The 288,358-nt window shown below is 39.0% G+C and overlaps 1 protein-coding gene across 2 annotated transcripts; it reads right to left on the bottom strand.

Moving 5' to 3' along the window:
• Nucleotides 1–56,392: 56,392 nt before the first annotated feature.
• LOC126268105 (TGF-beta receptor type-1) lies at nucleotides 56,393–254,253 on the bottom strand. Of its 2 annotated transcripts, none has more exons than XM_049973616.1 (9): nucleotides 253,685–254,253; nucleotides 224,627–224,744; nucleotides 173,034–173,182; nucleotides 140,133–140,378; nucleotides 139,195–139,425; nucleotides 126,506–126,673; nucleotides 100,088–100,260; nucleotides 73,222–73,461; nucleotides 56,393–72,877 (listed from the first exon to the last, which is right to left on the bottom strand). In XM_049973616.1, exons 1-9 carry the CDS (start codon nucleotides 253,755–253,757, stop codon nucleotides 72,752–72,754), a joined length of 1,524 nt encoding a protein of 507 aa, XP_049829573.1. In that variant the 5' UTR covers nucleotides 253,758–254,253; the 3' UTR covers nucleotides 56,393–72,751. The 2 variants fall into 2 exon arrangements, with proteins under 2 accessions (XP_049829573.1, XP_049829574.1); XM_049973617.1 differs by having other exon boundaries at nucleotides 140,133–140,375; nucleotides 253,685–254,231.
• Nucleotides 254,254–288,358: the final 34,105 nt, after the last annotated feature.

Below are 288,358 nucleotides of genomic sequence, written 5' to 3'. Positions count from 1 at the left end.
TTACTCAGATGTCTAGAGTGAAGCACTAAACGAATACCTCCACCTCGTTTCGAAAACTACCACTAATGGGTTATTGTAAGGACTGCAACTTCTTTCTATTATTTTCTACCTTTCCATTTTTCGAAGTTGTCTTTCTACCTCCTTTCTTTTACATATAGGGATAGCATATGGCTTTATGAAAAATGGGTCATGAGCTTTCCATTTTAGCCTCCATTGATACCCTTTTACTCTTCCAGGTTTTACATAAAATGTATCATTATAATCCGACAAAAAATCTTCAAGCCCTTCCTGTTCTCTGCATTAAGGCTTTCAATTTCAGACACTTTTTTCGCTACCAGTTCACTGTAATAATCAACATTATTCTCATTAATACCAAATTATCTCCCTTCCTCACAATAAGCATCACTGTTAGTCTCTTGCATCCCTTTAATCAGACTACTTAGACCATGATCTTCCATTACAATACTTGTTTACCCATGAATTCCACTTTTTGGTTCAACAAATGTTATTTTCATGTCACCCCAGATAAAATTTACTTTAGCCTCAATAATCCAGTTCATACCTAGCATCCTTGTATAAATTGTACATCATTAATCTTAAATTCAAGTAAGACTTTGGTAATTAACTTACTGCTTTTTCCTGTTGCCACTTTTATCCTTACCCCTATTACTGGAAATTCTGTGAATTTTTTTATTATTTTTGATCCTGCCTACTTAGCTTTCTTGATATTCCTGTAATTGGGTTGCCTGTATCCAGAAGACAGTTTCTATCCAGTCATTAATCTATACTACAATATAGGGCGTCGACGAGATCGCAACATTATATATATGTAGGTACTCGGTACAGTTCGTGACGGAGAGGTCTTCGAAACTATTCGGTCCCTTCCTCTCCTTTTCCGACGACGGAGGAACAAGGAAAATTATATCCATGTGGTCTGGTCTCCCTTCTCTTGCAATTGAAACATTTATGCAACAATGTTACTCCAAAAAACGTCGTTGGATATCCTGGGATCGAGACTGAAACTTGTTAATTCATATCATGCATTTGGGCAATACTGAGTTGACCATCCTTGTCGTAGTACAGGTGGAAGCTGTACGGAAGTGATGAAGCACGCTACAAGTCATGGTTCACACTGATCCATCACGAGCAAGGCGTATTCTGCGTTTTGTGCCACTAGAGGAAACCGAACTATATGCGGAAAGCACGTCCACCAACAGTTGTTGTAGAGAATGTGAAGACATATTTTATTTATTTATTGCCAAATTATAGACCTGTTTTAAAACAGGTCGTACATCTTACAATTTTCGTTTTTCACCTTTTTGGTTTTCTTTTCTTTTGTTTTATCTACAACATTTACAAAGAATAATACTTTTCAAATTTAACAATAATTTAATGTTGAAATGTAAATAAAATTTTGTTGTTTTTTAAGACACATTGCAGAACGTTACCGACGTCGAACATTTTTGGAAGATAACCACTAACAGCCGTCAAATAATGCATAAAATGCGTGTTTGTCCATCAGCTGCTTTTTTATTTAAAATCCAAATATTGGTTTTAAATTAAAAAAGCCAAATATGCATTTTATACGTTACTGATCTCGTTTGCTTTCACACTACATAATTGCGAGGCGCGCAGCACTTACTTACGAGGTGCATTCAAGTTCTAAGGCCTCTGATTTTTTTTTCTCCGGACTGGAAAGAGATAGAAACATGCGCATTGTTTTAAAATGAGGCCGCGTTCATTGTCAATACGTCCCAGAAATGGCAGCACCGTACGGCAGATGGAATTTTACCACTAGCGGCGAGAATGAGAACTGTTTTAAATACTTAAAATGGCGATGTTTTCCTTACTTGAACAGCGTGCAATCATTCGTTTTCTGAATTGGCGTGCTGTGAAACCAATTGAAGTTCATCGACAGTTGAAAGAGACATGTGGTGATGGAGTTTTGGATGTGTCGAAAGTGCGTTCGTGGGTGCGACAGTTTAATGAAGGCAGAATATCGTGTGACAACAAATCAAAACAACCTCGGGCTCGCACAAGCCGGTCTGTGGGCTCTGTGCACACAATCCTGCATGACGACTTGAAAATGCGAGAAATGTCATCCACGCTGATGCCACGAATGCTGACGGATGACCACATGGTTGCCCGTGTGGCATGTTGCCAAGCAATGTTGACGTGTAATGACAGCATGAATGGGCCTTTCTTTTCGTCGGTTGTGACAATGGATGAGATGTGGATGCCATTTTTCAATCCAGAAACAAAGCGCCAGTCAGCTCAATGGAAGCACACAGATTCACAGCCACCAAAAAAATTTTGGGTAACCGCCAGTGCTGAAAAAATGATGGTGTCCATGTTCTGGGACAACGAGGGCGTAATCCTTACCCATTGCGTTCCAAAGGGCACTACGGTAACAGGTGCATCCTACGAAAATGTTTTGAAGAACAAATTCCTTCCTGCACTGCAACAGAAACGTCCGGGAAGGACGTTGAAACCATCATTAATAGGTCTAATATACACTAGTGGCCATTAAAATTGACACAACACGAAGATGACGTCTACAGACGCGAAATTTAACCCTCAGGAAGAAGATGCTGTGATATGCAAATGATTAGCTTTTCAGAGCATTCACAGAAGGTTGGCGCCGGTGAAGACACCCACAACGTGCTGACATGAGGGAAGTTTCCAACCGATTTCTCATACACAATCAGCAGTTGACCAGTGTTGCCTGGTGAAACGTTGTTGTGATGCCTCGTGTAAGGAGGAGAAATGCGTACCATCACGTTTCCGACTTTGATAAAGGTCGGATTGTAGCCTATCGCGATTGCGATTTATCGTATCCCGACATTGCTGCACACGTTGGTCGAGATCCAGTGACTGTTAGCAGAATATGGAATCGGTGGGTTCATGGAGGTAATACGGAACGCCGTGCTGAATTCCAACGGCCTCGTATCACTAGCAGTCGAGATGATAGGCATTGTATCCGCGTGGCTGTAACGGATCGTGCAGCCACGTCTCGATCCCCGAGACAACAGATGGGGACCTGTGCAAGACAACGACTATCTGTGCGAACAGTTCGACGACGTTTGCAGCAGCATGGACTATCAGCTCGGAGACCATGGCTGCGGTTACCCTTGACACTGCATCACAGACAGGAGCGCATGCGATGGTGTACTCAACGACGAACCAGGGTGCATGAATGGCAAAACGTCATTTTTTCGGATGAATCCAGGTTCTGTTTACAGCATCATGATGGTCGCATCCGTTTTTGGCGACATCGCGGTGAACGCACATTGGAAGCGTGTATTCGTCATCGCCATACTGGCGTATCACCCGGCGTGATGGTATGGGGTGACACTGGTTACACGTCTCGGTCACCTCTTGTTCGCATTGACGGCACTTCGACAGTGGACGCTACATTTCAGATGTGTTACGACCTGTGGCTCTGCTCTTCATCGATCGTGGCGAAACCCTACAAATCAGCCGGATAATGCAATACCACATGTTGCTGGTCCTGTAAGGGCCTTTCTGGATACAGAAAATGTTCGACTGCTGCCCTGGCTAGCACATTCTCCAAATCTCTCACCAATTGAAAACGTTTGGTCAATGGTGGCCGAGCAGCTGGCTCGTCACAATACGCCATTCACTACTCTTGTTGTGTTGAAGCTGCATGAGCAGCTGTACCTGTACACGCCATCCAAGCTCTGTTTGACTCAATGCCCAGGCGTATCAAGGCCATTATTACGGCCAGAGGTGGTTGTTCTGGGTACTGATTTCTCAGGATCTATGCACCCACATTGCGTGAAAATGTAATCACATGACAGTTCTAGTATAATACATTTGTCCAATGAATACCCGTTTATCATCTGCATTTCTACTTGGTGTAGCAATTTTAATGGCCAGTAGTGTAGATCAGGTGGCATATGCCGCCATCAGATCAAAATCAACGTAATCTTTCCAGGTGTACTTTTTTTACGGCAGTGTACATCTTGTCACTATATCCACGTACAACGCTCTATATCTACATCTACATTTATACTCCGCAAGCCACCCAACGGTGTGTGGCGGAGGGCACTTTACGTGCCACTGTCATTACCTCCCTTTCCTGTTCCAGTCACGTATGGTTCGCGGGAAGAACGACTGTCTGAAAGCCTCCGTGCGCGCTCTAATCTCTCTAATTTTACATTCGTGATGTCCTCGGGAGGTATAAGTAGGGGGAAGCAATATATTCGATACCTCATCCAGAAACGCACCCTCTTGAACCCCGGCGAGCAAGCTACACCGCGATGCGGAGCGCCTCTCCTGCAGAGTCTGCCACTTGAGTTTGTTAAACATCTCTGTAACGGTATCACGGTTACCAAATAACCCTGTGACGAAACGCGTCGCTCTTGTTTGGATCTTCTCTATCTCCTCCGTCAACCCGATCTGGTACGGATCCCACACTGATGAGCAATACTCAAGTATAGATCGAACGAGTCTCCCAATGAATCTCAACCTGGTACCCGCCTTACCAACAATTAATTTTATATGATCATTCCACTTCAAATTGTTCCGCGTGCATACTCCCAGATATTTTACAGAAGTAACTGCTACCAGTGTTTGTTCCACTATCATATAATCATACAATAAAGGATCCTTCTTTCTATGTACTCGCAATACATTACATTTGTCTATGTTAAGGGTCAGTAGCAGACCTGCCTACGTTTTTAATAATGATATAAATAAAATACATAAAATGTTTTACAGTAATAAAAACAATAACACCAATTTGTTTAATTATAATAATATATATATAGAATGTTTTAATATAATAATAACAATTTATTTACATCAATATTTAGTACATCACATTAGGATAACGTCCAAGAAATTTTAATGCATATGAACACAGAGTATGAAAGGCATTCGTCGAAAACTTTGAGAAATGAATATGTCATGCAGTTCAAATGGTTCAAATGGCTCTGAGCACTATGGGATTTAACATCTGAGGTCATCAGTCCCCTAGAACTTAGAACTACTTAAACCTAACTAACCTAAGGACATGACACACATCGGTGTCCGAGGCAGGATTCGAACCTGCGACCGTAGCGGTCGCGCGGTTCCAGACTGAAGCGCCTAGAACCGCTCGGCCACATCAGCCGGCCTGTCATTCAGTTAATTTAAGAATTATAATAGCAACAAATCTGCATAACTTTGACGCCATAACATACACAATATAAAATCGAAGTGTGCACTCACTATTATCATTATGCCACTGAGCATCAAGATCGTGGAACAGATCCGCAGGCTAAGCTACGTGATGGTGTAAACGGGAGGACTGCTTTGTCTTTCAGTCATTTCCGCTTTTTCCTTTTTTTCTTCGTAGAGGGTATTTCTCTTTCTAGCCTCTCTTACTGAATTTCTGTTATTTTTATTTCTACCTGTGGACTCTTGAACCGTGTCAGATTTGTTGTTGACAGCAGGTACGGCCAGTTGGTGAACATGCACGTGACAGGAAACGTCACCAGTCAGGCTGCAAACACATCCACGTGGGCAGGCTATTACGCAACCAATGGAAACAATATCCTGTGCCGAACATAGCTCGTAATTGTTAGAAAATGACGACGTGTTTGGGCCAGTACGGGAACGTGTAGGAGTCACCTGCTATGGAGCTCCTTGTCCAATAATTATGCAACGAACAGTGCACTCTGAGAGACTTGCACCAGCACGACCCTATTACTCTGTCATTTGATCTGTTACAAATCGACACCTGTCCTGGTTTACACAGCGGGAAGCCCCGACCTCCATGGCCTTGTTGCCTACTCTTGGATCCTCCGTCATTCAGCTACTTTCCATAGGTGTTGGACGAAAGTAGCAGACTAACAGCCTACCAGTTTCGCCGTTTCCGAGATGCTCGTTCCCAAACGTCGGACGATAACTGTCTGTCTTTTATAGCATGTGCCCAAATAAAGAAGAAGCTACAGTTATATGTAAAGAAATTTTAGTTACAGTATTATAACTGCAGTACAAGTGAAACAGTAAAACTACACATAACTGCCTTTGACATGAATACTAAAATCCCGGCACCTAGGAAAGGAATGGATGGCTTCAGTGTAGAAACTCCTAGGATGCTGATGGATCCAGTTTTCCATGGTGCCCTGCATTTCCTTGTCACACGTGAACCTCTGACTTTCCAGAAGTTGTCTTACGGGCCAAATATACATGAGTCACATAGCGAGATATGGGGGAGTCGCAGCACGGCCCGGGTGCTAAATAATGTTGACCATGACCTAGGAGTCATTCTGGGAATCCTCCCATATTCAGACAACTGTGCTTGTTGCATTTCAATGACGTCAGTGTAAGCACTTCCTTATGTCCTAGGCCATATCAGGAATCGTGACATCCTGCCACATTCCAAGGTCAAGGAGCGGAGGGGATATTACAGCTGAGACAATTGCGGATGGCAGAGTCAACACTTTCTTATCTCCAAGGTCATTCCAGGAATCATAACATCCTACCATATGCCATGTGTCGTAGCGGCCCCTTATCTATCAGAGGGCCCACACAACAGACAACCAAGGTGGGCTGCCGACCTCCCTTCAAGAGCACATTTTATCACAAACATCGTCAGTGAATGCAAACATCAACGGACTTTCCGCAAACACATGGCACTACTTCGTGAAAAGCCACGTGACAGAGATCCACCAATTGGAACTAATGTAACTTAAGTGTAGCATTCCGCAGAATCGGTGCTTTAAGCACGCCAGCAGAGTCAGACCGTAGTGTGCACCTACATCTAGGACAGCTCCGGCCAATACCTATGCTTACTCTTGCCCAGTAAACACTCGGCATAGCCTTTTGCAGAAATTTGTATCTTGTTCAGAGTAACGCCATTTTGGAATTGTGGAGTGTAGTATTTTGGTGGTTATTATTTCTTTTCATTGTCTTGCAACTTTTATCTGGCTTCTTGTTTCTTGTTGTTCTTGAGATTAAAAATTAGTCCACACCAGGAACACGTCTTAGTTAATAAAGTGTGTTCAAAATTGATCGTCAGTTTTTTCCTGCAGGTGCTTGACACGACACAAAGTTCGGGGAGAGGATGGGAGGGGAGCATGAGCGTAAGGCCCCACCCATCCCCCCCTTACCGCCCCCAATTCACAGCCAAATGCTCTAAATTATCTGAACTACAGAAGAATTTGTCACCTATGTAGGGTGAACCACCCGTATCTTCTACCTTCATAACTATGACTGCTACCTTACCATTTATGACTGTCCTATCCACTAAAATATCTTGGACTAACTCTTGACCACAGCTCCCTCTAGTACCATGGAAGTTGTTCTGTGATACCTTAACAGATGTCCTATCATCCTGTCCATTCTTCTTGTCAGTATTCTCCATATATTCCTTTCCCCTCCAATCCTGCACAGAACCTCCTCGTTCCTCACCTCATCAGTCCAACTAATATTCAACTTTCATCTGCAGTACCACACCGCAAATGCTTTGATTCTTTTCTATTCCAATTTTCCCACAGTCCATGTTTCACTGTCATACAATGCTGTGCTCCAAACATTCATTCTCAGAAATTTGATCTCTTAGCCGGGAATGCTCTTTTTGGCAGTGCTAGTCTGCATTTGATGTCCTTCTTGCTCCATGCCTCATTGTCTATTTTGGTACCCATAGCAGAATTTCTTACCTTCATCTACTTTGTGACCATCAAACCTAATGTTAAGTTTCTTGCTGTTCTCATTTCTGCTATTTCTTGTTACTTTTGTCTTTCTCTGATGTACTCTCAATCTGCATTCTGTTCTAATTAGACTGTTCATGCCATTTGACATATCATGTAAATCTTCGTCACTGTGACTGAGGGTAGCAATGTCATCAGCAAATCTTTTCATTGATACCCTTTCACCTCAAATTGTAATTCCACTCTTGAATCTTTCTTTTATTTCCATGATTGCTTCTTCACTGTACAGACTGAACAGTAGAGGTGAAAGACTAAATCCCCGTCTTACACCATTTTAATCTGAACACTTTGTTCTCAGTCTTCCACCCTTATTATTCACTCTTGGTTCTTGAATATGTTGTATATTACCAGTCTTTCCCTACAGCTTACCCCTGTTTTCCTCAGTATTTCAAACACCCTGCACCATTTGACATTGTTGAATGCTTTTTCCACTGCAATAAATTCTACAAATATGTCTTGATTTTTCTTTAATCTTGCCTCCGTTATCAATCACAATGTCAGAACTGCCTCTCTGGTGCCTTTATCTTTCCCAAAACCAAACTAATCATCAACCAACACATCCTCAATGTTTTTTTCCATTCTACTGTGTATTATTCTTGTCAGCAATTTGGCTACACAAGCTATTAGGCTGATTGCTGTTTCCAGCTTCTGCATTCTTTGGAATTGTGGGGCTGATATATTTCCAAAAGTCAGATCATATATAAGCAGACTCATAAATTCTGCACACCAAGGTGAACAGTCATTTTGTTGCCACCTCCCACAATGATGTTAGAAGTTCTGACAGAATGTTATCTATCCCCTCTGCCTCACTCGATCTTAAGCCTTCCAAAGCTCTTTTAAATTCGGATTTTAACACTGAATTCCTTATCTCTTCTCCATCAACTCCTGTTTCTTCTTCTATCACAGCAGACAAATCTTCCCCCTTGTAGAGGCCTTCAATGTATCATTTCCACCCATCTGCTCTCTCCTCTAAATTTAACAGTGGGATTACCATTGTACTTTTAATGTTAACAGCCTTGCTTTTAATTTTATCAAAGGTTGTTTTGACATTTCTATATGCTGATTCAGTCCTTCTGACAGTCATTTCTTTTCTGATTTCATCACATTTTTCGTGCAGCTATTTTGTCTTAGCTTCCGCGCACTTCCTATTGATTTCCTTCCTCAGCAACTTGTATTCCTGTGTTCCTGAATTTGCCTGAACATTAATGTACTTTCATCTTCCATTGATGTACTGATGTATTTCTTCTGTTACCCATCATTTCTTCATAATTACCTTTTTTGTACCTACGTTTTTCTTTCCTACTTCCCTGACTGCCTTTCTTAGACATGTCCATTTCTCTTCAACAGAACTGCCTACAGAGCTATTCCTTAATACAGTGTCTATAACCTTAGAGAACTCAGTACTTCCATATCCCACTTCTTTGCACACTGATTCTTCCTGACTAATCTCTTAGACTTCAGCCTGCCCTTTATCACTACTAAATTGTGATCTCAGTCTCTATCAGCTCCTTGGTATGCCTTACAATCCAGTATCTAATTTCTGAATCTCTGCCTAATCATGATGTAATCCAACTGAAATCTTCCCGTATCTCTCAGTGCTTTCTAAGTATACCTCCTCATCTTGTGGTTCTTGAACAGAGTATTTGCTATTACTAGCTGAAATTTATTGCAGAACTGAATTAATCTTTCTCCCCTCTCATTCCAAGAACCAAGCTCATATTCTCCTGTAACCCTTTCTTCTGCTCCTTCCCCTACAACTTCATTCCAGTTCCCCATGATTATTAGATTTGCATCTCCCTTTGCACACTGAATTACCCATTCAATATCCTCATATACTTTATCCATCTTTTCATCTTCTGCTTGAACATCAGCATGTATACCTGAACTATTATTGTAAGTATTGCTTTGTTGACAATTACAATGAGAACAACCCTATCACTGAACTGTTCACAGTAATTCACTCTCTGCCCTAGCTTCCTACTCATAATGAATCCTACTCCTGTTATACAATTTTCTGCTGTTGTTGATGTTACCCTATACTCATCTGACCAGAAATCCATGTCTTCTTTCCATTTCACTTCACTGGTCCCCATTATATCTAGATTGAGTCATTGCATTTCCCGTTTCAGATTTTCTAGCTACCCTACCATGATCATACTTCTGTCATGCCATGCCATGACTCATAGAAGATTATCCTATTTTGGTTATTCACTCTTTTTTTGTGGTCACCTTCCCCTTAGCAGTCCCCTCCTTGAGATCCGAAAGGAGGACTGTTCTGGAATCTTTTGTCAGTGAAGAAATCATCACGATACTTTTTTTAAATTACAGGCCAGATGTCCTTGTGATTCATATTATGCTTCTTTAATGCAGTGGTTTCCAATGCCTTCTGCATTGTCAAGCCATTGATCATTGCTGATTCTTCTGCCTTTAGGGGTAGTTTCCCACCCCAAGGCCAAGAGAGTGCCCTGAACATCTGTCTGCTCCTCTGCCCTCTTTGACAAGGCTGTCAGCAGAATGAGGGTGGCTTATGCCAGAAGTCTTCAGTCACCAATGCGAAGATTTTTATTCAAAATTTAAGTAGTGGCGGGGTTCAATCCTGCGACAAGGATGTTTTGGTTACTGGTTGAAGATGCAACCCCCAGTCCATGGGTCATGGCATTCTGTCACCAATGTTTACCCATCTTCTGCTATACAAATGCTGCATGGATCTCCATCCCACCAAAGTTCTGTAAGTCCTGACATATTCTTGAACACCATGATCTCCATATTGCTTTCTGCACCTGTTTACTTTCCCCCACACTGATTCTCTACCATTTCATCAAATTTCCACCGCTCATCACCCACATCGGACACCTCCACATTTCCAATACTATCTTTGAACTACATTCCAATAACCCCCATTATCTCACCTCTCCTCACCAAACATGATATGCTGCCATGGCTTCACACACACATCCCTCCATCCCTGCACCTACACACACTTTGCATCCCATCCCAACACAACTTCAACCAACTCTCTCTCCCAGACAATAAGATCTGTCCCAAATTTATCCCTCCTACCAACTTTAATTCTTCCCCACCAACCCCACTCTACACCAGGGCTCCTTTCTCCCTGTCCCTCTGCATCCATCCCCATCCTTTCCCTCTTGTCACTACTACTTTACCCTCACACCAAACCCCTCCCCAACCCTCTATCTTTCCCAACTTCTGTCTTCCCACTATCCAACTCAACACCTATCCACTTCTCCAATGTTTTCCCAAACTTCAGCACCATGGGACATATTCTCTCCTCCTGAAATACTTTTCTCACAGTGCAGGTCCTTAAGGTTTTTGAGTGGAAGTGCAGTGCTTCAGTGTTTTATTTTTTTTCCCCAGAAGAATTTCACCATGCTGTAATGTATTTTTAAAATGTATATATTTTAATTTCTTAGATGTCTGTCTGATTTTTTAACTTAAAATAATAAATTTCTCCTAATGTTTTTATCTCATCCTTGTTATATTTTAAAAAATGCTCTTGGCTGAAGAGTGGAACATTATACTGCTGACAGCCAACCCACCCACCCATAAGGAGTGATGGGGATGAAACTAGCAACAAAGGTAAATAAACTAATGTGACAAATTTTTCAGCAGTTCAGATACTTTACTTTATTTCAATGCAGAATAGGAGCACTTAAGGTGGGGCAAGGTGCTTCATGCTCCCTTCCTCATCCCTTCCCTGCTTGCTCTCAACACATGAGAGAATGCCATGAGTCCAGGAATGACCTTTGAGATAAAAAAGTACTGATGCTTCTGTCAGTGAAAAATTACATGCACAACTGTCTCAGCTGTAATATGACTCCCCCCTCCTCTCCCTTCACCTTCCCTCTGATCCTTGATTTGGCATGTGGCAGTATGTCATGATGTATGGCTTGGCGATAAGGAAGTGCTGATGCTGATGTCAGCAAAATACAAGAAGCACACTTGGGTGAGCATGGTAGGTTTCCCAGAATGACTTCTAGGTTGGTGTCAAGGTTACCTAGCAAGGTTATCCAGCACTCATAGTGCCCCATTTGAGGGCTGAAAGGAGGATGTTCCAGAACCTCTCATCAAAATGTTTGAAGGAGCTCAAGGGTCTTTTTTGCCACACATCCTGCCTCATAATGCTTACACCACTGGTCTGTTGTGCACTGTGTGAAACACTGCTCTCTGTACTTGTTTTTAATTTCTGAAGCATGCTCCCTTTCTGCATGAAGAAATTGAATAATCACTGTTTTTGCTGATCACAAGGAACACACCATGTAATTAACTGCAAAAACATATCTCCAGAAATGTGGGAACTCCAGCTGTTAACTCTGCTTGTGCAACTGGGAATAACACCAACACTATCTCTTGGCAAACACATTAACTCACTGGGATTACATGCAACACTGCTACAGTGAAGGTCTCCTTTTCAATTGGGCATACCTTGTATATATAAAGCTGCTTACATCATTATATTTCCCCTTTGCAGCCCATATAATCACAAAAATGATTCCACATTCATCTCAGCACCATTACTTACTTCTCTACAGTATTGCTGGCCCGCAATGCTAATAGGCAATACACCGACCCCAGTAGAAGTAAGGGGGGGGGGGGGGGGTTACAGTCATAGAGGAACTGAATACCCTCCCAAAAAAGCAAGATCATTGTATTAAACATTCATGTGCACAAATTATGATGATTCCATTAAAGAATTTTAAATAATTTGTTGTATTATAATAATAATTATTATTATTATTATTGTTATTGTTACTAAGCACCAGCACCAGGCATCATTCAGTCTCACTGTGGGCAGTGATAATTATGTTTTGTTCCATTGGTTATGAGTGTATGCACTGTCAGATCAGAGTATCCAGACACATATTAGTGGAAATTAATATTAGGTGTGTCCACCCTTCAGCTTTATAACGGCTTGAACTCTACAGGGGACCCTTTCAGTAAGGTGTCTGAATGTCCGTGGAGGAATAGTAGTCCATCCTTCTTCAAGAGCTGAAGCGAGAGAAGATAGTGATGTTGGATGTTGGGGCATGGAGTGAGGACAACATTCTATCACCTTCCCATGGTGTTCCATTACTTTCAGGTCAGAACTCTGGGTAGGTCAGTGTATATCAGTAATGTTAGTGTTCACAAACCATTGCACCACAACTGTTCCTCATACTGTAAAATGTGCAATTAATGTTATCTTAAATGCAGTAAGGTGAGACTGCACCCTGACCACAAAAAATGCCCTGATATTGTAACATGACCTCCTCCACACTTGACTGTTGCCACTACACATGACATGTAATGTCCTTTAGTCATTCACCACACCCAAACCCTTCCATTGGATTGTCACAGGGTATAAGGTGGTTAATTATTCCAGATCACTCATTTCCCATCACCCAAAATCCACTGGCATCACTCTTTACACCACCTCAAGTGTCACTTAGCTTTGACTACAGAACTGTGTGGCTTATGAGGAGCTATTTGACCATTGTACCCCATTCTTTTTAACTCCCTAAGCACAGTCATTGTGCTAGCTGGACTTTGGTACTCATAAGTCTTTCCTTCCACTGATTTCATGTGATTTTCTTACTAACATCCTCCACAACACTTGACAGTTCTTGACCATCAGTGTATGAGGACTGCCTGGTCTTGTTTTAGCTGTGGTTGTTTCTTCATATTTCTACTTCACAGTCACATCATCAACAGTTAACTTGGCAGCTTTAAAATGGTTGAAATCTCCCTGATGGATTTATTACTCAGGTGACATCAAATAACTAGTCCACATTCCAAGTCACTGAGCTCTCCCGACTGACCCTTTCACTGTTACTGCTCCTCCACTGAGAACACAACCCTACCCATCTCCTTTTATACTGTCAGGTCTGCCTCTCATGACATCTAGCGGTTAATTCACACACAAATGGGTGTGTCTGGATACTTTTGATCAGAAGTTTATATTTAAAATACATTACACAATTCGTGCTTATACACTGACCCTCTGACATATTTCAGTATACCAGTTTCATAGAGATTATCTGTTACAAACTGGATATAATCTCTCAACTACAACATTTAAGTGATGTAAAATGTAAATGTCATGAGACTAGAGCTGCCCGTCAGTTAGACGGTTCACCAGGTGCAAGTCTTTCGGTTTGACTCCACTTCAGCGACTTGTGCATCGATGGGGATAAAATGAAGATGATTAGGACAACACAATACCCAGTCCCTGAGCGGAGAAAATCTCTGACCCAGCCAGGAACTGAACATGGGCCCTTAGGACTGACATTCTTTCGCACAGACCACTCAGCTACCAGGGTTGGATTCAAGTGATTAAAAAACTCTATTAAAACTTACTGCTATAACAAATGTTACAAGTTAATTTTGATGAGAACACCACAAGCTTTTAAACAATGTCCTTGTTATTAGTTTTTAGCTGTGTGTTTGGGAGCTTAGTTTGAGATTAGTTTTATGTCATTCTGTTAATCAAAATTACTGTTACTCCTAACAGCTCACAACTAATAAAAATTACGCATCTGCAGTTTTCCATGCTGATTTCTTGTTACATACATCCATTATATTTCTAATCAAATGATGATTTCATAAATTATTTATTAGTCTTTGGAAACAATATTGCAACTCATCATTTAAATTGTATTTTGTTAATTTAAAAAAAAATGATACTACCTTTCAGTAGTGCTTTCATTGGACACACTACTTGTTTTGATCATCTAATGTATTTGGAAGTCATTAATATTTGAAGAACAAAGACAGAGATGCATCTTCAATCATGTTAAAACACTATTTTACTTACAGAGTAGATCCTTAAACATACTTATTCTCCTCATTTTCTCTTTCATGTGGTGCTCCTGCCTATTCCATAATTTTATCAATCCTGCTTTTATTCTTGTAGTACTGGTAGCCATGAAATTAATCACACCCATTGCCAGTTTCTGCCTTTATTGCATCTGCCATGGACATCTTCAAATTATCAGTAGCCCAGGAATTCTGACACACAGTAACCCTTCAGACTGCCTGTTACTCATCTTGACTACCTTGACAACTTTGTAGATGGCACATCCACCAATAGCAGTGGTTCATTTGTCCTCTGTTCAAATTGGATGTACCATTTCCTCAGGAACTTTGCATGCCTGTCTCCTGAATTGTACCACCTGTCAAATTTACAGGTGTATCAGTCAGACGTATCATCTCACATGATTCATTGGTTCTGGTTGAGCCCACATATCAATCAGTAATGCATATCATCACTTACTATTAAGTATTCTGTGTCTGATGCTCCTAAGTGTTTTACTTGTGCAAAACTCTATCCTTCATGAAATTTTATGCAAAACGTATCAGTGCTGATGTAGGAGAAGATGGCCTTAGCGTGCTGCATGACCTTTTCATGTGGTACCAGTACGAAACACATACTGGCATTATGACACATTTTGTTACTATGTCTGATTACCATAGCCATTGATTTTGTAGTATTGTTTTAACCCACATTCAGAAGGAAGGACCCTGGTCCAATGCCTTCTCTTGCTGCCCAACTTCAGGAGCAAACAGATGAATGCTTTATTCCTCTAGTTAAGCTTCATTGCAACCTCAACAGCCAACAGGCTTGGAGCTACTGTTTTGTTCGTAAAGACTGTCAAGAGGACTCTTTAGCATAGACCTGTAAAAGGGCCTGATGCTAAATTTTCATTGTCAAACTTTCCCTTTCTTCATGCAAACCACTTCCCTTCATATTTGAGATGACTGTGACACCTATTTAGTTTGACTGCTTTCAACGCTTGCGCAACTTTTTTATATAATTTACATTAATCTTTTTACTACTATCTATTCTGTAATCACACTGAGATTTTATTCTTTTGGAACAATTCATATATAATACTGTGGTTATCATCAACAAAAAATGCTATTTGCAGAGGAGAGCTCACACAATATACATGATCCAACTCCATTATGCATCATCAATTGCCGTTGTAGTTCATGTTGTAGGAGCCTCACTGCTTGTTGTGGGTTCCTGAAACCCAGTTAACATATAGCCACAAATAGCATAAATAACCCAAGCTGCTAAGATTTCATTGTAGCCATCATTATGCTATGTGGAACTTTTACATTGTGTTAGATAAACACAGTGGTTTATGTTATGTGCTGTGTTTCATACCTTGTGCTGAACTTCCATTGATTAAGAATAGTTTACTTTAGTTTCATGGAAACATCTTACCTTACAACTAGAGAAAGAATTTTAAGGTACATATTATGACCAGAAAAGGGGGAGTGGGCATGGAGGGGAAATACATACAAACAGGTACAAAATTTTGCTGATGAAATTACTTTTCTTGGGGTTAAACCAGCTACAGTAATTTATTTTGGACCTTTAGAGGGTTCTGTTATACTGTATTACACACACACCATTTCAATGTTTTTTATAGTGAGTCGCAAGCATATTGAGGTCAATAGCTCCTTATATACAGAAAAACTCTGCTCAACATCTACAGAAACCAGTGGAGAATATCTTGTCAGCAACTGTAAAGAAAGGTTGGGTAGAGTCACAAAGGTCGCATCTGGATTTTCTTTTTTTTTTTCAAATGTAATTTGAATTTGTCATTAGTAAGTCCATCAAGTGTGTCCCAAACGTTCCTAGTTCTCTACATCTTCTTCTCACATCAGGCAAATAGTTGCAGCTATATGCAACAAAAAGTTTCAGCTCTGGGTCTTTGTTGTTGACTAATTGTTGGGCCTGCTTGATGGCTGTTGTATCCATTGACTCTAGGGCACATATGAAATATTTGATGTTATCAGAGTTGTTACATAGGACACCTGTGGATCTTATGCAAGTACCCTCTCTCGTGAAGACAGGAAACTGTGGAAGGTGGAGCCCTGTCATTTCTTGAAACAGAACTTGATGACTGGGAGCCTTTACCAGAATATTCTTCAGAGCAGCAGTGAAGTCATTTACCCTGCAGTAATTCTCCCTGACACTTTCACAAACTCAATGTAGATCATATGCAATATACAGTGTGATTACAATTAAAGTTAAACTTTCAAAATGCTGTAGAAATAACACAACTGGTCAGAATGATGTGAAATTGCAACAGAATATTATTGGAGAAGGGGGAAAATGTATGGCAGAAGAAAAAATTGATCAATAGATGGTGCTGTGTGAGTCACAACACGTAAATGAAAACACCTGTCATGAGCACGACCCATTGAAGTTGGTATAAACATGCTGGGTACATGCCCTTTTATTGTTGGAAAGCTGAATGCTTGTAGTGTACTTGATCAGTCACTACAAGTCTAGCTTTCTCATATTGTATGTTCCCTGGACCCAGGTTCATACAGAGGCATTGAATGACTGCATTATCATGCAGACATTTGTCTTCTTGAGTTGGTACATTTTAAAAAGCATAGTTTTTACCCATTCATCATACAGTGGATAAACCAACATGCTCAAAATATGTCTCTGCAGCTCATCCGTGGTTTAATGTAAAATAAATACTACTTCATGTTTGCTGACCACCTCTTACTTTCTCCACAACAGTCTCATAAATTCATAACGTAACTTTTTCTCAGAGTGCTCTCATCTGGTGTTGACCTTTTTGTGTATTTCTCAAGAAATGATTTGAATGCATTATTGCTTACCTTGTGGACTGGAATTCCTGGTTGGATTAATGCCATGGCAAGGTCTGTACAAAACTCATTCAGTGACCACTGCTTTTGAGATCCTGAAGTGAAGGCAGTTTGTATTAGAGTAGTTTGCTTAGGTTTCAGCTTGTGAAGTTTAGTGTCCTTTAAGTGTTTGCTGTGCTGGTTTATTCTGTTTCCTCTTATTCTAAATAAATTCTTTCCATCAAGTCTGAATCACAGTACTTTAGTTGAGTACATACATTCGGGCTAGTATCCTCAACATGTCTCTAGCAATCAGTTTTCATACTATTTTATAATTTTTTTTTTCACTCTTACTAAGTATGCTATTTACCTTTTACCCTTAAGGGACCTAAGAACCACTCAGTAATAATTCCTTTACATTTGCTAATTGTATATTGCAACCTTGCTTTAGAGAACAACAACACTAAATCAAATTATCTGTTAAGAAAATTTGCTACCTACATTTGTTTTTACTTGTAGGAAACCACCATAACTGCTTGAAGAAGTCAAACAGTTGCATCACAGAAATTTTGTGGGATTTGCATTGTTATCTGATGGTATACCTCAGAAGTTCATTGCAAAATATCCACCAGGAGAGCATGAAGTCACAGAGTAGCTACTAGGTAATTCTCAAACTGAATTATTATGTAAAAGGAAATAGTATTGAAGGAGTTTATAATAATTGTATTTGTGCTCTCTTGACCCCTTGCTTGCATGTCATATGAGTGTTCCAGTTGACTGTCTGCCCCTGTTGCTCATGGTTCTCACTAGCTGTGGGTAATAAGGATCACTTCCACACTTAAAACAGCACCATTCAGTTGCTGTCAATGTCAGTGAAAAACTTACACACACACACACACACACACACACACACACACACACACACACACACACACACACACACACACATGGGCCTTTTGGAAGGTGGTAGGATGTTCAAGTCACTCTGCCAGTCTAATTAGCATTTCATACCTTTGTTTAAGGGGAAAATGTTGTTCAGTTATAATTCATAGTAGTTTACATGCTACATAAGATTGTCATTTCAGCTGAGGCTTTTTGTTCTCCTTAGCTGATGGGCCATTCTAAATACATTACTCAAAATTTTTGGAATCATTCTCATCTTTAGCCTTAAATGGGACAAATAAGGTTCCCCTGCCCGCAGCTCAGTGTCCAGGTGTAACACTGGGCAAAAATCTAAATTGGTCTAAATACACAGCTACAAATTGCAAGAAACATCACTCCATGTACCAAAAAAACCAAAAAAACCTCTTTCCTTTGGAATGGAAAGAAAGCTCATACAAATGATTGTCCTTCTAGTTACTGATTACAGCAGTCTTACCCTGCCAGAACTTTCTGAGTTAAGTTGCTAGTACCTGGAGCTGCTGATGAATGCTTGAGTACAACATATCCTTGATGACATTTCAGTCATATTTCATAATCTTATGCACAGCTACACTGGCTGCACGGAGACAAAACAAGGGAGTACCATACATACACTTAGCTTTACTATCTGATCAATATATACACTCTCATCTATCTCTCCTTGACTGTAAGATTAGCATGAACAATAGCAGACACATTCATTTTAATAAGAGCAAAATCATTTATGTCCTACTAAATTCTTTTTTTGTACTGTGAACACAGCATTGAAATGTTCTCCTTCACAACATAAAAGAAATTATCGACATCTCTAACTAAATAAGTCCACTAATGACATATCTCCTAAAACACCAGTAATGACTTCCCTAGTTTTTGAATGTATCCTTTATCAGTTACAACCAATTATCTTTGTTTCCCATCAAATATTTCCGCTTTGCGAAGTTACCTGGCTTGGTCCGGACATCTGAATTTCTCCCTCTTAGAACTCAGTTTGCTGCAGTATTGAATGAAACAAAAAGGAATTTACAACTTTGAAAACTTATTCTCATTTAACTTACAAACATGGTTTTGGTGTTATTTTACAGTAAAATACATCAAGTTTTTTTTTACTTCTATTGGTTATGCAGTATACAGTCCATCTGAAGCCGATTACTTGCTGCTCATGCATAGCATGTCAGTTGTGAACTAGATTCTAGCTCTGAGCTCTGGTAGACAAGACTTTGGCTAGAACAAACATGGTATCTTTGAGGAATTCCCAAAAGAAAATGCCAGGAGGTGTCAGATCCAGTGAACAGGGGGGTCATGCAGTTTGCATACTTTGGCCCATCCACTTCCTGGAAAGGGACATTTAGACAATCTCCAGCATCAGAGAGGGGGTGTGGTGGTGTGCCATCTTGCATAAACTGTACACTGCATTATTGGTCATCAGCATCAGTCTGCGGGATTGAAGAGTTTTATAACATATTTAAGTACACCATTTCAATGATAGGTTTCTCTTGGAGAGAGAGAAAGGTCTGTAAACTTTGCTCTTGCTTAGTGCAAAAAAACTCATTATATTTTGGGCAATCATACTCATTTTCCAAGGATTTTATTGGACTTTCACTGTCTTAAACCCTACAATTCTGTTTATTAACTTTACCACTTAAGTAAAATGTCAGTTTATCACTAAAGCTAATCTTTCCAATGATATCCTTACCTGTAACATTTACATACAGAAGTCCTTACAAACAATCCTACCATTGTACACTCCTGGAAATGGAAAAAAGAACACATTGACACCGGTGTGTCAGACCCACCACACTTGCTCCGGACACTGCGAGAGGGCTGTACAAGCAATGATCACACACACGGCACAGCGGACACACCAGGAACCACGGTGTTGGCCGTCGAATGGCGCTAGCTGCGCAGCATTTGTGCACCACCGCCGTCAGTGTCAGCCAGTTTGCCGTGGCATACGGAGCTCCATCGCAGTCTTTAACACTGGTAGCATGCCGCGACAGCGTGGACGTGAACCGTATATGCAGTTGACGGACTTTGAGCGAGGGCGTATAGTGGGCATGCGGGAGGCCGGGTGGACGTACCGCCGAATTGCTCAACACGTGGGGCTTGAGGTCTCCACAGTACATCGATGTTGTCGCCAGTGGTCGGCGGAAGGTGCACGTGCCCGTCGACCTGGGTCCGGACCGCAGCGACGCACGGATGCACGCCAAGACCGTAGGATCCTACGCAGTGCCGTAGGGGACCGCACCACCACTTCCCAGCAAATTAGGGACACTGTTGCTCCTGGGGTATCGGCGAGGACCATTCACAACCATCTCCATGAAGCTGGGCTACGGTCCCGCACACCGTTAGGCCGTCTTCCGCTCACGCCCCAACATCGTGCAGCCCGCCTCCAGTGGTGTCGCGACAGGCGTGAATGGAGGGACGAATGGAGACGTGTCGTCTTCAGCGATGAGAGTCACTTCTGCCTTGGTGACAATGATGGTCGTATTCGTGTTTGGCGCCGTGCAGGTGAGCGCCACAATCAGGACTGCATACGACCGAGGCACACAGGGCCAACACCCAGCATCATGGTGTGGGGAGCAATCTCGTACACTGGCCGTACACCTCTGGTGATCGTCGAGGGGACACAGAATAGTGCACGGTACATCCAAACCGTCATCGAACCCATCGTTCTACCATTCCTAGACCGGCAAGGGAACTTGCTGTTCCAACAGGACAATGCACGTCCACATGTATCCCGTGCCAACCAACGTGCTCTAGAAGGTGTAAGTCAACTACCCTGGCCAGCAAGATCTCCGGATCTGTCCCCCATTGAGCATGTTTGGGACTGGATGAAGCGTCGTCTCACGCGGTCTGCACGTCCAGCATGAATGCTGGTCCAACTGAGGCGCCAGGTGGAAATGGCATGGCAAGCCGTTCCACAGGACTACATCCAGCATCTCTACGATCCTCTCCATGGGAGAATAGCAGCCTGCATTGCTGCGAAAGGTGGATATACACTGTACTAGTGCCGACATTGTGCATGCTCTGTTGCCTGTGTTTATGTGCCTGTGGTTCTGTCAGTGTGATCATGTGATGTATCTGACCCCAGGAATGTGTCAATAAAGTTTCCCCTTCCTGGTACAATGAATTCACGGTGTTCTTATTTCAATTTCCAGGAGTGTATTTTAGTTCTAGCAAACATTGCACACTTATATGGTTTGAGATGCAACCATTTTCTCAACACACACCATTCAGTCATATGAGGTGTGTGAGGAAAGTAATGAGACTGATTTTATCTATTAAAATTTATATTTTTTTCAAAGAACAATATCGTCCCCTTCTAATTAGTTCCATTTGGCAGCTGTACACCAGCAGGGTCATTGTTATCAGTCTTGATAGAAGCCCTGAAAGGCTTCAATTGGTATAACCTTTATGCCAGTCACATCATATTCTCCAGAGATCCAAAATGATGTCCTTTTAAGACATTTTTCAATTTCAGGAAAAGAAAAATTCACAAGGACAGAGATCAGGTGAATAGGTAGGCTGTGAAATGACAGGAATGCCTTTTGAGGTAAAAAATTCCGTCAAAGAAGTGTCTGTGTGACATGGGCCATTGTCATAATGCAGCATCCATTTGTCGGCAATGCCCAGTCTCACCAAGTCTGACCCTTTCCTGAGCCTTTCAAGGACATCTTTGTAAAATACTTGGTTGATGATTTCTCCTGGAGGAACAAATTCTTTATGCATGACACACCTACTATCAAAAAAGCAAATCTTTGATTTGCTCATTCTAGCTGTTCTTGGTTAGTAAGATGTCTCAATGTGTCACTCCTCACTTTGCCACTTTATCTCAGGATCATATTCAAAAATCCAGGATTACCTATGATAGCATGACTGAACTATTTGTGATCACTGGCAGTCCTTTCAAGAACAGAGCACATATCTTCAATTGTCCTTCTGCTCAGTTCAAAAAATGGTTCAAATGGCTCTGAGCACTATGGGACTCAACATTAGAGATCATCAGTCCCCTAGAACTTAGAACTACGTAAACCTAACTAACCTAAGGACATCACACACATCCACGCCCGAGGCAGGATTCGAACCTGCGACCTTAGCGGTCGTGCGGTTCCAGACTGTAACGCCTAGAACACTTAAACTGTATCAGTTTAGGGGATAAGAGAATGAATTAATTTCTTAGCTGCGTTGAAAAGTCATTAACAAACATTTTTCTAAGTCTGGCCATTACGTGTGTGTGCAACGTGAACGTTAAATAGACCGTTTTTGCATATATTATTGACAGCATGTTACTGAGAACACATATGTACTTCCTTATTATGTATCGTTTCTTGTAGGTTTTCACACAAAGAGAACTTCCTTGGATATAAGATCTGTCAGAAAAATATGTTATCAATTTTACAGAACTGCAATGCCACTCTGTTCACTTGGCACAAACTTTGCGCATGTGCAAATCTTCAGTCAAAGTTCAGAGTGTGGTGGAAGTGTTTAGGATTAATAGGTTACCCATCATCCTAATTGGTAAAAATAGGTCTGATCTCACCAGAGCATGCATTTTGTTGTGGCCTTCAGCCTGGAGACTGGTTTGATGCAGCTCTCCATGCTACCCTATCCTGTGCAAGCTTCTTCATCTCCCAGTACCTACTGCATCCTACATCCTTCTGGATCTGCTTGGTGTATTCATCTCTTGGTCTCCCTCTACCATTTTTACACTCCACGCTACCCTCCAATACTAAATTGGTGATCCCTTGATGCCTCAAAACATGTCCTACCAAGCGATCCCTTCTTCTAGTTAAGTTGTGCCACAAACTTCTCTTCTCCCCAATCCTTTTCAACACCTCCTCATTAGTTATGTGATCTACCCATCTAATCTTCAGCATTCTTCTGTAACACCACATTTTGAAAGCTTCTAGTCTCTTCTTGTCTAAGCTATTTATCGTCTACGTTTCACTTCCATACATGGCTACACTCCATACAAATACTTTCAGAAACGACTTCCTAACACTTAAATCAATACTCGATGTTAACAAATTTCTCTTCTTCAGAAACGCTTTCCTTCCCATTGCCAGTCTACATTTTATATCTTCTCTACTTTGACCATCATCAGTTATTGTGCTCTCCAAATAACAAAACTCCTTTACTACTTTAAGTGTCTCATTTCCTAATCTAGTTCCCTCAACATCACCCGACTTAATTCAACTACATTCCATTATCCTCGTTTTGCTTTTGTTGATGTTCATCTTATATCCTCCTTCCAAGACACAGTCCATTCTGTTCAACTGCTCTTCCAAGTCCTTTGCTGTCTCTGACAGAATTACAATGTCATCGGCAAACCTCAAAGTTTTTATTTCTTCCCCATGGATTTTAATACCTACTCCGAATTTTTCTTTTGTTTCCTTCACTGCTTGCTCAATATACAGATTGAATAACATTGGGGAGAGGCTACAACCCTGTCTCACTCCCTTCCCAACCACTGCTTCCCTTATGTGCCCCTCGACTCTTATAACTGCCATTTGGTTTCTATACAAATTGTAAATAGCCTTTCGCTCCCTATATTTTATCCCTGCCACTTTCAGAACTTGAAAGAGAGTATTCCAGTCAACATTGTCAAAAGCTTTCTCTAAGTCTACAAATGCTAGAAACGTAGGTTTGCCTTTCCTTAGTCTAGCTTCTATGATAAGCCGTAAGGTCAGTATTGCCTCACGTGTTCCAATATTTCAACGGAATCCAAACTGATCTTCCCCAAGGTCAGCTTCTACTAGTTTTTCCATTCGCCTGTAAAGAATTCGTGTTAGTATGTTGCAGCTGTGACTTTCTGTCAACACCTGCTTTCTTTGGGATTGGGATTATTATATTCTTCTTGAAGTCTGAGCATGCATATATTCAACGTTTCTGTCGGTTTTTGAAGTTGGAGGTTTCCCTGAGGAAGGTTCATCTTCAACATGTTCTCAACCTTCCAAAAATGATTTGTGCCAGCAAAAAACTTGTACTTTTGATAAGGAATGTTCCCTATAGGCATGTTTTTACTCTGCAAAGCACACGCTCATGGATTCCCCAAGTTTAACACAGAGCTTGATGGCATAACATTGCTCTAAATTCCATTGTTCCTGGTCTTTCAAGTGTCCCCACAGAAGACAAATGCACTGATGGCACTCTCAAAAATCACATGATGTATGTATGGAGATGAAACTTGGAAACTCTGGAAGGGATGAACACACTAGTGGTGGTGGTGGTGGTTAGTGTTTAACGTCCCGTTTACAACGAGGTCATTAGAGACGGAGCGCAAGCTCGGGTTAGGGAAGGATTGGGAAGGAAATCGGCCGTGCCCTTTCAAAGGAACCATCCTGGCATTTGCCTGAAACGATGTAGGGAAATCTCGGAAAATCTAAATCAGGATGGCCGGAGACGTGATTGAACCATTGTCCTCCCGAATGCGAGTCGGAGACGGGATTGAACCGTCGTCCTCCCGAATGCAAGTCCAGTGTGCTAACCACTGCGCCACCTCACTCGGTGAACACACTAGCCTACACAAGCAGAACAATACAGTGTTGACAGATTGCTTGCGGTGTTGTCAGTCCCATTACTTTTCTCACACATGTTGTATTTTACATGCCCAGCTCTTGAGAAGCACACTGGGCTCATCATGTAGGACTGTTCACTAAGCTTTATCTCACTGCAATGTCAGATATGTGAGGATGACCTGTGGATTTGTTGTGTCTTACTGAACATCCACTTTCAATAAAACACATATGCCACTCATAAATACAGGGTGTTTCAAAAATGGCCAGTATATTTGAAACGGCAATACAAACTAAACGAGCAGCGATAGAAATACACCGTTTGTTGCAATATGCTTGGGACAACAGTACATTTTCAGGCAGACAAACTTTCGAAATTACAGTAGTTACAATTGTCAACAACAGATGGCGCTGCGCTCTGGGAAACTCTATAGTACGATATTTTCCACATATCCACCATGCGTAGCAATAATATGGCATAGTCTCTGAATGAAATTACCCGAAACCTTTGACAACGTGTCTGGCGGAATGGCTTCACATGCAGATGAGATGTACTGCTTCAGCTGTTCAATTGTTTCTGGATTCTGGCGGTACACCTGGTCTTTCAAGTGTCCCCACAGAATGAAGTCACAGGGGTTCATGTCTGGCGAATAGGGAGGCCAATCCACACCACCTCCTGTAAGTTTCGGATAGCCCAAAGCAATCACACGATCATCGAAATATTCATTTAGGAAATTAAAGATGTCGGCCGTGCGATGTGGCCGGGCACCATCTTGCACAAACCACGAGGTGTTCGCAGTGTTGTCTAAGGCAGTTTGTACCGCCACAAATTCATGAAGAATGTCCAGATAGCGTGATGCAGTAATCGTTTCAGATCTGAAAAATGGGCCAATGATTCCTTTGGAAAAAATGGCGGCCCAGACCAGTACTTTTTGAGGATGCAGGGACGATGGGACTGCAACATGGGGCTTTTCGATTCCCCATATGTGCCAGTTCTGTTTATTTACAAAGCCGTCCAGGTAAAAATAAGCTTCGTCAGTAAACCAAATGCTGCCCACATGCATATCGCCGTCATCAATCCTGTGCACTATATTGTTAGCGAATGTCTCTCATGCAGCAATGGTAGCGGCGCTGAGGGGTTGCCACGTTTGAATTTTGTATGGATGGAGGTGTAAACTCTGTCGCATGAGACGATACCTGGACGTTGGCGTCATTTGGACCGCAGCTGCAACACGGCAAACGGAAACCCGAGGCCGCTGTTGGATCACCTGCTGCACTAGCTGCGCGTTGCCCTCTGTGGTTGCCGTACGTGGTCGCCCTACCTTTCCAGCACATTCATCCGTCACATTCCCAGTCCGTTGAAATTTTTCAAATAGATGCTTTATTGTATCGCTTTTCGGTCCTTTGGTTGCATTAAACCTCCGTTGAAAACTTCGTCTTGTAGCAACAACACTGTGTTCTAGGTGGTGGAATTCCAACACCAGAAAAATCCTCTGTTTTAAGGAATAAACCAAGTTGTCCACAGCACACTTGCACGTTGTGAACAGCACACGCTTACAGCAGAAAGATGACGTACAGAATGGTGCATCCACAGACTGCGTTGTCTTCTATATCTTTCACATCACTTGCAGCGCCATCTGTTGTTGAAAATTATAACTACTGTAATTTCGAAAGTTTGGCCGCCTGAAAATGTACTGTTGTCCCAAGCATATTGCAACAAACGGTGTATTTCTATCGCTGCTCATTTAGTTTTTATTGCCGTTTCAAATATACCAGTCATTTTTGAAACACCCTGTAGGTCTACTGGGAGGATTGTAAACATATTCTGTACAAAAGTTACATTGCACAGTTGTTACAGAATCCACTCTTCAAACCAAAACGTGCAGTGAGCACACTAGAGGCCGGTAAAGTCAGCCCTTTTCAACCCAGTTTGATTCAACAACTCCCCATTGTTATTCAACCTACTCATTTAATCTTCAGCATTCTACTCTCACCTGGTTGTTATTGTCAACTATCAATGTTTTCTTTCCATACCTCTCTCTGCTCCAAGCAAATAATTTAAAAATTGTCCCTGAATCTTAAATTTATATGTGATGTGAACATATTTCTCTTTCACACTTCTTAAATCAAATGTTTTCATAATGGTTAAATCATGGCCTGTCTGAAATTCTACCAGGCATATTTCAATTTCATTCATTTCCCCAACCAATGTTGTTTTATTTCTACCTTCCTCTCTTCCTTTTCTCACTACTGAATTCCAGTCCATCATCAAAAAATTTTAAATTTCTTGAAAAAACAGTCGTCTTTGCCACATATTTCACTTTGTTTTTGCAACATAGTCCTTTGTCTAACCTTACCGTATCTATGCCAGACAATGGGCACATAAACCAATGCTTAAGTAGTTTGCAAAAATAAATATTTAGTGAAACAGGTCACAAAAGTGGTTTTTTTCATATTGTAATTTTTCACCACATACAACAGATTGACGTGAATTCAGTGGGAATAAGATAACCAGAGCTTACCCAGCATAAAGTGAAAACATAGCGAAACATTGAAAACATTTGGGTTTAAAATCATTCCTCACATTTGTTGACAAATGCAATATTATACAATATTTTTGGGATTAATTGCGCAGATTTTTTATGATTGTCAGCAAAATTTGGTATTTCACACTCACTTTGTGTTACAATTCAGGCAAGGACTAATTTTCTCTGAATAGGCAGTACAAGTGGCAGCTGGAGCTCTGGAAAGTGTGCCTGCCTGTTACCACCAGCCACCAGGGCCTACAGTGAGACGACTACAGGCCTTGGTGTGAGATTAGATGAACTTCTTCTTCTTACTGAAATGTTTCTGCTTATGCAGCTCATTTACAGAGCCTGTTCCAAGCTTCTCTTTTCCCCCACAGTCTATCATTTAGCACCTCCTCCCATTGCAGCCATCTTAAGTTCACATCATCCTTCACCTGGTCTCTGCATCTTATTTGTGGTCATCCAACTGGTCTTTCTCCAGATTCTGTCCATTCTAGAGCTCTTCTGGGAAGTCTTTCTGGCCCAGTCATTTTAATGTGGTCAAGCCTCATTACTCTCCATTGTTTCTTTTAGGGGGTTGATCTGTAGGGTGTTTCATTCCTTATCTTGTCCCTTCTCATCTTACCCAGTCTCCCTCACAGAAGGCACATCGCTGTTGCTCGTATTCTGCTCAGATCTTTCTTTGTCCAAGTCCAACATTCATAGGTCAAACTTGATAGATAATAAGACTTGTACATCATAATCTTTGCTTTGGCTGATATTTTCCAATTTCTAATTATGTCCCATACACAATAATAAAATTTTGAACAATTTTTCTTTTCTTTCAGAAATTTCATCCTTGATGTTTCCTTTCTTGGTTAATTTATTTCCTAGCTACTTGAAAGCATCTACATTTTTCATAATTTTTCCATCGCAAGTTACATCCTTCATTTTTCATTTCTCCTGCTATTTTATTGCTTCATTTTTCATTAATCTTATTTCTATTCCTGCTTCTTCAATTACTCTCTGCCAGGTATTTAGTTGGTCTTTCAATTTCTGCTCATTTTCTTCCAAAATTATCACATCATCTGCATATGCTGTGATTTTCATATCATCTGCTGTTCACTCTTGATGAAATTCCTTATGATTTTGTCCATAACCATATTAAAAAGCACTGGTGAGAGCACACTTCCCTGCTGAACACCTCTATCAGTTAAAAACCATCCTGATATTTTTTCTGTCTATTATAACACAATTCAGGCATTTTTTGTACATGTTATGATTCTCAGTTACATTCCTTTTGATTATTTCAGTCTGTTCAGAGATTGTCATGTCTCTTCCCTTGTACTAGTGTCATAAGTCTTATTTATATCTATGAATGCAAGTATGATGTCTTTCCTAAATTCCCATTCCTTTTTTACAACCTTTCTGGCTGCAAACTTGGCATCTATAGTTGATCTTCCAGAACAAAACCCTTGGTTGTTCTCCTCTTAACTATGTAACTGATTTAATGTAACATTCTCTTTTCGTAAGTCATCAAACAGTGGCACAGTAGAGCTATTCATCTGTGTTTCTCACTGTGTATCTAGTTACTCTGCATAAAGATAGGTATTGTAATTGTCTTTGTCTAATGATCAGGAATCTTTCCATATGTCTACACTGTCCTCATTATTTTATACAGCCACTGAATTCCAATAGTTCACGTGGCTTTGATCATTTCTGCTGTCATGTCATCAACACCAGGAGCTTTGCCATTTTTTCATTTTTAACACAGATTTACCAACATTCCATTAGAACTACTGACAGCCTTGGGAGAGCCAGTCCTGACAAAACTCTACCATCTGGTGAGCAAAACGTATGAGACAGGCAAAATACCCTCAGACTTCAAGAAGAATATAATAATCCCAATCCCAAAGAAAGCGGCATTGACAGATGTGAAAATTACCGAACTATTAGTTTAATAAGTCACGGCTGCAAAATACTAACGCAAATTCTTTACAGACAAATGGAAAAACTGGTAGAAGCTGACCTCGGGGAAGATCAATTTGGATTCCATTGAAATATGGGAACACGTGAGGCAATACTGATCCTACAACTTATTTCAGAAGCTAGATTAAGAAAAGGCAAACGTACATTTCTAGTAATTGCAGACTTATAGAAAGCTTTTGGCAATGTTGACTGGAATACTCTCTTTTAAGTTCTAAAGGTGGCAGGGGTAAAAAACAGGGAGTGTAAGGCTATTTACAATTTGTATAGAAACCAGATGATAGTTATAAGAGTCAAGGGACATGAAAGGGAAGCAGTGGTTGGGAAGGGAGTGAGACAGGATTGTAGCCTCTCCCTGGTGTTATTCAATCTGTACATTGAGCAAGCAGTAAAGGAAACAAAAGAAAAATTCAGGGTAGGTATTAAAATCCATGGAGAAGAAATAAAAACTTTGAGGTTCGCCAATGACGTTGTAATTCTGTCAGAGACAGCAAATGACTTAGAAGAGCAGTTAAACAGAATGGACTGTTTCTTGAAAGGAGGGTATAAGATGAACATCAACAAAAGCAAAACGAGGATAATGGAATGTAGTCGAATTCAATCGGGTGATGCTGAGGGAATTAGATCAGGAAATGAGACACTTAAAGTAGTAAAGGGGTTTTTCTATTTGGGGAGCAAAAGAACTGATGATGGTCGAAGTAGAGAGGATATAAAATTTAGACTGGCAATGGCAAGGAAAGCGTTTCTGAAGTAGAGAAATTTGTTAACATAGAGTATAGATTTAAGTGTCAGGAAGTCGTTTCTGAAAGTATTTGTATGGAGTGTAGCCATGTATGGAAGGGAAACATGGACGATAAATAGTTTAGACAAGAAGAGAATAGAAGCTTTCAAAATGTGGTGCTGCAGAATAATGCTGAAGATTAGGTGGGTAGATCACATAACTAATGAGGAGGTACTGAATAGGGTTGGGGAGAAGAGGAGTTTGTGCCACATCCTGACTAGAAGAAGGGATCGGTTGATAGGACATGTTCTGAGGCATCAAGAGATCACCAATTTAGTATTGGAGGGCAGCTAGGAAGGTAAAAATCGTAGAGGGAGACCAAAAGATGAATACACTAAGCAGATCCAGAAGGATGTAGGCTGCAGTAGGTATTGGGAGATGAAGAAGCTTGCAGAGGATAGAGTAGCATGGAGAGCTGCATCAAACCAGTCTCAGGACTGAAGACCACAACAACAACAACCTACATCCAACATCTGCAGATCTTCTTTTTCTGTTTCCTCTGTAGTAGTCATATTCCTTTCATCTCCCTCCATCATTGTTTCATCCTGTCCTTCACACAGCTTTTGGAAGCATTCTTTCCACACTTTCAAAACTTCTATGTTTTCCTTCTATGTTGATTTCTTTTGAAGTGTTTTCTTTTTGCTTCCTATGAAGAATTAAATGTTGTAATTTCTATATACTTCTATGGAAAACATTTTCATGGCTGAGGCAAATTACTAATTACATATGTGGTACATAGTTTTATGTTAACACCATAAACAATCTTAACAGGTATGCTGCTACATGTGGGAGGCTAAGCAACCTAGCTCATGTGTATCATACTGTGGGGTAATGGAATCTCGGAAACCTCAGCAGGTCTGCACCTGTGTGAATGTGGGACTCTGCTGCCTGCAGTTCCCAACAGGAGAAAAACATAATACAACTGGGTAGACCTAAAATTTAAATCATTGATAACTTGAGGTGAAATCTTGCATACAACTTTACAATATAGAACATTACAACAGTAATGAGTGGTTGTTAGGACACCTTAATACAAAAAACCTAAACACAATTATGCTGAATTCATACATATTTTCAGTGGATATGATGAAAAGCTGAAATTTCATTTACAATATTCTTCTATGTTTACAGGAGTGTCAAGTCTAATATGGATTAGCGTGACTGCTTCTATTTTCAATATGCTCATGAATAAAATAAGGAAGGAAATAACTGAACTTAATTTTTCTCATTTATTATAGATGAATCCACAGGAAAACATAGTTTCTCACATGTCTTCATGGGACTTTACTATCACAGCTGTTGGTCAAATCCATGAAAGGTTATAACTCTTTTGTGATGAAGTCCTTGGCAAAATGTTCTTGGTTAACTTGCTATGTCAAATTTAAATAAAATCCCAAGCTTCCAACGCGTGCTTCCATTAATGAAAGCTTGTGATTTCATTTTACTATGACACAACAAGACGACCAAGAAGTTTATATCCAAATCCATGAGAAGTTTTTAAAATTCATGAACATCCTCTAAATCATGAAGAAGCTTGAGTTATCGCTGGTCATTTCAAAAGATTCCAAACTTTCTCACACAATGTTTGCTCACCATGTTACTCATCAACTGAATCCAGTGCTATTGCAGATCATGTATAAAAATAAATAAATAAATAAAGAGTGCAGCATTATTTCTCTCGGTTTGTATGGACTTATAACATTCCCCAATCAACCAAAAGAATCTGGGCAGTAGATGAGGAAGTAAAGAAATGACTGCCTAAAGTGTCTGCCATGCTGTGGGGTTCTGCATCTCATTTGGAGGAAACCTCATGGCACAGTCAACTACTTTCACTTTTCAAAAAAATAATAGATCCAGACTGGGGGGACAAAGAAGCCTATATTGCTACTCATGGTTTGGTGTCACAATGTCGCAATGTCAAATATCAGTTTCAGCTTAATTCTACATGCTTTTGCAGATATTTTCTCTCTCACTGATTCCTTATTTGATATGTTGCATGCTTGATTTTATGACAGTGGCTAACTTGTAACAAAAATGAATGAATGCCAAGGAATATTGAAAAATAAAAGTGATGGATTTCAAATAAAATGTGTGGAAGAGTCATTGATGGCCAGCATCAGGATGACCCAGTGGCTAAACATTTGAGGCATGATGCAGCAGTAAATTTGGAAACATATATTAGCAGAATCTGCTGTAAAATTTTTGGGTGTAGAGGTGGTAAGAATAAAGTATTGTATTGTATTGTATATTTATTGGTCCTGTGAATCATACAGGGGAACATAATGATACAGGACACGTCAAACAATTGCAATAAAGTTTAACAGAAAACTGTTGTATGGTTTCCAGTATATAGCAATATAAGTCCAACATATGGCAATAACATTTCACAAAATACACAAATAAATTTTACACATACACATTTCCTACTTTTGGCCTTGATTATCAGATACACACATATATGTAATAGACCACATATAATAAACAGATAAATCTACATGTACACATTTCTTATTTTGGCTTTAATTATACAAACTAATTAAATTTTTCACATATTTGCATTGTAGATAACAAATTCATCAACACTATAGGAGCAATTCTGTTTCAAGTAGGCCTAGTCACTCACTGCAGTTTTGAATTTATGCGTGCCAGTTATTGCCTTAATTTTTTTAGGTACTTTGTGATACAGTTTTTTCTACTTGCAATGGTCCTTTTTGTTTTAGTGTTGTATCTGAAAACTGCAATGTAAATCTTGATTATTCCTTGTGTTGTATAAATGGATATTTTGGTTTTTTGGAGCAATCTTGCTATTTTCACCTATGATTTTCCTTACAAACATTATTGTTTCTAGGATATATAGGCATGGTAAAGGAAGAATATGAAGCTTTTTAAATGAGGGTTTGCATGAAGATCAAGGTGCTGTGCCTTCCATGGCTCTTATAATTCTTTTTGTGCAATAAAACAGCTTTTGCATTGTGGTGAATTTCCCCAGCAAATTAAACCACATGTTAGTGGGCACAGTGCACATTTTTTATGACTTGCATTGATATGCATCCAGCAATAATTTTTATACTACAACAAATGGTATTTACTTTACTACATAGGTGTCATGTGTGTTTCTGCCATCTTATGTCATCTTGGAACCAAACTCCCAGAAATGTGGTGCTATTTACAATTTCAAGTCATTTACCTAACAATTATATGGTCACATTTAAGGGCTGTTTATTCTGCTCTGTGTGTAGATGCATACTGTTTGTTTTGTGTGTGTTTATTATTAAGTTGTTCATTGCAAGCCATTCTGATACATGTGAAGTGCTCTTTTTTATTGCATTTTGGGGCTCTTCTGGGGTCTTTCCTTTGATAAGTATGTTTGTATCATCACCATATTTAATGTACTAATAGTTGCAGCTGTATGGTTCCAAGTCACTTACAGACAGCAAGAACAAGATTGGTCCTAGTACAGAACTCTGCGGCACATCGTATTTAACACACTGTTTTTCTGATTCATAAGAAATTAAATTCTTTACTTCTTTGTACAAGACTTTAACTATTTGGTGTCTGTTTTGTGGATATGACTTTACCCACTCATAAGCTGGGCCTCTGACACCAACATTTTCTATCTTTCTAAGCAATAAGCCATGGTTAATGATGTCAAAGGCTTTTGAAAGAGCTAGGAATATTGCTGCTATGTGTTCTTTTTTATCTAATGCATTTAAAGCATCATTTAAGAAATTGATAATAGCTGTCTCAGTGGATTTACAATTTTGGAAAACATGCTGAGAAAAGTTTTTTCTTTTTCCTTTCTTTCCCCAATGAAATCTACTAGTCTTTTATAAAAGATTTTTCAATTATTTTAGAAAAAAATGGTAGTAGAGAGACTGGCCTATAATTTGTTACATCTGTTTTTTCACCCTTTTTGTACAATGGCTTCACTTTAGCTGTTTTTAACCTTTTTGGGAAGATTACCTGAGAAAGTGAACTATTGCATATGTCTATCATGGGCCTAACTACTAAGGGTGCACATTTTTTAATGATAAGCTCTGGTATGTTATCAGTACCAGAGTAAAATTTTGATTTTAGCTCCTGTATTGTTTTTAGCATTTCCTGATCATCTGTTGGGTATAGGAAGAGAGACTTGTTGCTAGGGATATTACGGTACTGGTATTCTCTCCATTTTACTCCTGTTTCATCCTTACAATGTCCAAGTGGCTTTCATTTTATTTGGTGCTTTTGCTAAGAAGGAACTATTTGCCATTCTTTTTGCTTCTTTTATGACTTTAGTAAAGATCTCTATAATTCTTAAAATAGGAATCAAATTCTGGGGATGTGGTGTGCTGTCTAGATATTTCAATGAAGTAATCTCTTTTTCTTCGGAGATATTTGTAACCCTGTTGTGATCCATTTTATTTTCAGATCCTTTTTTGTGACTGCCTTTTTATGAAGTGGAAATCCAAGTTCAAAATAACAGCTAAAATATTTAGGAGTTTGTTGAACTTATCATTTGTACTTTTACATTCATAGATGTCTTCCCAAGTTTGTTTACTCAGGTAGTTAAGGAAATGTTGTGTATTTTGGTCATTATACTTCCTAGAAGCAGTTGTTAGACAAAACTGTTTTCCCAATCTTATACTAATTTCTTGGACTGTCTGGTGTCCAAAGCCTGTATTGTGGGTTTGTGTAGAATATTGCAAGGGTACATTTGTAAATATTTGATCAAGGATTGTGACTGAGGTTTTTGTGATGTGTGTTGGTGCTTCTGTAGTAGCCTTTAAAATGAAAGTTGCTAAGAGATTCAGTAAAGCAGTTGTTTGTTTGGACCTACTTGCAAATGCACAGTTCCATTTGCCTCAATATCTTTCTCCATGGATAATTTTTTTACGTAATGCATACATTTAAAATTTCTGCTCTTTTTATAAAGATAAATGTTTACACAATTTCCAACAAAAATAACTACTCAATACAAAATTTGGAATGCATACCATCTGAAGTTTCTCTTTGTTAAGCCAATGTTCAGTAAAACATAATACAGAATTATTTTTAATGTCATTTTCTAACAAAATATGAAATTCGTTTACTTTGTTGGATAGCGATTGTACACTTTGATGAAATACTGTAAAGTTTGGAGTTAAACACGAGTTCTGAAACTTATTGTCCGTAGTACTTATATTTATATTGTAAGTTCAGCCTGGAAGATATTTTTTATTTTCAGTTTTCACTTTTGAATTTTAACCCCCTTCACAAGGTATCAGTTTCCCTTGTTCTTAATGATTTTACAGATGTCTGTAATCATTTTACTGAAATTCATTGAGCCTAGTCTGTTTAAATGCACACCATCCTTTCCCAAGCATTTGTCACTTAAAAATTTGTTAGGGTCTACGAATATTGTGCCAAGTTCATCACACTGTTCCCTGATAGCACTTTTTATGATATTTATATAAGAACTGCTTACTGGCCTTCTGTGCAGAATTCCACTTATATCCAGTCTCGAGTTTGTGTACAGTGCTTTGGCTGAACGAATGATGTTTCTCGTCTCACTTACAGTTTCTACCTGACTGCTGCTCTGAACTGAATTCGTCCCAGAATGAATAAAAACACCTTTGTAATTGGTGTTTGGATCGTTTCCATTTTTAATTGTAGACTGTTTTGCACTTAAGAGATTTTTAAAATGTTTTTTGAGTTGATGAACAGTGCGAACACTGATTTCACAGTTTAGTGAAAATACATTTTTTAGTATAGAATTGCAAATAACAAACATGTTTCACCCTTATATTATATATCACTGTTTACCAGCTGTATTTATTTAGTGATTTTCTACAGTTTAAAAACTCTGTGTCTTTTTCGATCGTATTTTGCCCATGAGAATTTTGAGCTTTTTCCATGTTTGGTACTGGATTCCCACAAGCACAGGGTGCCAAATCACTTAGTAACTTTGTGTTTGCTTCCTTGAGTAACACAATGTCACTTCTAAGCGTCCACCCCAATAACTGATTGGTCAGCCAGATGGAAGTAGCGGAAAAGGAAAGAAATAAGAAAGACTGGGTGTGGTGGTGGAATGACGGCTGTATAGAGCTGGAATGGGAACAGGGGAACAGGCAAGTGACTTCATTAGTCACTGTCCTCATGCATCCAGCCCCTTGCCTGTACCCATTCCAGCACTACACAGTAATCATTCCACCACCACACCCAGTCTTTTTGTTTCTCTCCTTTTCCACTACTTCTCTCCACCCCCTCCCCATCTCTTCCTGCCCTCCGTCTGCCCTGCCGCACTTAACTGTCTGCCACCCCCACCATACCACCCCTGCCCCCCCCCCCCTCCCCTGTCCCACTCCTCCTTACAGGCCTGTGTCTGTATATGTGCGGATGGATATGTGTGTATGTGCAAGTGTATACATGTCCTTTTTTCCCCCCTAAGGTAAGTCTCTCCACTCCCGGGATTGGAATGAATCCTTACCCTCTCCCTTAAAACCCACATCCTTTCATCTTTCCCTCTCCTTCCCTCTTTCCCAAAGAAGCAACCGTTGGTTGCGAAAGCTTGAATTTTGTGGGAAAAATATATCTAAAAACAAAGATTCTGTAACTTACCAAACGAAAGCATTGGTATGTTGATAGAAACAATAGAAACAAGACACTCTTGGTGGAGTGGGGAGGATTTCGTGAAGGATGGATCTCCCACTCCACCAAGAGTGTCTTTCCACCGTCCACCTAACCTTCGTAACCTCTTGGTTCATCCCTATGAAATCCCCAAACCACCTTCTCTACCCTCTGTCTCCTACCCTTGTAACTGCCCCCGGTGTAAAACCTGTCCCATGCACCCTCCCACCACTACCTACTCCAGTCCTCTAACCCGGAAGGTGTACACGATCAAAGGCAGAGCCACGTGTGACAGCACCCACATTATTTACCAGCTGACCTGCCTACACTGTGAAGCTTTTTATGTGGGGATGACCAGCAATAAACTGTCCAATCACATGAACGGAAACAGGTAGACAGTGTTTGTTGGCAATGAGTATCACCCTGTGGCTAAACATGCCTTGGTGTACGGCCAGCACATCTTGGCACAGTGTTACACCATCCAGGTTATCTGGATACTTCCCACTGACACCAACCTATCAGAACTCCGGAGATGGGAACTTGCCCTTAAATATATCCTCTCTTCCCATTACCCACCAGGCCTCAACATCCGCTAATTTCAAGTTGCCGCCGCTCATACCTCACCTGTCATTCAATAACATCTTTGCCTCTGTACTTCAGCCTTAACTGACATCTCTACAGAAACACTTTCCCTTCAAATATATCTGCTTGTGTTTGTATATGTGTGGGTGGATATATGTGTGTGTGTGTGTGTGTGTGTGTGTGCGAGTGTATACCTATCCTTTTTTTCCCCCCTAAGGTAAGTCTTTCTGCTCCCGGGATTGGAATGACTCCTTACCCTCTCCCTTAAAACTCACATCCTTTCATCTTTCCCTCTCCTTCCCTCTTTCCTGACGAAGCAACCATTGGTTGCGAAAGCTCAAATTTTGTGTGTATGTTTGTGTGTCTATCGACCTGCCAGCGCTTTTGTTTGGTAAGTCACATCATATATAAAACAGAAAGAAACTTCCACATGGGAAAAATATATTAAAAACAAAGATTCCAAGACTTACCAAGCGGGAAAGCGCCGGCAGACAGGCACATGAACAAAACACACAAACACACACACAGAATTACGAGCTTTCGCAACTGGCAGTAGTTTCGTCTGCTTGTGTCTGTGTATGTGCGGATTGATATGTGTGTGTGTGCGCGAGTGTACACCTGTCCTTTTTTTCCCCTAAGGGAAGTCTTTCCGCTCCCGGGATTGGAATGACTCCTTACCCTCTCCCTTAAAACCCACATCCTTTCATTTTTCCCTCTCCTTCCCTCTTCCTGACGAAGCAACTGCCAGTTGCGAAAGCTCGTAATTCTGTGTGTGTGTTTGTGTGTTTTGTTCATGTGCCTGTCTGCCGGCGCTTTCCCGCTTGGTAAGTCTTGGAATCTTTGTTTTTAATATATATATATATATATATATATATATATATATATATATATATATATATATAAAACAGAAAGAAACTTCCACATGGGAAAAATATATTAAAAACAAAGATTCCAAGACTTACCAAGCGGGAAAGCGCCGGCAGACAGGCACATGAACAAAACACACAAACACACACACAGAATTACGAGCTTTCGCAACTGGCAGTTGCTTCGTCAGGAAGGAAGGAAGGAGAGGGAAAAATGAAAGGATGTGGGTTTTAAGGGAGAGGGTAAGGAGTCATTCCAATCCCGGGAGCGGAAAGACTTCCCTTAGGGGAAAAAATGGACAGGTGTACACTCGCGCACACACACACACACACATACATATCCATCTGCACATACACAGACACAAGCAGACATATTTAAAGGCAAAGAGTAAGGTCAGAGATGTCAGTCGAGGCGGAAGTACAGAGGCAAAGAAGTTGTTGAAAGACAGGTGAGGTATGAGCGGCAGCAACTTGAAATTAGCGGAGGTTGAGGCCTGGCGGATATCGAGAAGAGAGGATATACTGAAGGGCGAGTTCCCATCTCCGGAGTTCGGATAGGTTGGTGTTGGTGGGAAGTATCCAGATAACTCGGACAGTGTAACACTGTGCCAAGATGTGCTGGCCGTGCATCAAGGCATGTTTAGCCACAAGGTGATCCTCATTACCGACAAACACTGTCTGCCTGTGTCCATTCATGCGAATGGACAGTTTGTTGCTGGTCATTCCCACATAGAAAGCGTCACAGTGCAGGCAGGTCAGTTGGTAAATCACGTGGGTGCTTTCACACGTGGCTCTCCCTTTGATCGTGTACACCTTCCGGGTTACAGGACTGGAGTAGGTGGTGGTGGGAGGGTGCATAGGACAGGTTTTTCACCGGGGGCGGTTGCAACATCCACACCGGCTGTACATAGCATCCTCCTACAGGCCAACTGCAAATTAGAACAACATGCCACCCTCCACCTCAAAAAACTATCCAATCTCCTGGTTTCCCACCTCCGGAAAGGCAACTCACTCACCCTCCACAACCTTTCCTTAGGTAACACATCCTGACAATGGCCATCACGACAGCATTTATATGTTTTCTGTGCTGTTCCAGTGTTCTTGACAGGGGGTGGGGGGTGTATTTAAACATAGTTCTTCAGGTACCACCAAATGAAAAAAAAAAACCACATTTATTTATTTATTCCATGTGATCTAATGGTACACAGTGTGTTGCAGATGTCGGAAAATATAATTAACATTGTTAACATATATTAATAGGCCTATAGTATCCTAATGTAATATATTACTTAATGTTTTCAATTTAACACAGACAGCAAGATTACTGTTCTAAGTATTCATTTACAGAGCGAAAACAGTGACACAACAAATATGACTTCATGTTGTCTTCGATGGACTTAATACTAGTGGGAAGATTGTTGAACAGTTGTAGGCCCATGTGGAAAATTCCGTTTTTACACAGTTGAGTGTTTGTATGTATAACATGTAGGTTTGCGTTTTTCCTAGTGTTGCGTTCATGTATTTCATTATTTTTTATGACTCTGGGGTCAGTTGGCACTATTGTGTTTTCTGAAAAATTTTAGAGTCTCAAGAATGTAGAGGCAAGGCAGTGTAAGGATTTCCAACTTTCTGAAGATGGGTTTGCAGGAGTCTCTGGGTTTGCTCCCAGTAATAATCCTCATTGCTATCTTCTGGATTATGAATGTGCTCAGAGCAGCTGTAGAATTTCCTCAGAATATTACATCATATTTTAGGTGGGCTTGTATGTAAGCATAGTATGCACTGGTTAATGTTTTCAGGCTAGCACATGTTTTCAGTACACTCAATGCATAACAGACAGTACAAATCCTGGCATTTACCTTTCCTGTATGTGTATTCCATTTCAGGTTTTCTTGAACCCACAGACCTAGGGTCGGTATCTATTGACTGGTTATGTATAGTGACAAATGGCTGAGAGGAATTTGCATTTTGTGTTGTGTGGAAGTTCATGGAAGCTGTCTTTTTGGTGTTGATAGTTAATCTGTTGATTTTTGCCCAGTTGCTGAGTTGATCAGTAGCCAAGTTCACAGCGTTTTGCACAGCCTCTGTATTATCCCCTTTGAGGAGTACAGTTGTGTCATCAGCAAATATTATTATTTTGTGTGCATCAACATTCAGGCTCAAGACATTAATATACAGGAGGAAAAGTAGGGGTCTCAGGACTGAGCCCTATGGAACACCTTGCTTTACAGTTTTATTACTTGATAGTATTTCGGTTATTGAGTTGCTTTGTCTATTAGTATATTTCATGCTGACTCTCTGCATCTGATTGGTTAGGAATGTAGCAATCCAGTTGTTTGCAATTCCTCTGATACCATAGTGTTCAAATTTTTCCAGTAATGTTTTGTGGTCAACAATGTCAAAAGCCTTTGACAGATCCAGAAATATGCCTGTTATGGGTTGTTTTCTATCTAACAGTTCTAAAAGCGTATTTATGCAATCATATACTGCAGTTTCAATAGATTTGTTGCTTCTGAACCCATGTTGAGCTAAATCTTTTTCTTTTTTTTTTTTTTCAATGAAGTCCATCATTTTTTTGGACATTACTTTTTCAAAAACTTTAGAAAAGCAGGATGACATTTAGATAGGCCTGTAGTTATTCCTATCTTTATTATCACCTTTTTTGGAGACAGGAATTACTTTACAAAGTTTCAGAGCTTCAGGGAAAATACCTGCCTGGAAAGAACAGTCATAGAGGTGAGTTAATGGTTCAGCAATTGTGTGTTCACAATTTTTTATTACAGCTGCTGAGTTACCATCAATTCCAGCTGAATATGAATTTTTTAACTCTCTGAAGGCTTTTACAACATACATTTCAGTGACTTTGGTAATGAAAATTGACTCTGCACATGTGTGATATTTTTGGTTTGTTAGTTGGTAATTTGTGTTAGGATTATTTTGGACCAGTTTTTCAGCTATGTTGTAAAGAAATTGTTGAAAGAGTTCACCACAACTTTGGTATTAGATATAGATTCATTATTGAGTTTGATTTCTATGTTTGTGTGTGAAGCTTTCATTTCCCCTCTTTCCCTTTTTATGATATTCCACATTGCTTTTACTTTATTGCTGGATTTGTCAATGTACTCATCATTCTGCACCCTTTTTGCTTGTCTTATCATTCTTCTTAGGATACATGTGTAGTTTTTATAGTATTCTGTTAGTTGGGGGGAGTCACTACTTTGTTTACATAACATGTGGAGTATTCTTTTATGTTTGCAAGAGATTTTTATAGCTGGTGTAATCCAACTCTTGTTTCTATTATTATTATTATTATTTATTCTTACTGGTTTTTGTGGAAAGGCCTCTTCAAAGTGGTGGATCATTTTGTCAAGAAATATGTTGAATTTCATGTTGACATCATTGGCTGTGTACATCTCTGTCCACTTTTCTTTAGTAAGGAGGGCATTTAGCTTGTTCAAGTTCTCTTGGGTGAAAAACCTTCGTAAAGTTTTAGGTGGGACTGGGTTTGAGGTATCTTTGCTAACATCGACCTTTAGAATGACAGCTTGGTGGTCGCTGAATCCTGCATTGTATACTTCTAGAGTTGGGTGAAGTTTATTTCTATTTGCAAAAATTTGATTTAGAGCGGTCTTGGATGTGGGTGTTATTCTAGTGGGCTCGCTTACAAGGCCATGCAGATTATAAGTTTTTGCAATGTTAATCAATGTTTCCCTGTTTCTGTTGTGGGTGAGAAAGTCTATATTAAAGTGACCACATATAATCACATCCTGTTTCCTCTGTCTTATTTTGGATATAAACAAGTCCATTTGTTACAGAAAATCATTAATACTACTGGACGTGGGATGGTAAATTGTAGCTACAATTAGATTTAGATCGGTAAGCTTTATGGCTGCATATTCAAAGATCTTATCTGTTCCTATTTCCTTTAGGGTAGGAAGTGGGCTATATTCAATGTATTGTTTGATGAAGATGGCAACCCCACCATGTCCATCATTTGATCTGGAGTAGTGTTCACACAATTTGAAGTTGGGTAGTGAGATTAGCTTAACCACATCAGTGCAGAGCCAATGATCTGCTAGGCATACTGCTGATATATTACTGAGTTCACTGGTCAGCAAAATGCTTAAGTTATCAGTTTTGTTGCTCAAGGACTGGACATTGTGATAATAGATTTTCAGGTCTGTGTGGGGTTTACTCAGGGGGCTCGAAGTCATATTTACTGTGTCACTGACCTTTAGTTTAAATTGTGCTGTATTACAGGTATGTTGACTTCTGAGCAGTTGTGCTGGTTCTGTTGGTCATCCTTGGCAGCCATCTCATCTTCCAGGTGGGCCTGAAAAGTATTCACATACACTTCACACTGTTGAGGCATCACATTGACATTTTGGAGGGATGTCTCGATAATGTTCACCATCACATTATTGATCCTTTCAGGTTCCTGACCTTTTTGAGGGGTCAGGGGGTTTGTGTTTCGTCTCTGTGACTTCGTGACCCATTGTCTAGTGTAGTTTGCACAGTATGGCCACTATTACTCTTTTTATTTCCCATCTTGTTTGTCTTTATCCAATTGCTTATTAGTCTGTTTATGGTTTTTGACTTTTGGTTTCTTATTGTCCCCCATAGTTGTCAGGTAAGCCAGTCTATTGCAGATAATCTCCTTGCCACATTTGTTTAGGTGTATGCCATGTGTTGTGAAGTGGTTTCTGGCTAGTCTCTCTATTTCAAAGTTCACAGCAATTCTTTTTTTGTAGGTGTTAGGTCAGTTGACCTGGGGAAAGGGAACAGAGCCATACCATCTTCAGCACTACGCTCAATCCAGCAATGCAGAAGTTCGTTGTTCAGGTAGTAACAAACATCAATGCAACAATGAGGAGGTGCCTCATCCTGCTGGAAGATGAAAGTCTTGGAATCGGCAGTCTGCTGAGGAAATAACCACAACTGCAACGTATTGAGGTAAAACGTACCCATCACAGTGTTCTCACAGAAGAAAAATGGCTCAAATAGCTTCGCCTGTGGCATTATACATAATATCACAGGATTCAAATTAGCTTCTTACTTCTGTAGAGAAAATATGGAGACAGGAGGAGTTGCCACTATTGTCAGATACTGTTTTGATTGCAAGAATATTGATATTAATAAATTTTGCTCAGAACAGCACTTAGAAGCTTGTGCAACAGAAGTAGTATTTCATAATAAGAATTTTATAATAGTAAGTATATACATATCATCTTCAGGAAATTTTAGCCTCTTCATACAAAATCTGGAATCTATGTTGTCCCATCTCACAGTAAAAAAAACAAGGAAATAGTGATTCAATTTAGTTCCTACTGTGAACTTTGGACTAGGATGTATAAATGCACTGAGACTGCGATTGATAATATCTTCATAGACAAATCTAGGGCAAAAAGTCATATCACAAAACCAGCAGTAAATGAGCTATCTGATCTTGATATTAAATGTTGAAATTTCTCAGGATAAAAATTCTGTTAAATCTGAGTGCAGCAGGGTAATAAACCACTCAAAATTTGAGACATTCAGGAAATTCCTCAAAGGCATGAACTGAATAGATGTTTACAATACTTCTGACTCAAATGGAAAATACAAAGAATTCATTAATAAAGTTACTTCCACTTTTGAAAATTGTTTTCTTCTAATGGTAACACAAATCACACAGAAGTCAAAAAATAAACTATGGATTACACAAGGAATAAAGATATCATGTGGGACCAAAAGGAGACTATCTAATATCTAGGATAGCTCTGATGTTAGCATTGTAAAGCATTACAAAGGATAGTGCAAATTATTGAAGTACATAATTCAGAAATCGAAGCAGCTTTATTATGAGAAAAAGATAATTGCATCAGGCAACAAAATAAAATATACATGGGATATAGTTAAGACAGAGACAGGTGGGACCAAAAAGGAAGAGGAACAAACAGTTCTAAAAATAAATGAGACTCTGGGAACAAGTGCATGTAGTGTTGCAAGCCTCTTAAGCAAGTACTTCATTTCTGTTACAGACAGCTTGGGGTTATCAGGTTCAGTGAAGACTGCAATGGAGTATCTGAGACACGTCTTTATAAATAACGGCAGTAAAATGGGACTGACACTCATGCCCCTCAAAGAAGTAGCATGCATCATAAAATCCTTAAAATCTAAGTATTCTAGTGGGTATGATAACATATCAACAAAGTTAATCAAAGAGTGTTCATGCGAGTTGAGTTTTATCTAAAGCTATTTGTGTAATCAATTTCTTACCAGTGGAACATTTCCAGACTGACTAAAACATGCTGAAGTTAAACCTCTTTACAAGAAGAGTTATATGTGGTGTGAACTCGAGAACATCCTGCAGAAGCCTGTTTAGGGAACTAGAGATACTAATTACTGCTTCCCAATATATTTATTCCTAAATGAAATTTGTCATTAAAAATATATCACTTTTTCAAACCAACAGCTCAATTCATGGCATCAATACCAGAAATAAGAATAATCTTTACAAAGATTTAAAGTCACTTAGTCTTGTACAAAAAGGTGTGCATTATTCAGGAACACACATTTTCAATAACTTGCCAGCAGCCATAAAAAGCTTAACAACCAATGAAACTCAGTTTAAGAGAAGCCTAAAGGATTTATTGGTGGGCAACTAATTCTACTCCGTTGATGAATCTCTCAGTAAAACCAACTGATATATATTAAAAACAAAGATTCCAAGACTTACCAAGTGGGAAAGCGCTGGTAGATAGGCACAATAAATAAAACACACACACAGAATTTCTAGCTTTCGCAACCGATGGTTGCTTCTTCAGGAAAGAGGGAAGGAGAGGGAAAGACGAAAGGATGTGGGTTTTAAGGGAGAGGGTAAGGAGTCATTCCAATCCTGGGAGTGGAAAGACTTACCTTAGGGGGAAAAAAGGATAGGTATGTCTGCTTGTGTCTGTATATGGATGGATGGATATGTGTGTGTGTATGTGTGTGTGTGTGTGTGCGCGCGCGAGTATATACCTATCCTTTTTTCCCCCTAAGGTAAGTCTTTCCACTCCCGGGATTGGAATGACTCCTTACCCTCTCCCTTAAAACCCACATCCTTTCGTCTTTCCCTCTTTCCTGAAGAAGCAACCGTTGGTTGTGAAAGCTAGAATTTTGTGTGTGGGTGTGTTTGTGTGTTATTTTATTGTGCCTGTCTACCGGTGCTTTCCCGCTTGGTAAGTCTTGGAATCTTTGTTTTTAATACATTTTTCCCATGTGGAAGTTTCTTTCTATTTCCCTCTCCTTCCCTTTTTCCTGAAGAAGCAACCATCAGTTGCGAAAGCTAGTAATTCTGTGTGTGTGTTTTGTTCATTGTGCCTGTCTGCCGTCGCTTTCCCGCTTGGTAAGTCTTGAAATATATATATCAAGCGTGAAAGTGCCAGTAGACAGGCACAATAAAAAAAACACACAAACACACACACAAAATTTTGAGCTTTCGCAACCGGCGGTTGCTTCGTCAGGAAAGAGGGAAGGAGAAGGAAAGATGAAAGGATGTGGGTTTCATCTTTTCTTCTCCTTCCCTCTTTCCTGACGAAGCAACCGCCGGTTGCGAAAGCTCGAAATTTTGTGTGTGTGTTTTTTTATTGTGCCTATCTACCGGCACTTTCCCGCTTGGTAAGTCTTGGAATCTTTGTTTTTAATATATTTTTCCCATGTGGAAGTTTCTTTCTATTTTATTTACATCATATAACTTCTGCACAATTTCAGTGCAGTAATGTGTTCATTGTAAATGTGTGTGTGTGTGTGTGTAAGTATTATAGTAGTTGTATTACATGTTTATTACCTTATAAATAAATAAAAAAAAATTATTTTAAATTCAGTGCATTAGTATTTGTAAAATGACTTTCATATAGTGTTCATTAAAAAATGACGATCATTCCACTTGGGAATTTGTTTTAGTTGTAAATATTTGTCATATATTGTTGTTTTTCTGGCATGATCCACATCCTGGAGGACCTCCTCACTACGGATCAGTTGGAATGAAAGTAAATCTAATCTAATCTAATTACATACAATCAAGCTATCGACCAGTTTAACTTTTGCCAGCTTTCTCAAAAATATTTGAAAATATTGTGTTCAAGCTTCTCCTTAAGCATCTGACTACAGATAATATATTGTCCAGATCACAGTTTGGGTTTCTTAAGGGTTCTGATATATAGAAGGCTATTTACAGCAAGAATGTACTTAATTCATCAGACAATAAATCAGAAGCTACTGGAATTTTCTGTGACCTGTCTAAAGCCTTTGACAGTGTGGACCACAAAATTCTCTTGAGTAAAATGGTTTGAGTCTTATCTAACTAACAAGAAACAAAGGATGTCATTGTGAATTACCGATGCAGTAAACAGTTATTCTTCATCTGACTGGGAATTAATTACGTGTGGTGTTCCTCAAGGTTTCATCTTGCATCTGTTGCTTTTTCCTGTGGACATTGATGACCTCTCACCTGTTACACTTTCAGATGCTAAGTTTGTTTTGTTTGCAGATGATACAAACATTGCAATAAGTAACAAGCCTAGTACAGGTATAGAAATAGCTGCAATGCAATTTTCACTGACATTAATAAATTATATAAAGCTTATTCAGTCATTAAACTTTGAAATGGCCCATAGTGCTGTTCAGAACCTGTAAGAGATTTCCTTCCAGCATGTGTATAACATGTGAAGACATGCAGATCAAAGAAGTTGACAGTATTAAATTTCTGGGATTACAACTCGATAATAAGTTAAGTTGGAAAGGGCATACCACAGAATTTCTCAAGTGCCTAAACAAGTCTGTATTTGCAGTGAGGATGGTGTCAGATGTGGGAGACATGAATATAAAAAAAAGGCATATTTTGCTTACTTTCATTCTATTATGTCATATGGGATCATTTTCTCATCAAACCGAGGAAAAGTTTTTAGCATGCAAAAGCACGTAATGAGAATTATCTGTGGTGTAAATTCAAGAACATCATGTAGAAACCTGTTCAAGGAACTTTGTATTCTAATTACTGCTTCTCAGTATATTTATTCCTTAATGAAATTTGTTGCAAGCAATATATCCCTATTTCAACCAGTAGCTTAATACGCTCCTGGAAATGGAAAAAATAACACATTGACACCAGTGTGTCAGACCCACCATACTTGCTCCGGACACTGCGAGAGGGCTGTACAAGCAATGATCACACGCACGGCACAGCGGACACACCAGGAACCGCGGTGTCGGCCGTCGAATGGCGCTAGCTGCGCAGCATTTGTGCACCGCCGCCGTCAGTGTCAGCCAGTTTGCCATGGCATAAGGAGCTCCATCGCAGTCTTTAACACTGGTAGCATGCCGCGACAGCGTGGATGTGAACCGTATGTGCAGTTGACGGACTTTGAGCGAGGGCATATAGTGGGCATGCGGGAGGCCGGGTGGACGTACCGCCGAATTGCTCAACACGTGGGGCGTGAGGTCTCCACAGTACATCGATGTTGTCGCCAGTGGTCGGCGGAAGGTGCACGTGCCCGTCAACCTGAGACCGGACCTCAGCGACGCATGGATGCACGCCAAGACCGTAGGATCCTACGCAGTGCTGTAGGGGACCGCACCGCCACTTCCCAGCAAATTAGGGACACTGTTGCTCCTGGGGTATCGGCGAGGACCATTCGCAACCGTCTCCATGAAGCTGGGCTACGGTCAGGCACACCGTTAGGCCGTCTTCCGCTCATGCCCCAACATCGTGCAGCCCGCCTCCAGTGGTGTCGCGACAGGTGTGAATGGAGGGACGAATGGAGACGTGTCGTCTTCAGCGATGAGAGTCGCTATGGTGCCAATGATGGTCATATGCATGTTTGGCGCCTTGCAGGTGAGCGCCACAATCAGGACTGCATACGACCGAGGCACACAGGGCCAACACCCGGCATCATGGTGTGGGGAGCGATCTCCTACGCTGGCCGTACACCTCTGGTGATCGTCGAGGGGACACTGAATAGTGCACGGTACATCCAAACCGTCATCGAACCCATCGTTCTACCATTCCTAGACCGGCAAGGGAACTTGCTGTTCCAACAGGACAATGCACGTCCACATGTATCCCGTGCTACCCAACGTGCTCTAGAAGGTGTACGTCAACTACCCTGGCCAGCAAGATCTCCGGATCTGTCCCCCATTGAGCATGTTTGGGACTGGATGAAGCGTCGTCTCACGCGGTCTGTACGTCCAGCACGAACGCTGGTCCAACTGAGGCGCCAGGTGGAAATGGCATGGCAAGCCATTCCACAGGACTACATCCAGCATCTCTACGATCGTCTCCATGGGAGAATAGCAGCCTGCATTGCTGCGAAAGGTGGACATACACTGTACTAGTGCCGACATTGTGCATGCTCTGTTGCCTGTGTCTATGTGCCTGTGGTTCTGTCAGTGTGATCATGTGATGTATCTGACCCCAGGAATGTGTCAATAAAGTTTCCCCTTCCTGGGACAATGAATTCACGGTGTTCTTATTTCAATTTCCAGGAGTGTACATAGTATCAATACTAGGAATAACAACACTCTACTTAAACACCAATAATCACTTACCTTGGTCCAAAAAGGACGCCAGTATTCAAGAACACACATTTTCAATAAACTGCCAACAACCATCAAAAATTTGGTTTCAGATAAAGCACAGTTTCAACAATGTTTGAAAGACTTCTTGATAGGCAAATCCTTCTACTCTATAGATGAATATCTTAACAGATATTGTTAGATCAGCTTCAATAAAAATAAATTTTCTTTACTTTACATCTATGGTCACAAATTTTTTGTCATCAGACTAATGGTTTTGGTCTATAATGACCATCTTCAGATATGATATATAAAAACATATTCTAATTTACTGCAGCATATGCTGTTTTTTATATATATTTGATGATGCTGGTGCTAATTTTGTGTTTAACATTTGACAATGCCACTATGGCTGCAGTACATTAGGGCATGCTTTTATAAAACAGGTCTGAAGATGATCATTATAAACCAAAACCGATAGTCTAATGACAAATTTGTTACCTTAGACATAAAGTAAAGGAAATTAATTCTATATTTGGGTCGCCATTTTATTTGTGACCATGTCACAGCTTGTTAAATTAAAATGACTGTTAGATTTCAGTTTTGACAGCACTTTGTCACAATGGTCAAGATTAGATGTTTATTAAAAGTGCATTACAGTGTTTCATTCTGATACCATATTAACTGTATAAATATTAGCAGTGCCAGTTTATTGTAATGTATTCACCTATTTTGACAGTCTCCTGACAAATGACCAGGGAAGTAAGTATTATTATTAAATGTTTCATGTTTTTTATGTTATACTTTCTGACGGGTTCCACACTCATGAGAATCATCTAATTTTTTTGCATCTATGAAACGAAAACTGAATCTAATCTAATCTACATTAACCTTTGGAGAATCTCGTTCATATCGCTGAATATTAACTTGAAATGAAATGTGCTCACTGCATTGTGATGCAAAATTGAAGGCACCAGCCATAATCTTCCCGCTTTAATTGTTGCAGGAGCTCTGGACAGTAGGGTATGAAATGTAACAGTATCACAAAATCTGCCTACGAAACTTTTCCTCACCGTTTTAATGGCACACTCGGTTGACCTTCACTTTTCAGTTAACTGAAACAAGCCAACCAAGTCCGCAAATTATCACTGTTAATGCACAATGCTCTGTTCAAATGGCAGTCTTTTCCACAATTCTTTCTGAACACAGCACTGCAGTGTTGTAACAGATAAACATCTTGTATATTCCAACACATAAAACCTCTCCTCTGACCTGATAACACCAAATGATGGGCACACTGCAAACTTGGCAAGTTTATGGTTCTATTCATGCATCAGTCACATTTCTATATGTAATATTTTGCAAAATATAGTCCTGTATAAATTAGTCCCCATGGGCACCATTCTGACATGGTTGCATCTAGTCAGTTATCTGTACTGATGAAGCACACATGCTACCCCATCATGTCAAGGACCATTCTTTTATCACTGTTGAATCGAACAACAAGGCAGATACTGCACAGATACAGCACGTATCTCTGCCCATGTAGATCAACACCTTCAACCCATAACATGCAGTCTCCCACCTTCATCAAAGACACCAACCACTTTTTCGAATGCCTGGAATCCTTACCCAATCTGTTACTCCCAGAAACCATCCTTGTAACCATTGATGCCACTTCCTTATACACAAATATTCTGCACATCCAGGGCCTCGCTGCGATGGAGCACTTCCTTTCACGCCGATCACCGGGATGGATATGTGTGTGTGTGTGTGTGTGTGTGTGTGTGTGTGTGTGTGTGGGAGTGTACACCGGTCCTTTTTTCCCCCTAAGGAGAGTCTTTCCGCTCTCAAGATTGGAATGACTCCTTAACCTCTCCCTTAAAACCCACATCCTTTCGTCTTTCCCTCTCCTTCCCTCTTTCCTGAAGAAGCAACCATCGGTTGCGAAAGCTAGTAATTCTGTGTGTGTGTTTGTGTGTTTTGTTCATAGAATCCAAGACTTACCAAGCAGGAAAGCGCCGGTAGACAGGCACAATAAAATAACACACAAACACACAAAATTTCTAGCTTTCGCAACCAACGGTTGCTTCTTCAGGAAAGAGGGAAGGAGAGGGAAAGACGGAAGGATGTGGGTTTTAAGGGAGAGGGTAAGGAGTCATTCCAATCCCGGGAGCGGAAAGACTTACCTTAGGGGGAAAGAAGGATAGGTATATACTCGCACGCACACATACACACATATCCATCCATACATATACAGACAGAAGCAGACATAGTTAAAGGCAAAGAGTTTGGGCAGAGATGTCAGTCGAGGCGGAAGTGCAGAGGCAAAGATGATGTTGAATGACAGGTGAGGTATGAGTGGCGGCAACTTGAAATTAGCGGAGATTGAGGCCTGGTGGATAAGAGAGGATGGAGCACTTCCTTTCACACCGATCACCTGCCACCCTACCTAAAACATATTTCTGTTTGTCTGCTTGTGTCTGTATATGTATGGATGGATATGTGTGTGTGTGTGTGTGTGTGTGTGTGTGTGTGTGTGTGCGCGCGCGCGCGCGTGTATATACCTATCCTTTTTTCCTCCTAAGGTAAGTCTTTCCGCTCCCGGGATTGGAATGACTCCTTACCCTCTCCCTTGAAACCCACATCCTTTCGTCTTTCCCTCTCCTTCCCTCTTTCCTGAAGAAGCAACTGTTGGTTGCGAAAGCTAGAAAGTTTGTGTGTTATTTTATTGTGCCTGTATACCGTCGCTTTCCCGCTTGGTAAGTCTTGGATTCTTTGTTTTTAATATATTTTTCCCATGTGGAAGTTTCTTTCTATTTTATTTACATAATTAATTTGAACCCAACAATTATATACATATATTCACTTATGAAATTTGTCATTAATAAGTCATCCCAATTCAAAAATAACAGCAAAGTGCATAGCTACAACAGTAGAAGAAAGTATGATTTTCACTATCCTGTATTAAATCTCACTTTGGCACAGAAAGGGGTGAATTATGCTGCCACAAAAATCTTTGGTCATTTGCCAAATAGTGTTAAAAGTCTGACAGATAGCCAACCAACATTTCAAAGAATTTCTGAATGACAACTCATTCAACTTAGTAGGTGAATTCTTAGATATTAAGTAGTAACTGTAAAAAAAATAATTATTTATTTTATGTAAAGAAAACTTATGTTAAAGTGGTGTGTTCCACATCATTACGAAATTTCTTATTCATGATCTATGGAACAAGGATTAATGTATGTATGTATATGTGTACACCCTTCAGTCTCTCTGCCCATTCATCCTGAAGCTTTGAAGTGTCTAGTTGCATAATATCCATAATTTTACTCGTCAATACTACAAATGTACTGTAACTGATGGTGTTGTGCAGGTTTACTACAATGGGATATTCCCCAAGTTGATTTGACTTCAGTACTTGGGTAGCTTACTAAGATACCAATCGCCACTACCAATGATCTATTAAACAAACTATTTCAAAAGTGTTTTCTGTGTGCTCAATGAGTATAAATACATTTTGACATACACTGCGGTAACAGAAGTAATGAGATACCTCATAATGTCATGTTTTACCTACTTTTGTGTATCATAGAGCAGCAACTTGATGTGGTATGGACTCGGGAATTCATTGGGTATCCCCTGCAGACACATTGAACCATGCTGCCTCTATACCCGTCCATTATTGCAACAGTGTAGCTAGTCCAAAGTTCACAGTAGGAACTAAATTGAATGATAGTGTTACTGACTTCAATAATTGTTCACTGACACAGCTTTTCAATAAATTCACTTTAAAATTACCAGCAACCACTATTTCCTTGTTTTTTACTGTGAGGTGGGACAACAGAGATTCCAGATTTTGTATGAAGAGGGTATGTATATACTTACTATTATAAAAGTCTTTTGAGCACGAACTGCCCTCTCGATTACTTTCCATAAATCTTCAATGGGACACATTTCGGGTGATGTGGGTGACCAGATCATTCACATGAAATGTCCAGAATGTTCTTCAAACCAATCACAAACACTTGTGTCCCAGTGACACAGCACACTGTTGTTGGGAACATGAAGTCCATGAATAGCTGCAGACAGTTTCCAAGTAGCCAAACATAGGCATTTTCCTTCAGAATCAGTTCGGTTAGACCAGAGGACCCACACTGTTCAATGTAAATACAGCCAACAACATTATGGTGCCACCAACGCCTTGCACAGTGCCTTGTTGACAACTTGTTTCCATTGCTTCATGGGGTCTACCCAACACTCAAAACTTACCATTAGCTCTTGCCATTCGAAATCAGGACTCATCTGACCAGGCCACAATTTTCCAGTCATATAGGGCCAAAGTGATATGGTCATGAGCCCAGGAGATGATGTACTGTTAGCAAAAGCATTTGTGTCCATTGTCTGCTGCCATTGTCTGCTAATGGCAAATTCCAGTGCACTGTCCTGACAGATATGTTCAAGATACATCCTACATTGATTTCTGTGGTAACTGCTGCAAGAAGTGTTGCTTGTCTGTTAGCAGTTACACAAATGACACTGCTCTGAGTCATTAAGTGAAGGCCACTGGCCACTGCATTGTCCATGGCGCAAGGTGATACTGTGGATCTCTGAATATTGAATTCCCAAACAACTTCCAAAACAGAACGTCCCATGTGTCTAGCTCTGACTACCATTCCTTGTTCACAGTCTGGTAATTCCTGTCATGCAGCCAAATCACGTCAGAAACGTTCTCACATGAATAACCTGAATACAAATGGCAGCTCTGCCGATGCACTGCCTTGTGCATGCAACACTACCTCCACCTGTATATGTGCATATTGCTATCCTATGACTTTCGTCACTGCAATGTAATGAGTATGTTTTATTATAGAAAGTGTCTTTTAATGTTAAGGAGGGTTAATTAACACTTTTTGTTTTGGGATTTTACTAACCGACACTTAATATGAACCACTGAAAGTGTTTTAATGATAATTATTTGATGCTATCTTGCTCCCAAAAGCAGCCAAGGAAATAAAAATCAATCTACATGGGTAAATCAAATATAAGCACAATTTTTGTTTTGAGTGTCTATGGTTGGAAGGAATGGGGCCATGCTTTTCATATTTTTGGTGGAGGAATTAATCGTGAGGAGACCTGGCCATTCCACACTCCCAGTCAAAGGGAGAAGCTTGTGACATGCTCAGCTTATTGGGCAAATCAGGAGTAGTGCTCTTTATATCAGAGCAGCAGGTGCACCCCTCCATGGCACAAAGCATAATTTTGCAGTTTCTTGCTCATGATGGAGTTCAAACAACAGAAATGTTTTGGAGACTGACTGCACATTTCAGGGACCAAATGTTATTAAGGACTTGTGTGCTTATTTGGCCTAAAGAGTTCAAGGAAGGAAAAAGCAAGCGAAAAATCAGGAATGTGACTGCCAGCCTTGGGCCAGCATTATGGATAAAAACACTGGCATGGTTAGAGACATTCCTGAAGATAATCAACAGAAGCATGTATCCGAAACTGCAGAACAGATTGAAATAAAGTTGTGTGACCATCACAAACGAATTAAAGTTATGTGAAGAATGTGCCAGGTGGGTCCCTCACCTTTTGACTGCTGATAACAAGATGAGATGTTTGGAGGTCTGTCAAGATGTTTACAGCAATGTTTGTAAAATGAGATGCATTTTTGAGCCAGGTTTTCATCTGCAATGAATCGTGGGTGCACCACTACACTCCAAGTCAAAACAAGCAAGTATGGAGTGGTGGAGTAACATTGTTCTCCAAGACAATTCCAGACCCAATACTGCAGCTCCATCAGTATAAAAACTTGAAGAGACACACTGGGCTCAATGTGATTATTTTCCCTACAGGCTGCACCTATCACCCGATCATTTTGTACTGCTTACAGAAGCTCTATGAGGGCAACAATTTGCACAATTAGCTCCTGGTGCAACCAGCTTTGCTCTACAATGCTGAGATAAGAAAACTTTCTTTCTTGCTGGAAAAAATGTATTTCTGTAGCAGAAAACTATGAAGAAAAGTAAATTATATGTGGTGTTGCTATAAAATAAAGGGACCACTGCTGTAAAGCATTTTATTTCAAAAATACAGATATACAGTTACTGCCACCCTCAAGACACTCCCCTCCTCTATCTGCACAATATGCCAGACGAATTGTCCATTGATGGAAATAAGCTCGAAGTCTTCCTCTATGAACAGACAATGCAGTATGAGCAAGCATGTTGTTTTGATGCAGAACCCACAATTTGTTCTTCCATAATTCAGGTCTTTTTATCTTATTTTCTCACAGAGTTGAGCAAGAACCTCATGTGGTAATGTTGATAGCTAGTTGAACCTTCAGGAATCCAGTGGTGACACACAATTCCACGAATATTGGAAAAAATGTCATCATCACTTTAAATCTTAGTTTGTTCATCTGAGCTTCTTTACTCCGGGCATCCTGGTAAAGTTGGGCCCTTCCAGTGCATGGATTGGCACTTAGTTTCTGGATCATAAGTGAAAAACCACAACTCAAGATATTTCATCATTTTCAATTGTATTCAAAGTGTCAGTACAAACATTTACACGAGTTTCTTTTGGTTTGATTGTGATAATTTTTGATGCCAGTTTAACACACCTTTTCTTATGTTACGTTGGTTATGTAAAATGTTCCTTACACTTTCTTTGTCAATTCCTACAGTTACAGCAATTGATTGAATACTCAAATGTTGGTCAGATCAAATCGGATTACCTTCTTTTTTGATATTTTCATCTGTTTTTTTATATCTAGTCATCTTCAACATCTTCCAGGTCATCTTGGAATGCTTGAATCACTCAGAGACCCAGGTATGTGATAAAAGTCTTCACCATACACTTCTGATAGGTTTCAGTAGCAGTTTTTCCACACTTCTAGCGAAATTTCACAACAATTTGATGCTGTATTATTACACTTATCATTTTTCCAGTAAAACAAAATAATAGCTGTTATACAAAGACCACAGCCACATTGCTTTGTCAACAGGCACGAGAGATGCCATACTCAACTGCAAAGGCTTCATGCCTCACAGCTATTGGTCATTCATCTTAGACGCATGCATACTTGCTTTGTGACAGCAACATTCCCATTATTTTATAGCCACACCTCTTATTTGCCTCTTATTTTTCAATAATTAATTTTTTAGATAAAATCCCATTTATATTAGGTCTACCCTCAGACACAGAGCAGTGTTTTATCTGAATTAGCCTAACACAAAACTGGGAAGTCTCACATGCATCAGAGATTCAACACTTAACAGCTGTTTCTTCTCAAAAATCATACCCTCCATCAACATGCAGAAACTTTCAGGGTGCTTTTATTTTGTTTATATACAAGTTTGCACTACTCTTACAACTGAGTCACTTAAGGAAATATCAGATTTCTCTGTGATAGTGTTCTGCTATCACACAGCTTATAGGTGTGGAAGTACTGACCAGCAGCCAACTTTATAATCCCAAATTCTCAAACTCAACTCATATCTGACTAGCAAAGTTCCCTTGGGGGTCTGAAATTTGGCATAATTCTGTGGGCATGTGTAGCTCACTGGATGTCACAGATGTGTTAAGATTACATCACTTATGACATACAGAGTTCATACAGAGCACACTAAAATCAGGTTATTCAAAACTTCTGCTTATAATGCTCTACAAATAGTGCACTTCTTTACCAAATTGATACTAACCAGAAAAAAATATTTCATTGAAAGATAATATAGATGAAGCCTCAAATAATGCCCCAATTATATCCAAACTCTAAAGGCAAAATAACCTTTATTATTTGAAAATGAAGTACAATATTTACATCAAAATGTTCCAATCAAATAATACCACAATACAAAAAAATACCTTGACATTACACATGATCACAAACATTGAGCACCATTTATTTTTTTCTTCCTTTTTTAGTATCTAGTAGTACAACATTGTGTGAAGCAGGCTTCATTATAAAAGTACACATTTAAACAGAAACTACAGTAACATTTGCACATTAGATTCAAGAAAACTAAAATTACATTATTCTACATCTTTTACAAACTATACATTACACTTATATCTGATGAAAATTTCCAAACAGAAGCCTTTTTTATTATTTTTTGCATACAAATATGGATAATTTATACAAATATAAAGTCCTTCCCCATATAGAATGGATATCTTCAGTAACTGATACAGATAACAAAATTTGTTCCAACAGTCATGAAGGTAACAATGAACACAAATAGTGGAACAGTATGGAGTATTGTACTGTACACAAATTATGGACAACAATGGACAGAATAAAGCAGTTTATGCCTGCAGTTCATTGACCTGATTTGAAGAGGAACCGGCTGTTATCCTGAGGAAGAAAAGGTGTCGTGATATACAACATAGTACCTAACAAACTACAAACAACATTCAATATAGGCAGCATCTCTAAAATTCTCTAATGTGGATATATAAATTCTTATGGCAAGTTGTTATACAGTCTAAATCACTTATGTTCTTATAGAAAATTATACTAACTTAAGTGGTGATATTTATGAGTGACCATAATGATAAAATTGACATTCATAAAAACTGTTATGAAGTTGTTATGTAAAATATATTTTCAGTTGATTTCTGCCAGAGGAGGAGACATCTTAAGGCTAAGATAAAAAGGCTTGTAAATTTGGAACAAAGATGCTCTCTTTGGCTGTTTGCAAGTAAGATATCTTACTGAACACAGCTGTCAAGCTATCCTTTACTTTTTTTAATCAGTGAACGATGATATTACCTAAGAAAAGGATCCAGAACTAGGAATGTACCAATAACTCAGTTTATTTTAGTTGTGTGAGGTTCAGACTATTTACAAATGCATGTGTCTAAACATAAAATTACATGATTAAATTATGACATCTCACTAGCATTGGTTTTAATGACTTTGTGCAGCATAGCACAGGGGGCAAAAAAGAAACAGTTGACATGAAACACATGTTAACATTACAGTATGCTATGTATTACAAACAGGTTAAAAACTTTTACAATGTTTATATATTATAATCATCTGCAAAGTGATGGATGTCAGTTGAAAAACAGCAATCCTTACCATTCTACTATAATGAGGTCATTTGTACATAAAAGTCTGTCTGTTTAGAAATTCATGAGCAACATGCAATTTGAACTTTTGCTATATGCCTATCATACAAAAAGAACATAGAAGTATTTAGAATCATACATCTATAACAGAGTCTTCCAGTTTCAATTTTTTCTTACAATGATTGCTGGTTACTGAATAGCACCAGTTCCACATGTAATAAAATATCTTATTTGAGAAATAGGAGACTACAGAGTATTTGTAAAGAATTATACAAAGAGGAGAGGATCAATCTTTTCTCAACAGATAAAAATTGCAGTGCATGGGTGACTTGATGTTTGTTTCTCTTGGCTTCTATGGAGGGTAGCCTTTGTTCACGGAACATGCAATGCAGTCTATAGTAAATGTAACCAGGTTCTTATACTTTACATGCAACAACAGCTGCACTTTTATTTTGCTACACTACTGAACCTTGTAAACATTTCTTACATTGTAGTGTCTTACTGTTGTGGCATCAAATAGATATGTTTAAGCAGCAGTAATATTGAACAAAAAAACAGCATGCAGGGGCCATTAGCTTGTCACTGAAATAAGGCTGCAGTAAACCACAGAGTAAACTGACAACAGAACTTGTGAGGCATTATTTATTCCTGAAATTTAACAAAGCACTGCTGATCTGAGAGAAAGAATAAACCTTTCCATTAAGTTTGAGGAAGTAAACAACACTATCAAACAATTATCTTATTCAGCTAATTGCAACTGACACACTTTAATAGAAGTGCAAGATTCTAGGACGCAAAATCAATAGTGCAAGTTATGTATTTGTTAGAGTACTTATAAGCATGTAATACACAAAATATTTTGGTATAGTATTCTCTGTTAATTATTTCTCCACTAATGATCTCTCATATGTTGTTCTGGTTCTTTTGGTCAAATGATCCATATCACAAACAATTATGCTTAAGGATTGTGTACATCAATAACATAGATATTGGAACTAGCATATAGAAATTGTACTCACAAAGGCAATAATTAATTTAAGATAGTTTCTCAAATGTGACAGAGACAGAATAGGATAACAATGAAGAGCAGGGATCACTGATATTAATCCTGTATTCAGAAGTACAAATTAACAGAGGCCACAGAAGCAGCTTTCCCATATGTAATGTCTGTTCTAACCAGTCAACCAAAAATGCAGTGACATTCAGCATATATGTAAGTTCAATATTCATATATCTTTTTTAGTAATTTACCTTTTCTCATTTTTACAATTAGTGAAAACATCTTACGAGATGACCCAATCATTTTTGACAGGATTATACTACACAAAAGCTTAACAGTGCATTTAACTACATTTGATGTATACATAGCATGATTTTACTGGAAAATGTATATGAAACAGATCAAGATTTTTGCTAAGTTGTCTGAAGCTACACTTCACACTCAAGTCACTTGTGAAATCAGCAATTACCAAACTTCTGTTTCATTTTCTGTCATGATTGTAAATAATTTTAAGCATTATTATTTACTGTTTCAGATGTTCACATCAGATAAGATAAGCCATGACTGGCTCATCATTGTGAGAACTATGCTTTAGATATATGTAAAACCAGTCACCAAAAGCAGTAATTAAAACTTTCTGTGATCATGGCATAAAAATAAAATAAAAATATAATTACAGTGCTGCTGCAGTCTCTATTGATCACATCATCATTTGCAATTAGTCAATGATTAACAACCATTATGGACCATTAGTTGTTGGTCTGAAGTGAAAACAGAAAGAGGAAAAAATGCGGTAAATGGATATCCTAAAAGTGCTCTTGGAGTAACATAATGAGGTAGACAAGATGCCTGACTGTCACTTTCTGTCAGTTTGCTATACTCTCTAGACAACTCTAAAATGCAAGTCAGATAAGTATGCTTCTTTCTTTACACCCTCCACTAACTTGCTGTAGCCTTTTTATCTTTTCAACACGAAATTCTGTACCACTTTAAGTCTGAGTTAGACAGGTTACAGTCCTTATAAAATATAGCTCTTTTACATGGCTTCAGTATTTTTTTCTATATTTTGACTTACATAAAATCACATACACATTGTATGAAATAAAAATCAGCATTTAGCATAAAACAGAATGGACACACTGTCAGTCATTTCGTAGGTTACAAATCCTGACAAAAAACTAAACATATGAGAATATTTACCCACAAACTGCATCAAAAGGAAAATTATGAGGCAAAATTGCTGCACAGTACTTACATTTGGGAGGCAAAATTTCAATACTGCTGACAGACACATACAAGTGCATACACTATCCCAGCTTTCAGAACCAAAAATTCCTTCCTTGAGAAGAGGGGAGGAGTAGGTTGGGGATGAAAGGAGCCAATCTGTGGTCTGAGTGAGCTCCTCACCCTTTCTATCATCTCCCCTACTATGCTCCTCTCTCCTCGTCAAAGAAGGAATTGTGTCTGTTGGTCATGCTGAAATTTTGCCTCCTGGAGTTCAGTACTGACTACCAATTCTGTCTCACAATTTTATATTTACTCACAAATGCTGCTGGCATATAGTCCTCTTCTCAGAAACAAATATTTTCATTAAATGAAATATTCCCCCAGGAGAAAGTGCTGGTAATAACAGTCTCAGATATTAGAGGGGTGAGGGGAGGGGGGGGGGGGGGGGGAGGAGATGGAGAGACTTATTAAGTGGACCAAAAGATTAAAGCATCACAGTATGGAATAGATGTCAATATCTGTAAAAGTTATCTTATGCATCACACCCACCAGATTTGATTTTATACATACAAAATAAGGTATGTAGGTATTTCATCATAACGCGCAGATTAAACTATTAAATATACGATAAGCAGCAGAAAAATGAAGTAATTGCAAAACTGACTGTAACACTCTTATCAGCTTATAGTATTTTTCGCATGTAAAATGTGACATGAAATGAATCCATAGTGTTAAAGGTACATGTATTTTACACAAATTTAATGCACAACACTGGGACTATGGGCTCTTAAGAAGGAAGGATGAGAAGTTGTGTGAAACAGAGATGTGTACAACACCCCTAAAAATCTGACTGAAACAAAAACTGTCTCCAGAAGAAGAGTGGCATAAAGTATCTGCAAGCTCTCTTGACATGCAGAAGTGGGACAGGGATGAAGTAATGCACAATATGTAGTATACAGCAAGAATGAATTTCTTTGTGTCACGGTGCAAAAAACATATAGTATGTAACTAAACACAGGTCAAAATTTTTTTGTAAATCTTGCAAAGTATTATTTCAATACTTTGATTTGATACTGGAATATCCTGGTTGGAAAATAAAGACAGTGAAATGACAAAGATAACCAATCACAATATAATGGAGGTGTTCACCAATGAAGATTGGATGATGTGCTATGAGATTTAGGATGTAAGTATGTGTAAAATGTGCCTATGCAGATAAAAATGAAAAAATAAAATAAAATAGAGAACTTGATTACACAAGCAGTAAGCCATATATATCAGTAACCAATAACGTAAAAAGTTTACTCATGTTTGCATGCACGGCCTCAATGTATTTTCTGAAAGTCATAACCATTTTGTTAACAGTAGGCTATTTGATTTAATTGAACAAGTTGACCTTTTACTTCAATATTTATTTTTCATTATTAGCTAGTTTCAGCCAGTGACCATTTCCAGTACACTGGTGACATGTGTTTCCTCATACTTTAGACCAATTGTGTTATATGGGATCAGGAAATTGTTCATGTACACAAATAATATTTCCTTTTATGTAATATGATTTTATTGTGTTGCTTTATGTGTAGCCAAGTCATAACAAATTACAGTCATAAGGCATGCAGTGGAATGTGTGCTCTTAGGAGGACAGGATGTTATTGTATTTATTTACAAGGAAATATGACTTATGTGTGAGAATAAACACTTGTTCCCGTGGAACATACATTGATTTTAAATCTGATGACACACAGGTCACTGATCTGCATGTGAAAATGACCATAGTATGAAACCAACTAGTAGTGCAAAAAACATGTTTCAACTTTCTCAAATAAATTAAACAGCCTATGAATTTGACTAACAGAATAAAACATATCAAACAATGGAAACTCCACTTTGGAATAAAAACAATGTAGGAAAGGCAGATTGCTATTTACTGTAAAGATGACATGTTAAGTTGCGGACAGGCACAATTGAAAGACATTTATGTAGCTCAGACCAGAAAACACTCTGGTCTGAGCTGCCACTGTTGGTGATCACGTGTGCATGAGGTGTGCTTGCTTGTGTGAATGAATGGTGTGTATTTCTCCTTCTTTTTCTGATGAAGAATGTGGCCAAAAGCTTGTGTGTAAGCATTTTTAATTGTGCCTCTATGTAACTTTATATGTCATCTTTATGGTAAGTAGCAATCTGTCTTTTCCTGCATTGTTGGAATAAAATATGCATAAGATATAATTACCCTTAACCATGCAGCAGAAGATTGAGCGAAATGTACAAAAGCTTGCAGATAGCTCTCCACTGTGTAGTTGTTGGCTTCTCTATTTGGTCTGTTCTCAATGTGTCTCCCTTGACTTAGGTCTTCAGACAACTTGCCTGTAAAACCTTTTCCAGTCTTTTTTGACAGTTGCAGAAACTTCATATTATGAAAGTTAGTGAATCTGTTATATTGTTTCTCTCTATAATTCTGCTGCAATCTGGCAAGTAACAATTTTTTTAAATCTCAATTAGTTTTGGTTACAATCTGGATCAATTAGTTTTAGCTTCAATGTGGATAATTGTTTTATTTATGAGGATGTTGAGTATGTGAAGAGGTACATTGTGATTCATAAGAAGGTAGTAAGAACTTGATACTATGGCTAGAATAAACTGAGGCACAGTGTCGCAGTGGCTCAATGAAAAAGCATGTTGTTCACTTACAATCTGTAAAAGGGTGCTGACCAAGCAATTATAATGTACAAACACTAAATCTCACTCACAAATAAATTAAAAAGAATCAACAGACTGAGTAAATTTTGGACAGTCAGATGTCTGAGCATTGATGAGAAATGTAAAGAAGTAAAAATTTCTCAAACACATGATATTGTATATAAAATGAAATGTCGTGTGACGAGGGCCTCCCGTCGGGTAGACCGTTCGCCTGGTGCAAGTCTTTCGATTTGACGCCACTTCGGCGACTTGCGCATCGATGGGGATGAAATGATGATGATTAGGACAACACAATACCCAGTCCCTGAGTGGAGAAAATCTCCAACCCAGCCGGGAATTGAACCCGGGCCCTTTGGATTGACAGTCTGTCGCACTGACCACTCAGCTACCGGGTCGGACATATTGCATATGGGAAGTAATAGTAACCCATCAGGGATGATAAGCCTTAAGGGACAACACTAGAGCACTGTTCTGAAACAGCTACCATTACCAGTGGAATGCAGCCACAAATAGGATTGAGAACTGACTGAAAAGCAACCGTATTTAAACAGCGTTATTGTACAGCAGTTAAGTTTATTGCAGCTGAGACACTAAAAAGTCGAAAATAATTTTCCAGCAGCATAACATATAATTACTCCCTAATTCCTATATGCAACATAAAAAAATGTTGAAATAAAAAATTCCAATATGCTCTATGGAACTAAGTTACTTTATCTGACAAGATCCTCGTGTGACGAGGGCCTCCCATCGGGTAGACCGTTCGCCTGGTGCAAGTCTTTCGATTTGACGCCACTTCGGCGACTTGCGCATCGATGGGGATGAAATGATGATGATTAGGACAACACAATACCCAGTCCCTGAGTGGAGAAAATCTCCAACCCAGCCGGGAATTGAACCCGGGCCCTTTGGATTGACAGTCTGTCGCACTGACCACTCAGCTACCGGGTCGGACATATTGCATATGGGAAGTAATAGTAACCCATCAGGGATGATAAGCCTTAAGGGACAACACTAGAGCACTGTTCTGAAACAGCTACCATTACCAGTGGAATGCAGCCACAAATAGGATTGAGAACTGACTGAAAAGCAACCGTATTTAAACAGCGTTATTGTACAGCAGTTAAGTTTATTGCAGCTGAGACACTAAAAAGTCGAAAATAATTTTCCAGCAGCATAACATATAATTACTCCCTAATTCCTATATGCAACATAAAAAAATGTTGAAATAAAAAATTCCAATATGCTCTATGGAACTAAGTTACTTTATCTGACAAGGGACAGTTCTGAGTTGCATGAATTAAGAGTGTTTGGAATGAAGTAGGTAGTCGTTTCCTTGGCAGCTCTACTATGCTCATTTTGGTACATGAGGGAATAAATAGTCTATAGCAGTCTCTGAAAACTCTTAGTTCAGTCTAGTGAAGATTTACTTCCTTATAACAGCCATATCGATTTTTATTGTTAAGCTTGACTCATTCTAAAATTCCAAATGTTTTCTTTCATGATAAATGAATTGTGAAACAAAGTCATCCATGATTTTGGGTCATGGGAAAAACTGTATAACAAAATATGATGGAAATCATAAAGTAAATACTAACAACAGAGTAACTTGTCCGATTCTTTTCTCGTTTTGCAGTTTGTCTGTGTCTGCTGCCAGTTGGTTTTTTATTTGTTTCACTGTAGCTTCATATTGTAGACAATTTTCCATAAAGAAGCTCTTCTTTAATATATAATTCACAGTTACACCATAGGAATAAGAGTTCTATATTCACTCTGTATTTTTTCCATTCATTTTCTACTCTAAATCTTTTCTTATTTAGGATACAGCTTGTTTGTCCTTTCTTCATTGATGATCTATTGACTACTGATTAAAAATAAACTCACCAAACACAGCCTATTACTACATAGTTTCATAACATTTTCTTGTTATTTCTGAGCATGATGAAATGTTTACCTATTTTTGTGATCAAGTGACACAGTTTTAAAGTGAATGATTCTACAAGTGCCTAATATAAGATTTGTACTGAATGCCTCTTATAAAAAAAGCGAAATGCTCATAATGTGACAACAACAAATTATGCTTCAATACACGACATTGTTACTAGCACACACTTTTTCCTCCTGCTGTGCTTTTATTGTTCTTATGTAGTTCACACAAAACGTTAGCCACAAACAGCAGCAGACCTCCATTTTTCATACTGTAATTCCATTGTGATCTAAAATAATTATTTTCACACAAAAAATGTGGCTAAAATGGCTGCTGGTCAAATGGGTATATAAATGAAGAACCAACTTTTTTTAAAAAAAGACACAATGCGCAAACATAAAAAAGTATTCTCTTATGCAATTTACTGATTTTACCAGGCCTTGGAGCCACACAAAATTATAACTGTTATTATGATTACCGGTTTCACAAAACATGTAGAGGCCTTATATTCAAAGACTATATTCAGGCAGCTAGAAAATTTAAGCCTTTATCTTTTGTTCTATCATACAAATATCTGTTGCACAAAATGTAAAGGAATTATATTTTGCAACAAAACTTGCAAATTTTTCTAATTTTTCTGCCTGCAGTCACATACTTCTTATGTGCATTCATATATTTTGGCACAATGCAAGAACACAGAAGCAGAGCAAACATTCTAGTATGTAAATGAAGGACAAACAAAAAAACTTTATTTTTATTTTGTGGTTTTCTCTTGTCGAATAGATGTCCAGAAATGCACCAGTCAGAAGGAATAGCGAACATCACTTTTACTATTACTCAACTAAAATAAAACATTAAGGTGAAAGAGTGTGCTAAACTGCACTTGGAAACAAATCCCTCATCCAAATAGGCAGTGTGAAAATTTGGAAATTTCTTTAATTGATAGATTACATTTGTCCAGTCAAGTATGTCACACATTGACATTAAACTATAGAAAACTATTTACCATAGTGTCTATAGTCTTAGAGCAAATCAAGGCTAGAGACCAGATTTAAAGTAGGCCTATAATGTCATCATAATTTGAATTGCTGTGAACAGCACATGCCCACTCTCATCCATGTTTTTTTTTTTTTTTTTGGTCTGACAATCAGCTATACTGGACAGGATTAAAAGGTACTGCATTAATTTGCTATGTCAAATACTAAAAGACTTAACTGATTATCTTTCACAGCATTAATGTGTGATTGTTGTGATATCCAAAATATGTAATAATCATTTTCTGGCAATGGGAAAAGTTTAGTTGATAGTAAAATACTACAGGAGAGGTAAAACAAGGCCACTGTGCAGGAAACAATAAATGAAAGGGATGGCTCTAAGACTGCGGGAAAAAGAGTTGGGTGGATGAAAGAAGTGTGTAAGAGAAACAACTTAAGGACCAAAAATGGAGGATAGCTAACATGGTGGTTTCCTTAAATTTGCTTTCCTAATATCCATTATGCAGCTCAGTTTTGCCTTTCATCTGACCCCTAAATTGGTCTTCTTTGTTTTTCTTTTTGTCAGTGGAGTTCCCTGGCATTTGTACTTCTCCTTTTTATTTTCCTCTTCTCTTCTTCACTCTCAATCTCCAGCACTCTCACCAGTATCATTACCAACACAGAACACACGATGCTCCACAAAATTCACCCAACATTCTTGAAACAGCAAGCTTTTATGACTGTCAATACATCTGTATGCTGCATATTCAAATTAAGGCATCCATAAGTTTTTTTTCCATGCACCCCATTATCAGATACAATGGCAACTTTGATGTAAATGCTGCTGTGTAAGTCTTTCAGTCATCTACACCCAGTAATCTATGTCTTCAGGCATATCATAAAATGTGAAAGTAGAACTAAAATACGAAGATGAACATGAAATCTCAACTCTGGGAATATTTTCCCCATAAGTTTGCACAGTGCAGCTTTATGAAAATTGGTCTCTTTCCTTCACACTGTAAACAATGTTTACTTCAACCTATGCAACTTGTCTTGTCCTGTCATCTATGTTCCCAGGACATTTTATGATATGAATACAATGTCAAAAGATTAATGGTATAAAATACATATACTATAGTACCAGTATAAAGAATGTTTGTGTTTCTTGGGAGAGGAGGAGGAGGAGGAGGAGGAGGAGGAGGAGAGAGAGAGAGAGAGAGAGAGAGGAGGAGGAGGAGGAGGAGGAGGAGGAGAGAGAGAGATTTTGCCTCAAATCTGCAGAGCTCCAGAGGAGTACTTGTTATACTTCCCCACAAGCTTAGTGAAACACTTGAAGTAATACTAGCAATGTCTTGAATTGGCCTAAAAAATTAACAAAGCAATCACTATTATTTGCAAATGTTGTGACAAAACTTCATTAAACATCAACACTAAGCGTGACAAAATTTAAAACACATCTATAAATAATATCAATATGAAACTCTTTCATTATAAATCAAAAATCTTAAAATTACCCTTTATTTTCCATTGTCTCAGTTGCACAACTGTAATGATTATTACTTTCAGTCATTTTAGTTTCAGGTTCAACATAGTAAAACTGCCTCTCACTGCTTGGTTTTGCACCAGCTACACTATTGCTGATAGCGACAGGTGCTGTATGGTATTAAAATTTGCCATTACTCTACACTGCTACAGTTCTAATCATTATTAAAAAATGAAAATGAAATGGAGGAAATGAAAAAGCTAATTTTAATACCACACAGCAGTTGTGAGCCTCTTCTCAATAAATGTGTTAGCAATAAGAAACAAATCATTCTGATTTCTGTATATAATTCAACATTAGAAAGTTTAAAAAAAGTCACAATATTATAACAATACACAGCTCCATTTGTCTCTGCAGCATATAAAAGACCTCTGTAAATACCTTGCAACAAAGAAAAGAAATGATACATTATACTCCATGCACTGTGGACAAACTTAGCCCTTAGTTACTAAAATATTTCTCAGCTGCACAGCTGATCAGAAGGAATACACGAGTTACTGTAACATACTTAAATCATATACTAAATAATGAAACTATAATTCTCTGTAGGGTCATACAAACAGTACGGGAATCATTTACATAAAAAGAAGTAACTCACACACAGCACGAAGTTATAACATGTGCAATGAAGCTAAGAACTTCCTAATTAAAAACAGTTTATTACATTTAAGTGAGCTGAAACTAACATATAAATGCATTTACACTTTAAATATGTACACAATAAATAAAATAATAAAAAGGATATGAGGTATACTGCATTACATGTCAGTAAGAAATAAATAACTGAGAAAATGCGAGGAATAAACCTGGTGCACACTCCATAATGAGGACAGTACACATTGTAACAGCCATCTGTGACAGCTTTCTGACAAAATCATAGGAAAAAATGTTTTTTCTAAGGTTCAGTGAAGTGCATCTCAGAGTAGTCAAGATCAATTATATTTAAAAGTTATGTTGAATATAAATTATGACTGTAATTTTTTCCTATCAAAACTGTTGATTAAGCTCACTGAAGGCCACGAATTAGTTTTTCCAACATATGATTACCACTATCTGAACTTCAGTTCATTACATTAAAAAAATTGCAAAATTCACAACTTTTTTTACAGTATATAGTTAAAAGATTGCATGTAATGTATGTGGATCTAGCAAGGAACAAAAGTAAATACTGTAAGCTCACACCCCACAACTCTTACTGAAAACATCAATTGTTTTCATGAGTTAAACACAAACAAGAAACAGGAGAATGGGTAAATGGTTTGTCCGAAGTGTTGATCTGACATGTATTCCAGAAGAGAAAACTGTTATTTAATTGGATAGAGAAAACTGGTTATTTCTTTCATTTAGAAGAAGATAACATAATGGTGAAATGAAGCTTTGCTGACATAACTAATATCAACCCAAGTTACTGGATTAACAAATATTAACCCAAGTTACTACATCAAAAGAAGTTAACTTTTTGCAGATATAGCTAATAGAAAACATAGTACAGATGATACATCCATTAGCTCCGAATATATGTGACAGGAAAAACTTCATATTTGCATAAAAATTACAAAAATAAATAACCATTTTTATAAAGAAAGAGACAGCAAAAACAGCATCACTATGTGAAACTCATAAAGTAGTTCCCCTCCTCACAGGGGAAAACGAACAACAGTGTAACACAGCACACATTTATGTAGAGAAGCAATGGAAAAAGCTTGAAATTTAAGTAACACAAGATTATTTTCTGTACATAAAAATGATTGGTTTGGAGTACATAAAAATGTATACCAAATAAGCACGTCTTAACATTACTTAATAATTATTTTAATGGGGTATGTTCCAGTTTCTAGTCTCTCTCATTTCACTTATTTTTTAAACTAAAGAGACATAATTCAAAACATGCTCTTTGTTTTGTTTTTGCAAAATATTTCATGGTCAGTTACGTAAGACGTGTTACGAATCACTGTTCTACATATTTTAAGATTGCAAAATATCTGCCTGTTTCAACAGGCATATGAGCTAAAAGCAGCATACACAGCATTACAAAAAAGCACTTTTGCTTGTAAACACCTCATGTATATTATTCTTTCCATGAAAATGCATTGTCAAAGATCTAACATTGTGATGCATTGTAAATATACTTACTGGTAGATATGGCTCAGAAAAGTGGTTGTGGACATTTCAGTTTCAGCAGTTTTAATTAAACTGAAAGCTGATGTGTTTTATCTCTTACTCAATTTCCTGGGTTTCTAATACTGTCATCTGGTGAAGAAAGCTCACTTCTGTTTTTCACAAAATATAATATTATCCAGTATGCTATACATCTTACATTTGTGCCTTCAGTTCCACATTGGTTGGTATATACCAAATGACACTAAATAGTCATACTAACCTTGCTATACTGAGGCTGGTGGCTCTCACTGTATTTTGATATTCCAATACACTTTGCAGAATTTCCTTTTTTTCTTTTTAATTGGGTGGCTTAAACAGCTCTCATTCAGAGTATTTAGCCTACCTTCAATGCTTTATGGTGGCAACAGTAACTAATTTCTATTATAGTCAACATAGTTATTCAATCAGTTCTCATGTTGTTTACCAGAACTGTATGTTCACATCAGAACCTTTATTAGAAATGGAACTGCATTTACCCCATTTTTTCCCAATGCCTGGATAGTAAACTGTGTTAAAGCACCTTCTTCTGGGATATTGGGAGGGGTACTGGCCCTGGATCAAATCACCTTGCAGATTAATGATGGAGGCTGATGTGCCAGCCAGTCTGGATGTGATTTTGCAGTGATTTTCCACATCTACCAAGGAAATTGCTGGGCTGGTTCCCATGTCCCGCCTCAGATACATAATACATAAAAACCTTGGAAAATGATCTCTCATTTAACCATTAAGTGAACAACAGATGCAGGCAGAAGGGGTACACAGATTCCTCCTGGCGGAGGAGGGGGGGGGGGGGGGGGGGGAGGGAGGGTGCCTTTGGGAGAGGTGACCCTCTTATAATTAAGTAATAATAGCCTATATAAAGGTATCGTTGGTTCTTTGTGAGATTGGAGACATAAAATACCAGTCCATACCAGGCACTAGCAGGATATGAAGCACTGGACAGAAAGGAAGGAATTACATTTTCCTGAACAGAAGACACTAAAAAGGCTTTTGGGTCCAAGGTCTGTGATGAATAGGAAGAACAAAATCAAAGTCGCACTGTGACTGACAACCTGCCCCACTTGGTCCTGGTACTTTAAAAGTTTTACTCCTTTGGTCAAAATATCTGTGGAGCAGACTATTTCCCAGTGACAATGTATGGAAATTCACTCACCTCTGCATCTATAAACAGCGGTTTAGAGTTTATTTTTTTCCCTATAAAACATATGCCACACACTAGCAATATAAATTTCAGAACAGAAACAACAAAATGAAAACTCTTCAGTTGCACAACTACTGCTTCAGCATACAAATCTACAATGTGCTCTTTAGCCCCCAAAAGAATTCAGTCTGAAATGTCATCCAAATTTTTTTGGATTGTTTAGTGAACCTTTATGTCATATACTATATACAAGAGGTGATCAATAGACAGAAAAACATATTTTCAGCATTTTTGTCTTACAGCTCATTGTAAGGATGTAGCTTGTATTTCTACAAAGGCTATTGGACTGAACAATGTTTCTCCAGCATTTAGCGGTGCACAATTCACATCATTTATTTAATTTCTATGAATTTAGGATTTGTTATTGCTCCATAAGAAGCTCTCATGTTATCTTGCTAACATGTTTTACTAAGATTTAACACAATGCCATTCTGTCTGTGAATCAGATAACTGTTGTGTCTTTTCATGTTTTAACGGTTGTGCAATCTTTCTGAGTGGAGATGGTGAACTGCCTCAGTATTTGCCTAGACTGGTGTGGGATATCACATAAGATCACATCCAGGCTGCCCACTATATGAGACAAATAGTTATTAATTAAATTGATCTCGTTTGTCTCCTTCTCCCACAAGCCACAATTACTCATGACAAACTGAAGTTCCAACAGTAGACAAAAATGTCACAAACTCTTTCTGATAAATAATAAAAGGAATTATCTCAAATATAAAAATTTGTATTTTTACAAAAATCACCAAAATTATTATAATTAATAGTGTCAATGATCTCTTTGGAACTGAGTCTCTATGGTCTCTCTGTATGCTACCGTAACTACTGAGAGTGATATAGTGGAAGTGAATTGCAAACATTTATCATGATGCATTACACACTAAATATCCCAGCCGACCAAATGTTAACTTTATACATGGGGTTTTAAGTTTTTTGTGCCCAATTGCAAGATTTGATTTGACTACTCTGAGTTGCAGTGAGATTCTTACTTAGGAGGATGAGGAATAAAATATGTATTACAATGATACTGTTACCACTGTAGTATAGCCAAATGTTCTAGTACTGTTTCTAGCTGCCTTATATACTTAATTTATATCCAAACTGTACGTTGACATTTTGTTTTACACTGAAAAAAATATTTCTTACTTCATTTCTATAATTTTGGAAATGAATGTTTCTTTCATAGCCCTTCAACATCATTTCATCAACTATATAGGTGTGCACAATTGGTAAATAAATTTGTGGCTAATATTTTCTGACCAAATTGGCCAGATTTCTATTAACAATTCCAATGCAAAACATCTCTGGTTATATTTACATACACGTGGCACAGAAAACTCATGTCTAAGGACTGTACAAAATTGTTATTACATCTGCTTCAGTTTCATAAATAGAAAAACTCTGACAAAATTTATACAAAATGTAAAACCTGATAAAACAGCTAGTCTGGAAACATGATTTTAAAAAATATCAGTATTTCCCTACAGACATATTGTCTTTATTAATATTCCTTTCTCCTGAAATACTAGTTTTTTCCTAATTTTGGTTTGGTATTGCATGATAACAGACTGAGTTTCTCAATACAATTTCATCATAATTTAACATATTATTAATCGCACTTTGTTGAAAGAAGGCAACATTATACTTGTGACTGGCTCCATTTTATGTGTTTGTCCGTTTTGTAACAGTACTAATCACTTGCTCTGATTTCTACCGTATGTCTTGACAGGCACGAAAACGCCACTTTTTCATAACATAAATTGATGCAACTAGAGGAAATATTACCAGTCGGCTGATAATGTGTAATAGAGAAATAGCACCATTTAAACAATAAGACAGTATGTGACACAGCAAACAAAACATCAAGACACTTAGGTTTCCTAATTAATCTCACATGATAAGCTACTAAAATTATCATAAACAATTATTACTCTAGAGTTGGTTGCGATGTCCTTGAGATGAACTTTCAAACTCCATAGTGCTGGAATTATGATACAGTGGAAAATATCACTGCGCAAAAGTAAAACTACATTTTTATAATTCTATGCACTCACAGGTAAAACACTATATGAAAAAAACATGTCTTAAATAAATTGTAACAAAACTTGTTGAAGGGCTAAAAAGAATCATTCACTACATCATCTTCTGATGACACAAAGTTCATCAAGTTTACATGTATATAAAAAAATGACTAGCGGAAATATGGTCATTTGTAAAATTGTTGAAGCTGCTTTTAGAAGGGCGCTCCTCTGAGCAAGAGCAATGTGACACACTCCACACATTAAACATATAAAAGTTTGCCTTGAGACATACTGATTTGTAACAAGACCTAAATTTTGAGATCTTCAGACACACCAAGATTGGCAAGAGTTTTTTTGATCCGCAAGGCAGTCAGGCGAGCAGCTGCGTTGTGATACCAACATTCTTTCATAAGTTTTGACATGACATGCAATGCCTGTAGACAGAAACCAATTATGTAAATACAGGTCATTGAAATAATCTACCATCTTGTTTTTCAAAAAGGAAAAATGTCATTATGGTAGCCTGTACTCATTCTCTCTCTCTCTCTCTCTCTCTCTCTCTCTCTCTCTCTCTCTCTCTCTCACACACACACACACACACACACACACACACACACACACACACACACATGCATGCACATGTACACATGCATGCACACGCACGCACGCACATGTACACACATATGCACGCAAATGCACATGCGCACATGTGCGTGCATGCACACACACACCTCTTCATTTGCTACAGGATGGAAACATTTTATTTGCATTATCTTACCTCATTTGACTGCCATCTGTTTGGTATGGACGGCCTTTGTCGATCAATGCATACAACCTTCCTCATTTCTTCGATAGTTGGGTCTGAAGGTACCATGTCATAAAATGGCAACTGATATTCATCATAGATGCCCCCAACATTACACCTCCTTGCTATTTCCCAGAATATCAGCCCCAAAGCATAGACATCAGCTCGTTTGAAGGAATCAAAATGGTTTGTATTTATTAGTTCATCAAGTACCTGCACAGGGAAATAGTAAAGCATAAAATTGTAGACAGTTATAAGGCCAGAAAAGCAGAATTTTACATATGCATACACGACAATTAATTATGTAATATACAAATAGGAAAAAATGCATACATATGCTAAGATAGCACCACCAAAGTTGATCCGATGTTGTTTGATTTTCAGAAGGCAATCAATGTGGTTCCACACTGTCATCTGGTGGACAAAATATGATCTTATGAAATACTGCATTAGCTTTTAAAGGTGGACTGAAGACTTTCTGGCAAAAAGAACACAGTACGTAGTTCTCAATGGGGAGAAATCACCACATGCAAAAACAGATTCGGTCATGCCCAGAGGAAATGTTTCTGTTCAAGATAGATGTACAACAACAGCAAAAAATGTTGTTTGTAAATAGTGGGAAAGACTACTTTCTGGAACAATCACGGATTCAAAATATCTGGAGGTATGCCATAAGAATATTTTAATGTGTGGCAGTCGTATAATAATGGTTAGGGGTAAGGCAGTTATTAGATATGTTGTGCATTGTGGTACGGTTGATTGCTAAAATTTCAGGAGTACAGGTTCAAAGAATATGGAGCAACATATTATTCCCTTGGCATGTATCTTACAAAATGACAATGATGGTAAATTCTGAGAAACGCAAGCTCATATGGAGACTTATCAACAGCTGCCATTCCTCTGCATGATTCATGAAGGTGGGGGAAAGTGTGTGTGATATAACAAAGTCACTATAAAGAAGCACAAAGTAGAAATGCAAATGCAGATACAAAGGAGTGGATTCTGCAGTTTTTTCCATGTTCCATTGAGTGCTTGCAAGATGGCATATTAATGAAGTGATATATGTTGATTTTATTGATTCATAACAATGCATTTTTACACATAATTATGTGCTTCCCAATTGTAAATTAATAAGAGCAGAAAGTACTTTACTTTTGATATCCATACTAAAAGTTTCTAAAAATCAAGAAATGCTTAAGGCCTGGTTTTATTTTGCATATTGTTTACCTTGTATGCTATATGTATCTCTTGACTGGATACTTTATTACCTCTGAAGACTTCAATACCTTCTTCAATGGACTCTTCTCAATTTACTAACTATTTATGGCTCCTTGCAATATTCTGCTACAAATCAACACTTTCTCTCTTTTCCTTTTACAAATAAAATGATATTCAGATATTTCTGTATTGCCCATAACCACATTTAAAACAAAAACACTAATCCAACTTTTTGGAACTTGCTGTTAGTTCCTTCCTCAGGGAGAAATGAGGTACATCATTGGGAAGTGTTAGAAATAAGCAGTAGGGCACTCAGACCCCAGGATGAGAGGAAAAGCCTTTTGTGAGGACAAAGGGAGACAGAATTAAGCACAAGGCATCATAGAGAGGAGAATGTCAAATATTGGTAGGCAACTCACCAGTTTTCAGTAAAGAGATTATATACAGACCGAGTCAGAAACAGAAGGTAGATAGAGGACGAAAAATAAGAAGGCAAATGAATAGTGTAACTAGAAACTATAAACAAAATGGAGGTACTGAGAAAATAAAAAAAAGAGTGATTGTACATTAATGTAGGTCAAATCCTAGAGCTGACAAAATGCGAGGCTATGTTGGAGAGCAAATTCTCATCTCTGGAGTTTTGAAAAACTAGTTATGCTGCACAGCATGGTCAGCAAATGGCTACTGGGTGTCCTCGAGATGGGACAATTCTTCTACATCCATTCATACATTCAGCAATGGAAGTTGGTACACAACATGTGTGGTTTCACTTGTTGCTCTGTCTGTTACGGTATACAATTTACCACTTGCAGGACTGGAGTGAATGATAGTGGCTGGTTGCGGAGGGGGGGGGGGGGGGGGGGGGGGGCAGATTTTACAGTGTGAACAAATACAGGGGCAAGAACCTTGAAGTAAGGATAAAACTCAGGGAATGTAATATGGTTTGATAAGGATGTTACAGTGGTTAAAAGGGTAAAAGGAAGCTACAATGGGAAAGGCCAATGTAGCCACGAAAGTTATACATTAACATACTGGAATGACATTTCAGAATAAACAAAGCAGGAAGGAAAATGACCTACTTCTTATACAGTTACTATGTCACCACAATGGGAAAGAGAACAGAAAATTGCGATCTTTCATTTATCATCATCACTAGCTGACAAACTGTTGACAAACCCAGAATTGCCTGAGTATTCATTCTGCCAATTTTCTATTAGATTCAAAAACAAACAAATGGACTGTGTTTGTAGTGCAATATCAAAAAACATTCATTTCCATCTACTTGTGATGGTCACTTTCAAAATTATGAAACAGCTATACAAAGAAATATGCATCCACATTTTTTGTAAACATCTCTATGGCAATGGCTATTCACATAGCTCTATAAATAACTATTGTTTTTGCACACAGCCTTTTGTGCTTAGCAATTGAAAGCTGTCAAAAGCATTGCCAGGTGTTAAGGATTTCCTGAAGTTGACTCAACTGTAGGTGTGTCTTAGAAGTAGAGAACAAATGTATTTAAACACGCATGAGACAGAATTTTTTCACGCAGCTCAGTGTTTATGATGTCATATTTCCTCATCTATGTATCATACGACGATTAAATTTTATAGGTACATTCAGTGCCATATGTGGACACATCTGTAAACTGTGCTGTGAATACAGTTAACAGGAAAGAAGTAATAAATTTAAACATCATGCACAATGCAGCAGTTTTACATGCATCCCAGTGTTTATGATGTCATATCTCCCAAACTAAATGTGGTACCACGATATAATTTTGTTGGCACATTTAACAGCATACATGGATACTGCTAGCAAGGATACTGTCAGCAAAATTTATTGTGAATAGAGTCAGTATCACAGAATTAATAGTTTTAAATGTTGGCACGATGTGGCAGTTTTCACACATCTCGTTGTTTATGATGTTACCTCGTGAACTATAATAGGCAGGGGTTTCTCAACTGACAGCAATTGTTGCCCTATAGTAAGGGTTATTTGTACCAAGTTCAGTTGAAATTGGCCCAGTGTTTCAGGAGGGGATGTGGAACTTATATACATACATACATACATACATACAAGAGTTGGAAGTTAAATAGTGGCAACTTTTTATTCACAACCAATACAAAAGAGTTACATGTTTGTACCTGTTACCATTCTTCAAAGTAGTCACCAGCTTTGTGTAGAACCCATTGCCAGCGATGTGGAAGGCGTAGTATACTGTTTGCAGATCCTGTTCTGTTGATGGTACAAATGGAGCAGTCTACTACCCCTCGGATCTCTGGAACCGTTCTGAAGCAAGTGCCACGAAGTGGTTCCTTCATCTTCGGAATCAAATCAAAGTCACAAGGACTTAAGTCATATTACTGTTTGTTTTTGGAGCATCGCCTGTGACCAGTTTTGCAAAAGAAGCAGCAACACTTTCTGTGCAACCCACTCATCATTTTGCATGACAATACGCTGATGCATACAGCAACAGCTGTGGCGGCTCTATTCGGTCGATGGGACTGGGAAGTACTGAAGCATTCACCATACTCCCCGGACTTAAGTCCTTGTAACTTTGATATGATTCCAAGAAGGAACCATTTTGTGGCATTCGCTTCAGAATTGTTCCAGAGATTCGACAGGCAGTAGACCGCTCCATTTGCACCATCAACAGAATAGACTCTGCTAATGGTACACTACACTTTCCACATCGCTGGCAATGGGTTCTACACAACACTGGTGACTAATTTGAAGGACAGTAACAGGCACAAACATGTAACTCTTTTGTATCAGTTGTGAATAAATAGTTGCCACTATTTAAGTTCCAACCTTCGTACACACGTATATACATCTATTTTTGTAATGTGTTTGGTTGTCATCATCATGTTTTTTCCAGGACTGTACTTACTGTGTAGGTTGTCTCAGTATTATGAAAATGTCTTAGGAACATTTTGTTGGGAAGCTGTGATCATTTAGGATGCCATTTGTGGATGTGCACAAGTAAGAATTAATTATGTTGAGCTTAAATGATTCTGTTCAACAAAATGCACAACCTTGACTTTAGAAATAATTTCCAATACAAATGAAAACATAAGTTGGCAATAATGTGAATGTGGCAATGCATGAGTGAAGCAAACAGCATGAGTACTATGCATATAAAGTTACAGAATGTTAGTCGATGCATTTAACAATTAATTATCATAAATATACAACTCAGAAAACATGGAGTCTAAAGGAATTACTATTTTTCACAGAGTGGCTGCTGTGTTCAAAATACACTCAACAAAAGCTTGGTACTGATGAAGGTATAAATGTAATATACTTACTGAAGGTGAGTGAAAAATTCAAAAATCTCTCAGCATAAATAAAGCTGTATAAAAAGGTGGCTGGTTGTTGCATTTGTTAAAGTAATTATTCATCTATTGTTCATATCTGTTGGGTCTCTTATTATTTGATACCCTGGCAAGAAAAACTTCTCAATCTCATGCCCAAATCCCAAAAGCAGCAGTCATGACAATTATCCAACTTGGATGATGACTAGTTATTTGGTCAGGTTTGCATTACTTTGGAACACATCATCATAGGCCTGTATCCTTGCAGTTATCATCTTCTGAGCAAATATTAAGTGTATTGTTTCATTTCTCTTTTGTTTTTAATTAGGGAGCAAGAGTCTTCACTCTCAGCTTTAATTTTGGTCCTATGTGTGTCCGTCTTGCACCCTACTGGTTCAGAATTTTGTATCTTCTCTCACTTCATTCCATCTTTCTTCAAAGTGCTTCTTCCAATAATTTTGCAGTATGAAGATCAGAATATGTGAGAATCTTAACTTCCATCAAACGTTCAAATGATACTTTCTCAATTTGTCATACCTTGTTGAAGTGGTGGTGCTGTTTTGTACCATTCAATAGAGTTGTCAACATTAAGTTTGGCAATGATCATAGCCACACAAGTGTTGGTTCTTTCAATCTGCCCACTGGCTCTAAAGAGTCCTGTCATTATTAAAATGTGTTCAATTTTGTTCTATTCTGCAGAACACCTTGAATTTCTGAGATACAAAATAAGTCCCTCTAATTAATCATTTACTTGGAGTTCCAAAATTAGTTTTTGTAATCCAATCTTACAAACTCTGTTTTTGCTCATTTTGTAGTTTTCACAAGTTAACTTGGTAAATGCATGAATGATACTTGGGATGTGGTTGTATACTCTGTGAGTAGATAAAAGTGGTCCAGTGATAAATACATAGTGGCTCATTCTCTTAGAATAATGGGTGAAGGAAACTTTCCTTCTTTCCTGATTTCTTATTCATGATTAAACATTATACACAGCTGGATATCACTAATTTCACCTTCTCAGTCTTGTACATAACAGTCTTACTTTACTTCCCTTTCAGTTCGCTTGGCTGTATAATGTCATTTTAACTGCAGAAGCTTGATGATATCATGTTGTGTAGTCTGTAGAACCCCTAAAGTTTCTCTTCTGTCACTGAACTAGAAACGGAGCCGGTCCACTGAAAAGTTGTCACGAGGTCATTCTTTGGGAATATTTTTGATAAATGGTAAATCATTGTCCTTCTCTTGAGACTTCCTCATTTTGGATGGATGGGGCTGATTTTGATGCAAAGCCATCAGTGCTCATTCCCGATATAGTTGTACACAAGTAGTTAAAATTGTTAAAATAAAAAATAAAGACTATATATCTAGAAGCCCAAACAATAAAATGTTGCACAAGCATTCAACCAGTATGTCTGATTGTACTGTTGTCATACACATAAACGCAGCTAGATTGATCAAACAATTAATACGATGAAATAACTACCCGGAAATCATTAAAATTCCCATTCAATCAAGTTGGAAAGGAGTTGTCACACCACATAAAATAATTTTATTGCAATTGTCTGATTGTTTCCTTCACTGCTTGCTCAATATAGATTGAATAACGTCGGGGAGAGGCTACAACCCTGTCTTACTCCCTTCCCAACCACAGCTTCCATTTCATGTCCCTCGACTCTTACAACTGCCATTTGGATTCTGTACAAATTGTAAATAGCCTTACGCTCCCTGTATTTTACCCCTGCCACCTTCAGAATTTGAAAGAGAGTATTCCAGTTAACATTGTCAAAAGCTTTCTCTAAGTCTACAAATGCTAGAAACGTAGGTTTGCCTTTTCTTAATCTTTCTTCTAAGATAAGTCATAATGTCAGTATTGCCTCACGTGTTCCAACATTTCTACGGAGTCCAAACTGATCTTCCCTGAGGTCCGCTTCTACCAGTTTTTCCATTCATCTGTAAAGAATTCGTGTTAGTATTTTGCAGCTATGACTTATTAAACTGATAGTTCGGTAATTTTCACACCTGTCAACACCTGCTTTCTTTGGGATTGGAATTATTATATTCTTCCTAAAGTCTAAGGGTATTTCGCCTGTCTCATACATCTTACTCACCAGATGGCTCTCCCAAGGCCGTCAGTAGTTCTAATGGAATGTCGTCTACTCCCGGGGCCTTGTTTCGACTCAGGTCTTTCAGTGCCTGGTCAAACTCTTCACGCAGTATCTTATCTCCCATTTCGTCTTCATCTACATCCTCTTCCATTTCCATAACATTGTCCTCAGTACATCGTCCATGTATAAACCCTCTATATACTCTTTCCACCTTTCCGCCTTCCCTTCTCTGCTTAGAACTGGGTTTCCATCTGAGCTCTTGATATTCATACAAGTTCTCTTCACTCCAAAGGTCTCTTTAATTTTCCTGTAGGCAGTATCTATGTTACCCCTAGTGAGATAAGCTTCTACATCCTTACATTTGTCCTCTAGCCATCCCTGCTTAGCCATTTTGCACTTCCTGTCGATCTCATTTTTGAGACGTCTGTATTCCTGTTTGCCTGCTTTATTTACCACATTTTTATCTTTTCTCCTTTCATCAATTAAATTCAATATTTCTTCTGTTACCCAAGGATTTCTACTAGCCCTCGTCTTTTTACCTACTTGATCCTCTGCTGCCTTCACTACTTCATCCCTCACAGCTACCCGTTCTTCTTCCACCATATTTCTTTCCCTCATTCCTGTCAATTGCTCCCTTATGCTCTCCCTGAAACTCTGTACATCATCTGGTTCTTTTAGTTTATCCAGGTCCCATCTCCTTAAATTCCCACCTTTTTGCAGTTTCTTTAGTTTTAATCTACAGTTAATAACCAATAGATTGTGGTCAGAGTCCACATCTGCCCCTGGAAATGTCTTATAATTTAAAACCTGGTTCCTAAATCTCTGTCTTACAATTATATAATCTGATACCTTTTAGTATCTCCAGGGTTCTTCCATGTATACAACCTCCTTTTATTATTCTTGAACCAAGTGTTTGCTATGATTAAGTTATGCTCTGCGCAAAATTATGCCAGGCGGCTTCCTCTTTTATATCTTTGCCCCAGTCCATATTCACCTACTATGTTTCCTTCTCTCCCTTTTCCTACTACCGAATTCCAGTTACCCATGACTATTAAATTTTCGTCACCCTTCACTATCTGAATAATTTCTTTTATCTCATCATACATTTCATCAATTTCTTCATCATCTGCAGAGCTAGTTGGCATATAAACTTGTACTACTGTAGTAGGTGTGGGCTTCGTACCTATCTTGGCCACAATAATGCGTTCACTATGCTGTTTGTAGAAGCTTACCCGCATTCCAATTTTCCTATTCATTATTAAACCTACTCCTGCATTACCTCTATTTGATTTTGTGTTTATAATCCTGTAGTCACCTGACCAGAAGTCTTGTTCCTCCTGCCACCAAACTTCACTAATTCCCACTATTCCTAACGTTAACCTATCCATTTCCCTTTTTAAAATTTCTAACCTACCTGCCCGATTAAGGGATCTGACATTCCACACTCCGATCCATAGAATTCCAGTTTTCTTTCTCCTGATAACAACGTCCTCTTGAGTAGTCCCCGCCCGGAGATCCAAATGGGGGAATATTTTACCCAAGAGGACGCCATCATCATTTAATCATATAGTAAAGCTGCATGCCCTCGGGAAAAACTACGGCTGTAGTTTCCCCTTGCTTTCAGCCGTTCGCAGTACCAGCACAGCAAGGCCGTTTTGGTTAATGTTACAAGGCCAGATCAGTCAATCATCCAGACTGTTGCCCTGCATCTACTGAAAAGGCTGCTGCCCCTCTTCAGGAACCACACGTTTGTCTGGCCTCTCAACAGATACCCCTCCGTTGTGGTTGCACCTACGGTCTGATTACATCTACATCTACATCCATACTTCGCAAGCCACCTGACGGTGTGTGGCGGAGGGTACCATGAGTACCTCTATCGGTTCTCCCTTCTATTCCAGTCTCGTATTGTACGAGGAAAGAAGGATTGTCGGTATGCTTCTGTGTGGGCTCTAATCTCTCTCATTTTATCCTCATGGTCTCTTCGTGAGATATACATAGAAGGGAGCAATATACTGCTTGACTCTTCGGTGAAGGTATGTTCTCGAAACTTTAACAAAAGCCCGTACCGAGCTGCTGAGCGTCTCTCCTGCAGAGTCTTCCACTGGAGTTTATGTATCATCTCCGTAATGCTTTCGCGATTACTAAATGATCCTGTAACGAAGCGCGCTGCTCTCCATTGGATCTTCTCTATCTCTTCTATCAACCCTATCTGGTGCGGATCCCACACTGCTGAGTGGTATTCAAGCAGTGGGCGAACAAGCGTACTGTAACCTACTTCCTTTGTTGTCGGATTGCATTTCCTTAGGATTCTTCCAATGTATCTCAGTTTGGCATCTGCTTTACCGACGATCAACTTTATATGATCATTCCATTTTAAATCACTCCTAATGCGTACTCCCAGATAATTTATGGAATTAACTGCTTCCAGTTGCTGACCTGCTATTTTGTAGCTAAATGCTAAGGGACCTATCTTTCTATGTATTCGCATCACATTACACTTGTCTACATTGAGATTCAATTGCCATTCCGTGCACCATGCGTCAATTCGCTGCAGATCCTCCTGCATTTCAGTACAATTTTCCATTGTTGCAACCTCTCGATACACCACAGCATCATCTGCAAAAAGCCTCAGTGAACTTCCGATGTCATCCACCAGGTCATTTATGTATATTGTGAATAGCAACAGTCCTATGACACTCCCCTGCAGCACACCTGAAATCACTCTTACTTCGGAAGACTTCTGATTATCAGTTAAAATTGAGGGTAAATCGCTTAGTAGGCCAAAGAATTTCCCTTCACCCTTCCTTTGAGACTGGACTAATGTGCACCATGATCAAACTGACCAGAGCTCGTTGTTAGTCACTTCCTACCATCATTTCTCACATTCATCAGCCATCACCCTCTTTGTTACCCAAAGAGCCAAAGAAACTGATACACCTGCCTAGTATCATGTAGGCTCCGAAAGCCCATATTGATGATGTTTTGTTGAATGGTTCACAAACTGACACTTGCTGATGGCCCAGCACTAAAATTTGCAGCAGCTTGCAGAAGGACTGCAGTTCTGTCACACTGAAAAATTCTCTTCACTCATCATTAGTCCCATTCTTGCAGGATCTTTTTCATTATAGTGAACCATGTTGTTTTCCTGACAAGCTGCTTTCACTGTTGTGTCAGTTATCTCATTTCCCTCAATCCCAATGTGTCCAAATAACCTGCAGAATAGCACTTTATCATTTCTTTCCCTGTCTTTGTAGGTGAAAGATAGTTTCCAGCATCATCTCAATTATCTTAACTGCTCGGTACACTTAATTGAATTGCCAGCATAGGACAAATGGAGTCAGCATAAACAAGAAAATTCCCTCTACCTTCACATCTCACCTTTTCCAGCACCTGCCAGATCACCTACAACTATGTACAGTACACTGAAAAGTGGCTTGCTAAATGAGATTCAATGACACAGTCAGTAAAAGCCACTGACCATTTGCAATACACACATAAAATGCTGTTAAAATACCTTTTCAAAAATAGCAGGTGGACGGATTTTCTTATTGTGCTTCATCATATCAGAGTTTAATCTGAACCTGACAATCATTCACATATGGTATTTGCTCCATCCCTGATTAAGAACAGGAATGTCTGCTACACCAAGTTCCTCTATGTATGTCTTTGCTCATACAGAAAGCACCAAACATTCACTGCATGAATTGTTAGACTCAGTGCTAAAACTTGAGCACAGACCTCATGTTGAATGCATGTTGCACTACAATGAGATCTTGTCAGATGGTAACTGGCAGCTCACCAGCCTCTCTGCAAGGACTAGGTATGGGAGTACTTTGGTAGGGGTCTATGCTAATTTAGTACTTGAATGGTGGACTGCATCCAAGATCTTCAGATAGGAAGATCGAGCTGATCTGTACATTATGCAACTATACATTCACACAAATGTTTTTATGATCATCAAAACTCAGGCCCAAGAATCTCACAGAGGTTTTAAAAATAGACTTCCTCAGTCAAGCTCCAGTTGGACACAGGTTGACAACAATTTGTCTCTCTCCTGGAGACAATCTTCTGGGTCAACTAAATTTCAGTTGTTCATGTTTCATAACAATCTTCATTCTAATAATTGTGGACTTTATCGTTTATTTCATCATCTTTCAGGTTTGCATCTGGGATACCATTATTTTTTTTCTGATATTTTGGGTGATAATCTTACAGCCATTATCAAGGTGAATTGCTGACAGAATTTAAACTACATAACACAATACTACGAGTACACACATGTGTCAGATAGAACACTGTTGACAACAGGAGCATGTTGTTGTTGTGGTGGTCTTCAGTCCTGAGACTGGTTTGATGCAGCTCTCCATGCTACTCTACCCTGTACAAGCTTCTTCATCTCCCAGTACCTACTGCCGCCAACATTTTTCTGAATCTGCTTAGTGTATTCATCTCTTGGTCTCCCTCCACGATTTTTACCCTCCACGCTGCCCTCCAGTAATAAATTGGTGATCCCTCAATGTCTCAAAACAAGTCCTACCAACTGATACCTTCTTCTAGTCAAGTTGTGCCACAAGCTCCTCTTCTACCCAATTCTATTCAATACCTCCTCATTAGTTATATGATCTACCCATCTAATCTTCAGTATTCTTCTGTAGCACCACATTTCGAAAGCTTCTATTCTCTTCTTGTCTAGACTGTTTACCTTCCACGTTTCACTTCCACCAATGGCTACACTCCATACAAATACTTTCAGAAACGACTTCCTGACACTTAAATCTATACTCGATGTTAACAAAATTTTCATCTTCAGAAACATTTTCCTTGCCACTGCCAGTCTACATTTTATATCCTCTCTACTTCGGCAATCATCAGTTATTTTGCTCCCCAAATATCAAAACTCCTTTACCACTTTAAGTCTCTTATTTCCTAATCTAATTCCCTCAGCATCACTTGACTTAATTTGACTACATTCCATTATCCTCGTTTTGCTCTTGTTGATGTTCATCTTATATCCTCCTTTCAAGACACTGTCCATTCTGTCCAACTGCTCTTCTAACTCCTTTGCTGCCTCTGACAGAATTATAATGTCATCTGCGAACCTCAAAGTTTTTATTTCTTCCCCATGGATTTTAATACCTACTCAGAATTTTTCTTTCGTTTCCTTTACTGTTTGCTCAATATACAGATTATATAACATCGGGGAGAGGCTACAACCCTGTCTTACTCCCTACCCAACCACTACTTCCCTTTCATGTCCCTCGACTCTTATAACTGCCATCTGGTTTCTGTACAAATTGTAAATAGCCTTTCGATCTCTGTATTTTATCCCTGCCACCTTCAGAATTTGAAAGAGAGTATTCCAATCAACATTGTCAAAAGCTTTCTCTAAGTCTACAAATGCTAGAAACATAGGCTTGCCTTTCCTTAATCTTTCTTCTAAGATAAGTCGTACGGTCAGTATTGCCTCACGTGTTCCAACATTTCTACAGAATCCAAACTGATCTTTCCCGAGGTCGGCTTCTATCAGTTTTTCCATTCGCGTTAGTATTTTGCAGCTGTGACTTATTAAACTGATAGTTCGGTAATTTTCACATCTGTCAACACCTGCTTTCTTTGGGATTGGAATTATTATATTCTTCTTGAAGTTGGAGGGAATTTCGCCTGTCTCATACATCTTGCTCACCAGATGGTAGAGTTTTGTCAGGACTGGCTCTCCCAAGGCCATCAGTAGTTCCAATGGAATGTTGTCTACTCCGAGGGCCATGTTTTGACTCAGGTCTTTCAGTGCTCTGTCAAACTCTTCACACAGTATCATATCTTCCATTTCGTCTTCATCTACATCCTCTTCCATTTCCATAATATTGTTCTCAGGTACATCGCCCTTTTATAGACCCTCTATGTACTCCTTCCACCTTTCTGCTTTCTCTTCTTTGCTTAGAACTGGGTTTCCATCTGAGCTCTTGATGTTCATACAAGTGGTTCTCTTATCTCCAAAGGTCTCTTTAATTTTCCTATAGGCAGTATCTAACTTACCCCTAGTGAGATAAGCCTCTACATCCTGACATCTGTCCTCTAGCCATCCCTGCTTAGCCATTTTGCACTTCCTGTCGATCTCATTTTTGAGACGTCTGTATTCCTTTTTGCCTGCTTCATTTACTGCATTTTTATATTTTCTCCTTTCATCAATTAAATTCAGTATTTCTTCTGTTACTCATGGGTTTCTACTAGCCCTCGTCTTTTTACCTATTTGATTCTCTACTGCCTTCACTATTTAATCCTTCAAAGCTACCCATTCTTCTTCTACTGTATTTCTTTCCCCCATTACTGTCAATTGTTCCCTTTATGCTCTCCCTGAAACAGTGTACAACCTCTGGTTCCTTCAGTTTATCCAAGTCCCATCTCCTTAGATTCCCACCTTTTTGCAGTTTCTTCAGTTTTAATCTACAGTTCATAACCAATAGATTGTGTTCAGAGTCCACATCTGTCCCTGGAAATGTCTTACAATTTAAAACCTGGTTCCTAAATCTCTGTCTTACCATTATATAATCTATCTGATACCTTTTAGTATCTCCAGGGTTCTTCCATGTATACAACCTTCTTTCATGATTCGTAAACCAAGTGTTTGCTATGATTAAGTTATGCTCTGCGCGAAATTCTACCAAGTGGCTTCCTCTTTCATTTCTTAGCGCCAATCCATATTCACCTACTATGTTTCCTTCTCTCCCTTTTCCTACTCTTGAATTCCAGTCACCCATGACTATTAAATTTTCATCTCCCTTCACTATCTGAATAATTTCTTTTATCTCATCATACACTTCATCAATTTCTTCATCATCTGCAGAGCTAGTTGGCATATAAACTTATACTACTGTAGTAGGCATGGACTTCGTGTATATCTTGGCCACAATAATGCATTCACTATGCTGTTTGTAGTAGCTTACTCACATTCCAATTTTCCTATTCATTATTAAACCTACTCCTGCATTACTCCTATTTGATTTTGTATTTATAACCCTGTATTCACCTGACCAAAAGTCCTGTTCCTCCTGCCACCCAACTCCACTACTTCCCACTATATCTAACTTTAACCTATCCATTTCCCTTTTTAAATTTTGTACCCTACCTGCCCGATTAAGGGATATGACATTCCACGCTCCGATCCATAGAACACCAGTTTTCTTTTTCCTGATAACAATGTCCTCTTGAGTAGTCCCCGCCCGGAGATCCAAATGGGGGAATATTTTACCCAAGAGGACGCCATCATCATTTAACCATACAGTAAAGCTGCATGCCCTCGGAAAAAATTATGGCTGTAGTTTCCCCTTGCTTTCAGCCGTTTGCAGTACCAGAACAGCAAGGCCCTTTTGGTTAGTGTTACAAGGCCAGATCAGTCAATCATCCACACTGTTGCCACTGCAACTACTGAAAAGGCTGCATCCCCTCTTCAGGAACCACACGTTTGTCTGGCCTCTCAACAGATACCCCTCCATTGTGGTTGCACCTACGGTACGGCTATCTGTATCGTTGAGGCACACAAGCCTCCCCACCAATGGCAAGATCCATGGTTCATGACCGAGCGAGGTGGCGCAGTGGCTAGCACACTGGACTCACATTGGGGAGGATGACAGTTCAATTCCGCATCTGGTAATCCTGATTTAGGTTTTCCGTGATTTCCCTAAGTCACTCCAGGCAAATGACGGGATGGTTCCTTTGAAAGGGCATGGCCGACTTCCTTCCCCGTCCTTCCCTAATCCGATGAGACCAATGACCTCGCCGTCTGGTCTCCTCCCCCAAACAAACCAACCCAACCAAACCATGGTTCATGGTTTATGTGGGTAAGAATAAAAGCAAGTGTAGCATCAGTAAATCCATAGTGCTTACAAATTATATGGTTTATTATTAAAATGGATGGCACTTGCTGAAATGCCACATAGTGAATAACCAGAATAAATTTCTCGCCTTCACACATTCTTTTTGAATTTTTGTGATTAAAGCCTTTCTGGCTTGTTATTTATGTTATACTTGACATGTGAGTACTGTCTCTCTCTGGTATGTTAGTCAGTATTTACACTTTTTTATATATAAAAAAAATTTCTCCTATAAATTTGTAATTATGTTATAAACCACTTTGTATGTCTAAATTCTGATGAAAGCACTCTTAGAAGTGTTGAAACCTGGTCAATAAGATTAAAAACTGTGACCAAGGGCTCATTTGTTTCATTTTTGCAGACAAATTTGTTAGCATCGAGTATAGATTCAAGTATCAGGAAGACTATTCTGAAAGTATTTGTACAGAGTGTAGCCACGTATGGAAGTGAAACATGAATGATTAATAATTCAAACAAGAAGAGAATAGAAGTTTTCAAAATGTGGTGCTACAGAAGAATGCTGAAGATTAGATGGGTAGATCAAGTAACTAATGAGGAGGTACTGAATAGACTTGGAGAGAAGAGGAACTTGTGGCACAACTTCATTAGAAGAAGGGATCAGTTGGTAGGACATGTTCTGAGGCATCAAGAGATCATCAATTTAGTACTGGAGGGAAGTGTGGAGGGTAAAAATCATAGAGGGAGACCAAGGCATGAATACACTAAACAGATACAGAAGGATGTAGGTTGCAGTAGTTACTCGGATATGAAGAGGCTTGCACAGGATAGAATTGTAAGGCGAGCTGCATCAAACCAGTCTCTGGACTGAAGACCACAACAACAACTTGCGTCTGGTGAGAACTGTGCATTGCTTTTAATGTGTTTCTGAACTAAGACCTTTTTTCTATTTTTTTCTTCAGTAAATTCAAGGTTTTGCATACCTCTTCTGGATAGCATCCTATCATCACCACCACCACCACCACCACCACCACCACCACCACCACCACCACCACCACCATCACCCCCGCCACTACCAACCTATTCACATTCTATGTTGCCATTAATTTTCAATGCAAGTTTTTCTATAATGTTTACATAATAACAAATTTCAGTCGTTATTTTGTTTATTGACCCACAATTTAACATAATGTAATGCAGATCGCTCCCCATTCCGCTTCTGAAAATGACTCTTTCATAAATGACTTTTTAGCTTCACACGCACCAACTTTTGATCAAACAGTAAAGCCACGAAATTTTTCCTGTTATCTAGATCTGTTTCAAAAATTAATGAATGCCATATTGTAATGACTTTAACTACTCAGAGTAGATACAGTATAATGACACAGTTCTTAATGACTTTTGGCTGTATCAGCAGAATCTAATGGTCCCATCTAAATCCTATGTAAATGCTATATACAATTTGTCCCAGCTCCATTAGAACTGTGGTTATGCAAACTAAACATCATGTATTATGTTCACAAAATCACTGCATTTATTCAAAATAATCCCCCTATGAATCAAAACACAACTGAAATAAATTTAAAAGTGTTTTGAAGCAGTCACTGTAGTCTTTTGGAGTTGTATTTAGTACTGTAGTACAACTTTCTTGGGTGTCCATAATTTTGGCTTAGTGTGTTGTTTCATTGCCAACTTCAATTTCAGGAACAACCATAAGTTGGCTGGGACCAAATCCAGCACTTACAGTGGGTGATACAGGAAGGTGATCCATTTGCGCTGGCCAAGATCTCGGGCACAGTCTTTGCTTTGTGACCTGGGGAAGCAACCAGGAACCCTGTCTCTGTATTTGAATCAAATTTGGTGAAACCTCAGCCATAAATGCTGCAGGATTCTAAAAACTTGATGTAGCCCCACTCCTCCACTGCCACTTTCTGACAAGTGTCAGAAATGTACTGTTTACATTCACAGCCAGGATGCCTGCTGCAGGCATTTTCTACACAGAAGTATTTGAAACTTTAAGGATCGTAATGCCACAACATGCCATGAGATAGCATTGCTTTGGAATTTCATACAAGCAGTCCTTACGGAACTTCAGTCCTTACGGAACTTGGACACACTGTGTATTTAAAAAATCACTTAGTACAACATTGCTTATTGTGACTTATTGTATAAAACGACACATTTGTTATGACATTTTTGGAGAAATATATCACATCCAATATTAATTTTTGTTTGTTACACTTTTGGGAATTACTAACAGTAATGTAATGCTTATTTTCAATCTCTTGTTCTTTGTAGTTTCTTTGTTTCAAATCAGTATGTGTACTAAACAGTCAATGCAAGCATCATTTTAAAGATGTCACAAAAAAGAGAGCAAAGTACTTAACATTGAAGAACAGCCACTTTTAATATGGCAGTTAGAAAATGGGGGGACAAATGTCAGTGCCATGAAGGAATTGGGTGTCTAACACTACGCGATTTCTACTACTTGGGAGGACGGAGAGAAAATAGTGTCTCTTTCCAAACACAATTCTTTAAATATCAAGCAGGCAAGATCATCTGAGCACAAAGGTATAGAAACTTTACTTACATGGTGTAAGCAGTAAAAATCAAACAATGTGCCAATCAATGGATCCATTCTTCAAGCAAAAGCCAATCACTTTGCACATCTATTAGAACCAAACTTTAAGTGTTCTTCAACTTGGATTCAATGTTTCTTAGCTCAGAATGATATTATTGCCAGGAAAAGTTATGGTGAAGCTGCTGGTGTATGTGATGGCATGACAGACAGAAGTGGCATGTTTTGTGTGAAGATTAAAAGCCAGATGATATATTCAGTGCAGATGAAACTTGATTGTTATACAACATGATACAAGATAAGATACTGATGTTTAAAGGCAAACAGTGTTTGGGTGGGAAAGTGTCTAAGACAAGATCACAATTATGGTTGCTGAAAATACAACAGGATCATGTAAAGAAAAGTTTTTGGTGATCAGGAAATCGAGAAAATCTAGATGTTTTAAAAATATTCACTCCCTATTTGTACTTAATGAAAGCAATGCAAAATCTTGGATGACCTTTTTGAAAAGTAGTTGCATAACTGGGATTCTCCAGTGTAGCCAAAGAAATGAAAAATTATTCTTCTAGTCAATCACTGCCCTGCTCATCCAGTACTCAACAATATGCAGAGCACAAAGCTTGTATTTTTACCTCCACACATCACTTCAGTTCAACAACTTATGGATCAGGGAGTTATAAAATCTCTGAAAATGTGGTACAAGAAACTTCAAGTGATGAACATGTCACAAAAATCAAAGGAGGTAAAGAAACAGTTTTCAACACTCCTGAGGCAATTTCAATGATATCAGAAGCATGAGAAAATGTCACTCAAAAGACAACTGCCAGTTGCTTTAAACAAACAAGTTTCAGAGACCTTTCTGCACCATCCCATGGTGAGGATGACATGTTTTCAGCAACAGCTGACAGTGCTGATAATGAAGATGAGGTTGAAATTCCTCTGATGGAAACCGTATCTGTCAACTTGTAAAATAGAGGACTTCACCCAGATAGACAACAGTCTTATCATCTAGGCCTCGCTGAGTGAAAAAGACACTGTAGCTGACATCCAGAGCCAACATGTGTTTGATGAACATGAAAATGGACAAGAAGAACAGTTTGTTGTGACATCACTTAATGAAGTTCTCATTGCAGTGAAAACTTTATAAAAATTTCCTGTTTTCAAAGAAGAGTTTAATACAAATGACAATAACAAGGCATTAAAATAAATCCATTATCAAATGCAAAATGTGTACACACAACTTAAATAGAAAAAGTTGACAACAATAGCTGATTACCTTAAGTAGGGCAGTGTACTGTAGTATGTGTTACTGTGGTGAATTTTAAAGTTAAAGCAACGGATTTAAAAAAAGATGCTGTCTTTGCCATGATTGTAGAAAACTAGAAAATTAAATTTCAACAGTGTTATTTTTTGCAAAATACTAATGTGAATTCTTTACAGATAAATGGAAAAACTGGTAGAAGCCGACTTCGGGGTAGATCAGTGTGGATTCCGTAGAAATATTGGAACATGTGAGACAATACTGACCTTCCTGACTTATCTTAGAAGAAAGATTAACGAAAGGCAAACCTACGTTTCTAGCATTTGCAGACTTAGAGAAAGCTTTTGACAATGTTGACTAGAATACTCTCTTTCAAATTCTAAAGGTGGCAGGGATAAAATATAGGGAGCGAAAGGCTATTTACAATTTGTACAGAAACCAGATGGCAGTTATAAGAGTCGAGGAGCATGCAAGGGAAGCAGTGGTTGGGAAGGGAGTGAGACAGGGTTGTAGCCTCTCCCAGATTTTATTCAATCTGTATTTTGAGCAAACAGTAAAGGAAACAAAAGAAAAATTTGGTGTAGGTATTAAAATCCATAGAGAAGAAATAAAAACTTTGACGTTTGCCGATGACATTGTAATTCTGTCAGAGACAGCAAAGGACCTGGAAGAGCTGTTGAACGGAATGGACACTGTCTTGAAACGAGGATATAAGATGAACATCAACAAAAGCAAAATGAGGATAATGGAATGTAGTCGAATTAAGTCGGGTGATGCTGAGGGAATTAGATTAGGAAATGAGACACTTAAAGTAGTAAAGGAGTTTTACTATTTAGGGAGCAAAATAACTGATGATAGTCGAAGAAGAGAAGATATAAAATGTAGATTGGCAATGGCAAGGAAAGCATATGTAAAGAAGAGAAATATGTTAACATCGAGTATAGATTTAAGTGTCAAGAAGTTGTTTCTGAAAGCATTTGTATTGAGTGTATCCATGTATGGAAGTGAAACATGGACGATAAATGGTTTCGACAAGAAGAGAATAGAAGCTTTTGAAATGTAGTGCTACAGAAGAATGCTGAAGATTAGATGGGTACATCACATAACTAATGAGGAGGTATTGAACAAATTGGAGAGAAGAGAAGTTTGTAGCATAACTAGACAAGAAGAAGGGACCGGTTGGTAGGACATGTTCTGAGGCATCAAGGGATCACAAATTTAGCATTGAAGGGCAGCGTGGAGGGTAAAAATCGTAGAGGGAGACCAAGAGATGAATACACTAAGCAGATTCAGAAGGATGTATGTTGCAGTAAGTACTGGGAAAAAAGGAAGCTTGCACAGGATAGAGTAGCATGGAGAGCTGCCTCAAACCATTCTCAGGACTGAAGACCACAACAAAAACAATTTTTTCAAAGCACAGATGTGGGCATTACTAATTTTTTTGTGATTGTGTGTGTTGCATATTTTCAGTAGTAGAAACTGTAGGCATTTTTGTACTTTACGTGTAGACTACTGTCTCTTCATTTTGGTACTGCTAATTAACTTTTGTAATACTGTAACTGTAACTAAGCTGTGTCATTTATGAGTATTATACCACACAGCAACAACAGTAAGTTTAAACATGCTCAACATATTATCTCATTCATTATCTAAGACTGTGTTCGACATTAATGAACAATTTACACTGTTGCTACTACTTTCTTCACTTATTAAAGGTTTTTACATTTTGATGGCATTTTATTGCTGTACATACTGCATACGCATAAGAAAACTTCCTCTTCAGTCCCTCTCTACAAATGTTGTATTGTGAATACTACTGTTTGAAGTTTTAATGCTATGGCAGCCTAAAGTTAACAGACACCAAATTTTTATCAGAGAACAAAGCAAAAATCTGGTCTGTGTGACTATTAGCTATAGCAACCACAAACCATCAGCCCCTTTGATGTTGTTGTAACCAGTTTTGTCTGTATTTACTTTCCTGGTTTTGCCTAACAATGGCAGTTCAAGACATTTTATCATCCTCCTTAAGTCAACAATACAGGACGCTTTTGACATTGTTCTAAAATTGCGCAGCTGAATGTAACACTTCGAAATTAATGTGTAGCTAAACTTGTGATTCCAACTCAATGTGCCACATTCAGACTAGTTTTTATCTCATAGGTTTCTATTTTGCTACTTATTTGATCTTTTGTCACAACATATAAAATTCTGTCTCCCTGTATTGTTCCTTCACTGCTATAATTGGCAGTGACTAGCATAGTGAAACCTGGAGCGGGAACAAACCATGTCGTAGACACTGATCTTCAGATGAACACAATACAGGATAATGACTTTATAGTATGTATAGCGGGTTCAAATGACATAGGTAAAAATGAAGCCGATGCCTGCATCAAAACGCTACAGAATTTTCTAGAAGTGAATAAATCAAGGAAGACAATAGTAGCCACTGTGCCTCATAGACACGACCTAATTTACTGATCATGTGTTAATAAAGAAATTAGGAAAACTAACATCAAAATTAAGAAATTGTGTGCAGAGTACACAAAGTGCGATGTACTGGACGTAAGTAAACTACATCAAAACCTGCACACCAAACACGGAATACACCTTAATTACGACGGAAAAAGGATTATGTGCGATTAAATCAGTGAAATAATTAAAGAAAGACTATTACGAAATAGATCTGTCTATCAGCTTCCTGAAAGACTTACAGGCAAAAATGAGAAAAGCAAATTTGACAAGAATGAAGAAAGCAGGAAAGAGGAGACATCAGAAGATCCACAAAGGACTGCAGCAGCTGCACCTGTAAGTGTTAATTTAAGATCAAGGTGGAATATACCCAAGAAGGAGGATTTTTTCTATCCCCCTCTGAGAAAAGAAAAAACTTAGCATCACCAAACAAGTTAAAGATAGCATCATCAAACAAGTTAAAGATACACCATAAAACTTGCAAAGGACTCCATCAGCAAATTGTATTAAATAAGGTAAAGTCTGAATCTCCTCACCAATGTATAAAAAAATTAAACAAAAAAATTCTTGATCTAAAAGTATACATCCATAATGTACAAGGGCTCAAAACCAAACTTGATGAATTAGAAATTTTGTTATCAAGTGCAAGTGAACTGACAGATACACAGATATTATGTATTAATGAACATTTCATGAGGTCTTTTGAAATAGAAAGTGTTGTGATACCAAGTTTTAAACTCGTAGGTCACTTCTCAAGAACATCTTACAAAGGTGGAGGTAGTTGCATATTTGTAAAAGACAACATTACTGCTATACCTCTTGATATTTGTAACTCGTATAGTATTGAAAAAGATATAGAACTGTCAGTTGTAGAGCTTACAGATCTAAATGTTTATATAATAGCATTTTACAGGTCACCCTCTGGTAACATAGGGACTTCCTACAAAAATCTAGCACCAGTAATGGAAAATCTAAGTAAAAGAAAATCATATAGTGTTCTAATATGTGGTGAGTATAATATAGATTTTCTCTCAGAAAACTCTAGCCATCTAAGCATTAAAAATTTTATGAACAGCTACGACCTAGACCTAATGGTCAACACTCCAACCAGGATAACAAATCACAGTACCACTTGTCTGGATCAAGTAGCAAGCAATATAAATTGTACTGTATCCTCCATCAAACTAGGATTTTCAGACCACAATGCATTAATTATGCAGGTCTGGTTGCAAAATAACAGTCACGGATACAATAAAATCACTGTACAGAGGAGAAACTTCAATAAAACCCACATGCATACTTTCCTCTTTGATATACAAAATGAAAACTGGCAAAATGTATATGAGGCTCAAACAGTAGACAGAAAATATGAAGCATTCTTGGATATTTTCTGTTATTATTTTAATTTCCACTTTCCCTTACAAACAAAATGTATCAACTAAGATAGAAAACTCTCCAGCTGGATCATCCCAGGAATTGTTAGATCATCACAAAGAAAAAGAGAACTTTTTTACATTAGCAAATCCAAACTAGGCAGTAGTGAAGCATTTAAGTCATACTTTACTCTATATAAAAAGATATTAAGGAACGTAGTAAACGCAGCCAAAAAGCTACAGAATGATAACTACCTCAAATTGTCATCAAATAAAAGCAAAAGCATGTGGCAAATTATTAATATGAATACTAATAGAGGAAAACAACTACAAAGTGATATTACCTTAAAAATAAATGGAAAATTAGTCTCCAGTGGGAAAGAAACAGCAGAGGAATTCAATAACTATTTACAGAAACAGTAGAAAACCTGGCTAACCATCTTAAAAATAGCTGTCCCTTACAACCAGAACCAAACTTATGCTCTGAGACTCTATTTTTAAGGCCTACATCTGAAATTGAAATAGAAAAGACACTTCATAGCAACATTAAAAAAAATCATCTGCTGGACAAGATCAAATTCCATGCTTCCTCCTTCATAATTGCAGTAACTTTATCAGTAAATCCCTAGCCCATATAATAAACTTCTCATTCCTGAATGGTGCATTTCCTGGTATGCTCAAAATTGCAAAAAATATATCTGTCCACAAAAAAGGAAGCAAAGAGGATCCCAGTCATCGACCCATTGCACTGCTTTCAACTTTTAGTAAAGTATTTGACTATATAATAGCCACCAGAATCATGTCCTTTCTAGACAAAGAAAATATCCTGACACCTGCTCAGTTCAGCTTCCAAAGTAAGAAAGCTACAACTTATGCAATATAAGAATTTCTAGATCATGCACTGGAGCTTGTGGACAAAATACTCCCAGCCAAAGGTATCTTCCTAGATCTAACAAAGGCCTTCGACATGTTTAATCATAGTATACTTTTGCAAAAGATGCATTCCTATGGAATAAGAGGAAATGCTTATGACTGGTTTAAAAGCTATCTGGAAGACCGACAGCAGTATGTCGAATTAAACAAAACTAAGCTTTCAGGTACAGCTAGCACTGTACATTCCTCCATACATACCATAAAGCAAGGCGTTCCAAAAGTCTCTGTCCTGGGCCCCTTGCTGTTCTTACTTTACATAAATGACCTTCCTCACAGCCTACCAGACACAAAAACCCTTTTGTTTGCTGACGACACCTCTGTACTCATATCTGCACCCGAACAAATTCTCCAATCTAATATAGATAGGACCACAGATCAAATAAGTCGATGGCTTCAAAGTAACAGGCTGCTTCTTAATGCAAAAAAGACAATTGGAATAACCTTCCACACTGCCCAAAACAGAAATCCATTACTACCAACTATATCACTGGAAAAAAAATGTAAAACTTGAAAATGAAACAAAATTTTTGGGGGTCACTATTAGTGATACGCTCACATGGAAAAGGCACATTGACGTTGCCAGCACAAAACTTAGTAAAGTGTGCTTCATGATTAGATCAATAAGGAACATCACTAACACAAGTACCCTAACCACAATGTACCATGCACTCTTTCACTCTGTACTTAACTACGGAATCATTTTCTGAGGCCAAAATTCTGAATCAATTAATATATTCAAACTGCAAAAGAAGATAGTCAGAACAATTATGTTCAAAAAACAAAGAGACACTTGTAAACCATTATTTAAGAAACTAAATATTTTGCCCTTCCCATGCCAATACATACTAGAATTATTATTCTTTACCAAAAAAAATCCACTGTACTGATTTGATCTATGGGACAAATAAATACTAAATAAATAAAAGTCATGAACGATGGCGGTTGAGTTTAGGCTCATTCTGCACACCTGCGTCAGGTATTCCCTGACGGCCAATGAGTACTCAATATTGCTCTGAGCATTCTGCAGTGGATCCTGTAGCTAATGTGTGCATTAAATGTGATAATAGCGAGTTGTTTAGTGAATTTTGATTCCAGTTGTTCGAGTTGTCATCATTGATTATGGTGGTAAGTGATAAACTCTGCATACGTAAATGAGAGACATAATTTGCACGATGTACACTTTCCTCAAGCAGAAAGTGTGCGCAGGCACGTACCGCAGTTGTCACTTGCAATCATCAACAATGCAATCTCCGTCCATGCCTCGACATGCACGAACTGCCATTGTTCGTGGATTGACCTATAATTGTTAATAAAATGTGAACTTTTGACTTTAAATGAATTCTCATCTTAGTTCCAAAATCCACACAATCATATATAACTATACCGTTGCACACAAAACAGCTGTGAAGGAAGTTTTATGATAACATCACAAATATATGGCCAAAAACTACATTGCCACTATTTCAGTTAATTGTAATTCAGCCCTCAAGATGTGTAGGTAAAATAATACTGAATTTAATACAAACTATTTATCATTAACAGGTTACTCAATTTGTTCATCAGATGAAATAAAAGAAAAAGAAAAGCAGAACAATTCAACTTTCATCTTTTCCATGAACATACAAAAACATTATTTTGAATCAGAAATAATGCTGGGACACAAACAAAACAAGTAGAGATACACACTTCAATTGATTAATTTCTGTATCTTCACCTGTTTGTCTCTATAAGTGGTAGTGGGAGGATGTATGACAAGTTCTGCCATTTTAGCATTGTTCAAAGATGTATATTCTAACCATACATTACACAAGTGTTATAAAAGTTATTATGGAGATTAAGTTTATATCTGTATAAATAACCCCATCTGTTCATCATTTCGCCCGTGCGGAGAATCCTGTACCATGAAGATTGAAGCAGACAAGTGGAATTTGCGTGAGCAGAGGTGGGGGCATCCAGTAACAGCATCGTCATAACCAACTCTATGCACAATGGCGATAACGAGAAGTACGTAAATTTAAATGATGAATGTTGATCTTAAATGTATTGAGTATTAGTGCCAGTTCACTAAGTATATGTGCACCTTCCTATTTCTTTCAATTATTCTTTCCAATTTTTTTTTTATTATTCAAGCAGCAATTATTAATCACTTTCCATTATATATTATATTTTTGCCTCCCCCCCCCCCCCCCCCCCCCAAAATCGGACACTATTCACAGGAAATAGTTTAAATTCTCCATATGAATCCCACATTATTAGTAATAGTTAGATTTTGTAGTTCTCTGTACAAGAATTATGGAGGGGACAGTTCACATCTGTTCCATATCTACAACAATATGTCTGCTTGTGTCTGTGAATGTGTGGGTGGATATGTGTGTGTGTGCGCGAGTGTACACCTGTCCTTTTTCCCCCCTAAGGGAAGTCTTTCCGCTCCCGGGATTGGAATGACTCCTTACCCTCTCCCTTAAAACCCACATCCTTTCGTCTTTCCCTCTCCTTCCCTCTTTCCTGAAGAAGCAACCATCAGCTGCAAAAGCTAGTAATTCTGTGTGTGTGTTTGTGTGTTTTGTTCATTGTGCCTGTCTGCCGGTGCTTTCCCGCTTGGTAAGTCTTGGAATCTTTGTTTTTAATATACAATGTAACTTTAGCAAGATTTAAGTAGACGATTCTTCAGTGTCATCAACAATTCAGTGGGGCACCATTTATATTATCCATATATTTCTTTTTTGTAATGTTTAAGATCTCTTTATGGCCAGTGGATAAACAACAGCTCATTAAAATATTTAAAACTGTCAAATTCACAACACTTTTTTAACAGTGAGGATTAAACCAGTTATTTCTAATTATAAAATGTAAGCTTCCCTGGCAAGTCTTTACAGTACTGATAATTTTACTTGTATGGGCAATAGGCTGTGGTCTAAGGCATGTTTCTGTGGTAATGTTGCACTTTGTAATGCTGGAGAGATCCTCAAAGACTCTAAAGACTTCATTAGTGCTTTTCAAAAGCAAACAACCTCAGCAAGCTGAACTATTTCTATGTAACAGTGCAATGGTCTGGTAGCAATGTCATTAGATCTCAGATAAATTGCGGACCTTAGTGCTAAAAAAAAGTGAACAGCACCAACTTTTCTGCGGTACAAGCTCCATAACATACAACAGATGACATCACTCTCCAGCTGTTGTGCAGTTACTTACAAGTGGTTTAGTTTGTTGAGTTTGACTGATTTTGAAAGCCAACTAAAAAAGTTTTTAAAATCTCTGAGGATATATCCAGCATTAACAGAAGAAATAATTGGCACAAAAAGGCCTAATGCAGATACAACAAACATCAGCAAAAACTGCCTAAGACTGCAAAAAAATAAACTAGAAGTAAACAGTTTTCCTAACAGCTATACATAATTGGAGAGGATCTGAAGCCTAATTTTATTTACAATGGATGAAGTTTAAACCCACAGATATGCATATACAGATATTTTCTGATTCACGATGTGATCTTGTCATTTCAAAAGTTTCCGCGTGAAAGTTGTGAATATAATCCACCATTACAACATAAAGATTATAAGGACATCTCTATAATTAGGGTGTATTCACACACACACACACACACACACACACACACACACACACACACACACACACACACACACACAAACAAACAATGTGAACAATCACTTTCACTTGTTTTCCATCAGCTTGCTCTATAGATGTTGAAGTGAAGTAAAAATACTAATAAATAAAGGAACATATAGCAGAATGACTCACCTCAGGTGCCATGTAGCGTTTCGTGCCAACACGGTTGTTAAGGGGTATATCCACAGTATCTGTGGCAACATCATGTCTAACAGCGAGACCTAAGTCTCCTATAGCACAAGTTCCATTGGATTTTACTAGGATATTTTTAGTTTTGAGATCTCGATGTGCTATAGCAGGTTTCCCTAAAATGACAAAAATCCTTCTAATTTACATTTGTTCATGTATGTGCTTAACAATGCAATAAGCCTCTAAAAATATTATTAATTTGTTTATTTAATTACAAAACATACACCCCAATGAATGATGGGAAAGTCAGTAATATTTAATAACTGTAATGGAAGTTACTTACAACACAGACAGAACTGCGTTACAACATTTAAATGAAATCGTATCATTACTGACAGTGAAAAACTAAATAGGAGACATTAAGAAAGATGGAAGTGAATTTGAAAAGTTTCATAAACAAAACTGTCACAAATATCATGATATTGCTGTCCTAATTCAATACAATTCATGGTTCAAAATCACAGATAATTTTGTTTCTTTGATTATTAATATTTACACCGTATTTATTGCTGTATGCTGTTCAACAGCACCACAGTCTCACTAACATAATTGTTTTCCGAACTCTGTGTTCTACAAAGTTTAAAGACAAAATGTTGCCAACTGGAATTCTCCGGGAGAAACCAAATTCTCCTACAGAAATCAAAATATTCTGGAATCAGATATCTTTTACTATTCATCGTACACAATTAAGTGAATGCAGAATGAAAACAATGAAACAGTATCTTTAATGTGGGGAGTAATCATTACAGATATATCACATGGATTGATATTCTTATTGTTACACAAATGATCTACCATCATATATCCCAGAGGCAGAAATAGTTCTCTCTACTGACACTGCAAGTATTATTGTCTATAATACCAAGCAAATATCCTGGGACACAGAATGTGGACCCACTTGCAGGCTGCCTATCTAATGGCTTCCAAGGGAAACAAAAATTTGAGAGAGAAAGAAATTTCCACATGGGATAAATAAATTAAAAACAAAGATTCCAAGACTTACCAAGCGGGAAAGTGCCGGTAGACAGGCACAATAAAATAACACACAAACACACACACAAAATTACAAGCTTTCACAACCGGCGGTTGCGAAAGCTCGTAATTTTGTGTGTGTGTTTGTGTGTTATTTTATTGTGCCTGTCTACCGGCGCTTTCCCACTTGGTAAGTCTTGGAATCTTTGTATAAATTTTAAAATTTAAAACGATGACATAATTTACTCATTAAGAGGTACAATTTTATGCGGAAGATTCACCACTGTAAGATGAGTATTACAATTATAAACTGTGTATATGTCTTGAGGTAATGTAACTCTCCATGTGCAAATACCCTTACTAAATTCATGCAGTATTTGAGAATGAGAGTACTTAGTGAGTTGCAATAAACTTTTCACATAATTTCAAACCTTTATGAAACTTTTACACAAAATGATGAAAGGAAGAGAGATTATTGGTTTCTATATTTTCAAATGATCCTACAGTAAAACTGCTGCATCACACATGATATTTTAATTTTTTCTTTCTTTATTAATAACTATATTTGCAATACATTTTGCAGATAGCATCCACATATAGCACTGAATGTACCTGCAAAATTATATCATCATACAACACACAGTTTGAATATACTCATACAGTGTTCAGTAATGAACGCATTTTGTCACTTCCAGTTAACTTTGAACATAATTTCAAACCTTTTCTAAACTCTCTCTTGCTTACATGCTTAACATCAAAAATGTTAACCCATTTGTAAAGCTGTTTTATACATCAAATCTGGTTCTTTAACAATTGGGGGTTTACTGGTCTAATGGGAAACTTCAACACTTATATACATATTCTTTTTCTTTCTTCATTTTTTCTTTTTTTAAATTAAGAATTATTGCTCTACAAATAAACTGTCAGTTAATTTAGATAACACAGTATATGCATTCTGTACTGCACAAGACCTGACTACACTATTAGAAATAATGCAAGACAAATCAACAAATAAAACAGAATATTCTAAATTCTCAGGTGTTTATACTGATAAGAACCTGAAGTGGAAGCCACCTGTTATACATCTTCTAAAGTTTATATGTTTGATAATTTTTAAATTACTTGTGGTGCCCATTGTAGAATGCCTTGCACATAGTTCTTGAAACAATTAAGCATGTTGACAACAATCTCACAGTTCATTTACTCCCTTATGAAATTTGTCAGCAATAGTTAATTGAAATTAAAAACACACCAATAGCATCCGTAAATCTGAGCCTAGAAGAAGTTTATAGAATACATCACTCAGCTTTAGGGTGGCAGAGAGGAATTAATTATTCAGGCACAAAAATCTTTAATTGGTTACCCAATGACGGGGAAGATCTGGAAGATAATCATGTCAGCAATTTTTTCATTGCAAAAGTGTGTGATAACTGCAAACTAACTCATACTTTCCACATCATAGCATTACATTGCAATAATGATCCATGGAACAAGCAAATAACTCATTCTAAAACTTCATTCACTTGCACACCCACTTCAGTATGTGTCAGTATTTTCTGAAATGTTGCTATGAGATTTTAGGGCACTTGATGACATTGTCATAACTGTCTTTCTGATGACATTTAAAAGCTTCTAATAAAAGAAAACAAATGAATTAAAACATCCACTGCAAAGTAAAATGTAAAACATTATAGACCTTAGAATAGGCATTATAAACAATACACTAATATGGAATATGAAACAAATAAAAATATTTATATTATCCTACCTCTAATGACAAATTAGTTCTGAAAGCTACTAAACTCACTCACAGGTATTATGTTCCCTAACAAAAATAGTGAAGAGCAAGTGTAATATAATTGAATGTTTTTAAATTTGTCTATGGCTCTGGACTCTGTGGGATAATGCTGTAGAGCACCCTCAGTGTCCATGATTGCACACCACCAAACTGTACCAATCAGCAGCTGCAGCTGTAGACAATTGCATCTGCAATATGCAGCTGTGCTGATGCCACCAACGAAAGCTCACCATATTACAACTGGGACAGGCATGTGGTCCATAAATAGGGCAGTCTTTTCTGACCAAGGACGCAGTCACTAAAGTATGCTCATTGTGGTGGCTCAGAATTGCACTCTGAGGATGACTGTAGCTGCACTACTGGTTTGCCATTTGCATAGAGCTACCTACAAGCACCAGTTGCATGGAACTCATGTTTTTGATGCTTGTATGTCTTAAAGTAAGTGTACTGGGGTGCGATACGTAGACAGCATCAAAGATGCCGCAACCCAGTCATCGTTCTTAAGGAATAGGACAACAAAAAGTCTACACAACAACGACCATGCTGGATCAGTGATCTCACATGGTCTTTACCACCACCACCACCACCACCACCACCACCACCACCACCACCACCACCACCACCAGCAACAGCAGCAGCAAAAACAAAATAAAAATCACAAAGATGGCACTTTTAAATTTCAGTTAACAAGTAATTGTCCCCCTAAATCAAATGTCTTGCAAATCAATGTAGAAACACTTTGCAAAGGTGAATGTGAGTATCTAAGAAGATTGTTAACTGATAATAGCACTAATATTTTAGCACTTCAAGGAACACAATGGCGTCCAGAAACTGTTATGCAACTATTAATATTACAGTATAAAAACTGATAACACCCATACCATCTGCCAACTACAAATCAAGAATCAAGAATTTTATTAACCATGGATCATTTTGCAATGATATTGGCTTCGTCATACAGGATGTACCAGTACTTACAGAACAATAAAATAAACAAGTGTCAGTACATTACAGAATACATTTCAAGTATGGCAGTGTACCAAATTACACTAGGATAGCTTCTAAAAGTTAATGCAGTAAGCTATACTATAATCAAATATAATACACTATTGTATTGTTTATTGTATACACTATTTAATTACACACCATTAACCACAGCACACAATAATGTGTTTAACTACAGACAACTTTTAAATGCCAATATCCTTGCAGGCATCTCAAAGAATTCTTTAATGTCATAGAATGGATGATCTGACAGCCAACTGCACCAATTAATTTTTTTAAAAAAATATTATATCCATAGACTGAACATGAATTGTCAGCTTATTGTACATTTTGAGTAGGTTAACTTTGTGGGAGTTTCCTGTTCTTGCTAGTCTGTGGTGTGGTATGTCTAAATTACCCTTAGCCCTGGTGTTGTGTTCATGTATTTCCCCTCTGGTAATAAATTCTGGAATATTATTTTTAATATAGAGTACAGACACACAGATGTATAAGTTTATAATCGTGAATATTCCGAGTCTGGAAAATAGAGGATGACAGTGCTGTTAAGGATTGGTCAATGATTTCCAAGATGGCCCCTGTTGTGTTTTCCCTTTTGTGAAAACCAAACTGATTGCTACATAGGATATTGTGTTCTTTCGAAGAAGCTGCTTATTTGTGTGTGTATCAGTGCCTCAAATACCTTTGAGAATATTGGACCAATGGAGACTGGTCTGTAGCTTTGGGGAAGATGTTTGCCCTTTTTTTAAAAACTGGGACAGCTTTTGATACCTTAATTGCATCTAGAAAAACTCCAAATTCTACGCATTATTAGAAATAAAAGCTAATGGTTTGGCAATTAAGTGTATTGTCTTTTTAATTATGTTATTTGATAACCAATAACAGTTCATACTTTTAGAACCTGATAATTTGGATACAGCAAAACATCAGCAGGTGTGACAGCCCTCCATTGAAATACGAGGTTAACGGGCAGTGGTGGTCCAACAAGGTTCATTGCAGATGAATTTGTTACTTTGATACTGTTACTTATTTCTTTAACTGAGTTTAAAAAGTATTGATTTAATTCCTTGGGTGCAATCAGAGTTGTTTCTGTACATTTTGGTGTATTCTCTTGTTTTATTATCTGCCATGCTGCCTTGAATTTATTGGGAGCCCTTTCTATATAGTTCTCCACTACTTGCTTTTTTGTCAGAAGTAGTTAAGCTTTATAGTATTTTTTGCATTTCAGATATGACCTATGAATGTTCACACTCTGTACTGCTCCTTGATTAGCGGCTTGCTTATGCATCTGGTACAGCATATGCACGTTTCCTTATTTCTGCTAGCTCTTTTGTAAACCAGTTCAGACTTTTCTTTTTCATTTCAATTGGTTTATCATTTTTTTTTTACTGGTGAATAAGAAAACAACAAATCTGTGATCTTTTTAAAGAAGTTATCAAAGGTAATTTTAGCTTCCCTTTTTCCAGATTGTCTACGCAGGCATTCTTACGTGTGGCATGGTTATTTGTACAATATCTAATGATCTTAGCATATTCAAAAATGTCCTAGCAACTGGCCTCTGTATGTTTACTATTTCTATGTCGAAATCACCACATATAGCAATTCTTATTTTACTCTTCAATATCTTTTCAACTATTAATTCACATTTTTCATTAAACAAATTTACATCACCATCTGACGACCCACATAAGACTGACTACCACTATATTTTCATTCGTTAGTTTTACACTACTAAACTCCCCATCTAGTTGTGAGGAGTACATAGATACATCAATTCTGGAAAACTTTATTCTTTCTTTGACAAAAATTCCAGCACCACCATTCTTTCTCTGTTTTCTACATATCATGTCTATCGCAACTACCCTTGGGGAACAAACCTATTAACTTGTTCTTGGGTTAACCAGCGCTCAGGTACACAAATAACATCTACATGCTCAGTGTTACATAAATGTTCTATTTCTAATATCTTATTTCTAATGAAACGGGTGGTAACTTGTAGAAAAGCAAGTAGTTTGTCTCTGTCTGTATTCCTCTGAGTGCAATTGGACTCTATACTTGAAGTTGTAGGTTCAGTTACTGTCTTTAATATTGTTGCACTGTGATCATCTGTGTTATGATAGTCACATACCTGTTCATCCACTTGATGACTCACTTTGTTAACTGCTTTCTTCTGTGAAACCACTGCTGATCCAACCAAAAATACTGGTCCCTTGGTTGTGGTTTCTTTCTTCGGGCTGACTTCCGTATTCCACCTGTTGGTATTCTCATTCCTTGAGCTTGAGTTGCGGTTCTTCTTTTTGCAAGTAGTTCTTTCTTCTTATGTGGTGTCTTAATTCCTGCCACATCATTTGCTGCTTCTTCTAACTTTTGCACTGATCTCTTGGGTATATTTATTTCTTGAGTAATTGTCCTCTCCCCACATACAGAATTCACTTTTCAGGATTCTGATGTTATTTGTGCTGGAGTTGTGTCAGTAACAATTCTCACTGATTCCTTATCTGAGACTGCAGTATCCTTCCATTTTAGTTCTATTGCTGTTTTGTACACTTACCTGTTTGTTTCCACTGATTCATAAATCCTTGTGGCAGTTAGATCTTTACCAGTTGCATTTAGGTGTTGTTCACATGCTGTATATAGCTCCTTGTTACTAGGAGTATTAACAAAACAAGTGTTATGGAAGCCTTTCATTATTTATTTTTTTTAGTTTTCTGTTTGCGGATTGAATTTCTTGATTTACACAAGACCATTCAGGTAGGTACACTCCACGACCTGCCATCCCTCCCTCTCTCCATCACACACCTCTTCAGTACCTACACTACTCACCACAGCTGAGACAGCTACTCACTGCAGTGTGGCCACAGTGTCTGGACATGACAGTGGCCATGTGTGTGTTAGTAGTGTGCTTATGAAACACTGTGTGTGTGTGTGTGTGTGTGTGTGTGTGTGTGTGTGTGTGTGTGTGTGTGTGTGTGTTGGGCACTCTCACGGGGATAGCTCCAGCATGAAGAACTAAGCACTTAGGATGATGGTAGCCTTGCCACCACCTTGTCATTTGTCTAGGGCTGCCTTTGAGAGCCAGCTATGTGAAACTCTTGTCTCCTGATGGTTCTACCTCAATCAATAACATTATTGGTGGTGCCTGTCACACAATAGTGTGCACTATATCACTGTTCCATGGTTCCATTCAATAGGCAGCTGTCGTCCACTTTGAGGTTGCCTGTGCTGGAACTTATCCCAGCCCATCTGGCCAAGGTCAGCTGGCTATTCTAATTGATTCTACAGTTACCTGTGCCATTGATCTGAGTTCTCTGGTTCAAGTACAGATTTTCAAGTAACTTAAGATCCTACTTATTGATATGTACTCCCTTAATAACTTAACTAACATACTACATTGCATCCTGTTAATGGATTTCTCATGAAAGAGAGACATGCATATATCCTATAGCCACAATAACTTTGCACCAACATCTGCATAATTAGCTCTGTTTTATGCCTGATACTTTTATAAAGTAAAATTGTAATTGCTCTGTACATGTGCACATGATGTGTTGAAACAATCCACATAGAATTTTGTCTGAATTTTTGCTCGTGTGTAATGAGATTTTTTTGGTGATTAAACCTGTTTATGTAAATACAGGCTCAAATTCCACACATTTATATTGTACAGAACTTCACTCATTCCATTCATTTGCATGATCAGCAGACTTCAGACAACAGCACTTACATTGTCGCACTATTCCTTGTCTTCTGGAAGAAAGGAAGACATATTTGGATTTAACATCTCATTGCTTGCAAGGCCATTAGATATGCTGTTAAAGTTCAAAATTGAAAAGGACAAAGAAGAGTAGTGAAGAAGAGGGTCCACAAGTTGCTCCAAGTATGCCATATCCATCTGCAGCAAATCATTAATGATTAAATCCCATGGACCTACCATACTGTAGGGATGTTGACTGCTACATTTCATCTGTTGTTCCACATAGTCTCAAGCACTTTCTATGGGAGTAAGATCGAGTGATTTAGTGAGACAAATGAAGGAAGAACGATTAGAGATTAACATCCCACCGAGAGCAATGTCATTAGATACAGAGAAAGAATTGGGTAAGGAAATTGGCCCTTTTCAAAGAAACCATCCCAGCATTCCCCTGGAGCAACGTAGGATATCATGGAAAACCTAAATCTGGATGGCGACATGGTGATTTGAATCATCATCCTGCTGAATGTGAGTCCAGTGTGCTGACCAGTGTGCCACTCTTATTATAAAGATGTGGTTCATGTTCACAGAATCCTGAATGAATGATTCAAGTCATGGTACAAAAAACAGTCCTCCAAAAAAATAACAAAACCACCTTCGGCCTGAACTGCAGTCTCCAGAAACTACAAATTAAGTGTATTATGGGCCGTTAGTACACTCAATGTCTTGCATAATTTGAAATGGGGCAAAATTGGGACCTGTTAAGTCACATCACTTACTGTCTTTCTGTGCTGTTTGGTACACTGAAGTTGTGCTGTTTTACTTGTTCCTGTGGGACGAATGGTCTTTTGAGATTCCAAATGTTGACTGTGTAAAGTGTCTTTCACAATGTTCACTCGGAAAATGGTTGAGATGGACTTCCACTAACAGCAGCAAATCCTGTCTTGTTTCAAAGCGATCACTGACAGGCATAACACTCATCTATAGTCCCTTTATGATGACTGTAATTATGGAATGTCACATGGATGTGCATGGTACACTTTTTTTTTCTTCAACTCCCTACACAATGTTGTCATGGGCATGTCATGCAATGTCATGTCCTGTATCCACATCAACCTACCTTGCAGCATGATTCCAAACAGTCATCAGGCATACACACACCACTTCAGTGTCATGATTTAGGTCAACAGGGGAGAGCCATATGGCTACCCGGTACCAGTTCTACACAATCTACAGCACTCCAAAGTGATCATTGTCCTCTTTAATGAGAGTGACTAACATTTTCTCTGCTGAGCTTATATCAGTGGGCAGGAATTGAACTCCAACCACTGGATCACCTATAGTTTGGTTAAAATTACTTGGTAACTGACACTTCACATGTTGCAGCTGGTTTCCTCCAATAAGAGCACTCTATGTGATGCCCGAACCATTTGAAAATGCCAAACTGCGACAACAATATGTTAGTTCACTTCCAATCCTTGTTACACTTTCTTTCTTGATGAGCCTGTATCTGAATCATGGGTCTGGCACTTTTATTTCATACATGATACCCATGCTAAAAACAAAACACACAATGATGCTAATGAAATACACACACTTCATATACAGCACTAACCAAACACTGCAGGAGAGGCTTACTCCCGCACAAGAAGCAATTCAGTGTCACATATCCACGGATTGGCTGACAATAGATAAGCTTTGCACAACACTACATGAAGCAGAATTTTTGAAGGCTGAGATTTATCACTGTGACTGGGGTACTATAGTTATAAACATGATCACATAACCCAGAATTGCGGCATAGCACAATAATTAGCATATAAATTTCATATATAGAAAGTCACAGGTACAAATCTCGTCAAATGTAGCAATTTTTTTATATTTTTAAATCTAATCAAAAGAGTCTGACTGTTGTTTTTATTCAATTAATTGGTTTAAATGTAATTTTTTTTTATTTCTAATGCTTTGCTGCGTAATTTTTATCATCATGTCAACTTTTTTATCTGCTGTTATTTTTCCTCGTATCATTTTGTTTTCATATGGAATCTGAGAGAGCATAAGGGAACAATTGACACGAATAGGGCAAAGAAATACAGTAGAAGAAGAATGGGTAGCTCTGAGGGATGTAGTAGTGAAGGCAGCAGAGGATAAAGTAGGTACAAAGACGAGGGCTGCTAGAAATCCTTGGGTAACAGAAGAAATATTGAATTTAATTGATGAAAGGAGAAAATATAAAAATGCAGTAAATGAAGCAGGCAAAAAGGAATACAAACGTCTCAAAAATGAGATTGACAGGAAGTGCAAAATGGCTAAACAGGGATGGCTAGAGGACAAATGTAAGGATGTAGAAGCTTATCTCACTAGGGGTAAGATAGATACTGCCTACAGGAAAATTAAAGAGACCTTTGGAGAGAAGAGAACCACGTGTATGAATATCAAGAGCTCAGATGGAAACCCAGTTCTAAGCAAAGAAGGGAAGGCAGAAAGGTGGAAGGAGTATCTAGAAGGTTTATACAAGGCCGATGTACTTGAGGACAATATTATGGAAATAGAAGAGGATGTAGATGAAGACGAAATGGGAGATACGATACTGCGTGAAGAGTTTGACAGAGCACTGAAAGACCTGAGTCGAAACAAGGCCCCCGGAGTAGACAACATTCCATTAGAACTACTGACGGCCTTGGGAGAGCCAGTCATGACAAAACTCTACCAGCTGGTGAGCAAGATGTATGAGACAGGCGAAATACCCTCAGACTTCAAGAAGAATATAATAATTCCAATCCCAAAGAAAGCAGGTGCTGACAGATGTGAAAATTACCGAACTATCAGTTTAATAAGCCACGGCTGCAAAATACTAACGCGAATTCTTTACAGACGAATGGAAAAACTGGTAGATGCAGACCTCAGGGAGGATCACTTTGGATTCCGTCGAAATGTTGGAACACGTGAGGCAATACTGACCTTACGACTTATCTTAGAAGAAAGATTAAGAAAAGGCAAACCTACGTTTCTAGCATTTGTAGACTTAGAGAAAGCTTTTGACAATGTTGACTGGAATACTCTTTTTCAAATTCTAAAGATGGCAGGGGTAAAATACAGGGAGCGAAAGGCTATTTATAATTTGTACAGAAACCAGATGGCAGTAATAAGAGTCGAGGGGCATGAAAGGGAAGCAGTGGTTGGGAAAGGAGTGAGACAGGGTTGTAGCCTCTCCCCGATGTTATTCAATCTGTATATTGAGCAAGCAGTAAAGGAAACAAAAGAAAAATTTGGAGTAGGTATTAAAATTCATGGAGACGAAGTAAAAACTTTGAGGTTCGCCGATGACATTGTAATTCTGTCAGAGACGGCAAAGGACTTGGAAGAGCACTTGAACGGAATGGACAGTGTCTTGAAAGGAGGATATAAGATGAACATTAACAAAAGCAAAATGAGGATAATGGAATGTAGTCAAATTAAATCGGGTGATGCTGAGGGAATTAGATTAGGAAATGAGACACTTAAAGTAGTAAAGGAGTTTTGCCATTTAGGAAGTAAAATAACTGATGATGGTCGAAGTAGAGAGGATATAAAATGTAGACTGGCAATGGCAAGGAAAGCGTTTCTGAAGAAGAGAAATTTGTTAACATCGAATATAGATTTATGTATCAGGAAGTCGTTTCTGAAAGTATTTGTTTGGAGTGTAGCCATGTATGGAAGTGAAACATGGACAATAACTAGTTTGGACAAGAAGAGGATAGAAGCTTTCGAAATGTGGTGCTACAGAAGAATACTGAAGATAAGGTGGATAGATCACGTAACTAATGAGGAGGTATTGAATAGGATTGGGGAGAAGAGAAGTTTGTGGCACAACTTGACTAGAAGAAGGGATCGGTTGGTAGGACATGTTTTGAGGCATCAAGGGATCACAAATTTAGCATTGGAGGGCAGCGTGGAGGGTAAAAATCGTAGAGGGAGACCGAGAGATGAGTACACTAAGCAGATTCAGAAGGATGTAGGTTGCAGTAGGTACTGGGAGATGAAGCAGCTTGCACAGGATAGAGTAGCATGGAGAGCTGCATCAAACCAGTCTCAGGACTGAAGACAACAACAACATGGAATCTGGCTGTGTGGCCTAAGATTTGCAACCAAGAGGCCAAAAAGGACAGCTCATCAGTTGGTAACAAAGCAGCTCATGTAGCCAATTTGATGACAGTTTCAGGTAACAAATGACAGCAAGAAATTACAGTTTGCTTTTACTACTGAAACTGAATTGTTTCTATCTTGTGTTTGCTCATAGACATTAGTTTCCATCACCATGATCAAAGCATTTCTTTTTTTCTTTGTCTTTCCATACGCCTGTGTCAGGCAACCACTCATAAACAGCAATCTAAACAATAAAAAGGGAAATAGCTGGCTCAATAGATAGTGCCAAAGTTTGAGATGTAACATGTGTGAATACACCACCCATAAATAAGCAGTAGATACATGATTGCCTTTTCTCATTTTGAAAAGTAGTGATTTATATAAGCACAGACATCATGCGTGGTGAGGCCATAGCAACAGTCCAGACCAGTCCTTGCCACAAATGAAGGAAGAGAAATAAAATTAATACCTTAATTTTGATTACAAATAATTTTATACTAAACTCAGACCAGTCACTTGATTAATTTCATGCCAACAAACTTAATTACCCTTTTGTTCTTTGGGGCCCACAGTGCAAAACATGTCTTCCAATGATATGATTATTATGCATATTGCAATGTTGGCAATTTTTGCCTCACAAACATTAGTATACACCTCAATAGTTAACACCTGATGGCCTGAAGTTGTCAAACAATTGCAATGTAAAAGAAATGAACCGTCGCATAGCAGCGACAGAATCTATTATTCTCTATCTTTGCTGCTCCTGTGCAGCAGCTGCAAATCTGTATGTACACATATTGATTAATGATATAAAAAGAATTCTGTTGTTTCAAGACAAATGAGGCCTTGAGTGCTTCATTTTTTTTTACTGTATCTTTTCCATGAAAGGCAGACACAGACTTGCTGTGTTCCGGAGTCTGAATTTTATAATTTGTGGAAAATATTCCGTAAATGTGCTAATTGTCTTCTCAATCAGAGAACATATACGTTTATGTACTTAATTATGAGCAGGCACCATCAAGAGGACATTAATCTCAAGTATTGCCTGTTAAGTGCCAAGCTTTTGTTAATATGCATCAGCTATTGTAACTAATGTAAAAAGGTACGTAGTATTAAAAAACTTGTGTTTTATATCAAGTGTGCTTATTTAGACAAATTATCCTTAAGGTCTGCAGCTTGTGGTCTTGCGGTAGCGTTCTCGCTTCCCGCGCACGGGGTCCCGGTTCGATTCCTGGCGGGGTCAGGAATTTTTCCGGCCTTGAGATGATTGGGTGTTGTGTCGTCTTCATCATCAACATTCATCCCCATTATGGTCGGAGGAAGGCAATGGCAAACCACCTCCACTATGACCTTGCCTAGTACAGCGGTGTGGGTCTCCCGCATCGTCCCCTACGCTCCTCAGGGTATGGGACATCATCATCATCATCATCATCATCATCATCATCATCATCCTTAAGTAACTCCATCTCCTCCTTACTTGAATGTTAATCATTTTGCATCAGTTTATCTCCAGAACTCACAATCACGCTGATGGACCGAATGCAACATTGAGGTAGGAGGGACATCATCATTTACCTATCATTTCTGAATCAATCTTTTTTTTAATTGTGTAGTGTTGTATTTATTTTAAAGTCAGTAAATCTTTTGGTCCCTTAGTGTCAATCTGGGTATGACTGCATCGTGGCCATGAAAACATGCAGAAATGATAATGTTGCTTCCTACCAATCTCAAATAAATTTATCTGCTGCTCTATGCCCAAAGAATGTCAGGTGAAATAATCATTACAGTGATTTGTTATGATAAGACAATACAATCACACACTGATTCTGTTGCCAAGTTACACAAATCATTGTTTTCATGAATGTGTTTAAAAAAATTTGAGTGCTTGTTCTAATAGCTGTTTCATTTTTTCATGTGAATACAATTCATGCGAGTATCCAGCCTTACAGCTATCAAGACAGCAAAAAGTAAGTGAAATTTCCATAGGCAATAGCCAAGCTTTCATAGTGACGTAGCATCTTTCAAGTTGATCAAAACTTAACCCTGTCTTTTCCCGCCTTGAAACTGCTTTATTTCATTTTTTCCATTGTCAAATCTTCAGCAGTTAAATTCAGTGAAAGTGAACTATTGTTGCCAGTGCAGTGCAAAAATTTGACAATATGGCAGATAGTTACGGTCATAAGTGGTAAAATGTGTGTCATTTCATTTGCTTGTAATAAATAGGAACCATCTTGCCTTCTTGACGCATGTGAACATCAATTGTTACACGCAGTTAAAATTATCTCAGGTCCCAGCAAGCCATAGCACTACGTCACACATAAATGACTGATGGCAGTGACAAATAATATCTGTAGCATCTTGACATTTGACAAATAATTTGCACACACGGCTGATGGTAAACAGCAGACACAGACAAAAGCAGATAATGACGACCATCACCCTGGGTACACATGTGGAGGCAGAAGCAGATGCAACTGAAGTTTTAGAAGCCGGTCCTAGTGTGAAAACTATTCCCGTTCTTGGAAAAAAAAAAAAAAGAAAGAAAGAAAAAAGAAAAGAAGAAAAGAACCTGGTGGCTGCAATGATCAAATCAATAATGGAAAGCAAGTTAAAAAATCAAAGACAGGGGGAAACGCAAAGAAGGGAAAGTGTAAAGCAGTAAAAAATGGATAAAAAGGCCTGTGGAGAAAATGAGAAGGCCAAAAGATGGCGTAATAAAGACCAGGTCCTCGCAAATCTTAATGAAAAGAGAGAATCAGTAAAAACAGGCTTATGAACTGACCTTGATAACAATGTAGAATCTATCAAAACCAACATAATTTCAGTCAAGACAGGTATAAATTCTGTAAAAAGACATAATTTCAGTCAAGACAGGTATAAATTCTGTAAAAAGACATAAATTCACTAAAAGCAGACCTGCAAACAGCAATAAATGACCTAAATTCAAGGTTAAACTTGGTAAAAACTGAACTAAAAGCAGACATAACAGCTGATTTAAATACCCAGTTGGGTAATTCACAAAACCAAATCAGTAGTCAGATCAAGGCCATGAGGTTAGAAATTGACACACACAAGTAGAGTTGAAAATAGACAACATATCCAAATGGTTAGATGCCAAAATCGAAGCAGCCAAGGGAGAGATAAATTGAAAAGTGATGGAATACCATCAACAAGCTGTGACATTAAAAGAAGATTATAATGTAATCTCTGATGAGGTGAAGGGAGTTAAAACCGCAGTAGACACAATCAAGAATTTTGTTGATGATCTCTCACAACAGATTGAGATTCTCAATAAAGAGGATCAAGTAAAGAATACTGTCAAGGCACGTGCCGAAGCATTGTCCGACAGCTACCAGGAGTGGATTAAAAACAAAGATGGACTCATAGAAAAGAAGGTCAAGAAAGAACTCACGGAAGTTGTCAAAATTGTAACCTCTGAAATGCTGGCAGCCGCTGGAAAAACAGGAGACATAGTCATGTCAGAATTAGGTCAGATAATTTGAATGTTAGCTCAGAATTTACCTGAATGGCATCAACAGATAGTTGATGAAGTTCGTACGCTCCAATGTCAAGTTGAAAATTCTCCACATCACGTGTCAGGAAAGTGGAATAATTTACCCCCACATGATGAACAATAGCAGACACATTACCGTTCTCCACTTGATAATGCTCAAACCCACAGTTCTATAGAGACACAATTCAGAGTACCAGCCCACCAACTTTTGTCAGTTTGATAAAGAAGGAAAGTGTTATCAAGCATCATGTTTTTCTGACTTTTCACCAACAGAAAAGAGAAATTCATCCTACAGTATTCCACTGAAATTTTTCAGGAATTTTTCTGAATAGCTGGAGTGACCGCCAGCAAATTCAGTTTGTTACTGGATTTATCATAGGAGACGCTGCTTTATGGGGAACCGAAATAGTCGACTCTTTTAAAAGTTACAAGGAGTTCGAACAGATGTTTCTAGCTAAATTCTGGAGTTCTGGTGTGCAGCAGCATATGAGAAAGAGGTTTACAATGCCAAAGTGTTTAACAGCCAGCAAGGTAACCTGAGGAGATATTTTGAGAAATATTTAGCGAAAATTAAGTTCTGGGATTCGCCGACCACCGCCAAAGACATTATTATGATCCTAAAAACAAGACTACTGATTCCAGTCAGAGAAAAGACAGTAAACATCTCTGAGGAAGATAATGACACCTTCCTATCAGTGTTAGACTCCTTAGATCTGATTAACGAGGACACTATAGTTAATGATGGCAACACCCACATCAGTGAAGCCAGCCAGCACAATATAGAACATGCAGCAACAACGGTAGCTGATTGAAAGCACGCCACAGCAACAGCCAGTACCAACCCCAAAATGGTTTCAAAAATAAACACAGCACATACTCCAAAAATACAAAAGTATGTACAACAACAGGAGAAGACACAATCCAATATATAATTCATCACCACAGCAGTACAGAAACGCACATTATAACACACAGTCCCAACAATATGGAAACACGCAACCGACCAACGGCAATTATCAAAACAGTCAGTCTTACAATTCAAATCGCTTGTGGAAAGGAAATAAATGGCATAATCAAGGTGGAGGCCAACATACATCTTTCAATGACAGTTACACTCCACACAAGCCACAGCAAAACAATTTTCAGTCACAGAATGTACACTTCATGCAACAAGCGAAGGGACCTTCAGGAAGTCTGAAGCCTAAACGCCAGCATAATACACAAATTTATTATGCGCAAGCAAATACACCAGAAGAGCAAGACTCATTTCCACCCGAGTTCGTGGCACAAAACCAACAGCAGTTTGAGACGGAAGAAACTTTGAGAAACATGAACCAGTAGGAAAGTAAACGCCGAGTGGAAAATTAAATGCAGCACCTTTGATCCTCCTAGGGGATGCTGCAGGTTTGAATGGGGGCACCGTGTCCATTAGTCCACACAAAATTAATGCAATCAGGTATGACAAAGAGAGAATCTTACGGGATGATCTAGTAGCAGACACTGAGACGAAAGACAATGATGATGCTTGGGATGAACAAGTTCAAGCTTCCATAAGAATATCAATTGCCAACATACCGGTAACAGCCATCATAGATACAGGAGCTAAATAAATATCTTTTCTTTATTTAAGCAAATATCTTCTGTATGCAAAGTTTTATCACTTACAATTCAAGGTTGTGCCGTTTCAGGAGCAATTGGTCCACTAATACAATGCATAAATCTTCAAACTCAGCTTCAAATCGAGATAGTCTATTTCAGTAACATGCATTTTTTTCATTGTTAAAAACCTATCAATGCCATGTCTCCTGGGCATGAAATACTTGAGACAGATGAAAGCTAAAATTGACATTGAGTGTGGAACCTGTACTCTAGTAGTAAGTCAGCAACAGGTGACAGTAAATTTATTAAGAAGTAAAGAGAAGGCAAAGTTTAGTGTGCATCAAATACAGTATGACAATGGACTAAAAGACAATGGTACAGTCAGAAAAGAGACATGACAGAGTTTGAAAGTGTTAATGATGATGACTAAAGATCTAATTCCCAATCAGAATGAATTAAACGTCAAAGCTAGTGAATCCACTGAACTGTCCAAACAACAGAAGAATGAACTTTACAATTTATTAACAGAATATCAGCTGGCTGCACTGCTCTTTAAATGGTCAACACACTCAATCCAACAAGCAGCCTTCCTAGATGTTGACATCCACCTCAAAGATGGCTACACCAGTACCTCCGTCCATATCAAACCTACTACTGACCAGCAATACCTCCACTTTGACAGCTGCCACCTGTTCCGTACCAAGAAGTCCCTTCAGTACAGCCTAGCCACCCATGGACATCGCATCTGCAGTGATGAGCAGTCTCTCTCGAAATATACCGAGGGCTTCACTGAAGCCTTCACTGACCATAATTATCCTCCCAACCTCGTACAAAAACAAATCTCCCGTGCCTTATCTTTCCAGTCTCCCACCACTTCCCAAAGTCCTACTGTCCGGCCACAGAGAAGCATTTCCCTCATAACTAAGTACTTCCCGTTACTGGAGCAACTGAATTACTTTCTCTGCCAGGGTTTCGATTACCTTTCATTGTGCCATGAAATGAGAAATGTCCTGCCCACTAACCTTCCCACCTCTCCCACAATAGTATTCCACTGTCCACCAAACCAACACAATATACTCATCCACCCTTACACAACCCTTGCTCCTTGGCTCATACCCCTGTAATAGATCTAGATGCAAGACCTGTTCCATACATCCTCCCATTACCACCTATTCCAGTCTGTTCACTAACATCACTTGTCCCAGCAAAGGCAGGGCTACCTGTGAAACCAGTCATGTGCTCTACAGGCTAGGCTGCAACACCTGTGCTGCATTCTATGTAGGCACGACAACGAACAAGCTGTCTGTCCACATGAATGGCCACTGACAACCACTGACAAACTGTGGCCAAGAAACAAGTGGACCACCCTGTTGCTGAACACGTTGCCAAACATAATATCCTTCATTTCAATGACTGCTTCACAGCCTGTGCTTATGGATCCTTCCCACCAACACCGACTTCTTTGAAGTGTGCAGGAGGGAACTTTCCCTGCAGTACATCCTACTTTCCTGTAACACTCCTGGCCTCAACCTTCATTAGCCACTGTCCTCTCCCATCCATTGCCTTCCATGTTCCCATTCTGGCACTAAACTGCCATCATTCCACCTACACACACAGTCGTGTGTGTGTGTGTGTGTGTGTGTGTGTGTGTGTGTGTGTGTGTGTGTCTTGTTGACAAAGGCCAATGGCCAAAAACTTTAATTGTGAGAGTCTTTTTGTTGTGCCTATCTGCAAGACAGCAGGAGCTATTTTCCTACACCAAGCACATTCCACTTGGAAACTGATTGTGTACTCGTCTTCCAGGCATGCTTATAACTGGCTGTCCAACATAAAGTCAGCAGAGATCCCGCCAAACACCCATCCTGGATACCAGCTGTTTGCATGGGCAGCCAAGCTGACTTAGCCTCAAAGGACTCTACTTGCAGCATGCTCTTTAAGTTGTCCTGAGCAGTAACTACCTGCCACCAACCACAGCCTCATGGTTCCAGTTCCACACGCACCAAGAGCCATCATGTTGCCACTGTGCAACCGCTACTCAACCGCCATGCCGCCGCCCCTTCTGGCACCAGCTTCATGAAGCACTGGTCCTACCCTATCCATCAACATCGTCATACTATCAACCTCTCCTATGGCCTCCCTTTTTCCTCCTGCCTTCTGTGGCTGTCTTTGCACTTTTACCACATTCCATTGTGGGTTTATCTTTGTTCATTTTTTACTTCCACTCACTCCAGTGTACACCAGCATACGTCATCACACACAAAGTGCACCACATTTTATACTTGCTTCCCTTAACACTCTCCAACACATGCTGGTCCACACCACTGTTTTCCTCTGGGCTCCAACATGCACCCAAGCTCCAGGGTGCACCATTGTGCACCACTGCACTCCAACACACTCGACTATGTACCACTGTCCCTCAACACTCACAACTGCACTCCAATATTCACCAACACATCCCAATATCCACCAAAAAGCTCCAACACCACCAACGACATCACTCCAATGCATAGTGATGGGCATATCCATGCTCACCCCTGCACACTTTTTTCTTCCCCAGACCACTGGCACCCAATCAGTTACTAATCGCCCTATCTATCTCCTGTGTTCCCTTACACTTCTCAGTTTTTCTACACCTTCTCCTCAATCACTGCCATTCAAACTGTGCACCGAATCACAGCAATATCTCTTTCCATTCTGTTTAGGCACATAGAGGCCAATCCCACAGCAGTCCTCACAGAGCTCTCACTGGCAGCTGGCTCCAAGCTGAACGCCTTGTGTCTCCCCACCAGCATCCGCCTTGGATCACGCCGTGCTGCCCAGTTGCTGACACCCAACACCTTGGAGGCACCACTGTCCTCAAGTTCACACTACCACCAGCATTGTGGTCCCTCTGCCATCTGAAAGTCACCCTCTTCCCACCACAACTGACACTCCCGTCCATATGACACAGCTGTGGCTGGACTCTCCCCAAGGGTGGCATTGCTCTGGACCTCCTCCAGTTCAAATTTTTGGTACATCTGTACTCTTCTGCCTCCCAACTGTCTGCCCTCCGAATGCCACATCTCCCACTTCAAGGTACTGGCATAGCTGGCCTGCTTTGGGAGGGCATCACAACCCACTCAGCTGGACACCGAGGACTATCACCACCCGGTGTTTCTGCATGTGACATTTAACATCTCATGTGCCTGTGCTGTGTGGCGCCAACCGCAATCCACTGGTCTACATTTGGAAATGCACCTATGTAGTCCACCTCTCCACTAGCTGCCAGACATGTCTCCTCTGGCTGCACCCAACACTACACCTTCCATTCAAGGGGTAGCTACATCTGGCCTCCCTAAAGAGGGTGTTGCTCCGCACCCCCACTGTGCCTTCACCACAGTTTCCCAATGGTCGCCTCCCCCAACACCTCTGCTGCAGGCCCAGCCACCAACACCACTCGCCTGACCACCTCCATTGCCAGCCCAGCCACATCTGGTGCCAGCCTTCACAATGCAGATATCTGCCGACACCTCTCTGGCCTCGCCATTCTGCGGCACTCTGACGGTCCCAGATTCCGGTGCCACTCCACATACCTCATCTTTGGAACACACTCTCACCTTGCTTCCTGGAGATGACTTTGCGATCTATCCCCTATGGCAATAGAGGTACCTCTTGGAAATTCAAGAGTACCATAGCATATTCAGCCTACCGTCAATTTCTCGCCAAAGACTAGAGACTCCACATCCAGACTTGCAGAAAACTCCACACAATATAGTTGTGTCAGCATCACCCCAGACAACACTGTGGTCAAAGAAAATGTTTCTGTACCAGGCAAGTGTCTCCTGGAAACTTCCGCCAGGCATGCATATAACCAGCCCACCACTGTACAACCAGGAGAGTTCCCGCTGAGCTCCTGTCCTGGATACGAGCCATCTACATAAGCAGCCAAGCAGTCAGTATGGTGCCGAGCGCCACGGGTTTCGAATCTGCGCCAAACGGCATGGAGCTCGATGACCACTAAAGGTCTCTACAGCAGCACACCATTAGCCATGGCTGTGCACGCTCCTGGCCCCGAGTCTAACATGAGGGCGCCACTGTGGAGCACATGGTCCAACGGCCATAAGCGGCTGCCTCTCACACAGTGAGGCACTCTGTTATTTGTGATGAGTCTGCTGATATTTCACTTAGAGACATCGTGTTTCATTGCATATGTTCACTTCCCGTTTGGAAGTGGACATTGTTTGGGTTTCATGAGGTTATCTCCTGTGACCCCGTAGCTTAATACTTTGTTGTTGATCTTGTAGTCTTGCTCAGTTCTCTGTCGTCATGCTTGTCCTTCCATTCCCATTTGTACATCTTGTTTGTTCGCAGGTCGTTCCCATTCGGTCCTGCCACGTTACACTATCATTATGCAGCCAATGTTCAACCACAATCTCGCTGGACACCACCTGTCCAGCATCCTTTGAACTGCTCAGCTGTCAGCAGGTGCAGATACTGCTTACCACTGACCACTGCCTCAAGGGGCTCAGCATCTGTTGATGTTGTGAGACATTTCCTATTTTGGTGATGAAATTTGGACTGTGAGTGAACTTCCCATTGGTGGATACAGTGTTGACTCTCTTTCTTGTAGTCACGTAATTATACATATTTTCTTGTCATCAAGCACTGTCTCCTACTTTCTTGTTATTCATGTTCTACGTTGAATGGCATAATAAAAACAATGCGTATTGCAGGTGGTGTGTCAGTAAGTGTTGTTCTGTTTGTGGCTACGAACATAAAACCATAGTTTATTTCCAGCCCATTTTCTGTTGGTCTTTCATGACTCCATCTTTCTATATGGTTCTTGGTTGACTTCAACCTAGTTGACCATCTGGATTGCCACTTAATTTTCTTTTGGCTAATCCTTTATCACTCATCTGTACCATTTGTCCCAGCCATCTCAATTTGGCTAATTTCATTTTCTTTTGGCTCATTTCCTTTATACACGGTGTACAGCTCAAGATTATACCTCTTACTCCATCTTTCTCTTTTTCACGTTGAGCCAATGATTTTGCAAAACATATTTTTCTCAAAGGTATGTAGCATTTCAGTATATTTTATGTTAATGGACAAGTTTCCAGGGCATAAGTAAGCACTGGTCTTATAAGTGTAACACGTAAAATAAGAGAAATGCAACCACTCACTTATAGCAGATCAATGCATGGACCACAAACAGAAAACAGCTTTCACGCTACTTTCTGAGCACTCTCATTTTCTAGCAGAAGCACACACAATGAAACAGGCACACATACACTCCCACGGGCACAGCAAGATTGGTTATTGACACTCAGTTACTAAAAGCAGTAGCTTGACCTGATGGAAGTGGAGAAGGGGTAGAGAAGAGCACAAGAAGTAGGAACAGGTCAGCAGAAGTTTAGGCCCGGGGGAGTGTGAGGGTGGAGGATGTGGTGAAAAGACAATCCCTATTTGGATAGTTCAGAGAGACATGTGCTGGAAGAGAGTATCCAAATGGCTCGCATAGTGAAGCAACTGTTGAGGACATTTGTGCTGTGATGTACAGCATGTCCAACAACTGGATGTTCAAGTTTGCCACAGTTTGGCCATGTGAGTAGACAACTGGTTACTTGTCATGCCTATGTGTAATGCTGAACAATAATTGCAGTGTAACTGATGTATAACATGGTTGCTTCCACATGTGGCCCTGCCTTTATGAGTAGGAAATGCTTGTGACTGGAGACTGTGGTAGGAAATGGTGGGTAGGTGTATGGGACAGGTCTCACACCTGGGCCGACTACAGCCAAACTACGACAAAAAGCAAACGCTGACCATCCAGCTGCACATGCTGCGCACCACAACACAAATGACCTCAATAGCTGCTTCACTACATGGGCCGTTTTATATTCACTCCAAGCACAAGTTTCTCTGAACTATTCAGACAGGAACTGTCCCTCCACCACTCTCACAATCCCACTGCACTGAACCTCCAATAACCTGTTCCTACTGCCGCACCTTACTGTTTTCCTTCTCTCTTCTCTCCGCATCACTCTTTCTCCATCCATACTGTGCACTGCCTTCTCTCACAAATTATCCCCAACCCCCTCATATATAGGTGCTCTCTCTCTCTCTCTCTCTCTCTCTCTCTCTGTCCCTCCCCACCCCTTGACCCCTACTCCCCCTCCACTTTGTAATGCTTCTCCCTTCTCTCCCCCCCCTCCCTTACTCCCTCTTGATCTTCACCTTTCTCTTCTTCCCCCTCCATTTGCCCTCCTCTTCCTCTTCCTATATCTCTTTATGCTCTGTGCTCTGTACTTTTTTTGTCTTCATGTGCAGGTGCAGAGATATCTGTCCAATGACCTGCTTCTTTTCTGTTACCCCTTTCTGGCATCCTTCCCTACCACTTTCCCAACTCCATGAGCTCAGACAACTGCTTTCAGTAACCAGGCATGAATAATAAGTCTTGTCATCACCGTGTGTACATTTGGGTGTCTTTGTGGTTGTATGTGTGTGAATGTGTCTGTTGACAGCTATGGATCACTGTTTAACTTCATAGGATGTGTCATTTGAGTATGTGGCTGTCAATCATTGATATTTAACTGACTCAACTTTCTCAAAAGTATAATTACCCAATGTTATTGAGGGTGGCATGCTCTCCTTACATGTTTTCCCAGCAGCCCTATATGTTGTTTTCTGTTGGTTAACATTCAATCCCTTATTCCTATTTACCTGCTCAAGCACCATGAATATCTCCTCAATTGCTTTCCAAGGTCTTGTAACTACATCTACACCATGGACACAAGCGAGTGCCTGCACTAATTTACAAAAGTTCATTCCCTATGCTCATCAGGTTTGCATCCCTCATACCCTTCTCCAATGCAACATCGAATAGGAGACACACCAGTGCACCTGCTTGCCTCACATCATCTCCTATATCTAGTATGTCAGTCATTATTCCTCCCATTCTTATATTATTTTACACATTGTTCATTGTCATTCTACTAAGCTTTAATGATTTTTTCAGTTCCCAATTCAGTCAAAACATGATACAGTTACTCTCCGTCTATGCTTTCATATATTGCTTTTTAGACAGTGAAGAGGTGATGCAAGCCGATCCCAAATTCAATTTTCCTTTATAAAATTTGTCATAAGGTGAAGATAATCTATAGTTGACTTCTCTGGGAGAAATCCACAACAATATGAGCCAGTCTCCCTCTGAACATTTGGAAGGAGATGGTTGAAGAGTGTGTCAGAGAATACGTAATAGTTTAATAGAGTAATTCCTTGAGGGTTGTCATACTACAATATCCCTCCTTTCTTGTATATAGGGCACATAATTCTGCTGGAGCAATTTCTCCTCATCTCATACTGAAGCAATTAGCTTTAGCAGAATATGTTCTGACTGGCTGCCAACTTGTTTCAGCATTTCACTGCAATGGTATCTGTTGTTAGCAACTTATTGTTCTTAAATTTCTTCCAAGCAATTGTCACCTTTTCCAGAGTTGAAGGGAAAGGATTTTTGTCTAGGTAATTTATTCCTTGTGAGTCAGTGAAGTCTCTTGGTATCATTATGGCATTGAGGGGTTTACCAAAATGTCATTTCCCCTCACTGACGATTTTCTCTGTTTTGGCCATTATAAAGCTAGTTTTTTCTACTAGGGGTTTCTGGGCAGCATATACCCTCCCATAAATGTTCCTGTTCTCATTCTTGGTTCACAGAAGTTCCAGTTCTTTTATTTATGATTTCAACCACTCTTTCTTTTATGTTGACTGAACCTCTTTTCAGCATTCCTTTTTTCTTTTTAATAAACTTCCATCACTTCTCTTGCACAATTTCATTGTACAGATTTTCCCTATGCATTGTTCTTTTCCTCTGATGCTATCTAATACTTAATATCAACCATAAAATCTTAAGCATCATGCCTCAGTTTGCAGTGTTTCAATTGTTGACATCTTCACTGCATTCTTTATGATTCCCCCATTGATATTCAATATTACTGCACTCTTCTGCCTTTTCAAGAATCTGTGGTATCTTTTACTGGTGTTGCTCTCTGTTTGGTGGTTTTAGAGCTATTGTTTTTATGTTTGTTGCTTCAAGTTCCTTAGTGCCCATATCGAAAAGTGGTCTGAATCTAGATTTGAGTGTCTGAAGCTCCTTGCATCCATGAGATCTGGCTCGTGGGTTGCATCAATCAACACATGATCAATTAGGTTACAAATATTCCTGTTTGATAATTTATATGGTCCCTTGTGAGTAATCTTTGGGTGGGAACAATGAGGAGACCACAGCCATGTTTCATGGCATTGCAAATAAGATGAGCCTTGTTCAGTTATTACTGTTTGTGGTATGTTTGCTGTGGGGTATAGTTATTGGTTTAAATACCTGTTCTCTTCCTATCTGATAATTTAGGTTACCGGAAACTATTTTTACATCGTGGCCTGGGCAGCCATCATTTTTTTTTTACAGGAGCTCTTACTTCTTTCTCAGCTTCTCTGGTTGGTGCATACGCAGTGATTGTAGAATAATTGAAATATTTCCCCTTAATCCTGTGAGAGTCTTGAACTAATAAGTATGAGCCCCATCACAAGATACTTAAACTGGTGGTGTACCACAAATACAAATACTGTTCAGAGCTTATGCTCCTCCCATGCAGCTGTATAATATGCTAGCTGCTCACTTTTCTAGAGTCCACTATTGGTCCACCTTACTTTTAGCAGAGCCCTAATATTTCATTTCCAGTTACCTATTTTGATCTAGTAGCATCCCCAGGCATTCTGGGCAATGCAGAAACCTCATATTCCAGGTTCCAATATATAAATCTGAATCATGAATTATATTTCTACTCTTCCTTGTATGATTTTATTGTTCATTATCATTGTCCTTTTCCTTCCCATTTTTGTGTCCGTTGACCAGTCCAGCTTTCTTTATTGATGTTTCATGTGTTGAATTAGTTTTCCATAGTGGGTTGTCAGCCCTATCTCTTTCAGCAGAGGGGTGATTTTTAATCAGAGTTTTCTTTCCTTAGCCTTTGGGGAACCAACCCCACATACCACAAGACAGCAATATCTTCACTGAAGGCCCATTTATGACCACTTTTTAGGTTTCCTCTTGGGCCTCCACAGTTATTGAAATGGCCTCAAGGAGCACATAGGCCCCACTGCACATCACAGCTAATACCGTGAAAAGATTGTTAAGTATGCAATTTTAACAATATCATTGTATACGAATAACATAAACGAAAACCTACAGAAGTAAATTTTATCATATTACTGTTGCTGGAATGGTAAGGCTGCAATGGTCAAGTAAAGTTCATAAAGAAGAAGAGAGGATTACAATTAGACATTTGTAGGAACAACATATACCACAGCACATGGACTAACACAATGTACTTTAGTATGGCATCAGATTCTTATTTTTGTGAATGTATCAAAGAATTTTACAGGTTCTTAATGCATTCATGCAATACTGCACCTAAAGCAGCTAGAAATTTCATGTGCAATTGGAATGGGGAAAAGGAGGGAGGTAGAGGGAGAGGGAGACAAGATCGAAGGGGGAGGGGCACTAACAGTGAAGGCCCAACCTTCTCGACAAGCTTCAAGAGTACATACTATTTTCAATAATCAATATTTCCATTTCAGTTGTGTACATAATAGCAATTCAATACATCCAGAACAATATACTGATACCTTGTGTTCCGACAATGTCCATATGCAAGTGAGCTAGACCTGTTGCTATGGAAAGGGACATTCGGATCATGCCAGCTGTGTCCACAGTGCACCTATTCAAGTAGTCAAAAAGGGAGCCATTTTCATGATAATCTGTTATGAGCCACAGCTGTGTCCATGTTCCATTGTCTGAAATAAAGAAGTCACAATCAGCAATGAACTAAGCAATTTTAGGTACTTGCCAACAAACCTAGTAATATTTATGCACTGCGCCACCTTGAAGTACAAGATAGCATATTTACATTCACCTACATTCGCATTTACAACTCACTATCTGCCTTATGGAGGTTAATGTAAACTAGCTTCTTCCACATTTATATATCATCTTCCACCCCCCCCCCCCCCCCAACCCCCCAACCCCCTCCCTCCCTCTCACATCACTGCAACTTTATTATGAACAAATAATGACTATTATTATTATTATTATTATTCAATGGGGTATGTCAAAAAGGACATTACAACTATGAAATGGTATAAAAATTCATCGAAATAACTTACAGAATCAGGAAATAGGTCATTTTGTAGCCAATAATCTCAATTTTGATACACATAGAGCATCAGTACTGCATTCCACCACCATGAGTGCCAGCATAGTGCACAGTTAAAATGGCTACTTTCGTTGGTGCAGAGTGTGCTCACTATGTGTATTGGTTTTGAAAACTATTTAATTTCACACATTGACAAATATAACCCAGATGGGATGGTTTACTGCCAACAAGACAGTGGACCTCATTTCCTCATGGAAGTTTGAGGTTTCTTCAATAATTGCTTCCCAGGTCTGTGGATTGCCCATGAAGGACCAATCACATCACAGCCTAGTTCCCCTGACATGAAACCACTGGATTTCTTCCTTTCTCTGGGGTCCTGGGGTCCTATTAAAGATCATATATATGTTTCTCCTGTACCAAACAATTTAGCTGACCTGAAAAATCTAATCTATGTGACCATTCCAAAAGTTATACTCAATTTGCTGCAACGAGTGTGGGAAGAAATTGATAATCAGTGGGATGTTTGCTGCATCACAAATGGTAGTCATATGAAACCAAGATGACACTTGGCACTATTATGTGAAACTTGAGATTGTTTGCTACAAAATAGCATACTTAACGATTCTGTAAGTTATCTCCATAAATTTCTATACCATTCCAAAGTTGTACAGTTCTTTTGTCTCACCTTGCGTTTGTGGATAGCAGTGACAAAGTGATTTCCTGTAATCTTCTTTACGTTTCAAGTTCCCTAGTTTTATCATTGTGATCTTTGTAAGTGGGTGTAGTTTACATCCTGTAATTCATTCTCAATAGTATAGTCTCTGAATTTTAACAGTAGGTAGCTGCAGGATGTGAAATGAGTTCATTTCATCAGATTCCATTTAAACGTACTAATCATCTGTTTATTTTTTTTTTAAATAGTAAAATCCACTTAAAACAGCAGGCCCTCTTTCAAGTTTCCTTTCTTATACAACACTTGGTAAATATCGCAGGCATGTGAGTGATAACAGTTAACAAACTAAGAGTTTCAATACAAACTACAGGGTGATCAAAAAGCCAGTATTAATTTGAAAACTTAATAAACCATGGAATAACGTAGATAGAGAGGTAAAAATTGACACACATGCTTGGAATGACATGGGGTTTTATTAGAACAAAAAAAAAAAAAAAAAAAAAACGCAAAGTTCACAAAAGTCTGACAGATGGTGGTGGACAGCAAAACTGTACCGTGACGGGTGAGAGGTACGCCGATATGTTACAGAATCGCATCATCCCCAGCCTGACTGATAAACACCTGCTGGAACGTACAATGTTTATGCAGGATGGTGCTCCACCCCATATTGCTAGACGTGTGAAAGATCTCTTGCGCGCGTCGTTCGGTGATGATCGTGTGGTCAGCTGCCACTTTTGTCATGTTTGGCCTCCCAGGTCCCCAGACCTCAGTCCATGCGATTATTGGCTTTGGGGTTACCTGAAGTCGCAAGTGTATCCTGATCGACCGACATCTCTAGGGATGCTGCAAGACAACATCAGACACCAATGCCTCACCATAACTCCGGACATGCTTTACAGTGCTGTTCACAACATTATACCTGGATTACAGTTATTGTTGACGAATAATGGTGGACATATTGAGCAGTTCCTGTAAAGAAAATCACCTTTGCTTTGTTATGCTAATCATTGCTATTCTGATCAGATGAAGTGCCATCTCTCAGACATTTTTTGAACTTTTTTTTTTTTTTTTTGTTCTAATAAAACCCCATGTCATTCCAAGCATGTGAGTCAATTTGTACCTCTCTATCTACAGTACTCCGTGATTTATTCAGTTTTCAAATTTATACTGACTTTTTGTTCACACGGTACATGAATCTTGTCATGAGGAAGGCAGATGCCAGACAGAGATTTGTCAGAAGAATCCCAAGAACATGTTATTCATGCATGTAGGGGGCCACTTACAAAACACTGGATCAACCAAGGCTTGAGCATTCTTCATCAGACTGGTATGTTTAGCAAATTGGGTTAATGGAAGAAATGCATAAGATTCATAAATGTGCTACACTATTTGCCACTGGTTTGTTTAGTGAACGTGAAGCATCACTGAAATGCTCAACAAATTTCACTGGTAGGTGCTACAAGAAAGGCACCATGCATCTCAAAGATTCTTACTCCAGTGTGTATCAAGAAACATTACTTCCTTCATCTTACATCTCACCATGGAAATATTTGGCTGTATATATAGGAACACTCCTCCACCCATGAACCATGGACCTTGCCATTGGTGGGGAGGCTTGCGTGCCTCAGTGATACAGATAGCCGTACTGTAGGTGCAACCACAACGGAGGTGTATCTGTTGAGGCGCCAGACAAACGCGTGGTTCCTGAAGAGGGGCAGCAGCCTTTTCAGTAGTTGCATGGGCAACAGTCTGGATGATTGACTGATCTGGCCTTGTAACAATAACCAACACGGCCTTGCTGTGCTGGTACTGCGAACGGCTGAAAGCAAGGGGAAACTACAGCCGTAATGTTTCCCGAGGGCATACAGCTATACTGTATGATTAAATGATGATGGCGTCCTCTTGGGTAAAATATTCCGGAGGTAAAATAGTCCCCCATTCGGGTCTCCGGGCGGGAACTACTCAAGAGGATGTCGTTATCAGGAGAAAGAAAACTGGCGTTCTACGAATCGGAGCGTGGAATGTCAGATCCCTTAATCGGGCAGGTAGGTTAGAAAATTTAAAAAGGGAAATGGATAGGTTAAAGTTAGATATAGTGGGAAGTAGTGGAGTTCGGTGGCAGGAGGAACAAGACTTTTGGTCAGGCGAATACAGGGCTATAAATACAAAATCGAATATGGGTAACGCAGAAGTAGGTTTAATAATGAATAAAAAAATAGGAGTGTAGGTAAGCTACTACAAACAGCATAGTGAGCGCATTATTGTGGCCAAGATAGATACGAAGCCCACACCTACTACAGTAGTACAAGTTTATATGCCAACTAGCTCTGCAGATGATGAAGAAATTCATGAAATGTATGATGAGATAAAAGAAATTATTCAGATAGTGAAGGGTGACGAAAATTTAATAGTCATGGGTGACTGGAATTCGGTAGTAGGAAAAGGGAGAGAAGGAAACATAGTAGGTGAATATGGACTGGGGCAAAGATATAAAAGAGGAAGCCGCCTGGCATAATTTTGCGCAGAGCATAACTTAATCATAGCAAACACTTGGTTCAAGAATAATGAAAGGAGGTTGTATACATGGAAGAACCCTGGAGATACTAAAAGGTATCAGATTATATAATTGTAAGACAGAGATTTAGGAACCAGGTTTTAAATTATAAGACATTTCCAGGGGCAGATGTGGACTCTGACCACAATCTATTGGTTATTAACTGTAGATTAAAACTAAAGAAACTGCAAAAAGGTGGGAATTTAAGGAGATGGGATCTGGATAAACTAAAAGAACCAGAGGATGTACAGAGTTTCAGGGAGAGCATAAGGGAGCAATTGACAGGAATGAGGGAAAGAAATATGGTGGAAGAAGAACGGGTAGCTGTGAGGAATGAAGTAGTGAAGGCAGCAGAGGATCAAGTAGGTAAAAAGACGAGGGCTAGTAGAAATCCTTGGGTAACAGAAGAAATATTGAATTTAATTGATGAAAGGAGAAAAGATAAAAATGTGGTAAATAAAGCAGGCAAACAGGAATACAGACGTCTCAAAAATGAGATCGACAGGAAGTGCAAAATGGCTAAGCAGGGATGGCCAGAGGACAAATGTAAGGATGTAGAAGCTTATCTCACTCGGGGCAAGTTAGATACTGCCTACAGGAAAATTAAAGAGACCTTTGGAGATAAGAGAACCACTTGTATGAACATCAAGAGCTCAGATGCAAACCCAGTTCTAAGCAAAGAACGGAAAGCAGAAAGGTGGGAGGAGTATATAGAGGGTCTATACAAGGGCGATGTACTTGAGGACAATATTATGGAAATGGAAGAGAATGTAGATGAAAATGAAATGGGAGATACGATACTGTGTGAAGAGTTTGACAGAGCACTGAAAGACCTGAGTGGATACAAGGCCCCCGGAGTAGACAACATTCCATTGGAACTACTGACGGCCTTGGGAGAGCCAGTCCTGACGAAACTCTACCATCTGGTGTGCAAGATGTATGAGACAGGTGAAATATCCTCAGACTTCAAGAAGAATATAATAATTCCAATCCCAAAGAAGGCAGGTGTTGACAAATGTGAAAATTACTGAACTATCAGTTTAGTAAGTCACAGCAGCAAAATACTAACGCGAATTCTTTACAAACGAATGGAAAAACTAGTAGAAGCCAACCTCGGGGAAGATCAGTTTGGATTCCGTAGAAATGTTGGAACACGTGAGGCAATACTGTCCCTACGACTTACCTTAGAAGCTAGATAAAGGAAGGGCAAACCTACATTTCTAGCATTTGTAGACTTAGAGAAAGCTTTTGACAATGTTGATTGGAATAACATGGACGATAAATAGTTTGGACAAGAAGAGAATAGAAGCTTGTGGTGTAACAGAAGAATGCTGAAGATTAGATGGGTAGATCACATAACTAATGAGGAAGTATTGAATAAGATTGGGGAGAAGAGAAGTTTGTGGCACAACTTGACTAGAAGAAGGGATTGATTGATAGGACATTTTCTGAGGCATCAAGGGATCACAAATTTAGCATTGGAGGGCAGCGTGGAGGGTAAAAATCGTAGAGGGAGACCAAGAGATGAATACACTAAGCAGATTCAGAAGGATGTAGGTTGCAGTAGGTACTGGGAGATGAAGAAGCTTGCATTAGATAGAGTAGCATGAAGAGCTGCATCAAACCAGTCTCAGGACTGAAGACCACAACAACACATCATAGGAACACTGACACTCTTCCTTCATATGTATCATCTTCTGATGGAACAGGAAGATAAGGTCCAAATGATTTTGGTATACCATGAAACCTCCACCATGCTCGTTGTTGAGGCTTGCAAATTACAAATTCAAATGTAGATTTCTTCTGCAGAATAAATTAACAAATCTAAAACTTTTCACTGGATTTAAAAGCAAAACTGATATTTCCTATTTCCACAATTTGGAAAACATCTGTCAACAAAATCTTGTTAAAAATTTTCAAAAAATGTTGCACTATGCACCTTACATAACACCTACTGGGGTTGGTCAAGGTGTGCAAAACTTCACATAAGCAAAACATGCATGCAGTCTGGGGTTCAACTTGTCTCAACACTACTCCGTATGTCCCTGCCACTATGTCTACCACACCTTTACCCAATCCTTCTTGGAGCTACTCAGTGCACTGTGACATTTAGCAGTGTAATGTGCCGGAGTTGCTTCCAGTATCTGATGCAGCACTATTTGGTTGCCAGTTCATCAGCATTACAGTGGCAGCTCTGTTTGTCCCTCACTATATTCTGTTGTTACAAAACAAAGTTCAAACGTACAGTGGCTGTTACAATGGGGCATACATTCACAGAGAAGTCTTCTAGAAAACTATCATTACAAGCCTTTAAAATCACAGTTCATTTTTGAAGGAAAGCACAATAAAGCCTAAACATATATTATGCTGTCACATAATTGTAAGAACCACTTATTCATTACAGAATGGCATTAGAACACCATGCACTACGAATTTTAAAAGATTTAGTTGGTGATGAAACTGCAAAAAATTTCAGGAATCAAAAGAAGATTTGTATAGGATTCATTGTTTTGTATATAAAGAAGCACTCTTTGATAAATTTTCAGGCATGGAGCATGTGATGAAATTGGTGATGGAACTAATAAATTGTCTGAAGTCGCATGTGTTATTACACTGTCAGTTTCAACCATTTTTGATGGAACTGATTAAAAATTATGAAGATATTATACAGGGTGATTCAGAAGGTTGGGCACAAATTGAAACAGCTGATATAGGAGTCAAAATTCGAAATCTTGGAAGTAAACCTGAGCAAGTGAAAGCTTTGAAATATCAGGAATAACAAGGACAGTAAATGAACAATGCTGGATATCCCAGGTGCTGGATCAGAAGGTCTGAATGCAAGGCTACCCTTGCTCTCCTGATCTGAATCACTCTTTTTTAGGGGGGGAATATATCAAAACCCTCTCTCGTACATGAAAGAAGTTGCCGACAAAAAAATACCTCTTGCCAGGATACTTGAAGCATTTGATGAGGTTTGTGCACTGCCTGATGAATGTGGTGGTTGTCAATTTGGACACCATCTGTTGAGTAAACAGTACACCACCTTTGCTGAACTTAAGCATATGTGCACTTTTTGTCCTTGTTGTTCTGACATTCCAAAGCTTTCACTGACTCAAGATAACTTTGAAGACTGTAAGTTTCTATTCCAAAATTTTATTTCGAGTTCTCTATCAGCTGCTTCAATTAGTGCACAACCTTGAGAATCACTTTGAATTATTGTGTAATACATTGGTTATTTGAGGAACATGCCTGGAAAGATTTTTTGATTTAAGACACACCAATATTAATTTATGAAGGAAACAGGCAGCAGGAACAAATTTAGAAGCTACAAAATTGAGAACAGACATCACATTTTTAGTGGACAGTCTTGAATGCCCTCAGTAAGATGTTAAAGGCGGAAGCAACTTATCTCTCATTTGACAGGGAAACAATGGATTTACAAAGGAAATTGCACTGAGGAAGAGCCAACTTCTGAAAAAGAACACAGTCTATTTCCCTAGTCCCTTTGTCGTTTAAGAAAATGCAAATTTAGAAGAATTCACAGTGGCATTGAAAGACAAACAGGGACAGTTTTCTAAATGTCTTCAGAACACTGCCAATTTCAGATCTGTTTTGGAATGGTTTTCCAATTAAAAGCATCACTTTGCATGAACAGATTGGATTGCTTGATATGTTATGTAATTCCCATTTAAAAGACAAATTCTTTTACATTAAAACTATCTGGGTGTTCTACAATACTTCCTCAGGAACAAGAGAGTATCCATATCTCCATAATGGGGCTAAAAAAGTGACAACAAAGTTTCAATCAACATATATGAGTGAAAGGTTTCAGTCAATTATGAAACTAAATAAGTCGCGATTATGAGGCAATTTGAGTAACAAAAATGTGCGAAACTGTCTGCATCTGCCCATGTGCCAACAGTTTGTGCCAAATTTTATTTAATGGTGTCGAGAACTGTAAGCTCTGTAATGCTAATACAGTAGTTCTAGATAATAAAATTTGATTCTAATGACATGTGAAAGAAACAGTTATAGGAAACATGATGTGTGGTTGAGACTATTGTTTCTGGCCTCTCTTTGAATACTTAACCTTAAATGTTGTGTCAGGGTTTTGCAGGGAACAATAGCATGCATGACATTGTTAGTTTAATGTAGTTGTGAACTCTTCTTCTTCTTCTTCTTCTTCTCCTTTTTTTAGGTGTATTTCCTTTTGCCAACAGTCAGTCACAATAATAAAGAAAAGTTGGGTTCAAGTTTGCTGTCATAACAGTAAAAAATATACAGCCATTATCTGATGTATGTTCTAAAGTATTGTTTTAAGATTACCCTGCTCCAGCACTGAAATAATGGACATCCTAGTATACAAAGAATAAAATGGTTGATAGCAATGTGAGTGCTCCAATGCACAGCTGATAAAGATGGTGTTCCTTGGGGATTGATGATAGGATCATATCTCTTCATTACATATGTGAATAATATGCCTACTGCAGTAGATGTCATTTTCATAATGTACACATATGAAACTTCACTCATAGCTAGTACACACTTAACAGAAGAACGAGTATTAAAGAGTTTTTCAAAGTATGAAAGGAGCTATAGGTATTTCCGTGAGAACAAGTTGTATGTAAATGGAAACAAGACAATATATACACTGACACATGTGAAGAGATCACTACAGTCCGATGATATTCATCTTCAGTTGCAGACTCAGTTATAAAAGAAGTAGAAAACCATAAATTCCTGCATGGAAACGGAAAAATATAAAGTTTCATGTGTTGTAACTGATAGTCACACGACACAGCAGCAACTTATCATTCTAATTTGTTTCATTATCAGCTCCAGCATATTCCTAATGACAAAAGTTGTCTGGGGAAGAAAATGCACTAAATTTAGAATGCCCTAAACTATTCACACTTTTCTTATTGAATCTAAACATGAGGACAGACAGCATATACACAAAGAGAGGTTGTGAAACTACAGAAAGCTATCAGGTAAATTAAAAAAACTCATTTCCAAGGTACTCACACAGAGATGACTCAAAAAACTAGATATAGCATATTGAATATGTCCTCCCTGTGTTTCTATGAAAAACTACATACTTAAAAAATAGCTGCAAAGCTCTGTTAAACAGAAACATACACAATTATAATTAAAAAAATATCAAGCTATGACCATTAAACCTGTCAGTCATTCTCCACACACTCACCCTTCAATGGAACACATTCTTCCCAAAGACGGGTGACTTGCCAGAGACATTGGTTGTACAAGTCTGCATTTTTACTGTTCAGAAACCATTCCATCTCAAATATCACCTAGCCAGCCTTCTGGAAATGCTTATCACACAATAGTTTCTTTACCCAAGGAAAGAGAAAAAACTTATGGTGCCATGTCAGGAGAATATTGGGGATGAGGCAAAATTTGATAGCCCACAGAATCATGTGTGACAGTGTGTGAAGCATGTGTGACTGCGCACTGTGCAAAATGAGCTGAGGTGGTGTCATAGATCAAAGACTCTCCCTAGGATAGCTTCCCGCAACATTTTGTCTTTACAGCCTTCTATAACCTCACCAGGATATCTCAGTAGTAAGCTCAAGTGATAGTTTGGCTCCTTATAAGCACAACTTGTTAGCATCATATCAAGGCAGTCCCAAAAAAACACCTAGTGTCACCTTGCCCAATCATGGCTCGAGCTTCACCTTTTTTGGTAGTGGTGAACCCACATGTTTCCCACTACCTACTTTGCTTCTTTGTCCCTGGGACAAAGTGATACATCAAGCACTTGTCCAAGGTAACCACGTGGTTACAGAAGTCATGGATTCGCCTGACAAAGTTGCAATATTTCCAACACTGGGGTTTTTGAAAGGGAATGAGCAATTACAAAACTCAGATGTTGAAAACTGATCCACAACCAATTTTCACTTTTTCCGCTATCAGATAGACTGTGATATGCTTGTCTTTAGGGAACCAGGGCCTCCACTTCCCTTGAAATTCCCAGTTTTTTACAGAGAGATGGTCTGCCAATTCATTCTCTGTCACACTGGTAGTGTCTGTGCCACTTAAGCACTGTGTCCTATGATGGTGTATTGTTGCCTCATATTTACACAAACTCAGCGTGGATTGTTGTTGCACCATTGTTCCCATTCAAATGCAGAAAATGAATTACTGTGCAATATTTCTTTTTATCAACGGCCTTCACCATTCAGTTTTGTCTCTTCTAGCAGCGTGCTATGGTACTGTGTATGTCAATGTGTGCTAGGATTGCAGACATCTGCCTGCAAACAATCAGAAAATTAATTCAGCATCATTGTCTTCATTTCCCATTTATACAACATCAGGTGGGATTGGGATATTTATGGTGCTTCTCTGCTTTCCTCTATCTTCTCACCATTCTTCTTCTATAACTATTTTGTTTCAGTCCAAATTCTTTCTTCTTAAATTTGTTTTTATTGAGTCAATCCATGTTTCTCTAGGTCTCCCTTTTGCTCTCAAACTTGGATTCTATCATTCATTTTGGTACTCTTCCATGCTCTTTACATGTCCAAACTGTCTTAACCTGTTCCTCTAAATTCTCTCATTCAGCTTTTGTGCTCCAATTTTGCTCCTAACATCTCCATTTCTCACTCTCTCTCTCCTTGCTTTCCCTAACATACATCTCAGGAATTGCATTTCACTGATTTGGTTTCCACTCTCCTCTCTTCTTGTCTTTGTCCAGGTCTCTGATGTGTATGTCAGTATGGGTTTGAAGTAAGTCTTGTACAGCTCTTTCTTACACTTTAGTGGCACCTCTCTTCCCCAAATGAATCCCCTCCCATGCCTCTATTCTTGTGTTTCCCATTATCACACTTCCTCCATATTTAAAGTTATCTACAATTTCAGTATCCTGTCCTTTAATGTAAATTTGTCCCTTGCCTTCACTGTCTCCTCCGGTTACCACCACAATCTTTCTGTTATCCACACTACATTTAATTCCACGTCTCTCGATTTCTGCATTTAAGATGTCTATTTGTTCTTGGGCCTCATTACTGATGGTTCCCCACACCACAATACCTTTGGAAAATAACAATAACTTCATCTCCCTACCTCGATGAACTTCTTTCATCTCTTTAATAATTTCAGCCGTTGCCATTATAGATAATATTGGCAACACCACACTTCTTTGTCTCAACCACACAACATTTTTTTTAAAATCAATCAGTTCTTTCAACTTGAGTCTGGACACAACTGAAGCTTTTGTCATACACTGTTTGAAATAAGTCTACTGTTTGTTTTCTGCCTCCATTTCTCTCCAAGATTTCCCATGTCTTTTCTCTGGTAACACTATTGTAACCCTACACTAAACCACAAAATATAATTGCCAGAGCTTTTCCATATTCCCAAGGCCTTTCCACCAACTGTCTCATACTTAAGATTGGGTCCACAGTTGATCTACTGTGTCAAAAGCTGTACTGCTCCTCTTCTAACTGACCTTCCACTTTTTCCATCATTTTTATCTCCAGTACCCTCTCAACTACTTTTGCTATTTGTGATATGAGTGTGATTCCTTGATATTTGTATACTTTCTTGTCGTTTGTTTGAACACTGGAATTATTATTCCCTTTCCCCACTTTTCAGGCACATGTTTCTGACTCCATATGCATCATAGCAGTTTACATAACCACTGTAGCCCAGTAGGTCCAACAGCTCTTATCATCCCCATACCTCCACAGTCATTCCATCTATCCCAGATGCCTTTCCTGTTTTCATTCTTCTCAGTGCTAGTTTATTCTCTTCTTCCAGGCCTCTCCTTTCAACATCCAGTAGTTTGTCAAAGCATTTTTTCCATCTTTTGTTTATCTCCTCTGGTTGCATTATTAGCTCTTCATTTCCCCCTTTCACCAGCTTTGTTTAAGAGCTTTCCTTCCTCTTACTTTTTGTAATTCCATGCAGCATCCTTTTAACACCTGTAACATGCTTTCCCATCTCACATATGCATTCCTCCCAGGTTTTCCTCTTTTCTTTCACTACACTTTCTTATACTTCTTTTTACTTTCCTGGTATTTCCTTTTTCTTTCTTCCTTTTATCTGCATTCCATTCAGGCTATGCTTTGTCCTTTTCTTTTATTGCTTACTTTGTCTGTTCATTCCGCCATGGTGTCTCCTTATCCTTTGTCCTGCCAGACATTCTGGCATGTGTGCTCTCTGCAGAGCTTGCAAATGCTCTTTGAACTTATTCCATCCCTCTTCCTACTTCGACATTCAGTCTTTGGGATTTTAAGCTTGAGTAACTCTCTGAACTTTTCTTGTACCTCCCTAGCCTTTAGTTACCACATTTTTATTTTCTTCTCCCTTTATGACTTTATTTCTTACATTTTATCTGTCCTCATATTTGCCATCACTACTCAATGGTCTCCATCAAAAGCTTGATGAAGAAGATTAATTAACTTTATTTTTGCTAGGTGATAACTGGAACTTTATGATTCCCCTTATACACAAAACATTTGCCATTACTATCTTACAACCAAATGGCTTAAATTAACTGAAAAGGATCCCACAAATACTGGATTCATTCTGCACAACAAACTACCACAAAGAAGTAAAAGCATATAAAATACAAGTACACTTAGAAGTTAAAGATTACTTAATTTCAGTTCTATACAGTGTGAAGAAATTTGAAAAGACTAGAGACTTTTGTCTTCCCAATAAGAATGCCTTTATCAAACAAAGTAAATATGCAGACATTATGCATACTGAGTAAATGCCCCATTTTTGTACTGGACTGTTGCTGTTGTTCTTTTTCTCTCTCATTGTTTCAAATGTAACCAAGTATGAATGATATAAGATTCAAATGGAATGAAGGAGATGATGAGTTTTGTGAGTAAATTGGAATAACAATGTAATATAGCTAGAGGTGGCTACTACTACTGCAGCTACTTGTAAACTAAACAGTTTTTGGTACCTTTATTGTCTGCTGCTATGAAACCCAAAATATTGTCATGTCTCAGCATAACTGTCTGATAAATTTCTGCTTCCCGAAACCATGACCTTTCCTCCCGAGATGAAAAAATTTTTACTGCAACATTTTCTCCCCGCCATCGACCCCTCCACACTTCCCCAAAGCGTCCTTTACCGATAATTTCAACCAGCTGAATCTGTCTTGCTATACTGCGTTGGACAAGAAGAGGCAGACCTGTGAAAAAAAGGACATAAAATGACAATCAACAAGTAAAAAAGTTATAATGAATTCATCATCTAATGAACATTCACATTTTGTATTTAATATCTTGTTAAATCAGACATAAATAGCCAGCATTTTTGAAAAGTTGCCATACTGTCTGAAAAGTTATTGGACATACACATGATGTGCATACATTGAGTGAACATACACAAAAAATGCACATATAATTTTGAAGAATATATAGTAAAAAAAATAAAATTACTGTATGATGTTTTCGAGTGTTGTGAGGATACAACTAGGTGCAAATTAACAATTCAGCAAGTGTCAAATTGGCAGAATATTTTGCGATATTTAGCAACAATCAAATCATGCAGAGACTCAATAAACGATAATGGAAACATTATGTTTAATTATCTAAGTAAGAAAGCTTGCAGTAGACTTATTCAACTAATAAATGCCATTAAATATTTCCTATGATGAGTTCTCTGAGGAGCACTGCCAAGGAATAAACAGAACCACTCATCAGAAAGAAATTTATGCATTTGTTGGTATTAGACTGCCTAATATGGCATAATAATCATGCAATGTTCATCATTGTCATTGAATCCACAAAAATAATATTAATATTAAACAAGAAATCACATGAGATACATTATATAATGTGAATACAGCTTTTATGCATATACTGAATTTAAAACAACTTGTGTCAGGGTACATACCGGAACCAGAACCACTAGTGGTCATCTCAATCATATCTCTCAACGATACACCTCCCAGAATAGGATGATCGGGAGCTTCAATTGAATCATCTGGATGATACCTAAGTTGATGCAGTCTCCGCTTCTGGTGATTCCAGAAACAGTAGGCCATTACTGATAGAAAACAGAATATTACAATTGGGCCTGCAATTACTATTGCTAGTTCCCACTTTCCCATCACAGGTCCTCGAAGTACGTGTTGGTCTGCTGACAATACAAGAATAATGGAAAGATAAAACACTGAATGCACAGAACAAGTAATTACTTCTCAAAAATAGTAAAAAAAAGAAAAGGAAGAAGAATTGTAACTGATAGTTGTAGAAAACCTTGGTGTATACAGTGGGAAGAGGGGGGGAATTTGGAGCATAAAGTGAATTTACAGGTAGTGAGATGTTGGATAATCCTTTGTATCAGTGATAATATAATTAATCTGCAACTAACTGTTGTAAGCATTTACTCCACGTCTTATACCTTCATAATGGTGCACCTGTTTTTCATCATTACATCCTCTTTTTTTCTCTCTAATCAAATGCAGCAAAAATTAAAAGTGTTCTTGCTGCATTTGCAGAATGCAATCCTGTCTCAGTTGTGAATGTATCTAGGCTTTCAGACCTTTCTTCTTCTGCCATGAAAGTAATGGAAATGGTTTACTCTCTGCAATATAATCCACCAACAACTCATTCAACTTCCAATTAAATTAAGAATTAACATTGCAGAGAGAGGTAGCTCAAAACACTGTCTACACACAGTAGACTATATATGATACTCTCTTCAAAGTAATTCACTGTGAATAATTTTGTAACAGCAGAGTGTAGGAAGCCATGGCAACTCTATTTTTACTTATATCTTTTATCAAGGCACAAATGGCACTTCAGCATTTGTATCTGAACAAACAAGGAGAGACCAAGACGTTGAGATCACAGATTTACTTCAAACTTTGTACACCTTTAGTAGATCACAAAAACAATATAAGTGGAGTGCACTACTCTGACAATTCCAAGAAAATCGCAAGAGAAGTTTTACGCATCTATCATGTAGTCGATGTATCTGTGCAAAGCTGCTAGACATAAGAAGTCTTTGTGGTCAGATGGTTAGCATTTATGCTTTGCAAGAGTGGCATGGATGAATCAACAGTTTGAGTCCCACAAACACTTAATTTTTGATCTATATTTCTTCGTCACTTGTCACATTATGTAATTTATGTGACATCTGAAAGGTAATATAATGAAAAGAAAGCCACATGCATTTTCATGACACTCTAGTGAATTTCATATGTTATTTGACTATTTACTATTTGTAATTAAATTTTCACAGATGAGGGACAGGCTTGGAAACCCTAATTCATACCTCAATAAATAATTATGTGAGTGACATTATTCACAATCAGTAATATAGTAATTCACAATATGCCAGACCACAAAAGTAAGGTACAACTATTCATTAGACGTACTCTCGATGTCACACGTTTCTCATACAGACATGGAACTCATAAATTGAAACTTCATGCAAATGCACATGGTTTTTTTCTCCATTATATTACCTCTCAAATGACATATAAATTAAATAATGAACAGTGTTACAAAACTAATAACTAAGTTTGAGTACAAGTCGAACTGTCACCTCATATTCATTCATCTCACAAAGTTCGAATACTAATCACTTGACCACCATGAGCTCTATTGTCCAGCACCTTAGCACACATACATAAACCACATAATAGGCACGTAAAACTTCTTTTGCAATTTTCTCACCTTACTACTTGCACATTATGTTGTTTTCGTGGCCAACTGCCCGCCTGCTTAGCTATGCAGTCTAAGGCACTGCTTTCTGGGCGGGAAGACGTGCCGGTCCCCGGCAAGAAACCGCCCGGCAGATTAGTGTCGAGGTCCAGTGAGCTGGCAAGTCTGTGGATGGTTTTTAAGATGGTTTTCCATCTGCCTCAGGGAATTTGGGCTGGTTCCACTTATTCTGCCTCAGTTACACTATGTCGGCGACTGCTGATCAAACACCTTCTCCACGTATGCGTACACCATAATTACTCTACCACGCAAACATTGCACACTCTCAGATATTGTGGCAGGTCAAAGTTAATTGTCCCTAGGTTTATTTGGACATAAAGCTACTTTATTATATTACTTGATCTTCAGGCACCACTCTCATTCACTTCAAACATTAATACAAAGTCACATATAGAACAAATTAACTCTCAGTTATTGTAGTAGATCCAAGCCCATTGTCCACGGGATTTTTTTTATTATACTACTTGGTTTTCTTGCACCATTGTCATTGCTATTCACTTTAAACATTCATAGCAAGCGGTTTTTTTTTTTACCACTACTAATTTAATCAATCGCTTTTTCAGTAATGTGTCAGCTCTTGTACTTGTCTTACCAGGCTACTGCCACCCAATAAGAAGTTTCTAATGAGCTTGTAATATACACGTACAAAATATGTGATTTTACTTCCATAATGTTACTGTTTTGTTTACTAACAAATGAGGTCAAAGATGTAGGTCTGATAACCAATTTAGTAAAAATTTTTTAAGCTTTCTGGAAACCAGAAATGAATAAATTTTACTGCCTATGAAAGTTCCTTCGTACAAGAACCTTACTAATGACTACACTGAATGTCTAATAAAATTATGAGGGTATTGCAAGCATAGCATATGTAATGAAACTTTCACACCACACTACAAACACTTCTTTCTTTAGAGTAGTGGTTCCAAACCTTACTTATACAATTAGCCTGTGTGCAGTCACATGTGTGTGGAAGATGATGTTCATACATTACTTTCACAAGCTGTAACCTCCACCACATTGTCATGTGTTAATGCTAGAACAGTACAGTTTCGATAATTTGAGGTAAACTGGACCAGGACCACCTCAAACTATCGAAAACCACACTTTCAAAATTTATTTGGGAAAAGAAATAAAACAATGGTTTTTCTTTTTTCTTTTTTTTTTCAATACCCAACTTCTTTATCATTTTTCAGTTGAGAGAATCTTCAGAGCATTTTGTTGAAGGAAACTGTTCCAATTTAAGTCAGTTACTTGGCCAGTCACCATGAGTAATTTTGTCAACATCGCATTCAAGAGCAATTTTTTTTATTATTATTATTTCTTATTTGTTAGTTTATTTCAGTGCTTCTATCTTTACATTCAAAGACACAAATTTGCTTTTTTTTTGTTGCAGCAGTCATTTTTGGGCATACAAGCAAAATAGTCAACAAAGAAAGCAAAGTACAACACTGTACCTTACCAACAATAAAAAACCTGTTACAACAAAAGGTGTGCTTATGTAACCAATTAAAGATTGGGAGAAGTGTATGTGTGGTCTCACTGAACAGGTGTTGTGCCACCAGCGGCAGGGGGAAATGGATCAAGGTTTGACATGCCATAAACTAGTTTTTATTATTATAATTATTATTATGAGGCTCGGATTTATGAGACACTCGTAATTCTGAGAACTGAAATATTGAGACTGTGTTGTACTTGAAAAAATGTTTTTATTGGTAACAAATGTACTAGTCAGCAATACAGGCTTACTAAATATTGATGGTAGTAATGATCTTTTAAAAATAATTTACTTTCGTCACTTGTTTTTATCCTCAGAAAATTACCCCTTAAGGGGTAATTACCCTACATTGCGAACTGCTGCTCTAGAGCACTGATCTTGTATTGTTTGCAAGTTGTTTGTTTCTAGTGAAAGTATAGCAGTTCCTACAGGTAGAGAAATAACAATTTGTAAAGGACTTCAAAGGACAAATAAAGGTAATTAGTGTAATGGTCTTGATTTTGCAATATGTATTTGTGTTACTAAGCTCTGTCATCTTTGGATCTATACCTACTGGTGACTACAAGATATATCTATTTTTCAAACAATTGAAAATCCAGGATCGAATGTAACAATATTATGAAAAGGAAAGTTGCTACTCACCATATAGCGTAGACAGAGATGCTGAGTCTCAGATAGGCACAACAACAATACACTCACAATTAAAGATTTCGGCCATTAAGGCCTTAATCAACAATAGAGCACGCACACACACACACACACACACACACACACACACACACACACACACACACACACACACACACACACAACTGAGAACCACCAAGTTTCAGTTGTCTGAGACTGCAATCATGTGTGTGAGCAGTGTTTGCTTGAGTGTGTGGGTGTGTGTTTGTGTGTCTGTCGACTATTGTTGATGAAGGCCTTAATGGCCGAAAGCTTTAATTGTAAGAGTCTTTTTGTTGTGTCTATGTAGGACTCAGCAGCTCTGCTATATGGTAAGTTGCAACTTTCCTTTTCATAATATTGTTATGTATCTATTTTTGTTGTACTAACATTCATCACTGTCAGGAATTTTTTAATCATTCATGATATTATTTATATTTCTGATCATACCTACAGAGCTACTGTTACCAGATTACAATTCCAAAATATTTTACACAGAGCATCACTCACTTTATCATCCATCTCAGTCTGTTGTGTTTTAAATATATTCTGAGAAAATAAATTTTGACTCTACTTTTCCAGTACTATGTAGGATGCAAAAGAAGCAAATTTTTACCAAGTGTTAAAACAAGCTGCCAATATGTGTAACTCATAGCATTCCTTTTGCCCATTTTGAAGTTATTGTTTTCCAGCAGACAAGGTCCCTGAAATTGGGGTTCCTGATGATGTAGAGAAGTGTGAAGGAGAGGGTTTTTGTCAATTGCTAGTTAGCATCACAAAGAAAATCTGCTCTCACAACCCTGTGCCCAATTCCAAAGCCAAACTAAATGACCTTGTTAGCAAATAACACAAATAATACACAGAATTAAAATTTGTTAAAGCTACTACAGCTTTTAAGTTTAGCTCAGAAACTAGGATGTCTAAATAGCCTGCCTGGATAAAAAGTACTGGTTACTGTCACTCCCCTATCCATGTAATACTCGTAATACTCCAAAATTACTCTATTTGCATCCTAGAAGAGAATGAGCAAAACTCTTTCAGCAGACAGTTACGTGTGGAATATTTTTGGTTTCAGTAAAGACCCATCTTGTGGCTAACTTCGCCGGCCAGGGTGGCTGAGCGGTTCTAGGCGCTACAGTCTGGAACTGTGCGACTGCTACAGTCGCAGGTTCAAATCCTGCCTCGGGCATGGATGTGTGTGATGTCCTTAGGTTAGTTAGGTTTAAGTAGTTCTAAGTGCTAGGGGAGTGATGACCTCAGAAGTTAAGTCCCATAGTGCTCAGAGCCATTTTGTAGCAAACTTCCAGAATTTACCAAATTTCACAAGATAGTTATCATGTTCCATAATATCATGATCATGCTTTCCTAATCCACTGTTTCTTACACATTAGAACATCTCCATAACATAGTCTGTCCTATATACTTCTCCTAGCCTAATATTATCGCACACTCCAGCATCAATAATTGGTAAAACTGAACAAATAAGGGAGGATAAACGATAACACCACACGCATTGACAGAGAGCTAATCAAATTTTGGTCAGCATTTGAAACTGCAGGTTGTCTGACAACATTCAACATACTGTTATCGAATGTATCCTGTATGATAATGTATTTCATCACTTGGAACACCTTTACTGCCTTTCCATTGATACGGGAACTGACTCTCATATTTAACCTACCATTCCTCCTTTCCATCCTATTTCTCTCCATGCCTAGATGTCCTATTCTTTTCTATTCACAACTTCTCAATTCTGACCATCAGTGTCTCCTTGTTCCACAGCCTGTAGTGTATTTCTCTATTTCTACTGGCATGCTGTTACTTCATTAAAGTTCCAACTGTCATCTTGAAATTATAAATTTTCTTTTGTCAGTTACTAAAAGTTAAGTTTGAATCTCAGTTACTACAGTCCATTGTTACTTTCAACTTTCTTCTTGTCACAGCATCTCTTCTGGCCTGTGGTTCAGACTGAGTTTCACTTCCCTCTGGCAGTGGCATTATGTTTACAAATCTAAAAATTTTAATTCAAAGATATTATATATCTGCACATAAACTGTAGTACTTATTTCATGTGGTAGAGTCCCACTGCTTTCCAAGAAGTGACACCATAATACAGATAATGGATTGGAATAAACACACAGATATAATTTAACATGACATTTCTTTCTTTCTTTCTTTCTCTCTTTCTTTCTTTCTTCTTCTTCTTTTGTCATAAAACTAAATATCTCTTCTTTGTGATAAAACTGAATATACCGTGTGTACTCTATTCTATTTGTTGGAGCTTTTTCAAAAATACACTTGACTGTTTTGTTTTCTTTTTTACACATCACTTATCAAGCAAAGAGAAAGCTAACCATGCTGCTGAGACTTAAATGTGCAAGATTTAACAATTAGCAGTAAAATTTAATCATAATATACATAATATTAAGTGACGGCTATGATACTATTCATAATTAAGCATGAATAATTAATTAATGAGTGCTTGATATCTGTCGAATTTGTACTAAATCAATCTATCGGTGAAAGAAACAAAAGTCGATGACAGGTTACAAGGTTAGTGGAATGAACTTTCATCCTCCATGTTAATGACACATGATAGTTTAATCTCATACTGTGTTACTGTTTATGTATTGTCAGTTTCTTATCTTTCTGGAACTTGAACTTCCACAGAGATAAACAGAACAACATTATTTCCATTATATTAAGATTTTAGTTCTTGTTCACATCTATGTCTTTCTGGAACCTAAACTTCCAAAAAGAGTAAAAGAATAACATTATTTCAACTTTAGTATGATGTTAGTTTTTGTTTGTGGCTGTATTACCTACCCAGTAACAAGGCGACTTTTTTAATGTCTTATTTCGTTCATTATCCTTAAAGATAAATTTGTTTCTGAAATTGGAATATTATTTCTGCAAGAGTACCGTTACAAGCTAAAACTAGAATATGAATCTCTGAAAGATTTAATGTTGGCCTAACAAAGGGGTTGGAAGTTGGGGGTTAGTATATCCCAAAATTATGAGGGTATTCCACCAAAATCTTAAAAGTGCTACAGTATTTTTAACTGTAACAATGAGTAAAAAACACGTCATTTTTTGATGAAGTCTCCCTGATGTTGAATGCACCGCTTTGGAGGTGCATATATGTCATCATGAGCCTGCCTCCCATTGATTCACTGAGTGCACTGAACAGATGAAAGTCACTACGAGCGAAGTCTGGTGAATAAGGAGGATGTATCAGACATCCAAATTTAATCTCCTGAATATGAGGGAATCAGATGTTCATGGGAGCGAAGCTCTAATTGGGAAGTTAGTGAGAGCAGTATTCACACAAGGAATCAAAGATGAGAGGATTAAAGTAGCTTTGAGAGTGAGAGAAGAGGATTTAATGTTAGCGCAAGTGGTGGATTTAGCGTTAACAGAAGAAGTTTCAATTGCCTCTTGTCTAGAAAGACTCAGTGAATCTGGTTGTTTGAGAGACTATTGTTTCAGATGTAAGAAAGGTGGTAATCATGCAAGGAACTATGCCATAGAAAGTCGTGTCAGAAAAACAGATACCATGCAGCCAAATCATCCATCACTGCTTATAGAAGACAGGTGAAACATCATGCAGATCATGGAAAGTATGTGGTTGATTGTGTGCCACCGATGCAACCTACAAGTACTTGCAAGGCCGTGTGATAAGGTGAGACCCATAAAACATGTTCGCAGAGAAGCAGGATACATAACCTGACAGTGGAATGCTAAGGATGGGTCAGCAAATACTAAGATTCAGAAGATGGGAAAACAAAGGGACGGCATGAGTATGCAGTCAGCCAATGTTACGAAGTTATACTCAGTAGACTGCAATGGAAAGAATGATTTCATAAACAAAAGCTGCACACGAGGTGGTATGGAAATCACAAGTTTTATAGTAGGTAGCGCCACCCCAGTTAGCATCATAAAGGAGTCAACAATGGATAGTATGATGGGCACTGACACCAAAGACAGAATAAAACTAAGAGAAATCACTAAAGAAGTAATAGAAACATGCTGAGCTGTGTTGTTAATATTGAGAACAGACGTCGATGTGTGTGTGTGTGGAGCACAAGTTCTGTATAGTAGGTGAGGAGTTAAGATGTTCCAAGTGAAGGAACTTTAGGCAGACACTTTTGCAAGAAGCAAAAAATAATCATACTTTATGCAACGGAGAAGTTACAGATCAAGGGTCAACCACTGCAGTTACTGACAGAATAGGAGCAAAACTGTCGAATCTTGTGGACTGGAAGAGGCCTGTGAAGAGAGGAAAATTGTCCTATGGGTTAGATGTTAGGCAGCCAAGAGGAATGAGTAGCAAGAACTAAGGCATCAGTAGGGATACACATAGAACCAGAGAGAGGAGAGAAATCTCCAGAGGGAGGAACGGGAAGACATCAGAAGAAAAGGGTGCTGCAACTACAGGAAACATAAGACAAAGTTGAGCAGCAGATGGAAAAGATAGAGAGCCCAAGTGATGTTATATGATTAGGTCCATGGGAGGAAAAGATTTTAAGGATTAAGGTGCAGCCTACAGATCTGACTGAAGGAGTATTGGAAAAGCAGCAGTTGCATACGGCTGCCTGTAGCATTAATGACAATGTAGAGAGGCACATCCATCATGGGTATTCTGAATACTACAGAAGAAGAGGTTATACTGAAGTGTCCTGAGGTTAAGACAGACACAGTACCTGCCACAGAAGAAGACGAGGTGAGCCAGATATGTATGAGGTTCATTCAAACAAAACCTGGTCAGTGCATCTATCTTTGCCTTACACGTAAGGTGGCACCACGTAACTGCAGACATGGTGGCGCCATACATTGGTAGAGAGACTAACATGTGTGCACCATTTGATGTTTCATAGTGCCAGTGTTGTTCCACGCTGAAGAGAAGGTGGTCACACAAGTTATCATCCAAGCCCTCGCTGGTGGAATAGCGAAACTCAGTCGCCCTCTGCGTTGCTGTTTGCCATGACCGTCGACACACTCTGTCGTTTCGATTTAAGCAAATCGTGGAGATGATGGGATTCCATGCACTGTCCAGCTGATAGCCGCTGTCATGGTTTCACAGATTTTCCGCCATTCGTATTTCTACGGATTCTTTAATAATGGAGTCCCAGAAAGACGTTGCTGTGGACAAAATCATTGTTTTCTCATACTCCATTGAATGTTCAGTAGAAATACAATGTTCAGCAATAGCAGACTTGCTTGGCTGCAACAGGCAGGTGTAACGTTGATGTTCAGCGCAGTGTTCTTTCACGGTGTGTGCTTACATAGGTCAAACCACACGCACAACTGACTGACTGTGAATTGCAGGTAAAAATGTGATGCAGTCATGTACCATTTAAAAGCGAACAGCCCCAACATAGTATAAGGAGGCCACCAGTTGGTGAGCATGTCAGGTTTCAAAAGCTCCTGCCAGCAGACAAGCCTCGTGTATCCCTCAGTCGACAGCAGAAAAGTATGCGAGTGAAAGAATCTATTAAATTAAGCTTGTACACTAAGGACTTGCGTTCTTGCCTGTACGTCCCTCTGGAATGTGGCTAGTCAGTCTATCCTGGCTTACTTGTACCTAAAACTGATTGTCACTTACTGTGTGACGTGTAACAGAACCTGACGGTTCAATTTGAGCAATAAGAAACTGGTTCCTTTTCATGATTTGAGTCAAAGTGATAGGCCAAGCACGCTATTTGTTGTAGTAATTTGAGTACCTGTAAGCCTCATTTACGTTCTACACACACTGAAATTAGCACCCAGTGTCTGTGATCTTCGACATGTTCATATAAACTCAGCAAGAAGCAATAAAATCAGGCCAAGGTACCGATTCAGAAGCTCTTTTCTTCTTTTAACCTCCCTAGACTAATACCGAGTCTTTCTGTATTGTCTCCAACCATGTTGTTGTTGTTGTTGTTGTTGTCGTCATCGTCTTCAGTCCGAAAACTGGTTTGATGCAGCTTTCCATGTTACTCTAACGTGTGCACACCTCTTCATCTCCAACTAACTAGTGCAACCTACATCCTTATTGTATTCATCTCTTCGCCTCCCACTATGATTTTTATCCTCCACGCTTCCCTCCAATTCTAAGTTGGTGATCCCTTGATGCCTCAGAACATGTCCTACCAACTGACCCCTTGTGCCACAAATTCCTGTTCTCCCCAATTCTATTCAGTACCTAATCATAAGTTACGTGATCTGCCCACCTAATTTTCAGCATTCTTATGAAGCACAACATTTTGAAAGCTTCTATTCTCTTCCTGTCTAAAATAGTTATCGTCCATGTTTCACTTCCATACATGTCTACACTCCATACAAATACTTTCAGAAAAGACTTCCAGACACTTAAATCTATATACTTGTTGTTAACAAACTTCTCTTCTTCAGAAAGCTTTCCCTGTCATAGCCAGTCTACATTTTATATCCTTCCTACTTTAACCGTCATCAGTTCTTTTTACTCCCCAAATAGTAAAACTCACCATCTACTTTAAGTGTCTCATTTCCTAATCTAATTCTCTCAGTATCACCTGATTTAATTCGACTACATTCCATTCTCCTCATTTTGCTTTTGTTCATGTTCATCTTATATCCTCCTTTCAAGACACTGTCCATTCCATTCAACTGGTCTTGCAAGTCCTTTGCTGTCTCTGAAAGAATTACAATGTCATCAGCAAACCTCAAAGTTATTATTTCTTCTCCCTGGACTTTAATTCCAACTACAAATTTTTCTTTTGTTTCCTTTACTGCTTGCTCAATATACAGACTGAATAACATTGGGGATAGGCTACAACCCCATCTCACTCCCTTCTCAATTACTGCTTGCCTTTCATGCCAATCCACTCTTATAACTGCCATCTGATTTCTACACAAATTTTAAATAGCCCTTCACTCCCTGCATTTTACCCTTGTCACCTTTAGGATTTGGAAGAGAGTACTCCATGCAACACTGTCAAAAATTTTCTCTAAGTCTACAAATGCTATAAATGTAGGTTTGCCTTTCCTTAATCTATCTTCTAAGAGAAATCATAGAGTCAGTATTGTCTCACGTGTTCCTACTTTTCACTGGAATCCAAACTGCTCTTCCCCGACGTCGACTCCTATCAGTTTTTCCATTCTTCTGTAAAGATTTTGTGTTAGTATTTTGCAACTGTGACGTATTAAACTTATAGTTTGGTAATTTTCACACCTTTCCACACCAGCTTTCTTTGGAATTGGAATCATTATAATCTTTTTGAAGTCTGGGGGTATTTTGGCTGTCTCATACATCTTACTCACCAGATGAAAGACTTTTGGCATGGCTGGCTCTCCAAAGGCTATCAGTAGTTCTAATGGAATGTTATCTACTCCCAGGACCCTGTTTCAACCAACATCTTTCAGTGCTCTGTCAAATTCTTCAGGCAGTATCATACCTTCCATCTCATCTTCAACTATATCCTCTTCTGATCTTTACATTTATCCTCTAGCCATTCCTGCTTCGTGGTTTTGCACTTCCCGTCAATCTCATTTTTTTGGATATTTGTGTTCCCTTTCATCTGCTTCTTTTTCTGCATTTTTATAGTCTCTCCTTTCATCAGTTAAATTCAGTATCTCTTCTGTTACCCAAGGGTTTCTACTAGCCCTCCTCTTTTTATCTAATTGATCCTCTGCTGCCTTCAAAATTTCATGTCTCAAAGCAAACCATTCTTCTTCTACTGTATTTCTTTCCCATGTTCTTGTCAATCATCCCCTTATACTACCTCTGAAACTCTCTACAACCTCTGGTTCTTTCAGTTTATCCAGGTCCCATCTCCTTAAATTCCTGCCTTTTTTACAGTTTCTTCAGTTTTAATCTAAAGTTTGTAACCAATAAATTGTGGTCAGAGTCCACATCTGCCCCTGAAAATGCCTTCCAACTAAAAACCTGGTTCCAAAATCTTTGTCTTGCCATTATATAATAATCTGAAACCTTCTGGTGTCTCCAGGCTTCTTCCACATATACAACCTTCTTCCATGAGTTTTAAGCCAAGTATTAGCTATGATTAAATTAGGCTCTGTGCAAAATTCTGCCAGGCAGCTGCCGCATTCATTCCTTTCCCCTAATCCACATTCACCTATTATTTTTTCTTCTCTCCATTTTCCTACTATTGAATTCCAGTCCCCCATGACTATTAAATTTTCATCTCCCTTAACTATGTGAATAACTTCTTTTATCTCATCTTGCATTTCTTCAATCTCTTCATCATCCACAGAGCTATCTGGCATATAAACTTGTACTACCGTGATGTGTGTGGGCTTGGCTACAATAATGCATTCATCCGCATCTGATTTTTTTTTTTAATTCATTATTGAACGCACTCCTGCATTACCCTCTTGGATTTTGTATTTATAACCCTGTCTTCACCTGATCAGAGGTCCTATTCCTCCTGTGACCAAACTTTCTCCTGCCACTGAACTTCATTAACTCCCATCATATCTAACTTCAAGCTATCCATTTCCTTTTCTAAATTTTCTAACCTACCTGCCCAATTAATGCATCTGACATTCCACACTCCAATAGGTAGAACACCAGTTTTTTTTTTCTCCTGATAACAACATCCTCTTGAGTAGTCCCCACATCATCATTTAATTATACAGTAGAGCTCCATGCCCTCATAAAAAATTATAGCTGTAGTTTCCCCTTGCTATCAGCTGTTCACAGTAATAGCACAGCAAGGACGTTTTGGTTGATGTTACAAGGACAGATCAGTCATTCACTCAGATTGTTGCCCCTGAAACTACTGAAAAGGCTGGTACCCCTCTTCAGGAACCACAGATTTGTCAGGGCTTTCAACAGATACCCCTCCTTGTGGTTGCAACTACCTGTATCACTGAGGTACACAAGCCTGCCCACTAATGGCAAGGTCCATGGATCATGGGAGCAAGGAGGAGGGGGGGGGGGGTCTTCAACCATAGAGACCTGATAAACCTCAGCTAGAGCTAGACACTGTCACTGGCTTATTCGCTTCCACAAAGCCACTAATGTGCCAAGGAATCGTCAGACCTGAAAGATCCCACATCGTTTCCTTTTCGACTGACCGGTTCGATGAAATATGTTGTGATCCTCGTTGGGTTATGACAAATAATTCAGTACAAATTGGTAATACACAAGGAGAAATTTAGGTGCAATATACTGCTTTTGTTCAAACAATCTAAATAAAATGCAAACTGACAACAAATGCAAAGTTTTCACCAATACAATATACATTGGCAGAAGGTTCAGTAATCTTGATTTTATATTACATTTGGAAATCAAAATCAAAGAGAAATATAGCATACACCTCCCAATGTGTGTTGTGTCTGCCATTGTCCGAAAATGGAGCAGCATGCAATAATCATGGTTTGGTTCAAACTTTGAAAAATTACATCAAAACACCTGAAATCACAAAGTGAACATAAGACTGCAGATGACTGTACATGAATAGTATAACCAATTTTGTTTGCTAGGGACAGTGATCAAAAGAATGGATGTCTTTCCAAGATTAACATAGACTGCCTTGGTGAAGATAAGTTGTGCATTAGGAAAACTGTTGTTGATGCTATTATTTGAAACTTCTTGGCAAACTAAGATTGTGAGAAACCTTAGCACCACATTTACTCATTTAAAAACACAAAAACTACTGATGAATGGTTGTGCAAATTTTAACAAAATGGCACAGACTACTCTAGCTGCTAATAAACCTTTCGGGATGTGTGGTCATGGTCCAAGAAACTCTTCTGTTCCTGATGTTTCATCCAGGACTGTGCTGGGTATCCTCAGAGCTGCACAGGAGTGCCTCTGAGGATGCCCAGTGCAGTCCTGGATGAAACATCAGGAACAGAAGAGTTTCTTGGAACATGACCTCACATCCCGAAAGGTTTATCAGCAGCTATGTCATCCGATGATAAAAGCATTCATTCTATGACCAAATTATTCTGTTTGGTAACATTCATCACTGTTAGCTAAACATGGTGTACCAAATATGAACCATCTATAAAACAACATACCCAAGAATTGGAACAGCTCAAATGATGAAAATTATGCACATCATGTTTTCAACTGCCACTTCATTGTAAACAGAAAATTTACATTTGACGTACAAACTCTTACCTCAACCAATTTAGACACTTCTTTTGCAGAAACTTAAAAGAGTCTTCAGGGGGTGTCATAAGGGTAAACCATTGATATTCAAAAGATAGGGACCTAACATCTGATAGGCATCACTAAGTAAGACTACTCAAATGAAGCAAAGCTTATATACTTACACGAAATGGAAGGGGAGGGAGGAAGGGACAAGAATTATGTAGACCTCTGAGTGAAAGATGTATTTATACATCCCTATGTCCATTTGTATTCACCTACTATACAAACTTTCCGGACAGACTGTATACTTGTCTCACTATCATGTTCAGTCACCAACATATAAATAATTTTTTGAGAGGAGGGGGAATGTTCATGGTGAAATTATTATTGAGAATTAAGAGCTCATATAAATCCACATCCATTTCTCAGTGGGTTGTAGTGTTATGACATGCAGAATGTTATGTATAACTGAAACCACACAAAAATGATCATGAGCACTTAAACCACTTTCTGGGGGATATTATTGTAGCAAAAATACAAATACTTATCAACATTTTCATTATGCAAATAATCCTCCATGTACTTCAATGCATCACTTTGCTCTCTTTGCTACATTACATACAACATTACTGACAATGTCTCCATATAATTTTAAACAGATAGCAGTGTTCATAAAGCAAGTACCTAATTTGTGTCTTATGTTTGTTAATTTCTTGTGAAGTTCCCATTTCAACATCTCCACAGACAAAAATATAATGTCGGTAGGTCCAGAAATCTTGGTGGTCTCTGAACACAGTCCATGTGCCTGATTCCTCACACAGGGAGAATTTGGTTTACATAACAGAACTGAATTTTATTTGATTCTGTGATATTACATTGTGCACAATAAACATACATGTAACATGGGACATATCAAAAACAGAACACATCCATTATCATTTATTTCCAAAAGAGCAATAATTTTTATTGCACTTTCCAACAAGACTGATTCAGCAGATAGTCTCCACGTTTCTTTGGAAGGATAGTCTTCTCATGTCTCCTATCCTACAGGTTTTTACACAGACTTCTCAGTTTTTAGTAGCTTGATACCTAAATACTAAGGTCCTTTTGCCAGCACTGTCAGTTGGTAGGGTATGTTTTTTATATCGCTCTTCCTTCCTGTATAGTGGGTGTGTACACTAGCATTAGTAATCCACACAAAACTACCTTTTGTGACTTATATTATTGTTTTATGTGTGTACGAAGATGTGGAAGTTAAGATGCCTAGATTTTTGAAGTAGTTTCCGCATGTTTCAGAATGTTATACAGACTGTAATTAAGTTATTACAGTTTGGAGTAAATATGTTTTATTACTTGCATGAAGGAGAAGGCACTTTAAACACAAAACATAGAACAGATTCCATTAACAATGGTCACAACATAAATTAGTATGCAAAGGGATAAACAATAATGTATCAGTCAGAAGTGGCAAAGATATAAAAACATCATATATACTACTGTCCATCTGCACACAGACATCACAAGATAATCAGTGCAACAAGCCGCAGCACGTAACACTCCTACCCTTATTTTCCGATTATAAAGAGACAGGTGATAATGATCTACAATTAGTTTCAAACTTTTGTTTGGTAATTGCTTTTGTAAACATTTCTGCCAAAAGATCTTGACATAGGCTACAAGAATAGAATCATCATTTATCTTTTCACAAATGTAATGAAACTTTATGCCTATGAGTTTAGTCCTTTTGTATTGCTCATTATTTTGCAATAATTGGAAAGCACTCTGATTGTCCACAAAGAGTTGAGCTGACTGTTCCATGCTGATACCAAGCTCCTGGAAGAATGTGCGAAGCCACACTATTTAAGCAGCTGTGTTGGATGTTGCAATGTATTCAGCTTCTATTGCAGATTTTGCATCACATTTTTGCCTATGAGATTTCTAGGTAACAGGTCCACTAATTAATATGCCGATGTAACTTCTTCTTGAATAGTGAATATTAATTTCTCCAGTGAAATCAGAATCTGGGTAAACATGTGGCTTAAGATGGTCCCACTGTATTTATACCTTTGTCTCTTGCATCTTGAAGATATTTAATGTTGTCTTTAACAGTAGTCCAATGTTCAGATCCAAGGTTCTTGAGAACCTGATTTACTTGACAGAAAGAAAACATTACACCAGGCATCAGGTCTTGTCACTGTAGCAGGAAACATCAACCCTCCTTCAGGCTTGTAAAATGGAACATTTTCCGTAGATTTCTTGTTTTCAGTATCTGGGCACTGTCCCAAGTGTAGCTGTAAACTGTAACCAGCTTGTGTGCATGGGAATTACTGCAGTTCATGCTGAATTTTTCTAAGAGGCGACTAATATAGTCCTCAACTGATGAAAAATTCATTAGTATTACATTTTTTGCCTGATTTCCAATCCTATAAAATAAATGGGATCATCAACCATAATTTCAAAATGAATAATGAATTTTTCAAGTATTTTATTTATAACTGTGATTGATTTACTCAGAATTAGCCCATCATCAACAAAAATAGCCAAAAATACTTCATGACTACCAACTTGAGCATGAAACACATGACTGTCTGAATAAAGCTCCTTGAAACCAAAAAACTTTATAAACTGAACAAATCTTTGATTTCATCATCAAAGAGACTGCTTCAGCTATGAAGGCTTTTCTTTAACTTGCCAACTAATGTTGCATATCGATAATGAAATCTTCAGGCTGTTCTATGAAAATATCTTATTGCAAATCACTGCTGAGAAAGTTAGCATTCACATCAAATTGCTCCATGTTCGTATCCACACTGCAGCCAAATCTAGAAGAATAGAAATTGATTTATACCTAAACTAACAGCAGGTGGAAAAAGCTTCTCCAAAATCAAGACTAGGTCTCTCGGAATATCCGTTTGTACATGCTCTAGCTTTATACCTCAGTTATGCTACCATCTGGTTGACATTTAATTTTGTAACCTTATTTATGACCGACAAGTTGACAATATGGAGTTAGATCTATTAAGTCCCAGCTATTATTCGTTTCCAATGATAAAGTTTCATCTTCCAGTGCGTCATATTACTTCTCAGACTCTATGGATGCCATCACCTGATTGAAAGTTTGTGGTTCATTAATGATTGCTGCACAAGCCCCATAATTTTTGAAATGAACTGGAGGGTTCATTGCACTTTCTAAGATTCATTTCTGACTGAGAAGCCTTCTCAGTATCACCGTGATCTTTTGTAACTACAACTCAATTTTCCAAACACTGTTGAATTTTATCTTCTTCTGGTTGTGTTGGGAAGTTGTATTCATAAATTAACATTTCTGCTCCTAAATTCTTTGTGATACCTTGAGGTATTTTCATTGAAAACCACATCTTATGAAACAGTTATTTTCTTTGTTATTGCATCATACACCCTAAAACTGTTACTTAACCAAACATTAGCATCTTCAACATGCTTTGACATGGGGTCAAAACTGTTTGGGACTGTACAAGAAATATTTGGCTCCAAACCTCCTCATTGTGCTTTAAAGATGTTTCCTTCCCAAACCATTCCTCATCAGGTATCTTTTGACAAACATACATACAAAGACAACGGTTTAATGTATAGACTGACATGTTGACCACTTCTACCCAAAGTTTGTGTAGAGGACCTGAACCAAACAGCAAAAAAATGGCTCTGAGCACTATGGGACTCAACTGCTGTGATCATCAGTCCCCTAGAACTTAGAACTCCTTAAACCTAACTAACCTAAGGACATCACACACATCCATGCCCGAGGCAGGATTCGAACCTGCAACCGTAGCAGTCGCACAGTTCCGGACTGCGCGCCTAGAACCGCCGCGGTCGGCATGAACTTGAACAAACTGACATGATTCACAAAGGAAGTTACTTAAAGTGCTTAATTTTAAATCTGGAATCAAACCACAGTCAGCCATTATCTTCAAATTCTCGAAATTTACCTGTCCAAACCACTTGTGCCATAACAGAGCTAAGCCAGAAAATGCACAATGTTCCTGTTCAACACTTTCCATAGAAAACAACATTCTGTAGCACAGATTTTCAACTTTTATGCCAATTACCACTGGCCTCTCACTATGTACCTCATTTTGTTGTCGTTGAATAAGTGTTTTAAACCTTTGCCAGCTGTTGCTCCCACTGAAAAAAAGATTTTTCTCCAAACCAGATACATAAAGCAGAGCACTTTGATAAATCTGGTCAAAAAAGCAAGAAAAACTATTTCTATGAAAATAATCTATTTTTGAAAATATAATGTAATTGAATAGATAAAAAATCTACTCACCAAGTGGCAGCAGGAGAACACACATACAAAAGATATTACAGTTTGTAAGATTTTGGAGCTAGAGGGTTTTGGCAGAAGAGTTGAAGAGGAAGGAAAAAGGGTGAAGAGAAAGGACTAATGAGGTTTAGGAAAAGGGGTAGAGTTGGGAAAAGTCACCCAGAATCACAGATTAGGGGGCCACTTATCAGACAGGATGAGAAGGAAATACTGATCGTTGGGAACAAGATTTGAAAAACCTAAGAAGTTAAAGGTGGAAGGTAGGGTAATATGCAAGACAGTGATTCCTGTTATAGCATCATGCACGAGTTAACAAGAGCGAAAACCTAAGTTCATTGCATGTGACAGAGTGAGAGGGGGACAGTGAAAAATAGATGGGGCAGAAAATAAAAGATGTAGAAAATTAAAAGGCATTGAACAAAGGAAAGTTACTTTAAAATAATGCTGAGACCAAAGAAATTAGAGTAAATTAAGGCCAAGTGGGTGTCAAGAACCAAGGACATGTTGTAGCAACAGTTCCCACCAACACAGTTCTGCAAAACAGATGTTAGTTGGTGGCTGATGTAGGGGAGAGGATCAAGCAGAAAGTCATCAGCCCCATTGGATTAGGGAAGTGTGGGGAAGAAAGTCAGATATGCCCTTTCAAAGGCACCATTCCAGCATTTGCCTGAAGCAATTTAGGGAACTCATGGAACACCTAAATCAGGATGGCGGGATGTGGGTTTGAATCGTCATTCTCCTGAATGTGAGTCCAGTGTGCTAATGAAACAGGTGTCTGGAGGAAGAGTCTAAATGGCACGTATGGTAAAACAGGCACTGAGGTCATGACTGTCCTGTTGTAAAGCATGCTCTGCAGCAGGATATTGTGTGTTGCCAGTATACACCCTCTGCTATGCCTATTTATCCTTACTGATAACTTGGTGGTAGTCATACCGATGTAAAAGGTGTTTACACAACAGCTGGTACATGATGTGTTGTTCCGCAGGTGGCTCTCCCTTTGATAGTACATGTTTTGCCTGCTATAGGGCTGGTATAGGTGGTTGTAGGAGGATGCATAGAGCAAGTCTTACAGCAGGGACAGTTGCAGAGGTAGGAGCCACAGGGTAGGGAGATGGTTGCAGAAGGAGCATAGGGTCTATGAAAGATATTGCAGAGATTGGGAGGATGACAAAAAGCTATTCTAGGTGTGATGGACACAATAAACCTCATTTCTTCAGGGCATGATTTTAGTAAGCCATAGACTTGTCAAAATAGCTGATTAATACAAAGAAGACCAGGATAATACTGAGTAACAAATGGTGTACTCCTATGTTGGTTTTTGGAGGGACCACCAGCACCAGGATTGGATGTGATGGCCCGGAAACACTGCTTTTGAATTAGGCTGGTGGGGTAATTATGTCCAGTGAAGGCTGAGGTTAGAATAATAGTGTATTGCTGTAAAGAGTCTGCATCTAAATAAATATGGTCACTTTGAATGTCGAGGCCTTTTACGTCGACATGACTACCATTAACTTATCACTTAGGATGAATGGGCATATGCAGAGGATGTATACTGGCAACACACAATATCCTGTTGCAGAGAATTCTGTACAACATGACAAATCATGAACTCGGTGTCTGTTTCACAACACTTGCCATCTGAATTCTTCCACCAGACATCTGTTTTCAGAACTCCATAGGTGGGAACTGTCACTTCAATATGTCCTTGGTTCTCAACACCCACCTGGCCTTAATTTAATTGATTTCTTTGGTCTCAGCATTTCTTCACAGTAACTATTTCTTTCTCCACTCTCTTTTAGTTTTCTGCAGCTTTCAGTTTCTGACTTGTCTATTTCCTGTCATCTCCCTCCCACCTCTATCACATACAACGGACTTAGTTTTTTGCTCTTATTAACTATGCATGATGTTTTAGCAGTAACCTCTGTCTTGTATATTACCCCATCTTCCACCTCTCAGCTACCAGGTTTTCAAATCTTGTCCTGTGCCACATCCAACAATCAGTCTTTCCTTCTCATCCCATTCCACTATGTCTCCCCTGACCAAGGTTCTGGGTGACTTTTCCGAACTCTACCCCTTTTCCTAAACCTCCCCAGTCTCTTTCCTTCCCCCTCTTTCTTCCCCTTCAACCCTTCTACCAAAAGAAGGAGTCTCTGGCTCCAAAAGCCTGAAAACTGTAATACCTTTCATATGTCTGTTCTACAGTTGCTGCTTGGCGAGTAGATGTTTTAACTACCCAACACATTATATTTTGAAGAAAAAATGTTTGTTCCATAAGCAACTCACTTTACTACTTGACTTAGTCTCCTTTGAGGGACATACACTTGGATCAGTGACTCTTCAGCTTTTTCACCCCATTTAAAAAGTAGGTTCCGTCAAACTCGGCAAAATACTCATTGACTGCAGCTGTCATTTCCCCATTTGATGGAAATTTCTACCTAGCAATCCAAAGTTTCAAGTTAGGTAACAGGTAGAAGCAACTTGGGACTAAGTCAGATGAATAGAGTGGATGAAGAGCCAACTCAAAGTCCAAATCGTGCACCTTTTTGATTGTTATTGCTGATGTGTGGGATGGTGCACTATTCTGGTGAAAGATCACATTTTTATGTGCCAACCTTGGTCTTTTTTCAGCCAACGCAAGTTTCCAACGATCCAACAATGAAGCATAATAGGGTCCAGTTATAGTTCTGAATTTTTCCAAGTAATCTATGAGGACTATTCCTTGGAAATCCCAAAAAACAGTGACCACACCTGACAAAATGTCCTTTGACTTCTTCAGAACATTTTCACCAGACTTCACCCATTGTTTTGACTGCCATTTTGACTCTCATGAATAAAGATGGATCCAGATTTCATCAACAATCACAAATTGGCACAAAAAGTTTTGTTGGTTGCTATTAAACATCATCAGACACTGTTACGAACTAGTGCACCAGGCACACTTTTGGTAGCCCAAGCAATTGTGGCACCCTCCTCACACACAACTTCTCTTCTGTTTCTTTATTTGGTCAATCCTTTCCCATTCTTTCAATGTTATCTATACCCAGGCTGTGTTTATCTTGCTTTTTAGTTCATTATGGTGGTGTTAAAAGCTCTTGCTTTTATCTATCTCATAATTTTTCTGTAGAACTTCCGTAATGTTTTACAGTTTACAACTTAACCCATCCATCTCAGACCCTGCAGCTTCCTGTGTTGTTCAAATTTCACTGGTAACCCACTATATTACATCCTGCAGCTTCTCTTGTCTTTATGCTTCGGGAAATGCTACATTACAACGAAACAATGGAAATTCCTGGTTGGAGTATCAATAATATAAGGAAAAGAAAAGATTTCTGCTGACCATTAAGATGATACTTTGAGTTGGAGACTGGCTTAGTGAAAAGACTGTTATGATTTAGTTTCTATCCACATTCACACAAGCAAGCACACCCCATGCACGAATGACTGGCATCTCTAGCAGCTCAGACTGGATATTTAATTTTGTAATAAAAGCTATACACTTTTCATTTTTATTCTGTACCTGTTGGGTTTCATTCCACATTTCCCCATTTAATATTGTTCCAAAGATGTTAATATTTTGCTCACCGATAATCCTGATTTCTCTGGTTGTTCATTTTGATTAAGATACTATGTCATTACTTCTGCAATGGCAGATCAGCTGTCCAAGAAGAGCAAATGTTTCTATCTGGACTACATGAAACCAACTGTCACATCTACTAACAGTAGCAATAATGCTGTCAATAACTGTCTAGCTTTGAAAAGTGGTACAGATAATGTTGCATGAATGCTATACTGACTTAACAATTCTTCAAAATCTTGTCTTATTTTCGAGCCTTTTCCTATGTCAATATTGAAATCTCCACATACAACAATGTTTCTATTCATATATTAAAAACAAAGATTCCAAGACTTACCAAGCGGGAAAGCGCCGGTAGACAGGCACAATAAAATAACACACAAACACACACACAAAATTTCTAGCTTTCGCAGTCAACGGTTGCTTCTTCAGGAAAGAGGGAAGGAGAGAGAAAGACGAAAGGATGTAGGTTTTAAGAGAGAGGGTAAGGAGTCATTCCAATCCCGGGAGCGGAAAGACTTACCTTAAGGGGAAAAAAGGATAGGTATATACTCGCACACACTCACACACACACACACACACACACACACACACACACACACACACACACATCCATCCATACATATACAGACACAAGCAGACATATTTAAAGGCAAAGAGTTTGGGCAGAGATGTCAGTTGAGGCCTCGACTGACATCTCTGCCCAAACTCTTTGCCTTTAAATATGTCTGCTTGTGTCTGTATATGTATGGATGGGTGTGTGTGTGTGTGTGTGTGTGTGTGTGTGTGTGTGTGTGTGTGTGTGTGCGCGCGAGTATATACCTATCCTTTTTTCCCCCTAAGGTAAGTCTTTCCGCTCGCGGGATTGGAATGACTCCTTACCCTCTCCCTTAAAACCTACATCCTTTCGTCTTTCCCTCTTTCCTGAAAAAGCAACCGTTGGTTGCAAAAGCTAGAAATTTTGTGTGTGTTTGTGTGTTATTTTATTGTGCCTGTCTACCGGCGCTTTCCCGCTTGGTAAGTCTTGGGATCTTTGTTTTTAATATATTTTTCCCATGTGGAAGTTCTTTCTATTTTATTTACAATGTTTCTATTCATATTCATGTGTAGTAAGATAGCAGTTTTTCCAGAAAGATTTTGCCACCTGGTGACCCGTACACACAAAATACTCTTGTCATTGGTCACTACACCAGCAGTTTTAAAGTCTTTTTCTTTAACTATGGGTCATCTCACACCTTTATGGTACAAATCTTTAAGAGCTTTCCTGTTCTGATATGTATAAAGATACCAGCTTCTTTATATTTAGATCTACAGGAATAACTGGATAATATATAGTAGTTTTGCTGTAGTGACATGAACAGCAGGTGCTAACAGCTACATGCACAGCATATACAGGCTGTTTCAAAATCATTATATAGGTTTTAAGGCTTTCTAGAATTTACTACATTCAACTTACAATTATAAATAATACATCAAATGAAAGAGCAATTCAAACAGTTTTCATTGTATATCGTTTGCAGTCGGTACCAGCTCTATAGCCACATACTGTGGTTCACATGGCAACTTTGCAGACGAAATCTTTATGCATGACGACGAAGATTTTCTGCATCATGTTGTCTTCAGTGAGGAATCATCAATTCAGATAATTGGAAATGTGGTTGCCATATACCACCCTCTTTTTTGGTGAAGCAATTGTAAGAGGCATTTCTTATCTTGATGCAATAGAACTATAGCTCTTTCCTCAATCAAAGAAGCTGAACCACAGAACTTCATTTGGCAACAAGATGGTGCGCTACCTCACTGGAATAATTGAGTATGCGATTGGTTAGGCGACATTGTACCTGACTGCTGGATTGGCTGCAAGGGGTCAGGTGACAAAGTTTGTTTTGCATAACCTCCACGTTCACACACGAACTGCTGCAATGCGATTTTTACCTTTGGGTGTTCATAAACACTCTTATGTATGTGCCTCTGCTACTAGCTGATGTACCTGACTTTAGAAACAGCATTGTTCGATCAATTGCTCCAGACACACTGATCAAGGCTTGGCAAGAACTCACCTATTCACTCTGTGTGGTGGGTAAGTTAGATTAGATTAGGTTAGATTAGATTAGATTAATACTTGTTCCATAGATCATGAATATGACACTTCATAATGATGTGGAACGTGTCAGGTTAATAAAAGATGTCTGTACAAGATATTACATTACACAAAATATTGCATGACACTAATGTTTAAGTTCGTTTTTTTCCCTCCCTTAATTTATATCTAAAAATTCAGCCAATGAGTAGAAGGAATTGTTATCTAGAAATTCTTTTAATTTATTTTTAAATGTTGGTTGGCTACCTGTCAGGCTTTTGATGCTGTTTGGTAGGTGACCAAAGACTTTTGTGGCAGCATAATTTACCCCTTTCTGTGCCAAAGTCAGATTTAACCCTGCATAGTGAAGATCATCATTTCTCCTGGTATTATAGCTATGCACACTGCTATTACTTTTGAACTGGGTTGGATTAGTAACAACAAATTTCATAAGTGAATATCTATACTGTGAGGATCCCTAGATCCTTAAATAGATGTCTGCAGGATGACCGTGGGTGGGCTCCAGCAATTATTCTGATTACACATTTTTGAGCAATGAATACTTTTCTACTCAACGATGAATTACACCAGAATATGATGCCATACAAAAGCAGTGAATGAAAGTAAGCATAGTAAGCTAATTTAACTGAGATTCTTATCACCAAAATTTGCAATAACCCTAATAGCATACGTAGCTGAACTCAGACGTTTCAGCAGACCATCAATGTGTTGCTTCCAGTTTAACCTCCCATCAATGGACACACCTAAAATTTTTGAAAATTCTACCTTAGCTACAGACTTCTGTTCAAAGTCTATATTTATTACTGGAGTTGTGCCATTTACTGTACGGAACTGTATATACTGTGTTTTATCAAAATTTAAAGAGAGTCCGTTTGCTGAGAACCACTTAATAATTTTGTGAAAAACATCATTTACAATTACATCACTTAGGTCTTGGTTTTTGTATGTTATTACTATACTTGTATCATCAGCAAAAAGAACTACCTTTGCATCTTCATCAATGTGGAATGGTAAGTCATTAATGTATATCAAGAACAGTAAAGGACCTAAGACCGAACCCTGTGGGAGCCCGTACTTGATAGCCCAGCCCCTCCCCCTCCCCCCCAGGTTGAGGAATCAGCTGTTGTTTTAACATTGCATGAACCACTTATTTCAACTTTCTGCATTCTTCAAGTTAAGTATGAATTAAACCATTTGTGCACTGCCCCCCTCAAACCATAATGATTTAGCTTATCTAAATGAATTCCATGATTTACACAATCAAAGGCCTTTGAGAGATCACAAAAAATACCAATGGGTGATGTCCGGTTATTCAGAGCATTTAATATTTGATCAGTGAAAGCATATATAGCATTTTCTGTTGAAAAGCCTTTCTGAAAACCAAACTGACATTTTTTTAGTATTTTATTTTACAAATATGGGAGGCTACTCTTGAATACATTACTTTCTCAAAAATTTTTGATAGAGCTGTCAGAAGAGAGATTGGGCGACAGTTGTTGACATCCGACTTATCCCCCTTTTTATGCAATGGTTTTACAATGGCATATTTCAGTCTATCGGGGAAAACACCCTGCTCCAAAGAACTATTACATACGTGGCTGAGAATCCTACTTATCTGTGCGGAACAAATGTAAAACTACTGCAAAGCATTAAAACCTGTATATTCATTTTGAAACACCTGCACGTAATAGCAGCAGTACCACAATACGCGTGCCACCAGACCAGATGCCACGACAACTCAAACCGGTGAGTTGCACCACCAGACTAAGAGAGGAAGACACCAGTGGCCAGGTCAGCATACTGAGATGCAAGCGCAGCTACAATCAGGGCAAGCAGATCAAATTGTTCTCTACTTCCATGAGGCAGTTATTTAGGCTCACACTCTGGCTCCAAAAGTCAGTTCCAGCACAGTGAGCAGCCTTGAAAAGGTTTCACCAGGACATCATTCACTACAACACAGATGCCTTTCACCAGGACATCACTAAGGGACCAGACTTCATCAATGGAATAGTGCCACACAGGGAGGCCTTGATATACTCTGCTTCACTACTACTGCACCAAATTGAAGTGTTGGAGCTGGTGCCAGTAGTATTTGCACAAATTTAGAAAATTTTCTGATTCTCTTGTCAGGACTTCATCAGCAAAGTATGTCCCCAAGAAATTCTAAATCTTGTGATGCCATTACAACTTTTGTTCATTAACATCTGCCTAAGACTCTGGGCTTTAACTTCTGGTTCCTATTTCATAACTTAACGTGTTCACGTAAATGGGAAACTATGTTACCCTTCAGACTTTAATTTGGTCATACTTTTGAACTTTAACTTTGTGGAACTCTGAAGCTGCTTTTGTTGATGATCACCTCTTTCAAGAAGACCCAAGTTTGTTTCTTTGGAAGTTATTGATTGTGTTATGATAAAGTCAGTGGGATATATACTCTGCTTATAATAAAACTTTTTAATAGTGCATCTGATGTACTTTAATGTGATGTTTCTATTGGGAGAGGATATATATCAGATTACATATCTGACTTTCAGTTACCCCACATTCACTGATGTATAATATATCTGGTTGTTTTTGTATTATCCAATGGATGAAATGTGTAGGGAACCCAACCATGCAGAAAGAACATGCTTAGTCTTGTAACCAAATATTTTTTTCCAATAACCATGACAAGTCCCATTGCAGGAATTCTTCATGTGAGTCATGTCATACAATTAGGAATAACAATCATTTCAGTTCACTAACTGTCAGTCATACTGAACCACATATTTGCAAGTAAGCAGTGTTGAAAATGTGCCTCAAAATAGCATGGATGGAATTTTTGCCATATTAACTGTTGCGGAATATAGGTGGTATGAATACCATCATAAATATGAAAGAATCTTCATCAGCTAATAGAATGAATGAGGATGGATTGACAACAATTAAGATTTCAGTTAAAAGGCTACATACCCAGTGAAAGTTTTCTACAGCAGGTGATGGAAAGGGCATGAGCCACATTGATGAATTGTTTGCCATACTTTTGTACACGGGAAATCACTATTAGTTGAAATTCATAGTCTACTTGTAATATAAAAATATAAATATTTACCTATAGAGGATTGGTGCATGATACACCAATCATGTAATAGAAAACAGTTAGCAGTAGCACCATTCCTCTATGTATAAGTGGTTGCCTGATTCTTATATTACATTTTTTCCATCTAGGAATTTCCATTACTGTCATATAAATATGTTCTATGAACTGAACAGAGGCTCCTACTTCATATATTTCTTGTTCAGTTGCAGATTCAGGAAGCTGATTGTTCTGAGAACTGTATCAACATCATTGTTAAAAGCCACAGTAGCATTTATATTTCAAAGGTCCTAAAAATTACTTATGGCCAATTTAGAATGTATGAAGATTAGTAACTGCTTAAAATACTTATATTTTTCACAGACAGCTTTACACTACTGATGATGATGATGATAATGATGCAGCTTTAAACTACTATCTTGTTGAAGTCAGACATCAGAAAAGTGGTTGTCATCAGCTCTACACGTTTACCTCAAACATCTGTACATCCTTATTCACTGAAAACTGGACAAAAATTTACATGAATGTGCCACTGTTCTGGAGATTGAAGATGTAGTTGTGATTACCAACAACATTGCAGTATTTGAAACTGCAGCCATGGAAAACCACCAAAGGTCATTCCAACTCATTTTCAATACACCACATTACATATGATCACAGCATATTTCATATGGAATAACATAATTTTACACAGTATTAGCAAGATAGGTGACATGTCAGCTGGTTCCCTAACCAAAAGAGTGAGAGGTGGAATGCTTGTGAAGAACTTACTCTATATTAATGGTTAGGTAATGGCTTCCTTGGCAACACAATTGGATTATCTGCCATATATCAAAAACAAAAAGTTAAAAAGGTGTGAAAAGTGGTAATCCCCTTAAGTGAAACTGGTTAGCCTTTAAGCACAATGACCATCTGGGAACACCAATTCTCTTTTGGAATGACTAAGAATTAGACCTACACACTTAAAAGTTAACATGATAATTCTCAAATCATATTCAAATTTACAATCAGCTGAAACACTGACTTAAATAAAACCATCTTGCTGTCTAGGGGTACAATTTTGTAACACAACAGTATAAGATCTCATGCTGCCAACAGCATGATTCCACCTGGTGCTGGCCTACATTTTCTCTTGTGCACTACACTCACTAATCTCAGCCCAACTGATATTCATTTTCCAGTCATTAAACAACACCTTACGAGAAACTGTGTTTGGCACATACAATGAATACTGCTCAAGAGGTTGCAAAGGTAACCAAAAGAACTTACTTAGACAAGAATTTAGCAACTGGTAACTGCTGCATGACTTTTTAATAGGCCTTAGACAAACTGTACTGAAAATAACAAAGTTTTATACAACTGTGGCACAATAAATAATCTGGACAGACAAACAACTAACCAACAACATGTAATATCCTACTGTGGGACAGTGTAAAATATATTTAACATGCGCATAATTACAATCAAATAACAGAAAATTTGGGATGGAATAACAACAAAATGAAATAGGATATACTGATACTCAACACAAAGAGGAGGGATCGAGCACCAGACAGGCACATTAAAAGTACGTTAAAAGTAGACTAAGCTATTGAACACGGTCGTCTTCCAGATATAGAAAAACACACTCCCATTCATATACAAACAACTCGCACACACATGGCCGTGTCGTCTTTGGGCACAAAGGTCTGAATACAGTGGGCAATATCATGGCTGGCTTGGATAGTGGGGGGGGGGGGGGGGGCGGGTGGGGGGGGGGGGGAGGGGGGGCAAAGGGCAAGTGTGGGACTGGAGTTGGGGCAGGGAAAGAGGGGAGAAGAGGAATGAAGGAGAGAAGGTGAAAGGTCTATGCATGTGCAATATTGGGAAGAAGGTATGTGTGAGACTGGAGTGGAAGCAGAAGAGAGGACAGAGACAGATGGGGACAAGGACTAACAAAAAAAGAAACCAAATAGGTCACAGGAAGGAAGCATACGTTGTATGGAGATTTCCATCCTGCACAATTCAGAAAAGCTGTTGGTAGGAAGACTCCAGAGGGCACAGGCTGTGAATCAGTTGTTGGAGTCAAGCACATTGTGTTGGGCATCAAGTTTGCTGACTGTGGTACAGTAGTCTCTTGACCACAGTTTGGCAGTGGCCCTAATACAGAGAGAAAGCTTAATTGTGGTCATTACCAAGTACATGGCAACATTCACAGGTAGCCCTGCCTTCAATGGGGTAGGAGATGCCTGTGACAGGGCTGGAGTAGATGGTAGTGGGAGGATCTATGGGAAAGTCTGGCATCTAGGCCTTTACGGGAATATGAGCCATGAGGCAAGAGGTTTGGAGCAAGCATGGAATAGTGATGGACAAAGATGTTATGTATGTTGAGCAGGTGGCAAAATATCACTGAGGGAAGGATGGGAAGGAGATTGAGGAGGATATTTCTCACTTCCAGGCACGACGTGAAGTAGGCAAAACTCTGGAGAAGAATATGGGTCACCTGGGTACTACTGAGTCACAAGGGGCACTTCTTTGTGGCTGGCCAGTGGGGGGATCGTACGTAACAGGAAAGACATGGATCAGGAGATATGTTTCTTGACAAGGTGAAGAGGGTAATTTCCATCTGTGAAGGTCTCAATGAGATGCTCAGCATACTTTGAAAGGGAATTACTGTGGTCTTCACAGACCGAAATTACTCTCCTTATGCTGTCCAAGAACAGATCTCCTGCACTTTGTCTCCCCAGTCATGTACCAACCCCTGTATAACCACTTACCAGCCATAAAGGAGTGCCACCATTGTGACTGGAGCAACTAGACCATGTTATCTGCCAGGGTTTAGACTAACTCTCATTGTGCACTGAAATGAGCAATATTCTCCCCACCTCCTCCAACAGTAGTACTCTGCAGCCCATTAAAGCTATGCAATATACTTGTCTGACCCTATTCTATCCCTGCTCTCAATCCCTTGTCCCATGGTACAAATTTCAGTAACAGACATTGATGCAAGACCTGCCCACACATCCTCCCAGTACCATCTCTACTACAGTTCTGACACAGGCATCTCCTACACTATCAAAGGCAGGGCTACCTGCAGAAGTGGCCACATGGGCTACCAACATAACTGCAAACACTGTGACCCATTCCACATGGGTATGACCACAAAGAATCTGTCGGACTGCATAAATGCACTTGGAAAATTGCCATACTGTGGCCACGATACAGTTGGACAACCAATTGCTGAGCATGCCACCCAAAAAGGTGTTCTTGAGTTCAGCACCTGCTCCACAACTTGTATGATCTGTATTGTGGCTACCGACACTGGCTTGACTGTGAGCCCCAACCTTCACTAATCCCTATTCACACCACCTTCCTTGCTCCCACTACAGCCTCACACATGCCTTCTGTCCCCTCAAAACCCTCCCCCCCCCCTCCCCCCTCCTGTCATGGATCTACATAAACCTTCCTGCTTCTCTCTTCTCCACTTCCTCCCTACTTGCAGCACAACTTCCCAATGTTGCAACCAGCAGCCCAACATCTTACACCTGCCACATCTCTGCACACATGCGCCCGCACACATGCACGCAAACGCACACACGCACACACGCACACACACACACACACACACACACACACACACACACACACACACACACACACACGCACACACACGCACAGGCAGCACTACAGCATCTTTCCCCACTCTACCCCACCCTCCTTGTCTTATGCCTGTTCTGTATCACCAATACCCACGACAATCAAGATCACTGCCCCTTGCAGTCAGGCTTTAGTGCCCACAGACAACAGGGTGATGTGTTTGTGAGCTGTGTGTGTTTGAAGGTACATGTGTGCTGGAATCAAACAATGAAAAATCCAGGATGTGTGTGTGTGTGTGTGTGTGTGTGTGTGTGTGTGTGTGTGTGTGTGTGTGTGTGTTCAAAAATGGTTCAAATGGCTCTGAGCACTATGGGACTTTAACATCTGTGGTCATCAGTCCCCTAGAACTTAGAACTACGTAAACCTAACTAACCTAAGGACATCACACACATCCATGCCCGAGACAGGATTCGAAACTGCGACCATAGCGGTCACGCGGTCCCAGACTGAAGTTCCTAGAACCGTACAGCCACACTGGCTGGTGTGTGTGTGTGTTTGTTCTTCCACATCTGAAGGAGGACTCTGTCCAATAGCTTTTTAATGCTCTTTTAACTATGTCTGTCTGCTATAAAATGCTTCCTGCATGTGGTGAGCAACACTCTGTACTACTTCATATTCCTCCATGGAAGTACTTGTTACATAATTTATTTCACTCCTTTCAATACCACTCCTCCATAATCCTAGCGCTGAAAACTGGTTTTCCAACATATACTCGACTTTCAGATACATCTATCGACAATTTATGCTAATTTTCAGGGTTTCAATTTTTGTGACTAACTTTTGATCACATCTGTATCTATTCTAACACCCACCAGTCCACTTTTTGGAATGTTTTTCCTTCTCTTCAAAATCTTTTCCTCTTTTCCTTTCTTTTTACTACCTCCCATCTTTCTGTTTTTGTTGTTGTTGTTGAAGATTTTTTAGAAACTCTGAAAGTAAAAGTTTCGACTTGTCTTTTTATTTATATGGCTGTCAGCCCAGCAGAAGTGCCTCCTGTCTTGCTGCTTGGAAAGTAGGTACTCTTCATTTGTTTCAAGTGTCACCAATATTCATTTATGACTTTCAATTTGAATAAAATTCTGTGTCTAAGTTTAACAGAGGAGGTTTGATGACAGCAGGAAGACATGAATGCAGTGTGTATGAAGAACGAAAGTCACAAAATCAAGTCACTACATGGTAAGACATTTGAAATCTTGAAACTGCACTACATAAAACAGAAATTATGACAATAAGTTCACATTTCCAAATCCTTTCTATATCATTATTGGTCTTCTGTGAAGGATTATTTAACAAAGGCAACAACAATAACTAAGATGATATATGCTATATTTTTCTAATAAAAAAATAGGGGGTTGGCATAGATTTCTTGAAGTTATGAAATAGTTCATGCCAAAAATTATTTACATTTCATTAATTTGAAGCAAACATTAGAACAGTTTTCTGTAAACAGTGCTGCACAGCTTCAACATATTTAAAGAATGACATCATGTAGCTGCCAAAAGCTGCTCCAATGTATATTTATACACACACACAACTGATTTTGGTTAAGTTGTTGATTAACACCCCATCAGGTTAAAGCAAGGTTCCCTGCCATCAAATACATAACAGTCTTCAGCTGCAACATGTATCACATACATATGCACCTGTTACATTATATAATTTTCATCAGTCACCAAGTGCAAAAATCGACATATCACTGCAGTGTTTAGTAAACTGTCTAGAGATTGTACGATGAACGTTGTAAATGTACTGTACATTTTTGTACCTGGCGAATGATGAAAAATGTATAAGATAATAGATGCATGTACATCTGACAGGTGCTGCAGCTGAAAACAATTATATATTTGATAACAAGGAATCTTACTTTAACCTGATGTGGTGTTAAACCATAACTTGGCAGTTTAAGCAGAATTGGTTGTGCATGACTTAACAAATATGCAACAACTTTTGGTCATTTCATGATTCCATTCTTTAGAAACACTGGAAAGTGCAATGTTTGCTGAATGATTTATTACATGTATTGAAGTCAAAATACAGGCAGTAACATACAAGAGGCACAACAAGTTTTGCAATACAGTAAAATCCAGTGTAGTGGCACACTACACACCAAAGACCTGTTTATACCTACCTGTTTCTTTGTTGTTATTGAGAGTTGGTTTCAAATCTCTGTTACACATATCAGATTGCTTACAACATTCTACGACAAAAGTGTCATTAAGTTTGTTGGAGTAATGACAAGCGATGGGATTTTCAGGAGGAAAATTACTATCCAGGCACCTGTCATAGATACAACACACAAAAGACAACACAGATTAGTTGTATATCAAAAAAAATCATGCATTTATCAAAGTGTAGTCAGCCAAGGTTTACGGGGAATAGCCAGTTCAGAAAAACTCAATTCTTTAAAACACAATACTGCAAATTCAATATTAGAATTACACACACGAAGGAATCAGCAGACTGTTAATTATAAATACCAAGGAAATAAAACAACTTTATTTTAAAAACTACACAGGAAACAAAATAAATGCATAGTTCATAAACTTCTAATTCATATGATAATCAGTAAAGATTCATACATCATTAAAATTTCAGGCTTTGGATTACACATAGCTAGTGGGAGGATAGGTCAAAAAAATTGTGATTTGGTAAAATTGAAATATGACAAAATGCATGAAATTAAGGTAACAAGTAAATGAATAGTAGAGGAGTTGAGTTGAGTGGTGCGCACACACACACACACACACACACACACACACACACACACACACACACACACACACACCTGAAAAGCCACATTGTGCTAACTGAACATACAAAGCTGGGATAGTACTTCTGCAGGCTGACCGAGTTATAGGATTGGTTGGATATAGAGGGCGAGGGGACAAAGCAAGCGGCCATTGGGAAGAAGGATTGACCAAGAGTACCTGATGGCTCAGGTGCAAATGACTAATGTTTGGGCCCCAATGTAGAGTGAAGGAGAGTGAGGACTAAGAGGATAAAGGATGCATTCGAAGGATACCTTCTGTCTACATAGTTCAGAAAACCTGATGCTAGGAGGAGGGGAAGGTGGAGGGAGAGGAGGAGAGGGAGGGGAGGAGAAGACCCAGACAGCCCAGGTTGTGAAGCAGCCACTGAAACAGAGGATGTTGTGCTCAGCACCTTGTTCCACAACTGGGTGGTCAATTCTTCTCTTGGCCACAATTTGGCAGTGGCCATTCATTAGGATGTACAGTTGGTTGGTGGTCATGCCCACATAAAATACAGTGCAGAAATTGCAGCAGAGTTGGTATATGACATGACTGCTTTCAAAGGTGGTTCTGCCTCTCATTGGGCAGGATATGCTTGTGACATGACCTCAGTGGGTGAATCAGACAGGTCTCGCGCTTGGGTCTTCCACAGGGAGATGAGACATATAGGAAGGGATTTAGGGCAGGTGTGACATAGAAGCCATCTCATATACCAAACCTGCTGCAGAATATCTGCATAGTATTTTAAGTGGATGTGACCACCAACTAACTGTCCACCTGAATGAATAGCCACTACCAAACTGTGGCCAAAAGCAAACTTGATCCAGTAGCAGGACACACTGCTGAACATACAGCACTCCATTTCAATGGCCACTTCACAACCCATGCCACACATTCTTTCCCATAATACTTTTGACCACAATCTCTGTTAACTCACTACACCACTCAGCTTCACCCTGCGCCAGGACTCAAACTTCACTCAACCTAGGACTCAAACTTCACTCAACCTGCACCCACACACTCTTTCTCACAGTCTCCACTTCCTCTGTTCTGTCAACTCTTCCCAATCTACTACTCCTTATCATCGTCATCTACATCACTATGATGGTGCTGGTGTGCTGGATTCCTATCCTGTGCACCTTCTGCATCTTACTTCTGCATTCCTATCTTGTGTCCAAGGGGCCTCTCCCCAAGCTATAATCCACCATTCCTCAACCTTCCCTCCTACTACCTGTCTTTCACCCTTCTGCGGCCACTTTTCTCAACACAACCCCTCACCCCAGTCTACCTGCAGAACTGCAGTCATGGCGTTGAGTATCTAGTCAGCACAATATAGCTATACAGGTGTTTGGGAGGGGGGGAAAGGGGGGGGGGGGGGGGAGGCAGGAAACACACATGCCCGGTCTAGCTCAAAAAAGATTTGTCTGAAAGCTGGCAAATGTTTCAGTCTTGTTTATGTGCATGTCAATAGCTGAATGCCTCTACTATTTGATGGTTTGTTAGTTTGACTTCTTAATTATTGGCCTCTCAGAACTTTCCATACCATATTTATGGTACCACCATCTGAAACTATTCCATTATTCCTACTGAACACTATATTGATGAATTTCTTTTTTCTCTCTCATTTTGTTTCCATTCATCTGTCATTTTACTGAATTTACAAGTTGTTTATACTGTTTCATACTCTCAGAATGTCTCTTTACAGAGCCCTGTACCCCTAACAACAGGAAAAACATTGTTTTAAGTTGCAAGTTTAACATCACAGGACATGGTGATGGTTGCACTTAATGAAAAATTGTCAAGTGTAGACAACTATAATACTAATGCTGCCAGGAACTATTTTGCACCTTTTGTTAATACAGGGTTTTCATACACCCTGGCTGATTTGGATATAATAGGAGTTTCCCAATGTTTTAGTACTAGTCTTTGTTGTTAAAGTATTCTAATAATTTAAAGAATAGCATTTAAAGAGTAACACAGCCTGTGTGTTTTAAGGAAAGACTCATAACAGTCACACATTTTTTCATGCATTGAAATTGTGTAATTATGCATTCACACAATCTGTTAAGAATTTCTTTCTGTTTCCATTGTTTTCAAAGATGCACTGACACAAAAAATTGAACTAATGATACTATTACCAAAAATGGGAAATGTAGCATTACATGAATTACCTCCAACTTGTTCTACTTCTTCTGTAATAATTCAGGAGCATATTTTACAGCTAGTAAACAAGAAATTGTTGAACTCTCTCTGCAAATAAGTTTATTTTCTTCATTTCAGAAGATGATGAGAAGTCTCTTTTACTATTCATACATTCAAGTATGACACATCACTGTGTGACTGTACAGCTCAGATACCAAAATAATTCTCTACTCATGATTAGATCAAGATCGTATACAAGACATCAAAGCCCTATATTAAAAAGGTACCACTTCATAGGGGCTGTTTCTTTTCTCTTTCAGTTATGACAAAGTGTGCAAAGAAGATGAATCATGTTCATTTAATATTTAATCTGCATTTATATACACTGACCAGTTTAAAACACATATATTATTAAATGGGGCAGAAGTATAATTAACATTTAAAAGAGTGGTTATACTTCACAAGAAACTAAACTGACTGTGATAAAAAATGTAAATACAGTGATACTGTTGAACCTACAGATAGTTTTTCCACTGTGTTCAGATATTCTGTAAGCTGAATGCCATGGATAGAAGCCAAATGTGTATAGCATCTATGTTTCAAATCTGATACTCCATTTTAACATAATTCATAAAACATTTCACTTAAATTCACTTGACCACCAGTTACTTATCCTTCAACATGTAATTACAAGGAGTGTACGTCAGACTTTAATGCCCCATAAATGCTGAAGCTTTTATGAAGCAAAATTTCATTTATACAATGACAGTGGTGAAAACAGCCATGCCACTACTAGAGCATTGGTCTTATGTGACTTAAGGAAACTATAAGGACGATAAGTCAAGCAGAATGAATGGGAGTTTGAATTTCACTTTTCCCACACAGAATTTCAGAGCCTTGAATATTAAGCCTTAAGTACTATGTTACGCTGACTGAAACATAATTACAATAACTGATCTAATTATCCCGAGATTGCAATGGAATTGCAAATAATTTTCATTTTATTAATTGCAAACCTAATAGATCCCTACATCCCTGTTTTATCACTCCAAAAAAAATTAGAAATCATTTCTATTCTTTTTTGCAGAGATTTTTTATCATGGTATAATGGTGTTACATCTATAAACATCACAAACATTTTCATAAAACCTCTCCAAAAACAGTTATTTTTCAATTGCCATCACTTCTTCGCCTTTACTTAGATTTGCTGTCTGTAGCTTAGGAATAATGTTATAATTTTTGAACAATTTATCCAGGTGAAACAAAATTAATATTTACTTGTGTGTATTCCAAATAATAAGTGAACCATTGAATACGTTTTATTTATTTACCACCTTTTAGTTCCTCTTTGCCTGATAAGAGATGGGTGCAATGAATTTTACTATATTTATAATCTTGCATGCTATTACAATCGCAAAGCACTGACTTCCTAAGTCTGCCTGTAAATCCAATGTGTAACAGTAGGCTGTAACTTGACTATAAAACTTGACTTGCATGTTCAACACAGCACAGCGTTTTCGTTACTCCAGGTGAGACTGGAAATCTGATGAAGATAGCATCTGGAATTCTGCACACTTCACCTGAGGAATACTTAAACCTATAACACACAACATTCATTCCTCACAAATCAGTCACAGTCATCTATAAATTTATTTATTTCTGCTTTGTTATTAAAGAGATATTTTAATTTCATGTATCATATTGATGTAGAATCTGGTAAATAAAACCTGTATGTGATTACAAAGTCTTTTGTGACAGCAACCTTTAAATTAAAGTTCTTGGTTCATAATTTATGTCAAATCAGAGTTAAAATTCAAGCTTTGAAGAACCATTAATACTGTCCTCAATGTCAGGAAAGCAAACTCCAAGTTTTTATCCCAGACACACCCCTATATTGATTTAGGCTTTTATAACCATTAGCACAAGTTTTCCAGCTACCAGTCCTAAGATTTCCACAAGAAGGTTGAATTAAAGTCAATCACCATAACTACAATAAGTTCATTCACCCCTTCAGTTACCAGTTACAACAGTGATATGGGAATTAGGTTTCTAACAGCGGTATTGTGCCGTTTGTGTTGTTTTCTCGATCTCTACTCCATCTGATGGCTGCATTCTATTAATGTGAGGTGTGTGCTGACAAATTCTAGTGTTGCCAAATAATATTTCATCAGTAGGCATGACTATGTTCTGCAATGGCAGATTTCTCAAACTTGCTTTTTATATTGTCAGTATGTTCTCTCCAAGTGTTTATCAATAATGCAATCTTTCTTCTAAAGTAATTCTGCCAAATACTGAAAACCCTAAGACACACTGTTCCAATGCTGCCACAATGGGCATGGGAGAGCCAGTGAGCACCCTCCAGTTCAACTGTGAGTAGGAGCAGGTGGTGTAGGCAACCTGCCAGACGGCCCGACCGCATGCAGTCTGCACAAGTGTGACCTGCTTGTCCACTCCTGGCCATCGGAGCTACAAGGCTGATCATGTGTCAGTCATTTGTACACCCCTGCTTGCCCTGTGACCGTGCTCACCCTCCTGCTCTGCAGCAGGTGTGAGAGTTGGAACAGCCTGCCCTAAGGACAGTTAGGCATTGGTCATCTTTGACTCATTGTAATTTACCCTTGATTTATGGAGGTGAGCTAAAGACTGATTTATCCCGTGCCCTCCCAATAACCACTCAATCTTTCTGGAGGCTGCTCCAAGGAACAACAGATGCAATTAATTTCTTGTCTTCGTTTTTCCATGGTTTCAATATGCATTTAGTATGCAAAGCAGATATGATTTCATAGGACTTCATACTTTTTTCTGAAGAGTCTTTCAAAGTATTTTAGCTAAGCCCATAGATTTTGTCTCACTAAGATAACCATAACCATGTTTTCTGAAGTACTGAAAATGAGGTTGTTCTGTGCTGAATGGAGGAAGCTACATGCATTTAAATGTAGAATGGTATGAGTCGCCTTCCTTTAGACCATATGACATCAGCTCTGTCTCTCCTAACTCAATTTCCATAGTGAACATCATTTCTGGATAATACAACCCACCTGTTTAGAGGACATGTGTAATGCTTTGGTACCATGGGAGAAACAATAGATGATGTCAGTTATATCTGTAAACCCAGTTTGGTCATAAAGAAGCCATATTTGAGGCCTTGCTCTAGCATAATCCCATATCAAGCAAAATATCAGGTGCTGAATGGAACAGCAATATAACACTCAATAACACCAGCACTGTATAATTTTTTATGAAAAACTTTGAACACACATTCCTGATTATGGCCTATGTTATGAGTACTTTACATTATCAAAACCTGTAAGTCTTCACCCTCCACAGCTTTACGTTAATGATGGAATGAAATAACATATGATTAAATACCAAAACCAATCTGTAACTTAATTAATATTAATCTAAATGGAAGAAATGGATTGAGAAATTTAATTTCTGGACAGAAACTTGTACTAAACAAGTATTAACTTTCTTGATAGATTGAAACAGTGTTCCTAACAGGCCTCAAACCTAAATGTTCATTTTTAGTCAGCATGAACTCGGACAGATGATTGTTGCCCATAAGATTAAACTCCTGGATTTTTATCTTGGTCTGGTACATATTTTTAATTAATGAAGAAAAAATTAGTAATTCTGTCACAACTGCAATCAAATGGCAGTGAAAAACTAGCTGCTCACTGCAGACAAACACGGTGTTGTGTAAAACAATTTAGTTCCATCACACTTAAAGATAATTTGCTCGTCTGGAGTAAGCCATGATATGGCAGCCACAATTTCTTTCTTTCTTGTATATCTGTGATGCTACAAATAGATTAAATTGTTAAGTCATCTTCTTCTTAAGGAAAAATTTCCACTTGTATTTGAGCAACTAATGGGAATTAACACAAAATTTAAATTTAGATCACAAGACAAATTTCAAATCCCAACAATATCTCGAGCAGCTACTTCTGGTCCCATACACTACCATTTCTCATAGCTCACCACTTCAAAACTAATTTATAAGGAAGATCCTTATCAGCAGTCTAATAATGAAGTGAGCTAGTGAGCATGGGAATGGAACAGGGCTGTGAGGAAGTAGTCAAGTTTCTGTAAAACTACACGGCAAATTTTATGATGATGTGGGTGACTGACAAGGCAAATTATACGATGATGTGAATGTAGTGCTCCAGGCAGATATAGATTTAAAGACAATGCTCATTCCAGGCATCAGCTAGGTCACTGTCAACCTAGACAAAAATGCAAAGCATTAGGTTGTTGTTGTTGTTGTTGTTGTTGTTGTTGTGGGCTCCAGTCCAGAGACTGGTTTGATGCAGCTCTCCTTGCTACTCTATCCTGTGCAAGCTTCTTAGCATTATAGCACATTCACTTGTTTTCAAAGACACTCATTTTAAAATTTATATAGTGTTCCCTAGAGAAAAAAAGAGGCAGTAATTAATAGCCTCATAAGGCCATCGACATTGGGTAACACTGCAGATGAAGACACAGCTAAGTCATCTTCTTTCACATTTTTATTTCGGATTTGGGGATGAACCTTTGTATGCAACCACATAAATTTCATCCATATTTGCAATAAAAGCTGAACAAATGATACAACCCTGTTGACATCATTGTAAGAAAGCTATTTACACAATAACAAAAATGAACATACATTGGTATTACTGTGTTAGTGACCGACACATTAATTCATTCTGGTTGCCAGACTTAGATTTCAAAACTGTATTGTCGACTGAAGTGATCTTGGATAACTATGAACATCTACATGGCAACAACTGGATTACAATTTAATCAACAAATCCTCAGACATAACTAAACAACACTCATGTAGCATAGCACTGCTTCTTTTTGTATACCCATGTTTGAGCTAGCAAACCATTGAGTAATAAAGGAATTTCTAGTTAACAACATATGTCAGGTTTAACAACAGGAGTAATTTATTTATGCTCCATGGGTGTGACACATGCAAACTGTAATTTTTTTTTACATAAACTTGCCTCTCCCTGGCATTTTGTTTCAAAAATGAATCCTTTGCTGTGGTACAATGTGTCACTTCCTCACTCTGCTTGACTACAAATAAAACAATGATTTTTTTAAATTTTTATTTTAAGTTAATCAGTTTTGACACCGTATATGAAATGTAAAAGAGTAAATTAAACTGCAAGACAAAATACTTTAGAATGTACAATTATGAAATGCCTTAATATTCTCTGAATGATGAGACAATATTATGGGAATCGTAAAGCAGATAAAGAGTGCTATGAGATATTTATCCTTATTTTTGAGTATAATCTATTAGCATTCTCCATTTTACTTATCTAAAACAACTGTTTCAGACACCCCTTTTGTACAGTTCCCCTAGATTTTTCTTGATAGAACATATGGAAAATCTCAGTCTTCAGTTACAGTGATCAAAGAATGCATTATAATCAGGAGAGTCAACATCAGTATTTATCTTTTGCTTCCTGTTCCAACCCATTATCTGTCGCTGTCAGTAACATCAAAGTAAAATGGTTCTGTAGCCAATCATGACATAATTCTTCAGGAAAACAAAAAAGGAGTAATTCTGGATTTTTTTTTTTTGCCAAATAGAAAGCAAAACTTCAAGTACTGCAGAAAAATTATTTATCGATTTATTGCATCATCACAAAGTCATAACACAACATACATGTGACTCTATGAAGGCACAATTATTTTAATAGTTTATTATGGGTGTTCCATCAGTCCATTACTCTACAGATCTTTATAGAATTGAAAAAATAATAACATTCACCTTGGTACAATAGTTTAAATAAGCAATATGTCAATTTACATAATGAGAGGACAAAAAATTTCTTTGTCATATTTAAACACATCTCCTTCTTTCTATAGTTAAGACAGTAACATCCAAATACTTCCCCCTAATCTAAAAAAGTAAATATGATTAATTTCAATCAACTTATAAAGCACGTATGACTACTAAAGGACCTTAACCAAGTTGTAAAATGTACATCATAATCATCACCTCATCATCAAAATCATCACTGTCACATGAGTTGATGAATATTTTGACAAATAACTGCCCATTATGCTACAATTAAGTAAGGACAACAATGGCATCAAAAGTACACTATAAGATTACTACGCTAGCATTTCCTTGTTACATTAGCTTTCCTGAGAGTATTTGCCAAGCATAAAGGACCATCAACTAGATTAAGTATTTATAGTCTCTTGTACAGCATATAAGAAACACCACTTTCTTCTCATTTTTCTTTTTGGATCATGAATATTTGCTCTGCCTATCCTCTAAATAAAGCAGAATATAACCGCATTTGATGACTAAATGACAAAATTGATGACACCAAGTATGTACCTAATAATTTTAATAAATCCAAGAAAGTGTTGCAATAATTTTAAGTAGACATATTTCTCAGTAATTAGCATGATAAATATGACACTTTAGTTTCATAACTATATCACTTATTGTCAACATGTACTGAAGTCCATGACAAATACTGAAGTCTATTCATATACACTCATTTACAAAATAACTCAACTATTAGATGCCTGTTTAAAACTAGAAGAATAAAAGCAATGCAACTGCACCAGAATACAATTAAATGAATGTAGGATGACTCTGACATTTGTAAATGTTCATACCAAATATACAGAGCTCTGTGTAGCAGCACAATTCACAGTTTGTAAAATAATTATATATAATTTAATACCACATTTCTCAAAGATCTATGAATAGCAGCAAACTAAACACCAATATATTTCATTCTATCACTCTGTGTAAGTGTTTCACATGAAGAACTGTTCACATTGTCATGAAACCAGCCACTCAGAGGCAAAAACTGTATCAAGTTAGAGGCAATTACAATGTAAACACACAAAGCTGCTACAAACACACTACTCATTTGGTTATTAACATAAATCTACGATATCCAAACAGGTAGTCTGCTACTTGTTAGTGTACACCACACAACGTCACATGGCGAACTGGAGCACAAGATGTTAGACAGCAAGCTGGGGCACTGATGACTATCATGTCGTCCATGTGGGAGAGTGCGGGGGAGTCACCTTACCTGCCAAACGTGGGACCTCATCCTTGTTGCACATGTCTGAGTGGTTGCAGCATATCATTGCATAAACTGCTGTGGGCTTCCGTGTACAAAGTACCGGATACTCCGGTGGGAAAAATTTCGCCTTGTTAAGACACCTTAACAATCAGGAATAACATAAACAAAAACTCCTCAGATGGAAGAATAAAATACCACTATTTAGTTTAAAAATATGGGCTGTATAGTCAGCTAAAAATAAGGAATGTAAATGAGTTTTTATAATGCAATTATGTAATTGAACACTAGTTAAAATTAAGCAAGTACTCTTTCATTAGCAAAACTTCACAACTTATTTTTATGTTCCAAAACACTTATCAAAACTGTTAAGGTAGCTACTATTTAAGTGGTCACTGTTTATCTGTGAATTGTGTAAAATAAAGCACCAAATGTGTGGAATTAAATTCTTCAAACAGAAACCTCCTCAATCAGAAATGAAGACCACTCTGAAAGTTTCAAGAATGACTGTTCTGACCTACCATTATACTTGCAAACAAGACATGCAACAGGAGCAATAAATCATTTGTTGAAAGTTTCAACAATGTAACTGATGAAACAGTGAAAAGATCATTTACATTATTCAGTTGTTGTTTGTGGCAATGGACTGAATTAGGGTCATTTCTTTGTAAAACAAAATTACTATTTCAAAGAATAGTAATGAGAGTACGTATCTTGAGGAACTGATTCAGGTATATGAAGATTATCCTCTCTCCACAATAACTGTCTATAGTTGGCTGTTGATTTCAGATTTGATGGAAAATTTTCATTATGATGAAAGTAAATCTGTGTTGCCTAAGCAAATACATATCATATTTGGGGAGCGATTGAACGAAACATTCACTGCACCTACAGCACATGGAGAATGTCTTTTTTGCAAGGAATAGTGCAGCAGCCATTGTTAAGATGTTACATGGAAGTTTTCAAGTCAGGTTAGGAAGATTTGCAGTCAGTGGACACCACATGGTTTCATCAAGAAACAGAAGCCCACAGTTTGATGTTTTATCAGTTGATGTTTGACACATTTAATTCTACCATAACAGAACCAACATTCAAAACTATATCAAAAGATGAAGCACAACTGCATGAATTTGATTTATAATTATAATGGAGGGCATACATACAGAGCTTCTCTCATGATGATCATCCAATGAACAGGCAGAAACCAAGGATTGTAGTTAACAAATATTACTGATCATTTGCTTCACTGAAAATGAACACTTCACCCCATTCACACACTAAAAGCTAGTACTGTATCTACAGACTGTTATGCCTAAAGTGTCTAATGTTTTCAAGGAGACAGAAGATAAACTGACAATGGCAGGTGTCAATGTAGTACAGAATTTATAGCAGAATGTAAATAATTATTTATGCATAAAGGAAACAATTCAGCAAACAGTGGTGGTATTAAGTCTTCGATAGGCACAAAAAAAGGTGAAAACTGTGCTAGCTTTATGACGAATGACACAAACACACACACGCACACACGCACACACACACACACACACACACACACACACACACACACACACACACACACACACACACACACACAATGTGGCACATAGCCAACTGTGTGTTCAGTGTTCAGCCAGTAAACACAGAAATGTGTGCGTGCAGTGGAGGTGGGAAGGGGGGAGGGGGGGGGGGGGATTGGTGGCTGGATGACAGCACGCCTGTGCACTCATTGATGGATTCATCTAAAAGCTAGCAAAATTTTCATTATTTTTTATGCACCTGTTGATAACTCCACACCTTCACTACTTGATGAGTCGTATTCTTTACTCCTAAGTTATTTACAATGGCAGATGTGGTTGAGATTGTGGTTGATCATGACAAATGCCTTCTCACATAGTGGTCACTATACAAGTATTTTTCACGGCATTCAAATCCAGGCAACTCTTAATCCACTTCACTGCCTAAATCAACCACTATGTAATTGTGTAGCACGCTGAAAACTAAATACATCATCTGTCGACAGAGTTGTGAATCTCCAAACAAATGTGCCTACCGAGTCTTACAACACAACCTTCCCAAAGGAAGGAATCAATGTGTGAAGATTTTTTTTTCTTTTCAGAAGCAGAATTTTACTTTGGTTTCTTAAAACTTTCAGAGTGGCTCTTGTTCTGAAGTAAGAAGACTGATTTTCTTTATGAAGCTCTTCAGTTTACGTAAATACTCATATTAATTTTCTTGTCTGATAGATTGATTTCCCAGAATATGGGCTCCAACACAACAAATAACCTAAAAATCCTGAATTTATGGAGCTATACAGTGCCTTTTTTGTAATAATTTTTATCCACAAAACATTTAGTGTTCTTTCCGCAGGAGATTACAGAATTTTGCAGTGATCTACAACCAAATGTGTCCCATCAGGAAATATATGTTATTTAACTTCAAGTACGAGTTTTCAGTATAGGGCCTGAGATGGGCAATAAGAACTGCAACTACACCACAGTAATACACAAGATATTTAGAAAATAAGTGTGTCCATTACAAAATAAAAACTCTTTAAGAAGCTAATGCTGTACCAGATTTTGGAAAGATGCTTCAGAGTTTTTTTCATAGCTTGCCTACCAAACTTCATACATCTCAAATATTGCTGATGACAAAACTTTGTATTCTCATGAAAATGGAAGAAAGTGAACTGATGTATGTTCTGGAAACTGAAGCACTAATCATCAGTCGGAACAAACAGCCTTTATGAGTCACACAATCTAATTATGAGCATTACACTGTTTTTGAAAACTGAACTACTTCATCAAAGTCTTATTCTTTAACATGCCTGATGAGAATATTCTCGGAAAACTGTGCACATATTTCTTGAGTGACCACAGTTAATATAACACAGATGAAGAAGAAAAGTAAGCTACAGAGTTACATTGCAGATGAAGCAATGAACAAAGATCACTCATGAGAGACCCATAAATACATAGAAATATAGCATGATTTACAACATGCACTGTTCTACAGTTAAAGTAGTACATTAAATTGAACAGCCTGACAGTATAAAAATATTAAATGCCTTTCACATTAAACAGAAAATATGTGAATTAGCAATCTGCAAATACTGTGGGAACAGATCACTACTACAAGTAATTTTTAACACTTATTATGATCCACAAAAAATTTAATTTTAATTTTCACATGGCTACACAAATTTTATATGTAAGATGAACACTTATAGAAATGCACAAAGCTCATAATGCACATTTCATAACCATATGAACTGTCTGATCAAACACTGTCACTTGTCACTTTGAGCATCATGTGACAGGAAGCTAGTTAATGTAATAACTGTTATTAGAAGAACACTGTATATTACTGTTACAATATGAAGCTGGCTTTATGCACTGGACCTAATGAAAATAGAGGAAGCATAGCTTAAATGGGATACCAAGTTCTATGATGCAGGCACAGTGCATTTAACAGATGCACAAATATATATTTGCCAGGGGAGGGAAAATAAATCAATGAATTACAAAACTGCTACAAGAACAAAGTACAGTCAAAACAAGAGGTATTGCAAATAATCAATATGGTTGAAAGAGAGTGAAAACACTGTTGCAAAACTGGCCAAACCCCACAAACCTTGTCTGTTACAGAGAAATTTAAGTCCATAAATGTAAGAGCACAAACATGATCACAAAATATTCCAGAACAGTACAAAGATGCCATAATTTCTGAAGCGCTAAAAACTTTGTTTGATATAATAAGCATCTTACACTCCAGTTGACAAACTCTGAGAGCATGCTATGGGCAATTATTATGCACACTTCCAAAATTTAAAAAAAAATGGTAGTTGTGATTGTAAGGAATTCCTCATCAAGTATGGCCTGTTTCCACATAATTTATAAAATTTACTTGGCATCCTAAAAAGCAACTAGTTCATGTGAAAATTTCAGCATTACAACTAAATTTGTAAATAAAACCTGAAATAGATGACAAGGATGTTCTCACTTGTTGAATCAAAAACAGAAATAACTACTGTTGCTGTTATAATTTATGCAACACATGACATCCATTAATTTGCACTATTACGGTATTTTACATGTCAACAGTTAGTGCGTAAAATTGTACTTCACTGTCTGGAAGATGAACTGTTAAAAGTTTCTACTGTGCAAATAATCACTTTAAGAAAGAATTCAGTTCTACACATTACAATTCTGGCAAAACAAAAATACACTCCCACTGCATATGCTTATTTCAAACAGAGACAACAGTTTTATATAGCTATGGCATAACAGAAATCACTTTGTTGAGTGCTAATCAGTTCAGTTCTTAATGGGAGCTCATAATTCTTGTATCGTACCAGGTCCAGGCATTATAAGAGAATCAGTGCGCTTAATTTAATATTATATGTTTACTGATCTGTTAAACACCGCACAACGACAATACAACCCCACTGTGAATGTTGTTATTGGGCATTGGCTCAGTTAGTTGATATTTGTAAGCTGCTGGAAAGTGACTGAAAGTGGTTGCAAATGGATGTGCTGGGAATGTTTGCAATATATATGTGCAAGATATAGCAAACATACCTCAGGTGCTATCCTCTCCTGTGGATACTGTCCTCTATGTATAAAGTACAGTTTCTGTCACCACCTGTCCACTAGACTATGAGAAGCATGTCAGTGATGGGTCTATGCGCCCTGTATAGGAGAGGGAGGCACCAGGAAGAACATAGGGTTGGAACTCCAGTTAGCAATGACAACAGAAATGGCTAAACAAATGCTCCAAAATATTTTGTTTCAATTCAGCATATTTAGAAATATTATTGAGTGTGACACATTGTAATAATTTTCTTTAGAGTGTGTGAACACTGGTTTTATAATTGGTACAGTTATAATAAACTAAATCAACTGAATTTCCTCTCTGTAAAAACTAGCCTCATCAAATATGGTGGGGTACATGCCACATGGGATGATGATTTCAATGCCCCTGCTAGTCAGCATCAACAACAACCAACTGGCTGCCCAGTGACTACATCATGATACAGGTCCCTTCCATGATTCTCTAGAACCTACATTGGACAACCCAATGAATGCTACCAGCCACTCATTAGTGGTCATTAGGAGTTAATCTGGAAGAGCAGTTGAATGGAATGGACACTGTCTTGAAAGGAGGATATAACATGAACATCAACAAAAGCAAAGCAAGGATAATGGAATGTAGTCGAATTAAGTCGGGTGATGCTGAGGGAATTAGATTAGGAAATGAGACACTTAAAGTAGTAAAGGAGTTTTCCTATTTGGGGAGCAAAATAACTGATGATGGTCGAAGTACAGAGGATATAAAATGTAGACTGGCAATAGCAAGGAAAGCGTTTCTGAAGAAGAGAAATTTGTTAACATCGAATATAGACTGAAGTGTCCAGGAAGTCCTTTCTGAAAGTATTTGTATGGAGTGTAGCCATGTATGGAAGTGAAACATGGACAATAAATAGTTTGGACAAGAAGAGAATAGAAGCTTTCGAAATGTGGTGCTACAGAAGAATGTTGAAGATTAGATGGGTAGATCACGTAACTAATAAGGAGGTATTGAATAGGATTGGGGATAAGAGAAATTTGTGGCACAACTTGACTAGAAGAAGGGATCGGTTGGTAGGACATGTCTGAGGCATCAAAGGATCACAAATTTAGCACTGGAGGGCAGCGTGGAGGGTAAAAATCCTGGAGGGAGACCAAGAGATGAATACACTAAGCAGATCCAGAAGGATGTAGGTTGCAGCAGGAACTGGGAGATGAAGGAGCTTGCACATGATAGATTAGCATGGACAGCTGCATCAAACCAGTCTCAGGACTGAAGACCACAACAACAACAGGAGTTAATCTGGGACACATACTGAACAGGAGAAGATACAGATGTTAGTACAGGAGCTATCTAGCTTCCCCAGCACAAGAAACAAGCAGCAAAGTGACATTAGTTGGAATCAAGGAATCCGAAAACCTTCATTGAGTAGCTAACCAAGTATTGTCTGTTACTGATGTTTCAAACGTATCTGATCACCTTGTAAATGAAGCTTCTGCTTCCAATATCTGCCAACAAAATGTTAGAATTATTCTTCCAGTCGAATCTACAGCTACTCAGCGGTCCCGTAACTTCTAGAAACAGCACAGTCAATAAAGATCAAAAACAGCCAAATTCTCGCACGGTGCCAGGAGGAAGAGTCCTAAACAAAATACTAAAAATCATGCCTAGTGGCAGGAGAGGGTCGGTTTAAAGGTCACTTTTGTATGTTTTTCTTGAATAACAAAAAAATTGTGGACACTATCAAAAATCCTTCCCAGTACAAAATTAGGCTACATTAAATTTCCTACAAAAAAAGGTCCTAGCCACATTTTCTCTAAGATCAATAGTTTCTGCATTCAGGGGATGGAAAAATCATATTTTATTAAATACATTGTTCTAACAGTACAGAATTAATGTTTATCTTTAAATAAAGTGGGTTATAAGGAAACATTAAATGTGTTTACCGGGAGGGGAGGGGGTACACGGTAGGGGGGAGTACAGGGTAGGGGGGAGTAGGTGTGGTAGAAGTACAAGGGGGAAGAGATATGTTTCCAGATTGTGTTCATGCACCTCCCTCCTTCACAAAAATGCAGGTGTAAGTTACTAATAAAGATAACACAGGTATAGTGATTGAAATTCTTCTGGGTATTATGTCGCATCATTGCTAAAAACTAACAACAATGCCCTGAGGAAGGGCGTTGCAATTCGGCCGAAATGACTGTTTTAGTTTATTATTGTTGTTAGTTTTTAGCAATGATGTAGCGTAATACCCAGAAGAATTTTAATGACTATGACACCGGCCGTGGAACCCTATGTTCTTATAACACAGGTAATGCTCTGTACAGAATATATGTAGATCTCTGCATTCTGTTCTACACTGCTCAATATTAATTGATTCTTAGTCATCCTGTATGGCACCTGTAGCATTTTTCCGAGAAAAGCACTTTCCCCCACAATGAGTGCTGCTGGCTTTTTTATTTAGAGACAGACTATACCTTCACAGGATTTCCTGTCCAATTCTCTAACATGAGTATATAAAATGACTTCACAGAGCTCGTCTTTATATAGTGGAGTTATTTTCAGTTCGTTAAGTGAGTACTTATGTGCAGTTGTTAAGTAAGCTCTTTTGAAAATATGTTCCTGTGTGCTTAATTTGTTATTATGACGTTGTAATGACATATGTAGGGTCAGTGAGAAAGGGACTGGATTGGTAAATGTGGCATCTTCCTGCAGTCTATCAGTGACAGTTTACTGTAAAGCTGTGTAACTGTGTTTTAGTCACTTGGTGGTAAATAATGAATGAGCAAAAAGCTACTGCACTTCTCTGACTGCATTAAGCTTTTACACTCACGAATTATTGACACTTATGGAGTGACCTGCATTTGAGTGGAGTCACTTACCATACATTTACAGTGTGTCTTCCAAGATAGGTGTGAATATGTCTGATGGAATGAGGGTGATCCTGTTCACCTAGAATGCACTGTTTGACTTATACTGAAATATCTGAAATTTTATAACACCTAGGTAACCTACTCCTGTTGCAGAGTGAGACAATTTAACCCTCTGGGCCTCTTCAGATTTTGGAAGAGCTGAGGCTGGAATGATGCATGTGATATCCTCATTCTGTGAAAAGTGTTCCACACAATGGTAGTGGAGACAATGAAATCAGCATTGTCAAATACATATTGACAGCATGTTACATCTGGGAAAGGCTCTTCAATGTTGTAGACAGTTGATAGTGCCAGCTGTTGAGCTTTTCACAGAATAGCTCATTTAACAACTGCAAAAAGTGCTCTCTTAATAAACTGAAAGTAATTTCACCATATAAACGTGAGCTCAGTGAAATTATTTTGTCTACATACATAGTCCGTCTCTAAACTGTGGTGGGGGAATTTACCTTTCCCAGAAGAACACTGCAGCTGCTGTACAGGATGACTAAGAATCAATTTCTCCTCTAGCAGTGCAGAACAGCATACAGAGATTTATGTAGATTCTGTCCATATAGATTACCTGTGTTAGTGTTATTAGTAATTCATGGCTGCACTCCCTGTAGTGTTAATGAATTTTGTGCAAAATAAACACTCTCCAGGCATGTCTGCACACTACATCACCAGCGACTCATAGGGCCCACAGTGAAGGGTTGGTATAACTTTGGGAAACACCCTGTAGTTGTTTCTTGTGATGTAGTGGGGTATACAGAGGGGAATCACTTGTACGATCTTCAGTTTGCAGACCTATGAAGGAGAGAAGTGCATGAACACAATCCAGTGAGCTACTTTCCCTTTCACTTCCACTCCAGACATTTCTCCTTCCACCCCATTACACCCATGGAACACAATTTATTCCTTAATATGGCTCTACTGCACTTAGATGTGGTATACACATTTAACATTTGTTTTCAACCCACTTCGTTTAAAAATAAATGTTAATTTTATTTCATCAGAACAATATTTTTAATAATCTGTGACTTTTCCATCCCCTGAACACAGACGCTATGGGATCTGGACAACATGTGACCCGGAAATCCATCCCCAACTCCACACTTGCACCCCATCGTTCAGGATTTTTAGTATGTTCTTCATGATACTACTCCTTAGTACTGTGCAAATATTTGCAACTATACAATTTTTCCCCTAATTTTCCTTCTTTGACTGGATTAAAACATAAAGATAATGGCTCATATTTAGACCATACGAAAAGTTTGCATAAATACCTAGGCTGCCTGCGCACTATGGCTCTATGGAAAATTTTGTATCTTTCCTTGCCAGAACTCAAGAATTATGTATGTTATATATCTTCTGCCAGGAAAACCAAAATGATGGTTGAATTAAGAACTTCAGAGGAGGCATTTAATACAGAACTTGAAGAAGCAGAGATTTTGGAATCACGCAATCTATATTCCCTCTTATGGCATACAAAACAGTGTTTACTTATACTGAACTTTTCTAAAACTTTGAGCCCTACAGAGCATACAGTATTTGACTTCTGATTCAATTTTGTTTTTATAGAAAAATAATACATCATTTCAATTTATTTATGCTGTAATCTCTCCTAGAGTGTTAAATGTTCTAAATAAAACTCACTTGTTTTAGTATGTTGAAACTACAAGTTTTCCTTATATCCCTTATTTTAAGTAAGGTTTTTAAAAATGACACTGACAATCTGGCACATTTAATACTAGCCATATGTATGAGATGGTAAAGGGCATTGTCAAACTGCAGACCTGCTTGTTAACCTTTGACTATCAGACTCTTTTGGGTACTCTGCCTATTCATGGAACTAGATGTTCTGTAGACTGCTATGTGTCAATTGCCAGACAGTGCTTTAAATGTCACTTTTACAGGTACATCAGTAAACAGTTTCAATCCCAGATAAGATGCAACAAATGTAGTGGGCCTCAGTCTGTTGAATCTTGCACCTCCGCTATTACTATTTGTGCTCACTGTGAGGGAAACCTGATACTGTCTGGAATATCATAGACACCTAAAAGCTAAGCAGCAGCTATGTTTAACAATAAAGACTTCACATATGCATTGAACAATACTCATATGTCACCTATGTGTTCCATCACTGGAGGACATCATCATTTCTTGCCTGCACAATTGTTACTGCTCAAACAAACACCAGTGCACCAGATTAACAAAACACATAACTCTTCCCACCGCTGCCTGTCATAAGCATGTAGTGTCAACAGTGAGCAAACAGGGATAGTATTCAATATGTGGATGTGCCTCTGCAGACAAACACTGCTCACCAACATTACTGGTGGTTGCCTGAAGTAAGCAAACACCATAACATACATGGGTGACCCCAGTATTGAAACAAACTATAACTCATGCAATATGTAGCCACACCTATAAGCCAAATTCCTATTTGCCAGGTACCCATAGATTAGCAACTGCTTGAGTATCAAATCAGTTACAGCTTTTAGTTCAAGCTGCACTGATCAATAAGATAATGAATGTTATAGACTCTGTCATTCAGAATACACAACCAAACAGTGTTATGAATGATAACAATCAGGCAACTCACAACAGAAATCTTTAATTCTCTGCCAGCCTAAATTATGAAGCCTATAAAACTATTACAGTGCAATGCAAGAACAGCTAACTCCAACAGAGAAAGCTTGTGAACAGAAATATTCACAAGTCAGCCTGATGATGATCTGTTGTGTGAAACTTGGTTCAACTACCAGCAGAACGTTCACTCCAAGGAGAATCGTCTTGATGTGAAAGGCAGCGTTCGTATATTTTTAAAAAATACACTGCCACATGTAAAATTCCTAATTCAATGCAAAAACAATGGCATCAAATTAGTTGCCATGCAAATAAAATTTACTCTCAAAACTTTTATAGCTGTCTCTGTGTATAAAGCTCCCCACTAAAGAATCATGGAAGCTGACTTGAGACACCTAGCCAACTTTGGTCTCCCTTTAGAAGAGGTGAAGACCTGAATTCCCATTATGTAGCATGGAGAGGAAGCATGACAGACAGTAATGGCAGGACTTTGATTAATGTTATCAAAGACAATAACCTAGTGATAGTCAAAGACGAATTTACCACCATAGTGCCTTCACCTTTCCACTGAAGTTCTGCAATAGATAAAATGCTTTGCACCCTGTTTTACCAAACTTTCTAACTGGCATGTTAAAATAGATTCAGCAGAATCAGATCATCCAATAGAGTCCTAAAGTAATATAAACACTGATACTAAACAAATATATTAAATTAGTAGCAAGCGAAAATTGCAGAAGCTAACTGGGACAAATATAAGTAAATAGTTGAAAAAGTGCTGCCGTTCTGACCACAGAAAAGCCATATACACCAGTTAATGACATCATCACGATGTGGTATTGGTGGTCTTTATCAAGTTATTCTCAATTTCCTTCAGAGTATAGGAAAACCTGTAGCTTTTAATAGTATTTATATTTTCATCACCCCCCCCCCCCCCCCCATGAACCATGGGCACTGCCGTTGGTTATTTAAGACAACACCAAATTCTTGCTAACAATTTTTATTATTTTGCTTGTTCTTGATCTTTTCAAATCAGTGGTTCTTATTTCATTCCGTAAATGGCATACAAAACAGTGTTTACTTATACTGAACTTTTCTAAAACTTTGAGCCCTACAAAGCATACAGTATTTGACTTCTGATTCAATTTTGTTTGTATAGAAAAGTAATACATCATTTCAATTTATTTATACTGTAATCTCTCCTAGAGTGTTAAATGTTCTGAATAAAACTCACTTGTTTTCATATGTTGAAACTACAAGTTTTCCTTATATCCCTTATTTTAAGTAAGGTTTTTAAAAATGACATTGATAATCTGGCACATTTAATACTCCAGCATTGACAGAACTCCGAGCATGTTATATTTTTAAGGCCCTACCGTGTAAGGATGGCAGCATTAGAATTCCATGGCACCTGAACAATGGCCTACATAAAATTTGTTGAACTGATACCATACACCAGTCTAACTATTTGTTTTTGAACAAGGAGTATTCATGGTGATTGCAAAGATTTTCCCCAAATTATAACACACTTGAGATAGCTGAAAGGAAGCAAGCCTCATGTTTCAGTATTAGAGGGGTGGGGATCTTTCTTATAGTGAAGACTAGGCATAGATTTGTTGAACATAAAAAAAAATTTAAAATACAGTTATAAGGAAATTGACTTTTACTGGAATGAGCAGAGACTTCAGAAGTTCTGTGACATGCTAGGAAGCAATTTCCTAAACTTGCTGCATATGATTGAGAACTATAATGTTATCCTAAATGACTCAGGGTGAACTATGCATCAGAGACTGTTATGCAAGTTTTTGACAACTCTTCATCCACTCCAGATGATGATAGCTATAAAAGAATCCGAATTATTAGTAGAGCCCCACAGAAATTCTCCTCACAGATGAGACTAGTGATCAATTGCTAAAACATTCCCAACAATGTGCCAGTATTTGAAGCACTTTTAAAAAGCAGCGAATCTCACAAAATAGTACATACAGAAGTTTCATTTCATTTCCTCCTCCCCTCCTGAGTGCTTCATGTTTTTGTTGGGCAGAGTATCAACAGAAAACTTGGTACACTATGCCCTGGGAAGGAGAATACAGAGAAACTGGTGCAGAAATTAAAAACAATAGTTGACCAACTTCATTTGATTTACTGGAGTGATCCTTTCATAGTATACACTTTCTGTAAGAAGCTTCTATAGAACCAGCAACTACTGTAGAATACGTGTAAAACAAAGCATAAATCTACTAATAGAAATGCTAAATGAAACACTATCAAAAGGACAATTTCAGTGATTACCAAAGCACAATCTCTCATAGAACACAAAGAAATTTTGGTCATATGTAAAGGTTGTTAGCAGCACCAAAGTTAGTGTCAAGAAACTCATGGATTACACAGGAACTGAAATTGAGAATAGCAAAGAAAAGGGAGAAATTCTGGATTGCCAAAGTTTAATTTGTATATCACAGCAAAGATTAGTAATGTAAATATTATTGTCAGTGGTGTTGAAGCACAGTTAAAATAACTGAACTTGAGCAAGGCTGTGGATCTCAATGGAAACTGTATCAAATTCTATGCAGAATTTAAGCCTGACTTAGCTCTTCTTTTAATCACAGTACACCATAGATTCCTTGAACAAAATACTGTGTCCAATTGTTGGAAGTAAGTACAGATCTCAACTGTCAAAAAGAAGGATGACAGAAGTTATTTACAAAACTAATGTCTAGTATCTTGTTATCCATCTTTTATACAATTTTGGAACATAATTTCACCTCAGAAGTGTTGAACAGAATTGTCTCCATGCCAGTCAGCAGAGATTGAAAGCAATGATCAAGTGAAAGCCAACTCGACTGCCTCACGTGAGACAAGTCAGGTGACCTTTCACGGAGAGTGATCGATGGACGTAGAAGTAAATTCAGGGGTGCTCCAAAGAAGAGTGTTGTGGCTCTTGTTGTACATTGATGATCAAGCAGACAACATTGATAGCAACCTTACCTTTTTTTCACATTTTCCAACTATCTATAATAAAGTACTGTATGGAAAAAAATAACAAACAAAAAAGAAATACTGCACAAATATACTGCAGTGTCATCAATCACTGATATTTGTGCTCCAGCTGTCGACCATCACAAAGATACTGCACATCCTCACAGAATTAAGGGTACCACTGGCACACTGAAGCTTGATATGCAGTCACATGAGACCAGAGTGGCAGTTTTGTTTTGCCCACCATCATGAGAGAAGACCTAATTCCACTTCCAGTGGACAGTCATGTAACATGGCACCATCATGCTCTTATCTGTCTCTGTGATACAGTGTGTTATGTGGTGTCAAAGGACATCTGTTTACCATAACTGAAGTAAACATTTCAGAGTTCATTTTCCTTCAAACTTGTGATTTCATGCAGCACAGAGCTTTTAACTGCTTCTTGCATTTGGACCTTCTTTGGTGAAGGAATTTTGGAAAACAATATTTAGTAGCTCTGCTTTAGTGACACTGTGATGCAATTCAGTAATTGTATATGAATAATGCACCTACAACTGTGCAATGTGAGAAAGATAAGTGTATTATCTTTTGTTCTGCATTTGTACTTACCATTTTACTGACTGTTCTCTTTGGCATCTGCATGTTTGAAAGTGGAACACAAAATGTTGTCAGATCTTGTCAAGATTTCAGGGTGGCAAAAGACAGGCAACTTACTTGAAGTGTTGAGAAATGTACATTCGTTCTTCAGAAAATGAAAAAAATGTATCCTACGAGTACAATGTCAATGATTCCCAACTCAAATTGATCAGCTTGTACAAAAACCTGAATGTAATGCTTTGCTGGGATATGAAAGGGGATGGTCGTATATGGTCAATCTCAGATAAAGCATAACACAGATTTTGGTTCATTGGTACGATACTGGACAAAATACAATGATTTTCAAAAAGAGATGGTTTGAAAAACATCATACAATGCATCCTAGAACAGTGCTCAAGTGTGTGGTGCTGATACCAAACAGAACTAATAGGTGACATTGTATACAATGGAAGAGACATTCATAAGATTTGTCAACTACAAGAAAGTATTCAATAATGTAAAATGGTGGAAGATGTTTGAAATTCTGAAAATGATAGGAGTAAGCCATTGGGAATGGTGGATAATATACAGAAAGTACAAGATCCAAGAGGGAAAAATAGGAATGGAATAACAAAAACAAAGTGCTTGCATTACAAAGGATGTAAGACATGGATGGAGTCTTTAGCCTCTGTTGTTCAATCTACACTCCTGGAAATGGAAAAAAGAACACATTGACACCGGTGTGTCAGACCCACCATACTTGCTCCGGACACTGCGAGAGGGCTGTACAAGCAATGATCACAAGCACGGCACAGCGGACACACCAGGAACCGCGGTGTTGGCCGTCGAATGGCGCTAGCTGCGCAGCATTTGTGCACCGCCGCCGTCAGTGTCAGCCAGTTTGCCGTGGCATACGGAGCTCCATCGCAGTCTTTAACACTGGTAGCATGCCACGACAGCGCGGACGTGAACCGTATGTGCAGTTGACGGACTTTGAGCGAGGGCGTATAGTGGGCATGCGGGAGGCCGGGTGGACGTACCGCCGATTTGCTCAACACGTGGGGCGTGAGGTCTCCACAGTACATCGATGTTGTCGCCATTGGTCGGCGGAAGGTGCACGTGCCCGTCGACCTGGGACCGGACCGCAGCGACGCACGGATGCACGCCAAGACCGTAGGATCCTACGCAGTGCCGTAGGGGACCGCACCGCCACTTCCCAGCAAATTAGGGACACTGTTGCTCCTGGGGTATCGGCGAGGACCATTCGCAACCGTCTCCATGAAGCTGGGCTACGGTCCTGCACACCGTTAGGCCGTCTTCCGCTCACGCCCCAACATCGTGCCTTGGTGCCAATGATGGTCGTATGCGTGTTTGGCGCCGTGCAGGTGAGCGCCACAATCAGGACTGCATACGACCGAGGCACACAGGGCCAACGCCCGGCATCATGGTGTGGGGAGCGATCTCCTCCACTGGCCGTACACCTCTGGTGATCGTCGAGGGGACACTGAATAGTGCACGGTACATCCAAACCGTCATCGAACCCATCGTTCTACCATTCCTAGACCGGCAAGGGAACTTGCTGTTCCAACAGGACAATGCACGTCCGCATGTATCCTGTGCCACCCAATGTGCTCTAGAAGGTGTTAGTCAACTACCCTGGCCAGCAAGATCTCCGGATCTGTCCCCCATTGAGCATGTTTGGGACTGGATGAAGCGTCGTCTCACGCGGTCTGCATGTCCAGTATGAACGCTGGTCCAACTGAGGCGCCAGGTGGAAATGGCATGGCAAGCCGTTCCACAGGACTACATCCAGCATCTCTACGATCGTCTCCATGGGAGAATAGCAGCCTGCATTGCTGCGAAAGGTGGATATACATTGTACTAGTGCCGACATTGTGCATGCTCTGTTGCCTGTGTCTATGTGCCTGTGGTTCTGTCAGTGTGATCATGTGATGTATCTGACCCCAGGAATGTGTTAATAAAGTTTCCCCTTCCTGGGACAATGAATTCACGGTGTTCTTATTTCAATTTCCAGGAGTGTATATAGTGAAGAAGCAATGGTGGAAATACATCTACATCTACATCTACATTACTACTCTGCAATTCACATTTAAGTGCTTGGCAGAGGGTTCATCGAATCACAATCATACTATCTCTCTACTATTCCACTCCCTAACAGTGCACGCGGGAAAAACGAACACCTAAACCTTTTCTGTTCGAGCTCTGATTTCTCTTATTTTATTTTGATGATCATTCCTACCTATGTAGGTTGGGCTCAACAAAATATTTTCACATTTGGAAGAGAAAGTTGGTGACTGAAATTTCGTAAAAAGTATATGCTACAAAACCCTACTGCAAACCGACGTCAATGATATAGGTCTGTAGTTAGATGGATTACTCCTACTACCCTTCTTAAACACTGGTGTGACCTACGCAATGGTCTGTAGGTACAGATCTATCGGTGAGCGAACGGTTGTATATGAGTGCTAAGTAGGGAGCTATTGTATCAGCGTAATCTGAAAGGAACCTAATCGGTATACAATCTGGACCTGAAGACTTGCCCGTATCAAGCGATTTGAGTTGCTTCGCAACCCCTAAGGTATCTTCTTCGAAGAAACTCATGCTAGCAGATGTTCATGTTTCAAATTCTGGAATATTTCATTCGTCTTCCCTGGTGAAGGAATTTCATAAAACTGCATTCAATAACTCCGCTTTAGTGGCACAGTCGTCGGTAACAGTACCATCGGCACTGCACAGCGAAGGTATTAGCTGCGTCTTGCCGCTTGTGTACTTTACATACGACCAGAATTTCTTCGGATTTTCTACCAAATTTCGAGACAATGTTTCATTGTGGAACCTATTAAAGGCATCTCGCATCGAAGTCTGTGCCAAATTTCGCACGTCTGTAAATTTTAGCCAATCTTCGGGATTTCGCATTCTTCTGAACTTCGCATACTTTTTCTGTTGCTTCTGCAACAGCGTTCGCCCCTATTTTGTGTACCACGGGGGATCCGTTCCATCTCTTACCAATTTATGAGGTTTGAATCTCTCAATTGCTGTTGCTACTATATCTTTGAATTTGAGCCACATCTCGTCTACATTTTCATAGTCAGTTCGGAAGGAATGGAGATTGTCGTTTAGGAAGGCTTCTAGTGACACTTTATCTGCTTTTTTGAATAAAATTATTTTGCATTTGTTTCTGATGGATTTGGAAGAAACGGTATTGAACCTAGCTACAACGACCTTAAGATCACTAATCCCTGTATCAGTCATGATGCTCTCTATCAGCTCTGGATTGTTTGTGGCTAAGAGGTCAAGTGTGTTTTCGCAACCATTTACAATTCGCGTGGGTTCGTGGACTAACTGCTCGAAATAATTTTCGGAGAAAGCATTTAGGACAATCTCGGAAGATGTTTTCTGCCTACCACCAGTTTTGAACAAGTATTTTTGCCAACATACCGAGGGTAGGTTGAAGTCCCCACCAACTATAACCGTATGAGTGGGGTATTTATTTGTTACGAAACTCAGACATTCTCTGAACTGTTCTGCAACTGTATCATCAGAGTCTGGGGGTCGGTAGAAGGAGCCAATTATTAACTTAGTTCAGCTGTTAAGTATAACCTCCACCCATACCAATTCGCACAGAGTATCTACTTCGACTTCACTACAAGATAAACCCCTACTGACAGACACAAACACTCCACCACCAATTCTGCCTAATCTATCTTTCCTGAATACCGTCTTGAGACTTCGTAAAAAATTCTGCAGAACTTATTTCAGGCTTTAGCCAGCTTTCTGTACCCATAACGATATCAGCTTCTGTGTTTTCTATTAGCGCTTGAAGTTCAGGGACTTTTCCAGTGCAACTACAACAATTTACAACTATAATTCCGACTGTTTCTTGATCCAAGCACGTCCTGTAATTGCCAAGCACCCTTTGACATTGCAGCCCATCCCGTACTTTCCCGAGGCCTTCTCACCTAAAAAACCGCCCAGTCCACGCCACACAGCCTCCGCTACCCGTGTAGCCGCCAGCTGAGTGTAGTGAACTCCTGACCTATTCAGCGGAACCCGAAACCCCACCACCCTATGGCGCAAGTCAAGGAATCTGCAGCCAATACGGTCGCAAAACCGTCTGAGCCTCTGATTCAGACCCTCCACCCGGCTCTGCACCAAAGGTCCGCAGTCGGTTCTGTCAACGATGCTGCAGATGGTGAGCTCTGCCTTCATCTCGTAAGCAAGACCGGCAGCCTTCACCAAATCAGATAGCCGCTGGAATCCAGAGAGAATTTCCTCAGATCCAAAGCGACACACGTCATTAGTGCCGACATGTGCCACCACCTGCAGCTGGCTGGACCCTGTGCTCTTCATGGCATCCGGAAGGACCCTTTCCACATCAGGAATGACTCCTCCCGGAATGCACACGGAGTGCACACTGGATTTCTTCCCCTCCTTAGCCGCCGTATCCCTAAGGGGCCCCATTACGCGCCTAACATTGGAGCTCCCAACTACCAGTAAGCCCACCCTCTGCGATTGCCCGGACCTTGAAGGCTGAGAATGATCCTCTGAAACAGGGCAGGCAGCTGCATCTGGCTCAGCCAGAGACAGTGCCTGAAACCGGATTGTCAGACGCACCGGGGAGGCTTTCTGATCAGCCTCCGGGGACGCCTTTCGCTGCCTGCCACGCCTTGGAACGACTTCCCAATCAACCACAGGCGAGGGCTCAGCCCCACTGCGGGCAGCAACCGGGGCAACCACAGCGGCAGACCGATCTGGGGACAGACGGGATGAGGTTGACATCCCCGTGATACCCAAGTCCGGCTCCCCACAGTGGTGCCCATTGGCAACAGCCTCAAGCTGCGCGACCAAAGTCAGCGCCGCTTGCAGCTGTGAGCGAAGGGAGAGCTTCACAATGGGATTAAAATCTGAGATCAAAGAACATCAACAATACGATTGAATAATGATATTGCTATCCTCGACAGAAACAAAGAAGAATTACAGGATGTGTTGAACAGAAAGAAGAGTCTACCAGTACAGAATATGCATTGAAAATAAACTGAAAGAAATCAAAAGTAATTAGGAGTAGCAGAAGTAATGAGGATTAGCAGAAATTAGATTAGTGATAAACTTAACACCAAAACAAGGAAGTCTAATACCTTGAAAACAAAATATCACATATCAGATGATGTGAGGACATGAAAAGCAGACTAGCACAAAAAAAGAAACAAGAGGGTAATACTGCCCCATGAAATGTCTGCTAATATCAAACATCGGTCTTAACTTGAGAAAGAAATTTCTGAGGATATATGTTTGGAGCACAGCATTGTACGGCAGTGAATCACTGTGTGAGGAAAAATTGGAAAAGAAGATAATTGAAGTATTTGAGATGGTGTGCTATAGGAGGATGTTGAAAGTAAGGTGGCCTGCCTCCACCATATTGCTCAGTCTTGGTGAAGTGTTCAGAATGCAGTGCTGCTCTTCAAACTCACTCAATACAGTAAAAAAAAAAAAAAAATAAAAAAAAAAATAAAAATAAAAAATTTGGCTGTTTTGCTGAAATGTGCACCATGTTTGTGAGAGAGAATTGGCATAAAATAATTACATTTTCAATTCTCTGATGACAAGTATCCATCCATAACAAAACATTGTTTCAAAGTACATACTCAGATCTGACTGCCAATTTAACGCATTAACATTAAGAGTGTAGATTTAACACAGAGCTTTAACATAGAAACAGATTTCCAAAAGACACCAAGATGGCAAGTAGGCTTCAACTGACATCTGTGCTCAGCATAGAGCAGGCTCGTATGTTGCCATTAATGCTTCACAGTTGACAGCTGGAAACAGTGCTACAATCTCTCAGAGATCTTCTTAAATAATCTCGATTACAGTTTTACTTAATGTTTCTTATTGTCCTTCGTATTCAGCCATTTTGTTTTCCTATAATAAAAACGTACACAACAGTGTGAGGGCCTCTGCAGTTGCCTGGTATTTGAACCTTTGCAGTGCCACGAGTTGCTCAATTGCTAAGGGGACACTTCTTATTCCACTTATTAAGCAGACAGCCTTCAGATTGACTCTGTGATATAGACTCTTCAGCATAAGGATTAATCTACATCTACATAACAACTCTGGAATTCACACTTCTCTACCATTCCACTCTCAAACAGTGAGCAGGAAAGATGAACACTTAAATCTTTCTGTGCAATCTCTAATTTCTCTTATTTAAGATGATCATTTCTGCCCATGTCAGAGGACATCAAGAAAATATTTTTTGCATATGGAGAAGAAAGTCAGTAATTGAAATTTTATGAAACAATCTCACTGCAGCAAATAACGCCTTTGATTTAGTGACTGCCACATCAACTTGTGTATCACATCCATTACACTCTCCCCTCTATTTTGCAATAATACCAAACAAGCTGCCTTTCTTTGAAGTTTTTCCATGACAACGATCAATCATATGTGGTAAAGATATCACACCACACAACACCACTCTATGAAAGGACAGACAAGCATAGTGTTGGCAGTCTCTTTACTAGGTTTGTTGCATCTTCTAAGGTTCTGCCAATAACATTTAGTCTATGGTTCGGCTTCCTCACAACATTATCTGTCGTTGATCAAACATAAATTGTTTGTAACTGTCATCCCTAGGTATTTTGTTGAACTGACACCTTGATATTTTATAACCAAAATTTAATGAATTCCTTTTGGTACTCATCCTGATTACCTCACATTTTTCATTATTTAGGGTCGATTGCCACTTTTTGCACCATACAAATGTCTTGTCTCAGTTATTTTACAATTGGTTTTGATCTTCTGATGACTTTACAAGATACTAAATTACAGCATCATCTGCAAACAATCTTAAGATGACTGATCAGATTGTCTCCTAAATAGTTTATTGACTAGGAACAGCAGAGTGCTTGCAACATTTCCTTGGGGAAAACCACACATTAGTTCTGTTTTATTTGATGTCATTCCACCAAATGCCAGGAACAGTGACCCTTTTGACAGAAAATCTCCAATACATTTGCGCATCTGAGATGATACTCCTTAGGGAAGCAATCTGATTAGAAGCTGCTTTTGAGGAACAGTATCAAAAGCTTTCTGCAATTCTATAAATATGGAATCAATTTGAAATCATCTATTGATAGCAGTCATTACTTCATCAGAACAGAGAGCTAGCTGTGGTTGCACAGAAATGATATTTTCTACGGTTGTGTTGACTATGGATAAATAGATCATTTTTCTACAATGTAATTTGTAATATTCAAATACAGTTATTTTCCAAAATTCTACTGCAAATTGATGTTAGTGATATGGGTCTGTAATTCAACAGAGTACTACTATTTCCTTTCTTGAGTATTGTTCTGTCTTGAAAACAGCACGGTGTGCTCCTGTCAAAATACTGGCAGTTGTTGATGACATCACCCTGTTGCTATTCCATAAGTTATTTGAACCTTGTGTACACCGGGAGAAAGTCAGGTCCTACTTCTAAATTACCTATGTTAGCAACAGTTCTCATTTCAAATTCTGGAATATTTACTTTGTCTTCTTTGGTGAAGAAATTTCAGAAAACTGTATTTAGTAGCTCTGCTTTAGTGGCACTGTCTTCGGTAATGTTACCATTGGTATCATGCAGTGAAGGCATGTTTTTTTGTTGTTTTATTGTTGCTTAAGGGCACACAGCAGCTGAAGTCATAAGTGCCCATGTCATAACTTAAAATGGTCAATTACTGAATGAAATTGAAGTTGATAATACTCAGAGTAGGGAGATAGCCAAAAGTGATCACTTCCCCTTTGAGGATGTTGCTCAAATGGTTGAAAATTAAATCTTCTTCACCATATTAGCATGAACAATAAAAAGTAAAATGCCATCTACAGCCCATGCTGTATCTGCTAAAATATCTGATAATTCAGATGGCAAATGTACATTAAAACATAAAGTTCAGATAACTGATAATAAACTTCTGCTTGAAATCATGCAGTGCTGTTGGATAATTTATAGAGAACTGTAAAGTTACCTTTCCTCAGATGAGTGGTTTTAATTTATTATTTATTGTGCAACAATTTATCTCAATGCCTGTTATTTTTGGCAATTGTGAAATAAAGACAGGACCTATCACAATCTTCAATAGCGAACAATTTCAGGAAACTGAATTCAGTATTTCAATCATCTCTGTCTCATACTTCAAAGATCAGTGAATGACTGTGTAGATCATTTTGATCCATTTACCAACTTGACTTATGAACAAAATTTCTTTGAAGTTTTCATCAATTTTTTAGACAAAATTGTACTGAATTTTGAACTTGTCCTGCTTTTGCTCGTCAGAAGGCTTTTATTTTGCTAAGCTCTATCTGCTTTCATATTAACTCCCTAATAGAGCAACTGAACCATGGTGCATCCTTCCGACACACCCATGCTCAGCACATTCTGGAGGGCTCAAATGAGTACAAATCCCCATTCCTACCCAAGGTTGCACCTGGTACCTCCAGGACTGGAGTCAAGTGCTCTATTTACTGGACCACTACAGCCACACCGGATAATAATCAAAAGAAATACTACTATTCAGATTTTGGATGTGTTGACCTGCCAACAAATAAAAGCAACATTTGTGTACTACTAGCCAGATTTTGGGTGTGTTGACCTGCCAACAAATAAAAGCAACATTTGTGTACTACTAGTCAGATTTTGGATGTATTGACCTGGCAACAAATACAAGCAACATTTGTGTAACAATCTGAAGGACAGTCACATTCAGTAATCACTCACAATTAAATGTCTTTTTGTAACTGAAATGCTATATTTTAATGTTCAGGCACAGTTTGACGATTATTTCAAAAGCCTTCTACAGTAGATTTTTATGGAATAATAAACAGTTTGGTTTTTACACACATTATACATTTGAAAGTATGTGCCCTAATTTTTACATAAATAACATGTAACTCTCTCTTTTTCCTCTAATAATTCTCGCATTTATTCCCGTGTGGCAGGCCATAAGGTAAGAGAGACGCTTCCATTTTACTTTAAAAAATCTTTACATATTCACATCCAAATTTTCAGTTTTATTGTTTTTTCATGATTTGCTCATGCGTGCTAGATGAAATGACACACTTCACTAATGATCTGGCAACAACTATCACAGATTATCATCATGACAACTGCAATTGTTTCTCCTGGAAGAACTGTTTGTTTACTTGGAGAGAAAAAGCAAATAAGAACAAACAATTGGTTGGCAACATGTCTATACATACAGAATACTACAGGCACTTAGTTAACTAATGGTTCTTCCAGAAAAAAATCACACAGTTCTCCTGTTATCAATCTGAAGTAACTGTCACATCATTAGTGAAGTGCTTCATGTCATTTAGCATACAAAAAGTGTGGAAAAATTAAAAAATTAAAATTCTGATGTCAACAAGAGGCAAACTTTCTTAAATGAAATGGGAGAGTATATCTTAATCTAAGAACACAAGAAAGGAGATACAGACAGACTGATACATCATTCCACCAGTATCATTTGAGCATTATATGAGAGGCAAAAGTTCAAAGAAGGGCATCATGTTTTGAATTATCACGAACTATGGGAGAGTGTCACTGAAATGATACAGGATTTGGGCTGAACATCATTAAAAGGAAGGTGATTTTTATTGCGTTGGAATATTCTCACAAAATTTCAACCACCAACTCTCTCCTCCGAATGCAAAAATATTTTTTTGACACTAACCTGCACAGGGAGAAACAATCACCACAATAAAATAAGGGAAATCAGAGCTCATACAGAAAGATACAGGTGTTTATTCTTTCCACACACTATACGCAATTGGAATTATAGAGAATTGTGAAGGTGATTCGATGAACCCTCTGTCAGGCACTTAAATGTGATTTGCAGAGTATCTATGTAGATGTAGAAAGTGACATAGTTTGAATATGGATTGTGGTAAGGAATGGGCACTTGAAATCCAAAATTCAAAGAGCTAACATCTATTGCTTTTCATACTGTGGCTTGCTTCAACTCTTGCTCCCTTAATCATGTGATCCTTATGATCCTCCAAGCCCATAGGACATACCACTTCTTAACTGAAACTATCACAAGTGTCTCATGGCCAGAATTAGGTACAGCTCGGCTTACTTGCTGTCACGGGGAAAGATACTTTAAAATCCTATCCAGCTGTACTGGCACCCCTGTTCATTTCATTACCTACTTTTGTATGTATTCCATGTGAGCTGTGATATTTTTGCTATTTTATACCTTTACTTTGTGTGTGTGTGTATTTTCTTTTCTTTTCTTTGAGATATTTGATTTTAACAGTTCAGATATGTATTGTTGTTTCATGATTTGCAACTTTCCTGCATCTTAGGAATAATTTCTTTTGCCCATGATAATAAAACCTGTAAGAAACTAATATTTCTTGGTGACCAGGACATTCTGTCATTACATCTGTCTGAGTTGCCAGAAAGAGCTTACCTCTTAGAGGTGTTTCATCTAAATGAAACTGTAAATGCAGCTGACCCCTCTCAAGGGCACAGGAAGTTATGATGTGCTATTCTTAAGAGCAGTTGTCAATAGAATATCAATCAATCATACCTATTGAGTTGTCTGCTTTACATGCTGTATGGCTCAAGTAAGCACAGTGTTGAAAGCAGGTGTTTGTATCATGTGAAATGAACAATGGGTTTTGAACCCAAGAAGTGTCTTACATTACCATTATAGCATATGGTCCAATGCCTGGTCCTCTGTCAATTTAATGAGTACATTGGAATACCAGCACACAGGCAACTGGGCTATAGCAATACGAAGAAATAAACATTTCAGTGCTTTGACATGAACAACCCCGATTACACAGAACTTTTGAGTCTTCACTACCTATTCATGTATGTTCTAACTTCAGTATAAAGCACAAAGCATGCTTTTATTGACAACTTAAAAAAAGGTGTACATCTGGAAACTGTTCGGTAACAGTTACTTCCATATGATGCATTTGGACGGTAGGTGCAATAAAGATGACACTGTAATTGTGTGCACATTTCACTCCTCACAACCACTTCAGCTGCCCTGTGGTTTTTGTACATTTAGTAGAGTGACATCTTTCCAAACTGAAAATACATTCTTTTCCTGATGAATAAGCAAAAAAATTAGCCTACAGCTAGAAGTTTGTTTTCAGTTTCAATTACTAATTAAACTACTTGCTATTCATCTTTTGGATCTGCAGCTCGTCTTCTTTCCATGTTTTCAGTTAAAATTATTGGATATAGTTTCCACTTTTTATGCAAACATGCTGTTTTTTCTTGTTACTCTAACATGTTTCAGCGCATCTATGCCATCATCAGTGGCTTTTGTTTTATTGAAAACTGTAAGAAGTAAATACATTTAAGGTTGTAACTGATCTAACAAAGTGGACACCATAAAGATGGTCCTGCAAAACTATATAATGTAAAATCACAGCAAGAACAAAAGCGAACAATAACTGCCTTTAGACCTCACTTTGTTAGATCTGTTACAACTGAAAATATGGGCACTTTTTAAAGTTTTCAATAAAACAAAACCTACTGATGACAGTACAGAGCTGCTGAAACATGTTTGGGTAACAAGAAAAAACAGTGTGTTTGCATAAAAGGTGGAACCTATATCCAACAAACTACTTTCAGCTAGTTCCTTATGATGAATAGCCACCACATTGTTTTATAAACCTGGTCTTGGTGTTAATACTCACTGAATAAACACAAGCCAATGGGCGCACTGAAATTTAACTTAATCACTGGGTTTTAGTGAGTTCACATGAATAGCTAGGAAAGTAACAGTCCATCCAAAGTAACTACACACATTTGAAGTAAGGTATCTCGAGTCTTCAGCTGTATATCTGCAACTTTGTTTCTCAACTAGTTTCACTTATTACAAGCATCATCACTGGAGGCAAGAAGTAAAATAAAATGATTAATATATGTAGTATACGCAGTCAAATAAAAATATAAATATTGTATGTATGAATAGAGAATCATCTACAGTACTTATAGAGCTGTACAATGAGAAATCAAAATGACGTTATCATCAAATAGAGCATGATCATATGTTCTGTATAAATAAATGTCACAATGAAGTGGATACAAACAATAAAACTTCAGCACAATTCATACAGGTTGTGTCATGAATAGATGATAAGAAACAGGTATATATTGCCAGGCCAATGAATGGTATAATGGGAGCTCATCATTTGTTAGGATTATGTAAATAGGTTTTGCCTGATTGCTGTATATTTCTTGGGACTTCACCTATGTTCACTTCTTGTTACTGTTAGAGGAGCACTTTTACATTACTAACAGTGCATAATGTATATGCAACAGTTGTATTACTAAAGCAAAAACATGATTGTAATGTTCTCTTGAACAGGACCAGAGTCTCACTCCATTACGTCGCAATGCTATTCATAAAAAATGACGTAGGAAGTTGTTATTACTTATAATGCTTATTTTCTTTTTAATTACAAATTACTGATTTATATTTTGATAATAAGGATTTGTTATATCACCAATATTAGGCTAAGGACTGTTTGTATGCCACTTTTGTTGTTATCTCTAACTGCTGTCAGCCTTTGACCTTATAACAGAGCTGCTGGTCTGTGATGGTACATGCTCCTTTGCTTTGGATATTCTTTCATTATGCCTCCCACCTTTGGTGTTATACTGGCAATATATGCCAGTTTGCTATCTTGCATTCATGACATAACCTGTATGAATAATGCTGAAATGAGTTTTATTGTTTGTATGCACTTCATCGTGACAGCTATTTATATACAGCATATGATTATGCTCTAGTTGATGTTAATGTGTTTTTAATTTTTCATTGTGCAGTTCTATAAGTACTGTAGATGATTATCTTCATATACACAATATTTATATTTTTTATTTGACTGTGTGTACTACATATATTTTTCATTTCATTTTACTTCTAGTCCCTCCACGAAAGATGCTTGAAATAAGGGAAACTGGTTGAGAAATAAAGTTGCACTTGTATGGAGTAAGGCTCAAAATGCTGTACTTAAGATATGTGACGACTGTAAGCAATTACCTTTCTGAAGTTCTTTTAACTCCACCCACCTTAGATGAACCTATGACAAATGGGATGTAATCAAGTGCTCCAAACATTGTACACTGCTGAGAATTTCATCTCAAATGCCATTCAGCTCCTTGACATACTGTGGACCATGAAACTGAGATTTTATTTTATAGAAGTTTCCACTTTTCTCTCAACCACAAAATTTTCTGTTTTGTACAATGCTCTGCGATCACAACCATCAGTGTTCACTGAATAACAACCATAGTTCACAATTCTAAGAATTCATAGCACGGACCCATCGAGAAGCTCAGAAGCCTCAGGTTCTCAAAATTCAAACTCAACCAAAACTGATCTCCCCGAGATATTTGCCATGATGCTGGCCAGAGGTCATGGGAATCTTTAAAGACACAGTCAGGTTTATTTCACTCATCATCCTATAATGTACCAAGTGGACTAATAAATTACTTCTGCAGACATTCAGATCCATCTTACATCCACTGGATTCAAGAGTTAAAGCTGCTACTACCAATTCACGACAGTAGTTGCTCAGTTTCTTAATGGAAGAAACATGAGAACTCAGTTTTGCAGCACATTTCCTCTCAGCAGTGAGGGGCAGGTTGTTGCTTTGAGGATACAGCTCTACTATTAGGAAATCTGCCCATATTTACATGGCTCATTGTTCAGAAGTTTAGGTTTGACCTGAGTGAAAATATTTTCAAGGCAACATAAATTCACTAACCCCTTCAGAAAATAATTCCACAGTGCTAAAGCAGAACAGCACACAGAACATTGCATTTCTTATTGCAAATCAATGCTTAAAAAATTATTCACTATGAAAATACAGCTGTTACAGTAGACAAACCTTAGGTTAATGTTGTGATGCTCTTGGAAAGACAGAAAATAAGAAGTGGGTATTCACACAACGTGTTCATCTTTTACAGTTCTGGGATACCAGTCTGTCCAGAAGAGAATCATGGCTTTCTGCCTTTTTACCAATATAAAGGAAGTACTGAAATTATGGCACTTGAGCAGGAAAGAAAAAGAAGTGTCACTGGAAGTGGTATGTGCTGTTTGGTGACTGACCTCATTGCTAGGTCTAATGCAATGCAGTTAAAATTTTATTTCATGCTAAAAATTTGTGACCCTCTAGTGCAAGAATTGCAGTATGCTGTCAGGAAAACAAGCGGAATGGCATCTGACCTTCACTCCAGAACAAAGTCTGCAAAAGCTGTCTTGTTTTTATGTTGTCATTAATGTGGTAGCCCAGTGGTGAGATATTCAACTATGGATATATAGGTATGAGGTTCAACCCTGGTCAGTCATATGACTTTAAATGAAACTTAATTGTTTCACCTCTGACAATGTTTGTTAAAATGTGCAAAATGCCAAACTGCATCATGGTTGAGTCAAGGGTACAATGCTTCCAACAGGACCATACCTAATAAAGATGTGTGGTGTTCAAAAAACCTTAGGGTCAGTGACAAATTTAATTTTTCCTAGTACATGTTAAGCCTAGTATTTTTCAACTCATCTCTTACATAGATAAGACATTTCTTTCAAAGAGACTTTATCTATGGGAATATGTTATCAAAGAGGGAAATTAAGAGGACAAGAGCTTCAGCAAAAAGAAATAAGCCTAAATCTGCTAAATTGTATACCTCAAGTCATGAACACAGAAATAATTGGTTGACACCTTCCTGATAAATATGTTGCTGGTTTCTAAGACAGCATTAATAAGATTCAAAATTTTGTCATATGATTCTTGAAATTTTCCCTGCCTTCATGAAAGGTTGATGGTTAGGAAATACCTTATCAGTATCACAGAAGCTACATAGGACAAACAGTTCATACTGTACACAAACAGTGGACTGAACACCAACGACACACCTGCCTTCTACAAGCCAATAAATCTGCAGTGCCTGAACATTGTATTACCACTGGCCATTCCAGGGATTATGGGAAGTCATGATGCTGATCACAGCCTCATCCTATTGAGATTCAGTGGTCATGAGAGATTTGGTAAGACAAGTACGGTATCTCAAATACCGAAACTGCAAAAGAAAATTGTCCAATACATGTGTACTGCACAGCAAACGGAGTCTTTTTGCCCCATAATTTTGGAAACTACAAATCCTAACTGTTCCCTCCATATACATTTATGACATCATAATCTTCCTGCACAGCAGACAAAAACTGTTCGAGGAGAATAATTTTAATCATAAATATGACACAAGTGGTTCATGGTGTGGGTTCCTGTAGCCATGTCCTAGTTCATGAACCACGGGCAACGTATGAGTGGCCAAGTAAGTGGTCCCGACAGTCGGGATACCAGTTACTCTGGAATAAGGCTGGGCATCTCGGACATATTCTGAGTCGTGGTCACCTTTGTGCTCATACGGCAAAGACTACCAAATCCATCGGTTAGTCCCTCAACTGTTAGGGGTAAAACTCAATGGGACTCAGGGCAAGTAAGGCTAGCAACCTGCTTCCCTGGTACTTTAAATACAATGCTGGCAAAAATCAGAGCAAAATGCCTCAGACCTTTGGAGGTGACGGACTCCCACCTCTAACTGACAAACCAGGGACTAATAAGATATGACTCGGCAAACAAATGGTAATGAGATGGGGGCTATTAATATCAATGGGGGCTACTCTGGGAAGAAGGTAGAACTGGCAGAGGCTGCAAGTAAGATGGGGGTGGATGTTTTAGCTGTTAGTGACATTCAGGTAAGGGGTGAGAAAGAAGAGGAAGTGGGAGAATACAAGGTCTACCTGTCAGGAGTCGAAGCAGGAATAGCACAATGGGGTGTAGGGCTTTACATCAGGAAAGAAATGGAACCCAGCGTAGTTGTAATAAGGTATGTAAACAAACAACTGATGTGGATAGATTTGACAGTGTCTAGCAAGAAAATTAGGATTGTGTCAGTATATTTGCATTGTGAAGGGACAGATCAAGATAAGATAGATAGTTTTTATGATGCACTCAGTGATGTAGTTGTTAGAGTAAAGGACAAGGACAGTGTTCTGCTCATTGATGATTTTAATGCCAGGATTGGAAATCAAACAGAAGGGTATGAAAAGGTTATGGGTAAATTTGAAGAGGATATGGAGGCCAACAGGAACGGGAAACAACTCTTGGATTTCTGTGCCAGTATGGGCTTAGTAATCACAAACTTCTTTTTTAAACATAAGAACATTCACCGGTATACTTGGGAAGGCAGGGGAACCAGATCTGTCATTGACTATATAATAACAGATCAGGAATTCAGGAAGGCTGTGAGGGACACACGTGTAGTCAGGGGATTCTTTGATGACACTGATCATTATTTAATCTGCAGCACAATTGGTACTGTGAGGTCGAAAGTGCAGGAGGTCAGGTCCATATGTAGGAGGATAAGAGTGGAGAACTTCAGGATAAGGAAATCAGGCACAAGTACATAACAATGATCTCAGAAACGTACCAGTTAGTTGAATGTAGTCAATTACAGTCATTGGAAAAGGAATGGAAAAGGTACAGGGACACAATACTAGAAGTGGCTAAAGAATGTCTTGGAACAGTAGTGTGTAAAGGTAGGATGAAGCAAACAGCTTGGTGGAATGATACAGTCAAGGCAGCCTGTAAAAGGAAAAAGAAAGCATATCAAAAATGGCTACATACTAGAACTCAGGTAGACAGAGAAAGTTATGTTGAAGAAAGAAACAAAGCCAAACAGATAATTACAGCATCCAAGAAGAAATCTTGGGAAGACTTTGGAAACAGGTTGGAGACTTTGGGTCAAGCTGCTGGAAAACCATTTTAGAGTGTAATTAACAGTCTTCGAAAGGGAGGTAAGTAGGAAATGTCAAGTATTTTAGACAGATCAGGAAAACTGCTTGTGAATCCTGTGGATTCCTTGGGCAGACGGAGGGAATATTTTGAAGGGTTGCTAAATGTAGGTGAAAATATGATCAGTAATGTTTCAGATTTCGATGTACAATGGGATAGGAATGAGGATGGAAATAGGATCACATTTGAGGAAGTTGTGAAAATGGTCAATCGATTGCAGTGCAATAAAGCAGCTGGGATGGTTCAAATTAAGTTGGAACTCATCAAATACAGTGGAATGTCAGGTCTTAAATGGCTACACAGGATAATTGAAATGGCCTGGGAGTCGGGACAGGTATTGTTGAAAGGAAAGTGCGAGTATTAGTTGAGGACCAATTGGATGAAAATCAGTGTGGGTTTAGGTCTCTTAGAGGTTGTCAGCACCAGATCTTTAGCTTACGGCAAATAATGGAGAAGTGTTATGAGTGGAACAGGGAATTGTATCTATGCTTTATAGATCTAGAAAAGGCATATGTCCAGGTTCCTAGGAGGAAGTTATTGTCTGTTCTACGAGATTATGGAATAGGAGGCAAACTTTTGCAAGCAATTAAAGGTCTTTACATGGATAGTCAGGCATCAGTTAGAGTTGACGGTAAATTGAGTTCATGGTTCAGAGTAGTTTCAGGGGTAAGACAAGGCTGCAACCTGTCTCCACTGTTGATCACATTATATATGGATCATATGTTGAAAACAATAGACTGGCTGGGTGAGGTTAAGATAGGTGAACACAAAATAAGCAGTCTTGCATATCCGGATGACTTAGTTGTGATGGCAGATTCGATTGAAAGTTTGCAAAGTAATAGTTCAGAGCTAGATCAGAAATGTAAGGACTATGGTATGAAGATTAGCATCTCCAAAACGAAAGTAATGTCAGTGGAAAAGAGATATAAAGGGATTGAGTGCCAAATAGGAGGAACTAAGTTAGAACAGGTGGACGGTTTCAAGTACTTAGGATGCATATTCTCACAGGATGTAAACATAGTGAAAGAACTGGAAGTGAGGTGTAGCAAAGCTAATGCAGTGAGTGCTCAGCTACGATCTACTCTCTTCTGCAGGAAGGGAGTCAGTACCAAGACTAAGTTATCTGTGCACCGTTCAATCTTTCGACCAACTTTGTTGTATGGGAGCGAAAGCTGGGTGGATTCAGGGTACCTTATCAATAAGGTTGAGGTTACGGATATGAAAGTAGCTAGGATGATTGCAGGTACTAGTAGATGGGAACAATGGCAGGAGGGTGTCCACAATGAGGAAATCAAAGAAAAACTGGGAATGAACTCTATAGATGTAGCAGTCAGGGCGAACAGGCTTAGATGGTGGGGCCATGTTACACACATGGGAGAAGCAAGATTACCCAAGAGACACATGGGTTCAGCAGTAGAGGGTAGGAGGAGTCGGGGCAGACCAAGGAGAAGGTACCTGGATTCAGTTAAGAATGATTTTGAAGTATTAGGCTTAACATCAGAAGAGGCACCAATGTTAGCACGGAATAGGGGATCATGGAGGAATTTTATAAGGAGGACTATGCTCCAGACTGAACGCTGAAAGGCATAATCAGTCTTAAATGATGATGATGATTAATATGACACAAGAAATAAAAACAATTTTATGTTACCCACACAACAGTGAAATTACATGCATTCCACAGTATATGAGGATGACAATATATAGCATGTTAATGGGCAAAAACATATTTGATATGAAGCCAGAAATTTTAAAAATGAGGCTACAGCAGATTCTGTGGGAGAAAAACTACTATTCACTAGAAGAATTCATAGAGGATGAAATAATTTAAGGAAAAGGTAATTAATTGTTAGATTTTATTGTATGTGTACATAACAAAATTGTATTATGATTATGATGCTGTTTGTTAACATCAACTGTTCTTTGTTTATGGTGAAATTTTACCACAAGTTGACGTGTGTCTTGTACTTGAATCAAATGATTTAGATTATGTCCATTATGAGACAAATAAAGCACAATTCATAATTAGTAAGCAACCTGCTCAAATGAGATGAGAGTTCCCAGACTGAAAAATCATGGAAACTGCTCATTTCACGTCTGCACTCTCAGAGGAATTACAGTCATAAGTCTTTGCTGCCTCACATACCAACACATGCCATCCATTTTACAAATTAACCATATAATTCATAAGCACTGCCAATTTCCTGACTTGGGATCTACTACGTTTTATTCTTAGCCACACAAAGTTTTATCTATGGCTGACTCCCTTGTTACTAGAAGTCTTATCTCTGACACATGTATTTATTATGCAGTATTGTGTCAAATAATTATAGTTCTGTCACCGACTAGCTTACAGAAGGCTATAAATTTATCAGTTGAAATATAAGAAGAAGAAATAATACTGCCCCAGATGCACACCCAAATGACGATGGGTTAAAATTTTGTCAAGCAATATGTTTCAATAACGATATGAAATACTGGAATATCACAAGTAACTGCTTTATGCATGGACAGTAACTAATTATATCTTCAATGAAGAACTGGATCAGCCTGATTCATCTAGTAATAAAAGTCTGAATTGTCAAGTACAGAACAATACTTTAAAGAACACACAGATAATGTGGAGAAGGCAACTTTGGTAATCCTGCACACTCACAAGCAGTTGGTACACATATATAGGAAACAAATGACTGGCTGTTTGTCACAAACAGAGCCTCAAGGCCACTCTGACCTACTCCAGTTGTTGCTCTACATCCTGTACAAGGGGAATATTCCACTACAGTTAGGAAACAGAAATAGTGACAGTCACAAGAAATATTTTAAAATTTGCCAAGAACAAGGCTAACATACTTAGTTCAAAACCACACAATCACATGCCACTATAAAAACAGGGCATGGTTGATGGAACCATCCTAGCTTTCACCTCCTCTTATCACATAATATCACCAAGGCTTTTAGAACATAACTTCTTCTTTAGCCATAGCTTTGACTATCTACCATGCCCTCAGATGAGAGAGATCCAACCAATCTTCATCATCCAAAGTAAAATTCTATCATCCACCAACAAATCCAATATTCTAGTCAATCCCTATTACTGTCCTGCACCTCATCCAACATCACATGGGTCATGTCCTTGTGGACAACCAAGGTGCAAGGCCTGTCCTGTAGACCCACTGACCATCTGCTAGCACGGCCCAATCACAGGCATTTCCTGTCCAACATAAGGTAGGGCCAAATGTGCAAGCAGCCACGTCATCTATCAATTGTACTGCAATCTCGAACACATATTTGCTGAAGATTCTGCACATCCCAACACCAATGACGTTAATAATTATTTCAGATCCAGTACTGTTTTGACCCTCTTCCTAACCCCTCCCCCCCCCCCCCTTTTCCATTTGACCAGTGCCAGTTCCTCTGAATTATAGAAGTGTGGATTGTTCCTTCAGCAACTCCTCTGTTCTGGCAAACACCTCAGCCTAAAACTTGTATAGTCCTCTTCTCATTCCCTTGCCCTTAAAAAATTAAACTGGTCTGCTCTCAAAGATTCATCTGAGTACCACAATGTTTTACTTGGAATGGTCATGTTGCAGGGTGTTGAACAGATTTATCTAGACTATAGGAGGCACATACAGTGTAACATGGGCGTTCCAAACAAAGTAGTGGCATGGAATTATTCAAATGAACAAATTACTGCCAGAGGGGAAAGAAATCATAAGAAACAAAACAAAAATCTTAAGACTATCTAGGAATTGAACCCAGAACCCTTGGATTTGCAATTTGGCACCTAACTTTCTCGCAATTACTGTAGTGGATCCCCCCCCCCCCCCCTCCTCCAATATTTATTTCAATACTATTAACCACTCACATCGTCAGTGCCACTGAAGGTCCAGAGGTGAACATATTTGGGTATCTCTGTTGTTTTGTCTGCCTTAGTGTGAACATAAACTGCAAAAGGAACAACTGCTTGAGTGCTACTCAAGTGTGTATGCTGCTACATATTTTTAAAAGCTACACATCAATCATTAACAATTGGAAAGGACAGATTGCTACTTACCACATACAGGAGACGATGAGTTGCGGGCAGGCATAATGTAAAAGAATGCTAGATTTATTCCACTATACGACAAATTTCTTCATCGCACACAAAAAAAAACATACACTTTCACAGAAGCCCAACACACACTGGCTGCCGTCATCTATCGGCACTAATTCACATAGATTTTATTTCGTTATTACTAACTACAAATCGTACTTAATCTGGTTCTATCTTTTTTCGCTATATTTCATCCATTTCACCTGGCTGTGTTTTTATGATAGTCACACATACTTCATATAATTTTATGTATTTATAGGCTTTTTTGTCCTTCACTAAGGATCCTCACTAGAAAATTTGCCCTATTCCTAGCCAGAAACCAAACCCATATACTGTTCTTCCATTGTTGGCTACCTCCATTGCCGCCTAGATCGTGGAATCTCTCAACTAACTTGACCATGAAATTACCCATCTTCAGCTGCAATCCCTACTTCCATAATTACTGCTCTCTGTGCAAATTCCATCAGTCCGTAGCCTTCACCAACACAGTCCTGCAAAACTACATATTTCAGATCCACACCTCCTTGCACCACTTTTGTTGGATCTGTAAAATCCTCCTGCTCTATAATCCTAAATTCCTGCATCACATCTCCCAGACTGAAACTCTTTCCCTTCAGGAACTAGAGCAGAAAGCACAATGCCACCTCAAAAATTGTTCAATCTATTCTCCTCAAACTTCCGCCTTGGACTACTGCTGTACAGCACACTACACGAGCCTCCATCAAACCTCCATCACATCCCTTCACAGCTGCTAGACATACTACATTTAACACACACCCCAAATCTTACTGCCACTACCCTACAGAACCCAGAGCCTAAACAGACCTGCAACACAGTGAAGAACCTATCCTCAAAAAGCCTCAGTACCACAGAAGTATTTGTCCTTTCCAAAGACCTTATCTTTTGCCCAACTCTCAAATTCAGTCATGCTGGTCATATTAAAGATCTTATCTTCTTCTCCTTATCCCTACAGTGGAAACACTTTTTGCCACAAACTCAACCAATTAGACTCACTTCAAAACCTATACTGAATCCTGCATGACTCAATTTACTCTTCCATCTAACCATGATTCACCCACACCTCCTGTTAACATTCCAGAATTTACTAACCTAAGATCTCGTCTCACTGTTATTCCTTAAATCCTTCAACATGGAAACCGCCCTCACATAGGCAAAAAGCAATGCAACCCATCACCTGAAAATTGATCCCAATGTCATAATTCTACCTGTCGACAAAGGCTCCATCACTGTGGTTGCAAACCACTGGGATGCTGGTGGAGGCCAACTGTCAGATATGTCAATCTTCAAGGCCCTACCACAGTGACCTCATTCCAGAAATCCATTAGGATCTAGAGTCCCTCCTCAAGGCCTTAGATCCATCCCAGAATCTCTTCCCTGGGTATGTGTCTCTCCTCACTCCACCACTCCATCCACTCCTACCTACTACTCGATTCCTAAAATACATACAGCTAACCACCTAGGAAACTCCTTTATATGGCTGGTTATTGTACCCGCACAGATGAAATTTCTGCCCTTGCAGACCTACACCTCCAGCCCGTAACCCACAATATACCTCCTCATATAAAAAGACATCAACCACTTCACTTAGAAATTCTCCGCAGTTCCTATTCCTTTAGCACTCAGTGTCCTGCTTGTCACTGTTGATGCCACCTTCCTCTACACTAGCAACAACATGCCCATAGCTTTGCCATTACTGAACACTACCATTTCCAATGCTCAAACCAAGTCCAAACTTACAACTTCCTTCCTGGTCACAGTGACCAACTATATCCTCATCCACGATTACTTCTCCTTTGAAGCCATCACCTACAAACAGATCCGTGATACAGCAATGGGTCCCCGCATGGTACTGTAATATGGCAACCTACTCACAAGCCATTTACCAAAATCCTTCCTTATCACTCAGAATCCCAAATCCACTTGGTTCAGATTCACTGATGAAATCTTCATAATCTGGACTGAGGGTGAGAACAACCAATCCATATTCCTCCAGAAGCTTTACACCTCCTCCGTCACTTGCTTCACTTGGTACCTGGTCCTCCTCAATCCAACAAGCCACCTTCCTCGATGTTGGCCTCCACATCAAAGATAGCTACATTAGTACCATATCAAACCTAACAGCCACCAACACAATATCCACCTCTACAGCTACCATCCAGTCCACACCAAAGTCTCATGAATCACATTCTCCACCAGGGTTTCTACTACCTAATTACCTGTCATTGCAGCCTGAAAGGTGAAATATCCTCTCCACCCCCCCCCCCCCACCCTACCCCGCCCCCTCCTGCAACCTACATAATATCCTTTTCTGTCCATATTCCATCTCTTATCCCAGTCCCTTGCCTCATGGGTCATTCCCCTGCCATATACCTGCAAGGTATGTTGTGGCATATGACAGGTGCCTTGCGATCCAGTCACTTGCCACACAACAATGTGCTGTGGGTCACAGCCCTGTCAAGATGCCTGCAAGTCAGTGCAACTCAGCTCATCTGTGTCAACTGTTGCAGTACTGAGAGTGCAACATTCACAGCATACAGCTGTCACTAACTTGCATCTGCAAGCCAGAAAACACAAGACTACTACCTGGTATTCAACTGCTAGGTGGCTTTTATAAGACACTGCTCAACAGCTCCCCAGCCAGTGTATGACGCAGCCTCAATATCGATGTTCTATTTGAAAGTGCTGCTAGTATATTCCTTCAAGAGCAGTGCATGTAATCAGAATCTTGGACATCGGCAGTGCAGCCTGCACCAACTGTGCCTATGGCAGATTTTCTCAGTTGTGACAGACTGAGTGCTCAAATTGCAACCCTCAAGGACTGTATCAACATTTGTGACATTCTTTCAGCAGATCAGGATGATCTTTTATGTTGCCTTCCCTGTTTCTTATGTTGTTGTGTACTTTCTCTGTAGTAATAAAGTTATACTGTCCTTGGCTACCTGGGCACCTTTCTCTTCTTTCGCTTGTGACACTACAATGAGATAGTACACCTGGGTTCCTGTTTCTTTTGCATTGCATTTGCTTGTGTGCACCTAACGTTGCATGCTTCTATGTCTTTCCTTGTTTGTTTTGCCTTGTCTTGTCTTCACCTTGTGCTAATGCCGCTTACTTCCTTTATTCCGGCGTCTTTCTGCATGCTCCATTTTCCCAAGCTGTACACTTCTATTGTCACTGTAGGATCCTCCCAAGTGTTTTTATTGCTGGTCTTGCTTGCCTATTTTCCCAAGGCTCCTTTCATGGCGGAACTTTCACTTCTGCAGCTTCATCAGTTAGAGGATCAACACTGCTCCATTTTACCTGGACACCACTCACTTGATGCTTTTCAAAGGCTATAAATGGGGCAGCTTTGCTTCTTCATTACACTCAGCACTTCCTGTGCACCTCAGAGCCTCTTCAACAGCACCTCGTCCATCCCAGTGCCCCCTGTAAATGACAAAATGCTACTGCCTCCATTTCCTCCTGATTATAGAGATGCCTTGGACTCTTGACCCATGTTCCTTGCTACACTGGCTTGCCTCCTTACAGTCTCTGTTCTTCGTGATGTTTCTCTTCTAGGCACGCCCAACCACCATGCCTCTGGCCCCTTTGCCTCTCGCTCACTCGCTTCTTGCACTGCCTCCTCTGCCATCAATCCAGCACATTCCAATCTGGTGCCACCAGCTCCAGTGCCAGCAACTACAGCAGCTTCTGCTCCGGCACCACCACCAGCCCCTGCAACACAATTGTCCTTCTTGATGATAACCTTGTATGTCTCTTGTTCTTCCAGGTCTGCTCCTTGCGTTGTCCAGTGGCTACCTTCCACCGGCCACCATTGGTTCGAGTGCCAGTCTCCCATCAGCCACCAGCATCATGAACCCTTCCTCCTGGGCAGTCTGTGTCAGTCCGGTGCCTGCCGTGACCTATTCAGGTGTCTCCGGCACTCTTGCCATCAGCAATAGTGCTTCCTTAGGTTTGAGCAATACCAGTTCCCACCATGCCTCCAGCCACGCATCTTTAGTCCGCACTCTGCCGACCCCCTTACCTCTGGCCCATTCTCAGACCGGCCCATTTGTTGATGTCCCATTTGCCGTTCTCCACCTTCAGCCTCTCACTGGCATTTCCTGCATCACTGGCTCCTGCCCTGACTCCTGTGTGCCAGCACCTTCTTGGTCCAATGACAGCCTCCCTCCATCTTCTGCCATCCCTGATGTCCCCTTCTTGTCTCCTCCTGCTGTGTGACCCTTCATTTCATCATCCTTCCTGCGTGTTACCAGCCTTTAGCCTACATCTCCAGGACACTAATTCCTTTCCCATATGTCATCTCTTCTGAGTGACATACACAAGTGAACCAGAGCCCTTGCCCTCATGCATGCACACACGCACACACACACACACACACACACTGGAATTTTTTTTCCCCAATAGGCATTTTCATTGCACCCTGTGTGCTTTCATCTCGACCCACCCCACTCTGTGCTGCTGCACCCTAGTTGTGGGCCCTGGACATTTCTGACCATGATCATCTCCTACATCTTCCATGGCCTTCTTCTCTCCACAGAGTTCCAGTCTCTTCCCTTTGGGGCATCCCCTCTGAGCCTTCAGCTGGCCTTCTTAATTGCTTCTGTTCTCTGTTCCAGATGGCTTCACCACTTCCTCCTTCGGAAAATGAGTCCCATAACTTCAGCTGTTGCCTGCACCACAGCTACCATATGCAAGGGAGATGGCTCTGCTGTCTTTTCCAAAGGGAAGAGAAATATGGCATACAGCTGGTGCCTTGTGAGCCAACCATACAACAGAGTGCTGCAGGCTGCTGCCTTGTCTAGACACCTGCAAGTCGATGCAGCTCAACTTTCCTGCACCAGCCATTGCAGAACAGAGGACGCCACATTCACTGGATATAGCCATCACTAGCTCACATCAGCGAGCCACAAGACACACAATTACTCCATGATATTTCTCTGCCAGTTGGCCATTATATGGCTCTGCCCAACAGCTCACCAATAAATGTAAGTCCCAGCCTCAACACCAATGTTCTGCTTCAAAAGAGCCATGAGTATATTCATCCAAGTTCAATGTTTGTTATCTGAACATCACCAGTGTGGCCTACAATGACCGTGCCTACAGCAGCATTTCTTGGTCATGAAAGACTAAGTGCTCAACTTGCACCTTCAATGACTGTATTGGTTTAGTGACATTCTTTCTGCAGATTAGGAGGCTGTTTCTATTGCTTATGTTATTGTGTAATTTCTCTGTGGTAATAAAGTTCTATTCTTCTTGGCTACCTGGGCACCTTTTCTCTGCTTGTGTGTGCATCACCATTCACTCTCCCACTACCACATACTCCAATCTCATCACAGACATCTCTTACCCCCTTCGAAAGGTGGGGCCACCTGTAAAAGTAGCTATGTGGACATGACAAAGTAACAATCCATCTCGCCCTCACATGGCCTCAACCTTCAGTAATTTCTGTCCTCCACCTGCCTACCACCTTCCCTGCCTAGACTCCAGTACTATGCATGCCCCCTAGTATGTCAGCACACGTACATAGTCCTTCGCATGTCTCTAGTTCGCTCCTCTCTTCTTTGGGCATCCCCCCCTCCCCCAGCACAGCATCCTGATGCTGCCCCTAGCAGCCCTATCTTATATGTCCTTGCATCTCCCATGGTGCCACACTAACAACATCCTCCGCCCCTGTCCTGCTATCCTTTCCTCTTCCCCACCCAACACGTCTTCTATATTCCCACTACCTACCCCAGCAATGGTTGCTGCTTACCACACAGGCAATTGCAGTTGGGTATATACCAGGAGACGACAGAGACCAAGTGTGTGTGAGTTGTTCTCATGTGAATGTGTGTGTTTTTTCTATGTCTGATGAAGAACTTTGTCCAAAATCTGAATATTTCATGCATTATGTTTCATTGTGCCTGTCTCAACTAATGCCTCTTCTATGGGGTATCCTTTCTGATTGTTGTTATTCCATATCAATCGCCTGCAGATAGTGCTTCCTTTTGTTTATTATTTTATACTTTACATCACAATGAAAATGATAAGACATATTACAGAAAAATTGTACTAGTAACTGTTCTTCCTGTATACAACAAAATGACACAGAACCTACATATAATACATAAATTAGTGATAAGGAAAATGAGAGAAATGAGGCAGAGCAGCTCAGTATCAAAAAACACATAATGACAACTGTCTATTAATGATGCTGCTTAAAATTATTAATATCTTCTGCCCTTTCAGTTTTCCTTTATTTAACATACAGCAGCATACAAGATAAATTTGCTACAAATATATTTAAAAAATACAAATGAGAGGGTGGATCAAAATGTAGTTCCTCCTGTGTTAAGAAAATTTTAATAATTAGCATATAACAGTAGAATTAGTACAGATTGTAGCCTAATCTGTCCTCTACACAACAGCAGCATTCAATATAGTCACCACGCATATACACACAAGAGCACCATTGTTGAAGATATGCATCAAAATCTGTTTATAAAAATTCAGGGTTTTGCTTCTTGCCCCAAAATTTTACAACTGTTTTAACCTCATTGAAGTCACTGAATCCATAACCACATTGACTTTCATAGGCCCAAATCATAGCTGTAGGGTGCACGAGGCACCACTGTTAAAAATGATGTGTAGGGGCACACATTATCGTGATAATGCTTGATGGCATGAATTTCATTTACTGCCTTCGCTATTGACTGTGAACTCTTAATGTGTGTGTCTCCTTGAATCACTTCATCAGTATGCCTGCATTTGCCACTTCATCAGTACGCCTGCATTTGCCACCTGTGACAAATGTCGGCCAGTCACTGTACGGTTTATGTGCAATGTACATTCCTCCAATATCAAACTTCTTCATCCTGGCTGCACATTCCTGATATCCACTACAGTGTCCACATACACTTTCTTCAAGGGTGAAGTTAAAAAAGCTTTAAAATCATAGATCAAGAAGTAAACCCCGAATTTTCCCAAATTTGTTTTGTTGCCTGGGTTCAATGATGGCACAAATGTCTACAAATGCATTGTAACTACGTTAAATGGTAGTGTTGCATAGAGGGCAGTTCAGGCTGTACTACTTCCATTGTTATGTGGTATACTGCCCTATAATAAACAACTGAGTTTCTTAATAACTTGTGAATAAATGAAATGCATTAAAGTTTTGTTCATACCTGTACTGTAATTCCGTGGACCCTGTATTTTTATCCATGAAGATAGACGTAAAGCAGTAGCCATCTGTTATACATTTGTAGTCAGTCTCAAGACAAATGTCACAATAGCATTCGAGCCCTTAAACAGATATTGAGATGTGTCACAAAATCTGTACACAATGTCTAGCAAACAGCAAGTTCTGTTGAACTGTTAACTAACAGTTGTAAATATATACTATTTAAAGATATTTAAAACATGTAATAAATGCAAAATAAAAGAAACAGCATTTTTGCCCCAACAGAGCTCATTGGGAAATGCAGTTGGGTTAAATGTTTCACAGGATTATTTGAATATGGCAAATAACATGTTTGTTACATTCGGGATCATGATGATATTAATTATTTACACTTGTAACAATGTTGAATCCCTAGGAATGCATATGTAATAAAAGGAATGAATTAATTCACAAATATTAGCTAACTAAAAAGATTGACGAGACAGTCATTTGAAGGAAAGTCACTAAATACTGTTTTCATTCACATCATAATACAGCTTCTTCGCATAAATTTTTCCACTGCACCATGTTTACAGTTATGTAGCACAGGTACCCAGGTAATATGTGGCCTAACTCATAAATAGATTCGATTCACAGGCACTGAATCATAATATTATTGGGGCCTGTCTTGGTTAACAGCCAACCTCCTTTTAATAGTGTACAATGAACATATGTGGACAGACATTAATTACCGGTAGTGGTGTAACTAGGGTATGGCAATCAGTGCACATGCTCAGGATGCCCTTCCTGTGAGGTGCAATTTTGTGACAGAAGGAAAAAATGAAGAAGGATAAAAGCAGATTCACAAATGTTCACTGAATTTCTTTGAATCTATGGATAAAAGCATGGTAAGTCACTGGTCGCTGGCCAAAGCACATGTTGTCAACAACAGAACAAGAAGGAGGAAATCTGTCTGATCTCCCACACAAAGAGTAGCCACACACAGCAGTGACACCGGCAATGTCACAACATGTGGGCACTCTTATTCAAAGTGATGGATTAATAACACTCAAGCAATTCAGAGCTCAACTTGACATCTCTATTGATAGTACCGACACACTTGTCCATCAGTTAGGGTATTCAAAAATTTGCAATTGCTGGATTTCTCAAAGCCTATCTGAATAGTATAAAGAAGAAAGAAGGAACATTGTGTGCAAACTGCTTGCTAGTTTGAGGCTGATGGTGACAAATTCTTGTCAAACACTGTTGTACATGACGAAACATAGATTCATCATTTTGAGACCAAAACGAAACAGCAGTCCATGAAGTGGCATCACGTCTCCTTGAAAGTAGTACTACGAAACAACCACCTCAGGTGGTGAAGTCAAGCCCACAATCTTCTTCAACACCCTTCTTCGTAGGCAAATGAACAATTCTGAAGTCTATTATGAGATGCTTAGGAAATTGAAGAAACAATTACAGCAGGTTCGAGGCCACAAAAATGTGGATGCACTTCTCCTTCACTTCAACAATGCAAGGCCACAAACAAGTCTGCACACCCAAGAGGATATCACAAAATGTTGGTGCACTGTTATTCCTCATCCACCCTACATTTCGGATCTCGCATCTTCTGACTTCAATCTCTTTGGCCCACTGAAGCACAGGCAGCGAGCTCTTCAGCAACAATTGGGGAAGTTACTGGTGCAGCAAAAACTTCATTGAAATGCAGAATAATAGAGTAGTACCATTGTGCCATATGGGGGCCCACATTAAGGTGGCGAAGGCCATAGAACTCAATGGAAATAACATTGAAAAATAGCGTTTCCGAGTCACATAAATGGGAGCAAGTTGCACCAAGGTTCAGAATCCATGTTAAACTGTAGGTCCCCTATAGCTGGCTGGGTAAGTCAGTTCAAAGGTCAGAGGAAGGCACCAGCATACCACCACCAACCCACTGTAGTGTTCAAAACAATCTAACAACTGTTTCAGTCAACTGGGGAACAATATGGTGCATTTAAATCACAAATAAAACAATCTTGCTTTGGGAAAAAAATGTGTGTTGCATTATTTATTGAATGCCCAGTATATGAAAGGAAATCATGGTACAATGTAGAACAGATTGTGCTGAATAACAAAACCTCTCCCTCCCCAATACAGAGGTGTTTGTTTCTTGTTTTAAGGTACTAGGTAGAGTCACTTTCAATATGCCAAAAGAGGCATCATAACAAAAGCATAAAGAGTATTTTTTTTCCTTTCCTTTTTCACGTATTTGCACTGATTGACAATGAACCAACAACACAGGAATCACATTATTGTTACATGCAAACTATTCTGAATGGTGTGTTGTTCCATATTTTGAATTGTATCATCATAAAGAGAATTACTGAAATGAGATTCTTTTAGTTCATTGTAAGGTGAAAATTATTGAAATGAGTTAACTGTAAAGTTGTGTTGATCTCAGTGAGGGAATACGCAAGAGACACATCTAGGATTATTTAGTGTCACTAGCACACAGTGTTATTACAACAGAAAGAGCCTGATACTGGAGAATCTGGTTGCAAAAACTAAATATCTTGTTGCTGCACACTCAGCAGTTAAATGCTAAAGGCCAAGGTAAAAGTATTTTGTACAACCATGACTTGATAGTGTGGTTTTAACCTGACCAAGTGTGTTATCATCATTCCTTACGCAGGGTGGAAAGGGAGAACATGTCAACAACAGCTATCATTTTTGGAGTGGTACATTTGTGAAGTCACTTTTTAGGTGAGTAAATTGTTTCTTCTTTATACGTCATATACATGGTTTTATAGAGCAAATACATGTGTTCATGTTGTGCCATTCAGTAGCATGGTAACAAAAACGCCAGACTACCATTACATAGGTTATGGTTCCGATACCCAGTTGGTCCCATGATTTAGTCATGTACTTTCCTCCTTCGCCAGCTCTAGGTATGTCAAAAATGCCTATTATCACCATGGTTCAAATTCCACAGTCAACTGTAGGAACCCCCCCCCCCCCCTCCCAAATAACTCTTGTGAATATTTGATGTGCATATTTTGCACACATACACATCTCAACAAAAGTTTGGAATACCGTACAGTTTACCGTAATGACTTCTTATTGTACATCCTCTGAGATTTGAACAATATCTTATTAACAAAATAAACATAATTCTTTCTGAAAACAAGAATGGTTTGGTTAGTTACAAAAAATCATTTTGAAACAAATCAGGCTATCTCCAAAGAGAACATTTTGAAAGCAATTAGAATGGAAATCTTTCACTGGTGATTATTAATCTTTAGTAGCGAGTAAGTCCTCCCCTCACATGGATGAGTTCTTCCACTCTGTGAGGCATGCTCTGGATGAGACCATCAAGTTTATCTTGGGGTGTAGGGTCCCATTCCTCAATGGCAGCATCATTGATTGTCAGGTGGATTTGGACACTGTGCAATGGCCACCTTCAACAGGTGCCACGCATGCTCAATTGCACTCACGTCTACGGACTGTACTGGACAATGCATTCAGTTGATGTTGCTTCTTTGACAATACCAACACACTGCTACAGTACAGTGCGGTCTTGCATTGTCACCGACTATGATGAAGGTGTCCCTGACTTAATGTCTGGAGGGCCTTACAATCATTTATTGGACCTCTTGGTCTTCTGGAATGAAGATCACCCTAACGCAATCTTCTTCGCAATGTTTTGTCTGAGAAACGAATCTCTGTTGCCCGGGAGAAGCTGTTTCCAACATTTCTGTGAACTGATGTTGGGTGCCCACGAGTTGACAGCTGGAGGAAATGATCCTTTGTTGGTGTTGTCATATGAGTACGACCACTGCAAGGTCTATTGTTAACATTTATCATCTCTCTGTACTTTCCCCACACCTTTTACATGCCACATTGAGTGACACATAACCGATCAGCAATGTGTTTCTGTGTATAACCCACTGAAAGTAAAACCACTATCCTGACTCTATCAAAGTGTCATATACCTCTACATGCCATGTTACTCCAATGCTGAATGCAAGTTGAATGAAGCTTTTGTTGATACTGGCCTTCTTGCAGGGCGTCACTGCAGCAGTGGTATGTTTACATGGCTGGAAGACAACTACAAAGCATGCCAGTAGTAAACACTGTTCAGTATATGGGCTCTAACTGGATAATGCATGAAGTGCCTAGGTCAATGAGACCTCTAGTATCGTTTACTACATTTTATGATAGTATTCCAAATTTTTGTTAAGCAGTGTATTTAAGGAGTAATTATTGCATAAAAATCTGGTCTTTTTTCTTCTTATGCCAAAACCTCAAGAATTTTGTCCCACTTGTTTCTTTGTATTGGGACAAACAGCTTACCTGCATTCTCTAATTGCTCTACTTGTATTGCTGCATTATTTCTCATTAAACAGTCTATCACTTAATATAGAAAAAGATGCAGTTAAGTCAATTTTGTATAAAGAAATATATTAAACCATCATAATCAACAACAACAACAAGTGAGCCCGTGGGAAGGGAAATATATAAAACATACTGTTCAAAAGTTCTGGGTGTGTATTTTGATCAGAACTTAAATTCTAATGTATATATTTTTTTAAATGTGTTATTTAATTTGCCAGCATATGTTTTAACAGAGAAACTGTATCTTATTCGTAAACCTACTGACATGTTGCACATCATGATGAGCTGTCATGAATATTATACATGGGAAAAGCAAAAAAAGTAATCTAAATTATATGTGGTTATCAGAATAGGCCTTATTTTATTTCCTTTTTTCACTCGTAATACATTTTTCCAATCCCACAGAACATAATGAAACAGTCTGTGCCAGACAAACAGGACAGCAGAGAGGATGGAGAGAAAAGAGAAATTCTGGAAACAGATGTATCAGTGGCCTTGAGACTTATTGAAAACTGCCTGGACAAGTCATTCATATTCAGTGAAATCTTCTGAGCTGTATAGGAAACCAGATAGTGTTACATCTGAGCCTACAGGCAAAAGTGGTGGCAAAATGGATTTGGATATCCCTCATTGTGAAGCAATGTTTGCAAATGTTGCATGTTGCTAGATATGTATACATAGATTGTGAAGGTGAGACGGAACATCTACACAAACTTTTGCTTGGTTTGATTGAAATAAGCCAGAAAGATGCCAAAATACTTGTGAATGACATCTTAGGCCAACTTGGAAAAGGAAAAAATGGATAGTTAACTTTGAGGATCGCAGTGCTTTGAAAACACTGCAGTGATGGCTCGTCAAGAGAGCAGAAATAATTACTGGATCGAAGACAAAAATAATCCGTTTCTTTTCATGAAAAATGATGATTGATTTCCTGACTATTCTGGGATAAAATCCTCATTCAGTGAACTTCCACAACTCCAGATTTGATCTAAAAGCACTGTGTAACTAGATGCATGAAAAAAAAGAGATGAGTTTCAGCAAGTAACTTTAGAAAAGAGCAAACATATATGAGAAATGGGTAAACGACACAGTACGGCAGATCAAACAAAGACAACTAATGATTGGCGAAGTGATAACTGATGGCTGAGCAAGAAATGGAAAGACTGATGAATAGAACACTAGTCCTTCTTCAAGATGAAATGAATGCAAGGTTCTCCTCACTGAGCAAAACAGACAGAAAGTTCAGGCTGCTTCGTGAAATATGAAGCTTGTGCTATGATGCTGAAAAGGAGATCCTGAGGCCCAAATGTGAAAATTTTGCAAAGTATTTTCTGTTGTAATGCTGATGGTGAATGGCTCCATGCTGAAATTTTGAACTTCAGGATGCTGCTATAAATCTGTGATTTCATCGAACTGTCCAAACCACAAGAACACTTGCTTCTCATTATTAAGTACAGCGACAGAAGTGTCTTCGCAAATCTACAAGCAGCTGTCCAAACCACACTGACAGTTGCTGTGTCTATTATTACCTGTGAGAGCTCCTTTAGTGAAGTTAGACTTATTGGAGGAGAGTTTGCTCACACAACAATCAACTGAGAAACTTGTGTTTTGTAAGTGGTGAGCAAGACCATTCATCCTTCCGAAACCACTACTAAATGCCTTCTGTGAAAGTTAGCAATAACAGATGGTTTGTGCATCTATTCATAATGGAAATATGTGAGAGCTAATAGTAATGCTTCTTTGAAGATATCCACATTGAGACTGGTATCAGTGACAATGAGGCAGTTATAGCACTAAAGATTTCCAAATGTACAAAGGGTAACTAAAACAAATAGGTTGTTTTACGCTATCAGGAAGCTAGATACTTAAGCAAAGATGTCATATCTCAAAGGAGAACTCAAAACATTGACCAATGGCCAGGAGAATGTAGAACTGTGGCTCAAGTTTAAAAGAATAGCTGATCATGCATTGAATACATTATTATTATTATTATTATTATTATTATTATTATTATTATTATTATTAATGTATGCATCAGCTGCAACATCAAATTGTTTCACATATTTAACTCAAAAATACATATCTGCAACTATTTACATTATATATCAGTATGCATGTGACGGCGTGCGTACCTAATATGTTATAAAACGCTGTGCATAAAAACAGGTTTTTCTAGTGCTCATACCTCAGTTTCTAGAAGAAAAAGAGAGGTTTAAATGTTTCAGACAGTGCTTGGGCTGCGGGCCATTTGTATAGCCAGCAGAAAAATAATCTTGTGTCACTACCCTACAGTATACGGTCAAAGTATGAATATTACACACTCCCTCCTGCTTAGGCAAATGGAGCAAATTGGTTGGTTCTCTTTGCATTTGAAGTGGTCTATGGTGGGCTTGATGGGACTTACGCAGGCACCATTAGTTCATTAGTTCATTAGTTCATTAGTTCATCGGGGTTCCACTGAAAAAGCCAGAGATGGGTTTTCTTTTACTATATTTTTGCTGTCAACAGCAGACCAAAAGCCAGGTAGCTATGCACAGAAAATGGCTGAAATTTTTATGATGTATTCCTAACACCCTGATCTCAAACAACTTTGAAAATTTTCTTGATATCTTCATCCATTTCCAAGATACAGAGGTACTGTGTTAACCTACTTCTACACATAAAATCCAGTATGAGGCAAAATCTAAATTATAAATAACCACAGCAAAGTCTCTAGACATTTCTCTAGAATGCGATCTCCGCATTTTCAAAAATCTTTATCTGCTACCTAAAAACACGACAAGAACTTTTTATTTGGGTACCGAAACCCAGCTTTGGATTAAAAAATGGCTATGCATAACTAATGGCTGTAATTTTTACGATGTATTCTTAAGACCCCAAGCTTGAAAAGCTTTGAAAGTGTTCTTCATATCTTTATCTGTTTCCGAGATGTTGAGGTTCAAAGTTACCCATAAAATATGCATGCAAAAAACAGTGTGTACTGAAAAAGTACTTTAATAAAGTGTTGTAGCATAGAGAAATGTACTATAAAATATTTCCATTATCATTTGGAATCTCCATGTTGTAATGAAGTACATGCAAAATTTTTTGCACATAAAATCCAGTCTGAGGAGTAAAATTAGTTTTGAATTCTTTCAGTTTCACATAAGTAAACTATCTAAATTTTACTGACTGATACATTTCTTTTCATATGAGTTATATGCCCTGCTGCAGCAGGGAAAAGAAAGGAACCAGCAGAAAAAATGTGAATATGTTCCTATTTATTTAAAAGAGTTTGACTGAAAAGTGGTTTACTAGGTCCCTCATTCTACTTTCCTCAGCACCTTTAAAAATTTCCACAAAAATCTTGGTGTGTGAGCATATTCACAGTTTTTTTATGCAGAGAGGAAAGAAGATAGTAGCAGCGGAAAAGTAATATATGTTGGGAGACAGTAGACAGTGGTTGTGTTATCAAAATGCACAAAGGAGGCAATGACAGTGTGAGAGAAAGAGAGAGACACAATGGCAGAACATAGTTGACAGTGACACAATGTAGAGGTTTGCAGATACACACACCTGTGAAATACTATTGAACACATTTTCTGAAAACAGTCTTGAGCAGGTAGTTCAGCAGCTCACACTCAATAGAAATACCAGGTGATCAAAAAGTTAGTATAAATTTAAAAACTGAATAAATCATGGAATAATGTACATAGAGAGGTACAAATTGACGCACATGCTTGAAATGACATGGAGTTTTATTAGAACCAAAAAAATACAAAAGTTCAAAAAATGTCCAAAGATGGCACTTCATCTGATCAAAATAGCAATAATTAGCATAACAAAGTAAGACAAATCAGAGATGATGTTCTTTACAGGAAATGCTCAATATGTCCACCATCATTCCTCAACAATAGCTGTAGTCGAGGAAATATGTTGTGAACAGCACTGTAAAGCATGTACGGAGTTTTGGTGAGACATTGGCATCAGATGTTGTCTTTCAGCATCCCTAGAGATGTTGGTCGATCATGATACACTTGTGACTTCGGGTAACCCCAAAGCCAATAATCGCACGGACTGAGGTCTGGGGACCTGGGAGGCCAAGCATGACGAAAGTGGCGGCTGAGCACACGATCATCACCAAACGACGCGCACAAGAGATCTTTATGCGTCTAGCAATATGGGGTGGAGCACCATCCTGCATAAACAACATACGTTCCAGCAGGTGTTTATCAGCCAGCCTGGGGATGATGTGAATCTGTAACATTTCAGCGTACCTCTCACCCATCACGGAAGCAGATACAAAACCAGAATCACGCATTTCCTCAAAGAAAAGAGGCCCAATAATGTTAGATGTGGTAAATCCAACCCATACCATGACTTTCTCATCGTGCAATGGAGGTTCCATGACAGTTCTAGGATTTTCGGTAGCCCAAATTCTGCAGTTGTGGGCATTGACAGACCCTCGAAGCGTTAAATGAGCTTCGTCGGTCCACAACACATTACTCAACCAATTGTCGTCTTCTTTTGAAACTCCCACACCGCAAATGCCCTCCGCTTCACTAAATCCAGGTAACAGTTCATGATGCCAATGGATTTTGTACGGATAGCATCGGAGGGTACGCCTAAGTGCCAACCAAACAGTAGTGTATGGAATGCCAGTGCGATGTGCGACTGCACGAGTGCTGACTTCCTCATGCATAAACGAACCCACTACAGTCTCCATTTCTTCCCGAACTGTCTCAGCAACATTACGCCTTGTGCTCGGTCAGCCACTATGGGGTCTATCGTCTAAACAACTCGTGGTTTTGAACTTCGAAATTATTCCCGCCACAGCTGCATTTGTCAACAGACCTTTACCCGTTCGCATATAGACGCATATAGTCAGTCATTGTTTCCTCACTTTATTTGCGAGTGGAACAGGAAAGGAAATGACTAGTAGTGGTACAGGGTACCCACCACCATGCACCATTTGGTGACTAGCGGAGTATCTATGAAGATGTAGACGCATCAGGTAAAGTCTTAATAGCATGAGGGAATTGTCTATTAGAGCAGTTTTGCCCACTGTCTGTATTGCTCCACAGTCACCCAAATGATCTCCACAGTCACCCATACTGTCAGTGTAAATGGCCCGCTTGCACATGTTATATGTGCAAGTATCTTCTTCAGTTGAAATCTATCGAGCTGTACCCACACCATCCTAGGATTGAGAAAGCTCGGAACTTTAACAGCAGGGTTGATCAGTATGTTCATGGTTCCAACTTTCTATGTCTTGCCACTCACACTTCCATTCAGTATACTGGTTGAATCCCGTGGAGAGCATTTGGATTCATTCTTCATATGGTGGGCTTCTGGATTTGAGGTGTTTCCTATGCAGTGATGGTAAATATTCGTGAAAAGGGAGATCTTAATTTTTAGAAATTTGCTGAAAAGGATGTACAAAGCCACTTCTTGACGAAGGTGAGCTGGACAGATGTTCAACAGTATTGGTAGATAGGTGTGGTGTTATCTACACAAATGTGTGTTATACGTTTGCTATAGTCAACTAACAAAGCAAAAGCAGACTGCCAAACGAACATTGCTACAAACTCTGAAACATCCTTTAACATGACATATAAATGTTCACCCATATAACAATTTCAAGTGTAAGCCGTTTATTTAAAAAATCACCATCAGTGGGTTTCGAACTCGTGACTTTTAGTACAATAATCTGACACTCTACCAATTCACCTACCAGAGATCTTCTCATTCAGAGCTCACAGACACAGTTTGCCTATACTCCATAGTTATGATGCTACTTTTAATTATTGTTTAGGCATCTTCTACTGGACGACAGCACACAGCACAAACTAAATTGGTGTTTTGGTTGGTATTCTATTGACACACAATGTTTGGCACTGTTCTCAGTGTCTGACATCTGGAGGTTTGGGTGTCAGAGCTGTATTCAAGTGAAGATAAACTTTCTTCACGTGAATACTGCAGAGCCAAACTGCTGTGCAATATTCTGCTGCTGAGTGTACCAGCGCAAGTGATGCTGCAAGGAGAACTGACGCATTTGCTTCCCATGTACTACTCGCCAGTTCCCTCGTAAGGTTCACTTGTATTTGTAGCTTCTTAGCTGTGTTGGAAAGGTGTTTATGGAAAGTCAGCATTTTGTCTAATATGGCACTAAGGTTTTTGGCTTATTGTATTTGACTGTGACAACAGGACCAAACTATTGGCTGTTCTTTGCTGATGCTACATGAATAGAGATGGAAAAAACATACTTCTGTTTTTAGAAACATCAGGTCTATGTCGCCATGACTCAAAATATTCATAAAGTTTTGTGACACTGTTTTGTTAGGTGGTCCCCATTAAGAAAGACCTTCACTCTAATATGAAACTGAAAGGTCATCTGCATCCTGGAATTTCTGGGAGTAGAACAGATCATGATGGGAACATACACATTGCAATGCATGCATGTTTGTGGTTTGGGATGTTCAACATTGGGGTTATCAGCACTCTCCCAAAGATCAATTGAAACACACTTGGTTAAAATGCAGAAATCGTGATAAAAGAACTAAAAGCCAAACTGAGATAAAACTACAAGCACTCTTTCCCAATCTCACCCACAATCACCCGCTCAATCACATTAGCTCACAATGCGGAAAACTGTGCTACAAATGAGGAGATGTGCAAAAACAGTCCGTTAAAACACAATGAATACTAGAGGAAAACTAAGAGAGATTAACAGCAATATGTGACTGGCTGATCCCATACCAAAAACACAGATGAACCAGCCATCTTGATAAGTGATTACACATTAAAAGTGAAACCCTACAATTTCAGGGAACAAGTCGGACAGCTCACAAAATTTTAAAGGTCCTACCACATTTGTTTGATTGTCATCAAAATAGACAGCAAATCTGTTGGCAAATGAGCTGCTGCCCTTTGGTTTGAAAATAAAACACAGCATAGTAAAATTTGGTGTACTGTGATCTGCGGCCACAAGCACCACTCGCTGGAGGGTTCTCTCTCCAGTGCAAAAAACTATGCATCATAGGCCTGTGATGCAAAGACTAGTAAGGAGGATCTCATTCGGCTGCCTGACTGGAAGGAGGTATGCCACAATCGCATTGTGAACTTCACTAGACACAGATTATTATATGTCATTTACAGTCATTCATATTCCCATTGACATATGTCCCTGCACCTCAACAGCGAGCTGAGAGTATGTAGGGTATGGCACTGTGAACTAACTGAGGATCACAACACACCTCCTTGGCAGCTCTATCCACCCTTTTGTTCCCCACAATATCCACGTGTCCTGACACCAAACAGAAAGACCTCCTTCCCTGTGTTTATAGTCACAGGAAGACATCCTCAATATTCTGAAATACTTTATCTGCTAGATACAAATATTTTACAGAGTGAAGGGCACTTAGGGAATTGGAACAGACAAGGCATTTAGCACTCAAAACATGTCCCATCTGCTCAGGTGGCTGCAAGATTGCATTTAATTGCACACAAAAGTCTTGAGGCAGTCGGATCTTGAGGATACAATCGCGGAAAACAACAGAGCAACCAACAGAGTCCCCCTGCTTAGATCCACCTGTAAACGCAACTTCACAGTTGTGGTACTCAGTTAAAATGTCAAAAAACAATGTATTAAAAATATATACAGGATTGCAATACCTCCTCTATTGCACTAAATCTGAAATCACTCTGTGCTCCTACAAAAACTGGGTGGCAGATGGTTAAAACCCTGGAGTTGGGGTTATACTTGCTCCAAACCAGGTGACTACAGCACATGCTGCACATGGATCCAAAACAGCCTTGTTGCTCATGGACAATTGGAGAAAAGGCGTTCCAGAGATGGATGAGCAGCAGCATGGTCTAAAGCTGAATTCGAAGCAAGGAGGAATTCAGATATCTAACACATCACGAGGAGCTGCTATCAAATGGCGAGTGGCAGTTGCCTAGCCTCAGCAGAGATTGGGTATAGAGATGGTCCTGGTCCTGTAAGCACCTGTGGCCAGCCTCATCCACTCAAGGTGGAGTGCGTTAATAATCTTTAGAGAAGAGGACCCGCTGATCCATATCCTGTGCACCAATAGTTTCACTTGGATCACGCAAAAGCCCTGTAAAACTGGAGCACACACACACTGCTCCCCAAGACCTGTGGCTAAGATACTTTAAAGTATTCAGTGGATTCTGGGTTTTGGCTTTCAGGTCTCTTTCAGGTGTGGTAACCATGACAATTTGGAGTAAAAAATGAGGCCCAGAATCCTCAGTGAGCCTTTAAAAAGTAGAATGGCATCACTCATATGCAAGTCAGGTAAATTAAAAATACAACTAGAAATACTGAAATAATCACACATACATATATCTGCAGAAATTGAAAACCCATCTCTGCAGCCCACTTCTCTAACCTCTGCACTGTAACTTGCAACTGACGAGTCACTGTTGCAACACTGCAGGAGGAACAGGAAACAGCAAAATCATCCACAAATAAGGAGCACTGTATTGGACCCCTTACCATAAACTTGATTCTGTTTATGGCTATGGAAAACATAGTAACACTTAAAACTTAAAACACTGCCCTGAGGATACTATTCTTCTGCTCAAAACAATCCAACATCATGTCACTAACTCATGACCTAAAAAAACTGCTCAGACAGGAAAGACCATATGTAGATGGGGAGGTGGCGACAAAAATCACATTGATGCACCTTACCGATGTCAAAGACTCTACCAAAGACAGTGATGTTTATGTAGGAAACGCTGCTGAATAGTCACCTGTAGCAGGGCCAGGTTGTTGACATTGGACTGACATCTCTGGAATAAACATTGAGAGTAGCTAAGGAGTTGCCTGATCTATAACAACCACATCAAACAACAGTTAACGATATCTGCACGAAGTAATGGCCGCTATCGACAGGGGATCTCAAGTTGATTCCGTATTTCTAGATTTCTGGAAAGCTTTTGACACCGTTCCTCACAAGCGACTTCTAATCAAGCTGCGGGGCTATGGGGTATCGTCTCAGTTGTGCGACTGGATTCGTGATTTCCTGTCAGGAAGGTCGCAGTTCGTAGTAATAGACGGCAAATCATCGAGTAAAACTGAAGTGATATCAGGTGTTCCCCAGGGAAGCGTCCTGGGACCTCTACTGTTCCTGATCTATATAAATGACCTGGGTGACAATCTGAGCAGTTCTCTTAGACTGTTCGCAGATGATGCTGTAATTTACCGTCTAGTAAGGTCATCCGAAGACCAGTATCAGCTGCAAAGCGATTTAGAAAAGATTGCTGTATGGTGTGTCAGGTGGCAGTTGACGCTAAATAACGAAAAGTGTGAGATGATCCACATGAGTTCCAAAAGAACTCCGTTGGAATTCGATTACTCGATAAATAGTACAATTCTCAAGGCTGTCAATTCAACTAAGTACCTGGGTGTTAAAATTACGAACAACTTCAGTTGGAAGGACCACATAGATAATATTGTCGGGAAGGCGAACCAAAGGTTGCGTTTCATTGGCAGGACACTTAGAAGATGCAACAAGTCCACTAAAGAGACAGCTTACACTACACTCGTTCGTCCTCTGTTAGAATATTGCTGCGCGGTGTGGGATCCTTACCAGGTGGGATTGACGGAGGACATCGAGAGGGTGCAAAGAAGGGCAGCTCGTTTTGTATTATCGCGTTATAGAGGAGAGAGTGTGGCAGATATGATACACGAGTTGGGATGGAAGTCATTACAGCATAGACGTTTTTCGTCGCGGCGAGAGCTTTTTACGAAATTTCAGTCACCAACTTTCTCTTCCGAATGCGAAAATATTTTGTTGAGCCCAACCTACATAGGTAGGAATGATCATCAAAATAAAATAAGAGAAATCAGAGCTCGAACAGAAAGGTTTAGGTGTTCGTTTTTCCCGCTCGCTGTTCGGGAGTGGAATAGTAGAGAGATAGTATGATTGTGGTTCGATGAACCCTCTGCCAAGCACTTAAATGTGAATTGCAGAGTAGTCATGTAGATGTAGATGTAGATATGCTCCAGGGTCTTCCAATACAGCTCAATAAGGTGACACTCCAGTAACTACTGGTCCATTTGTGGTCCTTTCCTGATTTGAGGATAGGTATCAAAATTGCTCTCTGCACGAGGTGGGAAAGAGAGCTTTCTGCTACATCAAATTAAAACATTCAAGGAGTTTTTCCTTTGACACTGTTGGAAAATATCAAAGCTTGCTGTATCGGATTTGGTCACGACCGGCAGCACTATCAAAAGTTTCAGGCAGTGCTGAATCCAGCTCCTGCATGGTGCAAGAGCAATTGTAAGACTCAGAATTGTAGGATCTGAAGTCCAACTCACCCCTCTCTACAGTGGCACAGTAATGGTGGAACACTGTATCCTGGATGGCATCAGCAGTAGTCGTCGCAAAGGGCTCTGTCATCTGAGTGATGTCTCCAGGTATTTTTTGGAGGCACATCTGTTTCAGCACTGCTGCTATTAGGAAACAACTGTGATTACCATAAATCCTCCCAATGCCTTCTCATAATTTTATAGAACAAGTGGAATGGTTGATGGAGTCCAGGAACACTTGCCATGACCTTTTCTTACTCTGCTTACATACATGTTGAGCCTTGGCTTTCACGAATTGAAAGGGTGTGAGGTTATATGCTGTTAGGCAGTATTTAAATTGTCAGAGTCACGAACCTGTCCCGGATTTCAGAGCAGCACTCATCAGTCCACCAAGATACAGAATGCCTCCTAAGGTGACCTGAGGACATTGGGATGTATAAGTCAGTGGCATAATGGATCAATTGTGTGATGTGGTCCATCCATTCCTGCATGTTCAAACACAGCCATCTAATTGAACAGCATCCAGTTAGCCCTGCTGACCATCATTTCCATAACTTCTGTTCAAGTAATGCTCCATCCAATAGCTGTATCCATAGTACGAAATCGTCAGTGGAATGAGGGTCATCAGTTGCTTCCCACTGAGCAGAGTCTGCAAAGACTGAAGAGGAAAAATAGACGTCCATGGCTGCGGACGACCCAGTAGTAGCTAATAAATGAGTGGGACCTCTTGTGTTTAGGATGCACAGCTCCTGACAGGTCATGAGGTTCTCCAAGACTCGACCCCTAGGGCAAGTATAGTTCAAGCCACATGATACATTATGGGCATTGAAATCACCCGGTAGGGCAAATGGGTAGGGGAGTTGGTTTATAAGGTCTGTGAGAGCCCCAGTGTCTATCACATCCTGTAGAGGTAATTACAGTGGATAGTAATCTTCTGACTCGCATGAACAGTAATAGCTACAGCTTGTGGATCAGTAACCAAGGAGACAGCAGAGGAGAAGTGACACACACAGCAACTCCTCCCTTGGCCCGTTTCCCAGTCAGGTCATACTTGCAACAACGAGTGTATCCCCATAGTACAGGAGCATCAGACACTTTAAAAAATGTTTCCTGCAAACATAGGCACAGGGGCTGTCTCTGTGCTTTGAGTTTCAGTTTCTCCACATGTGTCCTGGATGCAATAATATTCCACTGCAGTATGGGAGCCATTTATCACTGGGTATGCAGTTTCACACTGTCTTTCCGCCCGGGAGGGAAGCCTTTAGGCCTTTAGTGGATGGAGGCTTGGTCTTGGTGAAAGATGAGTGCCTTAGGCTGACACCAAAGTACACTAATTCCAAAGACAAATTGTGAGAGATGTCAGACAGAGCAACATCGATGTCATCAGACAGCTTACTTCCTGCCTACATCAGCAGCTGATTCTTTGCCTTTGCCGTTGATTTTTTGCCCTGGATATGCTTCAGAGCCATAACCACAGCTGTAGCAGTGACAGTGCTGTACGGTGGATCAGACTGTACTTTTAGAAGGGCATAGCGCTCCGCATCACCGGCAAACACAGCCTTTTCTGATGTTCTAAGGGGAGGTATGGACTTTGACATAACAGCAACGGCACAAGTGTAATGACAAATGCTGGACTAGTACTGACACTTTATTGTTTGTGTACCAGCATCAGTTTTCTGGACTAGCTATTTGAGAACGAAAGCAAAACAGGCAGTGAGCATGGGTGGCTGCATGGCCTTGTAGATATTTTTGGCTTCACCATACAGAATGCGCTTTGTCATTTTTATCTCCTGGAGTTTCCTTTCTTCAAGAAAGGCATTGCAATCCCTACTCCAGAAAGGACAAGCCCCAGAGCAACTGACATACTTCAGAAGAGGTGAACAGCAAACTCCTTCGTGGGTGGCCTTACTGGATTTGCCACGTGGCTAGCCGCTTAGAACCAAGAGTAGTGTGCCCAAAGTGCCGGCATTTGAAATGGGTTGAGGAACTATGGCTGCATCATTAGGCAAAGGAAACCTGCATTGACATGTGCTGGAATTTTCATGCTGTTAAATGAAATATAAACAAGTCTGAATTGATAAGATCACCATCCACCCTTTCCATGATGTTCTGCACATTAAAAATGCTTGTTTTGGCCCACTCAGCTTTCCGTTCCTCTTTGAGAATATCAAGTAGATCCCTGCATGATACGACACCTTTACTGTCGTTCAAAGTGTTCTGCACCCAGCTTTCTGGAGGTTGTTTACTTGTTGGGAACTAAACATTTCTGCCAACAGGGTCCCATTTCAGAAGCACTTTACAAAGTTTAAAGTGCTGCAGACTCCCTCTAAACCCCTTTGGATACAGAACAGTGAAACCTTCTCAAAGCTGCCCTTTTTATTGTATTATTAAAAACACCTTTTGGTCAGAAGCATGCAGTCTGTTACTATAAATGACAGCATACTGAATAATCCCTGAATCACGAGGACTTGCCACAAATGTCCTTTTGTTAGACTGGGTGTTGGTACCTAACAGCGGCCCACCATTCCGGTGGGAGGAAGAAGAGGAAATTTCGATAATTCCAAGTCAGTCCCACAACCAGCTAGGGAAATAAAAGTCCACCTAGACAGAGCCCAGCATGCCTACATCTGGTCACTAGTGTAAAGTAATGGTAATGATTTTATCAACTCAAAAATGTATTTGTACACACACACACACACACACACACACACACACACACAGAGTCACCAAAACTGTTGGCACATTTATACCATTGCGACACTAGCCAGTCAATTTCATCTTTGAAGAAGCTAGTAGGATGCAGTCACACACTTCGTTGTCCGTCGCAAATTGATGTCCGCGAATAGCTTGTTTTAGAGGTCCAAACACATGAAAGTCACACAGTGGAAGGTCGGGACTGAACGGTGGATGTTCCAGCATTTCCCACCGAAACTGCTGCAATGTCGCCTTCACCACATAGACCGTGTGTGGGCGGGCATTATCATGCAGGAGGATAATGCCATTGGACAACATGCCTCAGCGTTTTAACTTTATGGCTTGTCTTAAGTGCTTTAAAGTGGCTTGATAATGCTGGGCAATGATGGTGGTTCCCTGTTCCAGGAACTCGATAAGCAGTGGGCCCTTGTGGTGAAAAGAGAAGGACATCATATCCTTACCAGAACTGGTGTACACGACCTTTGATTTCTTTGGAGGTGGTGCAGTCACAAGTTTCCACTGCTTGCTCTGACACTTGCTTTCCGGTTCAAAATGGTGACACTATGTTTTGTCACCTGTGACAATAAGTGACAGAAAGCCATATTCCTCCTCATAATAATGCTGTAGATGACTCAAAGACAGAGCCATTCGAGTATTGCACTGTTCGGCGGTCAGTTGGTGGGGAACCCCTGCACACAGATTTTATGTAAATTGAAGTGTTGATGCATTATGATGTGGGTGGTACTCATGTTAATACCCAGTAACCAATAGATCTCGTCCACGGTAATTCTGTGGTTGTCCATGGCTAAAGTATTCACTTCCACAACCATTTCTGGAGTGATGACATGATGAGCCTGTCTGGGACGAGCATCGTCTTCAAGTGACTTGCGCCCTTCGAGGAATGAATCACGCAAACTGTACTCGCCACACACAGCCTTCATCTGTTGACACATTTCATGGCCTCCAACTCAACACTGCTGCCAAAAAATCAAATCACTCCTCGTTGTTCCTGCTTACTTGCCTGCATGCTGAGTAGTGGATGATAACTTGTGTGACCACCTTCTCTTTGTCTTTGACATGAAACCACACTGGTGCTAGCGTTAGTCTCCCTACTAGTAGATGGCATCACCGTACCCGCAGTTACGTGATGCCATCTTACATGTAAGGCATAGGTAGGCACACTGACCAGGTTTCATTTCAACGAACCTCATAAATCACATAAAACTGAAGTGTGGCAGGATCCCCAGGGCTTGCCCACTAAGGATTGTTTCACCTCAACGGCCATGCGTCTCTGTGTGCAGCACACCTTGAGACAGATTTTTTTTACCATGCTTATGATCCAGGCAGTCCAGTCATGATCTCCATTCCCTGTGACACAAGACATTACACCGTCACATCATAAAGTGGTCAATGAAGCATAACCAGAGCTGACATGTACAGAGGACTGGCAGTGCCTACTACTCCCCAGCTCAGGAACCCTGGGGTTGCCAAGCTGTAGCCAGCTAATGAATGGTGAGCTGCTGAAGGCTACCCACTGTTAAGAAACTTTGAAGGAAACAGTGACTACTGCATACTAGGGACAGTAAAAAGTGTGGTGCTACATATGTAGATGCCAAATGAAACACACTTGGACGTGAAGTGCGAAATAATGAAGCATTCAATGACTACAAAGCAGAATCTTGTCTACAGCTCTCTCACGAAACCCAAGGAGACTGTGGTCATACGTAAAGGTTGTCAGTGACGCTAAAGTTAGTGACCAGACACATATGGATGACACAGGATCTGAAGTTGAGGAAAGCAAAATAAAAGTAGATATGCTGAATTCCATTTTCATATATGAAGATACAGACATACAGCCCCAGTTTACCTCATACCACTCCAAAGATGAATGACACACAATTTGTCAAACAATGGAAAATCCAGGATGGAATGTAATAATATTAATGTCCTGCCTGCTATCCCTCCCACAGTGGTATTCCACCATCCACCGAACCTACATCTGTCCCTAGACAATCCCTGCTCCCAACCCCTTACCTCATGGCTCATACCCCTGTAATAGACCTAGATGCAAGACCTGTCTGGTACATCCTCCCACTACCACCTACTCCAGTCTGGTCATGAACATCACCTATCCCATCAAAGGCAGGACTAACTGTGAAACCAGTCATGTGGTCTACAAGCTAAGCTGCAACCACTGTGCTGCATTCTACATGGGCATGACAATCAACAAGCTGTCTATCCACATGAATGGCCACTGACAAACTGTCGCCAAGAAACAAGTGGACCACCGTGTTGCTGAACACGCTGCCAAACATGACATCCTTCATTTCAATGACTGCTTCACAGTCTGTGCCACAAGGATCCTTCCCAACAACACCAGCTTTTCTGAATTGCACAGGTGGGAACTCTTCCTGCAATGTATTCTACGTACCCATAACCCTCCTGGCTTCAATCTTCATCCATCCACCCTTTCCCTGTTCCCATTCCAGTACTACACCCAGTCTTTTTACTTCTCTCCTTTTCCACCACCCCTGTCCTCTGACTAACTCCCAGACTGCACACAGCTGCCCTACACTCACTCTACCTCATATACCTGCACACACCCCAGGCAGCACCCCACTGTTCACCACTTCTACCCTACTATCCATCCTCATCCTCCTCCCCCCCCCCCCCCCCCTCCCCAGCCTGTTGCTTACCCCCACAACAACTTTCCTTTTCACAATATTGACACATATATTTGTGCCAATTATGTAGAAAAAAAGCTGAAATTGGCAAAAGTAAATAAGGCACCATGGCCCAATGGAATCCCTAACAGGTTCTATACAGAATTCACACCTGGCATTTGAACCATAATACAACTTCAGTTCTTTTATTAAGAAAGTACAGGTCATGTCCGTCCACAAGAAGGGGAGCAGAAGTGATCAAAAAAACTATCTCACAAACACGCATACACTGTAGAAGCCTAGAACCTATTCTGAACTCAAATGTAATGAGATATCTCAAACAAAATGACCTCCTCCATGCCAACCAATATGAATTCCAACAACATCAATCATGCAAAACCCAAACTGATCTTTTCTCACATGACATCCTGAAAGCCATGGATCAATGAATTCAGTATTTCTTGACCACTGAAAAGCATTTCACTCAGTACCACGCCAACAATATTTACCTTTTAAAGTAGAACGGCATGAACTGTCAATGTTTTGTCTGACTCGTGGGGAAGCACCAAAGAGATGAAAAATCTGAATTGGCAAACTCTTAAAAGATAAGACGCAAACCAAAAACATACTCACAACATTTCGAGAACCAGTATTACAACAAGAACTTAAATCTACACTTCAGCAACAAACAAATGCATGGCAAATTTTGAAAAAAAACACAAAATCACCAAGATCATCAACCATAAATGGAAGCTCAAAACTTAGCACAGACTTCAATACAAGATGCTTTTGATAGTTTCCACAACAAAACCGAATGAAGAAATTCTGGTCATATGGAAAGTAAGACACACTCAATACTTCACTGTGCATATAGCAATGGTAATGTTGCCAATGACAGCACCAATGAAGCCAGAGTTACTAAACACGGTTTTTCACCATAATAGATGTAATAAATATTCTGTAATTCAAATCAAGAACAGCAGTCAACACGAGTAATTTAAAGTAGACAGTTTTGTTGCAACAAAGCAACTTATTTCACTTAATAAAATCAAGTCTTCCAGAAAAGAATGCACACCAATTAGGCTCTTTCAGAGTATGCTGATGTACTAGCAACATTCTTATCAAACAATGAAAAGTCCAGCTTGGAATATCAACAATATTATAAAAATGACAGACTGGTATTCACTGTAAAGACGACACGTTGAGTTACAGACAAGCACAATGAAAAGACTGTCATGTATAAACTTTCAGCCAAAACTTTCTTCAGAAAAGAAAGACTCTCACACATGAGTGGTGGGAGATAGCACTTGAGTCCAGGTGTGTAAGGTGTGCTTGTTTGCACAAATGTGTGTGAATTTTTTCTTTTCTGAAGAAGGCGTCAGCCAAAAGCTTATGCATAACAATCTTTTCACTGTGCCTGTCTAAATCTCAATGTGCCATCTTTATGGTGAGTAGCACTGTGTCTCTCTCTCTACACTCTTACAGTTATAAACAACCAATTGCCCGATTAAGGATCCATCCCAAAAGACTGGGAAGTTACATGGATCCCACCAACACACAAAAAAAGAAACTGAAGTAATCTATTGTATTACAGACCCATGTTGCTGACATTAATTTGAAGTAGGATTTCGAAAAATACCCTGTGTTCCAACATTATGAAATACCCCAAAGAAAATTACCTATAGACACATAACTAGCAGGGATTCAAAATACACTCCTGGAAATGGAAAAAAGAACACATTGACACCGGTGTGTCAGACCCACCATACTTGCTCCGGACACTGCGAGAGGGCTGTACAAGCAATGATCACACGCACGGCACAGCGGACACACCAGGAACCGCGGTGTTGGCCGTCGAATGGCGCTAGCTGCGCAGCATTTGTGCACCGCCGCCGTCAGTGTCAGCCAGTTTGCCGTGGCATACGGAACTCCATCGCAGTCTTTAACACTGGTAGCATGCCACGACAGCATGGACGTGAACCATATGTGCAGTTGACGGACTTTGAGCGAGGGCGTATAGTTGGCATGCGGGAGGCCGGGTGGACATACCGCCGAATTTCTCAACACGTGGTGCGTAAGGTCTCCACAGTACATTGATGTTGTCGCCAGTGGTCGGTGGAAGGTGCACGTGCCCGTCGACCTGGGACCGGACCGCAGCGACGCACGGATGCACGCCAAGACCGTAGGATCCTACGCAGTGCCGTAGGGGACCGCACCGCCACTTCCCAGCAAATTAGGGACACTGTTGCTCCTGGGGTATCGGCGAGGACCATTCGCAACCGTCTCCATGAAGCTGGGCTACGGTCCCACACACCGTTAGGCCGTCTTCCACTCACGCCCCAACATCGTGCAGCCCGCCACCAGTGGTGTCGCGACAGGCGTGAATGGAGGGACGAATGGAGACGTGTCATCTTCAGCGATGAGAGTCGCTTCTGCCTTGGTGCCAATGATGGTCGTATGCGTGTTTTGCGCCGTGCAGGTGAGCGCCACAATCAGGACTGCATACGACCGAGGCACACAGGGCCAACACCCAGCATCATGGTGTGGGAAGTGATCTCCTACACTGGCCGCACACCTCTGGTGATCGTCGAGGGGACACTGAATAGTGCACGGTACATAAAAAACCGTCATCGAACCCATTGTTCTACCATTCCTAGACCGGCAAGGGAACTTGCAGTTCCAACAGGACAATGCACGTCTGCATGTATCCCGTGCCACCCAACGTGCTCTAGAAGGTGTAAGTCAACTAGCCTGTCCAGCAAGATCTTCGGATCTGTCCCCCATTGAGCATGTTTGGGACTGGATGAAGCGTCGTCTCACGCGGTCTGCACGTCCAGCACGAACACTCGTCCAACTGAGGCGCCAGGTGGAAATGGCATGGCTAGCCGTTCCACAGGACTACATCCAGCATCTCTATGATCGTCTCCATGGGAGAATAGCAGCCTGCATTGCTGCAAAAGGTGGATATACACTGTACTAGTGCCGACATTGTGCATGCTCTGTTGCCTGTGTCTATGTGCCTGTGGTTCTGTCAGTGTGGTCATGTGATGTATCTGACCCCAGGAATGTGTCAATAAAGTTTCCCCTTCCTGGTACAATGAATTCACGGTGTTCTTATTTCAATTTCCAGGAGTGTATATCATTCTTGTGAAACACAAGTGTTTCTTTGTTCACACAAAGTAAAGAGTGCTATTAGCTGATTCCATATTTCTAGACTTCGACAAAGCTTTTGACACAGTTTCTCACAAGCAGTTGTACATCAAATTGCAGGCCTTTGTAGTGTCTCAGTAGTGCAACTTGATTCATGAATTCTTGTTAGAGAGGTGGCAGTTCGTAGTAATTGACGAGAAGTAGTCTCATGAAACCAAAGTGATATCTGACACCTCCCCCCACAAGAAAGTGTTATAGGCTTTCTGCCATTCTTAATCTATCTTAATCTATTTTAGGAGAAAATGTAGGTGGCCCTCATAGATGGTGATGCTGCTGTTTACCACCTAGTAAAGTCTTCAGGAGATCAATCAGTCTGCAAAACAATTTAGAGAAGATATGTGCAGGATGCAAAAAGTAGCAGTTGAGACTAACAAATAAGAGTGTACTAAAAACTCCATTATATTTTCCTTAAATGACAAATCACAGAACTTTAAGTGTTGTTGACTCAGTTAAATACCAACTGTGAACAATTTAAACCAAATGTGGAGAGGGCGAAGCAAAGACTTCATTTTACTGGCAGAACATCTAGAAGATGAAAGAGATCTACTAAAGAGAAAGCCTACACTACACCTCTCCATCCATGTTGCGTGAATCCTAACAAAAAGGCTTGACAGAGGGCATCGAAAAATATCATGGAAGGGGAGCTTGTTTTATAGTATAACAAAATAGGAGAGTGAGTCTTGAGGATATGGTAAGCAACGTGGAGTGGTAATCATTAAAACAAAGGCATTTTTCATGACAGTGAGAGTTCTTCATAAAATTTCAGGCACCAACTTCCTCCTCAAATGGTAAAAAAATATTTTATTGAGTCACACCTATGTGGAGAGAGATGATGATAATAATAATTAAAAAAAAAAAGAGAAATCAGAGATGGTACAGAATGATTTAGGTGTTAAATTTTTCCACATGCTATTCAAGAATTGAACAGTTGAAAAATAATCTGACAGTAGCTCTATGAACCTTCTGCCAAACACTGGAATGTGAATTGCAGAGTGGACATGTAGATGCAGATATAGCACCCAAAAAATATTGTTACTGTAAGAACCACAAAGAGAAAATTAGACTAGTAAATGCATGCACAGAGGTATTTAAGCAGTCATTCTTCCCACCCTCCATATGCAACTGGAATGGGAAGAAACCCTAACATGGGTATCATACTAAGTACCCTTGCCATTCCCTTCACAGTTGTTTGCTTACTATTAAAGCGAGGAGAGAGACAAATGCTATTTTGATACGATGATTCAGAAATCTGCTGCAGACAAAGAATAAAAGATAAGTCAATTACCTATGAATAAAATAACGGTCAAATTAAAAAAAAAATTCTTGTCAAAACAAATATAATTTAACCACTCACCACAGCTTAGCGCAATCACTGTTTCTTATCTTACTGTTTGTGTGTGAGAAAAGTGATCACAAGAGCTCTCCAGATACTAAGACTACAACAAATATTTTTTATCAAAGTGAAATTTCTTATAAACAATATGAGTTTCTCTTTGATTACACCTTTACTTAATGTTCCTACATAGTATAAAGATATGGGTAAAATGTAACAGGGTCTCAAAGCTTTTACATAAAAAAATTACAGTTGCTGTGAAATGGAAAAGAATCTTTTTTGAGTACAAGTTTAAGTTTGCATTGTATGTTCTACATCGTACATACTGACATTAAAACATGTATTTTAAGTATTTTCCTCTAAGGAACATAATTTACTAGTACCAAATAACTGAATAATCAATTAATTATTTGTAGCCAGGAAACCATAACAACATTTAATTATTCCAAATGCTTGAAGCATCAGCTATCCACATTTCAAAAACAACCTACAAGTTAGATAGATAGGCTGGTGTAAAGTTTGTAACTGGGAATTTAGTGACTTCTTCTCAAAATAAATAACCGAAGTGTGCCAGATCTAAAATTACTCTATCCTACAGTACTTCACAACAAACAAAGAGCATATACATTGTGAGTTTGCTTTATTGGTGCATTAAAGTATTGCAAACTAACAAGGGTGGATGGGAGTAGGCATCAGCTATCCAAAAAAATATGTACAGTTTAGGAGGGAGTAGGGGGAGGGGGGAACGGTTGCAAAGGAGATAGTAGCTGCACAGGATAGTGCACAAGATTTCAGTAGAACCCATTCCTCAGATATGACAAGCAATCGAAGTGGATACCATTAGTATCTGCCAGAATATGTAGTGCAACCAGGACAATGCTCATATTAAGAGCCACCTCTACAACTTTATAGAAGAAACTTCTATATCGGGAAGGTTCAAATTCACTAGATCACATATTATGTATACCATTACCTGAAAGCATAGAATTTAATGTTCTGTCAGAATATGCTGAAAAGGTTTGGTTATGCTGTATATATAAAGACAGAGAGAAGTCAAAGAGGAAGAGATGGGCCCTGTCTGTGCTCATTTCAGTTGACAGCACTGCAGCCATGTACATGCAACTTCTTCAATGATGCTTGACCGATAGAAGTGGAGAAAGTACAATCAAAGTAATGGTGTACACTTTCTTCACACCAAGCAACCTTCAAGGTGTGATGTGACTGTGATGTTAGGGTGCAATGTGACATGGTTGCAAGCAAGCACTAGACACGAAAAATGGAAGTAAGACTACCCATGGTGCTGAAATTTCCTATGATATGCCTCACACCATCTTAAAACATTATGTCAATAAATCAATGATCGGGGATATTATTTTTTTTTTTTTTAAATCATCATACGGGGAAAGGTATTTACCTTCTATAAAGAAACACCAAAGTACTGAACATTCTGGTTGTGATCAGGTCGACCCATTGGTATTTATAACATTTTAAAAAGCTCACTGCCATTCTGACAGTACTAAATTCATGGGGAAAGGTGGGACAAATACATAAATGTGATGAAATTTCAATTCTTCATGACCCTTCTAAAATTGGGAGTTGCTGTAGGAGTTGGCATCAAAAGCAAGTAAAACTAATTCTTCTGGACAAGAAAATACTATAGTCTTATTGTGATCATCAACTGATTGTAAAATGATGCTAATGATTTGCTTTTGCAATGGTCCCACAGACTGCAATGTTAGCAAATGAGCAACACTGGATGTAAGTCACACTGTTTTTAACTGATTCGGAGATGTCTTTTGGAGAATACTGACTCACAGAGGGCAGCATTATTAATGTATAATGGATATGCAACCCACATATCAAGCAAATTAGTCTGGCTAACACAGTAATACAATGTTAGTATAATGAAGCTGCCACCTTCCACTGCCTACGTTTTACAACCTCCCCCTCCAGTGTTTCATTGCTATAAACACCGATCTGTAATACTGATCGTCTGACATTGGTAGTAAGTCTGACTTCTCTATGTAACCTCAATGTTTTTCAACAGGCACAGATATCCAAAATCAGATTAACACAGTTTATATGGAGGAGTGCCTCGATCCAGTGGCCCACAATTTTTTAGATAAATGAGCCCATATGAAGACAATTTTTCAACAAGTCAAAACTTTCATTCACAAATTCAACATTTCCATTTTATATGGTAATTACCATAAATAAAGTAACAGAAACAATAGCAAGAAACAAAAAAGTGGCAATATAATAATGATCAAGTATGTCCAGGTTACCAGCCAAATTCAGTAACCTGCAACTATTTGACCTTACTAATATCTCACTACCAATTTATAAGGCAAACACACAGATTTCTGGATAAAGATATCCAACAACTGTTGGAACTATCATTGTGTACTTCAGAAACAACCATATTTGCTGATAATCTCATTGTCAAGCACCCCAAACCCATGCTGCCTCAAATGTTTTAATCTCTTCCAACTGACAAAAAATTAATCTTTTTTGTATGGTAGAGCTTCTTGGATTTTGTTCATCTCTTCTAGCCTTCTATAATATTCTTTCTCCCAGTGGTACTAGTCCAGGAGGATAAGCACATGAGCCTCTATGAATATTGATATACAAGGCAGACTAAACCTTCAAATAACTTAATATGGTAGACTTTCATCATCCTTGTATCATATAGCCTGTGAAATGCCAGTAGGCCTACTTGCATTCTAGTCTCAGCTCAGCTAACAGACTACTGGTGTATACTCACTGCATATTGTCTTTTAGTTTTCAGTGAAACACTACGTTTTATCTAAACCACTGCTTACAAAATCTATTTACATAGAGGCATTATGTCAACAGGACATGAATGAGAATCTCTGTGAAAATGTTACAATTCTTCGGGGTATTTATAGTCATTATTAGTGTATTTGTTTTTTAAACAAAGTGCTCAAACGAGGAAAAACAATAGAAGTGGAAGAAACATTTCATCAAATAATACCTGAAATTAACTGTCTAAATATCACCAAACGGAGTGAAAACTATGAGTGATAAGTTTAATTTCTGTAAGATATATGAGCAAAATCTGCATTAAGCACATGTAGTAATGTTATTCAGTAAGGCTGGGTTCGGTTCACATAAAAATTGAACAAAATGATGGAACTTCCAAACACATTTAATGAAACTACAGGCACTTAAAAATTGAAGTATGGCTAAAAACATATCAAAGAGCAAACATCATTACTAATTTTTAATGATTCAGGATAGCAACTTCAGCATAATACCAATCTTGTATCTAGTAAGCAGCCCTGTAACTCTCATCCTACAAAGTTAAAACTGCAGTTTTAGGATGACAGAAGCAAGGCACACTACACCACGTTAAAATGTTTTGATATTATATTAGTTACTGTAAGTCATATTTTCATTGCAGAAATAATCTGAAATCTGTTTTACTTTCATTAATGTATTCTTTTTCGCAGTCTCAATATCAACAAATCCAAGAACAACAAAGCACAGAAAGTGTCAGCCACAAAAACTTGCTTGCAACAAGATCAAAGACCAGAAGTAACTGTGCATGCTGTTATTTCAATATTTTTACTGAAGAGAGTAACAGGTGGTACAAAACAATTCGGCCTACCAATGGAAAACAATTCTGGGATAACGAATAGACCTACTATCACAGTGAAATATCTATGGTGTCCAACATGTTTAAAAGGTCTATTAGAATTGTGAACTACATGTAAAATGAACAAGTAGAGTTCAGTTATTTTATATTTCGTTATTTTTCTTGTCTCAATCATAAATGGCCAATGGATAAAGATCAGGTATTTTTTGTCGTCTCCCAGCTTACTACAGCGGCAACGGCTGTTTTTCTCCATTTAAAAATGTGGTAATAAATTTCTTCCCATTAGGTAAGTCTGTTCACATTCGAAACCAACTGTTACAGTACAATATTGCTAATGGTAATGAAAACACGGTTTCGTTTCATTTGCAAAGTGACGTCGTTACAAGACAACAAATTATAATTTTTGTGGTACAGTCATAAAAAGAAAGCGTAGTTTCTCAAAACCTCTAAAGTGTTCATGGTTCTTTCATGATGACACGGGCAAGTTCAGCAAGCCTTACTACTTTTGTTAAATGAACATCAATTAGCGTGTTAGAAATGCAGTACGTGCGTAACTGTATTGTTAGAACGTATAGAAAATCGCATGACATGAGCTCAAGAGTACACGACGGGCATCTCACATTTCCTGGCAATAATCAATAATTTATTTGTAAACTGTAGTTTTAATTCCCCACGGTAATATGATGCCATACCATCGGTTACGTCAAATCATAATACCAGTTTTATCAGTCAGTAAATGAATGTCACTTCTTTGTGGTGGGGTATTACAGGGGTTAGGGTGATAATTGATCAACGCCGATAAACAGTTTTATTAATTCTCTAAGAAGTGACAGCACTGTTCCAATACTGACCATTGGTAACTGCGATGTGCAGGTAAGCCAAGATAGCTGCTTGTAACATGGTATAAACACAGGAAGACGTCATTGCTTCAGCGTTTGAAAACTTATGTAACAGTAATTGTAATTTCCGCGTTACAGTCGAAGGTCATTTTTGAAATACTTTTCATTGTACAGGCTGAAACTACTTTCAGCCATCATTCACACCCACAACAAAACCACTACGACTCACAACCAATCACGCTACCCATTAACAACAACATATTGGGAAAGAACTTAGTATCCCTCCGCGGCTGATACGTGGTATCCTTTTTTAATCTTTGTTCATTAATTATTTTTCCACCTGTTTTGAAAGGCAGATAACTTATTTGTAGGAACAGTTAACCGTCGTTTTTAAGCTACATATAGTTCGTCTTGTGGTGTATCACTAATTTAGAAGTGTTGGAGACAGAAGTCCTTACGCTCAAAATGTGAGTCTAAACTTCTCGCGAAATTAATTTTACTTTTAATCGGTACCATTCACAGACAATATATGAACAATAACTACACTCTCAGAAATAACACCAAAAGAGCATCTCAATGGCAAATGGCAATTTCCTCTGTCGTTTCGAAGATTCGTAACCTGTCATCTATGGGCATTTTTATATCTTACAAGTTTATCAGTCGCGAATTTTAATTCGCACACTCATCGTCAGAAGTAAACGTGATTAACACTTGTAACATTAGCAGTTGTCTTCCTTCACCCAGTAACTCTTCTCCTTAGTTTGAAGAGATTTTCCTCGGATGTATGACGGATGCCCACTGTCAGAGAGTGAATGGATTTTGGACAAGAATGCACATAAATCAGAAATAAGTCTGTTATACTGTATGCATAAAAACTCCAGGAGAATATACCCATCAATTATGGGCGCCCCCGTAAATGGATACAAGAAGGGGCAAGATTCTAAAGTGACCATTTTTTGACACAACTGTCCGGCGACATTGAGAATGTACTGTGTCCCAAGAAATAAACTTGACAGGAAATACACAAGTCGTGTTGTATCTAAAACTTAATGTTTTAAAGATACATTGCTTTGTAAATATAAAGTATGTTCAAAGCAAATCTTTTTTTTTTAATGTATTAATGATTGACATCCTTTTATTGATTCTTCTGAAATGATATACCTACTATTTACGATTAATTCCGCCGTATCAGATTGATTATTCACAAAAAAAACATTTTTACCGTACCAAAAAATGAAATATCAGAATGATTGAGACCATCTATTACTTCAGGAATTAATAAATGAAAATGCAGAACTACGTATTCTGTAAACCACTGCTAGGTGAATGGCAAAAGGTACTTAGCATGGTGGTACTACATCAATTTTTCTTACCTCTGGAATGGTATATGCGCATAAGAAAAATGACTGTTTAAATGTCGCTTCTTGTGTCTTGATTAGTCTAATTTTGTCTTAATATTTATGGAAAAAGCCTATACGTATTTAATGCCGCCTCCAACACTGTGTTTACCAAATTCACATTTGACCATGTTCGTGATTTTATTGCATTATTTTGACGCCATGTACTCATGAATGTAAGAAACCTCCCAAAACTACCCTCAACTTGACCGATGGACGTTTTAACAGCCCAGGTTGCACTTCTTAAAGTTGTAGGCATCCAAATTCATAAAGAAGCCATATTTTCGACCTTAGAATTTCAGTCTTTTTTTTCCTTTGATTCACCACTGTAGTATTTGGGTCCATATGTAAAGTACAGATGTACACACCTACAGCGCAGCATCTCTGTATCCTTCACAGTGACTCAAACCGCGTAAAACTGGATGGAAATTCAACAAGCCGTCACGAGTCTTCTTTCTCCGCAAACAAGCAGTATACTACTATTGCTTGCAGTTAAGTTGTGTGAGGACGATGCGGAAAAAAACGTAGCACTCGTGTAGGAGTAAACTGCAGACTTTTACGTTAGTAGTCCAGTAGTTACAGATTGAGTTAGGATTGCTAACTATCCCATATTTCTCTAGAAATCCGTATTTTGACTATTTTTGCCGATCCCATCTCTCATATTATTTCGAATTTATCCTATTTTTACCTGAATTTTGCAGCGGAAGTTAAAATAATTTATTTCACCTGACACGCGACGGCTGTCTCTACAATCTCCGGTCCTGGAGTGTTCAAGTAAAAGTCGATTCATACGTTTTTGAGCGTCGACGGTCAGAGGAATTCCTGAGTATTCGCACTACACAGCACGTCAACGTCGAAAGAACGTCGTGACCATGGAGATAAAAAGAAGAAGGGAGTTGTCATTACGTCACAAAATTTAAGCTGTTGTCCATCATCTTATATAACCTAAAACATTAGATTCACGGCATTCATACCTCCATTGTTCACCACTTAGATAATTCTCATGAAGTCACTCTGACATCCCCGTGTCCAGTTTCGACCAATAGGGACTTTTGTGGTTGTACGCCAAATGGCATGTACTGCTTTGTTTGTGCGGAGACGTAGTTGTGTCAACAAAAATGCCAGCTTGCATCGTTTATGGATGTACTAACCGATCCGATCGCAATCTAAAGTTTAACAGAATGAAATTTCATTATTAAGTGAAATTGTTCTAGTAATATTCTTGTTTGTATGTATGAATTACGGTTGTGCTGTTTACTTTTATTCATTCCTGTTTTTTATTGCCATCAAAACCACAAGCGGTCCGACATCCGAGCTATGTGGTTATCAATGGCTTCGTCTCCACATAACACATGGCTACAGAGCCACTCAGGTTGTTGCTGCATCATCTCAAGCCCTAAATTCCTCTCACAGATAATTATTCACTGTTCACATTTCTTACCTCTTTAAAGAAGATCCTGGTTAGAACAGCCTGAGACAGGAATCATATGTGTGTGTGTGTGTGCGTGTGTGTGTGTGTGTGTGTGCACTTTGGTTGCTTTCTGAAGAGGGTTTGGGCGAAACCTTGGTAACATTCGTTTTGTCATGCCTGCCTGGTTAGTAGCAATGTAATCGCTTCACCATTTAATTTATTTGCTTTTGATGTTCGTTGTAAATAATCAGCCGCACTTCAACAGAAATAAATATATACATAATTACAATACCAGAAAAAAAGACACTCAATATGCCATATTAATGTTGTCTGTATCACAAACAGGTCTTCATAATGCTGCAACCAAAAGTTTTGATCACTTACCCAGTGATATAAAATGCTTGACAGACAGAAAAGTTAAATCTGAAGCTAAACTGAAAAACGTTTCTCTTTGACAACTCCTCCTATTCTGTAGAAGACTGTCTATTATTGTAATGAGTAAATGGGCACAAACAGGAATTTTTAACATCAGTCTGTTTTTAATTAAAAAGCAAAAACCTAATAAATGATCAGCATGGAGGCATAGCTACAAAAGAAATGTTAATATAAAGTGACTCGTTCCACACAATTAAGATTTATCATACAAATGATAGGAGGAACATGCAGCTGTCTAACTATTGGTATATCACTAAGAACAGTATGTATTTCTATACTTTCAAAATCTTAAAATGAAATTCAGAAGTAAAATGAAGCAGACGATCAAAATGGATGTACTTTCCAACTGTGATATGTTTGGCTTTGATATGTTTAGTTATTCTCGAAAAACTGACAGTTACTTTTGAAAAATACGAGGACTATTCAGAAAGTAGTGAAAGCTTTTTTCATTAAAAAAACTAAGTACAAGAAATACATTTTATTAAATACATGCGAAAGAGCGACTGACATATTACTTTTCCACATAGTCACCAATCTTATCGAGCAGTGGACAAGCTTAGGAAGATCTTCGTCGTAAAATTCTGCCGCCTGAGATTTCAGCCAGTGAGTAACAACTGCCTGGAGTTCCACGTCATGATAAAAACACTGCGTTGCAAGTCAGTTCTTCATCTTGGGAAACAAGTGGAAGTCGCTTGGTGCAAGATCAGGGCTGTAGGGCACACGAGGGAAAATTTCCCATTTGAATGAATTAAGGAGCTCTTTAGTGCGGTTTACCATGTGACTTTCGGACATTGTCGTGCAAAAACAAAATTTTGGATGTCATCTTCCCTCAGCATTTGTTTTGAACTGCTCGTCTAAGGTTGTGCAATGTTTGACAGTACAGGTCAGAATTTATGGTTGCTCCACGTTCGAGAAAATCAATAGGAAGCATACCTTGCCCATCTGAAAACACTGCCACCATCAACTTCCTTATTGACAAAAAGTTTGAAAACATTTTCTTGCTTTTTGGGGGACCTTGTATGCCCCCACTCCATGGACTGTAATTTTGTCTTGCAATTGATGTGTTTCACCCAAGTCTGATCACTGGTTACGATTCGGTACAGTAATGAATCACCATGTTTGTAGCAGGCCTCCAAAAATGTCAAAGTTGCCCCCATTCGCTGTTCTTTATGGTGCTGTGTAAGCATTTTGGGGACCCATCATGCACAAAATTTGTGGTATCCTAGCTTTAGAGTGACAATTTCAAACAACAAAGTCCGTGAAACTTGTGGAAAAGAAAGTTTAAGCTCCGTTATTCGAAACGACGGTTTCCACAAATCGTTTCAACTTTAGCGACAAGATCGTCAGTCACAGTGTTCGCGCGTCCACTATTCTCTTCATCATGAACGTTGGTTCGGCCAGTTTTAAACCGAATGCACCATTTCCGGGCTTTGTATAGTTCACGACAAATGTCTATAGGTTTTAGCTTTTTGCCAAACAAAACCGTATCACAGACCGCAGCTCACAATTGACGGGATTTTCGATTGCAGTGCAAATTTCAGATTCGAATATCGAAAAAATCAGACGCTCAAAGACGCTCCCACTGTCACGGATGGATGCCGACTAAGCTGCCGAGCACGCACATACCAAAAACATACGTGATCGGCACACGCCTAGCAGCGTCAGGCGGAAATGTTCCCTACTTTCTGAATAGCATTCGTATTCCAAGAAAAGAAGCAAACAGTCTACTATTGGAAAGGTAGACCTATTATGTTACGCTAGTTAGGCTATCGTTATTTTTTTTTAAAAGGCTTGCATAGATGTTAAATCAAAATATCCGTTTTTTGGGCTCTAAGCGTTGCAGACCATTTCCTTAATCACATTTATAGTATTGCACAATAATGGAACATACAAAAATTGATATCTTTTTTTACCCTGTAAATTGCTATTGTTGGTCACATACTGAATGATGCTTCATAGGTAAGATTTAAAAGGGAAATAATGTGTAAACTACAATGAAACTAATGTAGAGTGAATTGAATGAAACAAGAGCTCTATTCGGTATTGAAGTACACCTCTATGCAGTTGTGTTTCTTTGACATTCCAGTAATGGTTCACTTTTTGACACACATAAGATATTATAGCATACTTTGCGTCTTCCCTCATTGCTCACGTCTATGGGTTATCAAAGAACATGTAGATCAGTTTTTTGCAAACATGAGCATTAACAATATTGTGAACAAAAGTGGAAAGCTGAAAATGTAACGAAGAAGAAGCAGTACCGGCAAGACAACAATCACTGTTTTGGAATTCCATCTTCCTTTGATAGCGGTGTAACTATGGTAAAAGTGGAATTAAAGGGATGACAAAAACAAGCTTTTCACACCGTTTCCTTCTCTTCTTGGTTACTCGGAATATATCGACAAAAAAACAACTTACATTAAGGAGCTCAAATGTGTCGTATTACTACAACAAATACGCGTTTATGAACAGAAAAACATTCGAAATTGCGTTCCTGGTACTATGTTATTCATGTAAGCACTGTAATTTTTAGTATTTAAAATAGCTGTGGCGTGCACACGACAGAAGTAATGAACAAGAAGCAATCGTAAACAGTATCTGCTAATGTTTCGGGCAATTTAAGATAGCGGCACGACCGCCCACTCTGGCTTCAAAGGAACGTACAGCGAAGTTCTGTAGAGCCATTTCTCTCTCTCTTTTTTACCTCCATGCTCATGACGTTACAGCTAGTTCTTAAAATACCCATCGGAGGCGCTATTTCTTACTTCATGGTAGAGCATCATAAAATGCCAAAATTTAGTTTAAAGCAGCTTGCAATGATTGCTATTGCACTTGATGTTGAGGAACAGGAACAGTGAGCAAAAAGAGTCTGTGTTAGGAAAAAAAAAGTTAAAAAATCGAGACTGTGAAGGCGAGTTCCAAAATTTTTACAAGGAGCTGGAAAAGGAGGAGTCGTCGTTCTGTAAATATTTCATAATGTCTAAACAACGGTTTTTTAGCCTGTTAAGCAAGATGAAAATAAAAAATTACGAGGAGAAATTCAAGATTTAGACGTCCAATATCACCACAGCAGAAGTTCATGGTTTGCCTAAGGTTTGTCTACATAGGCCGTTTTGCTGAGCTAAACAAAACAAACATGGAGGTGGTACTTGCCAGCAGCAACAGGTAAATATCACGTGACTCCGCCAATGGCTCATCAAAACATTCTTCCCAAGAAACCGTGATGTGATGCTGATGTGAAATGATGTGCCAATAACGTTCCATTGATGGTGTGTGTGAGTGCCACCATTTGAAGTACAGAGGAGAATCGTTTGACGTGATGGTGACGTTCCATCAAGTGTGAATCCACCTGAAACTGACAACAGCAAGTATGCTCTGCCTTCTGGCGACCTGGAAACTGGAGGGAGAACGACGTTATGCTAAGCTAGTGGACGTGAGCATTGTTCTGAGGTTCGTTTGAGCAGCTGCCAGAGAGCGCCAGAAAACAGGCGATACTGTGCATGAGCAGCACGGTGATTTAGAGGGGCCGTGCTCGATATTTGCTCCAATCACACACTTGTTGTCGCATTGCGGCATCTTGTTCAGTCGGCACATATGGAGTTTATGAACTTAGGGCTATTGTTTCATCACATTGTGTCGAGATAAGGAATGCAAAATAAGAAAGAGGTTCTTTGCATAATACTCATTTCAAAACTAAACTCTACAGCTCAAAGTAAGCTATTATTTTGTAATGTGCTGACTGGACTTTAATTCGTACTCAGCAACACTGTTATGTGGCACTTCCAGTCAAGTTTACATTTACCCAGCACTGCAAAAAGCTATTAAGAAGTAATACAAATTTCTTTCAAAAATAAAAAAAAGTTGCTTGTGTACACCAGAACTAAGGACAATAAGTTATTTTGTGATTATTTCAGACAGTATAAAAATCAACAAAGTAACATGTGAAGCCAAGCAACTGTACAACTGGTAGTTTATATTCTACACTGGGAATAAATATTAAGCTACGCAGGGAGTTACAGTGATAAAATATGGCGTACTGCCAGCCTATAATTTACCAAAGAATGGCATTCTAAAATATAAAACATAAACAATACAAACTAAGAAATAATGTCAAGCCTAGAGGACAAAAGAGATGCAAACAAGTACTGCTGTTCTTCATGAGTTTGAAATGATAAGCAAGTTTTATGGAATTAACAGTGAAATGTCACCTTAGAAAAATTAGTGTATTACTGTGCTAGTAAACCTCTTACACTATTTGATTTTCAAACAGCTGAGAAAAACTGAACGTACTCAAGCATTTCGCTCTTTACCTATTCTGATCAACACTAAACTGATACACAAATTTTTTTTAGCGCAATGCAATCTGACTTTCACTAATCCCTACAAAAGAATGGCCCTGACTAATATTAACCTATACCTTTCACAAATCACTTACATCACAAAAATCTTCGTTACTCGAACTACTGCAATACAGTGATCGCCACTACTGCCAGCTAAATAAAAGATTCTACCTACTGACGGCACTACCTAATGATAGGCATAGTTAGTAAATGAAAGATTTTGATAGAGAACAAACAATGTATTTGCCTTACAATGTTCACAATTCATTTTATATATATATATATATATATATATATATATATATATATATATATATATATATATCAGTTCATGATGTCCAGCATTACAAATTTACTCTTTGTGGAGGACACACAACCAGATTGCCCGCTCTTAAAATTCTGCCATCTCTCTCGCCACATCCACCACTGCTGGCGGGTCACCTCCAACTGCGCAATATTACGCGCTGTTAACAGCCAAGTGCCCAACACTACAATAGCCAACAACAATACAAACCAGCCACTGACTGCACACAGCAAAGCCAGTGGTTTTCATACAGAGCGCAAGGTGTTGTTACCAATATAAAAACCTAAACACCCTACTTACAACAGTAAAGGAGATGCCACATGCAAATATGGTAGGACAGGGCTAGATCCAAAGGAAATTAAATATAATAATGCAAAATACATGGAGAAAGACTTTGAATAATGTGTACCCGAGTTAAGTAAACTCAGAATGATTATTATGGGTATATATAAATCACCACCAGGTAGCCAGCCGGTGTGGCCGAGCGATTGTAGGCGGTTCAGTCTGGGACCGTGCGACTGCTATGGTCGCAGGTTCGAATCCTGCCTCAGGCATGGATGTGTGTGATGTCATTAGGTTACTTAGGTTTAAGTAGTTCTACATTCTAGGGGACTGATGACCTCATATAGTGCTCAGAGCCATTTGAACCACCAGGCAAATTTTACTTTTTTCCTGCAAAACCTTGAAATGCTGCTAAACGTTGATTTTAACAATAACTGTACTAAACAACAATATCTGAGAAATCTGTTGTCTTATAATGCGACAGCAACAGTATTTGAAGACACTAGATGTATGAATGGATCTGAAACAATAACTGATCGAGTATTTGTTCATAAGAACAGATGTGAACATATCACTGAGGTAATAGATACTGAGTTCTCACATCATAAGGCAGCACTGATGACTTTTAATAATATATCTAATGTGGATGCAGTGCTTTGCAATAAATACAGAGACAAGAGATTTATTCATGAAGACAGCTTAAGACTTTTTAATAACATGTAAAAAATATAAATTGTGACATGGAATCAACCTGTGATGTAAAGGAAAAGTTTGTCATTTTTTGCAGGTTATAGGCACTGTTAAGATGTCTTATTTCCCATCAAGTAAGTCACAATCAAAATGAAAGCTAAGACATGGGTAAATCACAGAATAAAAAATCAGCAGACACATTCAAAAATTTAAGCAAATCTGCCAGAAATAATACCACACTAAAATAATATGTGAAAATTTCCAGAAAATTATACAAGAAAGTTATAAGAACAGCTAAGAAATTTAATAATGACTCTTACACTGATCAGCCAGAACATTATAACCACCTACCTGATAGCCAGTATGTCCGCCATTAGCACATCTAGCAATGGTGATGCATCGTGTCATGGAAGGAATGAGGCCTTAGTAGATCACTGGAGGAAGTTGGCATCACATCTGCGCACAATCAAGTCACTTAATTCCCATAAACTTTGGGAAGGGGTCCACGAACTCTGACACCTTGTTCAATCACATCCAAGATGTGTTAGATCAGTTTCAGATCTGGCAAGCTGGGGTCCAATTGAAACTCGACACTATATTCCTAATACTCCATCACACTCCTGGCCTTGTGACATGACAAATTAACTAGTTGAAAATGCCATTGCCGTCACGAAATATGATCGTCATGAAGGGGTGTACATGATCTGCAGCCAATATATGATACTCCTTGGCCATCATGGTGCCTTGCATGATGTCCACTGGACCCATGGACGCCCTCATGCATGGACAGAGCATAATAGAGCTGCTGCCAGTTTGTTTCCATACCACAGAACAGTCGTCAAGGAGCTTTTCCTCTGTAAGGCGACGGATTCACGCCCTCCTATCAGCATGTGGCTGCCAATGTTACATGCATGGGTCATTGGGCACAGAGGCCCATCGTTAGGAGAATTCAATGCACTGTGTTCAGACGCACCAGTACTCTCCCCAGCATTAGAATCTGATGTTAGTTCCACCACAGTTCACCACCTGTCTTCTTTTACAGGTTTGCCCAGCCTATGGCATCCAAAATCTGTAATTGGGGTTGGCTACCCATGACATCTGAACTATGTCTGACTAGCAGTCATTCCTTGCGACAGGAAACTGCTGTTGCCTGGATGGGTTTATATCGATAACAGGCCGGTGGTCATAATCTTCTGTTCATCAGTGTACAGGTATATCAGCAAAGATAGCAACAAAATAAAATCAACCTGTGAGGTAATACACAGAAATATGTTAAACAAAAAAGAAAAAACAGCAATTTTATAATTAAAAGAAAAGGGAAGACCATTGAGGACCCCATGCAGATAGCCAACATATTCAACAAACATTACACAAAGATAGAAGAAAAACTAATTTTAAAAAAAAATTCTGCTTGAGAGTGCAACTCTCCATGAATGATAAAATCATATTTCTATGTCCTGTTACTCTGTATGAGGTATGAATTGCTATATATATATATTAAAAAATAAATTGTCATATAACAGTGATGTGATTCCAGATGAAGTAATAAACCACAGTGCAAGATACTTACAGTCCTAACTTGCTGACATAATTAATGTATCGTTTAACACAGGTTTCTTCACAGAAAAACTAAAATATTCGATTGACAAGTCAATTTACAACAAGGATGAATAGCCTGGTGTTACCAATTACCTACCTGTATCGCTGATGCCTGAGTTTTCAAAAGTAACTGAATGGGCAATGCTTGAAAAATCAAACATTCGTTAATGAAAAAAATGTTTCTAGGATAAATAGTTCAACTGACACAGCAATCTGCAACTTTTAAAACTGATTATATAGACAAAAATTCTATGAACGAAGCTGACCTAGAGAAGAGAGTCACAGTAGTTGTAGAAGAAGCAAACATATGGTTTAGGGATGAACAAATTAATCATGAATGACAAACAGTTTGGATAAACTTCAGACATAAAACACACAAACTACGAACTAACCTTACAGTAGAATTTGGGCAGTGAAACAATTTTTAGAAGTAGGCTAGATGAAATTTTAATATAGGGGAATCATACAGAAATATTAAACAGAAAATTAAGTCAGTGTTGTTATGTTCTTAGAATGCTAGAAAATACCTGCAGTACTGATGCAGTGTTATGTTTTTTTACACTCATTTGCAGCACTTTAAGATATGGCACCGTATTTTGGAGGAATATTAGTCTGCCAAAACCCAAATTTATGCTTCAAAAGAGAGCAATAAGAATAATAAAAGGGATGACACATCGAATATCATGTAAAATTTTCTTCAAGGAACCAAAAATAATGACTGTACCATGTATCTATATTTATGAAAGTATATGTCTTCTGTAGGCTCACTGGGAACATTCTCTGTTTAACTGTCAAGCCGCCAACAACAAAACAAGTGCTCTTTATCACTCCAAAAACCTGTTTTGTGTGGACTACCAAAGAAATTTAAAAGAATATCAAAAGTCCACATATTCAAAATGCTAATTAACAAGAGTATTTCTAGTGTCAAGTAATATTTAAATCGTCAGCATTCAAAATAGAGCAGGTTATTTTCTTCATTATATTGACCCAAGGTGCACATCTGAAAAATAAATGATGTTCATTTACTATTCTAATTTAGTTTATTATGACTGTTGTTATGCATATGATTTGATGTCTTGTGTAAGGATATGTTATTATCCAATATACACTCCTGGAAATTGAAATAAGAACACCGTGAATTCATTGTCCCAGGAAGGGGAAACTTTATTGACACATTCCTGGGGTCAGATACATCACATGATCACACTGACAGAACCACAGGCACATAGACACAGGCAACAGAGCACGCACAATGTCGGCACTAGTACAGTGTATATCCACCTTTCGCAGCAATGCAGGCTGCTATTCTCCCATGGAGACGATCATAGAGATGCTGGATGTAGTCCTGTGGAACGGCTTGCCATGCCATTTCCACCTGGCGCCTCAGTTGGACGAGTGTTCGTGCTGGACGTGCAGACCGCGTGAGACGACGCTTCATCCAGTCCCAAACATGCTCAATGGGGGACAGATCCGAAGATCTTGCTGGACAGGTTAGTTGACTTACACCTTCTAGAGCACGTTGGGTGGCACGGGATACATGCGGACGTGCATTGTCCTGTTGGAACAGCAAGTTCCCTTGCCGGTCTAGGAATGGTAGAACGATGTGTTCGATGACGGTTTGGATGTACCGTGCACTATTCAGTGTCCCCTCGACGATCACCAGAGGTGTACGGCCAGTGGAGGAGATCGCTCCCCACACCATGATGCCGGGTGTTGGCCCTGTATGCCTCGGTCGTATGCAGTCCTGATTGTGGCGCTCACCTGCACGGCGCCAAACACGCATACGACCATCATTGGCACCAAGGCAGAAGCGACTCTCATCGCTGAAGACGACACGTCTCCATTCGTCCCTCCATTCACGCCTGTCGCGACACCACTGGAGGCGGGCTGCACGATGTTGGGGCGTGAGCGGAAGACGGCCTAACGGTGTGCGGGACCATAGCCCAGCTTCATGGAGACGGTTGCGAATGGTCCTCGCCGATACCCCAGGAGCAACAGTGTCCCTAATTTGCTGGGAAGTGGCGGTGCGGTCCCCTACGGCACTGCGTAGGATCCTACGGTGCCCGACCGAGACTCGAACTCGGGACCTATGCCTATCGCGGGAAAGTGCTCTACCATCTGAGCTACCGAAGCATGACTCACGCCCGGTACTCACAGCTTTACTTCTGCCTGTATCCGTCTCCTACCTTCCAAACTTTAGAGAAGCTCTCCTGCGAACTTTGCAGAACTAGCACTCCTGAAAGAAAGGATACTGCGGAGACATGGCTTAGCCACAGCCTGGGGGATGTTTCCAGAATGAGATTTTCACTCTGCAGCGGAGTGTGCGCTGATATGAAACTTCCTGGCAGATTAAAACTGTGTGCCCGACCAAGACTCGAGCTCTGGACCTTTGCCTTTCACGGGCAAGTGCTCAGAACGAATAGAATCAATTATGAAAGACACATTAATGAATTACTTGAATAAGTACAATCTTTCAAGTGGATCACAATTGGGTTTCTACAGCAGTTGTTGTTGTTGTTGTTGTTTTACCCTCCACGCTGCCCTCCAATGCTAAATTTGTGATCCCTTGATGCCTCAGAACATGGCCTACCAACTGATCCCTTCTTCTAGTCAAGTTGTGCCACAAACTTCTCTTCTCCCCAATCCTATTCAATACCTCCTCATTAGTTATGTGACCTACCCATCCAATCTTCAGCATTCTTCTGTACCACCACATTTCGAAAGCTTCTATTCTCTTCTTGTCTGAACTGTTTACCTTCCACGTTTCACTTCCACCAATGGCTACACTCAATACAAATACTTTCAGAAACGACTTCCTGACACTTAAATCTATATTTGATGTTAACAAATTTCTCTTCTTCAGAAACGCCTTCCTTGCCATTGCCAGTCTACATTTTATATCCTCTCTACTTCTACCTTCATCAGTTATTTTGCTCCCCAAATAGCAAAACTCCTTTACTACTTTAAGTGTCTCATTTCCTAATCTAATTCCCTCAGCATCACCCGACTTAATTCGACTACATTCCATTATCATCGTTTTGCTTTGGTTGATGTTCATCTTATATCCTCCTTTCAAGACACTGTCCATTCCTTTCAACTGCTCTTCCAAGTCCTTTGCCGTCTCTGACAGAATTACAATGCCAACGGCGAACCTCAAACTTTTTATTTCTTCTCCGTGGATTTTAATACCTACTCCGAATTTTTCTTTTGTTTCCTTTACTGCTTGCTCAATATACAGATTGAATAACATCAGGGAGAGGCTACAACCCTGTCTCACTCCCTTCCCAACCAATGCTTCCTTTTCGTGCCCCTCGACTCTTGTAACTGCCACCTGGTTTCTGTACAAATTGTAAATAGTCTTTCACTCCATGTATTTTACCCCTGCCACCTTTAAAATTTGAAAGAGAGTATTCCAGTCAACATTGTCAAAAGCGGTAGAAATACTGAATCACAAAAGTGTGACTTGATGCTCTTGACAAAACTGAAAGTTTCACAGGCATATTTTTGCCTTTGATACTGTCGATCATAAGATTCCACGAAATACTCATAAGTTTCTGCATTAGGAATAATAGGGGTAGCTAATGATTGATTCTGATCATACCTAGCAGATAGTGTACAAAGAGTAGAGGTAGCACATACCCCAAATAAACTTTTAGCTAAACAATTATCAGAACCAGAATGCATTAATAGAGCTGTTCCTCAGGGTAGTATTTTAGGGCCAATACGTTTCCTGATATGCATCAGTAGTTTTAGTCAATCAAGGGGAAAAAATATGTTTCCTGATGAAAGCAATATTATAGTCACTGAGAAAACAAGAGAATTCCACACAGGAAAAAATAAATGAAACCTCCAAGGAAATTTTCAACTGGTCAGTAAGCAAGAAAGTGACACTGAATATAAAGAAAACAAATTCCAGGAATTTCAGTTTGAAGAGGGGAAATGGCACTGTTAAATTAAATGTAGATGGCACCTCTATAGAAGGTATAAAGATGCAAAATATCTGGGAATGAATATTGAGTCTAAGTTTATGTGATTTGAAAGCACAAAGATACTTGCAAACAGAATGTCATCAGCAAGTTAAGCCTTGAGAGTCCTCCTTGCGTAACAGCCTTCAGTTGTACACACAAAAATATCATTGATAAAAGTTGTACAAACAGCTCTGTTCCTGACCATGGAACTACTGGAGAAATATGAACAAAATCTATTTCCAGTATGCGTAGTTGTGCATATGACACTTTGTGCTGAATGCATTAGACATCTATGAAATGATATTCTATGGTTGTTTACTGGCAACGAGATCGTGTGTGTCGTCTATATGTAAAATATGTTCTTCTAGTAATAAAATATAAGTTTTATCTTGTCCCTAAACAACTTTTCCCTGTCATTTCACTGCGCTAAGCAAAGAATCCAAGAGGTTATAGACCTACCACTCAATTAAAGTGAAATACGTAATTTCACCTTGACATGTTTTTGTATAAAAGTGCACAGAAGTTTGTATAAAGTTGCATTGTGTGTACAGAGAATAAAAGTGAGTGTTAATACGACTACAACACAGATACTAAAAATAGAATGACCTATAGGCAGCAAGAATTATGCAACTTGGAAATTTGCCCTTGAGGCGTATTTGCATTTGGATTACCTATGGGACATTGTTAATGGTGCATTGAAACCTATGGAATCAAGTTTTTCTGCTAAGGATCAGAAGGCAAAATCAGAAATAATCCTTTTGATTGATCCAGTAAATTATGTTCACATAGAAAAGGCTACATCAGCAAAGAAAGTATGGGACAAACTCAAAAGCGCATTTGAAGATGGCGGTTTAACCAGAAAAATAGGATTACTTCGTGAGCTGATAAGCACAAGATTGAACAAGCGCAAGAATGTGGATGAGTATGTTAATAAAAAAAACTTCAGCTTCAAATCATCTGATGTCAATTGGTTTTGAAATTGCAGGAGAATGGATTGCCACTTTCATAGTACCTGGACTACCAGATAAATATTCACCTATCATTGTGGGTTTGTAAAGTTCAGGAATATCCATTACGGCAAATAGTATGAAGGAAAAAATTCTACAGGACATGAAAAATGAAACCATTTCTTATGATCCAAAGATAGAAACGGCTTCTGTTTTATAATATAAATACAAGAAGAAGAAGCCAAGAAAATGTTTCAAAAGACTGGAAATTTTTCATCACAGTGTAATGAAAGGTTGAGTATTAATGAAAAGAAGCACATTAATTCTAGTAGTCCTGATAGGAGAAACTAACCGTAAAAGTAAGGCAGTTTTAGCATTTTATTGTTTTACTGAAGCGAGTTATGATGATGCAGAATGGTTTCTAGAGTCAGGAGCATCTGTGCATATTATTAAAGCTCCATAAGTCGCATTGGAATTTCCCAGTTGATGTGTTTGAGCTAAAGTGTTAACTCGCAAGAAATGTTATCTTAATTTGTTAGTGAATGGAGAAAATCAAAATGGTTCAAATGGCTCTGAGCACTATGGGGCTTAACATCTGAGGTCATCAGTCCCCTAGAACTTAGAACTATTTAAACCTAATAACCTAAGGACATCACACACATCCAAGCCCAAGGCAGGATTCGAACCTGCAACCGTAACAGTCGTGCGGTTCCGAACTGAAGGGCCTAGAACCGCTTGGCCACCGCGGCCGGCGGGAAAAACAAATTGTAACTGCTCATGACATACATTACACGAAGAATATTGCAACAAATTTGCTGTTGGTAAGCAAGATACTAAAGAAGGCTAACAAGGTTATCTTCGATAGAGAGAGAGCCAAAATAAGACTCTTTTGGCGATATTGTAGCTACTGCAACTAATGTAAACTGTATTTACAAATAAAATACAGTTCATGATAGTGATGAAACTGGAAATCACTCTGTTTATGCTGCAGAAGATTTCTTGTGACATAGGGAACTTGGAGATTTGAACAGACGAAGTATGGCCTTATTGAAGAATATGGAAAATTACAGAAAGAATAATGTACAGTGTAAGGTGTGACTGCAACGGAAGCAGGCGAGACTGCCACTTAAATCACGTCAATGTAGACCTACGAAAGTCTTTCAACTCATTCATACAAATCTCTGTGGATCTAGTGAGATTAAATCCTTAGGCTGTAGCTATTATTTCCTGGCATTCATAGCTGGTTCTTCTACATACATTCATGCATACCTTATAAGCACCAAGGATCGAAAGTGAATGATGAATTTGATCTTTATAGCAAAATATTCGAAAGACAGATTGGGAAGAAAATTAAAATAATTTGATCAGACAAGGGATCAGAATATGTAAACAGACAGTTTAAGAAACAGTCGAATGAAATAGGTATCTGGATCAGACTACTATTGCTACAATCCCTCTCAGACTGGAGATGCAGAACCTGCCAACAGAACCACTGTAGAGAAGGCAAGAAGTTTTTTAAGTCATACTGAGCTAACTAAGAGTTTTTTGACAGTGGCAACATCGATGTATTTAGATAGCAGATCACTTACCAAAGCTGTGAAAAACAAGACACTTTATGAAGTATGGATTGGGAAGAAACTGGGCCCAAGGCACTTCAATGTGTTTGGATGAAAAGCTATTCTTCAGATTACAAAACCATTAAGAGTTAAATGGGACGTAAAATTGCAGAAATATATTTTGTTGGATACTGTGGGGTTTCAAAAGGATACAGATTTTGTAATCATGTGAATAAAACGATAATAAGCAGTAGAGATGTAGTATTTTTAGAGAATTCTAAACATAAACTAAAGGAAAACAATCAGAACAATACAGTAATACGAACAAATATAAGGTGTGACAACGCTGAAGAAGAGATGGAAACTGAAACAGAGGAAGGTAAAGATGAAGAGTAAACTTATACGCTACCCGAGAGAGAAACTGAGGAGGAAGAATTCAATTTATGAAGTTCTACATGTATAATAAAACCAAAAAGATATCCAGAGTATGAAATGTACATTTCCCAAGGTAAATATCAATACTCAAAGTTGGGAACAGACAATGGAAAAAGAACTGCACTCATTTGTGGATAATGATACATCTGACTGGGTTGACATGTCTTAAAATAAAATAAGAAGACACTAAGAACAATATGGGTATTCAATACCAAATTATCCTGAGAGTGCAATACCAAGATTCAAGGTGAGATTGATGGTTAAGCGTCAGAAATAAGAAATGGTTGTGGCAACAGCCTATCTGGATGGAGAGCTGGAAGAGGAAATGTATGTGATCCCAACTGATGAAGTTAGTAGACGTTGTCAATGAAAAAGGAAAATTTGGCGTTTGATGGAAGGCATATACAGATTAAAGTAGAGTGGCCATTGCTGGAATAAATGTTTCCAAAAATCGTTGATAAAACTGGGAATGTCACAGTCAAAAGCAGCACCAATTTTGCATTATAAAAAAAAAAAAAAAACAAGTAAGAAATTACAGCCATGGTAATAAGGGTAGATGATTACTTCTTATTTTGACCAACAGTGAAAATAAAGTAGACCTTTTTAAAAAACAGTTGCGTTCAGAATTTAATATGTATGACTAAGGTGAAGTTAGTCAATACTTAGGCATGAAGATTCTAAGAAGAACCAACAGAGGCAAATTTTGGATCGATCAATCTCTGTCTACGAGATCATCTTAAAAAGGTTTGGTATGGAAGATTGTAAGCCTATTTCTACCCCAACTGAACATAGTGCAAAACTGTGAGTAACTGATGAGGAGAGGAAATGTAAGGAGAGTGTACCCTACTTGTGAGCTGTAGGAGGTCTATTATATTTAGCATATTCCTTTGGACCAGACATTGCATTTGCCACGAATGCTGTAAGCACATTTTGCAATGATCCAAGAGCAAATCATTGGAAGGCACCAAGAGAATATTCAGTTATTCAAGGGTAACTACTGATTATAAGGTAAAATATTTTAAAAGGGGAAATGTAAGTTTAGAAGCGTACTGAGTGAAGCGCGTTTATTTGGCTCGCGAGTTTTTCCGCTCATTGAAGGTGTTACAGAGAAGTGCGGCAGTCCACAACGTGTGCATCCGACTAAACAAGTGTTACTTGCCGTGGTGTATTGTTCTCCATTGATTACCACAAGTGATAAGTGATAAGTGAGTGAAAAATGGGAAGAGCACGAGTAAGCGGCAGAAGGCGAGGCTACAGAGGCGCAGGCAGCGCGGGCGCCCGGTCTCCGGCGGCAGGTGAGGCCCCGCTTCCCGACATCGGGGAGCTCGTCCGGTCCCAGGTGAGTGCGGCGCTGCACAGCAAAGACACGCTAGACGTAATCGTGCAATCCATCACGGACTCTGTGACGGCCGCGGTCATGGACAAACTGAAAGAGTCTGTCGGGCGCAACAGCACCGAAATCCAGGCTCTTAGAAAGTCCCTGGCCGCACAAGAGAAAAAAGCCGCCGACCTGGAGGCTAAACTGTCTGCTGCCACCGATGAAATTGAGCAGTATCAGCAAAGGAACAGCTTGCGCTTGTTCGGGATAGCTGAAAACGATAGCGAAAACACTGACGACCTGGCCATTAGCCTCGTGCATGAGAAACTTGGCATGCAGATCGACGTGGCCGATATTGACAGAAGCCACCGTGTTGGGCGCAGGATACCAGGTGCCATGAAACCCAGGCCCATAATAATTAAATTTGTGTCTTACCGGAAAAGAGCTGAAGTGTTTGTTCAGAAAAGAAAACTCGCCAAGAGTGGGGTTACCCTGAGCGAAGATCTGACATGCGAAAGACTAAAAGTTTTGAACGCTGCGATCACACAGTTCGGCCTTCAAAATGTATGGACCCAGGATGGCAGGATCGTAGTCAAGACGGAAGGAGGGAGGAAAACGGTGACGAACATGTTCGAACTGAAAGACTGAGCGAAATCTCGCAAGACACAAAGTCTCATATTGTAATCTGTCTAATATAAGTTAATTTTTATTCTTTCTTTTCATTTTTTTAGCTTAAATATTGCTCTGTTATTTCTATAAGTACCATAACCTGTATGTTTATACTGTTTACACTGTCAACTATATCTTAACTAATGTATTATCAAATTATTCGTTTCTCTACATAACTATTTTTTTTATCTCTAATTACTTTTTCTCGTGTAATTTTTGTTATTATTTGTATTATCAACTTTTCGGTTCTCCACATAACTATTTTCATCTTTAATTGTTTTTCTCATGTAATTTTGTTAATTATTACATAAGGTAGTCTCACTTTCATGCTTAATTAGCAATCCACCATCATACTTTAGTTGTAATCCTCATAAGTGAAATTAATATCACACTCTGTCGTAACGTGCAGATTACTCCCGTTGTGTTTAGCGAAATTCCTTCCCCTGCCAGCCCACGGCTGCTTCCAGAACCGGTGCAGACCTTGCTGACCTTGGCCGCAGACCCCGTTGCCTCCCCGAGGACCTAGCCCCTCCCCTTCCCGACCGCTTTCACTGCACAGAACTGGGAGGACACTCCCTCACCCCCTCCTTCACACGCCTTCCGCATTCTTCATGCCAGACCCTCTTGTCACCGCCAACCACGACCCGCAAACATTGGTCGGCAGCCTCCTCGGGCAATCAACACCCGAACGCACCAAGTTGCATATTGCACATGCAAATGTCCAGTCTCTGCCAGCTCACTTCGACGAGTTCAAATATATATTTCAAACTGCTGATATACATGTAATACTTTTTTCAGAGACTTGGCTCAAACCAAGTATTCCTACAACTTCTGTAAACCTAGATGGCTATATCTTTCTCAGGCACGACAGATACAACAGATGAGGGGGCGCAGTAGGGGCATACATACGCTCTGATTTGTCACCTACAGTACTACACACGTCCGACAACAATGTAGATAAACAAGTGGAATATATGTTCATAGAGATCAAATCGCTTAACAGAAAGTGCTTAATATGTGTCCTTTACAAACCTCCTAAAGTAGGTGGGTTCGCCTGCTTCGAAATTGCCCTCTCTAGTCTCGAATCGTCATATGAACATGTAATTATAGCACGTGACACTAACATTAATTTTCTGTGCAATAGTCCTTCCACTGGGAAATTTAAGAGGATGCTTTCTTTCTCAAATATGAAGCTACTTCAGCTGTCACCTACTCATCACACGACTACCAGTCACACTTTCATTGATATATTCGCAACGAAATCTCCGAACAGAGTAATCCGCACCTCTCAAATATCTGCGCCTGGCATGTCTGCGCATGACATCATTTCCATGACGTATTCACTAGAATGTCCTAGAAAGAAACAAAAACTGTCTACATACCGAGACCTCAAACGCATAAATTTGCCTGAACTCGAAACTGAGGCACAAGAAATAGTTTGGGGGATGACCTCTACTCCCCTCATGGACATAAACGACAAACTCCAGGATTTCAATAATAAAATTACTCGCCTCTATGACAAATATGCTCCAATAAAGACCAGAAAAGTAAAAAGGCAACCTGCACCCTGGCTGACTGATGAACTAAAACAGCTCATGAATCTCAGAGATGTTGCACATCGAGCATACATGATACACCCTACACCTGAAAATCATGCTGTATTCAAGCAGAAACGAAACAAAGTCAGTCAAGCGGTGAGAAACGCTAAGCTCAGACATGCCCGCACATTAGCTGACAATAGATGTAGACCAGCTATCCTCTGGAAAAATCTTCGTAGTCTCGGTTTAGGCAAACTAAAAGTTGCAGAAAATCACATGGTCCCAGCTGAAGAACTAAACCGATTCTTCACGTTACCTACAATCAAAATTGTACCGCAAAAAAAAAAAAAAAAAAAAAAAACAGAGAATCATTGATTACTTCATGGGGTTGAACGACTGTAGCAAAGAAAAATTCTATCTACAGCACGTCACTTGCAGTACTGTCAAGAAAGCCATAATGCAGATTAGATCAGCATCTACTGGACATGATGGTATCACTATCCAGATGGTAAAACTTATTATTGACCAACTACTACCCTCTATAACAGACATTTTCAACGATTCATTAATCACAAGTGTTTTCCCTGAGGCCTGGAAACTGGGACAAATTAAGCCACTGCCTAAAAAGGATATAGCCACAGCACCCTCTCTGACTACCGCCCCATCTGCCTTCTTCCTGCACTATCAAAGGCCTTAGAATATATAGTTCATGACCAGCTCACCAACTACCTCACTACTAACAACCTACTAGACGAATACCAATCAGGTTTCTGTAAACATCGAAGCACAACATCTGCTCTGATAAAGGTGACAGATGACTTGAAACTTGCCATGGACAGACAAGAAGCGACTATCATTTGCTTCTTAGATTTCAGCAAAGCATTTGATACTGTCGACTTCGACATCTTACTGGCCATACTTAGCGGTCTAAATTTCTCACCAAGTGCAGTGAAATGGTTTCGCTCATACATGACGTATCGTCAGCAACGCGTCCCATCTGGAAATATAAAATCACAATGGCGGCAGGTAGTGTCAGGCGTTCCCCAAGGCTCAGTATTAGGTCCTATACTCTTCTCTCTGTACGTCAACAATGTGTCATCGGTTCTGACCTATTGCAAATACCGCATGAATGCTGATGACCTTCAGTTGTATCTAAGTGCGAAACCAAGCAATCTCAAGAAAGCTATTGAAAATTTCAATACTGATCTCGATGCACTGTCAAAATGGGCACAGGACATAGGTCTAAAACTAAACCCATCTAAAACACAAGCGGTACTTGTTGGTCACTCTAAGCTCATTAGCCCAAAACATCGGAAATCCTTACCACCTCTTATCCTAAATGGAACAAATATTAACTTCTCTCCCTCAGCAAAGAGTTTGGGAGTAATAATAGATGGAAATCTAAATTGGACAGAGCACGTAACTGCAGTGTGCAAAAAAGCATCAGCATTCCTTCATGTCCTACAAAAATATAAAAAACTCTTCCCTTTCGATCTGAAAAAGAAATTAGTACAAACGCTTATACTCCCAATCATTGACTACATCGATATTTTCCTACAAGGCCTCTCTCAGGAAAATTCCCGACGTCTAGAACTGGTCATGAATGCCTGCGTCCGATATATCTGTGACGTTCGACTTTTTGATCACATTTCACCAGCATATGCAAAATTGTCCTGGCTGCGTGCAGACAAACGCAGAGATTTCCATACACTCTGTCTCATCTACTGCCTTACAAATGTAAACTGTCCCTCATATCTCTCATCGTCCCTAACGCTCATGTCGGAACAACATGACAGAAACACACGTTCCCATTATAATAAAATCCTCTCCGTTCCACTGCATCGCTCAGTCACCTTCTCCAAGTCCTTTACAGTAGCGGGAACCCGACTCTGGAATAACCTCCCTCGTTATGTTAGAGAACTTAAAAACATGTCCAGCTTCAAAAAAACAGTTAATGACGTATCTACTTAAACAACAGTAATGCCTTCCTCTGTACATGAATGCACTTCACCTCATTACTTCCCTCTTTCCCCCTCCTTAAATCCCCATTCCCCAAAACACGCTAAACTAGTAAACATCTACTTTACACACCAAGATATTATGTACATCTGCACAAACCTTCGTTACTATTGCCAATCCTTCTCATGTTTGTCATTATTATTTGATTTTTTTTACTGTTATTATTATTGCTTATTATTGCTTTTATCATAATCTTTATGTATAGCACCTGCTGTAAAAATACTGCCAGCATTTAATTTATTAAGTCTTAGTCATGTTTATCATTACATTTTATTATTGTTTTTATCATAATCTGTATGTATAGCACCTGTTGTAAAAATACTGCCGCATTTACTTAATTACGTCTTAGTCACTACTCTTTATTCATATTGTCACTAGAGTAAGCTAACATTCTCATTTAAGCTATTGTCATGATGTAACTCTGATGTGTGAAATGCTGCATGTGTGAAACACTGGTCCGATGTAAGAGAGGGCCTGATGGCCCTAATCTGATCAGGTTAAATAAATAAATAAATAAAATAAAATAAATACAGTTATGCAGACTGGGGAAGTGAGCTGAAAAGGAGACCCTCCATCACTAGAAGTTGTTTTAAACTAGTGAGAGGATTGATGTCCTGGTCATGTAAGAGACAGAGGACAGTTGCTTTGAGTATCACAGACCTGAATATATGACATTAATCCTCTATTATCCAACGAGCTCTGTGGATCAGAACACTGATGGGTGAACTAGAATCTCTTACAAAACTAAAATCAACTATAATATTTTGTGATAATATGTGAGCTATTAAACTTGCCAACAATAATGTTACCTGTGTGAGATCCAAACATATTGATATAAAGCAACACTTTATCAGAGATTATCTGGAGGAGGGAAGTGTAACCATCAATTATATATGCACAGAAGAAATGTTATCAGATCCCTTAACCAATTCTATCAATAAATACAAATTTCAGAAGTTGGTGAAACATTATGGCCTAAACTGTGATGTGCACTGTTCAGTATCTGAAAAATATTTGTTCAAGGGGGATAGCAGGAGAAATGTGAACAAAGTATTTTCCAGTGTGTATAGTTGTGCATAAGACACTCTTTGTGCTGAACGCATTAGACCTCTGTGAAATGGTATTCTATAGTTCTTGATTGCCAATGAGATCATGTGCATATTTTATGCATAAAATGTGTTAATAAAATTTGTTAATAAAATATAACTTTTAACTTGTCCCCAAACAAGTTTTCCACGTAATTTCGCTGCGCTAAGCAGGGAACTCCACAGGAACGAGATCTTCACAGTACTTAAGTTTACCAAGAAAGAATGAATGTAAAGCTCATGACAGCATTTTCTACCAAGGAATAAAACTGTACAATAAATTACCAAAGGAGATTAAGAAACTGCTAAAACAAACTTATTAAAAATACATTTAAAAAGCAGTAGTTTACATAAAGTAAAGGATCCCTTAGATAACACAGAGTAGGGGCTCAGTAAAAAATATAACACAAATCAATAACAATAACGGTAATAAAACACCTTGCACTTCACATAACATTTTCATGCTATGTTTTTTCTTCTTCTTTTATCTTCTGGAGAAACTTATTCCCCAAAACTAAAATGACTTGTTGATTTACATGCAAAAAAAGCATTGAATCCAATAACATATATATTCGACAGTGTTCATTATGGTGTCACAACAAAATAAGTTTATTTTTAGAAACCGTGAAAACTAGTCTGTAGTTACAAACGATGGATAGCATTTCTAGTAGGTGAATTGAAGCAGCAGTTCATTTTATCTTATGTACTATGAATAAATAGTTTCAAAACATCAGAACATTGAGCATCTCTCATAACCACTTTAGCATTAGTAAAATTTATTGTAATAAAATTACATACGTCAGATTGGTGTTTAAAGATGCATTTTAATTTTAAAAAAATTTGTAGATGTAAATGTTCTGAAAGAACTAGTTTATAGATTTTCTTTCATAGATGTAGATCGCTGTGACTAAGTTACCTTTTAATTCTTTTGTAAACATATAAATGTGTTCTATGCTTTTTATATTGAATGGTACTTTGTTTTACCAGACGATCAATGTGTTTTGAATATTTAAAGGTTAAACTGTAAGTTATTGACAATTACAGCTCACTCCTGAGAGAGAGCGAGAGAGAGAGAGAGAGAGAGAGAGAGAGAGAGAGAGAGAGAGAGAGAGAGAGAGAGAGAGCAATCTTGTATGTATGTAATACTGAATATTACAGAACATATTTTTATTAAATTATAAGGAAATACCAGAAGCTGTTCAGAAACATGAAGACAAAATTAAAACTGGAAATGGCAGAACATCAACCAGCTACTTCACACTTCATAACTTGAGGCTTGTAATGAATACAAGAAGACAAACTTCGGATATTTCAGAGTTTATACTGTAAGTTTAGGAGGCTTTAGCCACCGATTTGTCATTATGTGACGTTTAATTATAACAAATTGTACCAAGAAGGAAGTTCTTTTATTCATTTTCAGTATGCCACTGGCTTGAAATGGCATACTTTCATATCACACAAACTATAATATGAAATTGTTCAACTATGAAATCCAATGTGGCATTTCCCAAGCACCCTTCATCGAACACTGTAGAAAGTGTGTTGCAGTGCAAGTGTGACGTCAGAACCATGTCATGTATGCATGAAGTCTTGTGAACTAAGTGTTATCCCACATGATTGGCTGATTAGCTGTGTTTCATGCATGTGAGTTTTTCAGTTCACATGTTCACAGTTAATTTCGAATATTATCATAGTTAAGTTATTTTTCAGTAATAGTTATTATATTTGTTGTAAATAACTACTAGAAATAACATAACTGAACTACCAAATGCACCAACAGTGTACTTCCCATATGGTATAAGTTATGATGAATGTGGTTATTTATCAGTGCTGCAGTCAGAGAACATGCAGCAGTTACTGATGTTATTAGTAAGTATCAGCAGTATTTGCTAAACTGTGCAATACTGTCAAGCTGACCTAATTGTACAGTATATATGTATCAGTCTTGAGTGATCAGGCTTCCAGAACGTTTCTGTTATAGAAATGAATAAAAAGTATCCAAGTAGCAACCTTGACAAACAAAACAGAAATGGACACCAGTTATGCTGTAATCCAGTTACCAGTTACCAGTAGTTTCTGTATCTTCAGAAATAATGTTATTCCATCAGTTATTTCCGTGGAAGTACGAGTATTATAAGGTTAATTTCATTTATCCATGGTCAGATATAGAAAGACCAAATCAGAAGTAGATTCACTGATAAAGAGATGGTGTGCAGTATTATTAATTACTCACCAGTTATTTCCATGTTAGTATGAAACTCACATGGTCAATATATTCATTATTTATGAGTTACACAGACTGACATCCAAAAGGAAAGCAGTGAAGTAGGATATTCACAAATTGATGACATGCGCTATTTATTGTTAGTTGTTCACATACCTGGCTGATATTGATAAATAGTTATTTCACTAACTGTTAATTTATTTTTTGTCACCTGTAGTTCGCAATGCTTCACAGTATTGTTTAATATTTGTGTAAATGACTACAATGTATGTGGAACTTTTTCGGATTTGTTATGCAGACAGCAGATTGTATAGATTTTATTCCTGTGGACATGAAATGAGCTTTTATCCGACTAGGGAACTTTACTGACTATTCCTCTACAATTTTCTTTGTATTTATAGGATTTGAAAATCTGGCTCCAACATCAATTCCTTAAAGCAATTTTAAAGAAAATAAAAAAATCGCCTTTGGAGAATAGATTTCCAAACATTGTTAAGTTTAAGACATTTCACGAATATTTATTTAGAACTCATTTTTTGAATGTGTAGAGTCAGGTCTAGTGGTTGTACAGTCTCTGGTTCAGATCTGATCATTAGCAATTTTATTTTAGCTTTATTTAAGTTTTGCACTTATCATTAAATGGAAATGATAATAAATAAGTACTGAATCACAATTTTTTAATAAAAAATAACATCTTACCATTTTTAATTGTGGATCATATAAAATAAATTAAAGTTTGATATGGACATGTGATATGACTTATTGTTAACCATGCAGTTGTTGCACATGGAGTGACAGTCAACACAAATGTATTTTTTCTTTCCTTTTAATATCATTTCATCTTGTAATCACACGACCTATGTACCTTCCTACAATCAGCTGTACTATGTTATTCCTTTCTTTCGCTTGGACTAGAGCAGCTGTGGTGGAATGGTCAACAATTGCAGGCTCACAGTTCCACACAAGCTATGGTGTTCTGTGTAAATTGCAATGTTGGCTTTAGGAGGAATAGTAAAAGATAAGCCACGTTATTCTTAATTCTGAAGGGGTTTCTTATTATTGCAGTGTTATCTTCTATTAGTTACACTGTTTATTAGGTTCAGGTTAATTGATTGATTAATTTTTAATATTTTGGAATGGATGCATATGAAAGACAGGCTGAAAGAATTAGAAATTTGCTTGCTATGGTTTTAGCAAAGTGTGATCATGAAGGTGACTGATGACGAGTGTGAAGAATGTGTAGATGAGGTAGAAGAGCCATCCTGAGAATTCTGATAAAGAACAAGAGGTGTCTGATGGTGAAGATGATATTGACAATGTCACAAACGGTCCACTTCATGTTGGGAAAGATCAGGTTACGAATTGGAGTAAAAGTAGAACTCCAAAAAATTTTGGAACCAGGTCCGAAAATATAATAACCCATCTTCCTGGTATAAAGTCTACTATAAATATCTGAAAATGACAACTGAAATTTGGAAGGACTGTTTATCAAGTCCCAGAGAGGTAAATTTTCCAGTGATAGGGACTGCAACACTACAACTCCAAGGGAAATTCAAGCTCTAATAGGTTTACTGTATTTGGCTGGTATGATGAAGGCTAACGATTAAATGCAGACCATCTGTGGAAGACTAATGGCACAGGCTCAATATACCACTGTCTCGATTTCTCTTCCTTCTCAAATAACTGTGATTTTATGACACGTTAACAAGAGAAAAAAGATTGAAATATGACAAATTAGCTCCAATAAGAGACAATTTTGACATTTTTTCCAGAATTGCAAAACAGCATTTACTCCATTCGAATACCTCACAATTGTTGAGAAGTTAGAGGCATTTCGAGACAATTGTCAGTTTAGAGAGTATATACCCAGCAAGCTGAACAAATACAGAATAAAAATTATTGCTCTTTGTGACACCAGATGTATTATACTATTGATATGGAAATGCATGTTGAAACACAAAGATAGATGTCATATTATATAAGTAATACTCCAGCTGTTGTAGTTCAGATACTGTGTACCGCCATCAGAGGAACTGGCAGGATTATCACAGTGGATAATTGGTTTACCAGCCTTCAGTTGGTTGAAACACTGGAAAACGACTTTTGGCTAACCTTATGGAAAAAACAAAAAGGAATTGTTATTTGAATTCACGGAACCAAGTAAGCATCAAATGGTCTTAAATATGTTTACCCTTAGAAAATCTTGCACTCTTGTATCATGTATTCCCAAGGAAGGCGAAAACGTTGTACTGGTATCCAATCTTCACCAAGATGACTGTGCTGACGAAGAGACAGGTGAAACGGAAATGGTAGTCTTGAATAACAAGACGATGGGAGGTATAGACATCTCTAACAAGTTGTGTGCTGTCGGAAATTGCGCAAGTCACACTCGCCAGTAGTCTCTGGTCACATTTTACTTGTTACTCGATGTTGGAGCTATCAATTTTTTAGTGTTTCGTCCTGCTAACAACCTATACAGCTCCACTGCATGAAGAGATTTTATGCAGCAGTTGTCTTAAGAGTTTGTTACACAACATGTGCGAATCTGAGCTGTAATGTGTAGAATACCGTCCAATTTTCCTTCCAGGATTTGTGAAAATTTCCAAACTGAGGCTAAAGCAAGGCCCACCGGACATCCTGAATAACAGAAAGGACATTGTGCATACTGTGACAGGAGAAAGAATAAACCTACCAGGCACAGCTGTTCTAAATGTAGTAAATAATTTTGTTTGGAACATGCAAGTATCATTTGTTCAGAATCAGGTTACTTTCCATTAGGAACATGGGTGCAATCAGCGACTGTTATCTGATTTATAAGTGATGGAGCACAGTAATCATTCGTCCTTTCTTTGCAGGTTTCATTTGGCAAATCAGGATTTCGGTTAGGGCCTAGCCATAATCAGTGCACTATTTTCTACTCTCAATGCATTTCAGTTCCCTGTTGTTCTGGTGTCAAGTCACAGTTCTTTGAAATGTCTTTGAGTAATATTTAAAGAAATGTGACTGATGCCCGAACAGCAGGGAACTGACATGCATTGAGACTAAAAAATAGTGCCTTGATAATGGCTAGGCACTAGCCAAAGTCTGGATTTGCCAAATAAAACCTGCAAAAACTGATTGTTGTTCTCTGTCATTTATAAATTTGTTCAGAATATTTAAAAACAGAAGACTGTGACTGAAAAAAATGGAAGATCCTGACTGAGCTGTATAAACTGAAGAACTGTTGTAGCCAATGTGTATCTTTTATCCTGTTTACTATATTATGGTACATTATTTTCATGTCCAAAATAAATATTGTAACATATTGAGAAACTTACATTTTCAATGGAACGGAGAAACTTACAATTTCAGTGGAACAGGACAGAATTTATAGCTCTGTGTAAGGTATGTACTTAGCACATTAAAATTAAACATAATAAATTGCCTACTCTCAATTACTTTCTTGAATTTTTCTGCAGTAACTACTCATGGTACTAAGTGTGGTGCAACTACTGCATGATTAAACGAAAAACCTATACACATAAGTAATACTCATATATTTGGTATGCTCATCAGGCAAATGGGTTATTGCTAAACTTCCAAAATGACTTTGATTCAGTGTCACACTTAAGCTTATTGTACGATTATAGGCGATATCGTGTAAAATTTGTAATTTGATTGAGGATTTCTTGGTAGAGGGAATGCAACATGGTTTCTTGCATCAAGACTCATCCTTTGATGAAAGAATAATTTAAGACATTCTACACTGTGGTGGGACCCTCGCTGTTATTTTGTACATTGATAACAAGACAGATAATAGCAATAGTAACACCAGACATTTAGCTAATGATATAGTTATTGCAAGGAGTACTAGGGAAAGGAAGAGGAAGTAAATGAAAATGATATGAGAGATATGATACTATGAGAATAATTTGACAGTGTACTGAAAGATTTAGGTCAAAACAATTCACATGGAGAAGATAACATTCCTTCAGAATCAAAGAGATCCTTGAGTCAACAAACAATAACAAAACTATTTCACCAGGAATTCATAATACACTACTGGAAATGGAAAAAAGAACACATTGACACCGGTGTGTCAGACCCACCATACTTGCTCCGGACACTGCGAGAGGGCTGTACAAGCAATGATCACACGCACGGCACAGCGGACACACCAGGAACCGTGGTGTTGGCCGTCGAATGGCGCTAGCTGCGCAGCATTTGTGCACCGCCGCCGTCAGTGTCAGCCAGTTTGCCGTGGCATACGGAGCTCCATCGCAGTCTTTAACACTGGTAGCATGCCGCGACAGCATGGACGTGAACCATATGTGCAGTTGACGGACTTTGAGCGAGGGCGTATAGTGGGCATGCGGGAGGCCGGGTGGACATACCGCCGAATTGCTCAACACGTGGGGCGTGAGGTCTCCACAGTACATCGATGTTGTCACCAGTGGTTGGCGGAAGGTGCACGTGCCCGTCGGCCTGGGACCGGACCGCAGCGACGCACGGATGCACGCCAAGACCATAGGATCCTACGCAGTGCCGTAGGGGACCGCACCGCCACTTCCCAGCAAATTAGGGACACTGTTGCTCCTGGGGTATCGGCGAGGACCATTCGCAACCGTCTCCATGAAGCTGGGCTATGGTCCCGCACACCGTTAGGCCGTCTTCCCCTCACGCCCCAACATCGTGCAGCCCGCCTCCAGTGGTGTCGCGACAGGCGTGAATGGAGGGACGAATGGATACGTGTCGTCTTCAGCGATGAGAGTCGCTTCTGCCTTGGTGCCAATGATGGTCGTATGCGTGTTTGGCGCCGTGCAGGTGAGCGCCACAATCAGGACTGCATACGACCGAGGCATACAGGGCCAACACCCGGCATCATGGTGTGGGGAGCGATCTCCTCCACTGGCCGTACACCTCTGGTGATCGTCGAGGGGACACTGAATAGTCATCGAACCCATCGTTACCATTCCTAGACCGGCAAGGGAACTTGCTGTTCCAACAGGACAATGCACGTCCGCATGTATCCCGTGCCACCCAACGTGCTCTAGAAGGTGTAAGTCAACTACCCTGACCAGCAAGATCTCCGGATCTGTCCCCCATTGAGCATGTTTGGGACTGGATGAAGCGTCGTCTCACGCGGTCTGCACGTCCAGCACGAACGCTGGTCCAACTGAGGCGCCAGGTGGAAATGGAATGGCAAGCCGTTCCACAGGACTACATCCAGCATCTCTACGATCGTCTCCATGGGAGAATAGCAGCCTGCATTGCTGCGAAAGGTGGATATACACTGTACTAGAGCCAACATTGTGCATGCTCTGTTGCCTGTGTCTATGTGCCTGTGGTTCTGTCAGTGTGATCATGTGATGTATCTGACCCCAGGAATGTGTCAATAAAGTTTCCCCTTCCTGGGACAATGAATTCACGGTGTTCTTATTTCAATTTCCAGGAGTGTACATGCACAGCTGAAATTCAGACTTCAAAAAGAATGTAATAACACCAAGGAAGGCAAGTGTTGATAGATGTGAACATTACATACCCATTTATTTAACAGACATATTTGAGTAATTCTGGCAAGAATTATCTACAGAAGAATGGAAAGGTTGCTAGATGCCATATTCAGGGAAGACAAGTGTGGATCCAGATAAATGTAGCAACATGTTATGCAACACTGTCCTTGTGCCTTACCTTAGAAGATAAACTGAAGAAAGGCAAACTTACGTTTGTAGTGTCTGCAGATTTAGAGAGAGCCTTTACAAAGTCCATTGCAGTAGGCTCTTTGAAATTTTGATGGTGATAGGGATAAAATACAGCCTGCAAAAGGTTATCTACAACTTATACAGAAACAAACTGCACTTGAGAGAATCAAAGGGAATGACACTTTGTTGTATCCTACCCTCAGTATTATTCAATCTGTACATTGAGGAAGCTATGAAGCTAAAAAAGCAGAAATTTGTAAATGAAATTAAGGTTAAGGCAAAAGAAATTAAATTTTGACATTTAACAGTGACTTTATAATTTTACAGTTTGGAGATTGGGTAACTAGTGAATTGAACTGGAAAGAAAATAATTTTATAGCACAATATGACTAAACGAATGGATTAATTGATAAGACACATCATGAGACAGATTTGATGATGAAGAGGATCGCGGCAGGCAAAAACTGCAGAGTAAGGCCTCGACTTGGAAACAGTAAGCAGCTAAAATGTACATACATCATAGTCGTAACTTAGATATGAAGATCGTTGAACAGTATAGACTAGCATGCAGGGCTGCATCATACTTGTCTCCAGATTCGAGAACACAACAACAGCATTTGAAAAATTGCTCAAATATTCAATTAGTTTTTATGGCACTTAAGTGTTCAGAAATGTATCATTTTGCGGTTCATAAAATAAAAAACATGGTGTAATAGGACTACAAAGCAAAGTGGTGTGAATGATTGCAGTTTCATTTGACCTAGATGACAATGGATTGAAATGCTGAACGATGCCTGAACATAGTTATCGATTACCCGATAATAGCCTAGTTATAAAGTTTTATTGATTAGCATTAAGTAAGAAATCCAGAAACATTCTATATTTTCCTACATTTCGCTCCACAAGACTACAATATCGGTGCATCATAACTGGACTCAGTCAACCCATACAAATACCTGGATTTAACAGTTTGTGAGGATATGAAACGGATTAATCACATATACCCAGCTGTAGGTAAAACTGGTGGCAAACGTTGGCTCATTTATACGATTTTCGAAGAATGTAATCAGTTTTCAAAGTAGGATACTTACAAAATATTAATGCAGCCCATGCTACAACATTGTTCAAGGACCAATACTGGGTAATAAACATATACCGTACAAAGCACAGTGGTGTGAATGGTCATAGGACATATGACTTAGTTAAGTGAGTCATGGAAATGCCGAAGAGCTTGAATTGGCTGATGCTTGAAGACAGATATCAATTATCTCATGATAGCCAACTTAGAAAGTTTTATTAACCAGTATTAAGTGAGAAATCAAGAAATATTCTATAGTTTCCTACATTTTGCTCCCACAGGCCTCACAAACCAAAGATTAGATTAATTACACTGCAGACTGAAGCATTTAAGCAGTCAGCCTACTGACATACCGATGCATGAATGCAACATCAAGAAATATTAATTTGTGGCATCTTGGGAATTACCCTTTGTCATGTACCTCACATTGGTTTGCGGCGTATCAATGTAGATGTATAAACCAGTATAACATCTACATCTACATCTACATTCATACTTCGCAAGCCACCCAACCGTGTGTGGCGGAGGGCACTTTACGTGCCACTGTCATTACTTCCCTTTTCTGTTCCAGTCGTGTATGGTTCGCAGGAAGAACGACTGTCTGAAAGCCTCCATGCGCGCTCGAATCTCTCTAATTTTACATTCGTGATCTCTACGGGAGGTATAAGTAGGGGGAAGCAGTATATTCGATACCTCATCCAGAAACGCACCCTCTCGGAACCTGGACAGCAAGCTACACTGCGATGCAGAGTGCCTCTCTTGCAGAGTCGGCGACTTGAGTTTGCTAAACATCTCCATAACGCTATCACGGTTACCAAATAACCCTGTGATGAAACGCGCCGCTCTTCTTTGGATCTTCTCTACCTCCTCTATCAACCCGATCTGGTATGGATCCCACACTAATGAGCAATACTCAAGTATAGGTCGAACGAGTGTTTTGTAAGCCACCTCCTTTGTTGATGGACTACATTTTCTAAGGATTATCCCAATTAATCTCAACCTGGTACCCGCCTTACCAACAATTAATTTTATATGATCATTCCATTTCAAATCGTTCCTCACACATACTCCCAGATATTTCACAGAAGTAACTGCTATCAGTGTTTGTTCTGCTATCATATAATCATACAATAAAGGATCCTTCTTTCTATGTATTCGCAATACATTACATTTGTCTATGTTAAGGGTCAGTTGCCACTCCCTACACCAAGTGCCTATCCGCTGCAGATCTCCCTGCACTTCGCTACAATTTTCTAATGCTGCAACTTCTCTGTATACTACAGCATCATCCGCGAAAAGCCGCATGGAACTTCCGACACTATCTACTAACAAAAGGAAAAGCAATGAAACTGTTGAACAGTATCGTAAAGGTACGTAATTTGATGATAAAGCTATAACCCTATAAATAAAAGTCTGATTAGCCTATATTCTGTGGAAAATGCTTATGTGACTTAGGTTTATATGGGTACTACATATTAATAGCAATTTCAGAGCATTAGAGTTCGTTCTGGTGGAGCTGAGGATACTAAAATTAAAAAACACAACATAGATGTTCGGTAAACAGTCCCTCTTGTAATCTTCATTCTACTGAGAATCTTTGAAAATTGAATATGGGGTATCCAGCTGCCATTAGCACAAATGCAGCCTGGTAAAGTCATATTTTTTTTCCAGCTTTGCGAAGGTACATCTATATACAATCTTCTTTCCTAT

The sequence above is a fragment of the Schistocerca gregaria genome, chromosome 4 (genome assembly GCF_023897955.1).
Source record: "Schistocerca gregaria isolate iqSchGreg1 chromosome 4, iqSchGreg1.2, whole genome shotgun sequence".
NCBI classification, from domain to species: domain Eukaryota; kingdom Metazoa; phylum Arthropoda; class Insecta; order Orthoptera; family Acrididae; genus Schistocerca; species Schistocerca gregaria.
Note: the sequence above shows the minus strand (reverse complement) of the source record. Positions and strands in the feature narration are given on the sequence as shown.

Coding starts and splice junctions, on each gene's coding strand:
- LOC126268105 (XM_049973616.1), bottom strand. CDS start 253,757: ATGACGTCTTCCTGTGTTTATACCATGTTACAAGCAGCTATCTTGGCT. Junction 224,745..253,684: donor GCACATCGCAGTTACCAATG/GTCAGTATTGGA, acceptor TATCTGTTTAAG/GGCTCGAATGCTATTGTGAC. Junction 73,462..100,087: donor AACGCTACATGGCACCTGAG/GTGAGTCATTCT, acceptor TTCCCTGTGCAG/GTACTTGATGAACTAATAAA.